The sequence below is a fragment of the Chiroxiphia lanceolata genome, chromosome 8 (assembly GCF_009829145.1).
Source record: "Chiroxiphia lanceolata isolate bChiLan1 chromosome 8, bChiLan1.pri, whole genome shotgun sequence".
In the NCBI taxonomy this organism is placed as follows: Eukaryota; Metazoa; Chordata; class Aves; order Passeriformes; family Pipridae; genus Chiroxiphia; species Chiroxiphia lanceolata.
Window position 1 is genome coordinate 10,597,194 of NC_045644.1, and position 288,358 is coordinate 10,885,551.

Consider the following 288,358-nt stretch of genomic DNA (forward strand, 5'->3'; position numbering starts at 1 on the left):
TGTCCCAAATCTTGTGTCATCCAGAGATTATATGAACCCCAAACATAAATCCAAGCAGCATTTCTTCTTTGAAAGCCCTCGGGATCCATTTGTTAACCCAGAGCTCAATTCTCTCTGTGGCAGACTCCTGCTCCTGACAGATAATCTCCCAGAAGAACAACATATGGACCGAGCCACTGGATTACCTACACACAAGTGAAAACACATTTAACAACTGCAACCTGACACAGACTTGGTAAGCAAATTAATTCAAAAAACCCCAAACAGAACAGAAATCATTCACTACATTCATGGAAAGGTTATTTCTCTACTCAAGCACGTGTGTTGTACCTCTTATGGGGGATGACAAATTTTGGAGGAGAGTGGGGGAAACATCAGAATATTTAAACACAGGCAACTTATCACAGTGCAAAAGTCTACAGCAGACTCACTCAGGATCTTCTCACTGCAGGATCGAAGGGCACAAGAAGAACAAACACTCGGCTAAAGGGATACGAATGACCAAGATGGAAGAACACAACTCATTTCAGATACAGAAATGTTTAATGGCGTTAAAGTGCTACTTTAATGGGGACCATATGCTAACATTTAAACACAATTCCACTGCACTGCTAAATATGGTTGTCTTTATTTTTTATTTTATTTTACTTCTTTTTGCCCAACCCTACCTAAAACAATAAAATAAAATCTAAAGGACTGAAATTAACAACCCATTCAAATCAGCAATAAGTTATGAATTTTATAAAGCATTTTTTCCTCTTTTTTTTTTCTTAGTAATGAGGGGTAGTTAAATTACTTAAGGATATACAAAGTTTCAAACAATGCCATAGGTGAAGACTCTATTAAGGTTTTTAAAACTTGGAAAACAAAATAATCCTGGCCATTAAAAAGACAAAAAATAAAAAAGCAAAGCCCTCAAAGTGCAGGTTAGAATGCTTGTCTCGGAGAAAATTAGAAAACATTCGCTATAACAGCTCTTAACAGCACCTGCACAGATAGGATGGCAAGGCCCTTGGGAACAGGACGTGCAGTCAAAACGTTACATTAACATGAGAGACGTGCTGAGCTTAACTAGGTTAACTACTGGACTGGAACTTCAAAAGTCAGCAAAGGGAATGATTCTAAAAAGAAAACTGAAGAAACCCCCATCAAACCTGGCCTCTTCCAGCTAGCACAGCCTTCATCCATTGTGTGCATGGCAAAAAAAGCATCTTTGCATTTCATTGGGTCAAGTGCTTCATCAAAACAGAGATCTTTTCATGGCATAAATTCATATAAAAGACATCTAAGGTTTCATATGGACAAGCTCTAAAAAGACGCATCAGACTTGGGGTGTTTTCCCTCCCAACACATTTACAAATGTTTATCAAAAAATCGCTTCAAATAAAAAGGTCATAGTGGCTCAGTATCTGGGCATGACTTTCTGGTGTGTCACCTCTCGTGTGTGCTGGTTTCGCTCTGCCCTCAGCTGGCTGTGTATGAACACACATCTACCGGGAGACCTGCTGTCGGTGCCACAGCCCGAGGCACCACAGCCCACCATGTGCTGGTAGATTACAAGTGTGCACCTCCTGCTTTAGCCACGCATCAGAGGTACTCACTTTTTAAATGATGTCCAACAGAAAGCTGAGTTGAATGGTGTTCTCCCCTGAACATCTCTCTTTGCTGCCCCTCTCCCCCTGGGCACAGAATGAGACCTTAATCATCATCTTCACTGTTATTCCTAGGCTAAGCCTTCTTAGATTTCCTAGTACATTATGACAGCATTAGATTGTGATAAACTGTAGGATACAGTCCTTTTAGGACCACAAAAGCTCCTCAGAAGGGCCTAAATTAGGTTGTTCAACCTGAATGCAATGTAAGAAATTTTGACATTTCTCAGATCTCATGACGGAAAGAGAGGGATGAGTCTCTAGTATCCTCTTTCAAACAAATAAATTCAAAGCAAAGTGTTTCATCACTAAGGTCTAGATCCAGGTCCCAGAGAAACAAATGGATTTCATTGGCTTCAAAGGGACTAGTGTTTGGTCTAACTTTTTGCCAGCACAAATTGGGATTGGTAACATGACCAAATGAACAAATATGGGTTTCTGGGGAGGCTTCCTTTACCAAAAAAGCTTTATATACAGGTCTCTCCAGGACTAGCTGTCAATATGTCATTTCTGAAAGAGGATACTGGCATCTCGGACCCAGTCAGATCACCCCAGTGAAATCATTTGCCCTGCACTGTTGTCTCACTTGGTTCTAGGAAGCAAACGAGAGCTTGACACTGGCGCTGGAGTAACCCTCGTCACTCCCAATACTCTGCAAGCTGCTGTGATCATCAATGTCACTGATGCTGGTTGTGCTGATATTGTCCACTTCTCCATGGGAGAACTCTGTGCTTTCAACGTCCACTTCAATCTCTTCTGGAAAGGAAAATGAGAGAAATACACACAGGTGAGCACCACACACCCCACTGCTCCCTTCCAGCCAGAGAGCTGCTGGGACTCCCCCAGCACACGGAATGAAGCAGCCATCTGGCAAAAAGACTTTCAGTGTTCTCCCTGGAATGAAATGGGCTGTGGACGTGATTTATAAAAAGGTTTGATACCAGACTGGAGCTTTCACAGGGATTTGGCAAAGGGGTTTGACTCCTCCACATGCAGGCCACACTATGAGCGTATGTGAGCCACTCCCCACACTGAACTTGTTCCACTACCTCTTTCTTTGTACCTCTACGACCCCAGTGTTGGAAACAAGAAGAAATAGATAAAATCTAAGACAACAGAGAAAATGAAGCATGAAGTTACCCCCAAACATGTTACTTGCTTGACATTATATTGCCAAAGACAGGACCACTCCTATAGGGTACTGCAATGCATTACCACGGGATTCTGGGTTACTCTCATAAATGCTGAGTGGACTTTGGACCAGACACCTTGTTTCTAAGAAAGACTTGAAAAACAAGTCTTGAAAAAGATCTAGTTAACCAGGTATCTTGGTTCCCATATTGTTTTGGAATTTTCCAAAGCATTTTTTTTAAACTACAGACTCACACCCAAACTATACAGCATCTTTGGGTCTGTCAGTAAATATCAAACCATCTACTGTCCCTAATGTTCTCTCCACAGAAGAGATATTTTAAAAAAGACAGTTATCTCAATTCATTTAGCCATTCAGATCATCTCTAGCCAGTTTTATCTGAGGAGATGAACTCTATGAGAAGCTTGGGGGAAAAAAGGTAAGCGGGAAGGTGTGTAAAGCATCCATTCCAGTGCCATTAATATCTTCTTACATTTTCTTTTTTGTGTTGCCAAGAGATTCAGTAGACCAAAAAGCACAATGAGTGTTTCAACTTAACCATCATTTTTGATGCCACAGAAATCAGCTCAAGTTGACAGCAACAGTTCCTCCAGACTTAGAACTCATGCAAAAATACTAAACTCTCCACATACATGTGTGTGTGTATGTGTGCATGTGTGTGAGCAACCTAAATATCAAATGCCATAAGAAGGGGGTAGCTGAGAGACCAGAAATGGATGAATCTCATGCTCTCACTCCATAGAGTCCTGAGGATTTCCATGCCAGTTCAGCCAACACCCACCTCGCTCCGAGTCCGAGTGATCCGAGGAAATGGTAGATCCAATGCTGTCCATTCGTATTCGCTCTATCTCCTGAGGACCCTGTAGTTGTTCCAGTCTTCTCTTTAGGAATCTTTGTTCTCGTTCCAGGTTCTCAAGCTGGTGTTGGCTTCTCCTCTCAGCCTCTTCAAGTTTCTGACATGATCAAATACGACCGAATAATTAGTTTCATCCTCTTCCCCCTCCCTCCCACCATCACTGCCCTCCCACCTGCCTTGCTTAGACCTTCCCAGGTCCCAGAAGGATTTAAGCTGCAAGACCCCTGAACTAAACTGCCTCGCAGTCTCCAAGCACAATGCCATCTCCCCACATCTTCCCACCTCTCAAGTCCTGATAAATCATAGCCATTAGTACAAAGAGGCTCTGAGGACTAGACTCTCCAGGGGAAACGATGTGAATTGCAGCAGTTTGTGGGTCATTCCACAGGGGATCAGACACCTGCATTACCGCATCTGCCCACGAAGGGGCCTCAACTCCCTGAACCAAACGACTCCAGGGTTTGTTATGATCTGCTCCAACATAAAAACGTGCCCTGGGAGCTCTGTGTTCCTTACTGCATGGTTTAGTAGGATTTCTCAGAGACAGTTTTCTATTCAGTAAGTGATTTACATAACCTACTATAGATTTCTTTGATCACAGCTGGGAAATCTACCAGGGCACTGTTCTTTGTTTCCTACGACAAGCACATTGCATAAGGAGTCATTTCAGGCTAACTGTCCCTTTGGCAGCGCTTTTTCTCCTTCATCACCCATCTTCCCTCCCAATATCCTGACCTGCAACCAAGTATTTCAGCCTCTCCCAGATACTGACAATGCTGCATTTTCTTTTCACATTTCACTTTGCCAGAAGTGAAGGCAGAAGAGCACTGGGCTGGCTGTCAGGTTCACACAAGAAGCTCCAGCAAGCCAACCCTGTCTCACACTCTTGTGGTTTGTGCTAATGCTTCGGCAGTGGAAACTCAGTAGCACACCAGGAAAAAAGCTCCATTTTCCATTAAAAATGCAGTCATTTAATAGTAGGTATGTTTTTCTTTAAAGAGATGAAGCTGTCAACAAATGATTACAATACAGAACGACACTCCTGCTCTTCAAATCTATCATTTCCGTAGTTAACGGAGTTCATTATGGACTCTTCCAACAATGTGGAATTGTAGCTATGATAAGCAATGAACTAAGAGGGCAAGGCTTGCTTGCTCTTTTTTTTTTTTAATTTATTTTTAAAAGGTGTTAGTCTCCTTCAACAGAGGCAGCAAGGGTGAGCGATTGAATTGCACTTCCCAAGAGCCCATGCTGAAAGCAGCCGGGAAAAGCAGCTCTTACCTTGATATGTGCTTTGGCTTTGTTGAGCAGCCCAAGCGTGGTGTGCCTGGTGCAGTCTGGTCCGAGCGGTATCAGAACTTTCAAGCGTTCTAGACACAGGCGGAGGTGAGCTCGGCTGCAAGGGGACAAGAGCAGGGTCAGAGCCATGCTTCCAGCAAGGGAATGCCATCTCCTTCTCTACTGCCCCACTGCAAGGCAGTTTTCACGTTTTCCTCTTTCCACACATCACAAGATTCCCCACCCCACAGCCACCAGGACAGACTGCCACTAAACTATTTACACTTCAAACACCAGCTGCTCATCATTACTTGCATTATTGCTCACCTCTGACAGACACTGTTTATTTTCTTGCTGTCTGGACTGATAATCTGACTCATCTGGATGAACTTTGTGCAGGGCAAAGGCACACAGGCAACCAGTGCAAGTACCTCATGGGTTTCCTCTCTCTGAACAATCTGCTGTCAGTTTTGCTGAGGACTTTTGCGAAAGTGGTTTTGAATGACTGCTACCCCCTGCACACTTGTTCATTGCTGGCTTGGGGACATATGCTAATCTCAACACTGATCCAAACTCATCTGAAAAACTGGTTTTTTGCATAAAATTAAGATCATCAGTGAGAAAAATGGCCAGCTCAAAATACTGAAACAATCCCTGCTGGCATTTAAAGGAGCTAGAAAGACGGTACTTCCCAAAAACTGCACTCTTACTCCTTCCTGGGCCCAGAACTGAAATGCTGATAGGGGTGCAATGTTGGTGGGAATGAGAGAACCCAAGACCTTGCCCTGGGCAGTCTTCTGACCTTGACTCACATCTACAAAGACAGGTTCCAGCATGACAGTGTCACTGGTGATATGAGCCATTTCCTGAAGAATACGGCAACACGTTCTAGGGAAAACAGTGCAGGAAGCAGTGGCAAAGCACATCATCCACGGGCTGCACAGGAAAACTGTTCCTGCTGTCTCCTCTTCTGTATAACGTATGCAGGAATGAACAGCAGATTTATGGAAAACTATCGAGTGTGTGTTGCCTTTTTCCCCTCTCTCTCTCTTTCCCAGACATTAATGATTTATGTCCAAAGTTGTCATCCCAATCAATAACACAATGACATCAGCTTTACCATTCACATGCAAGAAACACCAGTGCAAAAGAGTCCTGAAAGCCTATCCCAGCGCCTGCTCATGCACAAAGAAACCGAATCTTAGCCTGATCCATCTCAATGCAGGGGAAGGGAAAAAAAAAAGAAAGAAGAAAAAGAGCATGGACAGTTCATTTCCATTTGTTTTTCAAATGCGCTATTGCGCCCAGTTTGAAAGGGGTGGGGGAGAGGAGTCCGTAATCAGGCAATTATGTCAGTGACAAGCAAGGATGATTAAGGGTGGAAGGGTCAGGGGTTTTACTGATGAACTGTCAGTGCAGGGGAGTGTTCACTGGCCGTGCTGTAGATGTGAGCTCCTCATGGTTTCTACTATAAATCTCTTTAGGAAGGGTCCATCATTCTGTCTCAATAACAGTCACAGGACTGCATAGACCAGCAAGGGCCTTGAAGAACACGTGTTTTCCATTAAACATTAACAAATGGAGGGGTGGGGAAAGGGAAATCATAATCCAAAAAATCAAACTGAAAAACCAGTAATCACATCAATCTCATCTTTTACTTCTCAGCTTGCTCTAGGGCAAACCCCACTGTCATGAAACCCATATGACTGACACGGGGGGGATTTTTTCTACCTGGAAGCTGATTTCAAGGTAGAGCTTGGTAAGGAGTTGTGTGCACCCACTATAGGTGTTTGCTCTGTGTCCCATGATGACCATAGGGCAAGCAATGAAAAAGCATTGCTGGTTCACACTGGCACTATAGTTCATGTCATCCCTGGACACTGACTTCTTGCAACTAGAGAAAGGAAGGGGAGCAGGATCTTGTGGTCAAAGACATTCTGGGTTTTGAACCCATTTTTGGATATGACACAGACTTCCTGAACGTCCACAGAGGCCAGTCACAGAGTCAGAGCTGCCAGAGCACAGCCACCAAGCTGCAGCACAGAGCAGCACGTGTCTCTTCACTGCACAAGTATGAGCTCCAGCCACGCAATCCACCACTGGATCGGCCCAAGTCAAAAACACAGCTCAAATAGAACTCAAAATGTGTGCACAGACCTGGGGCTCTACCTAAGAAGGGACTGCTACACAGCACTTGCTACAGGTAGGGACCACAGACACCTCCTGCCCTACTGGGCAAGGGCAGCTCCATGGTGAAAAGCGAATTATTTGTGTAACAGAAAACTAACAGCTTGGGGAATCAAAATCTAACCAGTGGCAAAGGTACCACAGTCCACTCCTGAATTCAGAGAGAAATGGACAACACATCTATAGCATGAGCTTTGGGCAGAGTCTCAGCATTGGAGGTTTTACCAGGAATGAGGAAGGTGCTGCACCAGGAACTGCAATTCCTGGAACCCGTGATCAGCTTTGGGCAGGAGCAAGCACTGGCTGGATTGCTGAGAGAGCGATTAAAAGTACGGCACTGATCTGCCATGTCAAAGCTGGGTTAAGTGCAGACTCAACAAGATCAACCATGTTAAGCGCATGAAAGTTATATGCAAAGGTCCAGCCATGTAATAAAACCCTGGACACTTGAAACATTTCCCATTGTGCCCCAGGACCATGGTGGATTGAAGACAGTTACTGCTCTCTGACAAGGCCCTGACAAGGGCAGAGAGAGGACAAAGCAGTAAGAGGGTCTTTCTCATGAGGACACTAGAAAAGCTGGCAGGGTTACTTCCCCAGCACTTGTGGCCCAAAAAGGGACATTCCTCCAGTCCTGGACCCTTCTGCAGCACCCAGAAGATTGGCCCAGGCTCACACAGATGGTTTTCAGAGAAGCCACTCCTGACAGTGGCTCTGCTGGCCAGTTGTCAAAGGCTGTGTGGCCTGCAGCAGTGGTGATGGCCTCTGCTGGCACACCAGGCATCGGGAGGGGACACCTGCCTGCGACACTGGGAGTGGTGTGAGCTGATAAGCTCACGATGGCACACAGCACGGCTTGGGCTGCAAGCACACTGCAGGGGCAGGAGGTGGTGGCCGAGTCGAGGAAGTTTTGTAAGAGGTTTGACCAAAGCAATTACTTCTGTGCTGGATTTTCCCTGTTGTGCACTCAAGAGTTGAGCCACACTGAGTTGTGACACCACTGCAAATGTGAGTGCATTCATGTCTCTAACCCCAGCCTAACAGAGGGCAATGTGCAGGCCTTTCTACTGCCATAGAGCAGCAGGCCAGGCAGGGACTGCCAGGCCCTGCAGCCCCAGCAGCCACCTCTCACTGCTGGGAATGACACTGGCAGAGCTACCCAGGAGCTGCCTGACCTGGTGTAGCTGGGATAGGGAAGAGCAACCAAGCCTGCAAACTGTCCTGGCACACGAGTGTGTTGCTTTCCTTTAGAGACCAAACTGAACAGCTTCCCCAGCTCTCTCCCCTCCCAAACTGTTCAATACCTTCCTTACCCTTTTATTTTTAAAATATAACCTCATCACACTCCCTGGTCTCTCTCAACTTCCAACAGCCCCAGTGGACCAGGATGGGTTCTTAAACCACAGAGCACACACTGGCAGGCCTGATGCACTGATGGGTGCATCAGAAATAAAACTCCAGAGCCCAGGGAGGTGAGGGAGCCACTGTCCCTGTAGGTATTCAAGAAACAACTGGACATGGCACTGAGGGATATGGTCTGGTTGACAAGGTGCTGATTGGTCAAAGGCTGAACTCAATGATCTTGAAGGTCTTTTCCAACCTAAATGATTTTGTGATTCTGTGAAAACCATCACAGAAGACTTAGCTAAAAGACCATTTCAGAGAGAAAGCAACTGCAAATCCATCAGCTTTCTTATCAAGTCCTGGAGTTGTACCTGGGCAGCTACAATTCTACTGGTCAGGCCACGATATGAGGGTCTTTTCCCCTTGTTTACCTGGACTCTGTTGCAACATTGCTTTGACAAAGCTGCAGACTCTTGTGTTCAAAGAAAATACCAGCATTGTGCAGGCTCCAGACAGAGCCAGACGGCCTTCCATGTAAACCACTGGATTATGCCAATATTTGACGCATCTGCCAATATCTGGAAAAACAAGTCTAAATGCCCATATTGTTATATAACAGAGAAACAACGTGGGTTTGGTGCAAAGGGCTGCTGCCTCTCACTGCCTTGATCCTGAGGAAGACAGAGGATGACAGAAGGAGAATTCCAGTTTTAGTGGAGGCTGAAGCCCTTGCATGGTAGCTGCAGGGAGATGGGAGAAGCTGGAGCCCTTTCTGCTCTCAGAAATAGGCTCTCAGAGCAGCATCCTAAGCACATTGCAGGTGCTGGATGTGCTTAAGAAGAAATCCATGAAGGATTTGAAAGGAAGGGGCCCTCCATTTTCCCAAGGGATCAGCCTAGTGCCCCCTTTCTGCTCATCTTGATGAGGGGGAAGATTCCCATTATAGATTCCCATGTGGGGAATCAGGATGGCCAGAAAAGGAGCAAAGCACCTGAGAGGCTTGAGAAAAACCAGAGCCTAACACAAGCCCGGTCCCAAAGAACTGAGGATCAACTTTTATCCTATTCCACCTGGCCACTCTGGCTGGGACAGAGTCCCATCTGCTGCTTCTGCTTCCTCCCCTGTGCAGGGCCAGGAGGAGCCTAAAAGCAAGTTCCTCTGGGATATGGAGGGCAAACAGAGTGACGATGCCTTCTCTTCTCTGCCAGGAGCTGCAAGGGGCCAGGAGACTGAAGTAGAAGAGGGATGAGCAAGCTCAGCAGCCCCACAACCCTGTCAGTGGATCCACAAGCTATAGATGACTGCATGTCGAGGAAGGGGGTTCTGGACCCTGAAACAGCAGCCCCACTGCTGCCCACTGGGCACCTGCTGTTCTCCCCAATTTCCCTTTGTGCCTGTTCAACAGTTTTTGACTGTATTTGGATTAGCTACTTCTACCCCGCAGATCCCCTCCAAGCCTGAGCACCCAGACCCTCCATCCTGAGCCTCCATCAGAGAGGAGCCTGGCTCCTGCTCTGTGCAGCCCTCCCTTGCACTTGGCTCTGCCTGGCTGCAGAGGGCTGTAATTTCACAGCCTGCTCTCCTCTCCAGCTCCCAATGACATCACCCACTCTGATTATATAAAGCACAGGGAGGAAGCCTTTATTTATGCGTGCTTTTTGCTCATAGCTTCAGCTGTCTCACTGTACAACACACACGCAAATCCCACTACAGGAACTGGGCTCTCTCTTGCCTGAATCAAAACTGCAGTGCAGAAAAAGATGTGGGTGCAAAAAAAATTTCCCAATTTCCTTCCCCCACACCTCTGAGTACATTTTTGAGGAGTTTGGGCAGGAATCAACCTATCCCGGCACTCTGCACCACAGCAAGCTGGGCACAAAACCACCACCTTCTTCCCTGTTGGGAAGTCCCCAGACTGCTGAGGAGCCTGTGGTGGCAGCTACAAGCCTTGTGTCTGCTGGTCACAGAGTGGCTACACAGGGGCTAGAAACCTACCCACTTTCAGTGCCCAAGGGGCTCCCTGCAAGGGCTAGCCCAGGGCTGTAAGGTCACTGGCAGTTTCCCTCCCTGGGCCCTGGTGGGCTCAGCCAAACCTCTGTGCACCCCCTGACAAGTAGGTGACCTCTCACCACCCTGTCTATCCTCCTCTGGGGAATGTTGCAGAAATGGCTGCAGGCATGGCCATCAGAGAATCATTCCTGAATGCTGACATCCCTGGAAGAACAGCAGCTTCTTTGCGAGAACAGGTTTGGGATTTGTGCAGGTTTTTTTTCCAGGTTCCACCACGGGCAGAAGAAATGGAAACTGAGAAAAGAAACTTTCTGTGCTGAGGAGTCAGTGAAACACACGTACGCACTCAGCTCTGAAGCAGCAGGTTTACCAGACTCAGCACTATCCCCCAGTCAGACACTGCTGAGAGACTTTGCTGAATCAAGGCCTGAACATCTGCAAAACACACACACACACAGACACACACCACACTCTCTTCCCATCTTTAAAAGATCAAGCCTCCCTCCCAGCAGGAAATGACCAACTCGCCTCCAGCGGCCGTTCAAAATCCTGAATTCCTAATTTTGTATGTTGAAAGAAGGGAGCATTTGAGGGAAAAGAAAAACATTTCCCAGATATTTTTGTACTATGCCTGCAGGTCTATAGGGCTTGAATTCAACAGTGGATTTAAGCATGTGCTCAACATTAGGAATATGCTCTAGTTCCACTGAGGCTAAATCAGACACTTGATCTCTGAGAGATGTTAAAAAACCAGAACCAAACCAAAAAGAAGCATCAAAAGAACCAGTAGAAGGAAGATCCTAACATGGAAAAGGACACTATCATCCTTTTCTTCTTCCCTCTATGCCTTTTAAAAGTCGAATCTAATTTAACCTTGAAATCAGAAACCACCAACTTTATTTGGATTTCAGAGCTAACAGATTGCCTAGAAAATTCAGGAGGGATCACTGGTTAAAGAAAGCAATTCCTGGAGAAACACATGTGACCCCACATCAATAATTCACTAGACGAGAATGATTTTGAGATAAAAGTAATGAGAAACACATGCAAAAACCACAGGGCAGGGAAAACGGGGAAAATATGGTTTCCTTCTAAAAGCAATTCACAGGTCAGAGGCTGCTTATCTCCAACAGCCTTGATGCTTTTTCCTTACTCTTTTCTGACCCCCAGCCCTCTCTTCGAGGTATGTGATCCCTGCTTTACTGAATGCTTGTCTTCAGCGAAGGAAGAGGTTTTGCCAAGCACCTGGATGAGGACTGGAGGCAGCCGGGCACAGGGGCAGAGCCCACGCAGCCTCTGCTGCAGCTCCTTACGCAACTGCTGAGCCCTCGAGCCCCGAGCAGCCAGGCTGCAATAAACACACTCACACCCGCTCACCCCAGTTCCACAGCACACCAGAGACCAGACACATGCCAGAAGGAAATCTGGCTCAGAAATGCACAGGTAAAAGTTAATATTCTCCACCTGAGCTGTGAAATCATTCAGAACAAGCCCTGCTTTCTGATTTTAAATCAGGTCTCCTCTCACGATTGTTTTCCTGCGTTTGCTCCCAGGTGAAGAAGGTACTTGTTCATCTGACTCTTTGTTTCCAGTCAATTTCTACCAGTGTGTCCCTGGCATATAGGAGTATTTGTATTCCAAATGCTAATAAAATCTACCATGAAAAAGTACGTGAAAAAAACCCTTTAGATGTTTTACATTTTTAAATGTAAAGATCTAGCATTTAAAATAAACAAAAAAATGAAAATTTAGGACCAAAAATAAAAAGACTTGACAATGTTTTATGGAATTTAAAGGAACAAAAAAGTTCTGTAGGCAACATTTTCAGCCTGATCTTAACCATACCAGATCTGTTTGCTAAAGTTAGAGATGGACAGGCATTCAACTGTATTCTCAAATCAAGGGCAAGTGAAAACTAAACCACAAATGAAGAGATCTATGATTAAACAACTGTAAGAACAATAAGAGTAATAAAATACCCCTAACCCCAAGGCAATGCAGTTTTTCAGTCACACCAATCAACACACCCTTGTCTGGTGACAAGCTATGTACTAAGATAAGGGGTGGCACAGTGCATAAGAAATCAGCATCATGATTCAAGCCCATAAGTGGAAACAAAATACAAACAGCAATGTACTGATGCACTCCTCAACAGCTGCCTTTTGTCAAAAGGCCACCTCAGTCACAGAACCCAAACAAAGTACAACGGGAAAGGGACTGTCTTAACAAACAACTCAGAAAAAAATGGCCGGTTTTGCAGTACACAAACACTTCTCCACATCTGCAAGAGATGCTGCAAAACCTTGAGGTGAGCATAAAGCAAGGGTTTTACCTTACAATACACTGCCCACACTCTCCATTGTACACTGTGAAAGAGGCCATCCTACAAACCCTGCCCTGACTGTCCCCGAGCCCTGCATGGCCTTGCACTGCAGCGTAAGCACACGGCCAAGTGCACCCCACGGACACGCAGAAATTACTTCTACCCCCAACTCCTCTAGATGGGAACACGCATCACTAATGTCAACTTTGGAAGAGCTTCAGGCACTTGGCAAAGGGAAGCTGCAAGACCAACAAAGCTTGTGCCAAGTGGTGTGTTGCCACCACTGATTTGTTCCAGTGTGGGTCTTTCTAGCCCACTGCTGCAGTCCGGAGGGAGATGTGCTCTCTCCTTCTCTCCTGTATCACACAACTATCAAAATCTCTCCCTTTCCTGAGATACTTCTAGGTATAAAGCTGAGTATTATTGAGAGGGCTCTCCTAATTCTGTTACAATTCTGAAGGCAAATGAATTACTTCAAGGTTTTCCAAAATCAAAGAAGCAAAAGAGAGGGACAGAGGGAGGGGAAATCAGACAGGTCCCAATCCTTTGGTGAAATGTGGGGGATCTGTCTGCAAGATTTGGATTTCCTGCAGGACAGGTGTCTCCTGAAATACAGAGGGGCAACAGACAATTTTAATTATATCTCCCAGTGGCTGATAAGTCTGTCCATATTGTGCAGACATTAAGTGTAAATCATGTTGTTTAATGAGTGCAGGGGTTGGCCTATAAACACCTTGAGTTATATGGACAGATGAGAGAGCTTCCACTTCCAGGATTCAAGGCCACAGCACTGTAGACATGGCTGTGAACAGAACACTTCTGAAAACTCAGGAATCCCCCTCTCACCTCAGAGTCCACTTCAGAGAGTAGGATTGCTCTCATCTCACACTGAGTTTCTATTACCTTTCCTTTCACTCTCTTCTCTGACCAGCACTGTTTGCTCTGCTAACACCAGCTGTCATCCTTCAGCCTGTCCACATTTTTGTTTCTGTCCTCTTCTCTGACAGTCTCCTGGATTGGAAACTCATTGGAACAAGAATACAGTTGCCAATGCACAGAAATTGAAACAGGATCTCATAACTGCACTAAATCAAGCAGATCCCAAACAATTATACTAAAGCAACACTGTGATTCTGAAGTTGAAGTGATATATCTAGGGCTAATTTTATTTACATAATAAGTTCTGGGCCTTTGGGTCCTATCTGTTGCCCATCTTGATGTTTTCCCCTTTGAACTAGAGAGCTAGAAGATGGAAGCTTCATTTAAATGAACAATAAAAAAAAAAAAAAGAAAAGGAAGAGACAACTGTAATCCCATGACTTCCAAAACTAGGATGCTTAAAGGAATGGCAAATCATTTTGAATACTGATGCTCACAGTAATAAAAATTATACCATTTTGGAAGGTGCCTCCTGCAGAATGAACTCACAGCTGTTCAGTAATATGACTGCTCATCCTTTTGTAACCCCTTTGATCTTCAGAGGCACCAATGAGACAGACTGCTTCTACTCGGCAGAAAAAGATCAAAACCAGCCTGGGCTTCACAATGAAAAGGTGATGAGAGCACCATAGGTGGCCATCTGCCCAGCAGAGGAATGGAGTCAATCAGTGCCTGGCATTTTCTCTCACCCCTTCATTTTCATACAGATCTAGCACCGACCTCTGGGCCCGTTCATCAGTTTCTCCTCTCTCCTCCCAGCTCCTCTATGCTGTTCTTTGAAAGCAATCTGGGCATTTCTTAAGAGATGTCAAATAACAACAGATGCTCTGGAGCAGATTCCCCCCTAAATTTATATATTGAGGATCTACTATTATTGATCTTGGCCATTAGTAACAAAGTATTTCAATCCCTGGTGAATATAATGAACTGTACTTTACTGTAGCACGAAACACGATGTTACCAGCTAAACCCCTTTTAGGCTGAGCTGGGCTTACAACAACACACTAAAACTTACAGCCATCACAGGCCACAAATGCTCTACATCACATTCTCCTTCTGAGTTAAAAACACAGCCCGGCTGCTGCCGGTCTGGTTACATCCAGGCAACTCTTGCACAGGATCATTTGCCACCAACTTTTCAATTGCAGTCACTGCTGACCACAGAGGTATTGCAGTTTCCTGCCCTGGTAGTAAGATACGGTTACAATCCTGCATTTGACTATCAGGGAGCATGCAAAGTAAGCTGTAAACATCAACATGCAACCCAGGCTGGTTAATTATAAAGCCCTGTCTAATAAAAACTCCATCTTTGTTAAAAGGTGGTTAAAAATAGACCTGCTCTTTAAATAGCTAACAGTGTCCTGTGCCCTTGTTCTCACTAATACCATCGTAATTATCCTTCTAGGGATACACAGTGTGCTCACAGCCTCCAAGTCAGTGCAGTGTTCTCCTCCATGCTGCCAACATGCCTGCAAAGCAGCTGTGCCATTCATCAGAAACCTGCCTCGTTGCAGTGGAGGCAGTAACCTGTTTTGCTGCGACCTATGGATTTTCAGCTTTACTGCTAGAATTAGGTCACCGGCAAAGATAGCCAAGATTTTCCAAACTCGCCAGCTACTCTTGATTATTCTGTTCAGAGGTTTCCTGGCTAAGCACCATGCCTTTGAAATGAGGAGGCATTTCGGGCTCCTGCAAGGCTTCTGCAGTCAGACACTGAGAAGCAGGGATGCTCTCACTCGACAATCCATAATGGCCTCCAAAACTGTCAGGCAATGGGAAGAGTTCTCCAGTTCAGATCTACTACCATCAAGTCTTTCTAGCCTCTCCAGAAGAAATCAAAGATGGTGCACACCATGAAACAGAAATTAGCATGGATCTGCAGAGACCCTTGAAGGCCACAGGCCTGCACTGAGACTGGCAGAACCTAAGGTAGCACATAGCTTCCCAACAGGCAGCTGGAGAGTACTCATGGACTGCCTACAGCAGAAAAGCTGGCCCACAGGGTGTCACAGTGACAAAAGCATTGACAGTACCTCAAAGCCTCTTCATAATACTGCTGAAGGAGACCTTGGACTTTGGTGACTGCTGAATATAGTCAGGTTTTTAACTGGTTCCTCCATTAACCAGCTGAAAGAAGCAAGCATTTACTTTATATGGTAGACATTTGTACATCAGTGAAAGACTAAAGGATGCTACTAACTTGTTGTTATTTGGGAAAACATATTTCCTGTTTTCAAAATAATGAGTGGGAAATTTGCCAATATTAAGAACAGATTCTGATCTGGTACTAAAAGTTATTTTTGTCATTAATTAATTAATGAGTAATTAATAACATTAATTTTGTCATTAATTAATTTTTAAAATGACACATATAAGCTACTACTACTAAAAGGTATTTTTACTATTCATTAAGATAGACAGAATTTTTCCATCCCATACATCTATTTTTTGAAGCTATATTCCAGTTGCCTCACCTCAAGGAAGAAAATTCCTAATGAAAATATATTCTAAGAATGTGACCATTTGGCATACTTGTTTACACAAAATCTTTTATGCCAGAAGGAAAGCATGTGCTCTTCATCTAATATCTCTTCACACTGTCAGAAATATTTAAGGAGTCATCAAATACCTACTGTACCTTTCAGGTATAGAGGGCATGCATCTGGAACAGAGGAAGCAGTGCATGTAATTTCACCTTGTAAAATTATTTCAAATTTAACCTCAAACTTTCCAGGGAAAATGAATTACCAGCCAAGGTCACTATCAGATGTATGATCAGAAAAAAAGCACTAGGAAGGGGAACTTAAAGAGAAACTAGCACTATTTTTCCTACTGGATATTGATTTTTGCATACAAATACTGTATTTCAAAAGTCTAGAAGTTAGCTAGCATTAAATGACAAATGGTTTTAACTCAAATGTTAAAACTCGATGTTACTCAGCAGGGGAACCTGAACAGAGAAGCACAGCTCCCAGCACACTGACAGCAGGTGAGTCATGTCCTGATCTCAGTCATACAGAGGTACCAGGAAAGAAGACTTTTGGAAAGGAGGCACCAGAGAGTGTGAAAACACACCTTGCCTCTGCTTAGCTGCTGTGATGTGCTAATAACGAACTCATTCTCAATACAGTTCTTCCAAAGAGGAGTAGAGTTTATCACCCAGAAAATTAAAACAATGTCAAAATCAGGGGAAGAAAACAACACGAACCCCCTGCCTTGAACAACCCCCTGCCCTTTCCCTTGAACAACCCTTGACACCTTCCTCACATTTTCTTTCTCTCCTCTGGGCATGTGTGAAGGCCAAGAAATGCAAGACTGGTCAAACCTCACACAAGGAAAAAGCATGAAGCTGGCCACTTGGAAACAATTTCCTTCTGCAGCAAGCAAGACAAAATGTATCTGTAACACACGAAAACTGCTCAGTTTTTTTCAGCTCCACTACAAGACTCCGGTGCTTCCAGTAGGGCTCAAAAAGTCATTATATATTAGCACAGGACATTCTACCTAGTGAACTCTTGATCAACTGGGGAAGACCATTATGACCCCTATCTGGGTCTTCAATGCCACAAATGGATACAAATTTAATTCTCCCAAACCAAGAACAGCTGTAGTTGAGTAAACTAACAATTGTGAGAGGATTAACTGCCTTACCCTGCTGACCCTGATGTATTCGCTCAGCAGAAAACGGGCTGGGATCCCACCTGGGAACAAACCAGACACTGACAGGTTCATGGCTTTCTTTGGAAAGAAAAATAATTTAAAAAGACAAAGAAAATGAAAAAGAGAGAGAAACTGGAACACCTAGGCCTCTGGTTTGGTAGAAACTTGCTTCCATTTGCTCAGCTATCAGAACAGTATTAAGAAAATAACCACACGTACTTACAGAAGTACCTGCAGAGGCACTGCTTTATAATCACAATCACATTCTCCTTCCTTGCTTTTTTGTAGTGCTTATGTCATTCTCAGGGCCTCATGAATGTAGGCAAGATTAACTACTGCTTCACGGTCAGGTACTTCCTGTGTTGTATCTCATCCTGGAAGCACTCCTTGCTGGTTTCAAAAATCACTGATGTTAGGAATAATAATAAATAAATAAAAAAAAAAAAACCAAGAAAAAACAACAAAAAAGGTAATTTTCTCCAGAAATTATCCACCTAGGGAGAAGCCGTGGTGGGTTTCCTCATCAGGAGAGCCAAACAGCAAACCAGAGCACAGGCTTCCTGACTTTCCTAGTGCTGAGCTAGGAGGTTTGCATGCACTTTCAGGAAGGGTGAAGCAGCAACTAACTGGAGATGACATTTCGACTCCCTTCACCAGCAGGAAAGGGTTATGCAGCAGGCAAGACCTTTAAGTGAGAGTCAGGAGACTTGTCCGCAGACAGCTTGCACAACCCCAGGTAAATCCCTCGAGGAACTGAAGCACACACTGCTCATCCACAAAATGGAGCTAATCCTAATTCCTTCATGGAGTACAGCACAGCTAAACCTACTCTTTGTTTTCAGGTGCTCATGGAGCTCAGCAGTGACACTGGTATGTGAAGTGCCGAGAGCGGAGGACTCCTTGGGAAGCCAATTCATTCAGCTTTCTCTGGTAGTTAATAAGGTCCAGAGTACGAGATGGCCACATTACTCAAAAGGGATCAATAACTCCTCACTGAACCCCCCTCACCATATATGCTGCAAAAGCTATCTGAGGTCTTCTCTGATCTCTGTCCCAAGAAATTCTCAAGATGGAATTTCAAAGGAGTTTAGTCAGAATCAGGAAGACAAGATGAAGGCTGTTTTTTGACTCTGCAAAAAAGCCTTTAAGAAACTCAAGCAATTTGCTTTCCCTGGAGGCAGCACGGTCTGCACAGACCTGAGAGCCAACCTGGATGGCTTATGGAAGTCCCCTACATACCATAGTTTTCCATTCTGACTACTGCTAACCACTGTCTACTAAAGTGCCCAACCCACAGTACAACCCCCTTCCCACTCTGCTCTTTCCCACCTTATGCATTTTTCTCAGCCATCACTAAGAAGAAAAACACAACCCAAAGAAACTCCAAGAGACACTTATGACTCCAGAGGGCCTTCACACATTTTCCTGAAGTATTTGACACTAGATATAAGATTCCTCTTCTTCTCTCCGTTTGCAATCCCTTCTCTGAAATGCATCTCCATATGTGCTTTTTCCAGTGAACACCAAGCCTGTAAGCTGCTTTTCCAAGCCAAGAAAAGTTTAAAAGAGGTCACACCACAGAGAACAGACTGCGCATTTCCTAAGAGGGTCATATTACGTAGAATATCCACCGGAGACAAAGTGTTCCCATCCGGTTTCCCACTTCTTTTGGCATCAACGTTGCTCTTCGGGTTAGGTGAAGTGGCAAACACATGCATTGGGAAAAGGAAAGATGAATGTTTTCTGTTCCCCCCATTTTGCCTGTCTCAGCCAGAATTCCTCAAAGTACTTCTAGGGTTTAACAGAGTGATTCTTGCTATGAAAGTTAACTACTATATGCAGCATTTGGGACTCCTCCCTATACACTCATAGAGGTACTCAACTTTGGACAGCTTTTGTTGTTCCCTAAAACAATGCTGAAATAATTTTCTTCCTAGGCAGACATTAGAAAAAAGTTTTTAGCTTTAAATACAGTTAATTAGAGCAACAGGTTGCACTGCTTCCCTGGGCAATCCTGCTGTCAAATGCTTTTAAGGCCATGCGAGATCGGCATCTGCCAGGAAAGCTTTAGAGCTTATCCTGCCTTGGGGTGAGGGGACAGACCAAATGAGTGCTGCCGTCCCCTCCCAGCCCCATTTCTGACAGCTTCAGAAAACTTCAGAGACCATAGAAGTCTGAAGAACAGAGTTTCTTGCCCTCCTTTAGGCACAGGGCCCAAGCCAGCTGCAGGGGCTGTGGGCCGAGTCTCTGGAAAATGAAGGGGAATTTTGCCTCTCTGAGCTTCAACCTGGGTGACAGAGCAGATCTGCTCCAGAGTGGCAGTTGCAGCTGGCAAAGGACAGTAATGCCACGTGTGTGAGAGCAGGTGGGCAAAGGGAAAGGGAGGATCTTGAGGCATCTGCAAGGCACTGTTTCCATTAGCAGAGTGAGGCAGTTCCCTGCTGTGCCTGTTGGCAAGGAAAAGACAGGAGCAAAGCAAACAACAGGAGGAGCTGCAGGGAAGAGGAACCCCCGCCCCAAACTGCTGAAACCAGTTACAACCCAGCAAGCCTCTCTGTGTGCAGTTATGCAGCTGCAAACTTGGAAAAAAAGAGCAGGCAGCTCCGAGGAGCGCCAGGATCCACTCTTATGAGAAACACTGGAAACGGAGACCAAAGGGAAACACCAAGCTGTATACACAGCTGGGGCTGTCTTCCCCTGTTAAAAAGAGACGGGTACGTAGATTTCAACTGCAAGCTCTTTGTGTGTGCTTGCATGTAACTGTGCATCTGTGCAAATGCATGTATTCACCCCACATTTGGCCTCTTGACGTTACCAGAGTGTAGCTGATGGATGGTATTTTCCAAACTGTATGGAAGATTCCCATACAGCTGGGCAAAATCTGACTGGGCAACCCACAACTTAACCCACCCTGGGGAACAAGGCCAAACAGGTGGAAATAAAAGACATGGGAGATACAAATCATCGCCTTTTTTAGCCTCAGATTTCTACCATAAACCTGCTACACTGCTCCTTCTTTTAGAATAACTCATTTTAACAATTTCACTGAGTTTCCAGAAAGAGGAGAACAATTCTCATCTAAGGGCTGGGCTTTGGTCATGTAGAATTACAATAAATTACCCCAAATGTTCAACAGGTTGTGTCTTTAAGTAGCACTGTGAAGTCCCTCCTGAGAGAAAAAATGTAAAGGACACATCCTCCAGAACTTCCAGGAAGAGGTGGAGCAATCTATCCCGCACAGTCCAGTTCTGAGAGCAAAGAGCAGAGGAACACGCTGTGGTCATACACAGAAATGCTAGCAGCTGCCTGTTCTCAGGTCCTGGAACACTCTTGGCTGACCAGGCTCTTCTTCAAGACTAGGGACAGCCACGGTGAGCTCGTCAGGGCTGATCTCACCTCTGAACCTTGCTGTTCTATTCCTTTTCTCTCCTGGACTGCTCACAGGGAGGTCTAACCGTACACAAATAAGCAGCAAAATCAGGTCTGGATTAGCTTCCTTTTCCTTTCCACATATCTCCTCTGATGGTCGTGTGGCTTTGCCAGCCTTCGCCTTCAAGGGTCCTTGCCCTTTTTCTACAAATACACTCACTTACTCACAAGAAGAGCAGTGTCTATCAAATGCCCTCCTTTTGTTGTTGTATTATTTGCTGTCCTGGCCAGTAAGGAACCCTTGGCACTGCTCCCCAGATGACTAGGCATAACTACAGAGCTGTAGCGACAGCTAGAGAGGAGCAACAATTGCCCAAGTGAAGGAGCAAGTATTTGAGAGTCCTTAAGAGCTGTGCTTCTAAATGATTCAGATGCTTTTAGATATTCCACACTGGCTCAGCAACCAGACAACTCAGAGACAGCAGCCTGCACTTGACTTTGCAAGCATGACTAAATTTTGTGCAGCTGTTTACAACTTACCATGATAAAAACCACACCCTTACCATAGGAACTGTTATCAGCCTGGACCATGCATGAACCCACTGATACCATTCAGAGTCTATTTCTGTGAAAGTAACACTGCATTTCAAACTCATGTCCTGTTTCCACTGGAGGATTACAGAGCATAAACCTTTTTGCAGCAATTTCTGTTATGCGTCCTTTCCCTCAGCCCCTCCTCCTGCGCAGAAACCCTTGAACAGGCAGTTACAAGATCACTCTGTAACTGCTACATCCCCTTTCCTGACTCACCTTTTGTGAGCTGAACATGCTCATTTACAAAATCTCCCATTCGTGCCAATCCCTTCTTCATCCTGAGTCTTATAACTTCAACTCTCAGGCAAAAAAATAAGAGCAAAAAGCATCCATCCTTTGCAAAAGCTTTTCATTTTTCCCTAAATAAGTCATGTTGCTTTATGAATGCACTCTCAAAGGTAAATAATTAACAGGCAAGAGGGACAGAAAATCTTATTACACGGCTAATAGGAAGTGATGCTCAGGCAGCAGTGTACCCATAAAGTATACCTTCAAAAGACAGCCCTAAGGTTTTCTTAATGGAGCATCAGGCAGAAAACCTGACTCATTCCATTGCTCTGGAATCCAGGGATTCCTCTGTGTTTCTCCAGACTCAGACAAATCCAAAACCTCTTTATGAGATTCTGCCTGCATCGGACAGACTCAAGTGCCACCTCCGAAAAAGGGGATACTCCAATTTTGCACAGGCATCATAAGAAGCAACCAGAAAGAGAACTATACAGAGAAGATCTGTATTTCTACACAAATTCGAACTCCCAAGGCACACAGAAGGGTGGTGGGTAGATGACACCAACTACTGCTATATTCTGCCATGGCCCTGAGTTAGCCCATTCCACGTTATCGGATGGTTTCATGGGAGAATTCCTGACTCTTGGTTGCACATTGCCTATTTAACTGTTATATGGTTTTTCTCATGCACTGTCTGGGAGGAAAGCTGCCTGGTCTGTTTGCCCACAGCTATGCAAACTGCTCGGGGTGACCAAGTACCACTTGCAGCCAGGCAACAACCACAGCAACTGTGAGATGATCCTCACTCTCCTTTCCCAGACAAGGGTATGAACAGCTGATAAGACACTTGCATTTACCACCACAGCACCCAAAGCAAGGAGTTAGACCATAATGGTGCCACCCGTAGCAGCAAAGGTGCATTCACTTTGTGTCCTTCTTCTCCTTCCTCATGGAAGAAGGTGTTATGCAGCACCTCCTGGCCCTGGGCAACACTGACAGGACAGCAGGACACTGAGGGAGACACAAGGAGTAAGCATGAAGTTTTAAAGGACAGGGAAAACTTGTGTGAAGGAGAGAAAGGCAAGCAACTGGCTGGAGATGTGGATCAATGATGCAAACTTGTTCCTGCTCCTTTGTTTCACTGATCCACATCTCCAGGCACTGGATCCATGTGTGTTTCTGTGCCTCACCTGTTAAATGGTGGTGCCTCAGTCTTCCCATCCTCTTTGGAATATCCAAAGATTGGAGGTTCTCAAAGTTGTGATATTTTGGTAAAAACAGACCACTTACAGAAAGCAGAAAGAGAGTTTCTCACCTACATTTTCTATTCCCCTTCCTTTGATTATCACAAGTCTGCATGGGCTATATTGCTATAGTACCCTCAGTACATGTACCAGGTAAAGATGTACATCAGCACACACAACTCCAACACACAACTCTGTCCCAAGAGTACAAAGTCCTGAAACTTGTGGTTACAGGCAATCTGTCTCAAAATTATATTCCTATGACCTCATCTTCTCTAGGGCAGAGATTTTCCCCAACTGGCTTTTAGCTAGAAATGCTTTCAGGCCCATGAGCAACATTAGTCACTTGAACAAGAAAAGTTGTTGCATCAAGATTTCTGTCTCTCAGCACTTCAAACAGCACCCCATGAAAAAAATATAAAGACCCAAAAAAAAGCCTGCCAAGTCTCCAGAGATGCATTTGGAGAGAAATGGTAAGTACAGAGCTCTGATATGACTGAAAATGGAGCCAGGAAAACTGAATGCCTCACTTCCCACTGGGGCCAGATTCTTCCTGGGTCCAAGCTCACTGATTACAGAGGGCATTTGCCCAGTCTTTGTAATTTTTTGAGGACAGCCATAAACATACAGAACTGGAGAGGGTTCAGGCTGAAAGAAAACTGTGGCAATGCAACCAAGTAGAAATTTGAGGATGCAAGTTTGGGTAGAGATTCAGGAAGCAAGGTTGGCAATGATGCACTCCAAACGAGAGCGGTAACCTCTGATTTGGTGCAGAGACCTGACTGCAGAGTACGTTTCTTTCTAATATGGGGGCTTCCTCTCAAGTGTCCCTTCAGGAAGGCAAGATGAGGAAAGGATTCTCAGCATCAGACCACTATGGCAAGGCCAAGTAGATTGCACTGGCAGTTCTTTCCACATCACGGGAGAAAAATACATCAGAAAGTGTCCCTAAAACACATCTTAGTTGAGAAGGGCTTTGTGATAAATATCTGTTTCTGAAAACTGGCTTATAACAGTGATTTTATTGTGCAACGTTGTTGAAACAAAAACATTTTTCTTTGTGACAGTTTATCCAAAATAGTAGTATTGTTCTTTTTCCTCTTCTTTCTTCAACAGCTATTGCATTTCCAAGGGAGGTATAGAGATCTGGGAGTAGAAAGGAAGGCAGGCATGCATACACTCTTCACTGCATCACTTTGAATAAAAATCTAAAAATTCCTATATGAGCAGTACTACAGGACTTCCAACAAAATGTGGATCATTTTGTTTCCTTCAAATCTCAGCATGGAGACTAACTGTCCCTTTTCAGCAGCTTAACTCAGAGTTCAAAATGTTCAGCAGTCCAGCCAATGTGAAACAAAGCTTTTGCAGGCTTTCAATTGTAAAGTGAAATCAAAACACTGCTTCTGCCCAAGGAGGCACTTCACATGAGCAAGTGTGGTGGTCAGCCAGAGATTGATCCCAGTGTTACAGCACGTGACAGAGCAAAGCAAAAGAAACAGCAGCAAAAGGCAGACTGACACTAAACGACAGCAGCTGAGCCTGAACGTATCCAGAAAGAGCAGCTCCCTGGCAGCCTTACTCCAAAAACCACTGGCTTCCCCCTCTCCAGGTTAAGCAAAAACAGGCACAGCAGTATAATAAGTTATCCAGATCTCCCAAACTAGAGGAACATGCTGCAGGTCTGCTGAAAACTGTTAGTCCCAGCTGAAAACAGAGGCATCTGTCATCCAAACAACAGAGCTGAAGACAGCCAACTACCTCCAGCTCTTGTTCCACACTGGCCATGGAGACAGGAGGCTTTAGCTACAGTTCCCACAAGGAGCAAGTAGGATCAGTGCATGCTGTGACCTTTGGATGTGTCAAAGATAGATACATGCTCAGCTGTGTTGGACACGGCTTGACTGCTGCAGGGAACATCACAGGTTCCAAGTGTTATTAATGAGGGAAACAATATGTACTGTCAAGGTTTGCTACATGAAGTTAGCGTGAAAACAAAGCCCACTCCAGAGAACAAATGAAATTTACTGGATTAGTCTCTTGTTCCAGTTTTCCTGATAAATAGCACTGAACTCAACACCACATTGATTAGTTGGTTCAAGACAAACACTGATCAGATTGCCTTGGCAAGTATATATAGCAGTACACAAGCACAATCACCCTTGTCTATTCAGAGTAGCAAGGATTCCCTATACTTTCATCTCCCTTCCCTCTATCTTTCCCAGCCTAGACAGCATGTCTGCACTATTTAAAAGCCCTATGTTAAAATGCTTTTCCCTCCTCCTCTTGCATTTTGCTACTAGACACAGTCAAAGCCCCTGTTCTGAAGAAACAGAACCAAACTGTGCAAATGCTGCAGAGTCCCAGAAGGCCCCACACTTCAGTGCAAGCTGACCCACGTCATGGTTTTCTCCTCTACATCAGTAGGGTTTTTCCTTTATCTTATCTAGTACCTCAAATACGCATCCCCAGCATAACAGTCAGCTCTGAGTGAGAAACCGCTCTGGAGAACCACTGTGCCCTAAACAGTCTCTCACGTTACAGAAAGAATGGGTGGGAACCACTGAAGATGGGGGATTCCAGTAAGAGTCAGAAAGGCTAAAAATACAGTACACACAATCATTGCTGCGTTTGTGTTCTTCACTTTGTTTCTGATCATCTCGAAAGATATTAGAGAGAAAGGATCTTACACCATTTCACTCTGCTTTTATGCTACAACTTGAAGTTTGTCTCCTTTAGACCTTGTCCTTTTTCTTTTTAAATGCACTTTTGCAGAGCCACGAATTCTGCAAGATCTTCAGAAAATTCTAATTTCAGTGATCCTCCCAAGGTCTCTTTCCCTCCTTGGATCTATCTTTCATCTGAATTGAATTGTTTTTACCATAAGAAAAATACGCCCCCATAACTCATCCTTTACCCAATTAACTCAGCTTTGTTTTCCTTCCTTCTGGTGTATTACAATGAAATCATCAGCAAAACCAAATAGAGCAATGTAGGATATACAGAAAAACTTATATTTTTTTTGTTTGTTTATTTTTTAAATCTGATCAATAGCTTTTCAAACATCTTTCTTGTTCTATCAGATGTAACTTTTCTAACAGACACCACCACCATGTTGGTTTACCAGAACTGCCACTTCACAGAGCAGCAGGAAGTCACCTCAGTGCTGTGTGCCTTCCCTTACTACCACACTGACCACATCCTCCCAACACTGGCATGTGTAAAATGTTCACAGACAAGAGCTAATACTGTTATCTGTATAACATGCAACATTGAGCTTTAGCCTGAATTTTATTTGTCATCCTTTTTGAGAAAATATTACACCAGCAAAGTGCATCTTTCAGTCACATGCTTGACCATGTTTTCTTTTAGAAAATGATGGGGTGTTGCTTACGCATCAGTTTTTTGGTAGGTGTGTTAAAGGGCTAAAAAGTATCATTTTAGTTACGTCTTGCAGCAGATGAGAAGCAGAATACTGGTTTCTTGTTTAAATGCAAGCTATGACTCATCCTGGGCACAGATAAACTGAAACACATACCCATTAAATAAAAAGCACAAACAATTTTCCAATGTGAGGATTAATGACAGATAATAACTATAAATTAACTTTAATCTCTTATAACAAACAAAGCCCCTTATATAAATGTCACTGCAATCTTTTCAGATAAAAACAACGAATGAAAGCAAGAAGAAAAGTCATTTAAATATTATCAGCTAATATTTGGTACCAAATCAAACAGCTCCTTAGCAGAACCACTGGAGTGTTCATGAAATATTTCAAGACTAAGAAAAGGAGTGGTACTTAAAACACTGCTTTAATTTTTAAAAACACAATTCTAGTTATTTTTTGACATTAAAGGAGTTCAAGATTCTTAATCCTGACACATTAAAACATCATCAGATCCGCAATACTGAGTCCAAGGTAAATCACATATTCAAAAGGAAGGAGGAGAGCATTTTGTTTTTCTACTATTCTCTTGCTCAAAAGAAACTCTGTGTAATCGTTGAATGGGTTAAACGAAAATTTAACTGAACATAAGAAGGCTGCTGTTCACAGACAAGAAGCAAAAAACCAGAGTCAGAGACCTAATAGTGGACAATTTTGAAAATTATAGTGTGTGTCAATAATGGAGATAACAGTGAGATTCAAAAGGAATAATCTCAAATAATAGGGAAAATGAGCACCTGTCAGCCACAAAGCCATTAGTATCAGGGCTTTTATATTTGCAACAGTTAATTCTGGAGACACTGACAAACTTAACAACACAGCAAATCAAACATGATGAAAATCTAACCAGGAAGTAATCCCCCTCACTCAGAAAACACTGCTGTGGAGTTTGAAAATAAATGCTTCCAGTATGAAACTTGCAGTCCAAATCATTGGTAATGAACACTGCAAACACAGCAAAGGCACTGCAGAGTCTAGCTGGGTTTGCAGATGTGAGTAGCTGATGAAGCCATAGCATCTGCATTAAGGGACAGATAATCCCAAACCAGGAACAATGGACTCCTGAACAAAGTTCCCAGATACAGGAGTCTGGCTGTACAGACCACCCAACATGATCAAATGTGTGCCCTTCCCAGAAGGATGAAAACCAAAGGCTTGTAAAACCACGTCTGAGACACAGACCTGGAATACAGTGCCTCAGAATGGGAGGGCCTGGAAGAAAAGACCTTGCTAAGAAGGCTGATGGTTAGAAATCTTCAGCCGGGAGCAGGTGGGGACTAGGGAGCATAAATCAGACAAAAAGAGAGGAAGAAAGAGCTATTACACCAACCAAGAATGGGAGAACAAATTCTGCAGCAAGCATCTTGTCAGCATTCAGAAAAAGGTGGCATAAGGGGAAGCACAGGTAATAACACTCCTCTCACTAGTAACACTTGTAATGATGTGCTGGTCAACAGTAAATCCTCATGATATCTCCACCTCAGGTAGCATTACTGTCCTCAGTTAAAGACAGGGAAACAAGGTAGAAACTTCCTCAACTCACATGGATAGCTGGTATCAGCCATATCCCAACCCCATCAATACATGCCAGTCCTTAGCTGGACAGTAAGTATGGTTGCTAAGATCTCACCCACAGAGAGTCTGAAGCTTCGCTGGCTGCTCCACAGGCCTGAGGCTAGAAATGGATGATCACATATCCATGCAAACTTGGCCAATGTAAAAGGACCAGGCTGGCACAGGGAAAGATGGAGACAGTTCTGCTCTAAAGCTGTTCTGAGTGTAAACAGCATTTGCAATAACAATTAGATATGCAAATAAGCACATTGAAGATTAGTGACGGTTTACTGTTGTCATGGAGAAAAAAGCACCTTCAATTCTGGGTCAGACCCAAAGACTGCATTTTCTTTCCCTCAGTGGTAAATATAACCAGATAGTGCACTGGAAAACGCAGGAGCCAACACTCCTCAACACAGCTCAACCTGGGACTGGAGAGGCTGAGACTCGTAGGAGCTACAGGGAGCAACATAACCCAAACAAAAAGCTTCCCTGCATCAACCCAGAAAGACAGGACCATGGCAACTCTGTAGATACTCAAAACTACCAGGAGGTAGAAGCACAGGCTGGAAGAAAACACCCACACCATGCAAAGGCCAAGCTGCTTCTCAGCATTGCTGCTGCCACGGGAGGCAGATGTGGGGGAAACTGAGGGCAACACAATTCATAAGGTATTCAGCTCCAATTCCCTTGAAGCCACATGGGAAGATCTTGACTGAATGAAATTACACACTTGGCTCAAAGCCTCTGTGTGTCTTTGGCCATCCTCATAGTCCTCCCATCCCTTGTTAAATGATGGCTGCTAAGAGAGAAGAGGAGGCAATCAGCCTATTTAGACTCAGCTTTCCTTCCCACCCTGGGGGTTTCTTCATAGGAGCAGCTGGCCAGAGCACTGCCTTTGTTACAGCAGCCACAAAAAACACAGACACCCACCCTCAGCCCCCCTAAAATCCCACAGAAGAGCCAAGATAAGTTTATAATGGAAACCCTGACATAACTTTAACTAGAGCATCCTGAATGGAAGGCGATAATCTGATCTGTGTGTGAACTAGCTCCCCTTGCCTCAATGGTATTTATCTTACTTTAACTCCTGTTACAAAAGGGTTGAGTCATATAGCAGAGCCAGCCAAGTAACAAAACTGCAGGGCTTGCTAAAACGTCAGATTCAAGGATAAACAGGCACAATTCTAAAACAGGTTAGAAGAGTCTCTGCAGGAGCACTGGTAGCCAGACCTCGGAGCCTCTGGACAATGGCATTTTCTTCTGCGTTGCAGAGACTACCACAGCCCAGCGAGGGTGTGGGGGGAGAGGGTGCAGAGCACAGGGCTCTGCCCTTTGGTTCATGGTAACACATATTACCCAGGGCCCAAGAAACCTGATCCCGTAGCAACCTCATGTATGGAAAGTGCCCCAATCAGATTTCACTGTGTCAGGAGAAGAACAGTATTTACTCTGCATACAGATTAGTCACAAAACTGGGTCACTTCTTGCCTTTTCAGAGAGAGGAAAAAAAAAGCAAACCCACAACCAAAAACAAAGCTGCTTTTTCAGATCTTTTTGTGTCTTCCCCCCAACTTTTAAAACTACGTGATGCAGTGTGGTCATTCACAGCTGCCAAAGCTGATCAAATGGCACCTGCATGGATAAGGTTAAAGCACATTACACTCACCAGGCTTGCATTTCTTAGAATTCGGCTCATTAGCTACTTACCGGTTCTTTTCTAGTTCGTTGTGCGTAGACCTGGAAGATAAACAAAAATTTGGATTAGCCACCTTTGACCTCTGAGCACCAAAGTTCAACTGCAGCAAGCTGCACACATCTCCAGTGGCACACTGCAGCAGAAAGTCAGCCAGCTACATACATTAAAACCTACAGCTATAACCTCATCCTCCCTGTTGACAAGAAATTCCCCCCCTCCAGTGCAAAAGCTGGTACTCTTACTGGTGCTACAGAAAATGTTCCCTTGAGACTTCAACACACAAAAAATCTCAAAGAGAGGCAATGATTAGAACAGAAGGCCAGAGTCTGCCACTTCTAGAATCCTTCTGGCTCTTCAACCAACTCACTACAGGACTGCAGTTACATTTCTTTGTGCTTTAGTTTCTCTATTCACCCTGTAAAAATACCGGTATCATCTGCTAACACAGGAGCTCACAGAGCATTAATTTATGCCCATCAAATACATGGGAACCTTCAAGCAGAACTGGCTCTGTAAGGACAGCCCCTGGAACCCTTCAACCATCACATGACAGATTTAGCCAACTTAGCAGACCCAGATATGGCCAGGAATTGGGTACGAAATGGGATGGCCAGCACTGGCCATGTTTGCAAACATCAGCGGCACTGAGTAGCACTTTTAGGATGCCTGGAAACCCCTCAGGGATGGAAACAGCACTGCCACAGCCCTAGTATGTAGTGAAGTGACCCATAAAGTGGCACTGTGACCACTTGACAAAGGAGGGGGCTTTGTCTTTATACCTGCCCACCAAGCCAAGCATGCTGCCAGCGCTCCCTGATTCAGAGCTTGCAGCTTGAAAACAAAACCAACTAGAAACAAAAGGGAAACAGGCAAGTTCATTCTCCTTGCTCTGTGATGACAGCATGAGTGGCAAAAAAAGCTTAAATCCATTCAGGATTTCTAATCTAAGCCAGGTAAGGTTGTTGAGGATTATTTAAAAGGATAGCCATTTATCCAACATTTCTCTTTAACAGAAGGTCACCTTAAAATAAGAGTAAAAAGAGCCCAAGAGCTTAATAAAAAGGATCTATTTTCTCTAATTTGGCATCACATTTCTTCCGGAGCTCTGAGAAGATTATCCTCTATCCCCCATCTGGAGAATCCCACAGAGAATTCTACAATTAGGGAACTGAATGGAGGATGTGCTCCAAGGGAAACCCTGTCATAATTAAATGCTTCTCCAAAAAAAGGAAGGAGGAGTGCCTAACAGGTGTTAGAACCTCATTGAAAATGACGAATAAACTGTAGATGTCTGCAAAAAACAAGGTAAATGAGTTTTAGCTGACCATGGCTGAGAGCTGCGGGTGGCCAGAGGAAAAACAAAACGCTACCGTATGTCTGTGCAAGCTACCCAGAGCAGCAGGATATGGGACACCCCAAAGGCAAGGCACTATAGGCAAACTCTTCATGTTCAGGAAACTCCCCAAAACAGCAGATGCCTTAATTCTGGTTCCCAGGAATCAGAAACATGAACACGGTGTTTAGTCCAGAAAATCTCCCAAATTAAACCCACACCGCCCCCAGAGTCTAAACCAGCAAAATCCATTTATCGAGGCAACTTGGATCCAAATTAACCCACCAGGGCTGAGCTGAGGCCCTTTAAAGCCACTGCCTGTATGTACTTTGGAACATGCGTATTGTTCTTATTTACTGTATGTTCCTGCAGGAGACTTTGCACTCTTCCTAGCTATGACATTAGCAGTTATAAGGCCAGAGATATGCAATGGCTTGAATTCCTATATTATATCGAGCCAATTATCAAGGCCAGCACTGAAAGAACAAAGTTGGCCCACTGCTGTGAACAAAATTAAAACAGCAGGTTCTCCTTACTCCTCTCACACAGAAGAGTCTTTATTACCTATCTGCCTTCTGATGAACAAGACAACTGAGAGAGGTCACAGGCTTTTCACCAAGTCAGGAAATGTATGCTGGGACTTTTAACCATGTCTGTGGCATGGAAAAAAAACAAAACTCAACCCCCCCCCAACACCTTCACACTGAAGCTGAATGCAAACAAAAGAATCTCAGCAATGTTGAATGAATCCTACAGGGAGGCTGCTTCTCTTACCTGCCTATGCTTTGCTTAGTGTAACTGGGGACCATTTGGAAAAGTTGTAATTTTTTGTTTCATCTGGATTTAGGAAAAAAGCCCAGCACCACTTCCCACTACCAACATTCACTAATTTATATTTTTTGTGAGTTTCCCTTTGCTCGGACAACACATAAAGAAAAAAACCCCTCTCTCTTCTGTTCATAATTCATTTCATTTTCTATAGGTCCCGATCTAAAGACTAGTTTTCTCCCCTTGTCTTTCGGCTGCACGTGTTACTAAGATTTATTTGGAATTAAACAAGGACAGTGCTGTCAGTGAAATGGAAAAAAAGCACAGGAACCTCTACTGATACTACATTTAAAAAAAAAAATAAAGTCTTTTAAATAGGTGCAGAAACAAATGTAACTGGACCTCTTTAACTGAGCTGGTCTTATCATCAGCTGAGAACCTGGTGAGTATCACCAGACTGAAATCAAAGCCTCATCCCTGTACGCCATCGCCAGCTTCTTGATGGGTACATGATGAACACCACAGCTGTGAACTGTTGCCAAAGCTCAGGGAACATTTCAGTGCTACTTTTAACGCTCTGGGTTTACAGCAGCAAGAAACCTGTGCAGTTCAGTGAGATGCTGCTGTTGACAGTCAGCCACAGCCTGTGTCACCCAGTGACATGAGGACACCACTGGCGAGCACGGACCACAAACCAGAGGAACTCACATCCCCTCTGTCAGGCAGACACGGCAAACAGGACCTTGCCCCCACCTGCAAAGTTGAAACCAGAGTCATGCAGGCACAGACATGTTCAGAGGGGGAAACAAAAGCCCAAGCACATGTACTGGCACTGCTAAAACGTCAGCTGCAATTTAAAAGTAGCTCAAGCACAAAACGTCTGCGGGGTTCTCATTTAGAACTCAGGTTTCTATAGCAGTCAATAAATTTAAAACAGCCAAACTGATAACTGCCCATAAAAACTGAAGGAATGTTGTATAAGGAGAAGGATCCTGTTCACTGCATTTTGAAAACAGCTTGGGAAAAGATCAAGAAAAAGTTTTAGAAGCTTAAGATAAAGGAGCCAGGCAAACAACAACAAAAACAGCAAATCAGTCCCCCCCTTTTTTTTTTAAACAACAAAAAGTTAAAAGGGGACAAACGCAAGTTTACTCCAATTCACCTCAGATACCTGAAACTGCATACAAAATAGGAAGAAAGCGGGAAGCAGCAATGGTCAGTCGTTCTAATTTAAGGTCAGTTGCAGCAACTTTTCCGCACCAGTTACAGTGATTCTGCCTGCAACCTTGCTATCCAACACAGTAACAAGGTGTTGCTGAAACATGAACCTACAGTGAAGTCCCCCAGCGAATGAGACATTGTAATTTGCCACTTTATCCCATTTTCTTTATTTAAGTAAAATCTCTCCTACCGTGGCAGGGGAGGCCAAACTTTCCCCAAGCACAGGTAAGCCAACAAAACAAAGTGCATCAGGGAGGAACAAGCTCTAAAGAGCACTGAATTAATTTGTCACTGAGGTTTTTACTGTAATTAAAATCACAAAGCTGCCACATGACATTAAACATAGCTGACCTTTCTGGTTTACTTATTTATTATTGATAAATATCCCAATGTATGCATTTGCAGAATACCTGCATTTTGGTTTGTCTTCTCAGTGAGGTAACTACACAGCAATTGAGAGCCTTTGTCCTATGTGGTACACAGACGGCATTTAGACCCAATGATCCTGTCATCCCTCTTGAACCTGGTCACCTTCTGGCCTGGATCTGGCACCAGCTCCTGGCTCCAGAGGAGTCCAGGACTCCAAGACCTACATCTCCATCACAACAGATACACTGGTATCTCATGAAGTGCTGCTGGCCACAAGGGGCCTCTTCCAATACATGTCCTTAATGCCAACACAACGCCAGTGCTTCTCCTCCAAATTCACTCATCCCACTCTGCTTTATCAAGAATTTAATCAGGAAAGCAATATTCCACCAGCTTGTGTAAATTAAGGCACAATTACCCAAATCATGTTTAGAAAAACAACAAGAACATCCATCTGCAGACCTGGCTTTCTGTCTTACTTCACTCAGGTTCAGCTACTTCTCCTGCTTGTGCATCATCACACCACATACAACTTCATTCTTCATTTTACAGACCTTTCCCGCCTCATGGCTTTGCTGACACCCATTCACTGGGCCACTAAATTCCCCTGCAGGAAACGCCTTCTTCCGTTGCCCAAGGCAAGAACAACCAACCCTTCTGGAACCAGTGAACCGTATTACTGCTCTCTTTTATGCAAGTTCTTCCTCAGAAATGGCTCCTTTTGGAAACAGCCAAATGACAAAACAAAACAAATGAAAAAGAAGGGTGATCAACAGTTTTTTTAAATTTTAAATCCACTTGTGTCCACAAAACAGAACTTACTGGCTTGAAGAACCCCAGTGTTTTGCCACGGTTTCAAGTGGACCAACACCATAAAGAGACTATGAAACCAATGCAGAAGTCAGTCTGGGAAGTCCACAAAGAAGCTCCACCAGCATCATGTGAGGCTTCCAGCCTAATGGCAAGACAAACAATGCCTGCACAAGAGTTAAATCCTCCTGCCCAGATAGAGATGCTCAAGGGCTGAGTTTCTAAGGGAACTGTGAACCCACCTCACCTTTGAAAGGCCCAGGAGTCTGGTCCTGGTCCTCAGAGAGCTGCAGGGAAGCCTTGGGAACATAGCAACTTATGGTACTCAATCCTGCCATGAGGAGCAGGATGCAGCTGAACAGAAGATGGCACAGCCGGAGCAGGAGTCCTTCTGCTGCCTTCCTTATGCCCTTTGCGAGTAGCAGCCTCAAGTCTAACAAGAACATCACCTCAGCTTTTCATACCATCAAATCTAACAAAACATTTCCTTCCAAGCAATACCAGAGACAAAAGTTATCTTAAGCCATTACTATCTCATGATCCCCTACAATGTCTGACCTTGAGGTCCAGAATGAATTCCTCTCCATGAGGATCTGAAGTGAGGAGACGGAACAGACTGTTTCCCCTTCTCGCTGACGTCAATGCCATTGCACCAGATTAACCTGGCCCCAAACTCTGGTTAGTTTTTCTGTCGCTCTTGGATGGACGTGGTATCAGATTCCTCCTAAGGATCTGATCAAAGCTGTTTTTCCAGGATCAAGCCAGACCCTTTCCAAAGTTCACATTCTCTGTCTCCAACAGAGAAGGAGACGCAGCCACTGGCATCTGTTCGTGTTTGTTCATCTTTGGAAAAGGAGAAATGGCCCCACAGTCTGTTTTCAGCTCAGAGGGCGGAAGAGCTCTTCCACGTGGTTCACAACTGCAGAAAGTCACCTACCTGTGGATTTCTACAGAGTATTGTGAAAGTTTCCTGCAACACTCAGTCACAACAACTTTAAAAAGTACGCTGCACACTTCCCTTCAAGAAGTAAATGTCTTCAAAGTAATTTCTTTACACAGCCCCTCTCAGTTTAGTACCTGGTCTTCCTAATCACTATTTCTGCTTGCAACATTTCGGATATTAACTTTTCTGTAACAGTTTCTATGCAGGGGGGACAACATCAACACACAAAAATCCTAAACGATTTTCACAAGGTCACACAAGAAGCCTGTGGCAGAGCAGGGTACTTAACTCAGGTTCTCTCAAGCCCAGGATAAGGCTAGCATTGGTGGGTGGTTGTTCTCAGGCAACCCAGAGACAGCTAAAAAGGACACTTGTGCCATCTGATTCTTGGGTCAAAAACCCAAAAAGTAACATAATCATTGTATAGTACAAGTAGGAAAGTGAGAAAAAAGCCTACAACCAACAACAATCCAAACCCAAAACAGCCCTCATGTCTTGCCCACTGTCAGCCAAGTGGGCCAACCCTATTCTCAGACACCACTGTACAAGGTGCCAGAGAAAATCTAAAATGGGAGCCAAAAGCAAAGCAGTATTAGTTTACTGATAAAACTGAACCAAGAGACATATCAGACAAAAATCCTCAGCTGGGGAAGCATGCTGTTCTGCTGGTGCATGTGCTGCTTTTCCAGCACAAGGGAGAAAAGAGCAGGAAGACAGCTCCTCCTTGCTGAGCACCAGAGCCTATCCCAGTTCCAGAGCTGAGCTGCTCCAAACCAGACCAACACCCGATAAAGCAGCATAAGGTGGCACTCTGCAGGAGAAGGGTTTTCCACATAACACATAACAGCAAGAATGTTGTTTGCATCCAGTGCTGCAGTCTGGGGCAAGTAAGTAAGTCCCCAGCTCGCTTCCCTCTCCACTGTGCAGGCTGGGAGCAACTGTTCTGGTGTGGGCCTTCTCCTGTGCCACCTGAGGCCCTACATGCAGAGGCTGGTCCCAGCCCTAAGTGCTAAGGGAAAACTGCCCTCATGCAGGGCCCTGCACGGCCAAGAGGAACTGGGTTTGCTGAACAAGCAGCTATTCAATATTTTGTTTTCTCCTCATTGTTCAACATGTGGCCTCAAGCCAAGCCCTGCTCTGAATACAGAACTGGTGGTTTCCTCACAGGCTTTTCGACAGGCTCACCAAGAGCAGCGGCTGGGCAGTTCACAAGCACGTTTATTGTCAAACATCCTCCCTTTCCAAACTGGAAGCTAAGAAACAGGGAAATCAGAGTTGCAACTTCTTGTCCCTCCAAGTACCTCCATGAAGACCCCCAAGGGCCTGGTTTTCTGGGCCACTTTAGATGTTCTTAGCACAACTCCTGCTGATGCCTCTTGTGGTTATGCATCATCAGCACTTCCACAGCTCACATCCCAGGTTCGTATCTTGGAAAAAAAATCACTGTATGAGGAATAGACTGTCTCCTGTAACAAGCTGGGCTGAAAGGGACTTGCTGAATGTACACTGGGTTGCTGAGAGCAGACAAGAGTGAAGTGAGTTCTCCAGTGTGCTATTCACTGCTCCATTCTGCCTTCTAACTTTGCCACAAGTGAGCAAATGTCCTACAGAAACCACTTCCTTCCCTTCCCAGCCCACACTTAGCCATATCAGAAGGGGCTTGTGCACACAGATCAGACACAAAGCCTGATGTGTGTTCACTTGGGGAGGTACCTTAACCACTTCAGGAGTCCTCCTCCCTTGGACATGCAGCAGACAACATCTTCTACAACAATTTAGAACTTGGACAAATTCAGGTAGATTCTCACAGGTCAGGAGATTAAGGCATATTCTTTGCCTTAATCAAGGCATGTGTCCTGTCTGTAACTCATGATGCAAGGGAGTTTGAGCTTCTTGTAGACAGATTCTTGACCTTTTTTTTTTTTAATACATTGACAAAACCATGTATTTCATGACCTAGTGAGGAGAAATATCAGAAGGCTTCACCATGGCACCTCCAAGCTTCCCCATGAACAAGGAAGAGCATGACACAGAACGAGGGCAGCAAAATACAGACACTTCCTCACACTAATGTCAGGTATGCATTGTCCCCCAGGTCTCTCCCAAGTGGGAAGGACAATCTCCCTACACAATCATCATAAACAGATTATTCAAAGCAAAATGAGTTCCTGACATAGGATGAAGCACTTGCTTCATCCATCCTCTGCCAACACCTTAATATCTCTGCTAACAAAATTTTTGCTGTCCATTATTCAAGTGTATTAAAAAGCAGGGTAAGGTCTAACACTGCAGAAAGCTCCATGTGGTCCCTGTCCCACTGACTTCCAGCAGGCTCTGAGTCTCACTGCATGGTCAGGGACTCGGTCTCTGCCATGGCCACACCAGAACCAGTGTCAAAGCTGCTGGCACCTGCATGGCAGAGATCACAGTGGTTCACAGAAAGAGAATAAAGACACAGGATGCAACTTTCAACTCTACCTGGAAAACTTAGGATCCTAAGCCTCATCTTCTTTCAAACAGTCACAAACTCCAAAATATCTATTCTGCTTCCTGAAAACAGGATTAGAAAAGTGTGCACACTACCCCAATGTACAGATGGTGGGAACCATATAATGTACAGATGGTAGGACCCATGTAGGTCATCTGACATGCCCAGATCTTGCAGCCTTACAGCAGCAGACTCAGGAAACAATCCAAGGACCCAGCATGCCAGCCCTTTGCCCTGTACCACGCTTCTTCCCACACATAACATTACCCTTTTGAGGAAGATGGTCATTTCCAGAAATAGCCTTAGCAATGTCCTCTGCAGTGCAGCAGTCTGTTTGGGGAGCATGTACTTCTCTGCAATACACATCTTCTGCCCTAAAGAAACTGCCTTCAGATGCACTGGGGAAAATGAGGCTTTTTGTGTAAACGCCACCTGACTGAAACACACTTTGTTTGAAAAGAAACTGATGGCATTTGTATGGCTGTGGGCCAGGCCAGACTTTCTTCACTTCTATTTAGACTTATTAGTTATCTCTCATGTTACAGCTACACTGCTGCAACACTGTGTCTGGAGATGAAGGCAGGGGAAACACACTGGAAAACAGAAAAATACATTAACATTACTGTTAGCTACACATTGTACTAGGGAAACTGAGGCACAAAGATTTACACAGACTGTAAGAAAAGCAGGAAGAGAACTCAAATGTCCTGATGTCTGGGGTTATGTTCTGTCAACAGAGATATGCTCATCCAGTACCTGGGAGATCCATGAGAAAGGAAGGCTGAGGAAAATGGAAGAGTTCCAATTTCTCCTGCTCTTACAGTTCTGGCTCACAAGCAGCAGCAACTAATATGAAGGCAGTGAGGTGGCTACTTCCCACAGTTCCCAGATGGCCAAACTACTTGTGAAGCAGTTCATGAACTGCTGCAGTTTGTAGCCTGTTAGAGGCAAACTAGAACTGGTGCCACGTTACCTTACCATGCCAACACATTCCTTACAGCTGCCCAAGCACCTGGACAATGACCACTGGAGTAATAGTCTCAACAGCAATCCTAATGTCATTTGTCCCTTCCCATAACTTCTCCCTTACTGATGGTGTAACAGATGGAAGGAGATAAATGAAAAGCCTTCAGAAAACAATCAACTATTTTATGCAGAGGAACTTTAATCAAAACTGAGGCAAAAGAACTGCTCTCAGTCCACATGCCTGCTCGTCACAGAGCAAGCAGCAAAGCATAAACAAGTAATTAAGACAATGTTGGAAATCATCTAGGCTACTTCAAACTGGATTCATAAAGCAACAGAACTGAAGTGAAATCACTTCTATATCACAGAATGAAAAGAATGAAAGTACAGTAGGGAGCATAGAAAAGAGAGATGGGAATATATCCAGCAGGATGGAAAAAGCAGGCCTGTTCCCTCTGAGCTGATCAACAAGGCAGTGTCTCATAGAGAAGAGATCCAGGCAAAGGCCAGCCAAGTGCACAGCCCCAGAGAACCACAACCTCTGATCAAGAGAGCCCAAAATAAGTCAACAAAAACAAATCCTATCTTTGTTGGTTCAAAGGAGGTAGGGAATAGAAGCCAACACACTTGAGAGGAGAACAAATAGAAGTCAGTCTTTGAATTTGGGCAGAAGTTTGTCAGGGGGGATCAGGAGATGATGAACAGCAGGAACTCCAACAAGCAAGACAATTAACTCAGTAGCAGGACATTGACCGGTCTGTTTGGGTCAGAAAGAGAAACGGATTTGAAAGCTCAATCAGCAGTGAGAAAGGAAAGTCAGTCTTACCTACAAACAGGGGAGCAGATGGAAACAACACTACAGGTGACAACCAATTCACTACCAAGCAAAGGACCAGGTCAGGTTAAACAAAACCATGAAGGATAAACCCCTGCATGTGTTATGGATGAGGCATTACACAGAGAAGATATAAAAAGGGTATAAATGTGGCAAGAGGGGAAAACCCCAAAACATCTGACAGGAATACTACTTAAACCAGAGAATTGCTGGTACACTAAATATAATGAGAAGAGAAAATGAGAGGAACAGATGACGAGGTTTGGCCCAAATATCCTCCCCACCACGCCAGGACACCAAATTTCTCTAGGAGCTGGGGCTAACAACCCTCACATTTCAAAAGACTTTATGAGCTGAAATCTGAAGTTTCTTGTCATCTCAAGAGTGCTGTGATCAGTGATGCAAATCAGCCCACGGCAGCTGCAGCAGAGCTCCACCTGGGCACAGTGCTGCAACACCAACAGCATGAGCCCTGACTAACCCCACTGCTGCAAAACAGCACACTCCTGTAAGGATTCCCCCAAATCTGGGAGGACAAAGGGACCATGACTGTTCAGCCACAGACAGCGGCACTTCACGGCAGACAGCTGCTGTAGCAGTGTATTACAGCTGAGCTGCAGGTAACACCAACAGCTGGGCCTACTTCTAGTTTACACAAAGGCCTCTTTGCACAACTTGAGTAGTCTAAAAAGATCACAAATTACATTCTACACCTACTAAAGGTATCAAAGTATAAATTCAGCTCAGAATCATAGGTTTAGCATAGACTCCCTGCCACACAGATCTCCCAGTGCATGGTTATATTACTAATACACAAAGGAAAACAGGAACTGCAGCTCTGCAGGATCATCTCCCTTGGAGGGCTATAAAATAAACAGTGACAAAGAGGAACACAGTGGGTTCCCTGATGGAAACTGCTACATCAGCTCTAGCACTTTTGGAGGCCTCATTCCTCACCAGGGAGTGGGGTTTATGCTTCTCATGACATTTGCAGGGTTCACCCTCACTTTCTGTGTTTTCCCTGATAACCTGCCAGTTGTACTGCAAAGCCAAGCATCACTGAGAAGACACTGCATACAAAAGCTCACCTTCATGGGGTATTTTTTTTATTTCCCAAATTGCGGCAGGACCTCGGCTTCTGATGTAGAACAGTAGAGACGAGGACAGGCACAATGTAGTGCCAGCAGGTTCAGAAACCCCAGCATCACCAGGACTTGCTTGTCTACACCTGCAGATTGCACTGGGGCAAATTACAACTAATGGGCAGATTGGATGTGCTGAAGCCAAACAGAGTTATCCAAGAACAATCACACCTGCCAGCCTGCTCTGACCACCTGTATGCCAGTACGAACCTGCCAAGATGGTGGGATTTGAACATGGGGTGATCTGCCTCTCGTGCACATACCAGCAATCCAGTTTCCCAGTCTAACACTTAAACTGTCATTATGCTTTCCCAAAAAGAAGTCATGCACACACCTAACTATACTCAATATTGTTGGCCAGTCTCCCTCAACACCTCTAACAGAGAAACAATCCTTAACAGCTCAGCCTTGTTCAGTTTTCTTTTCCTAAAAAATTAACTAGCATGTTCATGTATCCTCTCTACAAGAGAAGAAAGACCCTGGTTCCAAGTATTTCTAGAGAAAATTTCAACGGCAGCATGAAGATTCCAGATAGTGATTACACTGTTTGTACATTATCAAAGTGAGGTCTAACTCAAAACACAGTACAGCAAATCTCATCCATTCTCTGTTTTACACATGTGGATTTGTACTCTATGAAGCAAAGCCGAGTCCTGAGCCATGAATAGAGCTCCCTGGCACTACAAGGCTTGAGGCAGAAAGCAGCCTCTCTCCCCACCATATTACACAAGGGCCAGATTCTAACCCACCTACACACAGCCAGTCAAACTTAGCTCCCACTAGCTGTGGAGTAAGGTGTGATCCAGTGTGAGATGATGAAAAAAAAATCCCCAAAACCAAACAACTCACAAGCAAATAAACAAAGTATTATCCAGAAACAAGTAACAACTGATAGAGCCTAGGAAGCAGGACAGCTGTCAACAAAAAGTCTCAGAGACCAGTTCTCTGGGACGTGAAGAAAGGGGTAGAGGCTTTGTGCAGGAAAGTAGACCAAGACAAGCTGACACTGCATTTTGCTCTTTCTGGAATTTCTTACACAAGACAGGCAAACCACTCAGCCACCTGCACACCCTCTCCCTCAATAAAATCATAATTACAGTACTGTCCTAACTCCAGAGGCTGTAGGAAGGACTGAAAATTGCCAGGTACTCAGTCAGCAGCACAATGAGGGGGGGGGGGAGGAGGGAGGGAACCTCCTTTGACAGAAGAAATATAATATATTAAAACTGTACAGTGTTCACCAACCCCCCTACTCCTCCCCTGCACAGTGAGGTACAGCTGCACAGCACTGCTGTTGTGGTAAATCAGGCTTTCTAGTGCACCAGACAGCCAAGGCTGACTTGCAGCTACACATGCCACATCCTTTCAGCTTCTGTGAACCTGTGCTTCAGTTTGTGAACCTGTGCTGCATGAAGCCACTGCCTAAGGCACACGAGGTACCTAATGCACACCCACCCACCTGCCCCCCACTCCTTGCTCAGGGACACTCCGAGCAAATTAAGGTTAAAGACAAGAATACCTGAGGGTTTCAATGGTGCAGCCCCCATATCTGCCCTCAAAAGACAGTTTCAAAGGATGTGAGAGTGGAGGGCAACACAGAAGGTTCAGCACAAAAGCAAGTGATGAGATTTAGAAGCATACAGAAGTTTCAAAGGGGGCAGAGGAGAGTGCAATGACAGAGAACATGAGGAGCTGCATCAGCAGAATACTCAGAAGAGCAAAGCAACCCAGGCACCCAGATTTTCAAGACACCATGTCCAAAATGCCTCACCATACTCATTACAGCTGCTGACTCCAAGCTCTGCAGGCAACCTGCTACCAGACTGTAGATGTCTGGAAGGCCCTTGGGAAGTGGCCTCAGACACAAGGGAGGATAATGGGAAGAGAGGAAAATGAAAGAAAAAAGAAACTGGACAGAGATCAAACCCTCCTCCATGGAACTGAGCAATAGATTCTTTGAGTGCTCTTAACAACATGGGCCTCCTGGGAGAGCTGAGGACTCCTAGTGCTGCTGGGAGGGTGCTTGGCATTTCCCCAGGATCAGACCAAAAAATAACAGGCTTTTCTACATGCCTGAGAGCCTAAATAAAAACAAAACACAAATGACGACTTAATATTGTAACGTTATTTCAGATTTCATTATAAATCTTAACTTCATTAAACTGATGGTATTTTTGGGGAAAAAAAATCATTTAGCATCCCTGCTGTTTATTTTATATCCTGCTGATACAATGATTTAAACTGATTAAAAAGTCCTTTCAATTATTTTCCAAAATGTATAAATATCAAACCAGGCTAATCCTAACTAACTATAATGACCTTTTCAAATAATTGGGTCTATTAGAGTAGTTTCCAGTGACATTGAATTCAAGTTAATGTACCCACAGAACGGTACTCCCAGCATACTTAACTTCTCTAGCAAGTTTTAAGAATTCAGCTTCAGTCTCAGAAACATCTTCAGAAGAAACTGACATTAAGTAAGTGATACTACATGCTGTAACAAATCTCGGCTTATTTTTCATCCCATTCCAAAAACCAGAAGATACTTTTGTCAAGAGCAAATTAAAATAGAGGCTAAATTAAATTCTAATTTAATACGGGTTGGCTAATTGATTTGTTTGGTTTTTTGCTTTTAGCTATGTGTTAAGCAGGGGTTTTTTTAAAGAAAACTTTCCCTTGTTATTATGAATGCCAAGTCACAATGACTCTGATTCTCCACATATTTTCCAAAGGTGTGTAATTTTCCATACCTAAATTTCCCCGACCAAAGCAAATCTGTATTTTTAAATATATTCAGGGTTTAAGTCACAGTATGCAACACTAGGGCTTTCAAATGCCAATGCAAAACACTGCACATACATGTAGGTAACAAGAATTGCAGAGGGGAACTCCTTTGCAGCAATCTCCATGCAGTTGGTTGTACAACTGAGAAAAGCAAAGGAAAAGAGAACCTGAGCCACAACATCCTTCTTTAAAAATGCAGCATGTGAATTAGAAATCACGAAGCAATGTTTTCCCTCTTATTTGCACACCCTTGTTTGGGGTAGAAAAGAACTATTTTGCTGGGACTGGGAGACCATCATAGTTCTGTAAGAATAAGATTTGCTCCACCACTGCCATCCAGAGCTGGGCTGCCCGTTCCTCAGAACTTTCTGGGTGTTTGTGCCATGACAGCACAGACCCTGTTGGGAGAAAATGGCTGTCATGTCTGGGCTGCAAATGATAAAGGGAAATACTTGGATTTAAACTATGAATCAAAAGAGCATCTAGGCTCTGTAAATACCCTGCACCACAAAATCATGGATTATTTGGTTCAATAAAGACCAGCAACAATGTACACATGTCAATTTGTAAAATGTATAAATAAAGAAAAAAAAAAGATACCAACAGTGCTTTGCCAAGCTTGCTTGAGAAACATTTTTACAGGAGGCTGTTAAATGACAAGATCTGCATGAGATCTAAATGCATAATTTCTCTACACTAATTAAACATTTTGAGACAAAAGCAATCCAAGAAAATCTCTTGTCCATGCATGAAATGTAAGTTTTGTTCCTCATCAAGGACTTGATATTTAATTCAAAGTCCATCTCAACTCAACCAGGCAGAACTTACTGAATTGCTCCTTTGATTTTAACAGGAAGGGATGATACAGAGCCTTCCTTAAACAAGGCTGATGCTATACTCAGTATCATACAAAAGACACTGCAGTGAATTTGGAGGCACCCTAAACTTCACAGTTGTCACTTTCCAGCACTTCAGCCATCTGGAAGGCCTGCCATCTCCTACAGCACATGCAAGCTGCTACGACTTGTGCTATAAGAAACTTCTATTTCCAACTGTGCATGTAAGGTCTGAGCTCCCCAAAAGACCCATTCTGGTCTCTACCTCGAGCAGACTTGATGCTGGTCACTCCCTGAGGCTGAAACCAGCACAGGAGGTGCTGGTTAACGCACTCACTCCAAAGATTCAATTTGGTCTCAGTATTGCTTGTATAAAGAAGGTGTGAAATAAGACTAGAAAGTGTCTTTTCTGCTTCTCTGTTGCCTTTCCCCCCACATCAACACATTCAGCCCGTCAGGCTCGAGGGCCCCATGGGCTGGTGTCAGCATAGAGCTGCCCCGGGAGAGCTGTGCCTGGGGCTCTGTGCTGGCAAGGCCCGCTGAGCACCCCGGCCCCAGGGACAGGGAGTATTCTGCATCCCTCTCCAGCCTACAGGCTGCTGGATTCAGTGCTAAGGAGTTCCTGAGGGGGATGTGCTTCCAGTCCTCCTCTGGAGAAGGGCAGGTTGCCATGACAAAGGCCTCTGAGACAAAGAGGTGTGGGATGGAAAAATAGTATGTGGGAAACCTAGAGGGAAAAATACAGACCTCAATTCAGCATTTGCCATCATTTTCCAACACAAAGTCACAGGATTGGGGACTTTGGTTCATGATAAACAGTAAAGGGCTACAACTACCTTGAAACCAGGAGAGGTTGGATGAAGTAGGGAAGCAAATACAAACATTCAGCATACAAAGAGCTCAAGATATGCTGATCCTGATGAAGAAAACTTCCCCACAGCAAGGTGTCCTAACATCACTTCAAACAACCTTTATTATCAAATGCTGTCGAAGCAGAATCTCTGCAAGCAAAGGCACCTTTCCCTTAGGCCTTTATGGGTCCTTCCCAATGGCCTTAAGAAAGCTTTAATCACCTGAGCCACCTGCCACCATTTTATAGATTGCACGGGCCTTGCTGCAGTAAAAGCAAGCTTGCAAATGCCTTTTCAAAAGCATACTTTATGTTTCTAAAGTTTCTCTATCCCAGACGGTCTCAACAAGGTCTAAACAATTCTAGAGAAGGGAGTAAACAAAAATAAAAAGAACAAGAATGAGAGGGAAGAGGCAGTTCCAACCAAAGCACCAAGTGGTCATCTTAATCCTGTTGTCTCTTCTAGATTTAAAAAACAGAGTTCTACAATTACCAAGCTATCAAAAACTGGGAAATCCCACTGCCCTGTAAGGCAGACTGAAAGACAGCTTCATTTTCCTGAACCGAATTTTTACCATGTTGTACATAGCAGCCAGTCATCTCCCTCTCTCCCATTTGTTGTAGTGGATCCATTTCAAAACATTTCCTAGCTTCGAATCATGCCTGTCATTACAATCCCAAAGCACCCAGGCTGCACACACATCATCCCTTAAAAGCAGTGACTTTGTTGGAAAGATATCAGCTGTATATAATAGGAATAGCTATTGCTTTCCTCCTCCCAAAACCCTATGGACAGATCCCCTTATCCCCCCTTCCCTCTGCAGCACCTGAGCCTTGGCACAGCATCAGCTGGCTGTGTCACTTCAGACACAGTTCCCCTGTGTCCCCTCTGCTCTCAGCACCGTGGATCCAGAATGGATGCTGCACTTGTGTGTCCCAGCTCTGAATTCCCCTGTGTTCAGATTCTTCTCATTTTCCCCAGAGAGTAAGTTTCTCTCCACTGCCTCCAGCTTTCTTCTCCAGCTTCCCCCTCCCCGCCAGCCCTGCCCCCCGTGCTGCCCTGCCCACCTCATACCTGTTGGCAAGACTTGCGATGCCGCCACTGCCGCTGTGCTTCCTTGCCCGGCTCAGCCTCCGCGTGGGCTTTGGGTCTTGCAGTCCAGGGCTTGGAACTGAGGGGAAGGTCGAGGCATAGCCATGTTCGCACTCTGTAAGAGAATCAACAGGCAGGGCATTTAAAAAAAAAAAAAAAAAGAAAGAAAGGAAAAAAAAAAAGAAGTCAGCAGGCAGGACTCAGCACTAACCCCTTGGCCTAGCTGGGGAGGACCTTAACCACAACAGCTCAGAGAAATGACTGAAATCACAGGGAAGTGGACCGGGAGGTGGAGAAAAGGGGGAAGGGGAATATAAAGTCTCTGCCAAACCTGGAGAAAAGACACCACCACTCAAGCACTGAAAACATAAAAAAAAAAACCCATGACAGTCCAGAGAGTGCCTTATCTCCTTCCTCCTGCCCAAGCTATCTGAACCGAGCAAACCAGGTATATTTCACTGTGCCATCGACATCTCTGCTGAGCCAGAGCCACCCACCACCATTCTTCCTGCCCAGTGGAAAACTTTCACACCAATCTCCCCTTTTCTTTCCAGAAATCGCATCCACCTCAATCTCCCCCACTCTGCAAAAACATTCCACCTCATCCACCACCTCCAAGAGGACCCGTCAATCTTATCCCTCATCCAGCCCTTCCCTGCTGGGGATTTAGCACCATTCCGCCAGCAAAACACTCGCTCCGATCCCTATTCCGGGGTCACTCTCCCCCCTCCGTGGGGATCCGACCCCAACCCTATTCCCCTCACGGAGCGCTGTCACCCAGCACCCATTCTCTCCCCATTACCTCTCTCCCTTCGCTCCAGATACTCGGCCGCCTCCAGCAGCCGCTGGATGTTGATCATCTGGACCTGCTCCATGGCCGGGGGGCTCCGCCGCCCCGGGCCGCCCTCCGCCCCCACGCTCCCGGCTCCCCCGATGGAGACGGGGGCGGCTGCGGCGGGGAGGCGCCGGGGATCGCCGTCTCTGCCCAGTGCCCGGGCCTCGTCACACCGTCCCGGGGGGGCGGCTCTCCTGGGAGGGCGAGGGGTGGCAAGGGGAACACGCGAGGAAATGCCGGAGGAAGGACCCGCTCCGGGATGCTCCCGCCGGGGGCGGCAGCGCGGCGAGCGCTATCCCTGCCCCTGCCCCGTGCCCACCGCCCGCCCCGGGCTCTGCCCCCGCCGCCAGCCCGGATTCACCCCCAGCCCGGGCCCCGCCGGGATCCCACCCCCCGGGCCGCTCCAGCCAGGCAGCCCCGCGGCGGGACCGGCCCCTCCGGCCGCCGCCCCGCCCGCCGCCGCGCAGCACTTTGTTTACCTCTGCCCGGCGCTCACGGCGGGCGGGGCGGAGCGGGGCGGGCTGGGAAATGCAGTTCCCGGGAACACCCAGGGACCGGCGGAGCGTGTGGGGGCATCGACTCGCACGTGAACCTCCCGGGGTGATGGCTGTGTGCCCTCACGCCTCAGGTGAGGGCTCCGCGCCCACCCAGACCCCGAGGTGGTGGTGGTGGTGGTCTGAGGTCAGAGAGTCACAGAATGGGTCAGGTTGGAAGAGGCCAACCTGGTGGGGCATCTGGTCCAACCTCCCTGCTCAAGCAGGGTTATCCTACAGCACGTGGCACAGGATTGTGTCCATATGGTTCTGAAATATCTCCAGTGTGGGAGACTCCACCACCTCTCTGGGCAACCTGTTCCGGTGCACAGTCACACGCACAGTAAAGAAGTTCTTCCTCATATTCAGATGGAACTTCCTGTGCGTCAGTTTCTGCCCATTGCCTCTTGTCCTATTGCTCAGCACCACTGAGAAGAGTTCAGCTCCATTCTCTTCACATTCTCCCTTATATACATGGATGAGGTCCCATTTCAATCATCTCTTCTCAAGGCTGAACAGGCCCAGCTCCCTTAGCCTTGCCTCATAAGAGAGATGCTCCAGGCCCTTGATCAACTTCGTAGCCCTTTGCTGAAGCTGCTCCAGGAGCTCCACGTCTCTTGTACTGAAGAGCCCAGAACTGGACACAGCACTCCAGGTGATGTCTCCATGCCCACCCAGGCGCTGAGGAGGTGGTGGTTTGCCCTGTCTTCCCTCCCCTCCTCACAGCCAACTTGCAGTTCCCAGTGTGGCTCTTAGCCTGTATGCTCAGCTGTAAATGGTGGCTTCCTCCTGGGCCACCACCAGCTGCAGAAGCCATCAGTGGGCAGGAGCCGCTGGCAAACCACAGCAGCCTGCAGGCCAGAGTTTCACACTCCACCAACACACTGGGGGCAAGGCAGCAGTTGCCTAGAGTGCACGACTTCGGCAGCCACTTCATCCCTCTCCGTACAAACACCCAGGCTTTCCACACGTGGAACTGCCTATGGCAAGGATGAAGCAGAGAGGCTACAACAGATAAAACTGCATGTTCCACAGGGTGGGAGCTTTCCACATCTTACCTGTGGAGATGTAACTAAAGACAAGGTGCTAGGCTCAGGGAATTCCCACCTAGAGTGGCTGAAACAGTGTTTCTGATGGGAGGCTGAGGAGCAAGACCCATTTTTAAGTGTGAACACAGCCCTTTGAGAGCACAGACAAGCGATACCACAGGCGGCAACTCACTCTACTTGAAGCAGCCCATTAACAACAGTGACCATCTCAACATTGTAATGAATTCTGTCACACTTACACCTGCCAATATGATCACTCTTTTCAGCATTTTAATAATGTATTTACATCCCGATTTTCATACAGGAACAAATCCTCAGATCAATTCTGGGACTGAATTTTACCAACTTCAACATTAGCTGTAATGCAGCTTAAAAAGCTGTTAACATTTAATTGTATGATACCAGTCTCTAAAAGGTATCTCAAAAAGGACATGATCAGAGAACATTCAAAATTAGAATCAGAACATTCATAGTAAAAATCCGAGTCTCAAACTGATCCCGACTTAGAAACCCTCCAAAGACTGTTTTGCAGTTTTAACTGGGATCATTTTCATGGGCCTGAACCTTTAGGCCATGACTGATTACATTTGCAAGTATTCCTCATCAGAATGGGAGATGGAGAAGTACCTTGAAAAAAACCCCAGAAAACCAGAGATTGTCAATTAATGATCTGTGCAAGGGCTTTAGGCAGAGCACAAACTATCAGGAGACTCATGATGAAGTTGCAAAAGTTGGCAGCATTCAACTTGAGAAGGCCTGAAAAAAGTGGATTCAGGGTAGCTAACTTTTCTTTAAACACATTTCGCTGATTCACCATTTCTGAGGTTTCCTTAGAAAACTGCAGGCTTGCAGCTGATGGAGGTAAAAATAATACCACTATTCAGTTCTTACACAGACCTTTTCATCTCTGAATCTCTAGGGGTTGGTTTGTTTTGTTTCTCTTAAGATGGGATAGTTGAGGAATAAAGGAAGCTGGGACACCTCCAGGGACATACCTCTGTCTTCTGCTCTGTGGGAAAGCCAGCCCCAGACCTCATTTGGACTCCCAGCCCCAGCCTCCACTCACGTACCTACACCCAGCCAGACCACAGCACGTGTAAAGACTGGCTTTTGTCTGAGGAAGAACTCGGGGAAGGAAGTACTCTCTCTCCCCATCTCTTGTTTCTACACTGGAAACTGCCCATAGAGCAGACTGTTAAAAGTACATGGAAAATTCCAAATTTAAGCAGTCTTTCGGACTACTTATATGATCTTGGACTAGCGAAAAGGACACAGGTGCACAGACCTCTCTGCAACAGTGAATTTCTGGGCTCTAGCTGTGCTGCCTCTAACCTGCTTTCAAAACCACAGAGTCATTTGCCTCTCAGGATTAGCAATGCTAAACATTAAAAAAAAACCAAACCCCACAACTCAAACCCCCAAACTCACAATGAAGCCCCACAATCACTGCAAAACAGGCTGCTGTCAGCATCTACTGCCACTAGCTTTTCTGATGGCACATTTGGAGATATGTAGTGCCACTCTAGGGATTACGTAGGGAAAGCCACGGGTGGAAAACGTAGGGGTAGGTTAGAAGCATATCCAAGTGTCAGCCTCATGAAGTTCTATAAACAAAATAACAGTGTGAAGGAGGGGGACCCTGATACACACGGCGAATTAAAACAGCTCTGAAATGAAGCAACGGTAGGATCAGTTCTGTGTGAAATGATGTAGGATCAGCTCTTGCATTTACACTTCAGCTCAGCTTCCAAGTCTTTGTTACTGAAGCAAACAATGTCCAATTAGAAAAAAAAAATGTATGAAACGAAGACAAATTTGAGAATAAACTGTGAGACGTCTTCCCAAAGAAAGAGCCCCAAAGAGGAGGCAAGCCAGCCGTGCAGCCACAGCAGATCTGCAACATCTTTCAGTTGCCATCCCAAGTGCTCGTGTGGGCAGGTCAGCCTGCAAAATGCCAGAGCTGTATGTGACAGAAACAAAAGTGGGTGGAAAGTGAATAGCACGAAGAGGCCCAATGCTATTCAACTGCTGACCAAAAAGCCCCCAAAGTCAGATTTTAAATGTGGTGGAGCAATCCACAGGCAACAAGGGGGAGGAGCTAAGGGAAGAGTATTTTAGGGGAGAATGAGATCATTTAATTTAGTGGCTCTGAATGATCTGTAAGTACAGTTTTCTGATTATAAGTGCTTGCTGCTTGGCATCCCTTCTGGCAGCTGTGATTCACTTTCATTGTGTGTTTTGCTGCTTCGCCCTTTAGAAAGGGGCTTTTTACATTTTATTAAATGGCACTTCGGCAACCCTCCATTTCCAGCCTTAATAATGGATTTGTTAATCTCCCTGATAGCCTTTCCCTCCTCCTTAGCAATAATTTAAATATCCAAGAAGAAATCTGCAGTGCAGAAATCAATTAATATTTACATCTGAAATGCTGCTGTACTATTTTCATCAAGTAAAACAGATGTGATCTGTTTTTTACCAACATCATCATCACTTGCATTAAACTAACATCTTCCATCAGGGAAATTTTCTAAGAGCTTTCCAGAAAGTAATGTTTTAGGCTTCTCAAAACTGAAATGATTTTAGCTATTTTCTTTCCACTCTGCAGGAAGGGAAACTGAGGTATAAGCAGCATAATTGCTCATATGAAGACACACCCTAAGCCAGAGGTAGAACAGGAACACGTCTCATGAATCAAGATGCCCAACCCTCTGCTTTGAACACAAAGCTTAGAAATAACACAATGCTTTGCTTTGGAAGTTATTTTCAATAAGGGCAATCCCTTTGGCTGAACTGCCTTGTTTTCCATCCCTCCGTTGGCTTTTCCTAAACCCCTCCTATCCCCATCTCTTTGCACCCTCTGAGAAGAACATAAAGATGGCAACAGTCACAAGAGCTTCCTTTATCCACCTTCACGAAAACCCTGCAAGCCCTTAATATTGTTTTCAAAGCCTTGAAACCTAACAATCTTGCAATCAAGGCATGAACAGAAATCACCAGTAGAATCCATTTTCTGGTGCTCTCAAAGCAGTGCAAAGATTCACTGATTCCTCAAATTTCCGAGGACAGCAGATCCATAAACTCCTGCTTCTCAAGTGAGGGGAACAACATCTGAATATCCCACCTATCAGCACATAGTGTTAACAACCAGGTCTCTATTCTTATGACTATAATGGCTCAGCATCAGAGGACTTGCAGCAGTGGACTGGAGACATCCCAAGTCCCACCTCCTCAACACCCTTCCAAGGCTTGCAATACCTTCACTAATGGCCCCACACTGCCTATAGGATGTGGCCTCATTTCTCATCTTGGAGCTTCCTTCTTTCACAAGGCATCAGATAATCCCTTTCAGCACTCCCACTGGTATCTGGAACCCATCCACCAGTGAGGATAGACATTGCTCAGAACCAAACCACCTGGATATCCAAGAGTTTGGACAGGAATAAAGTGCACACTGTATTTCTCACTCAGATTCAAACATTAAGCTCTGCCAATCAATAAAGTAAAAGCCAGAGGTCTACTGGCTCTTGGGCTACTTGCTCCTTCTCTCCAGGAGACGTGTGGCTGTTTTCGGACCTGTGCTGTGCCCCAATTTATACTGAGTCAGTGACTCACTCTGTGACTTGATTCAGTCATTAACTGATCCAGCTGCAAAATTAAGGGGACCTCCCATAAGGAAAAAAATATATCCTACACAGGATGGGGTCTTTTAGCTAAATAAGAAGGTAGGGTTCTTCAGCCAGTGGCAGAAGGTGCTTCTCTGCTGGCTCTCAGGATGCTCTGCCGACATGGGATATGATCAGCTCTCAGCAGCACTTCTGGCACAGTCCCATGGTTTTACCTCTGCCCTATCATTTCTCCTGCTGTGGCTTCCTTCTGAATTTTAAGCTGAGGTCCAAACAGCCTGAGTCAAAATAACCCAACCTGGAAGTGGCTAAAACATGAATCACCGTGGCCAGGTCATGAACTAGGAGGAATGAAAGGGGTTTATTGTGAGCCGGATGAAAAATATATAAATAAAGGGGCCCTGTACTGCTCCATATATCACATCACTGTGAGATCCAAGACCATCTACACTGACCTTGAGCCACGTGTTCAGCTCTCATTAATTCAATGGGAGCGCTGCACATAGACCAAAGGCAGTCTCAGCTTCTTCTGCCCTCCACTAATTAGAGGTTTCTGATATTTCTTTGGCTTGTCAAAAAATGACCCTAAACAGCACATAAACAATGGAAGAAGCCACATGATGAAGATACCGTTGACTCACCTTCGAGGTTCAGTTTTCCTCTCCTTTAGAGAAAATTATTCAGGAGCAAAAGACAAATCTAAGGTCACCCATTTGTTATTCCTGGTCAGAAGATCAATAAACATAGCCAGCACTTGAAGCAGACCTAGCTGTCTCCTGCAAGGGGCCAAAGTCTATTGTCCCATGCATGCACATCTCTATTAGACTTGTGAACTTGTCACCCCTGTTACAGTGAGTTGATTGCCTTCATGCTTTTGGAAGAGGATATGGCAACACAGGTCTGTATCTGTAGTGAGATCAGTATGTATTACACACCATGTCTATTACAGATAAGTCATCACATCCCAAGGATTCATCACATGTTTACGCAACTCCTATTGACAAAAACGTGAGTCTACACACACAAAGGGCTGGCTTGGCACGTACTAAACTTCAGCTGAGTTTACTCCAGATCCCTCTAAAAACATCTTCCAAACTCCAGCATTTCAGCTGCTACATTTCCAGCCATGCTTATTCATGAAGTAGCATTTGCAGAGGTTACAGATACACCAACAGAGCTGCCCTGAGCACAACTTCCATTTCTGAAAACAGCCACTGGAATTTTTTTCATGTGACGTTTCTATTCCTTAGATACCAAACTTAAATTTCTAGAAACAGGTCATTTGGAAACCCATACATGTCAGCTGGCAAGGTGTGTTGGGATTGGGTTTTGTGGTCTTGCCATGAGAACTGCAGCAAGCAGGCTGGCAGCACTGTTACTTATTTCCAGAGGTTCAAGTGGAAAAATAATTCAGTTATATTTCAGTAGCTAAAATACTCCATTTTTTCCAAGGAGTCTGATACTCTAATCGTCCCTGTCACCATACTGTAATACAAGTAATTTTTATTCCAATTTTTTAAAAAGGTAAGCAAATACCACAAGGGTGGTTTCACTGCTGGTGCTGAAAGGCCACTCCTGAAGCACAGCCTTCCCTGCCATAGCCCTGACAGTACATCCCACCCTGCTCCATGGCTCTCTGCCTGGCGGTTCTGTTTCCACACCATCCAGACAACCCATAGCCCCTCTGCTACTATTCACCACCAGGATGATGGGACGTGGAACCTACAAATGTAAAAAAAAAAACCATAATCATCTCCTTATTTCTCCCTGGGCATCAAGCTGGCAGGAAATTCCTGCCTTATCTGAAAGTCTTGCCCTAGACATGAAAATCTCCGCTGGCCGCCTTGCACTACTGACCTGCAAGCAGGGGTGGGAAACTGGTGTGGCTCTGGGGCCTGAAAAGGGCTGAAAAGCTCCTCTACCACCAGAAGGTGTGACATGCACGCTCTGGGATATACAAGAGTTTGGATCCACAAGAGATGAGGTTGTGTCCTTCTCTCAGGGGACCCCTCTACGAAAGAGTATCCACTCTTGCTGGGGACAGTGTCTTGAAAAGGTGAATAACCTGGCACAGCCAGCAAAGGCCTGGAAGAACAAATGAGGACACGAAGTGTGGTTTATCAGAAACTGTAAAACTACATGGAAAACCACTTGAGCTCAACCAGTCATAACAACCCTTCCTTAAGTTCCTTCCTTTGGCTGCTGAAGCCCTTCAGCTTCCATGCATCTGTGATGCTGATCCCAGCCAGCAGCCTGCTGCTTTACCCAGCTCTGTTCCTGTCACCCATCCTGTCCAGGAGGAGACAAACATCTACCTGTCACCTCTATTTTTTTAAGACTGCATTTCCTTGGGGCAGGGCACTGTCACTCCCCTGTGTGTACAGCACCTGGCACAACAGGGCTGTGACTCAGCCACCTTCCTGATGGGAGTAACACCAAAATAGCTCATTACAGCCCTGCGTAACACCGTGGTCAAATGACCTGGGCATCCCGCAGGAAGCAGGTGAGCACCAAGTCTGACAGCAGCCGAATTTGGCAGTCTCCATCACCAAACTTTTTTGAGCCAGTCTCCCCTGTTATTGCTAATTGCTAGGTCAGAGGCTGTAGTGAGGAGTGACCAGCCATTGCCAAGGTCTCTGCCAGGCTGCCAGAACGGGCTGCACTGAGCAATCACTCCTGCGCTGGCAGATGAAAGGGCACAGCATTCTCTTGGTGCAATAACCTGAGCTCCGCATGCAAATCTCCTCCCAGCAAGGCGATGTATATACGTTAGGATACAACCCTCCCGTTTCTGCAGCTGTTCCTTAGTTTAGACAGGGCCAGTAACGCTCAGAGATTGTTTTCCAATCCCAGCAGCATTTTTCTTTGTTTGGGAGCAACACGTAAAAGCTGCCTGGTTTATGACGATCACGTTCTGAACAGCACGTTCGATAGCTGAACCTTCGGTTAAATGGGACTTTTCAACCTAAAATGTCCTAATTGCAAATTAAAATATTGAAAGGTTTTGCAGAATTGCCTAACAAAAATGATGATTTTCAGTATTATGACCATGATGATTACTAATGAAAGGATGAAAACAAGTGCTCAGGAATGGAGTTGTTTGGATGCAAACACCTCTTTTCAAAATCTGGCAATAAAAAATGCTGTATCCTTCTGTCCTGCTCATTTTCCAGTTCCAAACAAGGAACTGCATAATATGATGCATTTTTAAATGGAACATATAAAAGATCAGATACTACCCATCTCAATAGCAAGAAAAATTCTATCCTCCCCTCCCCTGAAAAAACCCCCATGATTTTGTCACAACACGAGAAAAACAACAAACCCAAACCAGTGGTCTCACACTCGATTTCCAAACCAGGAGTGGAAATCGAGTTTTCACAGGCAAACCCAATTCTGGCTGGTGTCTCCTGTCATTTCCCTGCTCGCAGCCGCTGGCCGCGGTGCAGCTCAGCTCCTCAGACACTTGGCTTTGCAGATTCATTACGAAACAACAATGAGCACACGAGAAAAAAAATCCTACCCTGATAATAATTCAACTTTCAAAAACAGAAAAGCAGCCTGGATTTGTTCCGGGCGAGCAAAGAACAAGGGCTTTCGGCTGCAGTTTTAGCGGCAGAACAGCTTCTCCGCAGTGGAATCCCTTTCCCTGGAAGCCTGCGTGCACGCAGCTGCTCCCGCAGAACAAGGGCACCCTATATCGTCACCTGCACGGGACCTATAGCTGCCATAGGGGATGAGAGGAGGAGGGGAGTGTGATGGAGCGATGGAGACGCGCGGTGAGGGACTCGCTGATCCCTTTGTAAACTTAAACGGAAAAGAAAACGCAGCACACGCTCCACGAAGAGGAGAAAAAACGGGGGGGAAAAAACGCCCAAGAAACCTAAAAACAGAAAACCGGGGAGGAAAGAGGAAAAATCAAAGAGTAAAAAAAACTGAATTAAAAAAAAAACTAGAAAATTAAAAAAATTATCAAGATAAAGCCTAAAACAAAGAATAACAGAGAATCCCGATGAAAACAAGGGCAGGCCGGCAGTGGCGGAGCGGAGCCCAGGGTTCCCGGCAGATTCCGCATGTAGCACCCCCTGGCCCGCAGATCCCCGGAGCCCTCGGGCCGAGCCCCCCCGCACCGGCCCCGCGCCCCCCCCGCACGGCCCCGCTCCGCTCGGCAACGCGTGACGTCACACGGGGGACCCCGGCGCCGCTCATTGGCCGAGCGGGCCGCGCGGCCCCGCCCCCGGGGCGGCGGCGGCCAATGAGCGCGGCGCGCTGGCTCCATGTGCGAGCCATGTGTCCACCCGCGGGGGCGGGGCGGGCGCCGCGGGTGTGCGGGGAGTGCGGACTGAGCGCTCCGCCGGGCTCCGCGCCCGCGCCCCGCTCCGCCACGGGACACGGCCGCCCCTTTGTTCATAATGCCCTTGTTGCCCGCGGTGCCGCCGCTCCCAGCAGCCCGCGGCCCCGCTCGGGGAGCCCGCTCCGCGGGGGAAAAGCCGCAGGCTACGCGCACCCCCACTCCGCGCCCGCGGAGCGGGAGGCTAGCGGCGCCGCTGGCCAGCACCCCGCAGCGGGCGCTCGCCCTGCCCTGCACTGCTGTGCCCTGCCCTCCCCTCCCCGCCGGCTACCTGGCGAGCGCTGCCACTTGCCTACGTGACTCTGCCCATGCCCCGGCGGGGGGAGCGGGGACGTGTCATCGCCTCCTCCCCCGCCGCTCCGGCTCCGCCACCGGCCCCGTGTCCGCGCGGGGGCCGTCGCCCCCCCGGTCCCTCTCGGTGCCCCCGCCGAGCCCGCTCTCCCCGAGAAGCGGCGATGCGCCCCCCCGTCCCCGTGCCGTCCCGCTCCGCTCTCCATCCCAAACTTTCCCCCGGGCCCCGTGTCCCCAGTGACGGGGGGGGGTCGCACGCACGTCTCTGCCGCGGGGGGGTGCAGGCCGGCCCTTTGTCACTGCGCTCCCGGCCCCTGCAGCCAGCCCAAAGTTTGGGTTATTATTTTTCCTCCCCCTTGATTGCCTCCCCCTCTCCCGCGCCGCGGCCACGGCCGCCAGCCCGCACTTACTTTTATTCTCCTTCTCGATCCGCTCCAGGTAGCTGGCGGCCTCCAGCAGCACCTGCACGTTGTAGAGGAAGGTGTCCATGCCCGCCGCGGGGCTCGTGTTGCAGATGTCCCCGAGGGGGCACCGGGCCCCGCCGGCCGCCCCCTCGCCCCGCGGCTCCCTCCGCGGCCGGCCGCGCTTGCCCATCGCCCCGTCGCCTCCCCGTCCGTCTGTCCGTCCGTCTGTCCGCCCGCCCGTGTGCCGGCGAGCCCGGCGGCCGCCGCGGTCCCAGCGCTGCCGCCGCTGTGTCGCCCCACGGGCCGCCGCCGTCCCGCCCCCCCCGCGCCCCGGCGGGGCGGCCCGGCCCGGCCGCGCCTGCGGAGTGCGAGCGCCGCCGGCTGCGCCGCGCCCGGCGCGGGGGGGCGGCCGCGGGGCCGGGCCGGGCTGGGACCGGCGCGGGGGGAGCAGAGGGTCGCCCCGCAGCAGCCCCGGGATGTCCTGCAGCCCCGCAGCCCGGAGCGACCCACTGGAAAGGGGCGCCGGCGGAGGTGGCCCCGCGCCCCCGGGTATCACTGGCGGTGTCGGTGTAGCCGGGGAGGTGGGAGGGTCCGGCTGCGCCCGCACCCGGGACACAGAGGCACAGCCAGGCCTGTTGTCACCCCGTCTCACCTCCCGCCACTGCCTGAGGGTTTGTCCGTGCTGGGGAACCCAGGGTGACAGCCTATGCTGAACCCAGCCCTGGGGGCGATGGGGCCAGCACTGCAGGCACAGCCCCGAACTCCAAAGGGGCTCCTCAGCATGAAGCACAAGCGGTTTAATGTCAAACTACTCCTCCTCTATTGAGCAGTGCCCCCCAGAAAGCCCTGTCTGGGTTCAGTCTCCAAAAGCAACTAATTTTTTTTTTTCCAAAGCAAATCAAAGGCAGAGAGCAGGCAACGAATGCACCAGCCTAGCCCTTACCCTGATGTCCATCCTTGCAGACCTGGAGTCAGGGCCGAGCACACTGTGTTTGGGGCATACCCTTGTTTTCCTCTTGTTTTGCAGTCAGGCAGGTGAGAAAGAGCATGTGCACCCTGGGGAGAGAGCACATGACTTCACACAGGCCAAGGAGGAGGGCAAGGATTTACACTTCCACAAGTCCTTTGCCATCTCAGGTCCATGAATTTTCAGGAGTAGGAGTGGACCACACTGTCACCAGGCCGTCAGCAAGTGACCTCCGCCACCCTCCTGGCTCCCCTTCCATCACCCGAGCCACAGAGCTATGTTGGCAGCAGGAAATCCCGCTCCTGCCTGGCCGGTTGGGTTGGTCTGGATCCATTGAGGAGCCCTGTGGGAGCGGCTGGGGTGAAGCATCGTCCCAGAGATGTGCTGGGGTGTAGGGACGTGCTCGAGCCTGGCTGTTGTGGGGTTCCATGGGCCTCACCGGGCTCACCGGCCTCCCAGAGATCAGCATTGGAGGGAAGGAGAGAAGAGAGGTCGTGGTGGCATCTAAAAATGCCATATTGCTAAGTGTTAATTGGTACCTGGAGCCCGCGGTGTCACGGGGAACTGAATCATCTGAGAGGGAACGATGCCCCAGACTGCACCGTGTGCAATGAAGTCCCTCTGGCTCTCAATTGCTGGGGGCCAGCAGGCTATTTTTGGGAAGCATGGCTGCAGGATTTCATCAGTCACATGTCCTTCCCACAGCACGTGCCGGGGCTGGGCCAACTCTCTGTGTGGCTCAACCCAGCCTCTCTCATGGCCATATGGCACCTCCATGCCGGCAGCACCGCATGGCTACTGCCACATCAACAATGCCAAAGTCCTATCACTGCTTTTGGCAGCCTGAAATGGGCTGATGGGTCTGGGGAAGGGCAGAAAACATCAGCTGGATTTAGTTGTGGCCTGGAGAAGAGTGGAGAGAAGGCAGAGCCTGGTGTACTGGGAGTGGAGCGAGACAGCACTCTGCTGCTGGGCTGGGGTGTGCTCAGCACGGGAGACTGGCCATCCAGAAGAGAGGGATTTAACCTGGAAAAGCAAAGGCTGATCAGAGCAGGGGTGGAGGTGACAGCCAGGCTGAGCCACAAGCTACATCCAGGCAAGTGAAGGATTTAAAAAGTACTTGGTTTTTATTAACTTCACTAACAAGCTAAGACACAATTCCTGCTTTACAAGCATGCACTCCTATTAGAACATCAGTCGGAAAGTCTTTGGCTTTCTGACTGTGCAGGGACCAAGAAAGGGGTGAGATTCTGATCTAACCAGCCCTGGTCGCATCCACTGGAAACCTGGGCACAAGCAGTTGTCCAGCTCAGCATAGCACTGAGGGCACCTCTCTGCCTGCTCCCCATCAGGGAAAAGGCTTTCCATGACCTTCGTTTAGAGTATGAGAGGTCATGACTAAAAGCACACCAAAGGCAGCAGAAGCAAACAGCATCAGATTGCCTAAAAATCAGATTATTTAAAAATCTCAGCCTCTCTCCCAAATGAGGATGTGTATGTCCATCCAGAGTCCATACTGTAGATCCCATGCCTAATGGCAGCATCCTCTGTTACCTACTGCATTTCTTGGTCCTCCTCGTGCACCTGCACAACACTTCTGTAGGGATTTTTTGAATGCTTTGTATGAATTGGTGGTGATTCAGCCATCAGTAGCAGGTACTGCTTTTCCCAGTGTGACATCCCAGGTTTGAAGCCAGAATAATTATAATTTTTATTCCCTTCGCTTCTAGCTTAGTTCCAGGATAATTTCTCTTTAAAGGTACTTCCACAGAGAAGAGCACTCTGAATTATAAGTCTCCCCAAACAGCTTGCCCTGAAAAGGTTTGAGCAGCTCTGCCATGGCTGGCCAGGCTGCAGGATGTCCCAGATGCCCCAAGAACCTTGGTGGGTCTGGTCCACCTCTGAGCCCCAATTACCAGCCCTAGAGCCCCTGTCTGGGGGGAACCTGTGCCCTGGACCCCTTGATGCTCTGTTTCTTTTAACCTTTTTTTTCTCTGGGTGTCCATCCGTGGCCACCACCTCCAGGGCACTGAACTGTCCTGGCTGTCCTTGTGCTTTGCAGCCCCAAATCGTATTTCCCATCTGAATCCTTGGAGTCCATACATAGTTGGGTCCTTGGGGAAGTGTTGGAGGCTGCACCTGGGTACCTCCAGGTATGGTCTTTGTCCAGTGTGGTTTGTACTCAGACACAGGTCGGGGCAAGGCACAGCTCAGCTCTCACCCATTGGTGATGCCAGGAGGTGCAAGAACACTTGCCTGTGCTGTCTGCTCCTGGGATTGCAGAGGGTTATGACATTTGTTAGGGAATGGGGTAGGGAGATACGAGCATTTCCAAGGGAATGGTCCAAGGGCAGAAATTCCAAGGGAACTGGCTCAAGAGAAATGGGGTTTTTTAGGGTATATGGACTGTGGAGTACAAAAAAAAGGGGTGGGCAGGTGAAAGCACACAAATTGGAGAGGCAACACAGAAGAAGTGATAAGGGAGGAGGTTTTGCAGCTCCACACGTTTAGCAGCCATGGTCCAGCACTCTCATTCACCACAGCCTTCTAAATACAAGACAATTAAGGGCATACTCTCTTTATTTGCCTTCTCTTTTACTTTGTTCAACCTTTGAGCTTACCCTGAAGTCTCAATGTCAGTTTTTTCTCTGGAAGGTGATGGTGGTACTGCTTCTTGGACATGAGTGGAGGGACCAAGTGGAATTCCAGGGGTCCATGGAAATGGGGTGGGAGGGGGTGAGCTGCTGGCACAGCCCCACCACTCACACCTTCAGCATGGCCTCTGCTTCCCAGGCACATGGCCAAAGAATCACTCACCATGTGGCAGATCCTTGGAACTTTTATCAGCAGCCTGTGGCCATGTGCTGCCTTTGGTACAGCATGGCACAGTGAGGGTAGCGTGGCCCAGAGGAGCAGAGGTTGGGTGCCCACAGTGCTGTTGACAAATTCACACTCATGGAAGTGGGAAAAATATCCATGCTATCATTTGGGGATTGGGTCAGGTAAAATTGCTGGAGTGCTTTCATTTTGCAGTGCTCCATAACACAGCAAGGTGCAAAGCTGCCCAGTGGTTGCCATGAGAAACCCATGGGTTAGAGAGTGAGCATCCCTTCTCCTCTGTGGTGGAAATCATGTCGTGTGTGTGTGTGTGTGTGTGTGTGTGTGTGTGTGTGTGTGTGTGTGTGTGTGTGTGGTACCCTTGTTGGGAAACAGAACTACTACTCTGAGCACAAATTTTAAGTCCCCTTTGTTGGTTGTATTTTGACCTTGGTCTGGTGGTATCACACACAGCAGCTGTTTCCCCACATTGCAGGTGTTGTCTGTTCAGTTTGTTCCAGTGGCAGCACCAGTGTAAATCACCTCCTGGACAGACCTGGCAGGGTTCACAGAAGTCGAGGCCAGGACAACCCTGGGTTTTGGTCTGCAAAGGCTCCTGGAAGCACCTGCTCTCTGTCTGCTCTCCCTCCCATTTTAATCCTTTTATAAAATTTAATCTGCCTTTAAATGCTACTGCTGCCCTTTTGGAAGGATGAACCCATTTTCCAAGTGATAGTTGCACTGCCTCTCTGCCAAGGGCAGGCATTTCTCACTGCACAAGAGTGACATCGAGATATTAAAAAATTGTTTGGAGGGCTATCATGTTTTTTTTTTTTTTTTTTTAAGGAAACAGTTGTTGTGGTAGTGATGGGCTAGAGCTGGTCTGGAGCAGCTGTACCCTGGAGGAGGAGCAGATCTATGATGGATCCTGAGTGACTCCTAAAGGCTTGATTTTGTTGTTGGACCCAGGAAGTTTATGAGCTCAAGCCCCAGCCAAGAAGCTGCTACTGCAACCAGGGTGGTTCTAGTAGGCACTGTTAGCCCTTGCAGCCCTTTTGGGTGCCCAAGTGGGTTGCCCAGCAGTACCCCAACAACTGCTGTGTGTGGATTTTCCTGTGCCACTGTGTTCAGTAGGACACGCTGTAGGTTGCAGCAGAGAAGCAGAAAGCCTCCAGTCCTGCTAAGAAGCATGGCTACAAGGAAGAGCATTTTCTTCTTCAGTAATTGTTTTCCTGCTCTGATATCAGCCTTTTCACTTCCAAGTATCCAGGTGCTTGTTTTTTCATTGCAACATGGTTTGCAAAAAAAATCAGTCCTTGGACTTGGAACTCCGCGGTGTCTCAGGCCACAGGGGCTTGTTTAGCAGGTGAGCTCCATATCAGGAGATGTGTTACTGGCATCACTCTTTGTGATCAGCCAAGTGGCCCAGCCCACTGGTGAGCACAAGTGTTGTCCTGCTCCTCACCTAGGCACAATTTGATTGGGGTATAGAAATCTGCCCGCGCAGAGAGATGCACAGAGGTCAGTGAAATCTTGCATTTCATCTTTCACTAGTCAATAACTAGTACATGTAGCTCTCCCCAGCACTGGCTACAGCCTCTCCTGCCAGGCCATCAGCTGTCACCTGCTATTACTGCCTCTTGTTCCTGGTCCTGAGGTGGGACATGGAACCATGATTTGCAGCAAAGCCACACATCCTTCTGTAGGGCAGGTAGATGTTTGCAGCCAAGGGTTGTGTCTCCTTAGAAATGCTGTCAGATCCTGACTCTCACTTGGCCAGACCCAGAGTGGGGAGATGCATCCAGCCCTGTTACAAAGCCATCATTAGGAAGATCTTTCACTTCCCCAGTTAGTCCTCAAATTAAACGAGAGATCAGAGTAACTTAGACAACAGCCCTTGTCAGTGTTTTGGGTGCCTGCTCCAGCTCTCAAACACATGGGGTGGATCCTCAGGCTCTTGAGCAGACCTGATGGCTCTTTCCTGGGGCTCAGGGAAGTGCTGTGATTTCACTGGGTGTCTCTGGCTGCCCACGGGTACATCACCTCTGCGATCTGTCATTTGATGCTCTTTTTTGGTGTGTGCTAGAAATAACTAAACCAGAAAGAGTGTTGATGTTCCTCTTGCCTGCTCCTGCCTTGCCCAGCCATACCCGCTTATCTCGGATCCATTTATGCTGCTGTTATTTACTGTTTCATCCTACCTCTAAAGCTTCTACTACATTTCCTTTGAAATCTCTCCTTGCAAGCTCCGTCTGTGGTGCCCCCTGATCTCCTCTGGCATTCATTAGGCAAAGCTGAGCTATGACCTCTGCATATACAATGACCATTTTTTATTTCCCCCTCCAGCCTCCTAACTGCCCTCCCCACTTTCCATCTTCGCAATTGTAGGTTTTCTATGTTGGAGACTGGGAGCTTGCACAAGCTCTTCTCAGCTCCTACTAGTTCTTCACTGTTCATGCTTGGCCTTTTACAGTAGTTGCCATGCAGTACTGATATAAAAATAATAAAGAATTTTTCTTGCCCACTCTTAAGGGAAAGCAGACATATGGTCTGAAATTGCCTTGTGCCAGCACAAAAAAGCACATCTCCGGGTGGGTGGATTCACTGCTGAATATTCCTGGTGGGTCTAGGTGGCTCTGTAAGGGGTGGATGGGACGTGATGAGGTGGGTGGGAAGGTGTAAGTGGTGAAAGGCTCAAGAGCACATCCCTGGTGGAAAGGGCCAAGTGAAGGATCTAGTTCTCCATCTGTTCAGCTGAAAACTTTACACCACTCCTAGGAATACACTGATTGATCCTTGAGTCTGGGCTGGGCTGGCAGATCAAGAGAAGGTCATTTGACATTGCTCCAGGCAGAAGGATCTTGTAATATTCTCAGTGTGCAATTTTGCATGCTCTGGCTTTGGCTTTTTGTGTTAAACTCGGTGTCTGTGACATCCGACACATTGCTGGGATTTGTGCTTTCTGGGCCAGGGCCAAGGGGTCGTTAGGACAAGGCCAGCAGGATGCACTGGGGGAAGAGCAGGGAAAGAGAATTCCACATCTCCCAGTGGATGGTAGTTTGAGCCTCTTCTCACTTTTGAATACCTTGTGTCCCTCCATCCAGCTGGCCTTTTTAACCAATTTCACAGCAAACAACCTCCCGATCCCCCTGTGTTTTGATACATTAGTTCAGGATGGCCTTCCTGAGGTGCTGATGGCTGAAATCAGGCATCTCTGGGGCCATGCACAAATTGGACCTGCTCAGGTGCCTCATTTTTCCCTTTCACCCCCCTGAGCCTGATGTCTTGGCAAGCCAGCTGCAGAAAATAAAGCCTAGAGGAAAAGAAAGGCAGCAGCTTTATGAGGACAAGTGTCCTGGGAGGATTCCAATCACTCTCCTACAAGATGATGGAGCACACAGGAATGATGCCCAGGGGTTTGGAGGGGTGGGGGCTCAGTTTTGGCCTCCCCAGACTGTCCCTTCAGCAACACCTTACTTCTGCTTTGCCGAAGCTTTAGGATCTAGAACTCATCACACAGTCTCTACAGAGGAGATCTGGGTGTTTGCAGAATCAATTTAGTTTCCTTGGATTTCATGGCTAACTTGGGCCATCTGGGGCTGGTGTTAAGGTGGGGAAATCCATCAGGGTACAGCTGATACTTGACTCTAGCATGGCAGCAACAAAATAATAGTGAAGATCTACGTTCTTCCCTTCAAAGGAGCTTGCTGGTTACTCTGAATAAAAGGCTGGATAAAGGTTTAATTGTGAAAATTTGTTAAATTTTGAAAAAAATATCATGTGCTCAAGGGATTATGCCCAGACCTGGAGTTACTGCTCACCTGCAGTCAGTAAAAGGGGTCAGTGCCCAGGGAAAGACTGCAGGAGCCCGATGGGCACAGGCTGCTGGGGTGGATTTGGAGGCCAGTGGGGCACAAGGACTCTGGCCTTGGCCCTAATGCCATGCCACAGTGGGCAGGGGAAAGCAGAAAGTGGCCCCCAGCTGTGGTGCCAGCAGTGATGGACACCAGCTGGCCAAGGCAGTGCATAGCTTGAAGGGGATAGTGCTTCCTGGGAGTAGCTCTGCTTCAGGAGGAACCTTGGGAGCAGCCAGTACCACGAGCCACCAGCTCTGCTGGTTCAGTGTGGTTGCAATGCATTGAGAGGTAACTCACAAGTCTCACAGTGTAATTACAGTTGCCTAATGATTTCCTTCATTTCTCACAAGCATCTCCCTCTAACACCTCTGTGTCCTGCAGCACGGCTTGCATCGCCTCTGTGGGCCACTGGCAGGCAAGTTTCAACTGCAGAAGCTGATGCAGGAGGGTTTCCTAGTACATCCCAAGAACAGAAAAAACACAGCAGTGTTTGGGTGCAGTTTTGCTCATCTTTACTTGCTTGACAGCCTAATATTCAAATATGAAGATCGGTGCCACTGCTACTCCAAGCACGTGGTGTCATAAGGGGAGGGCGAAACCAGAGGGGATCTGCTGGGTCATTTAGTCCAACTATTCTGAGCAGCCACATCATATAATCCCCTCCACAAATTTCCCAGTCTCCCAGCAGCCCCCACCAGTTAATACCCATTTGTTCATGTGCCAACATTATCTGTGGTTTAAAAGCTATTTTCTCTCCCCAGTATTTCCCTACAGTTTCCTCCTCATCTTCCTCTGTCTCCTCTATTCTAACTAAGGAGAAGGGTCATGCCCCCTCTCAGGCTGATCCTGCCCAGCATCCTCTGCCTTCATCCCAGCCATGGATGATTGTTGCACCAGCACCATGGGCAAGTCTCGGCATCCATCCTGCCCCTGGTTTGCTGCCCACAGCCACACCGTGTGGATGGCTTTTCATTCCTTTCCAATTGACTGAGATCCTCATGTCTTATGCCAACTGTAGGCCAATGTATGTCACCGCAAAAACCACTGATGCTTGTCCTGACTCTCCTTTTGTGCAGATCTCAGCTCTGCTGAGTGGGGGTTACACTCCCAAGCCTTTTGCTCCTCTTGGCCAGCACATTACTCAGTTTGCAGCTAATTTATTAATCCTCACCTGCTCTGGTTCCACTGATGATGACTCTCACAGTGCGGTCAGATACCTGTCTGAAAAAGACACTTGATCTGTTGCACTGCCTGGCCTAGAAAAATCTCTGGTTGTAAAGAGAAATTTGCATTTTTAACCCTGTGTCCTTCCTCTCCAGGACTGTGACTGTTGTTTCCTTCAGGACTTCAGATGCTGTAGGATACCCCAAATAACAAACAGCTTCCAGAATAAAGCCAAATAAAATGCCCCCAAACCAATGTGCAGAGCAGGAGAGAGTGACTGTGGGTTCCTGATAGGGCCAACCTGGCAGAACACTCTTGCTTAAATCAGCAGCTGATTGTGGGCAATGGCTTTGGCAGGAACACGTTTGCTCCATGTTACTGATGTGCTGCCCTGCCACAGGTATTCGCCTTCCTGGGAACCCCTCGGGCACTCTTTGTTCAGGGCTCACAAAACCCTCTCTGGTCCTTTGAGTGTTGACTCTCAGAAAGCTGGTGCCAGAGAGGAGCACAAATTATCTGCTCTGCATTTCAGACGGCTGAACTCAGTGGCAGATGACTGTCCACACAGTCAATTTAAATCCTTGGCTGCGATGAGACTCCAATGCTGATTTTTGAATCGCCTGCTCCAGCTGCCTCGCTATGAGATCATCACTTCAATGATGCTTAAAGATATTCTTTGCAAAGGTACCCCTCTAAATCTACCAAGAAATGCTTTCAGCACCCACGGGAAGCTGATCCTAGAGACTCTTGTTCAAACCTACTCCCTTTTTTTTGTATAACAGTGAGAAAACACTCCAGCCTGCAGCGAGATAGCCTCATCCCTTAGAGTGCTAACAGCATCTGGGGGAAAAAGTGATTTATTGGGGTGCCCAGGACTAGCAACAGGATTCATGGTCTTCAAAACACTTGGTATGATTCCGCGTTGGAGGCTGAGGGCTGGAGATGTGAATGTGCTGTGGATCATGGCAGGTGAAGCAGGATGACAGCAAATGTCACCTGGGGACAGTGGAGGAGGCTGCTGGTGGGGTGGCACTGACGAAAGCTCAGTACCAGGAGCTCAGGCACAAAGGCACTGAAGAAGATGACATAGGAAACTGGGGTTGATTTGATGGGCATCTGAGCTGAAGCACTAAGTCCTACAAGGGACGTACAGGATGCGACCACCCAGCTCTGCTGCCAAAGAGAACATCTGGAAAGCAGCCAGAGAAAGGCTGTGCAGGGCAAGAGCAGAGTCCTGTGACTGCTGGTGAGCTGACCTGGCACCATACAGGATGGGCCAGCCACTTGGACTCAAATCAAACCAGTGAAAACTCACTGGATCCAGGCGTCAACCCTCCCTGGTCCCTGCCAAATCCTGCCCTGCACAGGTTTCACCCAGCCGGGCAGCCAGACACGGCAGAGGGTAGAGCAAAGACATAAATAAAAAGGTTAATGTTTTCCACCCGTCACTCCCAGCTGCCATGCAGATTGCAGCTGTTTCTCCCCAGTCACGCTGGCCACAATACTCGTTGGGTTGGTATTTAATTGCCTCTCCCTAACGACGCATTAGGCAGGGTGTAATTTGCCGGCGCTGGTCAAACAATACAGATAAACCCGGTTTGCACACAAAGGCAGCGGAGCAGGGAAACTCCGCTGTCTGATTCTGCTCCCCTTTGGAGCTGGTGGCTCCAGACATGGGCGGGATGTGAAGCAACAGACGTCTTGGCCTTCGAGAGGAGGAAGGAAAATGTCAAATAACAGGAGACACCCTCTTGTGCTGTGGTGAGCTGGGGTGAAGCTCTGAGTGCCCACAACGTCACCAGGGTTGGGCTGTCGTGCGCCAGCGCAGGGGCTGCCAACGTGTCGTTGCAGCTCAGCACATCCCTTTTCCTGGGTTTCTTTTTCTTTTTCCTGAATTTCAGGTGTCAAGGTATTTTAAGACTTCTCTCTGTGCTATTTTTTATCCTTAGTGGTGTGAGCACATATATGGGAGATGACAACTTCACTCCTGTGTGGGAATCACCCAGCTGGATATTAAAAACACAAGAGCTTTTTAACTTAGGAGGGAGAAGAGCTGCCATAACACTTATGGTGGCTCTCAGTGTTTCTCGGGACTTTGTTTTCAGCAGAAGTAGGTAAAAAAGAAACAAAAAAGGGAAAGCTTTGCCCCTCACCAACATCTTACCCTGGCTCTGCAGCACCACGATGCTCAGAGCGTCCTTGCCCTTCCCAGCTCCCCTTGCACCCCAGCAGAGAAAGATTTCACCCAGATGCTATGAATAAATGAGAAGGAGAGAGTTAAAAATTAGCTTGTCCTTGCAATGCAAGTGCTGAAAAAGCAAAACACGCCCTTCCTTGTGCTGGCCCAGGGCACAGACCTGTGTTTATGAGCACATCTAATACAGTCATGTATTAGAAAATAGATAAATGAGTAACCCCCAATATTGATATAGAGAGAAGGGCAGTTATATAGATCATGGGTGGATATTAGTGTTCCTTAAATATTTACCCAAAATACACTGTTAGTCAGAGTTGCTGTCAGAGGACTGCAAATTGCTAGCAAGCAGTGAGCCTTAAAATGCTCGGAAATGAAGTATCCCCATTAAAATTACTTGGGGAATCATTTTTTTTTGGGCACTCCAGTATTTTTAGGACAGTGGGGGTGTGAACCTGCCTGGGCAGCAGGTACTCCTGTGGATCACCCACTTTGTGCTTGGATTAGCAGGAGCCCAACCGCCCTGCCTCACCCTGCAGAGGGTAGTCTTGTTTGGGATGGCACCAGCCTCCCTCATCCCATCCCGGACTGCTCAGCATCCACATGCCACACACGCAATAGAACCAGCTGCTTCATCACCGAGTTGCACATTAACGCCCACACCTACAGTGTGGGATAATTTATGAGGAGCTGTCAGATAACCCTGTCCCAGTGCCCGACGTCCTGGCACCTGGTACCTGACATGTGCCCAGGCACAGGCACCACCACCACCGCCTTCTTGGACACAAGCTGGGAGGAAGCAAACAAACAGCAGAAAAAGGGGCTGTTTGTTTGAAGGTCTCTGGAACAGGAGGAAATCAAGGGCGCGTCAAAATGGAAAAGCACAAAGACAGCAGGGAAATGGGGTTTATTTATAAACTTTGGGAAGACGGCTGTGAACAATGGGGTACCACCCACCCAGAGATGGAAGAGGAGCCTGGGTCTCTCAGCCACCGGCACAGCAGGAGAGACCTGGCTGAGCACTCAGCCTGTGGAATCGGGGGTTCTCCAGAATGTGGCTCTACCACCTGTGCAGAGCCCTGTGCTTTTCAGGCAGGCACAGAATGCTTCCTGGCTTCCTCCAACGGTCCACTGCACCACCTGTGTTGGCAATGGCAAAGGGCTGCACAACACCCATGGTGCATGTTTCCCTGTGGGGTAGCTGGGAGCCCCCATCAGCGGGCAGGTTTAGGGGTAGGTCCTGTTCGTGTGCAGCAGCGGCTCTGAGCATGTTTTGGAACAGGTGATGCAACAGCAAATCTCGCTCCTGTTGTTGGCTGTCCAGTTTGTCCAGGCTGCCCAGGAGCAGTTTGTCACTTACTGCACAGCCTCATTTCTAATGATTTCTAATGATTTTTCTCTTGTCTACAGGGAGGGTCCAGGTGAGCCATGGCCAGTGGCAAGTCATACCTTGTTGTTGTTTTCCAGACACTGGGCTGGAGAGAGGAGTAGGCAGAGGTTTGGCAGGGCCACTGGAGCAGCTCTCATTCACTACACTCCCAGCCAAGAGGCCCTTCACCTCTCTGCACATCCTATGTGATATTTTAAAACAATCCCAGGAGAGGCAGCCAGCCTGGGTTGCGGCATGCTCTCCTGTGCAGAGTTTAAGCTGTGGTGGGTGGTATATTGGAGATCACCCCATCAAGCCCCAGCAAATGAATTTGATGATCATCTCAGACCTGACTTATCCTTTCCTTCCTGGTGAGACAGAGCATCGGTATCTTTTTCAATCAAAATATTTTTGGAGAGGCACTCTCCTGAACTGTTTAAGCTGGGATTGTCCCTCCCTATTCCCCTCACTGCTGCTTAGCCCTTGGCCCAGAGCCAAAGCAGGCACTGAAACTGAGCCCTGTGCCCTGGGCTCCTGGGGATACAGGAGTGTCCCCAGTGCCAGGCCTGGATCTGGTCAAGAGTTCAAGAGCTCCACTGCCTTTGCTTTAGGGGCAGGAAGATCACAGCAGGAACCCAATAAATCCACTACCCAGGTATTTAAGGCCATGTGGGTAGTTGAGTGCATGGATAAGAGCCCTGCAGAATGAGGCCCAAGCTAAGAAATTTGTCACTACAGTTCCTTGTTGTCCAGGGCACTTTCATACACATATAAAGTTAAATCTATGTAACAGAAAAATTATCCTATGGACTCTTCTTGCTTTTCAAATGTTTTTGGTTTTGTTTTTTTTTAAGTGATGATTGCACAAACCTTTTTTCCTCAGCAGAGGTGGCTGAGGAAGGCAGCAGTCCTGGAAAAGATTACATGAACATGGAAACGACAAAGATGTTTTCACTGAGAACTTTAGAAGTTTCAATGCATACACACAGGGATCTGCACATCTGTGTGTATACTCACTTACCCCCATAACCACATGCTCCCATTTTCCCTTGCGATGTTAAATGCTCTCTCTGACAACTGCAGCTGGATGAAGTGGAGTGGTACACAGCACTAATGAGACTGGTAAGGTAACTCACAGAGACAGGAACCAGACACTGCACCAACAGGAGAGTAATAGGATGAAGGGAACCATCAGTAACTTAACATTATCCCTGCTGCCCAGCAAGTGCAGCACTGAGCATCACCGGTTCTCCAACAGCTGCCAGAGGAAGCTGAAGCAGGGGAATGGCCATCCTAGTCTCTAGCCACAGCACTTCAGTTAACACAGGAGCTAAGAGGTGTTGTCATTCCTTTAGGACTGGGGGAATTGTGTTGTATAATCCTAAAATCAATCTATAACTGCATATATCAAGTTAGAGGCAGCTGCCAAAAATGGCACACACACATAGGCACTCATGTTCCTCAAAAAGACTGTCTGGCTTTGTGCAGGAAAAGCTATTTAATCCATATGCTGGGCACAGGCTGACATGCCAGACCTTCTCTTCTTATGGGAATATGCCCCTTTCAATCTGAATTTTCCAGACATTAAGACATTTGTGGGGTACAGAGACATGGGCATTAAGGCAGGCAGGGCTGCATTAGTGGTTCATCTGGCAGGGGAAAATCTCATTGCTGACTCACAGATCTGAAGAATTTGCCCTTTTATAGCCTGGCTAAAACCGGGTTGGTTCTGGCTGCCTCCGCCTGCCTGTGCCCCAAAGCAGCTCAGACAGGAGGGCAGTGTGCCCAGTGCTCCTCCTGCAGCAGCTCAGCTTCAGCTCCAGAGTCCATATCAGCCAAGAGGTGATAGTGATGGGAGCTGGGCCACAGCAGTTGCTGTTCTGATGCTTCTCCAGCCATCCTGCTGCAGCCAGGGGTGTCCAGGGCTGCACCACACATACTGTCAGGCCAGTGGGTTTGGTGCCCAGGGGGGAATTGCGGTTGCCATCCCTGACAGCTCTATTGCAGATCTCAGACTTCTGTTCAAAGTTATTTATTTATGGTAGGAACCACTTCTCCTCTCTCAAAAACTGCCAGAGCTCGGATTATCCTGCCGGGGTAATTTGCAGCCTCTCCTTCAAGCCCCTACACAGGCACAGAGAGGCTCCAGGTGAGGAGCATCAGTTTCCTGCCCAGCCAAGCAGGAGAAGGGCTCAAACTCACCTCTCACAGCATCCCCTCGTGTCATTAGGAACAAGTCAAAGCGCTAAAGATGCTCAAGATCACAAGTTCATGTTAAAACCCCATGGCATTTCATGACCTTGCTGCTGCAAAGAGCCACATAACGCATTGGCCCACGGAGATGAGATTGGTGCCCTTGGCATTGCATACGGATCCTGCACTGCTTTAACACCCTCTGCAGGTGTCCAGGGCTCTGGTGAGGCAGGTGCTGCGCTGTGTGTGGTGCAGATGGCAACTGTACAGATGCCGAGGGAGCGCGGCACCGTGTTCCCGATCACCCAGACACCACTTTGGTTCTTTCTCGTCATATCGATTTCTCAAAGTAAACGTGTTTTTTCCGACTGTCCAGTAATTCAGTGGTATTGACAGCCTTGATTAGATCTAAATGACAGCAGGACTAAATGGGGGGAGCAGCACTCCTCTGCTTTAGGGGCAGCACCTGGGGTGCACCGGGATTAAAGGCCAAATCCTGATCTCGAAGGGGGCAAATGAAAAGTGCGTGGCTTTCACAAAACTCACCCTGAAATGGCACTGGCAGCACATGATGAGCCTTCATGAGCTGTGCCGTGCTGATGTTCAGGGTTCAGGGAGGCTGGAAGTGCTGTCTGGAAGCCCCATCCCTCCAGGAGAACCTTTGACCGGCTCACACAAACCTTCCATGGGTTGAAAATAACCTCTCAGATGAGATTATTTTCACATAGACAGAGGTGCTGGTCCCCTGCGTAAAACATAGTGATCTCTCCGGCCAAACTGCTACCTGTGAAGCACTGTCACTGTGTTCACACCAGCACTCATGTGGGTTACACTGAAGGCAGAGGCCGATAGCAAAAGCAAAGTGTACATTGCTTTCAAACTTAAAATACCCCGTGTAAGAAAATCATCAAGAATGGAAGAATATACTGAGTTGGAAGGGACCCACAAGGATTATTGGGCCCAACTCCCTTGTCACCCCTTGTTTGCACAAAGCTCATTTTCAATGAAGGGATAGGACCCTGTTATTCCTTGAAATATTTGTGAGAGGCTCAGTAGCCCCAGTGAGTGGCTGGTACCACAGGTATCCTGGTGCTGTCAGGATGGAACAGGTAACACTGACAAAGCACCTTCACCCACACCCTGAGAAGGCATTTGGGGCATTTCTAGTACCATAAAGCAACTGGAAAAGCAGAAATCAACCCAAATGGAGTAAGTCATCAGCCCCAAACATCTGGTCATAAGAAAATCACTCCAATATCCAAATATTCTCCTATTAAACAGACAGTGGTAGAGCAAATTCTGCCCAACGTTCCTCTTTCAGGTCACTTGTGAATTTGGCCCCATTAAATAAACCCAGGAAGAACCAGCTACTCCAGCTGAAGGTGAATGATCACATGTAGGTGACATGCCAGCACTTAAATGGATGTGGTTACTTATTAGATGTAAACACTGTTGAATAAATCTAAATAAACTCTAATTATTTATACAGCATATTCCTAATGTTAGTTGAATGTTGCCAACTTTAAAATAAAACTGGGTAAATGTTTTAATGCCTCTGTAGATATAATTAGCATGTGTAATATGTATATACAAATATACATAATATATGTAATTATAGGTATTGGTGTTTGAGAGAGCTGTCTAGCCAGATGGAAAGAGTAAGTACTGAAAACACTGTGCCACTGTCTGCTAGAGAGGGGAGAATGCTTAAACTCACTGGAATATGAAACTGGTCGTTGGTATTTGAGGAAGGGAGTTATTGCCCTATGCTCCCTGTCTACTGAGTGAATTTGACAGCCAACTTCTCCTTCTTGTCCATCTAAAAAAGAATTGGGGTTGGAAGTGTCTGACATCCAAGGGCAAAGCACTGTGTATAAACCACAGCCGCTACACTGTGTTCAGAGTTTTCTGTAGGTCCTTTTTGGCACCCAGCAAAGGTGCAACTCAGGAGATGAGGCAGGTTTGGTCCTCTGGTGCATCTCTGAGGCTCCAGCACAGCACCTGCCTGGGGACATGACTGCAACTCCTGGGTGATAAATAGAGTCCTCCCTGCTCAGCTGGGCTTGTCCCACACATCCTCTACACAGGTCACTGGTACTGCAGACCCCAGAGACACCTTCAGGTAAGCTGTGCTGAGAAACTCCCCTGCTGCTTCTGCCTTCCCTTCTCCACCCCAAACACCTGGCAGGTGGTAGACAAGAAGTAGCAAGGTAGACATCCTCCCCTTCATGACCCATCTGGGCTTCAGACTATAGTGTGGCCATGGCAAGAACTGGTCCTTGTGGCTGGTCTTGCTGACAGAGAGGTACCACACATTTGCTTGTGCAGCACTGGCTGCAATTTCTTTTCACTCAAGTTTGATATTTGGGCTTTGGAGTCCAAGGAGCAGGGTTCCATGCCAAAGGGGCCTTCAGGTAGAGAGAGGGACATGGTGATGGCCTCCAACACACAGGCCATGGTGCAACAAGTCCAACCCACCACCCCAGCTTAGAGCTAGATTTCTTTACAGCAAGTATTTCACAAGCAAGGTACCTTCTCAGGCAGACACAGCTTGGACTGAGTGTACACAAGTTTAATGAAGTTTTGAAAGTTTGCAGACCCTCTGTTATTGCTGTTGGAACAGAGGGAAAAGGAATGAGCCACCAGCTGCTTTACCACACCACGTGGCCATCAGTGCAGGGACTAGAAGTGTCCCCAAGCTTCAGTGCCATTGTGCCAAGTGCCAGCTTGTGAGACATGCTGAGGCAGGTCCCTGCACTGCCATTAACACTCAGAGACCCTTAACATGCCATGTTTATTAAGGGTCAATTAGCTGCTCTCAACACCTCGGATACAGAAAATCAGCCATCTGCAGCAACCTTCCCCTTTTCCCATTTTGGTGAGGGCATGGAAGAGAGGGGAAGAGCTGGGCTGCTGGGATGTTCATTGGGAAACTCAGCCACTGCAAGGTACTCAGGCACAACAGCCACTCAACACGCTGCTGCTGGGGGCTGCTTTTCCCCCCGCAGCTCAGGGGTTATTTGTCTCTCAATGCATCAAGCCAAGGACTGAACAAGCAACTTGCTCTTCTCCAGCTCTCCCTGGCATCGCAAACATGCTCAGCTCCTTGAGAAAAGCCAGGCCATTAAGTCAAGCACCTCATTTTAGGCAATGTTTGAACTTTCTGTACCTTTGGGACGAGAGGGATGAGTGCTGCGTCTGGTAAGGAGGTCAGAGAGCAGCCAGCAGCTGACATGCCAAAGGTCAAATCCAGCACCAACTGGCAATGTCTGCCAGGGCTGGGAGCTCTGAGAGCTGTGCCGGGGACCATGTCATCACCCCAGAGAATTTCAGTCATTCCTTACAGAGTTTAACTACTCACTGTCCTAATAACCCAGGGCACAAATTTTGTTTTTATGACATTTGCAAATTAAAAATTTGCAAAAGCTACAGTAGCGTCCAGAGACAGGTGGCTGTACAGAGGTACCACTGCAAATGCAAAAGGAAACACGCCTGGAACTTTAAGACACTGAAAACAATCTGAATCTGCTGCATGTGAGCTCAAGCCTTTGGTTTTCTCCCTCTGAGTTTGATCCAGTGCAAACACGGATCAGGGTTTGGAAGGAGAAACTAGAAAAGTCAGGCAAGACAGGCCAAAAAGCAAGTTCTGCTAAACACATGCTCTAGGTCCTTCCAGACACCTTTATGGGCTTCATTAACAGGCAGATCCCCAGTAAGAAACACTGACAACACCTTCCACTCATTTGAAAGTAAAACAACTGAAGACAATTCAGAACATCTGTCCCTTTGATAACACATAGGAGAGATGCAATAGCATATAATAATATGCTATATTTATACATATATATTATAAATAATATATACATTATGTAAAATATAACATGCATCTATCTCCATCCTCCCCCTTTCTCTGATTTTCCATGCGCAACAGTTAACAGCACCAACAGCTCAGACTTTCCCTTCTCTTTGACCAATACAGAAAAACAATAGTAACAACTCAGAAGAAGGGTCCAACTTGCCCAGTAGGCTGTTTCCCACAAAGATGAAGGAAAGACAGTCAGAGAAAGGTGTCAAACACAGTGATGCTTTCTGAGACTTCGCCCTCAGCCTCCAGCTACGTGCAGTTCAGGGACTGGGGCTGAGACCAAGATGCCAAGTGCGGTCTGGCAGAATTTATCTGCTGCAGAGCAAGAAGACAGAAGCAGGCCAGCAGTAGCAAAGCACATAATTCCCTTTTAAAGAGACACAAAAATTTACCACAAACTGCCAAAACTGGTGTGATTAAACTTGCGAAGCAGCAGGTTTTTCTAGTACTTCCTTCGCTGCAGATCCTCCTAGAGACACAGCTGCTGTGACTTCTGGTTCTCTGCACACATATCCACACTTCACCCAAGGGAGAAGGTCATCAAGGCTCTGCCTCAGCCCCAAGACACCTGAAGCTCTGCTGCTTCTCAGTCATCCCTGTCCGCCCTGCACACTTCCACTAGGGTCTCCTGTCACTTCTGCCCCCACCATCCAGAAACATTCAGAGCTATCTGGCCTGTGGGTAAGGTTCCTAGAGAGAAAATATTGAACATAAGGATATTCTCCTGCTCAGTGGAGTCAGTTTGTAAGCACAAAAAACTTAACCAACATTCTTAGCTAGTTGCAAAAGTGCAATTAGGATGGAGGGGAGCAGAGGAGTCTTGCTTCCCAGACAAAGCCAGCTCCACTGCTGGATTTTGAAATGAATCAATATAGAAAATGAGTCCGACAGCTTTCATCTCTCTCATGTCTGCTTTCATCTCGCTATGCTGGAATAAAGCCCACAAAATCTCCAAAATACCTTCTTTGAAAGCGCTTTGTTAGTGGCTTTGCAACTGCGGGGAACAAAGGCAGCAAACGTGAAAGTCTGATGCCACCTAAAGGCCGCTTGAATTTTCACCTCTCAGAGGCTGTGTTGGTGACTCAACCACAATTTCGGAGTGCTCAACAACGTACAGTGGCTCAACCGGCAAGGCAGGAAAATATGGCCTGTTACAGCCCCAACCATGACATCATTCTGTCTTGTTGTGAAATCTAAAGCCTGATACCTCATTGTGCAAATTTTGCAAAATCTGGTTTGCTATGTAACACATCTCCAGAACAGGTGAGAGTCTGTAAAAGATGATGGCAGGTGATCACCTGGATCACAACACAGATTTTAGTACGGCTGTACATAGACAAAAGTGGGGTAGAAAGATGCACAGCTTTACAAATCCTTTTTCTTTTTACTGTTCTCAGGTAGTAGCTTGAATGTAATTCTTTATAGCAACCACTGCTTCTCTGTATTGCTCTCTCTTGGGTTAAGTAGCCTGATGACAATAATTATTTCCTATCAGGTCAACGACCCATTTTGAAGCTCATCTTTCTAAGGGCTCCTGCTTCTCAAGATTTAAGCCTTAATCTGTTATGCCTGTTATGAACATCTACTTTATTTCCATGCTTTGGTTTGCAAAATCTCATATCTTTGTGACACCATAAAAGAGTCAGATTTAAGTGAAAATGAAGGGTCCGATGTGGTTTGTAGACCCTTGGGAATAAAGAGAGTTCAAAGAAGAAAACTATAGACACACTTGGCCTTACAGTGTACGCTCCTCTGTGTTGACACAGTGTCTACTTTGACATTAGTGCAGCACTGAGCAGACTGCAGATGCTCCTGGAGACAAACGATAGTCAGAAAATTACTTAAATCTTGGATAAGATTTATTTAAAATGCTAAACCAAAATTATCCTCCCACATGGGGACCAAGTTCATGAAACTGTCACCAGACTCAGAGGGCTGAATTTTGACTTGCTTGTAAACAGAAACAAAAGGCTGATTTGTGGAAGGACAGGGAAAATAAACATTTGTGAAGTCCTTAAAGACATTTCACAGAGTTGATACAGCTACAAAAACATTACACTGCAACCTCTGCAGCCTCAGAGGCTCCGAGAAATACCATATGCTGGCAGGGCATGACAGATATCTACAAATAACTTCATATTAAAAGCCTTCCCTACAGGAAAACTTTGTTTTCATTAATGAAAAAAAAAAAAAAAAGTAATTTCTGTAAGCTATTTCCCTGTTTTGTACTTACACAGCACTTAAACCACCCCTGCCACACGTCCTGGGCCATCACATCTAAGCCCATGATGCTGCAGAGCAGAAGATGCAGCCCAAGTCACCTGGGGCTCAAAACAATTGCCTGCCAGTGCCGTGTTTTTTACCACAGGCCTGTCCTTTTTCACCTTCAGGATCTGTGACAGAGAGAAAAACTGTTTAACATCAAGATCAGGTTATTTGCTTGCATAGCTTTCAGGATAAGCACAAGCAAGCAGCCATCTTCAGAATAAATTCTTGAGAACCAACGTGCATAATCAGAGCATCTTCTCTACAAGGGAGAGATGTAAGAGGACTGTATAAACAAAAGGCTGCCATATGAGATCCATCTATTTAAAATACTGTTTATTTGTGATTTAACATTAATTAGCATTACATCTATGAGCAATTTCAGATAACATTTATATATTTTCCACAGGACACAAGAGTTGGCTGGCTCATTCTTTATGCCAAAGCAAGTAAATAGAGGCATTAGCAAAAGGTGCAAATAGTTCACGGTTGCATTTTAAAAAATATTTATGCACATTGCATTCATTTAGATATATTTTTAAAAAAGTTATGAAAAGCATAGTTCACAGGTTACTGTTTCTACATATGTTGTAATACAACACAAATAATGTAGAACATAAAAAACAAAGTAAGCAACTGAAAGTTTCCACTATGATTAAAAACACTGATTCCAGTATTTAGTGATAGCTAGAAAATTGTTTCCAGGATCCATTCCAACATCGCATTATCACACTTACACGGTCAAAGCTAACCAGCCCCGAACATGCTATAATCAACATTTTTGCATGCCAAACCACTCTCCAGCCATATTTAACAATTATATATGGTATAATATTTCAACCGGCAATTTGGGAATCACATGGATGTTAAAAACGTACTTCCTATTGCGATGACTGATTTACAGACATTTGACACAGCGAAGAAACCCCTATGTTAATTTCTATGTTTAGTTTGTATTTACAATACAGTAAAAGTACTAAAATGACAATACAAGTAAAAATGAGTAAGTGGCAGTACCACCCTTACCCATGGCACTAGGCTCTGATTTGCTCTGGGTTCATCCAAAGGACAACACAGATTCACAAGACCCTTTTACAATTTGAATGAAACTGAATTAAAAACCCACAGTGTTGCACTCTGTATGAATCCATACAAATTATTTAAAACATCTAATATGGAAATGTCACTCTGCTGATTTAATAAAAATATCCCGCAATCCATATCATATATTTAAAAAAAATAATCACCGAACTTTTACTTTCTTTGTCTCCTCCTATTTTCCTACTATTTCACTTTCCCTTTTAACAGTTTTGTTTCCTTCATTTGGTTATGTTAAGAGATTATTTTTCTTCATTCATTAGCAATACCATGAGAGAAAAAAAGAACAACCCATGACTAATTTTTAAACATGAATCCAGTTCAATTTTATATGCTTTTATCCTTTGATTTCTAAGTCCCTGGATTCCTGAATTATATTTAAGTATATTCTAAACCAAGCATTCTTAAATACACTCTAACTATTAAATGCTTGGTTCACATGCTTATCATACCTTTATACTGAATGGTATACAAACATTTGAACATATAAAATCTTCTTTTTGTTTTGCCAGTTAAACTAAATTATCAATGTTAAGTGTATAAAATCCCCCTTCTTGAAAAATAAGGGTTTCCCCCTCCCCAACTGATAGAATAAAAAAGAAGTCTTCAAAAATTATATTTCACTAAAATGAAATATTTGGCAAAAAAGTTATTGAATAATGGAATTCTTTAGACATTTTGTATAATTCCAAATAAACTTTCTCTTACACAGTTTTTCCCCTAATATTATGTGCCAGTGTATAATATTTCTATGTGAGCTAATCTTAAAAAAGATTTAAAGGTGTGCTGTTAATATGTACCCACTCAAACAGGGGTACAGAAACATAAAATATATGGTCAAAAATCACAATACAAAAATGTATGATCTGGTTTCCAAATGAGACAGCAGTTTTAAAAAGTCATATGATCACTCAACAGTAACTTTAATAAAGACTTTAACTGTACTGAAAATTTTAAGGTCTGCAAAATACTCCAAGCAGAACTTGCTGCTGCATACTGTGATGGTATTTGACCTTGCTATGATGGTAATGGAGCACCTGCCAGTGTAGTTCTACATGAAACTAATCAATGTTTCCAGCCCTCATAGCAATTTTGGACACAGTTAAGTGAGAGATGAATTAACTTTCAATTAACATGTAAAGTTTTTTTTGTCTCTTTGTTTGTTTTTTTTTAAAGCAAAACCTCTTCCAGTTTCTTTTTGCTCAGGTTAAAAGTCCAGTTACTGCACACCCCTAACACTACGCTGTTAATGGAAAACTTAAACGTTTAAAATGTGCAATGTCTCCTCACAACAGAACTGCACTTATGCTTCTACTTTCTCCTTCTTTTTACTCTTTTTCAGGAAGGATGGGGTGCGGAATTTCTTCTTCTTCTTTGATGGGGATTTGGAAGGTGACCCTTCAGGAGACAGGGCCTCTTCTATCTTTTCAGAGCTTTTGATGGTAATCTCTACGCTCTCCACAGTACTTGTGGTTAACTGACTGACCCTCTTGGTGAGATCCTCTTCCACGTCATGTGCATCTTCCTTCCCATTCACCACCACAACTGGCATCTCCACAGATATTAGGTTTGCATTCTGGGTGTAGGAATCCTCATGGTTTTCTGAAAGAGCAAATGATTTTGCAATCATTTATGTACACCACTTTGCAAAAAAAACCCCAGTATAGAAGCAAATTCTGTGAGTCTGGACTCTGATCCAAAGAATGAAACTCAGAGTGCTTAGATGTGGTTTTTTTCCCCTTTATCCACACTCTTTGTTGTTGTAAGCAGATAATACTGTGAAAATGTCATCAAAGGAAAATGGGCTGAAAAATCTAACTTTATCTCTACCAGGTGCACATGCAGATCAAACTGTATAGAGCATGTACAAATACAGTCTACACAGCATAGATGTACACAATCTCAAGCACACTCAAAATTACACTTTACCGCAAGAGACTAATTCCATACAGAAGTCTTTGGAGAACTTCCCTTTCAAAATACCTACTTAGACTTTGCTGGGAAAGTCTTAGGCACAAAATTTAATCTTAACATATTCAATAAAATAAAAGTATAATATCTATTTCCTTCATCAGATTAATATCCAAGTTTCAGCATGCCCTGTGTTGTTTTCTGTTTGTGAGAATTATGTATTAGAAAAGACTGGGAAAAATAGTTTTCTGGACAAAGTCCCTCCCAGACTTTGTAGAAGTGGGCTCTTTCTGGCTCAGTTGACTTCATGCAAGTGTAAGAATGCAGCAGAAAAGTGGATGACTTGGGTTATTGGAGCCATTGGCATTGTACAGAAATTACATGGAATACCTTCTAATTTTTCTGGGACATTTTGCGGGGATTGAGTTTGTGACTGAATTTGTGACACAGATGAACCGTCATCTGAGAATAATTCCTGTTCAGCATCTGCAGGACAAGATTGGAGTTAGTAGCCATGCAAAAGTGAAAGTCAAGCAAGAGTGTCAGTGCTAGTGCTACAAGATTTACAGCTCTGCTATAGCATTGCCTTGCTCAGGCTGACAGCTTCACAAATTTACAATACACAGTTGAAACGCTACAGAATTGTGGATTTACATGTTTTATCTGCTAAAAATCATTATATATTAGTTCTTTAACAGAAAGCATTAAAAAGCTGGCAGGGTTGCATTTTAAGTGCCATGCCTCGTGGTCTTCTCTAGCCATAAGTCACAGTCTGCTGTTACAGTAAGCTACTATAGTATGTCCTGAATGTGACATATAACAAAATTGGTTTATTACACAGTATTAGTGAAGAAGAAATCACAGTGTTATTGTTAAAAAAAACATAAAAGATCAACACTGAATTAGTAATTCTCTATGAAACAGTAGTATCGGTAGTATTGGAAAAAGATGTAAAAAGTGAAAGTAGATGAGTTGTGCACACTGAGAGAACAGAAGAAAAATTAAAGGAGCCGAGATCAAACATCCCAGTAAACTTCAGCTCAGTTGGGCACATCTAACTTTAATATCAACTCTGAGGAGGAGGCTGGACTAAGATGACCTTCATGGACTCTCCCACCTGAAGTTATTCTGTGATTCTGACAAGAAAATTCATCATGTTGAAGTGTGTTTCTGTCAATCCCATTTCTGTGCAAACCTTTCATTGCTTCAATTTTACCACTAACTAAAGCAAAAGAGCAAACAACATTTAAAAAAGAATTCTACCACCTCAAAGAATGATGAGTTCTAAAGTAGCTGTATGTGTTAATAATTAACATGTATACAATTTTACAGTAGGTATTTTCCCCACTCATTATTAAAATGTAAACCCCAACAATCTAAACCACGTCACTGACCTTCCAGCCCTTGCTGCTTGCGCTCAATTGTTTTCTTGTACTCTTCCAGTTCCTTTTCAGTGAGATGGCTGAACGGGTTGGGCGGTGCCGGTGGCGCGTGCTCGTCATCAAATTGCATTGGCTGGAAAAGAGAAAACCACAGAATTTAACAGTTAAAAAAAGAAGCAACAAGCAAGACGTACAGAGATAATGTCTCCTTTTTTGCCCAGAGTTTGTGACACCAGATTCACAGGGAATACAGAACTAAAACACGGATGCATCCAGGCAAAAGTTACTCCATCTAAGAGGCATTCTCATAATAATGAATACTGACTGCTGAGCTGTAAAAGAATTACCCTTTTGCAGCAGTTAAGTAATTAGTTGGGGGGTTTTTTTGTTTGGGTGCTTTGGGTTTTTTTAATCAAGGGGGGACAGCTCCAGAGTAGAGACCTGCCTCAAGAGTTTACACTTCAGGGCCTCTTCACAGAAGTGAAAGTCCTGTCACACAGTTGATCCTAACAGGGGATCAAAAATGAGGTTTCCCTGTTTTCTACAGATGCCCAAGTTCTAGGATTTTTTTTGCAGGAAAATAACTATGCTCATGTTCCTGTTTAGGAATCTAAGTGGAAGATGAATCTTACAACGACAGATTTTAAAATTATTCTCATGTTGAAAGAAAACTCATTTGCGAAATATGCTTTTTGTCTGAAATAAATAAGGAAACCCAGTGTTATCTCAAAACAATAGTTGAAACCAAAATGAGAAAATAAGACTTACTAACTCATGGACAGTTGAAAACTCCTAGATTTATAGGTTTCCAATTACAATTCACCACAGTTTGTTGGATAACCTTATTAGGGATATCTGTGTTGTTTGGAAGTAAGTATATTCTATTCAAGAAAAGATTACTGTGGACAGGCAAGAAACTGAAAAACCTCCCTCCTAGTAAGAAGCCTGTTTCTAATGAAAGCTGTGTCTTCTACATGGTCAAATCCCACCTTTTAAACTCAGATATTTCAGGGCCTCAATCACTACTGTGGACATCAGTTCCACAAACTAATGAAGATTATTTTTGGCCCCATGCACTGCAAAGTTCATCCTCTCTCACTTAGACAGGGTCCTACTTCATTAATATTAATAGTGGCAAACTTAACGTGCATATAGCGATTTGAAACTAACGTTTTAAACCTTTAAAATGAAATATGAATAAAATGTATCACACCTCTGAAATCTGGCATGAAAATAATCAGTTCTAACCAATCGCTTAAAAAGACAATGGCCCAAATTGACATTTGAAAGACAGGCAGCCAGACAACCCAAACAGTTGTAAATTAGTGAATTATGTTGTACTCACCGAACTTGGCTTTTTATCCACAACAATCCCTGCGAGCAGCTGAGACTGTGGTCCTGCTGTCTTTAGGTCATATCGGTTTTGCTCCCTTATCTATATAGAGAAAGTAAACCTGGTTAGAAACAGATATTTCTCTTTAACAAATCCTACGCCCGTGAGCTTTCCAAAGCCACTAACACAGTGAATGGCTGGAGGATCAAGCTATATGCTGCTGTGCCTAAAAACTAAGAACTCTTCTTCCACCTCTGAATATACAGCATATATTATTTAGCTCTTCAGTACTCCCAAATATCCACCATAGTCCCAGCTCCTGCACTTCATCATGTAAGCCAATATTTAGAAATAAGCTCCAAGGAATATTCTCTGAACCTGTCCTCCCCACCTCATAAATGACACATGTTCAGCTACTGGAGAGAACTCTGTGGTCATAAAGGTTGGTAAAGGTTTTCCTTCTGTGAATAGCTTATTATTTTCCCTAAACTAACAGCCCTAACTTCAAATTGTCAGTGCTTAAGAGACTGACATATCAGATAGAAATACCAATACAGATCTTATAAAAAAATTCTAAAGCAGAAAATTAGGAATAAACTATCTATGAGACAGTGACATGCATGAATTTAAAAATCAGTTGCCTGGGACACGTATTATTAATCCCTAGATGATTAGAGGGTGCCTTTCCAGTTCTGAGGAAGGGATTTGTTCCTTTTAACTCTAGTCCCCAAGGATACTGATGTAGTGCTTTCCAAAAAAGAAAAAAATATGTAATCAAATTAAAAATGTCCTGAATATCTGTTAATATAGTTATGCTGAGGGTGGAGTCTGATAGTCAGTGTCTTATGTGCTGGAAGGAAAAAATGGTGAGATATTTCTGTTTACAGAGAGGTCCAAAAATAATCTCTCATTTTCTTTTTTTTACTGCCATTAGAAAGAGGACTGGGTCACAAAAACTCCAGCCTAATAAGCACTAGGCAAATTAAAAGAGCAGAGCAAGATTAGAGTCTGAGATTGAATCATGCTGTAGATGATGCACAGCAACTCAGTTCATGTTGACACCTAATTATCCACTAAATATTACACTAAATAGCAGGGACTACCCTTTCCAATCTATAATTTCCAGAGTTAATACTCATCCTTCAGACTACTGCACTCAAAATTTAAATATATACATACTATGTATGTATCTCCAGACTTCATGTATGTCACACATTTAAATACATGCTTTTGAGTGCCAAAAATCACACATAGTGTAAGAAACTTCTTAATAAAATCAAAACATCTGAAAATGTTATTTTACTGCTCTGCTGAATCATTGCTTGAACATATAATTTTACTTGGAAATGTTACAATTTTCAGTTCATCACACTTTGTTTACCTTATTTCTCTTTTCCAACACTTCACTTGGGTTTGTGTTTAGAGGGACAAATTGGTTTGGATCTTCAATTTTGATTGGCGTTCCTCCACTAGTCTTGGAAGAGTCGTCAGCTTTCATCCACTTAAAGGGGAAGAAAATAAAAAGAAAGAAGCTAAAACCTCCAGCATGATGGAGAGGAACAATTCTTAGTGTTGTCTTACTGCTAATGAAGAGATATAAAAGAAAGGACTTTCTGCCTTTATTCTCGATTCCACATGACACTCACAAAATAATTCCATCTCCTTACAGGTTTATGTGTTTGCCCAAGAGGATTTAAGTTGCCTTGAACATGTACAATTAAGATTACTTTTTTGTAAACACTGAAATACACTCCAGAAAAATGCAGTATTACGGTGTACTTATGACTCTGTATTTAGGAAGGATCACCATTCCTAGTAACCGGGACGTAGATCCAGAGCCCTTGTTCATGCAATTGACTTCCACCTCTGCACATTTTGACTGCAGGTTTTTTCTCTTCATAAGCAGGGTTTCCTTCTAAACTTAAATTTAGAAACCTGCCAGCCTGCCAGCAGGAGGAGCTGATGCTTTTGCTGTTGTACTGCACAACTGGGAGTAGTCAATAGCAAATAACACACTTTGTAGTCCCATGAAAGCCACCTCTCTGCAGGCTGGAAACTTAAGTAGAAGCATCTTGGTGAGCTGCAGGAAGGGGGAAAAAATCTTGATCATCATTAAAAGCCGTAGCATGAACAGACTCTTTGAAAGCTGTTTTCGGCAGGCTCACAAACAGGAAAGGGGCAGCTAGAGATGGATTAGAGCTTGTGTCTCCCTTGTATAAAAAAAGAGAACCACCCCTGGGTGATTTAAAACCTTACTATGTTTGTTGGTTAACTAATAGCACAAAAAGATCTGGCAGAAAATCTGTTTTCTACTTCAGGAATCAGAATAGCTAGTAACAACAGGGAAACAGTTGTTAAATTTTATCATAAACTGTTACTCTTACAAACTATTAACCCCCCCTCACCAAACAGAGGGAACCATTAGTACTAATGTCATTAAGTCTCTGAAAAGCCTATTTTAATTTGCTTGATAAACTTACTTGCTAATCCTGTTAAAGATTTTCTCATAAAAACTGTGCATAATTTACTTTCAAATAGGGCAAAAATGAAGTGGTTGCCCAAAATCTCTACCTACCGTGATCTTAGTCCTGGGACTGGTTTCCCCATTCCAGGACTCCTCAGGCACATTAACTTTCAAGTACGTGTTTGGAGAGTTCAGCCATCTTGTCTTTTCTCTCTGTTGCTTCTGTGCAAGGAATTTCAGGGGGGAAAGTGGGACTGTATCATCTTCAAAGGAAAAGGCAGTCACAGTGGCTGGGATCTCAACATCACTCTTATGTCTGGGCTTTTCCCTGACTAATGGTTGCCTATAGGCATAGCCAGTTCTGTATCCCTACGGAGAAGTAAAAAAGAAAAATAATTAAAAACTTAAATAGAAGGAATTATTTATTAAAAATCAGAAAAAGGTATCCAAAGTAGCAATGGATTTTTTGTGCTGCCTATATGCATTAAGCAGGTCCACTGAGTTGTCTTCAGAGACCTGGTTAGTGGTGTTGTCCATCATTAATTCATACTATTTACATTCAAGAGACCCATTTACAACACAGTACAGCAGCAGTTGAACAGGACTCCACTCTCACTTCACCCGTCTCCTGCCTTTGCAAATATATGACCACCAAATGACCCCCTGCTCAGGTTATGGTCTAGGTAGCTTCCATGAGGACATTTATGTCTTCCACAACAGCACATCCCAGCTCATGACACTCCCCCACTCCTCACTCTATTGGTATGGGAGGCTGTTCCAGAATTCATAGAGCAGTGAAATGGACATTTTAAAAATAATAAATTATCATCTGATTTCCTAATCATAGAATGGTTTGGGTTGGAAGGGATGACCTTAAAGATCATCTAGTTCCAAGTCCCCTGCCATAGGCAGGGATGCCATTCACTAGATCAGGTTGCTAAAGTCCCCATCCAGCCTGGCCTTGAACACTTCCAGGGATGAGGCAGCCACAACATCCCTGGGCAACCTGTTCCAGTGCCTCACCACCTTCACAGTAAGGAATTTCTTTCTAAAATCTAATCTAAACCTGGCAGTTTAAAACCATTGCCCCTTGTCCTGTCACTATCTGCACATATTAAAAGTCCCCCTCCCTCCTTTTTATAAGCCCCTCTAAGGTACTGAAAGGCCTCAGTGAGTTTTCCCTGGAGCCTTTTCTTCTCCTAATACTAGAGTTAATAACAAAATATATATAGGGAATCTGCCATGTCTATTTACTAGGTGGTAATTACAATATATTTTTATTATTAAGCTACTATAAGGAGCAAATCATGTTTGTAAGATGGTTGGACAAAATCGAAGTCCAAAGCATTATAAATTCTAATCACAACAAAATACCACTGTCAGAAACAGTGACATATGACAAACTAAACTAAGTAGAATAGATTTTACATATACAAAGTTACTCTGTCTTCGTTTCAAAAAATCACAAAAAAACCAGAAAGAATTGTTTGCTTTCCAGAAGCTAATCCTGCACTCAAAAGCTTACGGGGACTATATGGACAACACCATCCATGTGCTCTCACCAGGTTGTCCAGCATCCGCATGAGCGCTTCAAATTCCTGCTCCCCAACTTTCCATTTATGTTGTGAAGCCATATTAACTCCACCTCCTCCCATTGCTGCCACGGCGTGCGTGGAAGGCTTGAACTTCTGCAGATCCAGTAGTAGGAGATTGTCTATCCCACCTGCTCCAGCTAATGCATGAACCTGGGGACACCAATGATTATTTCATTTGTGAAAAAGCTTTTGCAGCATAAGTGTTTGGAATTAAATACAGATAATTCTCTCTCACCTGCGTTTCACAGGCCAGCTGCACATTGAAAATATAGTGGAATGCTTCTTCCAGTGTCTCTCCTAGTGCTACCACACCATGGTTTCTCAAGACTAATACCTAGTAAATGAAGACACTAATGTTAAATGGTAGAAACTGGCACAGGACATGAAAATCGTTTACGAAGAGCATGAAGGAGGTTGAATACCTTGCAACTGGGTCCAAGAACTTTTTGAAGCTGAATTCTCTCATCCTGTTCATCAAGAGATCCCTGGTAGTTGTAATAAGCAACATCTCCCAGAATCAGAGCCTCTTGTGATATGGGAAGGATGCCGCATTTCATAGAGGAAACCTGTTTCATGAAAATGAAGTGCTGATAATTAGGAAAAAATGAAACTTAAAACTCATATCTCAACCACCCAAGCCTTAGCAGGATGTACTTTTGTATCTTTGCTACAAGAGAGACAAACTCTCCACAGTGAAAGCTTAGAATCAATCCTCCTCCACCAGACTAGTTTCTGATAGACAGAGGTGCTGCTACCCAGCCTAGGAACAGATTCATTACAGGAAAATACAAATTAATCCAACTGAGTTAATTTTTGTGAATTTTTATACATGTTTAATTCTCAGCATAAGCTTAATTTTTTTCCTTCTTTCGCACATTTATAATTTCAAAAAGCTAGTATAAAAGAAATTATTGATCCCTTTTTTTTTTGTCTGTGGTCAAGGAATACATATATATTTATAGATAAATAAATTAATATTATTTTATTTCAAACCAGTTTTTTCAAGCCTCATTACACTTTTATCACTATTATGCAGACCATTTTAAATTTATGTTAACTATGACATTTTAATAGTGACATAAATCCAAACTGAACATAACTACTAATTAAACCACCTAAAAAATGGAACTGCATAATGCAAATGATGATCTATATAGCATTATATATTGTCTAGGAGGCTATAAATGAAACTTGTGTAAACCCTATGCTTTACAACCTCCACAACCTGACCATAATAATATGTAAGCATCACGTTATTTCTATCCCATTTCGCTGTGGTGGCCCAGCCCTCTTTCTCCGGTTATTTGATAACCTCAGACTCTTCTTTGCCAGTGTAGAGCCGGGATTAAAAACAAAAATAAAATCACTGCCATGAGAAGTGATTCAGATTCAGAAATACACTTTTAAGTTCATAAGGTAAAGCTGTTTTCTTTTACTCTTTATCCAGAAGGAAGACTTACAGCCGCCGTTGCAGGGGTGTGTATGTGTATCACACATCTGACGTCGGGGCGGGTGGAGTAGATGGCCACATGTGGACTGAATCCTACACTGTCAATACTGAGAGCTGTACTTCCCTGGTCCACTACATCTCCTAGGATGTTTACCTTAACCTGAAAGAGCCAAACAAACAAATGATATTCAGAAAGTTTGTGACAATTTCAATAGTCTAGAAACTACCCTCCCTTTCTTATTTAGTACCAAATTCCCCCCTATGTATTTAGGGCTCAGAGCACAAAAAAAAAAGTAGGAGAGCAGCCGTGAATCTGTGTGTCAATAAACCATCCTGCTGTACAAGCCCCTGACAGTTGTTGGAAGTCCAGCCATGGAAGAAGTAAGGATAAGACTCTGATACAACATATATTCCACTTCAGTCTAGCGACCTTTCCTGGTTTCTGACTTTCAAAAATTAATTTTGTTAACATTTCCTACATTTTAAATATGAAGAAAATTCAGCCTCTGAGAAATGTCCAGTAAGAACATTAAATGCATAAGGAATTTTCAGTTTTGTGGGAACATTAAAATTGTAATTCCTGTATCAACAAAAAACAACAGCAGGGTCATATCTCAAGGTGTTCTGTTTTGTTATGTAATGCTATCAATCTCTATCTGGTACCCTTTTGACCTGGAGGTAAGTTTCCTTACAGATATCTACTGTCACAAAGAACATATGGCAGGTTCTGCACCAAAAGATGTGATTTAGCAGCTGCCATTGCCTAAATAACAGCCTGTAACTTCACCCAGCTCATTTATTGGGCCTAGAGAAGATATTCAACTTTATTTCCCCACTAAAAACAAGAAGAGCTGATTCTACTAACGCTTCTCCTATGGAGTAATTTCACACATATTATCACACTGTCAGGTTATAAAAGGTTACTGCTACACTGAGGCTATTTGATGAGCTTCATCAGACAGGAAAACAAAACTTTGCTGCTCTACACTGAAGCTGAAGACAAAGCAACAGAAAGTAAAGCTAAACCTAAGGAGAAATGCTGAGAAACAAAGGATTCTAGTATCTAAGCAGTTAATCAGCTTTTCATCTGGTGGGTAAATATTAAAAAAAACCAAATAACAGTGTGATTATAGATTAGAAGTCCATTTTAGCAGCCACAAAAGTATTTTAGAAAACAGGTTGAGCCTCACTGGTTATTACAGCAGGTGAATCACGTACCAAATTAGAAGCTGAAGCTTCAGAAAAGGACAGACCTCTTGGAATGATTAGAATATGGTCATGTTCTTTGCTTACTCTTACCTGCAAAGGAAGAATAAAATAGATTACTGATCTAATTTACTTTATTCAGGGGAAAAATAATTTGAATGAATAAGTAGCATTCTAAATAAAAAATTTTATTCTCTAAAATACTTACTGTGATATAGGTATTTGGCAAATGTGCCCACCCAAACAAGTCAGCCAGTCTATATAAACTGGCTAACTTGCAACGAGTAAGTTTTTCTCCCTTAACAAACGAGGAGGTATCTATCCCAGGTAGGTCATTGATGGGTGTAATCATTCCATGGCCTGAGAAACAGACAAAAAAAGATGATAGCCACTTGGAAAATTAAATGACTTCTAGTATGATCTTCCAGATGCAGCGTATTTAAGTTGTTAGCCTAGCAGTACCAGCAATTACTAGACTGGAACTTCACTACTGGGATTTCTAAGGTTGTTACTGAAACATCTATTACTTTAAGACAGCAGGAACCATACCTGAATTTAAGTGTTCCTCTCTTTTCAAATCTAAGACAGGTGAAATAAAGGTTTTCCTGAGCTCTCTCCTGAATCAATATCCTATACAGGACTGGAAATGTGCTTTAAGACATTCATCACTAATGAAGTATTTTTACATGTTACTTTGTTTTTTACAGGACAACACATTCCTTATGGACTTCTGACACCAATATAACTACTTTGAAGAGCTATCTCAGTACTTTAATTCAGTCCTAATGAGGAAATTAGGATTAGTGCAAGAGTTCTCAAAGGGATTAACAGAGAAATCACAAAGATCAATTCATCTCTTTGACTTGTTACTACACAAACATACCCTTTTCCCCTTTGTGAATGCATGATATCTTTTGGACAGCTTACAACCTTTGTTTACAGGGAGAGTTACAACCAGAAGAAGTAAAAGCCATTTTGGTTTTCAACAAAAAGAGTATGCACTTTGAGATCAGTCACCACCGCCTCTGGGTAAATGCAGCAGAGACAACAGTCAGACAGTCAGACAGTAACGAACCAGAGATGTGAAGATGAGACTGGGCTCTCTGCTCTTCTCTTCCACTCGTTTTGTTAAATGAACCCTGAAGCACCATTTTGGGACCAATTCTCAAAAAATTATGAATGCTGACAGCTGCCACTGCTTCAGGCTTGTAAGCTCCTGTATGATGTCCACCCACAGAACCTAAATTGACTTGGGAGTTTCAATGCTTCATGACTTGGAAAGAAGAACTTGGGTGTTAACTGAAAGATCCCAGTGACATCTCTATAACTGGAGTGCAGACTACAAGCTGCTTTTAACTGTGGGAGCTGTTTGTGTAATGACTCAATTTGCCAGGGTATTCTTCCCCCTTCTTGTTTTTAGGGTTTTTTTTAGTAACAATTTGTATGCAAGAGTAGAAAAATAAACAATCTGAATGGTAACATACTTCACATCTCGGTTTATGCTTATGTTAAAACTGCTAATAATAACAACAGGGTACAACATTTTGTTCCCTAACCCAGTTAAACTTTTATTTGCAAATTATAGAACTAAGTGTGAGGATTCCAACCATTTTGTACATCATTATACAAATCAAGGAATCTGGGAGAAAGAAGCCTAAAAAGGCAAGTTAAGGCCACCATCTGTACTACTTCACAGCTGAGGCAAGCTCTGGCAGAATTTGTATTCAAAGAAAGTGGAGATCCCAACATTGCCAGTGACAATTAAAAAAAAAAAGGAAAAGTGCAATTAATATGTTTCATTCACTTACTGAGTGAAGCTGAAGAAAAACCTGTAAAAGTGCTCGCTGTAATGTATTCAGCAATTTGCTGTAACGCAAGCAGTCCAGTGGGGTTATTGCCCTTCTTCATCTGTTCTTGAATAAGGCATTCCAGATCTTCTCTAAAAGCCTGTAGAAACATTTGAGAATCATCAAGGAAACCTGGCTTTGATAACCATATTTCTATTATAGGTGGGGCTGGTAGTTTTGCCTCTTATTGTTACATGAAACTTCCCCTTAGACCTTGTTTTTAGCTGCTTATAACTTTGCCAGACTTTAACCATCTGACCTGAAGTTTGTATGCTGGGTATTTGCAATTTGGGGGGCAGAAAGGAGGAGTTTGGTCACAGAGGATTAACTATTTCCCAGTACAAGACAAGATAAAATGTATTTTTCTAAATGATCAAAAACATTTTTATGAATAAAGTGTTGTCCATATTTTGGAAGACGTACTTGAAATTTGACCAGGATGCACTGCTTTTAGTACTAGATATTTTTTAATAATGTAATCCCTCTGAAAATCCATCCAAATTTGATAAAGTTATAAACAACTGGAAAACTGGAGCTCATCCATGCTCAAGTAGTATCACAGACATGCAGAAACTAGAAGGAATGCCAGGATGCTATCTCCTCTCTCTTTCCTTCTCCCAAAGGGAAAACTCCTCCCTTCTTTTCCTGAATAAAATGTCTGCAAGCCCAAGAGATATAGTCTTGCAGAATATATCATGAAAAAAGTTTTCATAGTATCAAATTTAATACACTATGCATTGTAGACAAAGCCTGTTCCTTTGAGATGACAGGCAGATTATCCCCTATCCACAGCGAATGCCTGTCCTAGGACTACTGCAATCCTGACATTTCTAGACTAAGTAAATTCTGTTCCTTCAAACTTCCATTATAGGTTACATTTTCTACCCCCTCATTATTTCTTGGCAGCATCTTCCAGCCTTCGTCCAAACTAGCAGTACCCAAAGCTGCACACAACATGAGCTGAGGTGTATTGTGAACACTCCTGCCAGTTCATTCCAAAAAGACATTTGGTGTCTTTACCAGCAGCTGGCTCCCATTATAACTCCAGGCTATTCCCTGTATGTAATTGCTCCTTGCAGTTTGCCTTGCTTAGTGGAGTACTTGCTCTCAATTAAAAAAAAAAAATAGTTCTGTATGACAAATGTGATTTCCTCACTGAATTTTAATTCAGGCCTTCAAAACGCCCACTTTGTTGGGTAAAATCCACCAATCTCATGACAGCCTGTTCATCAACAGGTTCTGACTCTGTAAAAGAGAGCTCTACTGGACTCCTAAAAAACGTCCTCAAGACTCTACTTGATATGGCCTCTTGGTTGGACAGTTGAGCCTCCACAACTGCACTTTAATGACCGAGTTTTCAGACACCCATGCTCTCCTTAGAATAATTTTTGTCAAGATTGTGTGTACCTGAGACTTGACAGATAAATAAAGCCTCTAAAGATTGACTGTGCAGTGACCTGTTCCATGGATCTCTCAACACAGACCAGACCATGCTCGTGGCAGCCCTCAAATGGCTGAACAACCTCTTGGCAGCCTGAAGGTGCACAGGCAAAGTCAGATTTTTCTCTTCAGAGGCTCATGGAGGTAACATCTATGCAGCAGGAGAAAGCAGCAGATGAGAAAAAGGAAAGAAGAAACAGTGAATTACGTGAGGAAAGGAACCTAACTGGGAGAAAAATGGAACAATGGGAGGTGCATCAGCAGTGAGAGCCTGTAAGGACCTGACGGGAGGCAGTTATGGGGAGGCAGCTGCCAGAAAAGCAAAGTACTTGTATAAAACAGCAAGTGGTTGGAGAAAACATCCTGACTTTCATCCTTCATCTATGAGCAGATGATGTGAAACCCACCCCCTTCAATCTGATTCAGCTCTGAGGATGGCCATCATCCTCGTGGTCCAATGGCAATGCAGGGGATGTGTCTTGGTCCCTGTTGCACCTAGGTAATAATCTTTAAGCACAGACACCTTGTCTTCGTGCCTCATTTGGCACACAGTGGCTCGTTCTCACTAGAAAAGCAGGTCAGTATTTTTTTCTCTTCTCGTGGCTCAGCACGCGGCCCTGTGCCTTTTGTGGAGGCTGCACATACTCTGCTGAGGTAACAATTATTATTTATCTGACAAGATTTTCTGTGGGCAGATAATTACTGTAAATCCAAGTGCTTCACAAACATTAACTTACTAATTCCCAAAATGTGCCTTTAAGATGCAGCAAGGCCCTCTTATTTCCACAGAATGCCAGTGAGGAGGTCAAGGTAAGGTGCTTCCACCAATTTGGGATGTTCATTCCAAGAGGCCCAGAGCCCCATTTGCAGAACACTGGGCAGTAAGTAGTTCTCACATACACAAAGCTCAACTCTCACTGAAAATTCAAGTGCAGCACTGAGTGTCTAGTGCAGTGCTGTTCCTCAGGGTATCAAGTGGGATACATGGAAAATCACAGTCTGAAAAATGGGAAACAGATGATTTGGCATCACTCATGCCTGAGATGGGTTAGTACCTGAATCTGAGCATCTCTCACCAAAGTGGTTTTGAATGAAAAACCACCAAAATGGTTTTGAATGAAAATCAGATGTGCATGATTTATACAATCCCCTGTAGAAGACAAGGGTTTTTCAAATAAATAGAAGATGCATTTTGGTGGTCAAACAGCTCAGAGGGCATAGAAAAAGGAGCCAAGGTTCAACATCCATATTTTATCAAAAGCGAAAAAAATGTTAAACAACAGAGGTACTTCCTTGGCTCTTGGCACATCACATCCTCCCTGTTACAAAACACTTAAAACAGACATTCGGGCACCAGCCATCCCACTGCCAGCTCCCTCCCCTACTGATGGCTCACCATGAGATGATTGCTTTATGTGACTTCCTGCTTCTGTTCCCATGATCTATTAAGATTGCAGAGATGACTGGCCAATATATTCCATCAGGAAGCTACACTTATTTTCAAATTCTGTCATTTCAAGATATTTAGTTACTTCTCAATTATTACTGAAAGAGGCCCCCTGCAAGAAACTCTACCATTTCACACTCTGCAAGGCTGAAATGTTCTTTCAGCCTTGTTTACAATATGTATATACAGAAACTGCACATTTGTAGTCTCCTGGGGGCCATGTGGAAGATGGAATTCATGATATTCATGGAAGCACTTGCTTGGGAGGAGATGGAGATAAACAGTTATCTGTATTACATTAAATCATTCCCACTTCAATTCAACGAGGACTATAAAAAAGATCTGCAAAAACATTCACAGTAAATTCTTACCAATTATATTTAGACTTTTTTTTATAAGCTTTACAAGTAATATTACTTCTATAGCAGAAAGAAAGGTAGTATAATTGATAGCATTTTGGGCAATTTTTGACAGAAAGATAGTTTATTTCTTATTGTATTTTTAAGTCTTCTGCTTTTTGATCATGTTGTTTTCAGTCCTCTGAGCTTAGTTCTGCTCTTTTATGTTAACAGTAGAATGTTACACACTTGCCGAGACTACTACAAATGAGGATTTAGTGTTGTATCAACAATTTTGTTAAAGCAAACAAGTAGCATCCCTTAAAGATAATTTTAGAAATAACAGAAGATAGGTAAGAGCCAGGAAAGTAGGAAATATGGAGGTTTGGGACGAGCTGTAAAACAGAGGTGAGAATACGGATGAAGTGCATAGAATCAAGTATGCAATTTATCCACACGCCACCGAGTAGTGATGTTTTCTAGCAGCCTTCAGCATGTCACACACGTGACTCATGTACACTCCTTCATGGACATTTATGAATATTTCTGTACCTTTCATTCAATGCTACAGACCTTTAAAACCTAAAAAGGTCTGTATGTCCTTAAATGACTATCCCATGTGTGCTCACACAACCTTCCTCCATTTCTGATAATGGGTATGGAGCCTGGAGACCAAGTGGTTTGGTTTTGCTTTAATTCATAAGACTGTGATATGTACATATGTGACATTACACTGCAACTGCCCACAAGTGATCAAGTAAAAGTCATACTTGAGAGAGATTTTCAAAAAGATGACAAACACGCTGCTCTGGCACAAAGTAGATATTTTTCAAGCAGAAAGGTCACTGGTAATTTCAGATGTAGTATTTGACAAGAAAATGCTGACAAAGTAAAACTGTACTGTCAGATGAATGAAAAATTGTGTTATTCAGCTGTGAGCTCAGCATTGCTCAATCAAGAGAAAGTTTCAGCTCTGAGATTTAAATAGCTCTTTAGGGTTTTTGTTTGTTTTAAACCACTAAAACCTTAGGTATAAGTTACTACAGTAAGAGCAGTGACTTTTCACAGCAGGGTACCCAAAGTGAGAAGCACAGCACTTCATGGCTGTCCATGATCCCATCATCAACAGAGCTGCACCACTTCTGGACTTGGACAACCTGTGTACCCACAGCGCTGCCACAGCTGGATAACCCACCATGCCATAGCTGAGAATCATTTCCTGTTTGCACAAGCATCCTTCTGCCTTCAGCAAGTTCATCTGCCCAGCCAAACACCTGTGTCCCCCCATTGTTTGTGCTGAAACAGCTCCCCAAGCACCCCACTGAAAGTTTGCATAGGGAGCAGCCTGTGGTATGACAACTGGGCCCAGGACAGCTACTGGGAAAGAGGTAAAGCAACTTTTCAGACAAGATGCACAACTGGGAGGATGCTTTTATTCACCTGGCAGCAGCAGACACCCAAGCGAGCAGCCTGACCTTGGTATGCCGCAGGCTGCTGCTCTGCTCCCATCTCACCTTCTCAATGCCACTCCACCACCTTGATTTAAGACATGAATTTACTCACAACTCACCAGTAAAAATAAACAGGGTAGCTCAACCTGTTCCTAAAACTGTTTCTAGAACTCCACTCTTTCCAAAACTGCAGTCAGCTCTTTTAAACCAGCTTAGACAGCCTTACACAGTACTGCAGCTGGCAGAACAGACACAGCTTTTCTTGATGGAGTCATTAGTAGCATGATTAGGTCAAGGCCTTTCTAATACCATAAAATTACTTCTCCAGAAATATTTCCAATCATTTTCCAAATACACATCGTAAACTCAGGCAGTTTAGATGCAAGAATCTTACAGTTTAGATCTGCAACAGCTCTCTGAAACTTGAGAGTGAAGTTAGAAGCCTTAGTTCTCACTCATTTACTTCCACCTTCTTTCAGAAGAGCAGTCTAAGTGTGAACTGACAGTGTAAATTTGGGCTTTTAAGAATCAAAGCAACATTTGCATGTACCAGTTGACAACTGGTATTTTTCAGTCAATATATGCAGAAAAACTGGAATAACTAACTTGCTAGAATAACCTATTTTACATAGGTACGCACATATACATAGCACAGAATAATGACGCTGTTAAAAAATTTAGTATTAATCTCTTCATTTTGGTAGGCAGATCTTTGAGGATATTAAATACACAAGCTCTTAAGTATTTTGACCATCTATGCTGTTTCTTGTTTGTTGACCACTGATTTCTCCATATATCCACTCAAAAGAAGTAGAAAAAAAATAATAAGAAAAAACCCAATGCTATATAGGTCACCTACAAATACTCCACACCATCGCAAACCTTTAAGGGGAGAAAGCATGTGCTCACATCAGGACTAATTACAGTAATGTCCAAACAGTCTCATGTCATTCCAAAGGAAAGTAGCTAAAAAAGATCCGTGAGGCCCCTACATTTCATAGAAGCTGCAGAACAATATGAGAAACCCCTTCACCCATTTTCACTTTTGCCCATTTTAATCAGAGTTTATATATCCAAAAGCCATTTTCAAAAAGTGTATAACTCCACTTATCTATGTTACATATAAACGTGCCCACACAGAGTCTCTAAGCTAAATCTCAACCACTGAAGAAAAGTTTCAAAACTTAACTGGTATTTTGTTCTTGAGAGTGAAGAGACGTTAATTTTAACTCCTGTGCTGCAAACACAGCTGCCCGTGGAGAGGAAGACCTTCACCCAAACAGCAGATACAGCTCATAACAGGCTGCTTGAAGACTGGAGTTTAGATACAAACAGTCGGTGCCCCAAGTGGAAAAGGGTGGAGTTGGCCACAAAAAAACCGCCACTGAGTTAAGGCTGGCGGGGAGAAGATAAGAGCCACAAAAAAGTGTTTGTTAATGCCAGGGAAAAGAAAAAGGGGGAGGGGGCTTCTGTGTTAAGGCAGAAAGAAATAGCCTCAGTAATAACTAAAGGGAATTAGCTGAAGTTATAATGATCTCTTCACTTGCAGTGAAGCGTGAGGGTACCTGGGCTGGATTTAGTGACTCAACTGACAGCAAGGCTGTCCCCAAACAGAGCCCAGACTGTGCCAGTTTTTCCAGCTCTTCTAACCCAGCACACACTGGCTTTCCTGTGAGCTGAAGCAGCATGTTTACTCCTAAGATAAGCAGCCTAGAGATAGCCTATGATTACAGCAAAACCCGAAGCACCGAACTCCTTTGCAAAGCCCATCTCCAGCACACCCAGCTGCGGACTTCCCAGTGCCAGCCATCCCCATACTCAGAGCTGCTGCTGTGAATGGGGGTCTGGGTCCCTCCCTCGTGTTTTCTCATGGAATAAAGCCACACTATGCGTCTTGCTGGACGGAATATAACCACTGAAATTTAAAATGCTAGAAGACATGAAATTTCAGCTCCTCAGGGGTCTCACATTTCTGAGCATAATTAAGTGGTTTTCAGTAAGTGCGGGAGTAGGGATCACATGTGGTGTCAATGCACCAGGAGGGATGGCAGGCAGAGCTCTTGTAGGGCACTCTGGATGAATGTCCTCCTGCAGCCAGGGAGGAAACTCATCAGTCATAACCTTCCAGGATTTTCCAGGCACTGTTGAGAGCATGTACTAAACCAAAGGATTATTTAACAGCCCAAAATAATAATCAAAAAAAGGATTTAAAAATTAATTGAGCTAAGTAAATACTTTAATTGTTATTCTTTACTTGTACTGCAGTGGAAACCCCTCTTCCTGCCCTCATCAGACCAAGCTGATGCCTTAATTGGACAGAATCTACAAGACCAGCAAATGAAAGAAAAAGAGTGGATTTTGTTACAGTGCATTTTATATCTCCTTATTACTTACCTAGGAAAATAGATCAGAAGTACAACAGAATCTGTAGACATCCCCCAAGACTACAAGAACCGAAACCTAAGCAGTTAACAACCAGCAGGAACATTAGAAACACGGATATGAGGGAAAAAAATATCATTTTGGATACTGTTGGCATTTATATCTAATGGAAACCACAGTTCAAACTAAACGGAAAGAGGCAATATGGAAATAAGAGAGGAGTGAAAGGTACCCCATTTTTAAGGTAAGGAAGCAGGGAAATAAAATAGCACTCATGGTGCAGGACATGAGTGTGATTTGACCATGAACCATCGCAGCTACAGAAATGGAAGTCAGGCAATGGAATTTCTTGGGTCCTCACAGACATCTAGTGGATGGCCTTGGTTTAAGACAACACCGTTAGCACAAATTCCCTCTCACTGAAATTGATGTCACGGCTCAGAGAGGATCTTTAAGGGACATTTTTTGGTATGTCTTAAATGGTGAGTTCAGCTCCTGTCTCCCAGTGAACAAAACACTGCACAGGTTGTACGACAAAAGCATACAATTAAATAAGCTATTGCAACGAGAGGAGAGTCATGACTCCCCAGCAGGAAACTGGGAAAATGTCAGAGAAGACAAAAGACAGAAGAAGGAGCTGCAAGGCAAGAGGGCTGCCCAGTGAGGAGGCCCCCAGGTGATGTACAAGCTTGTGAGCCCTTTGTGGCCAAAGGCTTCTGAGGATCTGAAAGGCTTTTGAACTTGTGAGAAAAGAGCAGTAGAAGCCAAAACATATGAGGAACTGAAAGGACTTTGATATTTTTAAGAAAATAAACTGCCTCAAAAGGGAGTGGTATTACAAAAATACTAGATGTTCACCCGATACAAATAAAGTAAGCTAAACAACTGCAAAAGCTGGGGAAAAAATAAATCAAACCATCCTTCATCTCTGAACTGATAGTTTGAAAATAACATAGCTAGAAAAAAAAAATTCAAGTGTGGGTGGGATTGCTTGTTTTTGAGGAGAAAAATCTGTCTGCATGCTGCATGCTAAGGCAGACCTCTGAAGAGATGAGTTGCTAAGCTGGATAGTTATCTCCCCACTTTCTTGGGCAAGATCGGCTAGTGTGGGAGGTGGGGGGGGTGTGCATGTACAAGGCAGGAAGGAAAAGAGGCACAGGAGAGAAGGACGTTTTTAACCTCAGCATACCCCCCCCCCCTTATTTCGCAATCCCAGTGGATAGACCTGATCCAGGACCTTCATGTAATGGCAGCATCAAGCCAAAATCATCCTGAACACTCTGCAGAGCTGTGGTGGGTTGGTAGACACTCTCTGTAGCCAACACAGAATTAAAGCAGAGCATGATGAGATCCTGCCAACGCAGTGCTCAACTTCAGAAAAAAAAAATAACAAACCCAAGCTCCAAATAGCTGTGCAAAAATAGGAAGTGCACATTCAATGGGTCTCAACAAGCCACTCAACATTTTCATTTTGGAAAATTCAAAACATAAACTGGGCATTTAAATTCCAATCACCAGGCATTTTTATGTTTACATAAAACAGCTGTTCAACTCACAACTTCATACACAAATTTGACTACTCCAACTTCTTATGTCAGTAAAAATAATGAAGTATATCTCATATAACAGCTTATGTACAAGAATGCATCCGTTCTCATTTCCACCCTGACCTGTAGCTTTCCTTGAAATACAGTGATACAAAGGGGATGTATGGTACTCCTCAGTGCAGTTTAAGCCGTGATCCTAATTTCCTGTCAGGTTACACACACTGTCCTGTTAGCTAAAGCCTGTAGTTAGCTTTCCTGCTGGTGAGAGAGCTGTTTCACAGGGTCTCACTACACTGGAAGCAGCGTGGCACTGCCGCCTGCCTGCAGAAACACACACCACCTTCCCTGGCTCTGGGAGGGCTGTGGGGATTTTCTCCCTTCTCTATGTTCATTCAGCTCCTCAACGCTGAACAGATTGTTCAGTCTTCGCACACACCATGACTGCACAACCATTGCATTTCCTTTTTTTTTTTTTTTTTTTGATAGTCTTTGTCTTTTAAGAGTTTCTGGTTGCTATGGTGAGGGCACCAGAGAAATGCTAGAAGGAAATGAAGGCCAGAAGGACTTGCATACCATAACTGAAATAAGGGGTCTGATGGTGCAGCAAATACATGTTTACTCTTTGAAAGACATAGTTAATCTCTATAACAAGCAACATATGACTGCTTAGCAGACAGACAAAACTGTTTTTAACTAAGTTAAGTTGGAAAATATTTTTAAAAAACCCTAAACAACTAACCCATCTTTTCAAATTTTGGATATATTATAGAGCAAGTACCTCAGACCCAAGAAGCAATAAAATCAGTCCACTGAAGAAATGCAGTACCTTTCCTTTAAAAATAACAACACACTACCTGAACCTCCTCAAACTGAAGACATTACTAAAATAAACCTAAATGGCTTTGTCCCAAATATTGGCCAGCAGTATCTCTGGATGCTTTCAGGCTGCTCAGACCCAGCTGATATTAATTTCTTTCCACCTTTTTAACAGACACAGAACAGCAAACACGTGGGTGCTATCAGATTCTCCAGGCTGTCAGATGTTCATGGGCTACATGCAATATTAGGCAAACACGACTGAGAACTCACTGATAATGTCAGGACATTCTCTGTGGGCAACGGTCATAAAACTCCTACGATTTGTTTAAGGCTTATTATGAACAGTCTCTAAGACATTAGCAAACATCAGAGGTAATGGAAATAGCTTTTCAGTAGCTTTTAAATTATTTAATTTAGGAAAGGGAAATTGTACATCAGAGAGGAGTAGTCAGACTGCACACTAGTATGTGACCAAACAGCACATCAGAGAGATGCAGCAGTTTGATGTCTGAAGATGTCTGGTTAGGGCTGTAGCCCTTACAATAACATGCACTGAACAAAATATACTGTGGTTCCTGAAATATATTCTCTAATTTATTTTCTTGCTATAGGATTTAGATTTTCCTACTTGAAAGAAAGAAAAAAGCTTGTTAATAAAACTAGATTAAATCAATACCCAAACTTCCTGCTACATGACAGTGATTAACCCTTTAGAGGTTTGAACCTTTGCTCAGAGAAAGAGCATGTTCAAAGCTCACCTCAAGTCCATACATGCTTGTGTATTTTTAAAACAGTTACTATCTTTGCTGCATACACCTCATATTTACTAATACTTGCCAGAATATGAGTCAATGACTATTTCTCTGATCTGAATCCATATATCAAGACTTGGTGAAGATATGAACACATATATCTAAGACTGGGTGAAGATTTACCATCAAGCAAGCTCTTCTTTAAAATGTTTCTGATAACCTCTCTTCCTCTTCTTCTAAATACCTTCAAATGGTATCCTCCTTGTCAACTGGAATAATCCAGAAAAGCAACAAAGTTCTATGAAAACGTCTAATGCAATGTAATTCTGCAGCTATAGAACAAAAACACTAAGCACAATACTCATCAATCAATCCTGAACCTGTGTTACACGGACTGATACCAGGAAAAACACTTTCTGGACATTTTGTGATGAATTTGAAATTCAGGAGATCAAGGTAATTATTTTCAGTCCTGAGTCTCAAGAACAGTATGGTCCATGGCAGCGGGAACCTGGAAGAAATACTGCCCCTTCCATCCCCAAATCAGAAAATCAGTTGTGCAATTTGCTTGATGGACATTTGGTCACAGATACTGCAGAAAAATGCTTTTATTTCCTCACACAAGAAATCACAGCAGGGTTTGTCTAAATTTTCTATATCAAGGGAGAATAAAAGAAGATACTCGAGGGGAAATTGCAGCTCAGACAACTCCTCTTCATGCTTGATCACACACTCAGCTCCCACGTTCCTGTTTTTCCCCGAGCCAAGCAGGCAGCAGGCCCCTGGCTTATTTGGACAATTGCTCCCTTACACAACAAAAATTTGCAACTTACTGGCAGCTCCAAACAGACACTTTCCAAAAAATGCTGGGCTCAGCTTCTCTTGCAGCAGGACACTAACAGCAGCCCAGCAGCTCTTTGTCCCTCGATCTTCTATTAAAACAGTTACCTAAACTCTGGGGTTGCCCCTCTTCATACCCCTTCCTAAAATCTGCACCCTGACACTGTACCTATTGAAAAAAACACCACAGAGGCTGCAGCAAAGGGACATTAATTACATCTGGCAGACTTGGCAAAAGGTGCCCCCCAAAATGTTAATGAAATAGTTACGCTCATCAGATTCAATACTGCCATCAAAAGGACCAAAAGCAACATACATACAAACGCAAACAAGATCTCTCTAACTTATTTTTAACTCTTAGGCTAAAGATTTAGTCTTTTCTGAGAGTCCTGGCTATTCATTATGTGAATATTTTAATAGGAAGGGGGAGACTCTGATCACATTTTACAACTGAGTGTTTAACATAAAATTATTATGATTTAAGCATTATGCGATACCTCCTTAGAATATTTTCTTTATAAAAGAGCCTGGCTGCAAACCCAAGCTTGCACAAATTGACTTGAAAAATAATAAATTCCTTAGTCAACAGGTTCACATTATACTCAAAGCAACACACAGATCCAAGAGACACTCCAGGACAACACTTTAGCAAACAATTCTGTTATTCATGGATGACTATAATAGAGTGATTACTAACAGCTGTTTGCAATCTTATTACATATGGAAAAGCTTCAAGAAAAGTTACAGAAGCAGCACCCCAACTTACAGAGGAACTGGAGAAGGATCTGTAAAGCTACTTAACCCCTTCTCAGTCCCCATTATTCTCATAACTCAACACCCCCAACAGGCTCACCCTCACATAGGCCTTGCTTGCTCCCTATGGCTTCAAAATACTTAAGGCAACAGTATTATTTTCCAGTGTATTCATCGAGTTAAGCCCAAAGAATACAGGCATTAAAATATAAATTAAAGCTACTATGAGGTGGCTCAATAGATGTAATAGAATTATATGTAGCCTACACAAGTATTGAACTTACACAACCCGTAGATGAGTGCCAATATGGCCAAGTACAGGTATGATTACCCCCAAGGACATAAAAAGAACACACAGTCTACCTTTTAAATAAATTTAACCCAATCATAGATGTTAATTAAAGCATTCTTGATGCAAAGGTTAGGTTAATATTCAAACCCAGAATGCAGAACACCAAGTAATACCCTAATTTATTTCTATTTGACCAATGACTCCTTCACTCTCTTCCCTGTCCCTAAGTTCTAATTAAATACCCTGCAGCCAGCCACATCTTTTTGTAATACTGCAATGGAGCATAAGAATATAAAAGCACCCGGAGAAAAACCAACACAATAAAGGCTGCTTGTTCACAGACAAAACACTATGCAAACAAAATGCTGGATAATCTCTTTCGTGATTCTTCTTAGGAGATGGTCCAGAGATATTCTATCTAGCTGTGACACAGATTTCTTTTCTAAGTCTCCAAAAATAACACCCTTTCCTTTTTATTCCCCCTTAATGGCACTCACAGGGCTCTGCAGTATCTGAGTGACTCTCTTCCTTTGCTCCATCATGTTGAAGTCCTGTCTCAGGTCAGGAGACATGTTTCTCTCCCGGAGATACTCTGGGTCGTTCTCATTGATGCGATCGAAGTACCGCTCTTTGTGAGGCATCGTGGCCGGGGGAGGAGTAGTGACCACCACCTGACTGGCATCAGTACTCATCCTTCAGCAGTGCAGAGGGCAGGCTTCACCTGAAACATGGAAAAGAGGGAAGAATGGTTAACAATTCAAAGCAGGAAATTGCATATAACTTCCAAGTCTGGACACAACTAATGCTCTTTTTCGTGTCCGCATAACACCACCTGAAATGAAAGGAGAACAAGTGAACAACAGTCATAATCAGAAAACCACAGAAAAATCCTAGAAAAGTGTTTAAAACCCATTAATGAGTTTTCTGATAGCGCATAACCATCTCTATTCAAGTTAAAATGAAACCCCAACAGAACACAATTAAGAATGAAATTTGAAATGACCATTTTATGACAAACTTTCCTGCATCATTTTAGACTGCACTTATCACTCCCCAAGGTTTTTATACTCCTTCCTGAGCTGTTCAAGCAAACACATCCAGAAAACAAGGCCTCTGTTTAATATCTGCTAAGAGCTCATCTCCCAACTTGAAGGAAGACATTCCTCAATTACAGCATTTCCAAAGCATCTCATAACTGCAGCTTCAAGACAAGGCATCAGGCCACTCAAAGACCACCAGGAAATTTCTGCAGAGCTCCAGCCGGTGTCTGTACTTTCAGGAGACACTTGGAGACAACTGCAGAGAAGGTTATATCTTGGGTTACACAAGATTGAGGTTACATCCACACCAAATAGCTGAGCTTTAGTTTTTCTCCTTTTATGAGCAATTGTATGCAAAGATTCTCACTGAAGCTCATCACCTTAAGAAAAAAAAAACACCCCAAAAACTTTCATGTCTTGGTAGAAGGCTCAAAATCTCATTAAAAAATCTGATAAGCATTTTTGAACACAAACAGAACTGAATCAAAAGCAAACTGAATCAAAACACACCTGTATTTTCATACAAAGGATAAGGCTCAGAAGCACGTTCAGGAACACCATTCCTCAAAAGGCTACTGAAGAGGGATGCTTTCTCAAGTTTGAGGAATAAAGAGAAGCAAGATTTGAAGGAAGAGATAGTACATTATGAAAATGCACATTTTAACATGCAAATATCTACATTCAATAATGTATGTAATACAAAAATATCTGCATGTAAATATATTTGGTAAGTAGATAATTCATATCTTCAGAGGAAAAAAGCCAAGGTGTTAAGCACCATGGTTTGACATTATAGTATCAGTGGTTTAAAGTGTCCTTGCTCTGTGGCACAGTTCACCCATCCCTCATTCAGGTCACTGCAAACACTGTTTGGGGTATTCTGTGAACAGTGGAGCATCTGAACTGCTTCAACTATAACCTCACATATTTTCCAGATGAAACACTAGGAAGCCCTGTCAAAACCAGCTCCAGCAGCCCAAGCCCTCCTCCTGCCTGCAGCAAGTCCTGTCGGTCCTTGTGCTGCACCCTCTGCTGCACAGCCACACCAGGAACGAGGCTGGCAGGAGGATGCAAATTGGTTTTCAGCCAGTTTCCCACACTGATTCCCAAATGGCTTTGCTGACACAATGCAAGGGAGAGCGCAAGGATGAAATCCTGGGGCACTGCAGCCCTGCAACCAAGCATGAAACTCCAGACACAAGACAGATACCACCTATGGAGCTGGGAAAGCATTAGCAGCTAAGAGCCAAGACAACCACGTCTACAATTTTCTTGTAAATTTGGGATTGAGATGAAATACAACAGTTTCTACAGGCTGTAATTTTGTTCTTTCTGCCCTCTTTTTTTGTTTTGTGTTGTTTTTGAGAGAGACACACACACGTGATCTGGGATGCAATGTTATCCAGCTGCACACACATAACTCCCAAGAGGTACCTGGCATGCTGGATGAACATACCATGTTCTGGGATGTATAATTCACATCCTGGAGACAAGCTCCATGAACTCTGATGGCTTCATTCCAGAGGTTGTGGAAACACATCGGTGAGTTTTTCATTTGCTGCTCGGGTGCAACACGAGTTCACTCAGCATTTGCTGACTGACCACCGGGAAGCCTGGTATGTGTGATCAGTTTGGGAATGCTGGGGAGAAAACAAGGGGCTTGCTTCGAGGAAGTGAGGGTTTGGGAAAAATCTAGCAGAAGTATAAAAGGAGCTTAAGTTTTTCTAAAGAATTAACTATTGTCTTTCCCAAGTGGGAGCAGTGAAGCAGGATAAACCTCCTGGGTTAGTGCCTGGGACTATGATCACTGCTCAGCTTAAGAAAGATACCTTATAAATGTAACCATGTATTAGGTCTCCACTCCTCTAACCTGAGTGTACCTCTCTCTTTCTCCCCCCACTCAAAGTGATGAGGTTTAAGATGAGAAAGAAAAGAAGCATCAGGAGAAAACACAAGACCTTGAGCTCTCTCACCAAATGCCACAAGGTATTTGAGAGAAGAGCTTGAGACCAAACCCATCAGTCTACACTGTTCTCCATTCTCTTTGGGCTATGAACCTCCATCTGAGCCAGAACAGACACTTTCCAGCACCTGCAGGTAACTGAAAGCAGTCTAGAAATGCAGATAGCAAAAATCTTGCTTGAATTGGTGACTAGCTGTGACTCCTGATCTTTTCTTCCTTCCCAGGAGTTGTCTTATCTGATTGGTTTTTTCCCTAAAATGCTCCTGAGTCCCGTTACCCCCAAGTAGCAGACTTGCTCAGCTGCTGATCCACTCAGTTGACTGGATCAACTACACGCATGTCTGAACCTCAAAACAAGTTTATTGTTATTATTATAGGTTTACAGGACATAATTAGTTCAAGTCCGTTACTTTACAATTCACTCTTACAGTGACAGAAAAGCCCATTCATCTGTAAAAATGACACAAATGTGGCTAGCAAAACCTAAAATCCACAAAAGAGATTTTTCTAATCGCTTTGGACTTTATTTTTTCTCTTTCCTTTCAGCCTGGTTTGTTACCTCTAGCCATTAAGATTATAACATTAAAGTCCTTGTACTACAACCCCCCCTCCATTACTGAACATAATATGGGTATTGGGTCCAGTTGTTCTTATTAGGTCTGGTTCAATGCCTGCTCTGTTGGGCCCAGGCTGACTCTCATATAACCCCTACTGTATCCAGGAAATTTTTTAAACAAATCAGCCATTCTTTTATTATTTATTTGCATCATCCTCTGATTTCTTTTTAAGAAAGAAGACATTTGTTAAAAATGCAATTGGCTTTTGGGGATCAAAAAATCAGTACCTCCCCTTCTCAGCACAGAACTGGCAATGACATAAAAGTAAGTATTTGCAGAAAACCCAGATCCCAAAATCTATGAATGGTGATAGAGGATCCTCTCCCCCTCCCCATTTCTTTTTTTTTTTTTTCCCCAAGATATTTTGCCTAGAAATAAAATCAGCTTTGCTGCAAGGCTACTTTTAGCTTTCACCCCTTCCAATGATGTATTTATGAATTGCAGAAAGTGAGGTCCCACCTTCCTAAGCAGTACTAGCTAACGCTTCTTCTGCATGCTCAAGAGTGGTTCCAGAGACTGTGGCACAAATAGAAATGACAGACCCTATAGCAACATGACACTTTATCTAGACAGGTCAGAAAGGACAAACACAGAGAAATCAAACAAACTAGGATCTGATTCTATCCTGGTGAGAGACGCCACTCTCGCTCAGCCGAGACACAATTTAGCCCACATTTTGGCCTAACGTGCACACGCTGACATGCTAAAAAGAGACTGAAAGCATACAGAAGAGCAAGTTCCCCACCCATGGTTCAAGTGTTCCAAAGGGGACAAGAGAAACTAAGAACAGCAAGTCAGCAGGGATAAATTTTTGTTACACAGAATCTTCACGTCTGCTGAAAATACTTTTAGGGACCTGTGAAAGGAAGAGGCTCACAAGCTCTTGCTACAAAGTAACTTGTTAATCTAACTCTGCTTCCCCCTTCTAATTCTGCCCTCCTGGTTCATGCTGAACTCAATTCTGATACAAAAGAAAACAGGTCGTGTCCTCCTGTGCTTTGATGCCTTATATAGCTCATGGGTTTGGCCTCCGTATCCTGCTCTGTATTTTATACTCGTAACTGGGCTAGAGAGAAAGTAGAACATTCCCCCTCCCACCCCATCAGGAAACTGTGTATCTCTCTACTTAGGAGTAAGTTCTATTTAACAAAAGCTTCCAATTTATTCCAGGAACTTGGAACTGTTGATTTTAGGTTGCAACATTACATCCTGAGCATCCCTATCTGACACTTTGTATAGTCTAAGTAACATGCTGTGCTGCTTTTGTTGCAAATAACTATTTTGAATGTCAAATCACAAAACAGAAAAAAAGATAATAATGAGGTCAGAGAAACAAGAAGTACTAAAGAAAAAAAGTGCAAGAGACCAAATGCAAGAAAAATGTATCTTGCCAAAGAACTCCCCGGAAAGAACTGACTTGATATATTTATATCTTTCATAATGTACTGAATGTATATAAAAATAAATACCACCACAAGACAGAGTAACAGAAAAGGGACCAAATCATTACATCACCTAGCAACGGAACATTAACCTACCTTTTACGCTGATTTTTTATGGCTGCTTTCAGCCATCTCCATTTTCTCTATGCAGTACAATCCATCTTATTGAGAGTTTCCAGCCCTGCAAACCTGCAGTGTGTGCGCTGCATCATTAACCGGAGCGACTGATCTCAGGTCTGAGCACTCGAGTGAGACTACACTGCATGTGAGCAGCTCCTTTTTAAGGAGCACGTTGTGCTATTCTGCTCTCGTTATTTCTCGTCTGCTTGTTTTTAAGGAACACTCTGCTCTTTCTTCCCCCCACCCTCCAGTATCTTGTCTGCCAGGAGACTTGTTGGAAGCAAACTGGGTGTCTCTTCATCTCAGTTCCAGCCTCCCTACGAAACAGGCAGGTTCCAGTCTGAATCAAAGACTTGGCTTTAGAGAACACCTCCAGCTGCGTAAGTAAGCTGGCAGAAACACACACACTTAAGGAATATGAGAGAATGCTTAACATGGACAGGGAAATATGCAGAGAATATGGACTGAGAAAAGCACCACCAGTGCTATTTTCTTGCATTAGAAAGTCAACTATTCATCCTTCCTCATGTAAATCTTAGTAATGACATAGAATTGAATCTCTTTCAGGGCAAAAAATGTAATTAATTTTTTTAGTCTCCTGATCAGGACATCAAAAACTATAAATATCTGACAAGGAGCTGACAGATTTTTTTTTTTTTTTAATTCTTTTTCTTTTATTTATGTTACAATGGGTTTGGGTTTCATTTATACATCTTATTTTACACACTGTTCAGACATTAGCATTTTCTAAATGCAATTTGTGGAACTGAAAATAAATAGATAGGTAGCATTTGTTCAAAATTACATTAACTGATCTTACTACTACACGGTGATTCTGTATGCTGGCACTCAAGCCAAACTACACCCTTGAATTGACACAATATAATATTTGCATTAAAAAAATAAAGTAGTCGCACCTTCTCCCAACCTTCCCAGCCATTCCATCTTTTCTCCCTTTATCACATCTTCATATTCATGCCAGCAAAAGCTTCCAAGGTCAGATGGTGGAATGGGTAGGAAAAACTACTCTATGGCTGAGTTGCAGAGGTTTTTTGCTTTTGCTGTTGTTTGTTTTTCTTGTTTGTTTGGTTTGGTCTGTTTTTTTTTTTTAATTTTTTTTAAGTGGCTTTATTTTTCAGCTCTATCAGTTCCCCTGCCAGCTAATTGCATATCTACACAAATGTTTGTTCTGAAACAAAGATAATGATGATACAGAGGTGTCTAATACCACTTCTTCCAGTAGCAATGCAGCCATAAACAATTTGTCATACAACAGCCCAAACTAGTTACTAATCAAATATTCTAATTCAGCGATGCATATTTAAGTCCTTCTGCTTTTGAACAGAGCAAGCTAATAATTTTATTCATCTCTTTTCAGACACCACATTAGAGAGACTATATGGCAGCAAGATATATTTTTCCTAAGAAGTAGGAACTTGTGTGTATTTGAACACAGTTTTTGTGTTGCTGTGTTAAACCTAAAGCATTATTTTTGCCCAATTCTATAGTACCATGTTAAAGTTAACATGAATATTCAAGCTGTGCAACTCATGCTTTACTCAGCGTAAACTGGAACTGAGCCAGATACTCTCTATTGTCAAGAAGTGAGAACTAAGAAATTGCTGAAAACCATCCAGAATATGAGGGCTACACCTCTACCTTTAACTGAAGATGTGACACTTCTTCCCCATTACAGAAGCCTCCTTATAATGCACCCAGACTGTAGCAGGTGCAATCTGCACCTCCACATTTGCAGGCCAGCCTGCCAACATTTTGCAGCACAAGCGGTGGGGGGAAAAAAACCTCCCAAGCCTAGAATGATGGTTTGATGTATTCAATATGCTCTACCACATGGCCTCAAATGCTATTTGCATGCGTTGAGTCTCATAAGTGAACTTGCCCGCTTAACCCTGTAGCCCCAAACTACTTCATTCATTCACATTTTAGTATTCCTTCACCGCTGCGTGAGCTTTTCATGATGGAGAGAACCCTTGATGAGTGAATTACGCAGTTACCCTTTTTCTAAGAGTCTGTGTGATAAAAGACAAAACTGCTCTCAAAAGCACAGCCTCTAGAATCTAGTTCCAGGGTCCATCCTGCCTACTATGGAACCTCTTGTGCCAAGGGAAGGCTGTTTCCATCGCTGTGTGACACTTGAGCAGTCAGCAGCATAAGGGCTTCCTTGCCTCACTCCACAAAATGTTTTCTTCTTGTTAAGGTTGTGCAGACAGTAAGAACATTTTGAGATTATGCTGTTCTGTACAGAGAACATTAAAATCAGAACAAACCCCATCATACAAGCAAACTGGTTACTGAGAAGTAGCAGAGGAGGAATCCAGAGTTAGTTGGTGAAATGATTCACACAGGTGACTCCTGCATCGCAGCAGGAAGGGGTGGCTGAACCATAAGAAAGCACTGAAATGTCAGAGTGGTAAAGGGGGACTGGTGTCACATGCTGATAATTCACTATAAACCCTCTGTACTGCTAGACACAGTTTGCCATACCAGTTCTCTATAATTGTATGATAGAAGCAAGTAAGAACTAATAATCTCTAAGTTTGAAGAGACACAACAGATTGTGTCACTAAAACCTCACTTTAAGAGAAGAATGTTAGTCACCCAGAAAATCACATTGGTTTGTTTTATCCCGTTCCCTAAACTTGTTCCTTGAAATTTTTTCTCTTTGATAGTTATTTCCTCCTTTTGTTCATTTGTTATTTTTAATAACTACCTGGTTCACTGAAATATACCAGAAACAGTTTGGAAGCTGATTTATATTTTGCTCATATGTAAATTTTATTTACTCATGTAAGTGTATGTCTTTATTTTGAAACAACATTAAGCTGCACTTTGGAGTGCTGATATTTATTTGTCACCTCTGCTTGGGTACACAGGGTGACCGGTCCTATGAAACAGTGTGGACAGAGACTATTTCTAAGGCAATTAAAAAAACCCCCACATCTCCTTCAATTGAATAAAACCACCAGAACATCTAATACATTAAATTATTAAACTGTAAAATAGTTTCTGTACTCACTAGACTTGAAAAGCATGTCAGTCCTACCTCACACCTACTTTTCCTCTGTTTTTCTCTCATCTTCGATATTATACTGAAGTTCATGAAAAAGCACAGTAAAAAATTAGTTCCAAGATGAGAATGTAGATTTCTCCCGGCTTAAGCTATTTTCATAGAGGAGCATTAAATTAAAATTTCATGCAGAGGATATGAGATCACTCAAAATATCTGAACATTGAGCTTAAATAATCTACTTCTATCCAAAGGCAAGACTGCTGTTTGGGAAGCGTGTCCTCACCGTAGCAGAAAGCTAAGGACATGTACTGGAGCTGCCAGGGAAAAGAAAACCTCTCCCTATAACATATGCAAAAAGCTGCTCTCACACAAAGCACAGATGCACTGAATGACAACAATGAAAATGAAGTTACTTCCCCTCCTCTAACATTTTTCATCTCACTATGACTTTGCTCCAGGATAATAATTCATCTGCCATTCACAGAAAACCCCCTCCCCCTCCACTGCTCCAGAGGATTTGGTAAGGACCAGAGCAGCATGAACTGCTGCAGATTTTCAAGTTGCAAGTGTTCTGAAGCTGTTCTGAATGCAGAAGACCTGTGGCAGAGGAGCCAGCCAGCACAGCGATGGCAGCAGTGCCATTGCTCTGGTCCTCCCTCAGCCAGTTCACAGGCAGCAGGAATGCTCCACCTGCAAGAACTCTACCAAGTCTCCTCTGAAAGTGGTTTCTTGTGGCGAATCCAACTGAAGATACAAGCAGTGGCCCTCTCCTAATGCCACCTCGAAGCTTAGGCACTACAGGGAATAAACTATGCATCCAAATATAAACACCACGGGACCACAGGAAGGCCCAGGCCCTCCCAAGCTGCTCCCATCAGCACAGCCCATGTCAGAGCTGACCCATGGGGCAGAACTGGTGGGCTCTCCCAAACTGGCAGTGCATTTTGGCTCTTGCTGACCCTGCCTTGTTATCCTTCTTTTACAGAGAACACCATCTACCCACTCACGTCAAACCCATTTGCTAATAACAAATATTATTAGCAAATATTGACATACTTCAAAGAATTCATCCGTCATCTCAGTGCTTATTGGGAATTAATGTCCTGTATTTACCCATTCCTGACACCAACTAGTGCAGAGCTAGTATCAATAAGGGATACAGGCAAATTATACCTACAAAGCAGATTATTTATTTGTGTTTGACCTTTTCTTAAGTCATGGAACCCCTCAAAATAAAGTCAGGGAGCTTTAACTCCTAATGTGTATTTCAATTTTAATAAAAAAACAGAAATGAAGACATGAGACACCTGTATCAGTTTTCATGAGGAATAATTGCTTTTTCCTTTAGGTTTTAAGAATTCTGATGAAATGCAAATGCTTCAGCACCAAAGAAGCTTCAACTTTTGGTTCTCACGACCCTGTGCCTGTTCATGCTCCAAGAGGACCCAGCAAATTACAAATGAGAGGGGAATAAGAAGGTAGGACAGTATTTTTGATTTCATCTAGATTCAGAGATACCTGGAACCTTGATAATGAAAAAGTATGGCAGTATTTTCCAAAATATTGCAACTTTAAGACAATAAAAAGCACTTTTTTATTTTTAAGGACTGATCTCCACTTATCTACATAATCACTTGTGCTTAAGTCACCTAAAAATATTTCACGAGTCAGTAGACAACACAGAGCTAAATTAAAAGATTATGTTCTGGTGGCACTTATCCGTACTAAGCCGTGAAAGTACGCAAACACATAACCCGCACACAGACAACAGCTGAAAAATCCCCCTGAACCTTTGGAAAAGATGAAATCTGGATTCCTCCATAGTATCAACTAAGAACTTCTCAGTGATAAAAACACATAACCGGAAAAGCTGATTGCAGTCAAAACCTTTCGTATTTTGCAACACTTTATTTCTCTTACAAAGCCTCCAGCTTCCTCTGGTGACTCTTTTCTTGGGCTGTCCCTGAACTGCACCGATGCAGGGGAGACAATTACACTCTTTATGCAGATCTACACAGTCGTGGGGTAGAAGAAGCAAGTTTTTACATAAATATTTTTTTTTAAATCCCACTGACTCATACCAACCTGGAAAGCACTACCTGGAGTAACAAGGGTTGCTCTTGGCAATCTTCAAGAGCCCTCCTCGGTCACTGGTACAACGTGTGACCTCAGAGAGCTGGGAAAACTTATCGATGCCAAGGCACATGAAAAGCCTTCGTGATTTATGGCAGTTTGATTATCCTGAGAAATGTCATGGCCAAAGCAGCTGCCTCCTGCATTTTGCTGGAGGGTCAGAGGCTGCGATGGTGGGCAAACCAGATGATCGACACGGGGCAACTGCTGGATTGTACAAATATTTACACGAACAACCGATCTCGTGTATGGCAGCACGCAGCCAAACCTTTTTATAGCCCAAACCCCTGGAGTTCCTCTCTCTTCACATCAAATCCTGACCTTTACCATCAGCAACGGTTCTGTCTTAAACCCCATTTAAGACCACCACCGTGCACTGACCATACAGAATTGCAGCTCAACACCCTCTGTAACTTGTAAGTGAGGAATGGGAAGCCTGGCCAACAGCTAATCTCAGCAGGATATTTGTAACTGGAGGCTTGGGGAAAAGATGAAATTGTGCCAGGTCTTCGATCAAGAAGTCTTCAGGACAAATTGTATCTTTATTTACATTATGCACCACACCCTGCACGATTCCCCCCAGTTCATCTTGGGACCTCTGAATCATGCTGACATAAATTTTAAATAAAGAGCAATAACACAAGTCACATTAATACACCAATATCAGCTTGACCATGTCAAAATAAATTGGCTAGCGTCTCAAAAAGGGAATTTTAACATTTTACTGACTTATATGTCATTCTCACATTAAACAGAAAACAACAGCATTTAAAAAAAGCTGATTTATGATAGTTACAGTCAAAAACTCTGAATATTTTAGATAAAACAACAATCATATATGTTGATTTCAAATATGAACAAGAGGCTTAGTGGAAATGTTATAGCTGTCTTAAGGTTTTTAACTGGAATTTAAAAATAGTAATTTTAGGGATTGATGCCAGCCAAGTCCAGGCCTGACTGTGCAGGAGGCACATTGCCAATGATCTGCCATGATCATTGCCATGATCATCTGCCATGGAAAAAAACCTAGGCAACTCGAGAAAAAATCTACACCTTTACTTTAGTAAATGCTCCAAAAAGCAAGCTCAAATTGAGGTGTAGAGGGAAAGCTCTGCTGATAGGATTTTAACAGCTTCTATCAGCCACGGGATGGCATAAGGGACAAAAACCTGTAAATCACTATACCCAAATTATTCTGAGAAGTGTCTTCTGTCACCCCATTCAAGACTGGCTTTTTTACCGCATTATCAGACTTAATTTTGCCTCAATACATGGAAAAATTTTTCCCCTCCTTGGTCCATTTACAAATATGAATGTTCGTGAATGTTAAAACATAACACGAAAAAAGTTAACAAACACACAGAATTTGATTTAGGTTATGGGGGCATCCCTAATACCTACAAAATTATTATCTTCAGAGGACTTAAGTTAAACACACCTTATGCTACAGTTTTTCATGTTTTCCCGGCTGACTCAAGGCAATCCTGCCCCTAGTGTTTCAGCTCCCCACCTCTCAAAACACTATTCCCCCCCCAGCTGTGCTAGCACACCTCTCCAGGAAGCTTGAGTCTACACTGGTTACACAAAGGGATCAGGGTTAAAAATAATCTGGGCAAGAAGGGCAGGGGAAAGTGTGGAGCAGAGAAGGGCCACAAAGGCCTGGCTGCCCTCACCATAAGTTCAAAAGGCAGCTACTTTATCAGCTGTGTTCAAAGCATGTTGCTTTAATTATCCTTCCCAGGGAAATTCCTAAGATTTACGGTGGTGCAGAAACACTTTTTCTGTGTATAGTCACATGGCTAATATTGTCTTCAGCTTGCTGGAAAATAATTTAAAAAAACCCCCAACCAATTACCTAACTAGTAAATACAAAAAATTTCATTTGCTTTCAGTGTTTAACCCACATAATTATGTACATCAATCTCAACTGACTTGGCCTGAATTTGACCTGCTTCTTGTCTCTGCCACCTTTTGCTCATGGTACTCAAAAAGTAAATTGAATTTAGAGAGCCAAAGGTTTTCTACATCTTCAGGAATGGAAAGTTACTTCACTGAATCTCAAGCAAGCCTGTCTGAAGGCAGAGGGTTATTTTGGACTTAACCACAGAAGGAGACATGCCCAGAGCAGTAGCCAGCACATCCCCGAACGAGAGTGGAAGATTTACTAACAAAAGCTTTGGTAAGACGCACACTGCGGGGGTGAGTCAGTATCAGGCACAGTAGTAAGAGTAGTATTTTAAAAGTCAAAAGCAGAATATAGAAATATTTCATAATTAGGTTATTATTATTTTCCAGTGCAAGCAAGCAATTATCTACTGTTATCCCATAATTCGTCTTCTCCGTCGTTACTCATAAGCACTGGAAACTTGCATAAAATAAAAGACACTCCACAGCAAACAACTCTGGTATCACCAGACCATGGATGAATCCTGGTATGCTATGCAAAATCCTGGGGACTTCCAAACATTGGTTGTTTCTAGAATGCAAAACCAGCTGACATTGAACACTTGTCCTAGAGATTCACCCTCTCTTTTGTCCTAAGCAGTTCATGAGGCATATTTTTGTGTCTAAAAAGGAGAACAGAACTTCCTGGCAGCCAAGGCAGCACAAACACCGTCCACCAGAGACTGCTTCAGAAGACACTTTATACTACTGCATTGGCAAACAAATGAAGAAAAGCTTCTTCATGGTTTCTCCTCAAACCATGGACTTGAATGAGCTGCAGCACCAGTGGCTCAGAATCCCAGCTGCAAAGACCTCAGTTATAATTTTGAAGGCACATAACAGCCTTTGATCAGTCACACATGCAGCAGGAAGGACTCTTCCTCAAGTCCTTTCCCAGCAATTCTTCCAGTTTTGTCTTCTACTGTTTTTTGTTTGTAATTCCAAGAATATTCTGAAGCCAACAGATATATAAGATGGATCCATCTCCTAGATAAAACTAAAAACATAAGAGTTGTTTTATTTGAATTTCCAAAGCTCATTTGTAAACCGGGCCTGAAAATGTTATTTGTTTGTTTGCATTCCAACTTGTTTATATTTATATTGAATGCAAGTATCAGACATGTTACCCATGGGATGGAGTTCAGAGCCTGAGTGCAGAGAGATGCGGGGGCAAATTTTTCTCTCAACTGTAACATTATGATTTAAAAGCAACAAATTTAAAAATCAATTAACAACGGTAAAAATTACATTGTTTTCTGAGCTATAGTGATGTTTATTTTTGAATATTTAAATAACTCAAGGAAACCATCCTGGGTAAGTGGAATTTCAGTTCATATCATAATTACTGATGATACAAAAAATGTTTGAGGCTAGACAGATCATATCTGTTTGAGGAGTGAAGGTAAGTAACATCTCTTCTAGGTCTTTCAGTTATTTTTTTTCACTTACGTATTGGGCATTTTGCGGATTTTTTTCTTAAACATCTGTAAAAACCTAACATTGTTCAAAGCATTAAAGATCTCCACATTAATGCAAAAACATGCCAAAAAATACCACAAAACTTGATTAATAAAGTGCTGAATAATAGGTGATTAGATGCTTGCCAAAGGCTCATTCATGACAGCTCTCACAGACGTGCTGGAATGTTGTGGAGGACGACACCGACCCAGGGCAGCCGGAGCTCTGGATTAACCACAGTGGGGATGCGGAGGAACCACATCTTTTTTTGGAACTCACTTCTTAATCCAAAGAGGAAAAAAGGAATCTGCAGGACTAATCTGGTCTCAGGAGTCTGATCTCAAAGGTTTCTGGAAGTGTTGGAGTGGGTGCTGCTTTTAGAGTTGGGTAGAATTTAGATTTTTTTTTTCCCCTTCAAGATGCATTGATCTAACTTGCTAATTTATTGCATTATTTTGGGCAGGGAGATAGCTGGATTTCAAATTTTTTCAATCTCAGTTATTGAGTGATGCTTCCAGTGTGCATCAAAACAAGCATGTCAGATGCCATTTGTGGGTTGCTAAGGGTTTTTCATTTTGTTCTTTTTAATTGCCTGGCAAATTGCCAAGGAATTTTGACTTCAGCCTGCCTCATCAGTATTGTGTTCTCTCTCTGTGATAAATTTTCAAAACTGATCAGAGTTTGTGCTGCAAAGCAGTCAGGATGAAGCGATGAAAAGCATTTTGTGCTATATGAACAGACTTGAGACTTCTGGCTTCAAATTCAGAAAACTGGAATTCATAATGAAAAACACTCCTACCTGGCACACAACCCCCATCCCTCACAGAGTGCAATTATACAATTATGCTATATGAAACCTGAAGAAAGGTTTTCATTACATCTATCCTGTGCTCATTTTCATGTCATATTCAATGTGTTGTTTGCACTTGTGTGATATTGGGCTAGAAGACTTGTGGTTTCTACAAGACTAACATGGACGGTTTATTTTTTTGAAGTTATTTTTATCTGTCACATTCCTGAGGCACTGGATAGAAGGCTTTTAATAATTACACATCTGATATCTAAATAACAAAACATGAGCTATAAGTAAACAAACAAATCCATCCCTTCCTGGCCCCTCCTGGCACGGTGCAGCAGGTCATGGGCATGCCTAGCTGTCCAAAAGTAAGTCAGCAGTATGCTGAGCTAACAGCACATTCCACCTTTCCATTCTGTTTTAGAAACTATTGCCCACAACAGTAGGTGCTCCAAGTTGGCTGTTTCATCCTTGTGTGGGATATCCACAAAAAGTAATTACTAAGTGCTGCTTTGTATAATTGAGACAGCACTTTCACAAGTTCAGAAACACAATTAATGCCAAGGTTACTTGCCTATATTAGATGGGAATATCTTATGCACCTAAGAGGTTGTTGCACTTTTGTCAGCAAAGCACGTTTTATTCTTTAAAACTGAGAATTTAAATAGTCTCGAATCTGCAGGCTTGATTACAAGTTCAATTGATTATGTACACTGAGCCTGGACTTGTTCTTTAGTCACTGCCCTATGATCAGATAGAATGAGCAACTTGTACCTCTGTTGAACCTCAGCATCGAAATCCTACATCTTTGTCTTCTAACCAGACATCAACTTTTGTAATACACAAATGAATTACATTTTTACCTTTGTACCAAGTTTGGCTCAAAGTAACCAACAGGTTCAAAAGATAAGTGGCAGGAACGAATATATGCATAGTGTGATCAGGTAAGATCTCACGTTCATAGAGCAGCAGGTGAACAACAAACAGGTACCTGGACCTCTCTCTGACCTGCAGCAAAAGCCCAGACATGAGATCAGCCATTTGAAATAACCTCTCATGATAATTAAGCTGAACTTGTGAACAAGCACAATTTTGCAAACATGGGCAGTCAAAAGGAAACTCAGAAAATGATATAGAAGAGTCAATACTTCTCTTTCTTCTTAATAAGTAGCATTTGTGCCCATGGTGGGAGTACTTCCTGAAACATGAACAAAGCAATAGGTATGTCTGGAAATTTAAATTTAAAAACAGCATGAACTCTCAAAGCATACTAAAGGCTAGCCAGTGTTAAAACTAGTGTCTACAAATAGCACAGGTTCATATTTCTAAGACCTGAATTAGTTCTACCTGAGCAATAAAAGCACTCAACAGAATTGAGAATTGTACTAGTAGAGGCAGAATGGGTTGATTTTTTTTTGATGCCCTGTTCTTCCACTGCCAATTGCACCATTATCACTAACAGAAAGATAAATCAATTCAAATAACGATATTCAACTGATCCTATGTAAAAAAAACTAAAATAAAAAACACATTTTCATTGTTATTCTTGCAGCTCATCTGGCCTCCTCAGTACAACCACGACAAAAGCTTAGACAAGGGCGGAGTGGGAGAAAGGAGGGGGAAAAGAAGACTAAACCAAAAATCTGAACAAATTGTTTCATAGGCTCAAAGTATCAGTTAAGAAATATAGCTGCTCTGAAACACTTAAAGAGAACACAAAAGGGCCTCTACAATAGTATAACCTTTGGCTCTGTCTGCTAGCATCACAGTTTACATGGTTTCCATGGAAACCCTCCGCAAACATATGAATGTGCTTGTTGCATTAGATGTCGAACAGAAAATCCTTTGTGGCAACTCTGGAGGGCCATGGCCAGTGCCAACCTCCCAGAGGAATAATGCCCTTCACTATGCCTTGCCCAGCAGGCTCATGACACACTAGCTCACATGGCACAGCTGCTGCCATCGCTTGTTTTCCCTCAACTGACATGAAAAAAAAATTAAAAAAATGGTGCACATCATAACTATTAAATATTTCTTCCCTCATGGATAGCCCATTTTATTTCTTCCCTCATGGATAGTCCATTCTGCCCCCATCAGACTGATGGCAAAGCCTCTGTTTCTGGACTGTCAGATGCAACCCAGGAACTGCACAGTGAGGACTGACTGGGAGGCTTCCAGCAGGCTTCCAGTCAGGACTTTGGGGAATACATTTGCATATTGAGTAGACAACTACCCAGGAAGGGGATGCCACAATTCTTATTACATGTTAGAGAAAAACACATTTAAAAAATGTACATACATTTACATACTCAGCATACGACAGGTACACCAGTCCAGAAGATAAAGTTTCATCACCTTGTTAATTCTCTAAGACCAACTGACTTTCAAATAACTCACTGGATGGGCTCCCCTTCAGCACGGGAGGCAGGAAAATTCTACCCAAGACAGATTGATGAGTCATCAGGAAGGCTGGTTTCTTTATTTGTTGTTAAGGGTATGTGTGCAAGTGAAAGCTGAGGGACTAAGAAACTGGTTTCTGCTTTACAAAACAGGAGCTACTGGCAAACATCTGAATGTTGTGTCCCTTCTGAATTTCCTCAAAATGCATGTCCACTCTGCAGCTCTATATATTTTACCAGCATTGAAATATGAGTGCTTCTAATTAAAATGCACCTTTAAGACTAATGGCCCATAGCTGGAACATACCTTGTTCATAGATTAAAACATTCCCCTACACCCTTATTCCTCTGAAAAAACAAATTCTTAGTACAGTATGTTAGATAGTAGAAAAAGGTTCTTCACTCAGATGGTGGTTGGGCACTGGAACAGCTTCCCCAGGGAAGTGGTCACAGGACCAAACCTGATTGAGTTCAAGAAGTGCTTGGACAACACGACATGGTGAGATTCCTAGGGTGTCCTTCACAGGGCTAAGAGTCGGACTCAGTGATCCTTGTGGGTCGCCTCCAACTCAGAATATTCTGTGACTCTAATTTCTGAGATATCAGTGGCATAATTTATCTAATTACTTACAGATGCACAGGGTGTCAGGAAGGATGACATCTCCAAAGGCTACATTCAAGACTAAATCAGGTCTCTGGACTGTGCATGGATGTGACAGCCTGCTTGTGCCATTCTGTGTAGGACTGGGGAGGCCACCACCTTTCTGCTTGTGACCGGACACTTCACCTGCGATTCAGCCATTTCCAGCCCCTTGGAGTCACAGTGACAAAAATCAGCAGTGTAACAGTATTGTCATAAAAGCTGAAGAATGAAGGAAAACAGATTTCGTACCAGAAAGAAAAATCAAAGGCTTTCAGCTCTGCCAGTTCTCTGTTTCTATGTTTATTGCTCTCCTTTCCCATGGGCAGCCCTGAGGGGAAGCCCTCTGTGCTCTCTCATGGTCACCCTCACCTCACACCCACCACCAGCCCAGGCCTCCACACACTGGCTGCCAAATTAACTCTGAGGGCAGCCAATCTCTCCTCTTTTAGCCTCGCCTGCCCAACACAGTAACACGGGGGTCACTCAAAGCCTGTGTTGTTCCAATGCTCTAATAACCTATTGTTCTGCCCTTGCCTCGGCGAGATAAAACGAGAGGCAGCGTTTTCTGAGGATAAGCGAATTCCCAGTGTCGGCCAAGGGCTCGGCCTCACATCAGGACCAGCCTGTCCTGCGACTTGGTGGGGAGATGGTGGGTTTGTTTTTGTTAGCAGGAGGTGTTTGCAGGAACATCTGCTCAGGGAAGCAGTGGTGTGGCTCTCGCTATCATCGCCTGCAGGCCCTTCCCGTGGATCTGTGCAAACCCACGTTTGCTCCCTCCGCACGTGGCTCTTACTATAGAGGTGCAACACTGACATTCTCATGTCTAAAATCTGGCTCCTACCTGATGGATGTTTATGATCTGCTCCCTGCCTTAAATTGCAGAAGGATTGAAAACCTAATGGTTGCTACTGAGCTGCAGTAAATTTCCAAGGAGAGGGGAACCACAGCACAGGCTCAGGGCAGAGAGACTATGACAGTGGGGCTGAAGCACCTCCAGTATCACATCCACCACATTACAGGTAGCAATGCTTAAGTGCTGGGATGAGAGAAAAGGCACAACAGGCAGAAGTTAATCCAATAACTTAGGAAGTTATAAGATTGAGAAGTCACTTATTTTATATTTTCACCACATCCTCTTGTCCAATAACGAAGTTCACTGAACATCATTAACGTCCCGCTAATGAGACATCCAACTGCCCAGAACACAGCAATAACGAACGTGAGCTCTGTTTCCACCAAATCTACCAGAAAGATTTGTAAGGCTCTGCTTTCCCACTGACATGAACACATGACTCCCATTAGCCTTAATAAAGGAAGAGAGCATTCAGTGGGAGAGATATTTCCCAAGGTTGCATAACTGAACTGTGACATGCTGAAGACAGTATAGACTGCAAAGAGAAGTCAGCAGTCCCAAAACTACACTGACAGGACAAATTCTTTCATTACTTTCCCATTAAGCTGTTCAACTTTTGCCATAGTTAGGAATTCCTTGCTTTATGTCAGTGAAAGTACTCAAAACTTTTTTATGCCAAAAAAATGGAAAACCAAATTTTTTTATGGAACAGCACATCAGGTAGTGGGAAGTTTAGATCCTATTTTTAGGATGAAAAAAACAACTTCAGATATGCACTTTCTTTATCTTAATACATTGTCCCTACATATTATTCTTGACTCCATGGTATATAAATTCTTACTTCTGTAACAATGCAAATTTTTTGACAGGATGACAGGTTAAAGTTTATCTTTCAGGCTGCTTCCCTTGCCCCAGTCACAAAATTCTAGTTATGTCAATTTATGTCCCTTTCAGTGCTCAGTGAGGCGAGGAAATGATGTGGAGTGCCAGAATGTGGAAACAATGCAAAAAGCTAATGCCAGAACCGAGTATCTGCCTCCTAGGCTAAGCTCTGCACACCCTCACAAAGCTTTGGGATTAATACTACATATCTCAAAACTGTGTTTAAGAAAAACCTTAATTCCAGATGTTGAAAGTATGATTAATCTACTGAAAGTCAGAAGCTTTTTCTTCATCTTTTCTCCCCAGTTCAAGTTTATAAGTTTATGTATTTTAAAAGTACTTGAGTGCTTTGTCTTGTTTTGTTGGTTTTTTTGTTTTGGTTTGGTTTTTTTTGTTTTGGTTTTTTGTTTGTTTGGTTGGTTTTGCTTTTTTTTGAGAGGTGGTGGAGGGGAAGGTGGGAGTGAGGTAGTTTTGGACATTAGAAAATCAAATTTTATGGACAATTTAAAAATTGTTGGTCATGTTTATCATAAGAATCTCTCTGACATAATCCAAGACATTCAATGCTATTACAGTATACATTAATGAAGGCTGCCTTATGCACTCTGCTATAGCTTTAAATGAGAACAGACTTCTCCATTATCTATCACACTGCAACGATTTATACAGGAGAATATCTAGTCTGCTGCTAATCACCCATACTCACAGAAGTTGAACTACTTTGACACAATAAGCAGAGGTGGAAAACTACAGTGCAACAACTGGTGTAACTGTGTAACCAGTATGTGCTGTGTCCTAGAACCACGTGTTAAAACGTATCTTACAAACTAAATCAAGATACCTATTTGTACTCAGCTTTAAAAAAAAAAAAACCACCAAAACCAACAACAACAAAAAAAACCCCAAAGCCAAACTCAACCACAAAACAAAACCAAACATATTTGATTTATTTTATTTCACAGACTTAAAATTAAAACCTCAAAGGTCACTACAGCAAACCACGGTACTGCACCACAGCAGAATCAGCCCTGTGCCCCATGTGGTTGTGCACAATTTAGCTGCCAACATATACTCAAAACTCTGAGCCCAGTCCTAGTGAGGCTGGTGTTCTGGATTTCAGAAGAAGCAAAATCTGATAACATTCCCTTAAAAAAAAAACCAACAAAAAAACCCAAACACAACCCAAACCACCCCATAATATGCAGAACAACCGATGTTAAAGGAGTAACTGATTTATGGATATATAGACACTAAGTACAGCGGAAAACTTCATTCAAACACAGAAATTGTAACTCACCAGCCATGTCATGACCCTGAAGACAGAAATCACGCAGGTCTCAAAATACACTCAAAATACAAGACAATTTTCCGCAGCATCCATCCCCAACCCTTCTGTCAAATACACAACTGCAATAGCACAAAGCATCTTTATGACAGGAATAAAAGGCTCTTTAAATGCTCCTTTTATTTTAATTGAATGAACCCACTCTTACACAAAGTTCGCTCAACGATGTCTCGAGCTTTAGTACTGCCAGATCCTGTATTTCATTAGTCAACTACGACTTTTAAGTCACATACAGAACAATCTGAAATATTTATTAATTGCATTCAGTTTCTTCATGTAGCAAGTCAGGCGGTTGATTAGGACACTGAACTTATTACTATATTGCTATATGTAGTTGTCAAGAAGATTAAAATCTTTTTGGTGTTTCACCATAACTGACCAAACACTTCTCTGCTCCAAGTCACTGGCAAAACCCAAAGGGAGTTTAGAACTAAAGCCACAGACTCCTCCCAGCTGCAATGTTAGTTTCAGCATTTTGTGTGGTTGACTCTTCTCACAGAATTAGTAATCTTTACTAACAGATTAGTAATCTTTCCTCCCTCCAAGGAAGCACATTGCACCACACCTCCCAATTGTTTTAGAAGTACACATATACAAAGACCACAGTTGAAAAAGATATCATCAGATGTGGTGAGTCCAGAGAAATCTTGTCCTAAATATTTTTCAAGTTTATTCATGAGAAAAGGGTGGAGGAAGAAACCACAGCTGAAAGATTCACAAACATGAACTCATTTACAGGTTTGCAAAGCAAATCATGCCACCAACCTGTCACGTAACCCAGAAGAAAGCACAGTGCAGACTCTGGATCAAGATATTCACTGCTGGATGAAATTAAATTGCCCTGCTACTATATGAGTTTCTTAAAACTGGTTGGGTTTTTTTGTCTCTCTTAATCTCTCAGTCAGACAGGCACTGGATTAAAGGGAAGGCAGAGCAGAGAACAACCAGTTTCTAAATTTTAACAACTTCTTGCAATGCAGGGCAGCTAAGAGCACTGTTCTCATACGCTGTTTAGTGCTTTGAAATGAACACGGTTACTGGCCATAAAAGCAACTGCAGCTCTATAATTTCTTAAATATTTACTAATAAGATACACCAGAGTACAAACCCCAGAACTGTATTCCTGATACTCAGATCTTTCTGTCAAAACACAAATAGACAAAAAGACCTTCTGGCAAAACCACTCCAGAAGGCTTTTACGTTTTGGTTTTGAAGTACATATCTGCCTTTTTTCCCCTCCCTATAACACCACCCACTCTGCCAAACAAATAAGTATTCCAGCATTGCACAGGAATTTTAATTGTTTCCATAACTTCTGTTTGTTACCTGCCAAAAAGTACTTTATATGACAGATATGAGACAGGGTGCCTGTGATACATGCATATTTATCAATACATAATACATATATGTTTTATCAAAACATATAAACACAGACATATATGCATACATTTAACATACGACTTATGTAACAGTTAACTTTTATATAGCTATAAAAACTAGAAGGCTTTCAAAGGGGAAGTCTTCATTCTTTGAAGTAACAGCCACGATTCAGATATACTGACTCTCTGGCTCAGATTTACAACTGAATTACTACAGCTGAACTTCCTGCATAACACGTGAGCCAGGCTTGGTTTGGTGTCCCCTGGTGTGCTATTAGCTGTGACAGATGCAAGGTCGCAGCGGATATCCCTTGCATGGAAGGCTGAAAAACTAGGATGCACTACTTTGTACTAGCTGCAAGTACAGTCCCACAGATCTCTGCAGCAGTCTCTGCAAGAGTTTGGCTGATGTGGGTGCTGTGACTGAAAGTCTGGCTCCTTTCAAGAGTTGTGTAATTTTTATTTATTTATTAAGATTTTGGTCTGTCAACCCTTCTTCACCCTGCACAGTATTTACCACAAATAATGGTTCTGGTTTCAGTGGGATCTTTGAAATACTCGTCTGGTGGTAACAAGGCACTGCACAACACAAGCTGGTGGGGACATTTTCAGCATATTTGTACAACTTCATTTATTTAGTTATTAGGACCAGGCCTTAAAACAACAAAACCTTTTCCTAGCATTTGTTTAAAGAATCCATTCTGTGTATAAGACTATTTATAAATATACATCGTGCAAATACTGTGTACTAGTGAAATACCTAAGAGAGCTGTAATTATTTTGGCAAAAGAGCTTATAGATCTTCCCCTGAGTAAACTGCATGGCAGCATAAGCCTGCTGGAAGGGGAGGCTTAACAATTCTGTAAAACAAAAGCACATTAAAACAGTTCAATAAACAAGGCAAAAAATATCTGTGGGACTTACAGGGTGGAAGCTCACAAAATATTATCTTCAACAATAGGTACCACACATTTTTCCACTGATTTTACAACTAAATCCAACAAGCTGCAGCTTCTGACAGCATTAGTGCTCAGAACCTACTTTTGACAGCATTTTTTGATTTGTGATGGGTGGTTTGTTTTTGCATTGTTATGGGCTGGGTGAAGCCTCGAGGCAGACAGGCAGCCCTGTTGATAACATATGTATTTTCCAACCCTGTGATAAATTTCCCATAACTGTTGGCCTGGAACATGACTTTCAGCAACTTGACTGTTCCACATTTGGCTAAAGCAGCCTCAGTCCATTTTGTATAATAGCTCCAAGACTGTAGATGGAAGACAACCATTTTCTTAACAGCTTGCTTTCAACACTCAACTTCAGACTCCTATTTTCAGAAAACAATGACTATTGCGTTCAGAAACACAAACCTCCCCAAACAGAATTTTTTTTCAAGTTAGAAATCCAAAGTCAGAAATGGAAGGTGCACTTAGAATTTGAATATAAAGGTCAACACTGCTGGTTGTTACAGTTTAGGAGGGCTTTTATTTTGTATGCAAATCCTAATCTGCATATATATTTCAGTGCTGTTACATCACTACCACTGAGAAGGTCTGTGCTGTTTTCGAAGCCTAAAAAACTTGCCTTTCACAGCTGCAAAGGAAATGACAAGAGAAGAAAAACACAGTCAGTGTATATCAGCAATTAATTCCATCCACAACTGCCCAGCTGTTTGCTCATGGAGGAGCCAGCCTTCTTCCCCTCCGAGCTCTTGCCACTGAAAGCTGATCCGGCACTTTCAGAGCCGTGGGCTGTTGGTAACGCGTCAGGAATGTGCGAGAGATCACACGGAGCTGAGGAAGAAGAAATGAAATCCAGACCGGAGCGCTGAGTATCTGTGATATGAGGATGAAGTTATCTGGGGTAGAGGGCGGCAGAGGGGGAGGATGAGGAGCTACCAGCAAAGCCAGGCTCAGCTTACAGGACGGACACGACTGTCACACTGGCAGAGACAGGGTGGGATGGCCTCAGAAACCCCCATATCTACATCAGCTCTGCCAAACTGGTTTTACATTGGCTGATGTCAGGTAGATTTGGGGGCACTTCACAAAAGCTGTCACTTTTATTTGGGATCGTGCTTTCCCAACAAAGTTGCTATAGAGACATGGCTTCATCTATGCTGGAATAAGACTTTTTGGTAAGTAATTACTACTTATTGGTAATTATTGCACCCCTGAAGCTCCAGAACTTAAGGCAGATTTCAGCCCTTTCTTTCTTATGAATGAAATCACTTCATGCCACCCTTGGGATTTCAGGAAAGGCATAGAGTATATAAAAGGAGGATGCTGTCAGTAACATCAACAAACTCCACTGTGCTGAGCATCTGGAAATTTCATCGCACTTAAATAAACTCACCAGGTTACACAAACAGGTTGAGTTTTCCTATAATATATTTAAAACAACAAAAATAACATGGTTTTTTTTCCTCCCTTTACCCAAGCCAACCCCCATTTAAAAATCCCAAACTATCCATATGGATTCCTTTTTGCTGGGTAAAGCCACACACAGCAAGACTCTTCTAATATATATTACTGGTGCTTTTTTCTTCAGTCCCAACACCACCAGTTAAAAAGAGCTCCTTTGACTTCTTTGATCTTTAGTAGCAGCAGGTCACCTTTTCATTGGCTGGACCACTCAATCATCTCAAACTGCACAGGTATCAGTAAGAATGACACTATTAGAAAACATCTTCACTCGGCCACTTTCAGTTCCAGTCCCTGAGGTAAGAAGTAACTATCAGAGCTAATCCCTTTACAAAGAGGCAGACTGAAGTACCAGCTTGTGTGTTTTGCTGAATAAACTGAGTCTGCTCAAACTACAAGTTTGCATCCCAGTGTGTAGAAAGAAAAATATTCTACAGAACAAGACTATGATATTGTGTCCATACAGTAATGAAAAAAATGTGAGAGTAACATCTTTCTGTCAAACAAGATTGATGAAGTATTTAAACATTACCTTTTTTAAAAACAATCTCTACAGTGTAGAGCTATGCTTCTGGAAGATTGGTATCATCTCCACAATAGCTATACAAGCAGGTAGTGTTATCATTCAGAAAATACAAAAGCAGAGGACTTTCAGTAATTTACAGTTTCCCAAGGAAAGTAAATCCAAATCCTATGGTTGACTGGAAAGTATGAATTTGTACAAATGGCTTAAAATACCATGTCTTTTTTTCTCCCTTGGAACCAGTGACTCAATAACGGGTAAACAGAAGCAGCACAATTTTGTTAAATCAGAAGCATAGCACAATTCTGACTGCAAGCAATCTCACTATATTGCTGCATGAACAGTTCCACTGCTCCTTGAAAGCAAGAACAGCACTCATCATTCTTCCCACAATTTCATTTTTATCTGCTTAATACTGAGCAAATCCACTGGGGGATGATTTCTTATATTGCTTATTGTCTGCCACAGTAAAATCTGACTTTCTCATATACTAGAAACATGCACAGAAAGTTTCTGCAGTTGATCGACCCATCACATCACATCACATCACACTGAGCAACACCAAGACCTTCAAGGAACATAGGTCACTTCTCCAAGACTGTTAATTCTTTTCACATGAAATGCTGCAATACAAAGCATTATATTACTTATCCTAAATACAGGACGACACAAGGCAAAATTATTCTTAAACAGCAGAACATAGAGAGGTTTTTAAACTAAAAGAAGGATTAAAGGTTTTATTAGACCTACTTCAAAATGGAAGATATTTCAGTAAAGTAGGGAATGGTGACAGTGCTGTCTATGCCTTAAAAAAACTACATAGTTCAGAAATTACTCTCACCCCACCCATACTTAGTAGAATGGGTATTAGTTACTAATTTCAAAATTTTTTCTCAAGCTGTTTTCAGCAATATTTTGATAGAAGACTGAAAATATTGATAAATGTTAAAAGCGGTAACAGAGTAAATTTCACTGCATCAGTAAAACTCAGCTGAGCAGTACAAACAGAAATCACACAAGTGTACACATGCCAACTGTTAACTAAACTCAGCTCTTTGCTGATTAGTCTCTTCTCTGTTTGCTATTTCTCCAGAGTAAAACTCTTTCTTGTGCAGCAAATCTATCCAGGATCTATGTATTGCTTAAAAGCATGGAAGATGTGTCCCAGAAATAAATACCATGATTATTCTGTTCTTAAGGATTTACCATTTAAATTTAGGCATGACACTTCAAGCTAAGAGATAAATTTCAGTGACTAAGGCTGAAATTCGGATGCAGAGAGAGCTCCAAGCCTGTATACCACTTATATTCCAAAATAACACCTCACTGCTACTTCCATGTGAGTCCAAGTGGCACACACTTCTCAGATTTGCTACACAGCAAAGAATTTCACACTAAAAGACTGCAAAAGGGGTTTAGAAAGTCCCTAGTTTTCACATCCAGCTGCAACAAAAGGAAGTTGCTTAACTTATGCTGAACATGAACACATATCACATATGTTAGAATAATCCCTGAAATGCCTAGAAATGCTTATATTACATAATGGTTAAGGATAAACAGTGCCATCTGAACTTGCAAGAGGAGTTCATACTTTATGGTTAAATAATTTGTGAGTCACTTGGGATGACTTATGCTTTTCTCTCTCCAAAATCTGAATCAGGAACAAAATTGCTCAACGTCTGAAAGCTCCCAGTCTGCAAGGAAAATTCCTAAGTCCTAAAGTAACAGTTTTCATTTATCATCCATATTATGTATGAACTACTGAAACTTAACACCTTCCTGTTCAACATTTGTATTTGTGAATTCATTAGGTCCTGAAGTGTGTTTTTTTCGCCTAACTTTAGATAATTACATAACATTTGAATTCACTGTCTAATTAAGCTCTCTCTTTAGGATGAGGTGCATAATATTCTAGGCTTCATTGCCTGAACCACAGGCTTACAGTGATTCCAATGGAGGCACATAATCCACAAGTAGACATCCATATTGCAGACACCTCAAGTTATGCAAGACACGTGCTGCTCTAAAACAATAACAGGCTACATGCAAGATGGAGGAAATGTGTTCGAAGAGACCACTTAACTACATTAATAACCAAGGGGAAAAAAATGAAAAATGGCATATTTAAAAACAAGGGCCTACTCTTTAAATTCTTAAAATTCACATGCAGTACACTTTTCTATGCATCCCGCTAATCAGAGGCAAAGGAGTATTTTACATTGCCCAAGTCAGCAACACATATTACAGACTAATTCGTGGCACTGGGATACAAAACAGTATAAAATGAGAACCTCGTGGTGCCAAGTAAATACCAAGATCTGGCAACAGTGTGAGTGTAGACTAAAATATGCTGTGAGAAACTGTCACCAGGTATAAATAAGCTTTTGGTATACCAAGTGCAGGAGCTGCTAACATAACAATCATTAAGCGAAAATATGTGACCAATTCCTTAAAAAAAATAAAGAAATAAAATGTCAACATCTAGGGGATAACAAAGGAGAAAAAGTGAAGGAACGAGGAAGGGGGGAAATGTAGCAGACAAATTTTATTGGGTTTGTGATCAAAATACAAATGTACTTGATTAGGAAAATGTTCATCCATGAGGTTAAGAAAACAAACAAGCTTAACAGAAAATAGTGTTTAACAAGTTCCATAAAAGATTTTTAATTCAATAATAATGCTTTCTCTCCCACTCTCACTAAGTGCTTGAAGCTAATGTACATCTCAAAGTCTGTCTTCTATATTTTATTATTGCTGTCAAGAAAGAAAAATGAGCCAAAAAGTTAGAAAATGCATTACACAACTCACATTTCTGGACATCAACATGGTACTAGAGTCTTTACATTTCATGTTAGCATGACATGTAAATAAAGTATTCCTTTATACTAGAAATCATGGTGAAAGTTGGGTCAAAGCAACAATAAACCCCTTGCATTCACTAGCCCACTCTAAGCACCTTGCTACACTCATGCCAGTAAAAAGTTTATTGCAGTGAAATGTATTGGATGTACTGCACTAAAATGTGTTTGGTAAAAGCTAATTTAAGCTCCCGTCCTTATATGACAGCTAGATGATCTGGGGCTTAATTAGCATGATTCATGACAAACATGCAACACTAAGTTACAGTGATGATGAAAGGATTTTTGAATACTTTTCTAAATCATACAAGCTTATCAGTACCCACCTACAAACATATGCCTTCTTCCATATGACACAACATGTGCAAACTATCAATGGTGCAAACTTGGTGTTTTATGCTTTAAAGAGAATAGCCTAAGTTTATCTGTATATTCCCAAAGCCTGAAGAACAGATTTGGTCAAAGAAAATATTTCCATGGAAATAACCTGACCTTTCTAGTAGTCTCCACTCATTTTGTAATTCTTTGGTACAAAACTGGTACATAGCTGATGTACCAGCCGAGGTACAGTTGCAGGTGAAGGCTTTTTGGCTGGTCTAGTAAATCTGTTTCACTTTAAAGCTATTTCATCATCATAAGGTGTTAAACGTTTCACACAAATCAGTATTAAGGTGAGGTCTTTCCCCCACAGTTACGTAGCTTTTCAAATATCCACAGGTCATCAGCAACTTTCTACACAGCTGGTGAAATGCAAGTTCTTTCTGCTTAGGATGATAAGAAGGAGAAAAAACCCTGTGTTCAGTCTACATGCAAAGTTAGACACCTTGCAGAGGCTGTACCCATAGAACAGCTTGAAACCATTATTAGTCCAAAGAATCTTTTTTTCCTGAAGCCCAGGATCTGATGGCAAGATGACACCTTACCTTATTTATTTTGTATCTTCTTACCAAGAAATGTGTGTTATCAGCAACGTAAAAAAAAAGTCACGCACATCCCGTCTCAGACTAAAATTCAGACTTGGCAGATTTCATAGGAATCTAGTTAACGTCCACGTCCCATTCACCACAAACTAGGTTTCATTTAAATCTTGTGGACAGAACTTGACCAAAACTGAATAAGCATTCACATCTAAACTAACGTATGTCAGCAGTCATAGATTTTGACTACATACAGGTCATTTAGCGTGCTTGATGCCAGACAGTTAATTTCAGTCCATCATTTCCTACTAAATATTTATTATTTGTATTTATTATTATTATTATTAATATTTATTTATTATCCAGTTATTTATTGACATACATCTAATTTAACACAAAGTTACACTGTGGTATAGTATACTGTTTCTGGCTGTTAAGTATCTTTTTCACAAAGTTATATGATTATAGAACAAATTAGTGGGTTTTTTTGCATTTGACACCAACAGCAAGTTCAATTCCACAAGCTGAAGATGAGGAGAAAGAAGAGAGCTAAATAACTGCATGTCCCACCCTAAGGCTAAAGGTCATCTATTTGAAGCGCACAAATATTTTCCTCAAATAATGAGATAAAGTGTATATGCCAACGTGTTTACCAATTCTGTGGTCTTTGTTCCTAATGAAACACCCCAACTTGCCTGTACAGACCTGCTGGTCTGTGGTACCCTGACTATTTCTGGAATGCTTTTAATATATTGAAATTGCATTCACCTATTTTCTTGCCTCTGATCTCGCAGCCGCCTTGAGTAACAGATCACAGTTGCCAGATCAGTGTTGTCACAGGCAGTTACTATAAGATCTCTTGGACAAATGTTATCTACTCCTGGCAATTTGCTACATTTTTTTAATGTTCTAAAAGTCTTTTATACCAACATTTCAATTTGAGACCAATTCTCAAAATATCACCTATGAAGTGAAGTTCCTGCACTAAAATCTCTCAGGAAAGTCAATGTGGGTAAAAAATATTTAGCTTTTTTTCTGTGGCTTATCTTCATCGTGTATTTCTTTTACACTTCAGGCATCTATCAGCTCTCCAGTCTGTCTGGCAGGATGTCCATTTCTGATGTACTTGAAATGATTCAATTTAAATGATTTATTGTAGGCTCTGGTATCTTTAGCAAATTGTTTCTCAGAATATCTTTTGGCCAGACTTATTATACTTTAAAATTTAATCTGTGAGAGGGATTTTTTTCCCCTTTCTATTTTCTTCAGAGGAAACTTCAGCTTTAGAAAGATGGTTCCTTGTTGCTAAGAGATTCCTAAAATCTGCTTTGAAACCCTCCTTACCTCTTAAAAATAAAAAGTAGCAACAACAAAAAGTTTGAAGTCTTTGATAGATGGTATACAACTTATCCGACTTCTAATTCAGTCTTTAAAAAGACACTTTACTACTTCCAATCTTCAACTTCCTTATAACAAGCATTCTCATTTTTATGACTAGCAAAGGCAGGAGGCTGGCAGAATTGCAGGGTTCAGTGCACCAGTTCAGATGTGACCAGTGAACTTTAATCATACAAGTAAGTTATTGGGAGCCAGGTAAGAACAGCTTTGCTCTTCCAGATCCCAGCTGCCAATTTATCTAAAGCAACACTGATGCTTTCTGAAGTCACTGACTTCTACAAGCTTGAGAGTGGTATCAGCAGCCTTTGGAAACACTCACAGAATTCCCTCCTTCCGTGCCTTCATGGGAGCAGGTTGCTGCTCCGAACATCAGGGTGACTTGTTCAATGTGTTACAACCAGGACTGGGATTCTTGTGAGTTACAATGTTTCATAATGCCATGTATTTTGTAACTTTTTTTTTTTTTTTTAAGGTACACACATTCAAAGACTGCAAACAGAATGCAAAGAGGCTTGTTCTGTTGCCACTAAATTGTAACATTTGGGGCCTTGACTGCTTTTAGCTTATCAGAAGAATTAACTCAATCTAAAGTTACAGTCTATGTCCAGTATAAATGGTCTATTGCCATGGAGAATAAACACATCTAATTCAGCAGTTCACTTACTGATTTGTGTAGCTGCACTACTGTTAATCCAAAAAATGTGAATAAATTGAATTTAAAATTAAGAGAATTACAGGTTACTCCGATTACTTGTATAGACAAGCTTCCAACTGAACCACTTGACATGAAACCCTCCATATCTCTACATTAAGGGGTACACATTGGGCAATAACAGCAACTGTTTACCACTGGTAAACAGTTCCTGAATGCAGAGCACAAACAAATCATACTTCCATGCTTTGTTAGTGATTGTTTTACCCCATCCCCCTTCAACCAAGTCTCTCCTCAGCCTAAAGATGACACAACACAAATCACACTTCCTGGCACTCCATGCTGATAGCCAGCAGAGACTGGAGTGTTGGCAAGTCTCAGTTAACAGTATAAGCCCTTCAGAAGAAGCAGAATTAAGAGGAGCATCAGCTGCAAAGAACTCGGCTGACACTGTTTTAACCTGACCCAGCAAGGTACACAACAAAGCTGAATCTTAAAACTAGTTCCACATTTAACAGAGTCTTCTCCATGAAGAGTCACAGGTCATTAGCAGACAGAGAAAATCTTCACTGTACTACAACTGAACTGTTAAGTAAATCCAGCTTCAGCAGAGGAGAAACAAAAAGCTATATGTTTATTAAACTGACTTTCTGAATATCAATATTTGTTAAGGACCTTGTAATTTCTGAATATAGTTCAATGAGTGAAGGGGGGGGAAATCCTAAAAACACAGGCTGTTGTTGCAAGTATTAAATCATTATCGAGTGGGAGAGTTTTAAGTCTTATAACCACTTCAGAAAAAAAATCAATTTTTAAACATATATTCCTCATTCACTCTACTCAGCTTATGAATAAAGTCAAACCAGATGAAATCCAACAATCTCCATGGCAAAGACACAGTGATGAGCTAATACACATCTATCCACATTTTTTTTTTATGCTCACAAAGATTCAACATTTTTAAGCCATCAGGGACAGACTTATTCCTAAGCTAAGGAGCAATTAAAAAAATTAAGTACAATGAGATAGAGATAGGGTGACACATTTAAACCCACTTCATTAATAGTTATAATGTTAGCAAAATAAATGAGTTTACCTTTTGGAAAAAAATATTTAATTTTAAGCTAGATCTGTTCTTTTGTAGTGAGAAGCTGAATCATTTAAAATATGCCAGTCTGCAATTTTGAATATTATTTTCAGCTTGAATTCCAGCATCACATAAGAAGATCTAAAAATCTGATTACCATGTCACAATCAACCGAATAATTACATCAACCCCTCTCTGTAGAGCTGTTCTTCATTAATTCATAATTAACTGGAGTTGGTAATACAATCTGTACTACTAACTTTTAACAATCTGCTTGCATCAATGGAAAAAGGACAATTTTTTGTTTGGTGAACCCCAGAGCTCCAGTGCTTCTCTCCCATGCTCGGCAACACATGCTCCCTTACAATTCCTCCTCCTGGAGGTGCCCACCAAGCTCCTCTGCCCCTGCTGCAATCAGAGACTTTACATGAATGCTGTCCTCCTCCTCTTCCTGCCTCTCATGAAACTCCTTTATCACATGGACTGAGGAATTTGACAGGGAACGAGATATAGAAACTTTGCTGCCAGCAAACTGTCTCCATGAGAGAGGCATTGGAAAGAGAAAATGGCAAAGACCACTCCAACACTCTTCAACCCATTTCAGGCACTCATGGGAAATAAAACAAACAAATAACCCCCAAAAACAGTGGGAAAAGAATAAAAAAAAAAAAAAAAGCAGCACCAACAATTTAGGATTTTAACATTATTAAAATAACACCTTCAAAAGCTATGCTGTCTGGGAAAGCCTGAATGTCTCTTTCCTCAATCCACACCAGAAGTCACAGCTACAGAAATTCTGTACAAACTCAAGGATTAGCAGCATGCCTGAGGAAGCAGGATCTTCGCTTCAAGCACCCTATTCATGTTTTAAAAGGCTGCAGGAATTTGAATAAGCTTTCCTCACTGCTATGGATCATAGCAGGAGCAGTAATTCTGAAAGTATCCTAGGATGATATTTTTCTCTTTTAATTATAAATCTTCCTCACCCTCAACTACTAAGCTACTCCAGCTTTCTATCACAGTGAGACAAGCAATGCAAGTGCTCAAGCTTAGTCTGATTATACCACAGAAACTTTGGGTTTGGCTCTTTTGAGACAAGATAATCATCAGCTTAATGCTGAGGTAACAGAGAACCAGGTTCTATTTTGTAACAGCAATCTATGCTGAAAATTACGGTGTTTTTAAAATAATAATTAAAAACACAATCAACAATCCCCCAGCTCTTTCACACATGTATCAAAGAATAGGAGCTACACACAAAGCAAGTGGTTTTTTTCCAGGAGAAATGTAACAACTGTAGAAATGTTGAATAGGATCTCCTTTTGTCTTTTTTTTTTTATTTCCCTTTGATTACTTTAGATTGCACAATATATATCCCACAATGTATTTCATTTGTTTATGAGTATCTGGGCAGAGCTCCAGTGCTTTGATGCAAGTGGTCACAGTGAACAGCTCAGTTCAGCATGAGCACTACCACCAGCAGGGAAAGCTGGAGAAGTGGGAGAGATACAGCCTCCATTCTGTCAGGAGATACAGCCATTATCCATACTGGACAAGGCTGAGACCAGTCAAGCAAACAGGGACTGGGTTCCAGAAAGTTTCTTCACCTCAACAGGAAAGAAAAAGTCCAACAAATGCAGGACTCCAGAAAAATACAATCATCTTCATGATGAGTATGGTTATCTTTTTCCACTCCGTAGGAGAAAAATGTGGAGTGCAGGTACAGTATGAACCAATATTACTGTTTGCTACTGCAAATATTTAGTGAGAAGATTAAGTCAAAGACTCAGACTTTTATGCACTGAAGCTTCCATGCTAGGAACAAAAAAGCTTCAAACCGATTCACTGTGGGGAATGAGGTATCAGATTACATGATTTCATGAAATGTGTATGAGCCCAACTCTGCATTTAATTTTGGTTTTGTTATCAGACTGCAAAACCAACTTCTTTTTATGAATATTTACTGGAAACAGGCATTTAAAGCATAAATATACTTGTATCATATGTTCTGCTTCATCGTTCATGCAGACAGGATTATCTACACTGACATTTGAAGAGCCTCACCTGGGGGACTTAATCAGCCCCAATTAAAAAATTGACCAAAATAAGAAGCTGACTCTAGCAATGGGGCTCAGAAAGGACAATGAAGCCACATTAAGCCAGAGGATTCCAGGCCTCTAGGATGCTGAAGTATGGTTCCGTAGGGCTAGCAGCTGACAGAAGACAGAGAAGACAATTCCTCTATGTTTGCATGAAACTCCTGTATATCCAGAAGTAAACACTTATTAAACAGTTTCCCTTGCTCAAACCTAGGAAGTAGTGTGCCTAAAGGGATTTTGAGCCAATGTTCATCCCAATTCCTCCTTGCTGGACTGGGAGGGTGAGGATTGGTAGGAACATGGAGATGGACGTGTTGAAAGACGCACTGGGCGGGGGGGGAAAGCACTCAAGGGCTTGCTTGAAACAGTTCCACAAACAACATTTAGCCCCTCTCAAAAGTACAGCAGACTAATTAGGAACAGAGCTGCTACATCCAGTGTGCAAAACAGGTATGCCCTTACATCATGCATGTGTGTGGGGGGGGGGAGGAATGGGACAGTACAGGCTGACACTTTTAGTAGGGCACGGACAAAAGTTTGGGTCAATTCTATATTGGTAACATGCAAAAATACTTTGGTAACTGTCCTGCTCTGCCCTACTTCGATCTCTTCCTCAGTATTATGAGTAAGGGGATTTTAAAAGTCTCAATTTCTAGCAAAATGAGTAATGCTACCTGGGGCTCAGAAATGTGCTTCATATCACAGAGAGGCATTAAAACTGTATTAGAAAAAAAAAAATCAACTTTATAAACTTGCTGAATCTTAAGAGTTTTGCGAGATGGTTTCAGAAAACAGCCCCAACAAGTCCCTTGAATGTTTTCATAGTTCAAGGTCTGAACTTCCTCACATAAACAATGTGGGACAGCAGAAGCTGAAGGAAGCACAGATGCCCAGGAGCCAAGAGAACACTGAATTTTATTTAACCAGGTTAAATGGTATGGGGTAATGCAGCCACACTCTCTGTATTTCAAGGAGGGCTTGAGAGTTTTATTATTATTTTTAAAAGAAAAAAATTAATTCAGGTGATAGATTTAAAAACAGATTTAGATTAATCTTGAATCTTACTGTATTTTTGAACAATTTACTTTAGACTGTTCCTTAGACAAAGTAGGAAAGAAAAAGGCAATTGCTTTACCATATTCTCCCATCATTATAATGGCATGCACCAGATTGCTGTTATTGAATAGATCAATCCCCCAGGTTACACATTCTTCTTCATCTTCAGCCTTGCCTTTCAAGTGAGCTCTATCCTTATTAAAAGGACTAGAAGCTGTCCTCAGGCATACCCTGTCTTTGAAGATGAAGCCCCAACCACATTTTATGGAAAAGACCTCTCGGTTTGTACCTTTGCCAAACCGTGTAGCAGGTTTAAACAATTATGCAAGACAGTAGATTTCAATTCCAGGCTCCTCTTACTCAGTCTCAAGTTTTAAAAATAATATTTTTCTTTCTACTAGGGCACTTCCAAACAATGATGATCCAAGGGCATTAAAGAAAAAAAGTTACAGCTTAAACAGTGTGACACAGATTATGAAAAAAGAAACCCTTCCCATATGGAAAAGCTTTAAAAATTTGACATTTCTTTTCAATATGTGTTAATCAGAAAGACAGTAGTGAATTCTGACTGTTTCAGACAGAAAAGAATCAAAACTCTTGGGATACGTTACAGAAAAGAGCAATTGCAAAGAAGGAAGAACAATCCTATAGTTTCTTTTAAAACCGGACTCCTAACAGTGTTTTCTTAAACGGCTGGGAAAGTCAGCAGTTTGGAGCCAGCCACATGTTACTTATCAATGCTTCAAATGCAGAGTTAGTAAGAAAGGCCATGTCTGGTTCCTTTTGCTATTGGGAAAAATCTCTTTTGAACTCCTTCTGAGGGACTGACGGGGGAGAAAGTGTCAGGAAAAGGATCTGACAGGTTCTGCACAGTGAGGGGCAAGGAACGTCTAGAGTAAAATCTCTTGTCTAAAACGAGCAAAGAGACAGAAACCTCTCAGAAACCTCAGCACTGGAGACGCCAGATAAAATGTCTGACTCCCTTGTATCTTTTTTCCAGCCACACATTAATTCCTTTTTATGCTTTATGCCAGCTTCTCATCTTACCAGGAGCCTACAGGGGAGGCCAGTCCAGCACTGTAGGGAACGCAGCCACATTGGGACTCCATGTATAGCATTCTCCCAAGATCCCAGGAAAACATCTTACATTTTAAATACCCCAAGCATCACAGAAGACCTCAATTTAAAGTTGGAACCAATCATCTGAGTGATCTTAAAGGAAAAGTCAAAGGACCAGGAAATTACTCTGTTTCTTGAAATGAAAGGCATTATTGATGAACACTGCCAATATCGCCGGTTTTGCTCTTGGACAGGATTTCTCTCCTGTATTTTCAATTCTGTCCAAATTACAGACCTGAGTAGTTCCGTGTCGCCTGCAATGTAAGCATAACTACCCACCAACAGGTCAAGAACTGAACACATTTCATATTTACCAGCACTGTAAGTTTCTCTGTCCTTTCTTTTCAGTTCCCACACTCTTCAAGACACCAAACAAAAACACCCGTTACTTTTTCCCTAAATCACAAAGACAAATGTTTGATATAACCAGTCTCTAAATCTGTACTAATAGTAGAAATTTGAGAAATTAATTCCATATAAACTGTACTCTCGTCTGTAGCAAACTGCTCTTGCAGGTGTGGCACATGCAACCTATACAGCTACAAACATGGAAACTTAGCGTTAACAGGACAGAAAGTGCTAGAGTTTACAGTAATAATTCCATGCACTCTTAGTGGAAGAAGGCAGCTCAGCACCTCTCAATTTGTAATGCTCAGAAGGCAGCTCAGCACCTCTCAATTTGTAATGCTCAGAAGTATAAAGTCAGCTTTTATTAATCAAAGCCATTGTCTTCACATTTTAATGAAATGGTAATATTTTCACTCCTTCCTTGCTTCTGCCTCACAGCATTCTATTTGCAAGGTACATGTAGCATTTCACAGGTAATATTTCACAGCAAATAAAGGAAAGAAAGTTTCTCCAACTAAAAAAAAAAAATCCAAGTGCTAGCAACAGGATTATTTTAATATAGTCTTTTTAGTTACATAACAGGCATGAAAATGCAAGTTATAACACTGTCTTATTTTAATCTAGGCCTGAGGAGCTACAGACAAGAGTGGTAGACAAAAAATACTTCAGATAAGAGATTAGGCATCCAAATCCCTAAAAGTCTGCACTGTAAGAATGCTTGCTGCCTATCATTATAAAAATGAAGAACACAACACAATATATGCTATCTATACCACAGGAACACTTATAAGACATAATAGCAGTGTCTGAAAAAGGTATTAAAAAATCCTCAGTTCCTCACTTGTAAAATACAGGCTGTTGCTCAGGTTCTGCCACTTTCACACTCCTCCTTTTGCATCTTTAGGAACTGTACACATAAAAGCTACCTGGTGTACAAAGTCTGCTAACTACTGTGAAGAATGTCAAAGTTGCGAGCTTTGATGATACTTATCAACGGATCCATGCATCCCACTGTACAAATAGGGAATATCCACCTCACTGTAGCTGGAACCAGCAGGACACATCGTTATCCTTATGCATATGCAGTTCCATTACATATTTAGAGCAAATATTATGCAGTACTGTTCAGACTCTTGCACACACCCCAAAGCTGAGGTACACTTTCATCCACAAAAGTATTCTGTGCAACATTAATGAGATTATTGTGAAAGGTTTTTTTGTCTGTACTTTCTAATAAAACCACTTTCAAAGTGCCAATTTCCGATTCAGTTCCCTCTCTCCCCTTAAAATCATTACACTAAATGATCAGCAGGAACACAGTCAAGAATTCAGACAGTAAAATGTTTTAGGTACCTTGATTTTTTTCCACAGCTCTCCTTCTTTCTAGTAATGTAGTTGACCTGTAAAACAGAAGAAAGAGATGACTGACTTCTGGTAGGCTTTTGAATATTACAGGAATATACTGTACACTTAAAGTATTGACACAACATTCCGTTTCTTGAACTCTTTTCAGATTTTTTTCATTGAATTAAATTTTGTTATCGTACAGTGCATTTTTCACATACATAAATCTCATTTAAGAGCACCTCATTGGGAATCTTGCCATTTACCAGGTTTACAAACCAGAAAGTAAAATCCAGACTACCAGCCTCATTTTTAAAATAGAGCGTAACAGCCACAATCCACAATTCCTCTTTAGCCCAGCAGAAGAACTGAACTTCAGAGCAGTCACTATGCTGTGGGGCAGGTGGGGAACCGGGACAGAGACACAACACCCCCCTTTGAGGGCTGGTGTGCAAATTCATATGGAAACAACCGCCTTGCTCCAACCCTTTCCCACCACTGAGCAGCGATGGGTCTTCCTCTTGCCTTTGTCTTCTAACATGAAAGTAAATTAATAAATAAAATAGCAATTGTTTATTTCTTTCATCTTTCGTCCTCTCAGTCTTTGAGTACAAGCTGTCTTCAGTCAAACCTGAGAAATCATTTCCGTCACCTCCCCTTTTCCCTGAACTGCTCCGCCAAGGAAAAACAGTTGAATTTCCTGGGGTACAGGGGCCAGACTCCTTGATTTCATACATATATACAAAACATATGCTACATTTTCTTTTTTAAGATCTATACATGGCAAATTAGACATTTTATGCATTGTGAAAACACTGAGCTCAGCCAACCATCAGGCATGGCTGGTACTTTTCACCAACCTGTTAACCCATTTTTATTCATCAGGCTGTAACAGTCTCTTTCAACTGTCTCCAGCTTTTCCTTTTTACTCTTCCATGACTTCATTGTAGTATCCTCGAACATTACTGCTTAGGTCTTCTACTATCATACTACAAATACTTCACCAGTTTCAACATTCCAGCAGGTTGGTTATCCTGTTCCCCATCATCACTAATAGCTCAATTATTCAACATTCTCTATGAGTTTCAGGAGTAAAGAACTAACTTTTGAAAAAAAAACAGGGTACACAAAAAATAATGCAAGTAGAATTATGCAAAATTACTGTAAGAGATTATTGCCACAAGATTGTCCAAAGTAAAAAACAAGCTTCCAAGAGAAGTTAAAATGTTAGTGCACCTGTGCTCAAATTGTCTATTTTCCCTGAATTACACACTTACAGAAAGTCAATTCCTTGCTCACTTGAAAAATAAATGTTGCCATAGTATGGCATTATTTTCGGCATGTTTCCATTTAGGAATGAACAATGTACTTACACAGAGTATTAATACAGGTAAACAGCCACAAAATAATTTCACCTACTTTTAGACTTGAGAGGAATATAGATTTAGGGGACAAAACTGTCTCTATCCGGGTGCTCTGCATGGGGCTTGGGCATATTTGCTTATTTTGCTGTCCTGCCAATGCTCCCTGGCAGAGCACACAAAGTGATAGCAGTGACTGGAGAAAGAAGAGGAAGTGTGTTGGCATCAAAATGCCACATTAGAGCAGGAGTACTCCACAGCATCAGGAATTTAAACACTTTAACGTGACTGTTTATTCTTGGCATGAGTACAGTTTATTTTTCATCTACTTCACACTGCTAGAGATAAGGGAATGCTATTTTTATGCATGTTCCTGATATGTTATTTTAAGCGTAGCTGTCACCAGCAAGAAGAGACCCCGTCTTGCAGGCTAGCAGCTACTGTTTCCAGAGGGCATCAGTAGACCACTCTCAGACATGAAAATCTGATAGTCTCTCCAATTTTGCCAGCTTCAGGTCTAATAGCACTGGTTGTTAGAGCACGGAGGTGCCCATATCTGATGGTGTTTGACATGCTTTAGCCTCCCTAGAGTTGCAGAGCACTGCTCACACTCCCATGGGGCCAGTGGAGCATGGGCATCTTGCTCAGCTGTGTCCCCACCTCTGGGCACTGGGGGAGTTGGAAATCCTACAGCTCTCAGTAAAAGGAGGCAGTCTGGGAAACTGCTGAATCCAGAAACTGTGACACTCCAAACATACGTGCTTTTGAGTAAATTTTTTTTCTGCCCTTTGTCACAAGCTCTTTGCTACAATCCCTTTCTTCTTCTCTCTCTTTGCGACCCTTCTCCCTATTACCACTCAATGCACTTTCACAAGCTCTTCCTCCCATCCCAATTCAAAATTCTCATTATTAAAACAACAACAGAAACACTTGACAACTGTGAAACTGCTATGCTGTTTGGTGCCATGACCTTATTCACTCTGCTTAATCCACTGGGGTCTTTTCACCCCACTCTACACACCCCTGGAGTATGGGAAAGAAACTCTTTGACATAGGCACTGGCCAGGAGTTGTCTTCACTGTGCTTGTTTAGGCTGTATTCTCATCTTTTTTTCATCAAAATGCCTCTATGGCCAAAATAAAATTATACAATCAGTAACAAGGGATGCAGATCATATCAAGAACTGGAAAAAGAAAATCTGGAAAGGAGTAACAGTCACACACTAAAGAACCAACTCAAAGTCAGCTCTCAGATCAGGGAAAATAATAACTGAAATGCATTCTTGGATGAATAAATTAGGAAGAGGGATGGACATTAACTCAAGATATGACAGCAACAAGACAAATATTGAACATGAGCGGTTTCAAAAAAATTTGCAATACATCTGAGTAACTGTGTATGCCAGAAATCAGACATATTACCCAAATCTTAACAGGATATTGAAAATGCAAGTACAAATTAAATGTTACATGAGGGTTTCAGCCTGTAGGACAAAACGATTTGTGTGTCAGAGATACCATTTATCTTCCTGAGAATTAAAGCGCAAAAGCCACTTGGTTACTTGAGAGCTACCACTCCCTCTGTCAGAGAAGCAACATTTTAGAGCTGCATCCAGAAAGTACGAGTAATCATAATGACAGATAGTTCAGAAATTGATGGGATATCCCAAAGAAACATGTCCTGGAATGAAATTATAATCTTCCTCAGCTACTCACATTATAATGGCTGATCAGTGTGCAATAGGAAAATACGCTTCTGGTTTGAATCCAAACCTTGAGTATAAAAGCAAAGCTCTAGTAAATATTTAAGAGAATTTTGAGTTCCAAACTGAAGGGCTAGCAACTAAGTTCTTTTTAACAAACAAAGCCATCAAAAGATTGTGCAACTCTAAGAGCCCTTAAGGAAACAATTGGGAATTTTTCATAACATGGTATTTCCTTATACCACTGGCCACAGGAATGCAAACAGTTCCACCAAACAGAGATTTGTTCATTGGAAACAACTGACAAGCTAACCATGTTTCCATCTTTTCCACTCTCAGCACTCAGCATACAAAACAGATGATATAATAGAATACAGAACTATCATACCAGGGCCACAAGACATCTTTAACTCAGCACCTGAGACTTAACAAGAATATATTTCTCCTGAGGTTTAGAGAGAGAACTTATGTCTAATTATCTAGCATCTTTATCTAAACAAAATTTATTTTTCTACTGTAATTTCTACTTATTTGTCAGATTTCCCCTAAATAATGCTACATCCCTTTTAACCAGAAACAGATCCCTAGCCCCAACCACAAATCAGCACATCAGTAACAAGACTGACTCCCACAGCATTCCCTGACAGCAAGTAAGGCAGGTGAGGCTAGGGAGAAGCACTGGCACAAAAACGTGGGTTGGTGCTCAACTTGGTTAGTGAAAGCAAAAGCAATGCTACTGGTAGTACACCCTTTGTATCTTATACAGTATCCTCTGTCTAATTCCAACGAATAGATTTCCACGCCACCTTCTCCATTTGGGATTATTATTTGAGCGATTCCAACTGACACTGTGAATCCCTCCAGAGGAAGCTGGAAATGTTTGTGTATATGTACAGGCAATGGTACCCTTAGTGCTCACAATCTACCAGTCTTCAGACCTTACACGAGGAGACAAAGTATCAGAGACACTTCAAGGGAAAGGCAAGACAAGACTGACAAAGGGACTTAATTTTCTTGACAGCTAATTAACAAGTCACTATCGCAGAGAAAGCAATTTACACTCTGTGTTGAGCTTCATGCTGTGAAGAGGGAAAAAGAGAATAAATGAATATAAGCAACTGTAAAAACAGAGAGTGTCAGAATCCAGGAGGGCACCTGGAATGCCAAAAGGTGCTACATCAGCATCCTGACCAATATTTCTCATTGTAAATTTGCAACTCAATTAAGGCAAGATTTTAATCAGAGCTACAACTGGACTTAATTCTCTCCATTCAAGCTGAAGGAAAGCAAGGAGAAGAAGTCATAAAAACAGAACAAAACTGAAATGTACTACAAAAAAGACCAAATTGTTTTCAAAAGAAAAAAACCAAAACAAACAAGCCCATGAAAGACACAGCTTTATGGAATTAGTTTGCCAAACAAGTCAAAAATTTTGGATAGTAGAAAAGACAGACAAATGACTTAACTTGAGACAGAGATGTAAAAAGACTTCACTTGTGTGGAAGTGTTTACAATCCATGGCACAGAGATTATTTCTCTTGTAGTCAAGGAAACCACTCCTCCAATTACAAGATTTCAAATTTTGGATTTCCCCTTTTAGGGGGGAACAGGGGAAAATCCTCCATGCTCTTCAAAAAGGAAAATGAGATATGGCTCTGGTGTCCCATGTGTAGACAAAAAGGGTCAAAAGGATCTGACAACAAACTCGTCCCAATGGCACCACAGAGGAAGAAACATGCCCATACTTCAATCTTCTGAGATAATCAATGATAAAATACTCATTGCAAGTCTCCCATAATATTTTCACATACAAAACCATTTACCAGAAGTTACTAAAAAGGAAGCTAAAAATTTCAAGCCAGGCTTTATTTTAAGTGTTGCATCTCTTAATCTTTTCTTTCTATAGGAGATGCACACTGAACTCTTGAACACTGACCTTTCGTCACAGCACATTCATGATTCCGGAGAATTTGACTTTTTTGAAGTCACAAACACATGAACTCTCCCCTCCTTTTTAGATGATTCTGAAGATCTAAACATAAGTCATGCAAAGAAGCAGCTTGGTTTAATTATAATAGTAGAACAAAAATTATTTTTCCAGTTATCTTGACTAGATAACCAAAGCGTGTTACACAGCCTTGACTAGTGCCAAAGTGTGCTGAGATTTAGAACACTACTCAAAAGCTATCTTTTATTTTTATTACTGTCAGTGTCCTAGAAAAAAAAACATGTACCAAAAGCTTTTCAATTTAATCTCACAGGTGATGATATAGAGAACTACCCAAACTCTGCAGACCGTAAGGTAAAGGCAGCAGAACGCATCATAGATTTATATAATTAGAACACAGTAATACCAAGTTATGCAAGAAATTATTTGCTGTTTTTCATTAAAATGCCCAGTCCACTTTTATTTTTTCCTACAGTCACTGCAGCAAGATGCATGTTCAGAATGACAAGAAACTACTGGGCAAAGTCTATGTAACACTCATACTCAGGCTGAATTAGTACTACCATCAGTGGAAGCTTTGGAGAACTGATTTTAGAAAGGTGATAAAAATCCAAGCTATTGAAGAATATCTGAAAAGCTTTAATTGTGCCTTCTGATTGAAATAAATACATGTGAAAATGAAGGTGCTAATTCACACTCATCTTATGGGTTATAGTTTACGATAACACTTGTTATTTCATTTTACCTCTGTCATCTGATAAATCCCACTAATAAAAGCCCAGTGCTCAACAATTTGGTGTTGTACAGAATAGAGCTGCTGTCTGGTAGCTACCTTAACGATTTTCTCAGGAAGACTGTAAAATTAGTTTCAGGTGAGGTATTTTAAGTACTGCATTATTAAATTTCACATAAATACAGTCCAAGCAATAGGAAATGGCACTGTCAGAAATCATCTGAATGGCCTTAAGATCCGGATGCCGGGTACAGTTCTGCAACAGGCCTCCTAAGTGGCCTCAGAAAAATAATTTCTACATTATATATTTCTACTCCCCTTGGTCCCTTAAAATGAGGTGAAGTGCCTACTGAGAGTGGCATGAGCAAAGGTGTGTGTTAATAAACTGCATCTCTTTCAGTAACAGGTACTTCAAACCAGACAAAACACAAGTGCCAAGTGCAGCTTTGAAAAGGCCTGTCAAGAGGAGGTGGACAGTGCTCCTTCAGCCTTCATTATGAAAAACAAGAAAGCACAGATTAAAGCGACACGAAAGGTACAAGCATCAAAGCTTCAAGAAAGGAATAGGCACTTCAAGGAGCAAGACCCCTGCTTCCTTGGGATCCATCTCTCACAGAAGGAAACAAGACCGACTTCCCAACTCGCTCGGGTATGTGCACTTGAGACACCATTCTCTTAGACTTGCATGTAAAATATATACTTACACACCTGCAGTTACTACTTACTATATACTTACTACCTGCAGTAGTGGTCGGCCCAAGGATACAAAGCAAGGCAAGACTCATAGGGACTCTTTCCAAATCTTCATATTAAATAACAATAAGACCTGGCAGATTCTCATGCTACATTTCATTTCACAGCAATTTTTTCTGCAAACTGCCTTTGCCACTTCAGCTCTAAAAAATGTCTGTTTGGGATGTTTTTACTAGGAAGTGATTTTTGCTAACTTGATGCTTCGACCACCTGAGAAGCCACTGATTCTTTTCTAATCTCACCTTTTCCTTTAATACTATTTTGGTTTTATTACTGAACCACTGAATCCACAGCACCTCTACACCTCCACTCACACACAGTTTTGTCTTTCAGCTCTGAACCTCTGATTCTACTACAGCAATATTACTTCTGAGCATTTCCAGCAGGGTTTACTGGCATTCTGCGGCTCATTCTGAGACTGTTGAAACTTGGCTCATACTGTGCCTGCAAACAAGAAGAGAATAGTGGAAATCAAAGTGAAGGCCTGCAGCTGAAGTTTTAAGGCGCTGGAGAGGATTTTCCCTGCGCTCCCAGTAGTGATTGGGACACTTAGTCCAGTCACATCAAGGCATGACACAACCTCTCAAGAGGAATCTGTCTGACAACAGACAACCAGAAGATCTTTCACAACATAAACTTCAAAAGTATGGAATTATTTTCTTTCAGTATTAACTTACGGATAAAGCCGTAGGTGGATTCATGACACCACCATTGCTGCAAAACTAATAATGTTCAGTGTACATACAGATCTTAAAATATTTTTCTCAGCTACAAAGTACCAAACCCCTTATTTATTGGAACAAGCTGTATTTGGAAGTTAAGATTATGATTTGTTTACAAACGACCAACTTCTGACCAACTGGTAAAACAAAAACACACTTTCATCAGTATTCTTCCTAATTAATTCTGACATTGTGAACAGAAATGTTGCCTCTTTATATTCTTCTATTTAATCATGCTCCTGAAATGGTCAATCCAGGCCCCAAAGCTTAGAAAGGACAGAAACCAACTACACTTTTTTTCCTTTTTTTAAACTCTTTATCTCACTTGTTCACTTTTGACTTCTACACAGCTTAATTCAGCCAACCTCCACCCTAACCCCTGGGAGCATCTTGTACTTTCCAGCCATCTGGACTGTATTTACATTACTAAGAAGTAAGTCAAACTCGTTCATGAACAAAGAAAAACCTCCTTACTATCTTTTTGTCTTGTCTGTGCAGTTATTTTCTAAGTTCTTATTTTCTCAAAAAAAAAAAAATATTGTTCTCTATGAAGAGCTCACACTGTCTTCCTTGTGAGCTCTATTGATGTCATATAACTTCTTTGCTTGCCATTTTCTAGTGCTGCCTTAATAAAAAAAAAATTTAAAAAATAGAAATTACTGGTTTTCCCCTCAGTTTTCACCTTCTCGTCACAAAAGTCCTTACAAACAGCATGAAAGTTCACATATGATCGTTTAGGATAGAAGAAATTGTACAAAACTGTTTATTTAGAGAGTTTTGCAAATAAAGTGAATTATTGCCAAACTAAGATCAGAGGCAAACTTTAAAAGGAACAGACACAAACATTTACTTTTGAACTTGTACCCATTTTGATGGTATCCCTCCCCCTGGCAGCAACTGCTGCATCTCAGCTCCTCCAGAAAAGAGGAACGTGTCATTTTTTTAAATGATATTTTCATCAAAATATCTGTGCTGTGACCCTTCTCCCAGAACAGTGGTTCACATGTGCTGAGGAACACTTGCAGAAAAAGCATAAACTGCAGAAGACAAGCAACTGCCTCAAACTGGTTTTACTTCCAACCACATGTTCTTAAGCCCCACCTACTTTTATCTGTTTTTATCTGAGCTGCCGTATAAGTCTGCCTTTAAGTGCATTTTATAACCCTATTTTTCAAGGCACACTATCTCTTTCGATCAAAGGTAGTCAACTACAGATTATCATTAAAAGCTATTTTGCAGACTACTCTGCTCCACTTGATACGCACCAGAAATCTGCATCAAGTTTAAATGAAAGCCAGATTGGTGCTTTTGTTACAGGGAAAATTAATGAAAGCAATGAGCAATACTTGACATTCAGCTAACTTTTTAACCAGGAATTGAAGGTTCCCAATGCTTTGCAATGCTTGATCGAAACATCTGATTAATTTCAAATATTAATTCAGTCTAATGAGCTAATTTAATACCTGCATAAGGGAAAAATGCCAGTGTAGAACTATAGTGTAACATAAATTAGAAAACACATATTAGGAAGAAAAATATCTCTCGAGAGGGGTGATTGCTTAGCTGCTGTTTATTTTGAAGTTGAACCTCTGAATTTTATTCAACAAAGTGAGCTTTCAGAAGCATAACGACTTGTAATGATCATGTTAAGTATCTTCGAGTCCCTTGAGCAACTCTTCTGGAATACCAAGGAGTACAAGTTCAATTACAGATGTGTAGGAGGCTGCATACCGCCAGCACAGTAAATTCATTAGAGCAGGAAATGCACAGTAGAGAGGTAACAATGAATTAAAAATGTAATGAATAGGTCCATGTGAAAAAATAACTACTGAAATAACTCAGCCAAACACTACCACATATCATGGCTGAGCTTCGCGAACGAAGATTTGGGAAGGCTTTATCCACATTTGTTACAGGCACGTTGGTGACTTATGAGGCCAATACGTGACAGACATATCCGGTTGCAAAAGGCACAACAGAGAGACTCCTTAGATGGTGTATTCCGCAAGACACGGTTCTTCCTGCGTTGCCTTTTCTCCTCGAGAGTGATCCTGCGTGTGTTCTCAAAGGCTTCCGCAGCGTTATGGATGCTGTGTCTCCAGGCCTCCTGATTTGAGGCCAGAGTGGACCAATTATGGTGATCAATAAGGCCAAGGCTGAGATGTTGTTTCAGGGAGTCCTTGAATCTTTTCTTCGGGGCTCCTCTCTTGCGGCAGCCAGTGGCAAGTTCACCATAGAGCAAGATCTTAGGGAGGCGGTGGTCCTTCATCCTGGAGACGTGCCCTGCCCATCGCAGCTGTGTTCTCATCAGCATGGCCTCTACACTTGTGACTGCTGCTTGCTCAAGAACAGATGTATTGGTCACAAAATCTGACCAGTGGATGTTTAAGATTGTACGGAGGCAGCGCTGATGGAAGCGTTCTAGGAGACGCAGGTGGTGGCGGTAGATGACCCATGATTCGGAACCATACAAGAGAGTAGACAACACTATGGCTTTGTAAACACTGATCTTTGTGCTTTTCTTCAAGTGTTTATTACGCCATACTCTTTTGTGGAGTTTTCCGAAAGCACTGTATGCCTTTGCCAACCTGTTGTCTATCTCTCCGTCGATCTTACCATCTGAGGAGATGAGGCTACCTAGGTAATTAAACTGCTGGACTGATTTGAGCTCTGATTTGCCAATGGTGATATGGGGATGATGGAAGACTTCCTGAGGTGCAGGTTGATGGAGAACTTCTGTCTTCTTTAGGCTGACTTCCAGCCCAAAGAGCTCAGCAGCATCTGCAAAGCAGGATGTTAAACGTTGCAGAGCTGCTTCTGTGTGGGCAACAAGGGCGGCGTCATCAGCATAGAGCAGCTCCCGGACAAGATGGTTTAGGGTCTTGGTGTGGGCCTTCAGACGCCTTAGATTGAACAGGCTTCCATCAGTACGGTATCGAATGTAGATACCGTCCTGATCATCGAGGTCTGCTGTGGCCCTTTGGAGCATCATGCTAAAAAAGATTGTGAATAAGGTAGGAGCGAGCACGCAGCCTTGTTTCACACCATTCTTAATTAAAAAGGGCTCAGAAAGTGTGTTGCCATACCTGACTTGGCCGTGCTGATCCTCATGAAGTGAGATGATCATTTTAAGGAACTTGGGGGGACAACCTAAACGTTCCAAAATCTGCCACAGACCTTTTCTGCTCACAGTATCAAAAGCCTTGGTGAGGTCAACAAAGGTTACATAAAGACCTTTGTTCTGTTCCCTACATTTCTCTTGCAGTTGTCTGAGAACAAATACCATGTCTGTGGTGCTTCTGTTGGCTCTGAAACCACACTGACTTTCAGGTAGGATCCCTTCTGCTATAGTGGGTATTAGTCTGTTCAAGAGTATTCTTGCCAGGATTTTGCCAGCAATGGAGAGCAGAGTAATACCACGGTAGTTTGAGCAGTCAGATTTAATACCTTTCTTCTTGTACAAAGTGATGATGACAGCATCACGAAGGTCTGATGGCAGTTCACCAAGCTCCCAGCAGCGCACCACAAACTCGTGAAATTTGGTGTGGAGGGCAAGGCCCCCATGTTTCCAGACTTCAGGTGGAATTCCATCAACCCCAGCTGCCTTGCCGATTTTTACCTGCTGTATGGCCTTGAGGGTTTCTCCTAAAGTGGGGGCTGTATCCAATTCATACTTTACTGGTTGTTGTGTGATGGACTGAATTGCTGAGTCTTGGACCACACGGTTGGTACTGAAAAGAGTTTGAAAGTGTTCAGACCATCGATTCAGAATGGAGGTTTTATCTGTTAGAAGCGTTTGGCCATCAGCACTGAGTAGAGGGCTTTGTACCTGGTATGTGGGCCCGTATGCTGTCTTCAAGGCTTCATAGAAACCTTTGTGATCACCCATATCTGCGCATAATTGAGTTTTTACAGCTAGATCGATCCACCACTTGTTCTGGATGTCACGGAGTTTCTGTTGGAGCCTGCTGCATGCGAGACGAAAGGCTGTTTTTCTTGCGTGACAGGATGGCAGTGCAAGGTGTGCTTGGTGGGCGGTTCTCTTCTTCCTCAACAAGTCCTGGATTTCTTGGTTGTTTTCGTCAAACCAGTCCTTGTTCTTCTTGAGGGAGAACCCTAAGGATTCTTCGGAGGATTGCAGAATGCTGTTTTTAATATGCTGCCAGGTAGTTTCAGGAGAGGAATCTGCAGAAACTGTGGAACAGTTTTCAAGCCTAGTTTGAAGGTTTGCCTGGAATCTCTCTCTTACTGTGGCTGATTGGAGATTGTTAACTTGGAGTTTTCTCCTTGTGATGTTGCCCATTTTGGGTTTGAATTTAAGATTGAAGCTGAGTTTGCATATAAAATAACACAAAAGCTCTGGACACAAATGCTTGAACCAGCATAATTAAGGGTACAAAGCTGGGGCAGAAACACTTCCCCTGCCAACATTTACCTCTTCCACATCTGTGAAAAGAGGACTTAATGCAACATTAACAGAACCAAACATTCTGCTTCCTTGCATTCATAGATGCCAGTTTCTAGACTGATTCAACACTGTACCTTCCCATTTTTTACCTCCTCATCTCCAAAATCTAAAAAAGACCATCAGTATGAATAAACACAGTTTGTCATTAAAAGTAGCTGAAGTGAAGATGCAACATTATTTCTGCTTTAGGGAAGCACTGCCAAATTATTCACCAGAAAAAAACCCAAAACCAGGACATCTGTTATCAGCTGAGCGATACCTCTACTAAAAAGAACTTCCCCCCTCCATGTGATTTAAAACTGTTCAAATTTTGCCCATACTTTGCAATACTTTTTTCTTTTTGGAGTGAAGACATGGACAATAATCACTTAGGCCACTGAACTTCCTCTTCTTGAGACATAAGCTGAATGTTTCATGCAAGCTACTAAAAATAAGTTTTACTTCCAGCAATGACAACTCCTTGCAGCTTAATCAAAGGAATAGCAATCACAGCCTAATGGGCTCTATTCTCTAGAGCAGCCGAGTTGGAAAATGATCAGTAAGAGAAGATTCACTGCAGAGAAGAGAAGAAACTGCAAAGAAGTGAGGACCAATATATTTGCACTTAGTCTGCGTCGATTTGATTTTATATGTTTCTAACATAGAGAATGTGAAGCGACTTGATGCTCAGTCCACAGATAGGTTATGAAATCAGTTTCTAAGGAAACAGAGCAGAATCTGAGGGAACAAAATTTCTGTGTTTGTGCTGCTTCTGTAGCAAACACAGCATCAGCTGCAGAAAGCACAAGAAGCAAAATTCCTCCAAACCGATTGAGGAACCTTGAGCATCCTAAACTAGCAATTTAACTGGCAGCCTCTCTGGTGAGGCACATGCATCTATTTGAGGAGGGAGAGCACAGGGTGTAAGCAGGATGCACACCAGCTCACTGCCAGTACCAGCCTACTCCTCTCAACTGCAGTGCAGGAAGAGACACTAAAAATAATACTGCTGGCACTTAATATAGTCTGCTCGTTCATGCATGCAGAGGCTCCTCTGTGACTTCTAAAAAATCTGACTGCCCACGTCTCATGGTTCCTCTTTCAGAGAAAAAACAAATTTATAACTAGTGAGGCAGCAAACTTTTCTGTACAAGAACTCAAAGGGAGTCAGGTAAAAGGTGGGGATTTTCAAGAGGGGTTTCCACACCATGAATGCCAAGCAGGTTTCCCTGCTGCCATAAGTACTGGACTTCAGAAAGCATCCCTCCAAGCCAGATGGCATGGGGCTGTTTCAGATGCTCTCCCCAGCTGGCAGCGTGCCCCGGCATGCAGGGACTGCACTCAGGATGCAGACAGACCCAAAGGGCAGCTATACCAGGGGACTCCACATGATGAGATCCTCCAGGCCAAAATAATCAGAATTCTTTGGAGAATTTAAAACTTTAGAGGTACGTAGTGCACTTTCTAAACTTTGAAATGAAACATTCCTTCTACCAACCAGCCACATAACCCACTGCTTAGCAACAGAGCTTGCACACGTGTATGTGTCTGCAAGAGGCAAAGCAAGCTTTGTAATCCATCATTCTCACGACATAGCAAGACAGCTTCTCTCTGGGTATACACAGGGTTTTAAAAAATAAATTAAAAAAATCTTAAATTCACATTTAAAAATAAATCCGTGTCCCCTTTATGTTCAATAAAAACTAGACGGTGAATTGAAAATATAATCTTTCTAAAGCAGTTTCAATAAATGTGTTTTAGTGAGGTTAATTTCAACTCCAGACAGAACTCTCCTTGGTTTGCCTACGTGCTCTGTTGTTTTGGACAGTGACAATTCTTTTTGCACAGCTATTTACTTTGCAATAGCAGAGCATTAATGCAACTTGAAATATCAGTGTTAAGAGTCTACTGCTAAAAGTGTCTGCATGAAGGCCAGCAGCCCAGAGATGACAGCCCAGGCCTGAAATCCCAAATACATTACCACAGGCTGGGATATTATTTCCACTGTGCTATCCCACTGCAGAATTGCACATCAATATTCATCTCTACCTATAAATCAATGGAACCTATTTTAGGCACAAAAGCTTCAAAATAAATCCTTCTGACCAACCTCTCAAATTAATTACGCAAATGCTGTATGAAAGTGCACAGATAATTTTTAATTCAAATTTTTAAAACCCTGCACAGACACTCTGAAAGGAAAAGAAAGCAAATGCCTAATTATACATGTTGAATAATCCAGATAATGGTCTGTCACATGCGTTGTTCTGAATGCAAATCAGAACAATGGTTTTAGCTGTAAACACAACGTGGAAATGTCAAATACCTTCGATCTTGTGTCTAGCAAGAACATGCTTCTTTAAGATACCATTCTGTATTCAATGGGATATATGCATATATAGCATTTTTTCCTGTTGAGTCTCAAAGCTTTTCCTTACAAAATGTACCTTATAAGATATTCCAGTAGAGATGAATAATCATATTTCCCCAAGCAGAAGGATGCTGCCGCTCACTGCCCTGCACTAGAAGCAACAACACTTTGTTTACTTCATTACCTCTGTTCAAGCAAAGTGTGATTGTTTCTGTATCCAAAATGCCCATAAAAGAAGGCTGTGCTCAAAAGTTCCTGTGCTGAGGGGCACTTACCACTTCAGAGAGAGGAAGCAAGGCATACCCACAGCAAGCAACTAAATTTCTAACACCTGTTGTGGAAATGAGTCCTAACATGCACTACAGGCACGTTTAGCAGGTAGGATTTTCTTCATTTCAGTGTATATCTTTCTTACTCAGCAAGAAAACCAAGCAGAAGTCAAGAGGCATATGAAAGGAAGGGCTAAAACTGAATAGATGAGAATGCCCAGGTTACACATGCCAAGGAGGCAGCAGGAACCACTGGTGTCCTCTTCATGCCTGGTACTAGGGAAGTTTCTTGTACCACTGCCTGACAAATTCAGCATGTGTTGAAATTCATTTCAAGACAACATTATTAATGGGAGATTGGGTTCTTAACGAGAAGTTCCACAACTCGAGAAATTTAGGCTATCAATTGGAAAAGAACAAGTAAAGAATTTCAGTGATGACATGATGACAGTGGCTATTTCAGGTGTAAGTGCAACAAGAATGTCTATCTGCTGTATGGTGAAGCAGCCTTTGCTTCCCACCAAGGCTTTGCTTCCTAACACCTTTTTCCATTTACAGGTAAAACAAAAGATACTAAATTTCATGTTGAGATTACACTAGTCTTAAGGTATGAAGAAATTCTAAGAAAATAACAATACAGGAAAATAAATGCACAATTTCTTAAGTGACAGATAACTGGAATATATTTAGGGGTCAGCCCAATGAAAACACTGCTGCTGCACAGCTGTACCTGGTTGGACCACTGTGCAGAGACAAAAGACAGATCCTGTCAGACACTGCTGCAATAGATACTATAACGAAGTTTACTGATGCAATCCTTGTTTGTCATTTGCCACATGGATTCCTGTTTTCCAAAGGAGAAAAGAAAAAAAACCAGGGCCATTAAAACTATACACAAGTGTTACAGTTAGTTTACCAAAGATGTAGACAAGAACGATACCCAAATTTACTTAAATTCAGAGAAAAAAAATCTCTCCTTTGATGAATGCCTGGACTGTGCAAAGCTTCAGAATATTGCCCAATTAGTCTAACTTGTTTTGCCACCAGAAGCAAAAGGAAATTCTCATGTCTTTACTTTGAAAGAGACTTCATTCCACAATACACAGCTCAAGCTTTCTCGAAAATAGAAGCTACCAGGATATAAGAACAGGACCAGTTAACCTTTCTTTCCCCTTCAGAAATCAAGAGGACTTTTTTCTTTTTTCCTCAGTTGAGACAAAACATCATTTGCAACTTAGTCAAAGTGACTCACTTCCACATGCTCCTCCAACACACTTCTAGCAAAGCTCTTTTGGGAGGGAATAGATTTTGCTCCTTCAAAACCTTAAGTTGAAATGATACTCAAGTGTACAGTTAGAACAGTACAAATATAAATTACTGCTATGTAAAAAGGATGCTAAGTATTTTTATACGTTCCTCCCTCAAGAATGGAAGGATGAGAACTCATTTGGTTTCAATCAAGCCATGCCATCCCCCTCTTCACCTCTCAGTAGCTGTATTTCTAATAAGATCCTCAGCTTAGGTTAAAGGCATTCATTGTACACACCTTGATCCCTTCAACAAAAATTAGTTAAAAGAAGGTTAAAGAACATGTGCTGATCAAATAGAATGCTACATAAAGACTGCAGGAGATATATGCTGAAAGGCCAGCAGAATTAATCCAAGTCCAGGTCTAAAATAAAACAGGACACTACAAAAGTGTAAGAGTCCCTGAGTATGTGCACCTCACTCAGTTCACAAAAGCCCCTACCCATCTCTGCAACTCACTTGCTTTCACTGCTAAAACTGCTAAACTTGAGAAAAAACCCAGCACTTTCATGTGCTGCTTCTACAACACTGTCACATTGAGAACTTGTACATCAAATTTGGTTAGGAAAGGGAACAAAACTAGGACAGACATCTTCAACTTGAATTTGTGGAATGTTTTAATGATTCAAGTCTAATCTTGAGGTTTTAGCTAAGCTTTTCTTTTTACTCTTTGTTAGTAATATTTGCCCATTCAGATAAAGTTTGGAAATGTAAACAGAGACTTGTTACCTAGTTAAACAGAAATCCTATCCAGTGTAACATTTTATTAAGTCAAGACACTACTTAGACACCATCTGTATTCTCCCCTCACTATCTTCCTGTCCAGCTCACTCCTCATTTGCTGTTCCATTTACCACCTCTCGTTACTTGTTCCATTTCTGTTCAGCAAAATCCATAAGTTTGTATATTTCTATGGAAACAATCATAACTGCTTGACAAACACCATAGGAATTGCAAGTTGCAATATCATAACATCTTATGAGCTTTCTCCTAAGTTTGCATCAGCCTACAGGTTTACTAGCAAAGTGCAGTCATGCAAGTTTCCTGTTTTAATATTCCCCCTCCTCTTCTTTTAAGCAAGTTTATTCTCATCCTTAGAAACAGGAAGTCATTAAGTCAAAAATGTTTATACTAAATGAAAACACACATATTGCCATGACTTCTATTTAGTGACTATTGGGTGGTCTCAATCTGACTCCACTTTCTCACCAGCAAGTGTTTCCCTTGGAGAAATTATCAAAGCATAGTCTCAGACACCAAGGATTGGAAAGGTATAAACAATCAGCTATTATAATTACAGTTCAGGATTTTTTTTTTAGAAGACTTTAATATATCCAAATAGAACTCCCAAACATCTGTTTTCAGTAAGTATTTAAATAATGTTTTCCCCAAACTGTATCAGAAATTGGCTAGTGCTGTGCGTTTCTTGGGATGAGGTCAGCAATGTGCACTAGTGCAGTGCCTTTGTTGCAGAAATTACCATGTTTATTTGTGACAGTGTGTGGTTGAAGGGGGAAATCCACAGCCCACTGGCATGATCCACTGGTAACCTTCAGAACACTGTCTGCAACTGCCTGTGATCAGCGTCTCCAGCATGCCAACCTCTGGTCATACTGTTCTTGTTCATAAACTCCTCATGTTTCCTCTTAAATTTGAAAAACGTTAAAAAAACCTACTTCAGTTTAGTACTTTGATAATAATACATTAATAAGTGGCCCACAAAGACTCTCCATACACAGAATATCTGACTGTAACTCTCTCCACACTAAGAAAAATCTGTCACTTGTGATTTGAGTTTACTGCCAAACTAATCCCAATATACTACGGTTTGCCTTTTGTAGACATAAATTACATCCCGGGAAAAATCAAACTTCAGTCCATCAGCACAATTTTTCACTTGATTTTTCAACACTACTTGTCCTTATTACAGGAAAATGTACTTCCTCCCAACCTCAATATTTTAATTATTAAATAATATTTGGAAGAAATTTAAAACTCTTCTCAGAAGGGAGCTGCAAAGCAGTTCCTCAGTAATCATGAGCACTTTCGGGAAACTCAAATGCTCCTGAAGCACACCCACTTGCTTCCTGTGAACCACTAGTGTTCAGAATTATCTGGAGAGGTCTTCCAAAGTGCTGAGAACATGATTTCTGAGCATTTTGATGCTCTATGAATCACCAAGAACAGAACATGAAGCCAAGAAACAGTAAAACATGCACATGCAGATGTACAAACAACAAATAAGAGCTGCTAAGACTAAAAATACCAAACTATATCCTGAACAGAGCAGGAAAAGACCAACAGGAACTTACACACTACACCACTTCCACCTGAGACTCTTTACTTTTGTTTGGACCCACAGATCAATCTGAATGTCAGGAATTAATAAAGCTAAGCAGTACAGATCAGCTCTCCAGAGACCAGGCACATCTGCTCAGCAATGCCAAGCTGCCAGCTGGATAGAGTCCCAAAAGCCTTTAAAGGGTCATCATGCACAGCAAAAGCTTGTACTTGAGTAAAAACCTTTTAGCCTAGCAACTAAAAAGGTAATAGATATTCTGTTAATTACATTAAGTAATTAAGTCATGTTTAGCTCTGTTAATTAGGATGCCTAATTTTAAAAGGTCTAATAGCCACAATATTTAATTTTCTGGTTTGTTCTGGGAACACAATAAAAGTCTATTCTGAACCCCTGCCATTTTTTTTTTTACTGACTCAAAAAAAGAAGTTTTGCTGTTACCAGATAAGCTAATCAGTTGAAATGGAGTCAAATAAACTATTACTTGTTGAATACTGTATATTCTAAGCAACTTTAAAGTATAAATAATCAATTAAAAAATCCAAAATTAAAGACAACCTGGATCTCACCTGAGATCATCAACCACCCAAGGATACTTCATCTGGGTACAAATTGTCAAAATGTCCTTTCCTCGTTTAGGTTTGATCAGAGCCTGTTCACGGAAGAAATAAACCCTGCAGTAGATGGATGACACTTGCCTCCCTCCCCAGTATGCCCCCCACTGACACACAAGGTCAGAAAAGCTCCCATCAAATTTTTGATACATGAAGCTCTTTCTGAAATAACTGCTGGCCTACGTGGAAACTGCTCCTCCCAAATATCTCAAATTAGGCGTGCAGTACTGTGCAAGCTCGGTTAAACACAGCTTCATCTACAGCTTTTTCCACAGCTCCAAGTGGCTCAACTTTCATGCTGTAAAGACAAGGCTGACACCCTTTAACACCTCGGTGGGCATGTGCTAAAGAGATCCGTTGTTTAGGATCACAATAGCCAGACCCCCACTGCTTAGCTCCCCCTGCTCTGAGGGCATCACAGCTCAATACTCTTTACTACAGGATGTTACATCTCTGCTACTTGCAAGGTATTTCCAATTCTCTTTTGGCTCATTCCCAAGGGGAATCCAAAAGGTGAATCCAGACTGCACTACTTCACAAGACCCACAGACTGCTTGTTTTGTAAGGAAAGGAGCCGCTTTCAAGAGCATAGTTCAGATCAATTATCTGAAATCTGTCTGAACTATTTACATGAGCAACTGCTATACTGTCCACTTTATTAAAAGTAAATCACTGCTCCCAAATTTTACTCGTGGCAGTGAGCACTACCAGGGGGTCATTACCCGTTCTAAAAGGCACTGTGTCTGTGAAGGTTTGTCACTACACAGTATTCCTCTTTCTGACCCCATGCGAAGCTTCAGAAGTGCTACCAGCATCACAGGGCCACTACAGGATGTGGGACACTATCCACGAAGGCACCTAGAATTATTAGCCCCCATTCAATTAGCAAATTCAGCTACTAATTTTATATCCCCTTAAGCAGAGCTTATAAACCACACAACACAGTGCCCCAGAGCAGCCATCTGGAAATGCAGATGTCATCTGCTCACCTTTGTAATCTGCTGTAAGGTCTTTCAGATGACGACGTATTTCACTGTGGTGCTATATAAATAAACAAAGTATTATAAACAATCATTTTATCTGACTGGGGTTATGTCATATGGTTTGCTTTCTCTATGAAAGAAAACACGTACATAAAGTGCAACCAGATGTTGTTGGCAGAGAATCGATTTAATATGGACTCATTTCTAAAAACATGATTACAGATGTGGCCTATATCCTGAACCTAATGTTTAGAGAAAAATTCTCTATATGTATAAGAATTTCACTCATTTTCTACATTTTCTCTAAATCTCTTAATTCACAGAAAAAAAATATGTTTCCAAGAACTAAAAAAGTTACACACCCTCCCCTTTCACACATCCCCCACAAAAAATACTTGAAGCACATTCTTATCAAAGGAAAGCTCAGCATGTTACTGCGGAAACTCTGTTTTGCAGCAGCTTATTGCTATAGTAGCTATGAGAAGGCAATGATGCAGGATAGAACTAAGTCTAGACTGAGCTTCTTTGCAGCAAACAGTACTTAGCTAGATCTGCGCCTGACTTATAATTTGATTTTCAAAGTACAAAAACAGTTACTATAATTCTGCTTGCAGGATTGGGGAAAGTTCAGATACATACCAAAGGTTTTGATCGCTAATATCATCCTTAAAATCTCTGACCAAATTCATAGAGCTCTCAGTAAATAAGTTAAACATATGATCAAGATTTAATTGGTGTGCTCTAGGACTGCTTAGGATAAAAGGTAGTTGAACTTTGATATAATCACGAGCAATCAACAAAACAATGGAAATAACACATAAGTTTCATTGAAAATCAGTAAAGTCTGAACAAGAACTTGGTCCTTTCATGCTGGCTGATTTATAAAATCCTATCAACTTACCTCAAGAAAATTGGAATAAAACTCAAACTCATTTCGAAACAGGATAGAAACAGCACAGAAAGACTGATTGCATCACTCCACATCTAAACCCAAAAGATTTTCACCATATTTGATATCCAGATATTGAAATATTTAAGAAAGTCCTCTTAACAATCACTCTCCCGAACTAGATAAGACAAGTTCATCTTCATATGAATAGAGAATCCAATGGTTAAGAAAAATTCTCTCTATATAGAATCATTACTCTCACTCCACATTCATGCTCACACAGAACTAAACTAGTAGAACCCCAAATATTCAACGGTTACTGAGACCATCGCCTTTATGATGTATTTATTGAAAGAACTAAAGCACTTGAAGCTAGGTTAGTTAACTACCAGGAACATCACTTAAAATCAACAGTTGAAAAGAAAACAACCCTTTTCCTCAAATTATCTTTCGATTGGACCTTTAGAAAACAAAGATAAGTAACTCTTTCAGAGGACACTGCCACTTATGAGCACCTACATTTATTGATAAAGCTCAGATATTTGATTAATCTAGATTACCTTTTCCAAGCAAGGTATTATAAAGGTCATATGAAATGATGAAAAAGTCAGAAAATAAAAATCAAAGTAGAGAAAAGTCCTACTTTAACCTAAGAAATTCCACGTCAGATGATGTGAATGCAGCCGCAATTTTAAAATCCTCTTACAATCAGCCAATTTCTAATCAACAGGTACCTGGCTACTTGCTTCTGGAGGCAGGAAGATGAGAAAACTGGAATGTTACACAACTATTTAAAGTGTCCCAAGCAACCTTTAACAAGAGCTTTAAATATCTGTTTTGAACATCATTTACAACAGGATTAAATATATATATATATATATATATGGTTGTATAAACACAATCTCTAGTGGAGGAATCAGATTGATTTAAAGTGCGGTTAGACCTAACAGCTTGTTCAGAGAGGAAACTTTGGCAAGGATGGATAAACAAGCACTCCGAGCCCAGAGGTGAGCAAAGCACTTGTCTCTGCTCCACGAGGAAAATGTTCTTTCGGTGAGAGAGCCTGCTGAAGTGCCTGAGCTCTGAGGCTCAGCTGTGTTCTCACCCAAGTGTTTCCAGCTACTTTGGTTTGTGGGGGTGATGCGGGTGAGCAGCTCTGCCCACATGCCATCTATCTACGTGGTACCTAAAAATTACTTCCAAACTTCAACCGCTACAGTCTCACTTAAAGAGAAGAGCCCTGCTGTGTAGGTGCACTCACCTACTATTTATAACAGAAGCCTTGCTAGCAAAGCATTTTCCTTAAACATAAAAGAAACCCCAATTTGAGAAGCCTATCTATGGCTGGGAGAAACAAACCAGGATATGTGCATTTGTTTATTTTCTTAAGAAGGAAGACAAATAAACTGAGAAGGCAAAACATAAAGGTGGTTTTGTGGACACATTAATAAATCAATGGCAAAGCTTCCATTCATTTAGTAGTTACCAACTATTTCACACGAAGGGTTTCACTATCCCAAAAAAGGGGTGAACAACAGTAGCTGTAGCATCACTGTGGGATAAAATATCTTAAAAGGAGAAAGATAACATACTGCAGCATTTACACAGTTTATGTTAAAAAGTAAAAAAAAAAAAAAATAAAAAAAAATCTCACAGTCCAAGTCTGTTCAGAAATTAAGCCAATACGCAGACAAAATACTTGAATATATCTGAATAATGAGCTGAGAACTAAGCAGAGAATTGTTATCTGGGTGTTATCTGCACAGAGCTGAGAGGACCCACGGATCCAGGCCTCATCGTACAAAGAATTTGGATGCAGGCATAATAACCTAAGTGTGCTATTCACTACTCTGCTGGGGCACCTTAATTAGCCAGCCAAGCCCGAGTTGCATTTGCCTTGTTTTAAGGCTTCCGGCATCCTTAGAGAGTTCTCCAAAAAGCAATTCAAAGCAGGAATGTGATTAAGGGGAGAGCCTCAGCCGGCTGTGCTGAGTGGTGTGAATACCTCCAGCCTTTCTGCTCCCTCATGGGCAGAGCCAAAGAAAGAGGCTGTGGTTCAAGAGAAAGTCTCAGTAGCTGTGGATCCGAGTCCAGTGCAGACTCCTCCCCATAAGATGCTACAAGGAAATCAATGCATCTCACAACCAAGACTGTTCTATTTGCTGCCTTTATAACCACCACCCCTCAACGCTGATCTATCAAATACACTAAAGAGAGTACGCTAATTAGAAAGCTGCACAATTGCACACTTTTGGTCATTTGTGATAGTTCAAGCTATCACAAAGAACAAATAACTAGAAGATCAGATCCTCTTACACTAAATACTGTCACTCAGATCTCTCAGGAAACTTAATTTCACACAACTGCAAGGTAAATAAATAATCTGAAGATATCAGCTGCAACCTTTTACATTTTTTACACCGAGTTACACAACCTTGTAACCCTCAAAATCCGCAGGCTCCTGTAAATGACTAGGATGTTACAAAGCATCCATACTCATCTCGCCTCTGGTCAGAAGTTGACATTGCAATAAATTTCGGGACAGACAAATCCTGCTTTTACAAATGCTTTAATAACTTAGGCACTTCAGGGCAAACCTTTTTTCTTTCTTATGTAATGCCCATTGCTGTAATTTGCGCAAATATTTCGAAAACTTTATCCTTGGGGCAGTGTGTAGTTTTACCCCTTCAGTCTTCTTTCTTTTTTACATCAAGCAGAATCCTGTTGTATGACAGGATTGTCATACAATATTATGGTATTAAAAGAAAAAAGACTAAAAATTCTGTGTCCATTAAATTTGACCATAATGCGCAGTGCTGATGCACTGCAAGTGTTCATCTCAGATCACATATAGCTTTTTGCTCCATGAGAAAGCCAGTTTTCATCTTCCAAATTGCTACATGATTAGTCACTGTAAGGACTTTCATTTTTACCAGAGAGTGCCTTCTAAGCCACTAAGGGTAGGAAAGATGTAAGAACAGAAGGTAAAGTTATGCCATTGAACCTCCATAAGAGAAAGAGTATTAAGAAAGCTTCTCCTAGATTTCTATGAATAAAGAAATGGATAAGTTATACTGAAGAGCAGGTGCAGAAATAGATGGGGAGAGGAAACAGTTTTGTGTACTGGGTATGATTCAATCATTGCACCTAATTTCACCAACGTGTAAAGACGGAGAAGCTACTGAGAACACGAAGGGAGAGGAATACTCCAAAACATCCTAAAATAGTTAAAAGGGTTTTATATAATATATAAATATGACAGCGCAGAAAGAACCGTGTCTTGCAGAATATGCCACCTAAGGAGTCCTTCTGCTGTGCCTTTTGCAATTGGACATGTCTATCTCGTATTGGCCTTATTAGCCACCAGCGCGCTTGTAACAAATGTGGACAGAGCCCTTCCCAAACCTTCGTTCGTGAAGCCCAGCCATGATGATGATGATGATGATGATGATAATATATAAAGGCTTTTAAATAATTAAAAGCCATTAAAAACAATGTCTTCAGTTTTGACTTCAGGAGCTTTACCATGGTATCTATTAATTTGTAAATGTCAAAACTAATATTATGTTTTTTCCTCCTCTCTCCTTTAGAAGTACCTGCAGAAAACTGCAGTACTGCACACTCTCCACTCTCTACCCTGAAAAACCAATATTCTGGCATGGCAGAGGCAGTGAAAAACAGATTCAGCATCATTCCCCTTCTGGCACTCAACATGAGAGAGAGAAAGCTAGTGGCATACCCTGTGTTCTTGCTTCACACTGTATTTCTGGCTGAGAGGCACAGTCATCTATTTATAGAATCTCTCAAGCAAATTTGCTCGCATGCTGAGGTGCACTTTGATTATTCTATCCCTATTTTAGCATATTACAGTTAATAACATTTTATAACTGTAGTAAAAGGCAAAATATACCATTAACATTAAGAGAGTTGCAGTAAGTCACAGGCAACAGAAACGAAGGTCAGGTACTCACTCTGCCAGAAAACAGTACTGCTTCTCACAAAGCACGAGCTCAGTGCTTGAATCAATGTTTCAGAAACCCCAGGCACAGCCAGGTTTGTTACACTGGCTTTAGTGATAGTCCTTTTGGTGACTCTGGATGTCTCCTGTTGAATTTACTGCTCTAATGGCATTTGAATCAAGGCAACTTCCTGAGTAAGCCAGAATTCAGAATAAATGCATGAGGATAGGATACAGCAATTAAAAGTACTGCCCAAATTGTCTGCTATTGGTCTTTCAGTTCCTTCAGGCACTCAAACTGCCCGAGTTTTAAACTCTGCTTAAAGTAAAATGAATTAATGCCAATAAAAAAGTTTGATGGAAAATCCAACATCAGCCAAGTCTGGCATTGTTTCTTTCAGTTATATAGAATCATTGTGTCCGGTCCTCGGATCTTCTTTATTATACCCTCATTTCCCCTGACTGAAGAAACCTCTGTAAGAGAAAACCCTCAGGAGCCGTAATTTAACAAAGACAGCATCCAAACTTGATACAACTGTATGAATGAAGCCAGTAATCTGTGTATGGTTAGAGTTTAAGAAAAAAATAATTTCCAATGGACAAAATGAAAAACTACACTTGATAATAAATCTTCTTTTTATGAGTAGGCCTAATACCCTTCCTCTTGGTACAAGAACGTAATACTGTCCTCCTTGCCAAGAAACAAAAAAAGCACAGAAAACCTACACAGAACAAGAACTGTAAAAAAACAGAATAAACATCAGATACACAAAGTATTTTCAAAAAACTGTACCTTTCTTTTGCACATGACCTATATTTCATTAACCAGACTTTTTAAGAATGTCAATGCTTTAAATAAGTCTTCAGAAAGGTAAAAGCAGTCAGAGACAAACCAGGGCTGGGACGAGATGAGACAATTACATGGGAATTACTAGCAAGCTCCTCCTCATGCTTTACTGTTACAAGAAAGCAACAGCCTACATGTGTGCAAGCACAGCAGTCACAGACTGACAGACCTTGGGCTGGAACGTACACACACCACCTTTTTCCTACAGGAAAACCACCACAACATCAAACAGCTGAGAACCCAAAACTACTGAGCTTAGGTGAGGGCAATGTTTGCACCCAAACCCAGATACCACTGTTCTGACAATGTGAACAAGACCAAAAATGCTGCTACTCCTGTTTGTGCATTTAAAAGATGCCCACAACAACAAGCTCTCTCTCAAGCCATTTGGCTACTCATATTTACAACTCAGGGGCTCTGTTTCGGTTTATCTTACACTGAAACGCTACTAACAGAAATCAAGTTCACACTGGGGGCAATACGTGCAACAGGCAAAGTGATTTTCAGAAGCTCTTTCTGTTGCAGTCAGTATCAGGTCGTCCAACACGCTGACACAGCCAGAGCTGTTATTTTTAAACACAGCCACAGTCTATTTAACTAAAGCATCTTTACTCTGACTGAGCCAGTATTATTTTGATAAGACTCCTTAAGTATTTACACTGAAGCCTGCATATCATATCACACATACAAAATACAAACTTTTGAAAACGACCCTTCATTGCAGCTAGGAAAAGAGAGAAAAGGAGAAAGAGAGGTCCAGGAAAAACCTAGGAGGACCCAGCACTGAAAACCAAAAAGTGCTATCTGCAGGACAGCTATTCACACTGTGAACTTGTATCACGCACCACCTGCACAGACACTCACTGGAACAATTTCAGTCAACTTAAACAGCAAACAGCTTTTTGCTGTTAGAAACTCAGCATTACACTTCTAAAGCAATTCTTCTGCCAAATTTGTTGCTAGTAACACTAGGTTTTCTTACACATCATTTAACCTATAAAAACCTGGATGAAATGAGAAGAGAGGCAATGCCATCATCAAAAGCACGAAGGAGACTGCAGGTTAGAGTTACACATTTTGGGAGGCAGGTTGAATTACACTAAGTAACTTACTTGTATTCATTTTCCTCAATGTAATTCTTAATCTTTATATATAAAGTTGTCTTGTAAACATACACATAAGTTCACTGCTAGAACCAAGCACAACCCCATCCTCCCCTCTTCTATACACACAGCCACTGTGGTCTACCCAATTAATTAAGTAATTAAGTTCCCCTATGGCAGTATTTAGCCTCCATTTCTGGTACATACCTGTGAAATAGAACCAAAAAGTAAGAGCAGTGATGGTACACACTGCTCAACAGTGATAACCTTGTAATTTTACAACAGAAAATGCAGTTGTGCATCTTGTGCTGGGCGTGTATACTGCAGGCTCTGAAGGCAAGGGAAGGTAGACACAGAAAGCAACCCCAAGCACCCAACACCACCGCACTCCACTGGACTGTCACGCACTGGCAGCCTCACGGACCTGGGATATGGGTGTGTGGCATGGCAGTCAAAGAGCCGCTCAGCCTAGCATGTTGAGATTATTTTCATTAAAATAATTTTGAAGTCTATGTAGTTTTTCCCAAACGTGGCATTTATCCCAGAATTTCCTTTTAAACATAACTGTTCCCTCTCAGATTTTGACAGCTCTGGAAGGGTAAGGGGGAACCTCCTAACCTAGGGGCTGCCACATTGTGTCTCAAAGCCTAGAGAAATGGCTTTTTCATTCTTGCTGTCCTACCAAAGAGTCCCCTTGCAGAAGGCTCAGCTTACCAACACCTTCCACATAAATTTTTGTGTTGCCTCCCAGTACTGCAGGCAGTGCCCAGCCTGCAGAGCTGCAACCACTGAAGGATTAAGGGGCCGGAGTCAACCTGAAGCACGGTGCTGTCAGTGCCCCATCTCCCTGTTCCCCCCTTTCCCCACAGGTTCTCACCACTGCCTTCGACACCTCGTACCCACCCTAGTGTTCACTCAACCCTCTCTTGAGCTAATTCAACTTATTAAAGAGAGTTAATTCAGTCGGGGAGGGGGGGAGAGGAGCTTTCCTGCTGCAATTCAGAGTGAATTGCACAAGTTCAGCAAGTGGCAGGGCTTACACAAGAGAGGATGGGGCAGAACCACATGGCCAGGAGGGAAAAGCAGGATATCCCCTCTAGCTTGATTGTAATGTACAATCGAAGTATTTAAATCAAATGGAAATCAGAGTCCTAGAGAGGAGTGACTGTATTAAAGAGGCGATTATATTTATTGGAACAGTGACATGCAGACTTCTTATTTGACCGGGTTCTTAAATAGGATTACAGGGCTTTAATTTGGTTCTTTAAATTGGTTTTGGAGAGAGAAAGAAAAACACAAAAAGTTTAGAGTGAGGGTGGAATAACCTTGGAAAGAGTACACTACATTACGCCATGTCAACTATAATAGCTTCCCCAGCATAAATATATGCTAGTACACATTCTTCAAGTTAACTAATAAACAGAAGAGCTATAAAAAATAATTACTTACACTATGCATTTGGACACTGCAACCAGTAATTCTGTAGCTTTAGTTTCATCTTCAAACTATCACTTATATTGACAAGTGGCAGCACTGTATAACACAAAAGGGTAAACAAATGACCTTTATCTAACTTTATTAAAGTAATAAAAGACACTTTTTCCTTTCTTTTTTTTTTTACTTACTTCAAAGAGAGTTTTATAGCTAACTACCAGCAGGGTGTGGACTGAAGCTAAAAACTTTGAAATAGGTCCCTGTGAAACCTGAAACCAAAATACAGCAGAGGTCACCTCTCTGTGAAGAACCGCCTTGTCTGTATGTATACTATAAGCAAAGCTCTGTTAGCTCAGCCTCAGCAATAATGTAATTCAACTTAGCCCCTGGGAATAGCAACAACATCAGGTTTCTACTACAAAGATAAATTTACACAATACCTGTTACTATATATTTGCAGCATGTTTGATAGTAGCCAGACACTAGTGTTACATGGTATACCTCAAGCTATTTTTTCCTTGTTAAAGGCTAACCCAGGCTATAAATATGACATTGTTATTCTTACTCCCACCATTAGCCAATTCTTTTCAGTCAACATTGCACATACATTAGTCTTATGCAACATATTAGCCAATAGTAATAGGAAAGGAAGTAATACATAGGGGGGAAGATTTCAACTCTTTTCAACAAAGAAACTGATAATTTTTCCAGTGGAGAGACAGAACCTCCCAACACAAGTATTGGGACAGTAACTTTGTTCTGTCTCATGGGCTCCTGTGAAACAGTTCACAGACCCAAATTTAGAGATAAGTGCCATACAGCGCTCAAGGTTCTTGGAAAGGGTTGCCCGTACACACACCACTCTGCTGATACATATGAGCCAGGCAGTCTATTCTTCCAGCTATAGGAAAAGACCAGGCAGACAAAGCTGCTGGCACTGGAACCGCTGGGTGAACCTGGGCTACTGCTTGCCTTGCCAACTGAGGACAGATATGGGAATCTTCACATCTAAGTAAAGACTCCCCAAAGCACAGGAATGAAATGCTGACCACCCCTGCTGGACTACACTTCTCTAATACAGAAGAAATCCTACCACACTTAACAGTCTCCACTGGCCACTTAGGGTCCATTGTTGGAGAGAGGTGTCTTGATCCAGATAATTGGAGACTTTCATATTTAAGATATTTTGAAGGACACAGGATCTCACCTGGCAATACAGTGTCACTTGATTTGATTAGAAACACTGACACACAATAAAACATTAGGCATGGCAAGAAAACATTTTCTGCTGACCAGAGAGGAAAAATTTCCATTTCAAATGGCATGGTGCTTGAGAAGAACTAAGCAGTCTTTGAAATCTAGCCCTTAACCAGGAGCTGTCTTAGGGCATGTAAAATTAGGGGTACTGCTCTTTAAAAACATCTAAATTTAATCAAACAAACACAAAGAGCATAATGTATACGTAAAAAACATTTAAAGAGGAAGCAGTATTTCAGTTTTTCCCCAAGTGCTTGGCCCACAGGAAAACATCTGATGCAACGAGGGAACGAGCCCACTCTGTCCCTCTGCCACCTAAGGGTAAATTATCCAGGCACCTATAAAAAAAAAAAAAAACACTCCCAATTTTTTTTACAGCTTAAATGTTTTATATAGTTAAACTGAGTTGTCTTGAGCTCACGTGCCTTATGTTATTTGATATGTTTTAACTAGAAAGCTACCTGGATTCATTTCAAGATTTTCTTTTTTTTTTTTTTTGAACTAACCTGCTTTTGAGCACAGACTCACTCATGCTAGCTCTACACAGATGTATTCAATCTCTTTGCATGCTGCAAAAGTATTTAAAATAAGTTTGAAACAGATTAAAAAAAGGAGGGAGGGACACCCTGACTGCCAGATCACTGGGTTTGGTTTCTTCTTTTGGGTTGGGGTTTTTTTACTTATTTCAAAACACTATGCATTTCAAAGGATGTGCAAGTTCTGCTGCACATTTCTTACTTTTTTTCTGCCCGCTGATTTTGATCAGGTTGATAAGGAACCGGACAAACATCTAAAGAGGGCTTTGCTGGTTACAGACATACTTGGCTTTACAAAACATGGTAGAAGCCATTATTAAAGCATGTATCACAAGTCCTTTCTTCTTCTTCAGCTGCTCAGGATTAAATCTCTGCAATAAAAATATTCACGAAAATTTGACTGAGAAATCTACTTTGGACACTTTGTTTTAGAAGATGGAGTTTTTTGTTCCAAATCATGCACACACAGACGTATCTGCCAAGCTCCCCAACTGTGTCACTCCAGTCCTTAAGCCATTTAACACAGAACATGCACGTGTCCTTCGAATGCCAAGTCAGCTACGTGTAAAAGACAAACAGCTCTGCATAGTCAACCCATAACAATCAACACGTCAGTAAGAAATCTAATTTGTATTCAGTATTATATCCATCAATGGGAATGGGGGGGGGGGGGAGAGGAAAAAAGAAAAAAACTGACACATGCCCACAAATTCTTTTACAACCTCAATAACTTTAGGAATAACAAGTTTATACAGCCATTGCCTGAAAATAGTTTGCTCTAAGGGGGAACAGTACATGAGTATAAGTGAATTAAAGACTATGAACATCTTTGCTTTCTGCTCTGACCTCTGGGTCAAAAAAAATTTGAGTACCAGAAGAGCCTTTGCATATATTTTTAGACATATTCAGGCATTTAAAGACAGCTGCAATTGAAAGCCAGAAATTATACAGATTAACTGTGAACTCTATAATTACCCCTTAACTGGGTATTTAATATAATGTTTCATACATTATATATCAACCTGAAACAGGATGATGGGCTTGTTGTGGGCACTATCACACTTTAACCACGATAAGAGAAATATCTATTAAACTAGTTAGTCATTTATTATGGCAGTAATGCTACATCAGAAGAGCTAATGTTGTATTCAGTTAACACAGGAATGCCTCCTGCACCTTAAATCTCAGCACCTCCACAGACATTGCAGATAATACAGCTGAAAATATTCACAATAGAATATTCGATCTGACCCTCCATGGGCTACTTATATCATGCAATCTCCAAATACAGTTTGGAGAAGTTGTTAGGTTTGCTTTTGGTGGTTTAGGGTACAGAGGAAATACGGTACATTGCCTGGTGTATAGCGATAATTGGTATATTAAAAGACAGCTTGCTTAAATTGTGTTTTACTCTTGTTTTAGCACTGACCAGGAGACTGGAGAAATTGTTATACAATTCATGAGCTCTCCTAAAACCAGCAGTGTTTCTGAATCAGGAAAACACAAAGACACTTGTGAGGTCAGTACTTTCGAGTCATTGTATTCAGTTCTAGACAGAGCTGGATGCACTGCCTAACATTGTCTGCTGTTTCCGTCCCAAAATCCTATTTTCAATTTCACCTAATTTTTCATATGGTAGGTTGAAGGTTGCCTCTGCTAAGTGTCTGCTAGATCTGAAGCATCTGAGCCAAAACACTTCTACTCTTCCTGACATCAGGGCTCCTAAGTGTACTTTCCAATGCTATAGTTTAATTTTCATTTTTAAACTAAGGATATTTTCTTTGGAAAGCACTACCCAGCTTTCAAACACTTGACTTTGTGGCCTTACTGATGCTCTTTATAAATACGGAGGTTTTTTGTATATCCCTCCATAAAGGCTAATATGTTGTAGGGGTTGCTAAGGAAGTGCTGGGATACTGGATTTTATGAAATTACTTACATTGATATCAGCAATCTCTCTGAATCCAGCCAACTTATAACTTACACTGCTCTAGAAATTATTTATTTGAATCACACAGACAACTTCAGTACCAAATTGCTCCCACAACATTCTGTGAAGACTTCTAGAGCTGTCAAAAAAAAGCCAGTCTACATTTGGAGGGGGGAATAATACATATTTCAAATTATATTTTTCTTTCCTTGTTTTGAATGTATTGGAACAATTAAGCAAGCTTTATCTATTAAGTAAGCTTTTCTATTTTGCACTCTATTTACCATCAGAAGGACATGCACAGTTTGAGTGGTAAACCACCCTGCTTCCAGGACAGACATTTACTGTACATCTGCAAACACAAGATGAAGATCCGCATGGCCTCCAAACTATGTTGTATTTAGTGTAATAACTATGGATGATATGCAGAGGAATGCTTGTTTTCTACAAGAAAAAAAAAGTATCATATAACACTTAAATATACGTATCAATAAAAAAGCTTGAGACCAGTTATTACAGGTATAGATGAAGAAAACAAGCAGAGATTTTCAAAGCAGTTCCAAGAATCCTCTTAGTTTGGCCAACACAGCGGACAGTTCAGGTCTTGGCTGAAGTGCCAGCTGCCAGTAACTCCAGCACTGTGTGAGGTGCTCGTTCAGGGCAGCACAGCAACAATAGCGACAGCAGCAAACTGCTGTCAACTCTATGGTATTCAGAGCTGCCACGTACTTTAGCTGGAGAAGTAACTTCAGGAGGTTGCTACTGCACAAAGGAAAAGGGATTTACCAGCTGTTAGCTGCTGTAGGTGAAGAAAACACAATGTGAAATGCTACAAAGTAAGCTGGAGCTCTCACACCAGTCTGTGATTTACTGATCTTCACCTCAACCTGCTGACTCACATGAAAACTGCCTCCTGCTTTGATGTAATTTGGATTTTAACACATTAAACAATACAACACAAGCAACGAGTTTATTTCTAGTCAAGACCAGAACACTGTAAGAGACTGGGACAATGAATGAGGCTATTATAATATTTTCCTAATTAGCACTTTAACAGCTGACTGCATCCTTGTCAAGCAGAATTGACATTACTACCATAAGACACAAACTAAATTTAGTATGCTCCCAGAGTCCTAAACGACTACATAGCTACATTACATTCACCAAATTGTAACGATCCAGGGGGGAATAAAACGACCAGGAGCCGTCACCCTCACACTGAGGTCTGAACCTCTCAAGCCTTCTTTCATTATCCAACTGTTCAATGAATCTGCAGAAAATCTCAAACTTTTAGTAATAAACATTTTTTAATTTACTCTACAATTTTGAAGCGAAGCCTTCCCCTTCCCTCAGCCCAGGTTAAGAGCGTGCCATAACTACAGATACTTTCTTACCTAACCAATCAAAATTTGCTTGTCCTAACTAATAGTCTGGACCACAAATTATCCACAAAACAGCCACGTACTTGCTAGGATATCTTTAAAAGAAATCCCTCAAAATCTCATTTGTGATGATGTACAATGACTTGTGTTATCTTGAATAAAGAAAGAAACAACAGTGTTTCCCCATATGCCAAATGACTCAAAGTTAATATGGAAGCCGAGCAGACTCTGAGGGCAAACAGAGCTAATATTAACACACAATGAGTAAGTTACTGCTTGTTCCCTAAGGGTCAAGTAGTTTTATTCGTCCTCATCTCCCAAAAAATGCTACACCAAAGACAACTACCCCCCAAGAACCCTGCCAAAAGCCACACCACCATCTACCACCATCTCTCATACAGCAACAGGCATTTCAAAACACAGCTTGAAGAAAAGCCTGTGATGTAATGGGAAGCAATGCTATTAAAAAATATAGATTGCATTCTTTTAAGTCAATACCAAAACAATGACCAACTCAGTTTCTGAAACAGTAGCACTATGAAAATGCAGAATTGATTTACAAGGGAAATAATAGCCAGAGGTTACTATGACTGCTAAAGTTACAGGACACTTTTTTAAGAAACTAAAATTTGAATTGAGTTTAAAAAAAAGCTAGCAAAGGCAATTTTATGCACCATCTCAAAGTCATAAAAGTTATTCTCCTAAATTAAATTGTTTTTTTTAAAGCATTATCATTCCAACATCATCCACAGTGAGGCAAGGACATTTGCTGCAGTTTTAACCAGCAACAATGATTTTAACAAGGGAAAATCTTGTAGCCTTTTGCCTTCTTTCATTTCAGTTTTAATCTGTAAAACATTCCCCTTACAAATGGAAACAAACTAAGGTTGACCTGTCTTAAAATAGTTTTCATTTTTCATCTCTTACACGTTAATTTCTCACGATTTTCACAGCAAATAGAGTCTTATGCCAGGTCATTTGGCCCATAACAAGTGGAGCTGAACAAAAGCAGGCGGCCCCGCATGCAATGTCACCTCTAAAATCACATGCAACAGGGACCGTTCCAGCACAGTTTCACTGAGTCTGGCTCAGCTCAGCCAGCCCTGTCGAACAGCCCACGCTCATTTCATTGCCAGCAAAGGGTCGCCAGAAGAGCTGCAGTACCTCTAGCTGACCGTCACGGTAAGACAGCCCCATTCACCCACATCCCTCCAGTCCAACCACTCCACAAGCAGTGCAAAGCCTCTGGGGTGAGAGGCACCACCTGGACCTCCTCTTTAGGTTACATGATCATAGTGTCAGACAGCCTGACTGCACCACCCTAAAAATCACCATTTCCTTAAAAAAAAATGTCAGCTGCCTCAATCCTCAGGCAAGAGTCAAGGATAATGACTGATTTAACCAAGAGACCATTAAATCCCCAGATATCCTAAAGCATAGAAGCACTCCATCTATTGGTCAGGAATTAAGGACATGCTTAATCATCATCATCATCGTGCACTAACCTCTGTCATTAAACACTCAACCTCTAAACAGCCCACCCATTCCTGCTTAGGGCTTCAGGTTCTCCCAGAGAAAATTAAGCTCAAGTAATGTCTTCTGAAAAATAATGTATCACTAAAAGTGTTAACGTGACAGCATCTAAAGTTAAAACTGGTACGCTCTATTAATCACACAATTATCATTTTGTTTCACTGAGAAGCACATGCACTCGTTACTCAAAGTAGCATTGAGGAGCTTGTCCGATAATGGCCAAAGAGCTCACGCCGTTCCCAGAGCTGACACTTTCTTTCCCTGTAAGTACAGGATGCCACCAAGAAGGTTTGTACAATTTGTTCATACACAGTTTCCCTCCAGCAAGGCCACTTCAGTGGCTGCATGTGCAGTCCTGAGAACTCCCTGATACAAGGCAAACCCTGGCAGGGAGGCAAAAGGGAGGCTTTCACAGCAGATCTGCTGTCAAAGCAGGTAGGTGGAGAACTGCCCTGTCTTGCACTGCTCCCCCCAAAGCCATTACCATCCCTTCCCAGCAGATCACACACAGACATACATCTGCCACACCTGCAGTTTATTCCAATCACCAGCAACTGGACCAGAAGGCAGGTGAGACAATCTGAATCTGCCCCAGGCACAGCAAAGTGCTCTTTTAAAAGCTGAAGTCACATTTATCAGGCTTCATTCCTCTGGAACCAAAGCTCATTTAAGCAGCAACTTCTCCCACACAACTCAGCAATTCCATACATTCAGGCATTTATAACCCTTGGCCAACTATTTTTTGCCCAGATATTCACTGCCATTGATTTTATCTATTTGTTTTAAAACTTAACTCCTCCACACAGTGGCACCATGCACATGAGGCACGAGCCTACAGATTTTTCCTTTGCTTGGTATCACATCACTACCCTCCAGACATGAGTCCAGGACCTGTGAATGAAAACCAGCAGATTCAGGCTCAACCTGCCTGTAACTTAACCATGCTGAGAAGACAGAAACAGAGGCAACCCAACTCCATAACCAGCTTATTGCTTTTGAGACATGTTCTACCCTCCCTAGAGGGCCAGTCCAAGACTCCCCTGCTAAAACCACATCGTTTGGCCATGCAGACCCTGCCTATCCTGAAGTCTGCGGTGAACACTGACTGATAACTCTGCTCCGAATTCCTAAATAAGCTTTGTAATGAGAGATGAAACTGATCAAAAATCGCGGAAGAAACTCCCAAACAGGCCCATCGCAAATCATCATTTTTGGAGCATAAAGTTCAAGGCAGCAACGTTGAATTTCCTCCTCGCTAATACAAACACAGAGTGGCAATAATTCCAAACTGCGAGCAGAACAGGGGGGCGTGTAGCCAGCAGCGAGCGCCGCGGGGCTGATGCTGCTCACGCCGATGGGTCCGCGCTGCCGTGACCGGAATGCGTGTGCCTGCACCGGGAAAGCGCATTCCCGGGCTCTCCGCACCGCGATCCACAGAAAAGGTGGAGCCGTGCGCGACTAAACGCACAAAAAGCCTAAATAACACGGTTTTTAAGAAGTTTCCTGAGACGCATAGGGGAGTCCGGAGCCTTGCGGCGGAGCAAGGGCAGTGCGTAGTAACAGCAATCACTCGCCAGGTTTTATTTGATTAGCGGAGTTTCGGAGCAGAGGCGCATTATTTAAAGCCCCGTCCTCCTGCTCAGCCCAGCGCCGAGGCAGAGCGGCAGCGCTGCAGCATCTCCCCGGCCCGGAGCGCTGGCGTAGCCCCGCGGGCGAGTCGCCCCCGCGCCCCGCGGCCGCCGCGGTCCCGCCCCGCCGCCCCATCCCGCCGCCCGCCGCGGCCCCGCGCTCCCCCCGCAGCCCCGGGGCGGCCGCGGGACGGCGGGGAACGCTCGGGGCCTCCGGCCGCCGCCGCCGCCCCCCTTTCCCGGCTGCGGGGCGGCCACGGCCCCGCGCTCGGCGGGAAAGGAGATTTCCCCCCGCTCCCCGCTCGCCCTCCCGCCCGCGCCCCGCGGGAGCGATACCTCAGCGGGCCCGCGCCTTTGTGCTGCAGTCCATCCCTGCGCCGGCGGCGGGAGCGCCAGCACCACCGCGGGAGCGGGCGGGGAAAGGGGTGGCGCACTATGTGGCAGGAAGGGACACCTGGGCTCCTCCCCCCGCGCCCGCCCGCCCGCCGTGGATCACTATCTGGCAGCCGGCGGGGACGCGCCCGCCGTCCTTTTTCAGCCGCCCCTCGGCCAAGTTGGAAGAGCTGCCGCCCTTCCCTCGCCCTCCGTCGGCTTCCAACTTGGCCGAGGGACGGCGGCGCCGCCAGTGTCGTCCGCCCCGCCTGCCCTCCATTGTTGTCCCACGCCCCACGCCTCGGCGGTACCTGCAGTGCGGGGCTGGAGCATCGGTCCCCGAGGGGCCGTGACGCGAGGAGATGGGGTCCTCGGTGCTCAGCGCACTGCTGAGGCGGCGGTGGGGGATACAGGGAGGTGTACGGGGGGAAGAATGAATAAAGAAACCTCCCCCAGACAAAAAACAACAACGGAAAACCCCCTTGTTTTGAAGTGAAATTTGGAGAGATTTAAACAGTTGTTGGGGCTGAAAGGCAGCAGAAGGCTCCTCCAGATGGCTCATGCTGCTCAGGAAAAAGCTCTTGTGCTGAGAGCAGCCCTGGCTAAAGAAAGCTGCACAAAATGCTAAAGTCATCTTGGCAAACATTGTTCTTTCCTTCTCTTTCCTTCTCTTTCTCTTTCGTTCTCTTTCTCTTTCCTTCTCTTTCTCTTTCCTTCTCTTTCTCTTTCTTTCTCTGTCTGTCTGTCTCTCTCTGTCTCTCTCTGTCTCTCTCTGTCTCTCTCTCTCTCTGTCTGTCTCTGTCTCTTTCTGTCCCTCTCTGTCCCTTTCTGTAATTGTTCTGCTTTGCAGCTGAAAACACCTCTGTCTTGTTTCCCCACTCAAAGTTACTTGTTTCTCAGTTTCAGGGCTGGTTTGGTTACATCTGAGCAGTTCTGACCAGACGTTTGAAGTCACGGAACCAATGGGTGATTGTTCCCCTTTACATGCAAAAAAAAAAAAAAAAGTCTGTATTTTTAATTACATTTTTAATTATTTCTAAAACTCAGAATTCCTGAAGTCCAAGAAGTCCCCATGATTCAGGCTATGAATGGATTACAAGCAGGATCAAGGAGAAACTTTCTAAAATATGCTTGAAAGGCTTAAAACGTTCCTTTGAAATCAGCAATACTGCTTACAGGTGTAAAATTACACACATTAACCAACTTCATGTATGTTCAGGAACAAAACCTTTTAATTCTGCATCCTGATCACTTTTAAAGAGCCCCTAGAGGACTGTGGTCATGGGGAAATGAGCAGAGCTGGAGTAAGGACACTGCACACCAGGACCCTCTTCTGATGGAGTTACCAAAGAGGCTCCAGCCTGGCTGGCTGCTGCCACCACATCAGGATAGAAGCTACAACAAGTCCACCATAGAAAGGTGAGCAAGGGCCCTTGGGAGCTAGCAAGGTCCTTGGAGAAAAAAGTGCTTGAGGCATCAAACTATCCAGACATGGGTATTTGATTTGAATAGGGAGAGGATGCAGAACATGTTTTAACTTTGCATGTACATGGCACTGAGATGTCTCCACCTGAACGGACCAGCACCACAGGAACCTGTAGGTACCAGCCACTAATAATGGGATGAGGTGGTACAGCATCTGTTATTTAATACAAAACCTCTAACTATCTGGTGGATGTTGTAAATTAAAACTTACCTTAGGCACTGGAAGAATATATAACTACATGTGGATTGTGCTATGAAGGTTGAAGCAATTGGCTGTCTCCATTTTGCATAGTTATTCAATTTAACAGTCATGGAATTAGTGGGGCTGTTCCATCCATGTTCATCCCCTGTTTTTCATTTCCTTTCAGAAAAAATTACAGCTGTATCATGCCTTAATAAACTTTCAACCTTGAAAAGCTGCGAAATTACAAACTTTAGGTGTGGTTTTGAAAGTGAGGATGGAATGGAATTGGTGGATCAGAACTTGCCTCGAACTCTGAGCTCTGGCCCAAACAACTGCTTGGCTAGAGATGATGCTTGGCATAAAAGCAACTGGATATGAACTGGCCACACACAGATTTCATCTGGAAATTAGAAGAGGCTTGCTAACCATTAGAGCAATTAAATTCTGCCTTTTCCAAGGATGGTATTGGAAATGGAAAATCTCACTGCTTTTGAGATGAAGTTTATTAAATTCATTATACAATGCATTGTCTGCAACAGCAGGGGACAGACTTGATGTCTCAGGAGGTTGATTTGGGTTCTAAGGTGCTATGTGACATTGATCACACACCCTGATATTTGAATTTCAGAGGCAGCAGCTGCTTATCCCAGCAGATGCCTTTCCTGTTTATTGTTGGGTGAGTTTTCTTCTCCTGGGCATGTGGATGAGTTTTACTTCAGTCCTGGAAAGATTATGGAGATGACAAGTACTCATCATGATTCGGGCTATAAATGGATTACAAGCAGGATATAGAAGAAACTTTCCTGCATGGAAAAGACTTCTCCCATTAGTTCTGGAGGTTTTGTTCCCTCTTTCAAAACAACTGCCAGGTGCTCCTGGAGAGTCACTGGCCTGGGCCAATTCTAGTTATAGCCAAATCTCTGCACTGCAGCTCCTGCAGATGATGCAGCAAATGGAGGTCTCTGCCCATGCTGCCTGTGGGTTCCTGCAGTGCCTGGGGACTGCTGTGCATCCTTCTGTGGATTAGGACAAGTAACATCTAGAGCAGAGAGAACACAGGAAGTGAAACCAAGCCCCTAGTAAGCTACAACAGCATTGTATTTTTGGAGAGTGCGTCCTCAGACATACATCCGGCTCTGTTACTCTCTCTGGAGCTCAATGTTTCTCCCTGTCTGCCAAGTCAAGGAAACCCTCTCTATGTACATCTCTGGCTAAATATATCACAAAAAAAATTCACAAAAGAGGTAAAGCATTTCCTTTTCAGGGTCCCAATCTGGCAGAAATGCTTTGCCACTTTACATGGTACTGCAGCCTTTACACCCTCTGTAAAGCCATGTGTCTAAATCAGTGAACCTAACTGAGCTACTCATTAGAAACTTGGCCAAACCACAAACATTTGTTTCCTTGCTTTATGCCAAACTGAGAAACGGGGAGGGAGTGGCATGGAGCTCATGTTAATGAGTTCTTCAATCCCCACAGAGAGATAATCGGAGCATTGCTCAGAGATTCATCAACTTTTTTTATTAGCACTTTAATGACCTACATGTTGGGATTTTTTTTTAAGGAGTTACTTCAGCTAAGAGCTAGATAATTCCTCATGCAGCTGTGGTTTAGGAAGCAGCTCAGGGGACACACATGCCAAATTACTTTAGCTCTAGTTAAAAAAAAAAAAACACCAAACAAAAACAAAAACCAAAAAAACCCACATATACTACGAGGTTTCCTGGGTGCCTCCCTTTTCAATCAAAGGCATTATGTCCTCAGTCTGTCTCTTCTGGGTTACATGTGGGGGGGTTGGTTTCTTTTGCAATCTTTGCAGCTTCATGAGCCATGCAGCAAAGTGCCAAACACTGGTGGTACTGCATGTTCCCCACGGACAAAGAACTGTAACAGTTCCCTGACCCTGGTCACTCTGGGAGGCAGGTTCCCTCGGGAGGGATGAAAGGCATTTCCAGGGACCAGCACAGATCTTACAGAGCACTCCTGCTTCTGATGGCTTTATGAGGAACAAAGTTACTAAATGGTGAGGGCTGGAACCTTTTCCAAGTTGCTGCAGGGTGAACCTCTAACAAGGGATTCCCTGGTGTCTGCTGAGGAGTCTGTGGCCCTGCACACTGGTGGGAACTCATTACAACCATCTATACATAACAGCGAGAGCCGATGGGAACAGAGAGCTCTCACAGGCTTGGTGGAGGCTGCTCAGAAATTACTCCAAGTTTGGTATTTGCAGCTTTCCTCCCATAAGGAACTGCTCATGGTGGCAGTCCATAATGGCAGCTGCTCAGGAGTCCGTTTGGTTTAAAAGGGGGAAAGCTGAGATGGCCTTTTGCTGTCACTCAGTAGGGCCATCGGATGGAAAATGCCGTACAGTCTCTTCCCATGCCTCCCCCGCTCCCCAGTGGCCAGATTTCCTTCTGGTGTTCTGGAGAGAGCTGTGAGAATATATACATTAAAGACAGGGATGTAGTCAAATATTGCAGGATAACCGGGGTTATGAAAGTATTATAGAGGAATACTATTTACTTTTTCCTGAATCAAACCCCAAGTGTTTCCTGTCAGACCTCAGTACAATGGGATACAAATGTACAGTCCATTACATTCACATTTCCTCCAAACTGCTGTCTCTTTCCTTCGAACAGAGTACAGGAAAGGATGCTTTCTGCCCCCACTTGCAGCTCTCAACTGACTTTATCTCTTTCGAAAAGGGATTTGAGACATTCAGCATGCACTGTCTTCAGTAGGTTGCCTCCCTTCTAATGCCTATTGCCTTAGGATGGGAGAGGTTGTAAACATGAAGGAATTCCTTTGATATCAAAGAGATCTTCATTGGAGTAACATCAGCATGAATGAATGCAAAACGAGGTCCATGGAGAATAAAATGCTAAGCCTGGAGAAAAAAAAATAAATCAAGATTCAGAGCACTAGTCCCGGAGAATAGTAGCTTATACTATATAAGAACCCCATAGTTCTCATTTCCTCTTTATCCCTTCAGGACAGGAAAGAACATCCTGCTCTTCTAATATGAACAAAATAAAAGTTATTTTTGGAAGCAAAAACTCATGTTCAGAGCGCATTTTTAAAAAGACACCACTAATCTGTGATTCTGATGATGCATTTGGAGCACAGTACATCCTCTTGCATCAAGAAACCCATGTTTGTTGGCTCAGCACTGTCTACACTTGGGCAAAAGGTTTATGTTGGTTGAACAACAAGGTAGGGATTCTCTGTCAGCACATTAACTGTGACTTGAACCTAAATTGCCATCTCTGCCAGGAGTGTGCTGTCAGCAGACCCATACCAGATGGGAAGCCCTGTACAACTGCCTGGGGGAGAGGAGCATGGAAGTACAGGAGTGTAAGGTCATGGGCTGGTAGATGTGAGTGTTGATTCAGTAAGTCTGAAAAAGGCTTTCTGTACCAAACCTGGACTCCAGGGTAAGCTTCCACTTTCTTCTTTGTTACACCAAGACAAATTGGACATAGGACAAAGCTAGAGTTACCCCCCACCTTCAGTGGTGAGGTATCTTTTTATGCTGTGCTTGTTGTTCTCACCCTGGAACCACAGAGGAGCATGTGGCATAATTTGCTGGACAGATGTTTTGAAGTTTAGAGCATCAAATCAAATTCAGGGCCTTCTGGGCAAGCTGCTGCTTTTCATATTTGATGGATTGCTTGAAAAGACAGCACAGAGACAAAATCAATCTCAAACTTTTTAATATGCATAAACAATATTAATTCACGAATAATGTTTTATTTTGGATTGTGCATTGGTAACTGTCACTCCCTAAGCCTCTTAGGAAGCAACTAAGATCAAAGAATATATATGAGCTCAATCTCTAACAATAAGGATAAACAAACTATAGAGGAGTTAGTAATTTACCAATTCAAGATTAGCAAACAGCTAATGTACTATAAAAAGAGTTCCACTTTCCCTTTAAAAGCCATTCATAGAGCATAAGATTTTAACTACTCTCAGTGTCAAGGGCCCCAAATACCTAAGCAGTCTCTTGGGAATGACCTCATCTGTAGTTTCTGAGTATATTCCCAGGGATGTGTAATGGTAGGAAGGGCTGGATGGAAAGCTAGGGGGGCAGAAGCTCACTGTCCCAGCACAGCAGGGCTCCCTACATTGCAGCACGGGCCAGCAGCGCCTGCGGGGAGCTCCTGGCACTCGCCTGCAGCATGCAAGTGTGTGCTCAGAGCAGTGTCCTTCTGTCGCTGCAGCAAACGAGAGCACGCTTAAAAAACCCACCCAGAGATATTCCTATGAAGTCAGTGGATTGCTCACATACTTGAAGCACTCATTTCCCTGGCGGGACAAATTGTGTTCAGTGGTTTTCATATGAAAGGACGTGTGATTGCTGTTGCTGACTGTCTCCATTTGTTCTCAGACAGGAAGCGGAGAAGGGCAGTGGGACCGATGATCAGGTCTGTGCAAACAGACACTGGAAACTCAAAACAAATCAGTCACAGAGGTATGTGGATAGAGAGAAGAGAAAAACCTTTGCTTTTCTTTGCCCAGCAAATCCTGATAATTCATCAGAATGTGTACTAACCAGCTCCAAGTCTGTCTCTCACCCTGCTGATGACTTACCCTAAATTGCAAAGTCTGTGGTTTTAACTGGGATATCTGAACTCTCTGGAACTCTGCAGGGGAAAGATAAATGAATCTACACAGCAGACTTCAATATCTCAGCCATTTTGCTCTGGAAGATAAGGAAATTGTGGAGGAATAAAAGCACAAATTCCCTTTAAGAAGAGAAATGTGTAATTTTACATACCATCACTTATGTACTAGAAAATAATATACAGATCCACTATCTAATTAGAGTTCTGAATGTGTGTGTTATATGGCAGAAGAAGCAGCTCAAACTACTGTGCAGAAAACAGACCTTGGATTGTCTAAAGATAGATAGTGAAAAGCTATCAAACATCCACAGAGATCCGTAGACTTCACCAGAGTGGGAGATACATCAGTACAAATTGAGTCTCTGGCCTCCTGTAGCTCTGCAAACCATCAAAAAGGACATTAATGTCATTAGCAAAACCAACAAACGTGCCTATACTTATTACTTGTTTGTAATAAGATTTGGCTAGTGTATAATTAGCAGGCTGCAGAAGTCTTTTACGACCTTTGAGAACAGTCTCTGCCATGCCGAGGTTCACCAGAAAATTCCTGTTCTTTCCGTGTAGTTACAAATTCCCCATCAGTTTCTACCCCATCAGATGGACTGACATAAGCATATGCAATATCATATAAATCCATGTGAACTATATATGTATATATACACACCTACAAATGCATTAGTTTGGTTTGATTATTTACTCTACAAGGATAATTTTCGATGAGGAGTGCTTGTTCTCCAAGAGCCAATAACACTTCTGCCAAGCAGGACAGTGAGTTATCTTGTTTTTGTGGTACATAGGCACAGGATTACCCATTAGATGGCTTGAACACATCTCATTGTGAGTGGTTGATCAAGCCAATTCTCTGTCCTTCTGCTGGGATACTTTTTTCTCTAGGCTTAAGCATGGCTGTACTGAGTTATTTAAACATGTGTCTAACTAAGCACATGTACAGCCCAAATGAGACTGGAACGGGACAAGTCTCTGAGTAGCTGCTAAACCAAGATCCTGATTTGGATCTCAGTGTCAAAAATATTAACTGGGTGACAGCAAAGGACACTGAACAAGAATGCAATTCATGCCACCACCTGTAGAAAGCTGGGGGAACTTTGGTCTTTGATTTAGGCTCATATGTTGCTGGATGGGAAAATGGCACACAAATGTTCAGCTGACACTAAAGCAGATGAGAACAGCGGTGTTGGAGTTGGCCCTCTGTCAAGCCAAACTGCAGCTACAGATCCGGCATCCTGCCTGGCTTTCAGATAGGAAACCAACTCCAGACCTCTCAGCTCTGCTCCGTTTTTCTACAACTGGGGGGCTTTTCAGAGCTGTTGAACGTATACATGAGAACCGGCTGTTTCGCTTCCTCTTCCAACACCTGAGGTGTAAAGAGGCTGGCACGCAGCCAAGAAATGGGGTTGAGAATCATCTGGGGGTTTCTGAGCATCTGACTGATAGATACCCTTACTTGTATCGAGCGCTCCAGGTGCTGGGGCCAGCTCTCAGGTTCCTTTAGTGTTCTCTGTGCTATGCTCTGAAGCTGAGCTCAGTGATATGAGTGCTTTGGGAAGCTGGCGTGGAGGGACCTGTCCTGTGATACACGCTCTGTCACTTGCACCGGTGCTCTGCCAGCCACGCTTTGGGAAAGCTGCTCCTGGCTTGTAAGATGTGTATGTTTCCTCTCTGCCTTGCAAGTGTGTGCTTGGGACAGCAATGTTCTGGGACTGTGGGAGGGGTTTCTCCCATCTAATGGATGAACAGTACGGTCCCTTCACTTGTGATATTGTTATCAACGATTCAAAATGAGATAGCAAAAATACTTTCCATGCTGTGTAACTAGCTTCCCAGCAGAGATCCAGCTGCAGATATGATAGTCACACTCTTGTGCTTTCAAGGGTTATCAGTGTGATTTTGGACACTAATGGAAAGACAGCACTGAGTGATGAAACCCCTCAAAACAACAGCTATAATAAAATGGGACTGTAGTTCTGTTGCTGCTATGAACTTGGTGTATGAACATGGGCAGGTCTTCAGAGAAAACATCAAATTTCTATCCCCACATATGACAGTCCAGCTTTTCAGATGTCATGACAGATGGTCTTTCAAATCCCCTTGCAGCAGGTGTGGCCATAATTCATAACCTGTCTTCCACCTGGGTGTTCATTTTCCCAACAACCCTTGACTGAAGTGTCCTGAGTCACTGACTCCTCTAATTTGATCCAACACTTTGTGCTTCTGTTCCAAAGCCTGTTAGCAGGCAGGCAACAGCAGCCAGCTTTACTCACGGAGTCCTTCTGGTTTGTGGGGAACTTTCATTTCTCTCAAAGTCAGACTGATGATTCAAGACTAATGAACTGCTGTGAATACTCTGCTTTATCAGAGGAAATAGTTGGAGGCTGAAGTCTCGGTCCCTAACAAGTCTTTGCGAAGATATTAACATGTCTTGCCAAGACATAGTAATTCGCTCGCAGCCAATGTAACATTCCTCAGAGGCCATAAGGCAAGACTCGAAAAAAGGATCATGTGGCCGGGTCCAAGCTGAACTAGCTACTCCAGAGAAACACCCTGAGCATGTGACTTCTTTGCAGACAGATCTCAGGTAACAAATCCCACCAGATTTTAGTGAATCCGTTCATCTATTTTCAAGATGTTTCATGCAAGAAAGAGAAGAATACATTTTCAAAAAAAGAAATGAAAAACTGTCCATACAATGCAGTAGTCACAGGAAAAGAAGTGACCTTAATGACTGGGGTTAAAAAAAAAGGAATTGTGGAAGAGGACATTGCACAGCTATGCTTACATTTTGTTTGCTTGCTCTCCTGTGAGAAAAGTGTCAGGAGAAATAAAACAGAAAAATGCTACACATATTCCCTGTAACTGATTATGCAAAATACTGTCCTTCTGGGAGCTGCCTACAGTAGGTTAAACCTGACTTTCAGAAGACGAACAGCAGGTATTCAATTATGGCATTTGAGATCTGTGGGGTGGGGATTATGAGAAGATAGTGTAAGTCAGATGGCTCTTTGGAGACATGCTTTTTATTCAATGATGGGACAAGCCCTCACACTGGTAGTCTCACAGGCACTCAAGGTATGTACAGCAAAGGGCAACACAAAGATCCCCAAACAAGCTTCAGCAACACTGGAGCATGGTTTGGTCTGGGGGAGGATCAGTGCCTTGGATCCTGGGTGTTACCATCCCTGTGCCTCTGCTCAAATGCCATGCAGCTAATCAGTTGTGGGAATAGCCTTGGTGCCTTATAGTTGGGTTAGCTCTGTGCCACATGCTATTGCTGGGCTATTTCTCCAGCCTGAAGGGCAGTGGCGATTTTATCAGCAGCTTCAGTGAAAACAGGCCAGCAGGCAGTGCTTTGCATCTCCTACGCTAAAAATCGTTACTTGGTTCACCACTCATTGTTCTGACAGTTGTCTCATTTATTCACTTTTTACATCAAAATCCATTCCTCTAAAGCTTATATTCAGCCTTAAGCTTCAGCATGTGTTAATAGTATTAATCATTCTGGAAATAGCTCTGTCTGCTCTGCTATCAGTAGCTATCTTGAAGACACACTGTCCCAGCTCCACATTGCTTCCTGCTCCCTGGGGGTGACTCTCGAGCAAATAAATAGGTGCGCAGAAGGGGAGAGGGGTAGGAGGCAGAAGGAAGCAGAGGGGGATGCCCTTGGGCTGTGCATCCATATTTTAGAGGCTGTGCCAAGGTGCATTTAGCTGCAGTGTGATTCAGCCATGGTTCTTTCGGGGGGGGGTCTGACCTTCCCCTATGCATCCCATCTGTCCTGAAGGAGGCATAACACAACATGTTCGGGGTGGTAAACATCATCTAGGAACCTAGAAGCCTTCCAAGAAGGATCCTACTGTCACAGGCATCAGGGGCAGATGGGACCTGCAGATAGGAGAGCTGGGTCTTGGAAATGCTCTGGGATCCTGCAGTTCAAGTAAGTGTTGATGTTGCTGAGTGACCTGCCCATATGGTTTTGCCTTTTTACTTGCCTGACTTCTATGTATGCATCTCTTCAGAAAAATGAAGGGTATTCTGGAGGGCTTTGAAACCTTCTCCTGGATATATTAAGAAATAACACCATATGTGGAATCACCGGCAGAGAAATTCAACTAAGACTAAAAATAGAGGTTTTTTTTTACTTTCTTATTCAAAAAAAATGCTAATGCCCAGTTCTAGGATCCTCACATTTCTTTATCTAATGGACAGACTACAAATAAAAGCATCCTCTGGGGGAATGTCATGTTCTCTTCACAATTGCCTGAACTCTTTTTTTCCCTTCTTTCTGATTCTATAACATCTCACAGCCGACTATGGCAATTGTGGAAAAATACCAGTAACAGTAGTAGGGGTACAAGTAACACATTGCTACCTTCTTTGAATATAACTTAGCAGCTGAAAAACAAATGATGGTTACAAGCATATGACCAGTCACCTGCCTGCTTCCTGGACCATGGCTTAAGAACTTTAAAATAGTAAAAAAGTATTTCACAGTTAATAAAAAATCTTACATTTATCAAGGTCAATAGAGGTGGCTCTGCCCATGATTGCACACAAAAAACATTCCAGCACAACTGGCAAATCCCTTCCCATGTCTAAGTTTCCCATATTTGAACAGTACAAAGTACTCACAGACCTGATTTTCCATGATCCACAGCAGGTGCCAGAAGAACAAATTTCCGCATAGGACATTTGGTCAGGTATAGTACTGTTGTACTGCAAGTTGCACATGATGAAACAGTTATTGAATAGAAAAACATGAGGTCACCTTTTGCTATTGATAATCCATGAAAATGTAAAATACACGGGACATAAGTAGGAGTGAATCAGAACACTGCCATGATAACTGTTTAAGAAACATTATGCTTTTATTCACAAATCAATAGAGAAGTCAACAAGTTCATCTGAGATCATTGTGTATCTATTTGAGGCACTTCTGTAGTACTTGCATTTTAGAACACTAGTATCCCATAGCACAAGTCAAAATATTGTATTGGTAGTTGAAATTAACTTAATTACCTGACTTCTTTGGCACTGATCATTTATTTTGACTCTGTGGTCCTTGGAGTAATACTCTTCCTTCAATTCAGAGTATAGTGTCAGCATTAACGGTGAATCACAGACAAGAGAGAATAATCAACTTGCAGCCTCATCTCTTTTCTAGCTAACATTTTGCCATGAAGCACATTTGAAAAGGCTGGAAATGAACATAAAACTGAAAGTTAACTTAGCTACTTCATGGTTTTCACTACAGCAGCAACAATATCCGTGCCACTGAACAAATTTACTGAGGAAATGATTTTTGCTGTCAACACCATTGAGAAAAAGCCAAAGTTCCTGTTCAATTGACAGCAGTACTGTCCAAGTTAAACAAATTTTAAAAATGAGGATTTTGTGATTCTTTTTTACTCCCTCCAAAAATGTGGTGCATTTCTTGCATCACCGGCTGACTTCCTGTTCAACTATATGGCTTTTTAACCAAATGCTTTCCTTTACCTGTTACTTGACATTAACCCACCACTCCTCCTCTGGATCCTCTCCTCCCTCTCTGTGCTCCCCTTTCCCTTCTGCTCTTTAAGTTAACATCACTTTCACAAGTTCCCTTTTAATCAGCCCATGCCTGCTGGCACGAGCTGTCAGCAGTATTCATTTCTCTAGGCTCTAGCCTTGTGTTGCATTGCCTTGGCAACAAGATTTAGCAGCAAGGCAACAGCCTTGAACTTGTCAGAGTCTGTTGCAACTGCGCCGAGCATGTATTACTCTCCAGCACCTCAGGTTGCTATAACAACTACTAACAATAAAACTCATCTCCTGGCTTTAAATACAGGAACTTCTACAGTCTGTTTCCTGGCAGGACTGCAGCAATATTATGTGATTCCTGGCTGTGCTTGTTTTGCCGCCTTCTTCCTTTTTGCACATGATAGCAGCCTCCAGGAGCAAGGCGCTGAGGCATGGGAAGGAGCTCGGCAATGGGAAGCACAGCCCCTGACAGTGAGCATGGGCACTGCTGGTGCAGGGCTGGAGGAACAAAAGGCCAAGTGACCTCAGGGACAATGCAAGGCACAGAGCCCCAGCAGCAAACTCCAAATGCTCCAGACCACAGGCTGTACCCAGTGACACTCAGCACCTGGTTGCACCAGGCCTTTGGCTGTAGCATTTTGATTTTTCCCCCATTCCTTCAAAATACATCCTGAGTGGCTGGTAACAGCACCCTGGGGAGGACACTGCAGCCATCAGACAGGCATTTTTGGTATCTATCAGCACAAAGTATTTCCTCCCACCCTTGCAAATATTCAGCTGGCAATACTGATGAGAATAAAGGAGCAGTGCTAGTGTGGAAAGACAGGCAAGGGACCAATGACTGTCGTAGAATTGTGTCTCTCAAGCTGGAAGGGACCCATAAGGATCACTGAGTCTAATTCCCTGCTCCTCACAGAATTACCTACAACTAAACCATATGACTGAGAACATCCTCCAAATGCTCTTTGAACTCTGGCAGGCTTGATGTCATGACCAGTTCCCTGGGAAGCCTGTTCTAGAGATCAACCACCATCTCAATGAAGAACCTTTTCCTAATGTCCAGTCTGAACTTCCCCTGACACAGCTTCATTCCATATTGTGTCCTGTTGCCGGTCACCAGAGAGATCAGGACCTGCCTTTCTCCTGCCTGCTGTGAAGAAGCTGTAGACTGCAGGCTGTCATGACAAAGATGTCACAAATTAGGTCTGAATCACTAGTGTTAAGTATTTAAAAAACATTTTAGCAGAGACAAGACTTTTAGTGCCAGAGGAGCCCTTTATGATCTACGTTTTCAGTTAATGAAAATGCAGAGTGAGGATGCAAACTAAGCCAGCGTAAAATCAGGAACCATGGAAATTTCTCAGCAGCTCACCCAGTGCCCTGTCACACCTCCTTCCTGTGCCTTCATTCATGAGGACAGTGCAAAGCATCCTTTTCCTGTATGTCACATCCATGAGTATCTCGTGCAGACTTAACATCATTCTCACTTTTCCATACCACGTGTCATATTTCTTCAAAGAGACAGAACTCATAACCTGCGACTCAAACAATGGGAAAGCTTGTACAAGAATAGCTCAGGATATAGATCGTGTCAAGTGTGCTGAGGGATGCAAACAGGAACAGAAAAGGAGCAGCAGATCTTTCCTCCTGTATGAGTGAAGCCCAGATTCTGCAGCCAGGAAGTACTGCCTGTGATACAGTGATTGGTGGGATGTGGGAGGAGGCTGAGCTGTGTCTGAGCAAAGGTCTGTTTGTTCAAATAGATTTTACAATGTAGAAATGGTGCTTTTCATTTTCCGCAGTGCTTGCCAGCCAAAGGACAGTGGTTGCATGTAGCAGGAGAGGCTGGAAGTCTGGTCACGCTCTTTTCTACTGACTGCCATCCTGCAGGGCCAGAGGCTGTGATCCCTCAGGGACCCCAAGCACAGGGCACTGCCTGGACCCACAGGGCTTTTAGAAATTACCCCAAACAGGACCCATGTGGGCAGTGCTGCTGACGATAAAAGAATCAGTGCAGGGCAGAAAAGTTGAAGGCAAGGAGCATCCCTGGATATGCACAATCTTTCTACAAGGATCCTTTTCTTTACCTCACTTGTTTTTTTGGGCTTATGCTTTCTCCTGTATAGAGTTTTGAGCAAACATTCCCTGTACTGAGTTGCTAAGAAGTTGCTAAACTTCTCTAGAGCTTCTCATATTTCATGTTTTATTTGAAGGGAGTTTTTCTCATACTTAATCTAGAGTTTTGGCTTAACAGATAAAAACAACTGATCAAACATAATGAGCCTTTGTTTTAAGGAAAACAGCTCATTTGAAAAGACCAGAGTTCAGTTCTGCAGTTAGATCTAAAGACACTAGTGTCCAAAGACCTGAAATATCATAGATGACGTCTCAGATAGTCCCAAACCTCTCTTAGATATGGGCTATGGATCACCATCCCTTGGGCATGGGAGTAAAAAAATGTGGCCAGGCACCAAACTAAAGGACCCAAGTGCTTTACATGTTACACCGAGGTTGGTGTAACGTGCAGGACATGTGCCAGTGCCCAGGTTTGTGCCCAAGTGCTGACTGCAGCCTGGGAATGCAGCACAGCAAATGCAGGTTTGCTCCCATAAGGCCAGTTACAAGGACCTGGGCTACATTTTTAAGGTTTAAAGTTTCTACATTGGGCACACGTAGAATGTTTAATCCCAACTTTTCTGCTTTGTCCTGTTATCTGAGACAGAGAGTAACCCAATACTTTGTGTGTGGACTCCTGCACTCCCTGGAATAAACATCTGTTTCTTGTACTGTGATTCATTTAATATATTACACAGCTTGGGACACGAAATTATTTCAACACGATCCAGCTCAAGGGATTTTTCATCAGGTGAGTGGGCCTCGCTTACAAAGGCAGTGACTTCGGGTGGGAGCTGGGGCTTCTAAAATGTGGCCATATACAAATACACATACAAATAAATGTCCACTACACTGAAAATGTTAATTAGAAACAAAATCCATGTCTGATCCCTCACTGGCAATGCCAGAGACTTGAGTGAGCACTGAGAGAAGTGCCACTAACCCAGGCTCTGGCAGGAACTTGCAGGAGGGCTCCCATTTGCCTCCCAGGCGGACAGCAAGAGGAGTGGGACCTATCAGACACCTGGCTCCATTAGTTTTATTGCTGGAGCAGATAAGGAAACATTGTGTAATAGAAATACTTCCCAGGTGTCAGGCCAAAACACAGACAGGTCATTGCACCTTGTTAATGTTTGTGCTAGTGAAGACTTTGAGGAAGAATGGCATTGTAGGAACTGAATAAAAGTCTCTGTTGTGCAATAAGCGTGATTTTGATATCTAAATATGGACTATACCCATAAATGTACGCAGTTCATCAGCATATACTTCCTTAGCTGCATGGAGTTTTATGCAGGCTGAAGAAATGATCTCCTAAAGCACTTAACACCAGTGCTGCACCAGTGACCACTATGGTTTGTTTTGCATACATTAGATCTAGCTTTTTCCATCTCTTTCTATCTAGAACAGGCAAGGGAAAACTAAAGAGTCCTGAAAATCGCCACAGGGCTCACATTTTACTTGCAAACAGGCAAGTACAGGTGAGTGGGGATCTGTGAGCATTGTTTGGTGTTGAAATGGAGCCAGGCAGAAAACACAGCAAACATTTCATTTTCATCCCCGCTGTTAAAGGTTTACAGGCAAAGTCCAAACATATGGTATTTAACTGAAAAGAGCAGACGTGGAAGTACTCAGATATCTACCTGGCCTGCTGCTGCCTCCCTTTCCTTTCCAAATGCAGCTGCCGGGAACCACCCAACCACGATCAAACTTCCAGTGCTGGCTGCATAAATTGTCCTCCCAAGAAAAATGAAGATAAGATCTCTAGATAGGCTTGTTTCTTCTCTCCCTGCTATCTTTTCCCCCAAACACACCATTTGTTGTTGCAGTTTCCAGTTTCACTGTTTCCAAACACACAAAATTTATTTTAAACGTGATCCAAGAGGACTCGTGCCACATGTTTGAAACTTTCATTTAACTCAGAGCTGAGAGCTGAAAATACAAACAATATTGTGCTGTTCTCAGGCCCTTCCTTGTCTTGGCACATTACAGCACTGATGATATATACCACCAAAACACCGGCATTAATTGTTGTTAGGTAATTTTCTAGGGTGGAATAGGAAGAAAACTGGACTTACAATACTTGCTCTCCCCTGCATGGACACAGGTGTGCCTCTGGACGGGGAGGATGTGACCCTGCCCTGGCAGCACAGAGATATGAATACAGCCAAACTCACTGAGGGTCTTTGTGAGTAAAACAACCTGAATGTGACCGTTTGCAGGACAGCCCCTGCAAACACAAACACAAGTGGGTGGGTTATTGTTCCAGCAATCCCAGTGCTGTTACACGGATGGGAGAGGCTGTTTGGCCATGCGTGCAACCTTGTAAAAGTGTGTTTTGTACCTGTGTTGACAGAGAGGAAGTGATCCCTGGTCTTCACCTCCAACCCCTTATGTATCTCCTAATACATTTCCCAGCTTGGAAGCAATGCTGAGACTGTGGGACTGTGGGACCATGGAAAGGTACGGTCCAGCAGTGCTGGTGGCACTGGTCTCTGTGTCAGGAAAGCAGGGCTGAGAGCATCCTTTCACCTGTCCGGTGACCAGGAGATGTCCCAAGCCACTGGCAGATACCACTGGCACCCCCTGTCCTCATCAACAGCTGTGTAGATGCTCAGCCCCCCGCTACAAATCCCCATTTCCTACTGCTGTCTTCCACATCCTGCATCACTCTGAGGGGAAAAAAAATCCATTCTAGTTGCAGACCAACACCATGATCTCACCAAGGTGCCAAACAGCTTCTGCCATGAAAAGCCTGTGGGCTTGCTTAAGGTGGGCAGGGATCATTTTGGGAGATTACATTGCAAAGCAGGAGTCAAAATTTCACAGGTGTCCAATAGGAGAAGGTAAAGGAAATGAAAGTTACAACTGCAATAAAGGTATCATGGGTACAGGAGGGTTGATAAGATAAGGTGAGCTCTTTCATGGCTTATTTCCTGGCCTTGATCACTTGATACAGATCAAGATTACAACAGAGTAAATGGTTCTGTCATTTGGTGAGGTTGGTGTCAGGGAATTTTGGTTGCTACTCCTCAGGTCTTTCTCCCTCACCCCTTTCTTTTGTAATCTGACGCAAACACAGCATTATAAAAACATAAAAGATAGCCCAATTAGGACAGTTTAATTCAAAGCAAGGTGTATTGAAGTGCTTCCATAAAAGATCTTTGCAGAACTTGCACCATTGTAATTGAGATCAAACAACCACTTAGAAAGGACAGTTCCATCTCTTTAAACATTTCAGAATGTATTTCATAGACAGCATTGCCTGATAAATTAATTATTAAAGACTTTACATTATCTACATCGGCAAGTTCATTAGGACCACTTCAAAGCTTCCCAGAGACCCAAAATGCCCAGGAAACAAGCATCAAACATTTTGGCTTAACCGGAAAGCTCACTTTGCTTTCTCTTATTTAACTTACTAGTCATGTATTATTCAAATGAAATAAATAGTGCTGCCTCCCGTGCTTATCTGGGCAAAGCCTTTAGCAGCAATTCACTGGCTCATTCAGCCTGGGTATCCATCAGCCATGGGCCATATCTCAGCACCAGCCCCCCATGCAATCCAGACTCCCTCAGGGCTCGTCCATGGGCCTAACACTGGTCCTGCTGGCTCAGGCCACCAGTGGTACTGGGATGCTCGCAGTGTTTAGACCCAGGTCTCTGCAGACAGACAGGACAGCAGCCCACATGGCACAGTCACGGTTCCACCTGTAAAATGGCTGTTTACTGCAGAGGACTTGTCACAAGCACAGTCAGAAGGTGTCTGCAAAATGCTTTTTGATCTGACTACATCTTTTCTTACGAGATCATTACTCTCCTGGAATGAGGTTCCTATGCAGAATACCCGTCAGTTTGTCATTATTAATTCTACTAGGAAGGAAAGCAAATTAGTCTAAATTTTAGTGCTCAATGAGTCAGAACCAGTTAGAAGTCACCTCTGGGTACAAAAGCCTTCACAATGTGGCTCTGCAACACCAGGCGCTCAGTAGCAACTAAGAAGCTCTTGCAGACATCAATATTTTCCCTTCTGTTTTCTGCTTCCTTTAGCACATTTTTAGGAGACAGGAATGCAGACTTTTTTTACCTTTATTAAATAAAGATCTTGATCAGGAAGACAGAATGGGGACGCATTTTGGTCACCACACAATGGAGTAAGGTGTTTTTGAGTGGTGGCTTAATTCATTTTAAATTACAAAGAGACATCAATATCACATTGATAGTCTGTCCACAGTGATGCTTGTTATTTCTGCCCTGAGCTGGGTCCAAAGTAGTGAAAGTTAATCAAATTCAATGTCCCTGTTTTGCTCTCCTCTCTTGCTGGGGTTGTAGGGTAACTAAAGGAGGCAGGACAGAGCTACTCTCATGTTGTAGTTCTTGGACTGGCTGCAGACAGGCAGAACGATATCTCCAGACCTGGAGGAACTGAGGCAAGTTCTGAGAAGATGCGGAGCTTTCGCCTGCCCTGTCCTCCCTCTGGTACTCTGGGCTCTGCCAGCAGCTTGATTATTTCATGCTGTGCACACTCCCTAGGTCACACTCCCACATAGGAGAAGTATTTTCTTTCCTCCCTGTGTTTGATTGCCACTGCTCCCACGGTCCGTTAGCTAGCTCAAACTGATATAATAATGATTCACTGGCAAAAAACAATCAAACAATTTCACTGGCACAGGCATTAAGACTACCTTGTGTTTAACTACTGTCCTAAATTCAACCAAACCGAAAGCACTGCAGATCAGGAAGGGAAGAGGCAAGACACCCTTAGCATTGCCCCTGGGAATCAAGCATGGAGTACAACGCCAAGGGGAGACCAGAGGCTTCTGTTCCCTTGGGTACAACATGCACAAACCAAAAAGAACAGGAGAGGAAAAGGAATCCCCACTTGGAGAGCTGGAAAGGCATGTGACAAACATTTGAAGTGTTTTAGACTGATCCTTCCCCCTTCCCTGGGCTGGTTCAGCTCTGGCAGGTGCAAGTCTCCACAACCCTCTATTAAGAGCCACAACCAAATGCAAAATCTAACCCCAGATTATTATTATTATTATTATTGTGAGTCAGAGGAGGCTGAAAGGACCATTTCACAACCCTGATTGGATTCAGCTGCAGAGTTCGCCATTGGCAAATTATCTCTGTGATCATCGTGACAACGTTGCAGGGCTTTTAAAATGTCCTGACACGTGCTTTAGTATAAGCATCGCTGGATTCTGGCTGGTTTCCAAGAAATGAATCTCCTCAGCAAATATTCTGCAGGGTGAGCATAATGTGGTCTGTAACACAAATGAAAAACACGGCTGTAGTTTACCCTGAGGGGGACACTGATGTGATGATCTAAATGGGCCTTTTTGGGCCAGATTGCCAGGATTGCAGGAATCCCTTGTGGGCAAGGCTGGAATATAGGGTGAGAATAATTGGGAAACAGCAATTAGCTTCACCCAAGGAGGTTAACGAGAAAAGAAAATTTCCTGTTATATCAGTTGTGGTCACCAGCCTCTCTCTCCCCTCTCTGCCATCCCTCCTCAGGGACAGTCTGCAACCCCAGCCCAATCCAACGACCCTTCCCAATGCTGGGATGCTGGTTGCAGGACAGACCTTTTATTCTCTTCTGTTGGATTACAAGTTTTGCTGTGCTGTGTTATGCGCTAAATTTTATTGCAGAGATCTATGAGACAGAGATCTGCAAAGTGGAGAGAGCCACAGTTGCTCGCCGGGACTGGCTGCAGGGGAGCTGGAATTGCTGAGCCTGGAGAATGGTCAGAGAGAAAAAGGAGCCAGACCCTTTCCAGATGTGCACAGTAAAAGGTCAAGGGGCAAGATGCAATGAGGAAAATCTGTTTGGATATCAGGAACAAACCTTTTTTGCTCCATGGTGGTCAGTGGTAGCATGAGCTGCCAAGGGAGGCTGTGCTTATCTGTTCTTGGACATACTCAAAACCCAGCAGGACCTGCTCTAGCTTTGAAGATGGCCTTGCTTTTAGGAGGAGGGTTGGACTAGAGACATCCAAAAGCCTCTTTCCCCTGAATTATTCTACATTTATCTCATCCTGGTTTTGCTTTATGCTTCTCCTGGAAATACATGAATAGTTGGGGAGACACAGCCTGGCTCATGTTTGCTCACTAGATGCAACAGCAAATGTTTGGCAGTCTGCGGGTAAAGATCTGCAGGCTACAGCATTGGTGTGGACTGAGGGAGAGGAGGAGGAAGGGCAGAGTAGCTGCTGGCCGCACTTTTTCTCCTAGAAAAATGCAAACAGACTGAGGCCCAGGAACTGTTTTCATGAGCTGGCCATGTACCCATACAGTCTTTCCCTACCAGTGGGATGTTGGGTGTAGCCCCCAGCCTGTGCATCTTCAAGGGCCCAGTACTGGGCCCATGCAGCCAATTGAGCACCTTCTCCTCTACTGAGGCCCCAGGATTTGTCAGAGGCCCTGAACTAAGATGGGTCCCACTGAGCAGATTTTCCTCCTCTATTCACCCTTTGCAGAGCCACAGTTAACAGGTGTGCAGTGCTGAACCCCATGGGAAAGGGGTGGCTGCAGCACTGTCACAATGCTGGGGCCAGAGGGTCCCCAGGGTACACACTGCTGCAAGCAAACCCCTCTTGCCTGGACACAGTTACAAAGTACTTTTTTTATTTTGTTGTAGCCTTTCTTGGTGCTGATCTTCTGGTGTCTCCATTTCTGTAAGAGACTCGTGTTTCTCAGCCCACCTCTAAAAAACTGCCAGAGCAGAGCAGGGTGGTGGAAGGTATTTTCATTAGAGACACACATGGCAAACGGCCAGATTTTCATAGAATCATAGAATGGTTTGGGTTGGAAGGGACCTTAAAGATCATCTAGTCTCAACCATGGGCAGGGACACCTTCCACTAGACCAGGTTGCTCAAAGCCCCATCCAGCCTGGCTTTCAACACTTCCAGGGACGCAGCATCCACAGCTGCTCTGGGCAACTCATTCCAGTGCCTCACCACCCCCACAGCACTGAATTTCTTCCTAATACCTAATCTCAACCTGTCCATCAGTTTGGTGCTGGGGTGGCAAGTTTGTGAGCCCCCAGCCCCTTCTTCTCCACCCGCCTCGGGCAGCTCCCAAAATCCCAGCGGCCCGAGGCCTGCGGGGCGTGGAGGGCGCGGAGCCGGGTGCACTCGCTGAGCGGCCACAGACACTCGCACCCCCCCAAACACGTATTTTTGGAAGTTCAAGAGCGAGGAGGGACGCGGAGGCGAGAGGTGTGGGACAGGGGCTCCGCTCCGGTCCGTCCCCGGGAAGGGGTTCGGCGGGGCTGCAGTGCACTGGGGCTGCCCCGGCCCCCGCGGGCTCAGTCGGGCGGCCACGCCGGGCAGCGCGGCTGCGGCGGCACCGTTGCGCGGTGCCCATCCCGGTCCCGGTCCCAATCCCGATCCCGATCCCGATCCCGATCCCGATCCCGATCCCGATCCCGATCCCGATCCCGATCCCGATCCCAGTCCCAGTCCCAGTCCCAGTCCCGTCCCCGTCCCCGTCCCCGTCCCGCTCCCAGTCCCGCCCCGTGACGCCAGCCGTGATGCCACAGGGGGAGGCCCGGCCGGCCCACGTGGCGCTGACGCGGCGGAGGCGGGCGGGCCGGCGGCAGGTGAGGAGCGGCGGGCGGGGGCGGCCCCGGGCGGGAGCCCCGGGCTGGTGGCACGGAGCGGCTCGTGTGGCCGGGGCCCGGCCGCGGGGGTCAGCACGGCCTGGGCACAGCTTGCCCCTCCGGCCAGTCCCTGGCCGGGTGTCCAGGCCCAGGCCCTGTCAGGGCATCCAGCACTGACAGCCAGGCCCAGGCGGGGTGTCCGGGCCCAGCGGCCCTGTCACTCCTGAGTGGGGCTGGGGGAGGCTTTTGGCTCAGGGGGCAGGAGCATCTCTCCTATGAGCAGAGACTGCAGGAGCTGGGCCTGTTCAGTCTAGAGAAGAATGAGAGGGGATCTCACTAATGCATATAAATATCTCAAAGGTGGGTACCAAGAGGATGATGCCAGACTCTTTTTGGAGGTGCTCAGCGACAAGACAAGAAGTATGGCCATAAACTAAAACACAAGAAGTTCCACCTCAACACAGGGAAGAACTTCTTTATGTTGAGGGTGGCAGAGCACTGGGACAGGCTGCCCAGGGAGGGTGTGGAGTCTTCTTCTTTGGAGTCATTCCTGAACTCTGGACATGTTCCTGTGTCACATGCTCTAGGTGACCCTGCCTTGGCACGGGGGTTGGACTAGATCATCTCTAGAGGTCCCTTCCAACCCTGACAATTCTGTAATTCTGTTTGGTGAGTGAGCAGGCAGATATGAGGGAGGGACAAGCAATGGGGCTTGTGCCTCCATATGTAGCTCTGAGTGCTTGGGCTGCCCTGCGTGCAGCCAGCCCAGGCCAGAGAGGCCTGGCTTTGGGGTGGTGCTGCTGAATCCTCACTATGCAAGCTTACGTGCTTATTTTGAACAAGGCTGTACATAAAAGGAAAAGTGAAGAGGAAATTGTCACAAGGACGAGCATATATGAAGAAAACGGGGCATAAACGCTCAGGGTGATCTAACACGGGCACAAGCAGACCCAGCTGTCGCCAGACCTCCTGGCCTTGCCTCCTGTCCCTGCCATGGCACTGACACACACCTTGACAAATTGGGCCTGGTATCCCCAGCCCTCGCTGGCAGCCCATCGCTGTCCATGCATGTGGGAGGCAGGAGGGGGTGTCTGGTTCCTCTGGCAGCATTTTCACGATTGCTCTTTGTCCTGTGTGTCTGATGGAGTTGCTGCCCAGGCAGGATCTGCTCTGAGCTCTTACAGAACTGCCTCCTGCAGTCTGAGTTGTAGATAATATATATCTAGACAGTGACAGATTTTGGGATCCAGCTCTGACTGTTGTCATGCAGTGGTACTTTGCATGTTACTCCTGCTCTGTCTTGGTTTCCCCATGGGAAATGGGGAACAAATTGGCATAAACCAGCACACACTTGCAAGATCTAATCATAAGTCTTGACAATCAAATGTCTGGCCCTTGACATTCCCTGTTGCCTCATGGTTCACCCTCAGTGCATCTCTAATCATGCCAGTAGAACGTAGTGTTAATGCATTTTCAGCTCATTGCTGGGGGATGAGAATGTTTTATTGGGGGGCAAAGTTTGTTAGCCATTTCAGTTTTGCCCTTTGCTTTCTCAGGTGCAGTGGAGCTTATGAAGGCCAAGCAAAGAGCTGGATGGTATTTTGTGTGAGCAGAGGTGAGTGGCATCCAGACGTGGGGAACTACAGGGACAGGTAACAAGGGAGCCTGATACCTTTGAAAAAGTTAGGACACGGAAGGGGACTGGTCCTTGAACTGTTAAATCCTCTAACTTAGTTCCAGCCATGTTTGATTTTGATCACTGGCATGAGTAAATAATGATTGAGAAGCTGTTTTAACTTTATAGAGGCTTATAATTATGGCCAATGGAGGAAAAGTCACCTGTTAAAAGTTATATGAGGACCAGAATAAAGGGCTACCAAAGATCTGTGAGAAAATAGCTTCTCTTTCTCTGGAAACTGAAGACAATTTTTATTGTAAAGTTTGTGGAGGATTTTTTGAAAGGGATTTCTTATGCTGTGGGGATTATCTAAAATAAATGTCCTTCTCAATATGAGTTTCGTTGCTAATCTAGCTTAGTTTTGTTTTTAATATTGTAAGCAAATCTTTCAACAGGGAGAATACTTTTTAAATTATTTTTTTTGTCCTTGAGAGAATCTCTTGCTTGCTAAGAAAACCATGGCTTGTCAGCAAGGAGCTTTATTAAAAGGCAAAGCCTTGTCATGCCTTGCCTGTTTATATGAGACTTTTAGATTCCTAGAGACAAAGCACAGGCCAAGAATGGAAGCTGTGTCTTTATGAGTTTGTAGAAAGAGATTCTTTTCTGCTGGCTAGTCGCTATGTTGTTGCTCTCTCTCCTTTGTGTTTTACTCTATCAGAACATAAATCAGCAGTAACGTTATAGAATGTTACAGCAGCTCATTGCAGAGGACAGACAGAAACAATCACAGTATTATAAAGTTCAGTGTAGCTTGCGAACACTGTATAAAAATATGAAAATTGTCCTGGAAATAAATCTGAGGTGTAATCTAATCCCAGCAAAGGGACAAGATAATACCAATTTGAGGATTCAGTGCCTTTTGACCTTAATTTGCTTCATGTGGCCTGGGTTTTGAAACACAGTGTACCTGTGTGGGCAAAGTCAGTCACGCACAAGTCTTGTGTGCTCTAAACTTCCTGTGATGAGACGTGTGAACAGTGGGCTTGGATTGAGATTTTTATACCTGAATGCATCAGATCTTGGTTCAGTTCTTGACTTGGTCACAGCTCTGCTGTGTGATCTTGGTCAAATCATGTCTTCTTATGGCTTGTGAAGGGGAGGCAGCTCTTCTACCTTCCCAGTTAGATGGCAAACATCACAGGGCAAGGATGTGCCTTATTGTGTTCTGGCATAAGACCATAATGTCACTTGGGACTCCTGGTAGTTAGGGAGGTGTAAATAGAGTAAGTGCCTGGATAAGCAAAAAATGTTTTAGACTTGCATGCTATTTGCTTCTCCCATCAAGATCTGTTTGTAGACATGGCTGTGAAATGAGCTGTGAAATTAACTGGTCAGAATAAAATACTGCGTAGTGTGGCATTCGAGCAGCATACAGCCTGCCCACCTTGCCCTGGAATGTGACAGTATTAAAGTTTTAAGATCCCAGCACACTCTTAAAAATGTGAAAGAAGTGGATAGAGAACTGGGAAGAGGCTCCCTTTGGGCACCCTTTGGAAATAGGAGTGAAGAAAAGATGGAAAGAATCTCTGAGGAAGTTCAGGTTACTTGATTTTCATAGACTTTCCGTCCAGGCATCCTCCACACCTTGGGCATCCTGCAGTCAGTGAGTGCCTTCCCCTGCAGCTTTCTCTTGTGCCAGCACAGCAGCACGGCCTGGTGCGTCACTGTGCATGGTGCTCACAGCGGGCCTTGGCTGGAGACACTTTTTGGGTAGCAAATTGAGAGGCTGATGTTCACTGCAATGCCAAAGATGCATCCATTGCAAAACCACAGCCAAGGAGTGCGATTGGCCTGTGCCCTTGTTTTCCCCTGTGATCTTCCGTCCAGGCTGTACCCCACCCCTGCCTGACACCAGCTGAGATCTGCAGAGCATTTGCCAAAGGTCTTTAGAGGAGGTTCCCATAAGTTGTCCTCTGGCAGTCCCTTGTGAGAGCTCAGCGGGCTGTTCCTCCTGTTATAGTTGTGTTCTTCTAGATGAACTAGCACACAGCCCAGAGGTGAATGTGGCCAGTGAATGCATCCTTCTGTGTCCTTGGGAGCAGATATCTTTTGTCTGAGTTAATCCACTCGCCAGTCCACTATGAAACTCTGGGCTATAGTGAAACTTCTAAAAATTGCATTTGTAGTTGATCTCTTCCTGAGTTCCTGATGTCATGTCTTGCTCTCCCAGCAGCCTGAGCATATAAGCCACAGCATCTCTGACCCCAGAGTGAAAAGATTGGAAGTTTCTCTCAGTGCATGTCACAGGTGGAGCTACTTCTGATCTGTGGGCACTTGGAACCATCCACATCGCATACCAAGCCCTGTCCTGGCTGTCATAGGGAATGTATGAGGTGCTGTGGTTCCTGGTCCAGTCCACATGCAAGAAGGGTTGGCCAGTGTGTTAAGCTCATGTGTATCACCACAGGGCATGCCATCCCTCACCAGGTGGGAAAGATCCTTTACAGGGCCGACCAGCTGTGATTCTCTGGCCTTAACCTGATCCCTCATTCTTAAGGAAAATGAGTGAAGTGACAAGACGGGCAAAATTCTGATCTGAGAGGGATGATATTGGCACAGTTGTCCTCAAGGGGAGTTTCCAGTGGTGATGGCTCCTTGCCTGTGCATGTGAGTGGCTTGGAATGGTTGGATAAACTGAGGTTTTGTGCTTTGTTTTAGTTGTAGGTAGGAAGATGAGTCCGAAAATTACAACAGAGCTGCTGAAGCAACTGCGGCAGGTGATGAAGAATCCCAAGTATGTCCAGGAGCCTGTCCAAGCCTACATAGTGCCCTCTGGAGATGCCCACCAGGTATGGATGGATGGATTGATTGTGGGAACGATCGTGCTTTCCTTCCCTGCAAAAGGTAAAAGCCAGGGATAACTGAAATCACCCTTCGTTCACTTGCTGTAATGGTTACAGCATAAAAATCTGTGTAACCTCAGAAATATTCTGTTGAAAAATGTTTCTGGGGTCTATTCAGGAGACTGAGGTTTTTATGTTCTTGTAAGAATGGAGTGGACAGTCTACCAACAACTTCTCATCAGATTGTCTCCAGGGAACTCAAACTGCAGAAAAGAGAGCTTGCCAGAGCACTTGCTGTGCCCATCCTGGCTGTTGGGAAGAATGGATTTACTGAGTGAGGAACAGACATTATCTAGGCTTTAGTTTCCCCATTAGCATCTCCTGATCGACATATACTCTTAAGTGAAGTGATGAAGGATTAGTTGCAGAGCTTTCCCTTTACTAGATCAAGTTCTTACTGGAATTTGCTGCCTTATGCTAAAGCCCTTCAGATCCCACATAGAGGAGCCTTTGGAGAGGCAGGGAAGGAACAGGCCACAATGATGCTTCCCTTTCCATGCTTCTCTGCATCATGTTCTATGCTCTTAAGATAGGAGGGAAATCTGGGCCCAGGGTGGTAACCCATGGCAGTAACTGTGATGTGTGCTGCTTCCACTGTTAAGATTTTTGTACTCTCTGACATAAATTTGAAATTGCTGAACTGCCTTTTACCTCCCCTGCTGGCTCATGTGCTAGTTTTACTCTTCTGTTCACTCTGTTAAGAGACCCAAGAACTGCCGAGGGTTTTTCCCACCTCAGCCATTTTCAGGAAACAAAAGACCTGAAGCTTTCCTGGCTCACACCCAAAGCTCCCTTTTTCCCCAGGGTGCACAAGAGCAAAATGCAACTGATTCGGAACCTTTGCCCTTGACTTGGCACTGGGGTGAGCCGGGTCCAGACTTGCCTGTGCCCTGGGACCATATGTGCAGCATCATATTTCCTCTTAGGGAGATCCAAACTTGGGCAGGTAGGGGGAAGGCGTTTTCTGCAGCTGCTATTGTCTGCTGCATTCCTGCCTCAAGCTGCCTCTGTCCATATATAACTCCGGTTTCATTTCACTAGACATTAAATGCTGTCATGTGAGTTGAAGAATGTGACCCTCAGGACTTCTGGGTTTTTCTGTTGCTTTCTTTTCCTTGACAGAGTGCAGTTAAGCAGAGAACCCCATGTTGCTATTTCCTGCCAGGCAAGTTGGTCAGGTTTCTCTGCAGAGCAAATCTATCTGAATGGAAACGATTACTGAACACTGCTGATCCTGGTGCCTCCTGACTAGCTGGTGCAGGATTTTTTTTCTGTGAGGTTTGGGAATTGGTGCAATTTTTACCATTGATGGGAACCTGTTGATCCCAGAACAGCCTTACTGATTCCAGGTACACTGAGATAACCTGAGATTTGTAGCTTCCCCATGTTCCAAGCAAGGGTTTGTTTGCTATGTGCAAACAAGAACTTTACAGCCCCACAGTCAGATTTTGGTCTTGGGCAGCTCCTTCCATGACTCAGAACATTGTTCTTGGGTATTTAATGATACCCAAGTGTTTGGTGGCCTAAACCGTTTCCTCCCCACAGCCTAAGCAAGCTGTGTATTGCCGTCCTTGCCTCAGCTATTCCTGAGGCTGTCCCGGCATCCACATCACAGAACTTGTCAACAAAGAGGGCTTTCCCTCCTGTGGTGTTGCCACAGGGTTAGACTGGGGGAAGCTCTATTCCCTTCTGGGTAGCAAAGGAACCCTGGGATTGGACTGATGCTGATACACCTTGATGCTGCAACTTGCTGACTAATTTCTCTTTGTAACACTGGGATTGTTTGAGCTTTGAGTTCTGTCATGCTTTTAATACTGGTTTTCCTGCAAGGCTAGGAGGTTTAGATTATAATACTGCCAGGAATCCTGCCACCGGTTGTATCCTTTGCTTTCCATGTTTAGTTGTGTAAGGAACTGAAAGACTTGCAGAGCTTCTCAAATGCAGCTGGCTCTGACTCTGGCTTAACCAAAGCCGCTAATACCTTGGATTTGTGGCTCTTGCAGTCAGCCCTCGATGTTGTCTGGCTGCTTTAATTTTTGCAAATTTTGATGCTGGTGATAAGAAGTCTGAAGAAACAGACTGTTTCCTTGGAGACCTGGGTGGTCCAGAGGCCGATGAGAAAGGAGGGCAGTCCCAGTCAAAAGTGGGATGAAGTCCATGCAAAGAGTCCCACTTCCTTTCATGAATGCTACGTGGATCTTGTGGCTGCAGGTGTCCAAAGATGACAAAGGGGTGAAAAGCCATGTTTTTGGGAAAGAGGCATGTAAGTCCTTTGTGGTTTCGTTAAAAATGTCTGTCAGAGCTTTTGGAGTGTTGCAGTGCTAAATGCAGGATCCATTTTTTATGTTGAGTCATGCAGTTTACATTGAATCTGGAGTTTGCCCATATGGAAATATTCAGAGATTGGAGTAGCTTCTTAATGGGAGGGAATGATGTTTGGATTAGAGCTTGGGTTTGGAGCCAGTTACAGCTTAACTGGGGCTGGCTTCTACCTCCAGGCCTTGACTCAAAACAAATTTAGTCATATCTGACTGGTCTTCCACATCAAGGAAGCACCTGCCCAGCTCAGGGCCCTGTGTTTGGGTTGGCAGAGGTGCTGTCTTCTGCTCAGGGCTGGCTTCTCTCACACACACTTGTGCTGAGCTGAGGAATCAGCAGGGCTATAAAGCAAGAGAGAGCTTGTGCACAGGTTGTACTGACCTGTTCCAGTTCTTACCAGTGCAGTTTGGTTTTTGGCAGTGAATACTGACCTCCCTCCAGGTACACGGCAGTGTTTGTTCTTTAATGACACCAGTGTTGTTAAAGCTAAGGGTAGCGAGCTGCACTTTTCATTGCTGATCTTGGTTGACATTCGGCTAGAATAAGCTTTAACATGTTAATGGCTTAACCTTGCAGGCTTTGGGGTTAAGCACCACTGATATTTGGGGTTCTTTCTGGCTTAGATGAGCATTTTTGTGATGTAGCCTCAAGTTTTGTCTGCTGGACTGACAGGTGTGGTGAAAAGCAGACGTAAAAGGCCTGAGGAGGGCCAGGTTGAAGGCCATCAGAGCTGCAAGACAAGCCCCAGGGAAATACCTTGTTCTGACTGTGCTGTGGTCTCTGCTTTGTTTGGTGTACACAGGTGTTCCCCTGGTAATTTTAGCTTGTGCAAAACATGGGTTCATCTTTGCACCGTGGGGTTGCTGCTTGAAACAGAACAGGTGGGTGTGCAAGAATGCAGGCTGACAGATGAATGAACCATCTTTCCCTCCAGATTCCTTATACTCCCTTTTAAAGCCCATTTGCCTCATGCCCTGGATTTGGCTGTGGATGGGACAGCATGAGGTAATTTCAAACAGTCAAGGTCTTTGCTAATTTAGGTCAGCTTTTACCAGATCTAAAACAGATACACTTGTTTTTTTATATTTTTTTGAACTGTTTTCATCCATTTCACAGTTTTGTGTTGCTAACCTATCCTACGAATGTGAGATTCATGTCTGCACAAGCAAACTAGTCTGTGGTCTCTGCTGTGTCGGTCAAGAAAAATGGAAGAGAAATCACTGCTCTGTTTTGGAATGTACTTAGTGATAAGTCAGGCTGAATAGTTGTTAGGGAATATTGAAATGGGGAATCTTCATCGCTCTGCCTTCATGTTCTGTCGTGCTGCTGTGAAATGGGCAGCGGGGAAACAAACACTTGATTCTGTTCCCTGAATGACTTTGTCCTCTCTGTCTGCTGCTGCCTTTGTTATTATTTTAAAGGGGGTTGGTGGTGAGAGCGTGCTGTGTGGGGCTGAGGCAGAGCTGCCCCATCAGCTAGAGTTGTGCCAAGGGCAGTTCTCTCTTCCCAAGGTGGGTATCCTGACCCCTCTCCTCTCCACAGCTGCTGAGCATGTGTCACAGCCCAGTGGGGCTGGACAAGGAAAGGCATGGGAAACTAACTGGTCAGAGATGAGGGCATGCATGGTCTCCATACCCCCCTCCTTTCTGCCAGCTTTCACTAGTGTTTGGATGAAATGGAGGATTTCTTTGGAGCATATCCCAGGAATCATATCTGGCAATTGAGAGCAAAAGCTGCTCAGCCAGATCCTCTTTTGGGCCATGAGATTTGCTGTTGCAAGGCTCCATTTCAAAATGATAGTGGTGAATGGTTGGTAGTTGCTACCTTGGGGCTTCTCCCAGGAGGGGAGAGACATGGCTGTTCTGGAGGGGGTTTGATCATGGCATGGTTTGGAGCAGAAATAAAGAGCTGGTCTCAGGTGCTGTGATTTGTGCTTCCTCACTGCTGTGCTTTGAACCCTCTGCCTTCTTCAGAACAGTGAAGAGTAACAGATTTGAAGGGAGCATTTTCTAACAATCAGGTGATTCTATCACAGTAGGAACTAAAACTGCCTGAGAATTGGGCTGTAATTTCTTATCTTAGTCCGTAAGATGTTTCTTTTGCCCCAGCACAGCTGGGTGCAGAGAAACTTTATGAGCTGAGAAACAGATTTGGGTTTCTAACCATTTGTAAGGTACAAATCCAGGGGTTTTGCAGCTCAAACATTGGTGCTGTCAGCCTGGATTAAGCTAATTTGCTGAGTTGCACTAGTTAATTAACAGGCCTACTCAGCAGTTCTGACCTCCAAACTTGCCAGAATGGGGTCCCATAAAAAAGGCTTGTAGGCCACATAAAGTTACAGTTGTTCTTTTAATTTTGGCAGCTCCTGAGGGTATCAGATGTCTGTGCATTCTCAAGGTCTTCTACAATACTGCCAAGGGATGTGCCCACAATGACAGCTTGTGATAGGTTTGGGATGAGGATGGACTGGTAGCCTTTGATTCCCTCTCATCCATCAAACCATGTGCTGGCGTTTTTTGCTGTAGTCTGATTTTGAGTAGGCAAGGGAGGAGTGAGAGGATCAACATCTATTTATGAAAGATCCTAAGGATTAAATTTTTTACAGTTTCACCACTTTGATTATTTTCTTTCAATGTCATTGTTACGGAAAGGAATTCATGTAAATGCAAGTGAGGGGACTTGGCTGGAGATAGTCAGTTTTACAGATTTTATGCACTGATTAGTCTGGTCTCCAAGATCAAGGAGTGCCTCTGGTTTCTCTTCCTTTTGCATTGCAGCTTCAAAGGCATCATTTGTTTGTTGCCCAAAGGGGAGGCTGAGTGTGAAATAAAGGTCTGCAAACTCTGAAGCACTTCAGTGTTTACAGATGTTTGTGGGAGAAAAGTGCTGCAGCTTAAAAAAACCCACCAGTTGAACATAAATACAGTATAATCACAGATGATTAAATGTTCCAGTGGAGTAGAGCCTAGGATTTTTTAACTCATTTTGTTCTCCCTGCGGTGTCCTTTAGGAGAAAAAGCTTATCAAAGTATTTGTCATCAGCTGATCGGGGTTTTTTTCCCCTGCTGCTATAAATAATTGCTGCCTCTTTTGTTTTCTAGAGCGAGTACATTGCACCCTGTGATTGCAGAAGGGCGTTCATCTCTGGATTTGATGGCTCTGCAGGTACCTTTCCAGAACTTGGGTTCTTGCATAATTCTTCTATAAAGAAATAGTTCCATTCATGGCATAGAGGCAGGATGGAAAAGGAAACCTATCCAGCTTGTTTGGACTGTTTATTCCCATTTCAGCATCTGTAGAATTATGCCTTGGCTACCCTCTGAAATTATGTAATATCAACAGAATAACAAGTTTTCGGAAAATGTTTGACCCCTAAATGAACCTCTCTTAAAGTAAAATCCTGTTAACTCTTTAATGTGGTGCTCATAACCTGCGGTCATTTCTTTTCATGTGCAGCCAGTACGAACAGATTTTTATGTTGCCCGTTTGGGCTGGGTGAATAGTAGATGGACTTTAGTTGGCCTTTCTGTTTAAATAGAGCCAGGGCCAGAAACACTGCATTTGGAAACCGAACACTGTGGAAAAGTTTGCTTATCTTGCCGAGACAGGATGTTTTCTTGGCTGTAGGATAGGTCTGTGTTTCAAGAGACCTAGTTTTTACCCTGGCTGTACCCTAAGCTCTGCAAATTACTCTGCTTTGTGGTTGTTGGAAAGTCACTTTAGTCTACTGAAGTCTTTTTTCTCCTCTAATTGTAAATCAGTTTAATAAATACCAGTACCTATGTGTTTGGAGGGTCTGTTCATCAGTTCCTATGAGCTCTGGGATCTCATGTGGAAGGTGATAAATCCAGGGCTGTGGACTGCTGTTGATGGCTAACATGAATCCTGTATTAATTTCGTGCCTTCTGCATGACCTCTTCATAACCTTCCTCTATAATTTGTGCCCTCGTTATATACTTGGAAGGTCCATTTTCCCAGCCTAATGCTCAGCAAATCAGTGAGATTTCACACAAGGGTCACCTTGTGTTTCTTGCTTCATCTTTTTGGGCTGAAGCAGCTTAAAATGTGGTTTGTGTTGGGGGAGTTTGGTAGAAGACAGTGAATTCATACTTGGAAACTCTGTTCTGGTAATCTGGGCTTCAGTTTCTGGTGACAGAGAGTATGATCAAGATGCAGACTCAAAGGACTTGGATTCAGTTTCTGTTTGTGCCATGGTTTGTTTTTTTAGTATTGCCAAGAGCAAGGCAGCTCGAGTGCCTTGCTGAGTTGTCACTGCCCCTCAGCTGTCTGCTTGCATCCCTCCATCTGGAGTCACTGGAATGGGACAGACTCTGGAACCAACAGAAGTTTATGCTCGTGTTTCCTGTTCGGCCATCTCTGCTAGAGCTGTAACATTTGGGAAAGAGGTGCAGCTGACAGCTGGGAGTGATACTCACGTCTGCAGGCCTAGTATCAGCTGTTTCTTGTGGATGGCCAGAGCCCAGGCTTCCTCCCCAGAAGAAGATGGGATGGAGTTTAGGGATGCACAGTATGTGTTACGGTGACAACAGCCAAGTGGAGACCACAGTCTGTTACAGAAGGTTTGGAAGGCCCTATTTACTCAGTTCCACTGACTGGCTGAGGTTTGCTTAAGTCAAATTCATCTGAGGCAATTCTTTAGGGTGCATCCTTGTACATACTATCTCAGATAGGATTTGGAAAGTCATAGTTCAGAGGAAACAGTGAGTACTGAAATAGGACCACTCACTTTTGAACAGTGAGCAGAGGTGCCTTTTAGGGAATTAGAGTGCATTTCAGACACTGTCCCTGCTGTCTGTATCTCTGCACAGTGTCTGCACACTTCTGAATCACTCCACCTTTCTACCTTCCTGCCTAGGTACTGCCATAGTCACTGAGCAGCACGCGGCCATGTGGACTGACGGACGCTACTTCCTGCAGGCAGCACATCAGATGGATAACAACTGGACACTCATGAAAATGGGTATGCAGGAGGCTGGGATACTGCTCCACTGATAAACAGAGAACAGTCACAGGCTGTTTGGTCACTTCACACATGTACAGTTTGGGCTCTTGGGATATCCCATCGTGCAGGGACTTAGGGACATCTTGGATACACTGCTCCTGCTTTAGTGTCCTGTGACGACTGTTGCCGATGGGTTTAGACTTTTGTTACTAAATACATTAGCTTGGACTTTTTGCACAGTGTGGGAACGTTTCAGTGTGACTGCTTCTTTGAACCTCTTTTTTTTTTTTTTTTAAATCCTCTTAGGTCTGAAAGATACACCAACTCAGGAGGATTGGCTAGTGAGTGTCCTCCCAGAATGTTCCAAGGTGGGAGTGGACCCTTTCATTATTCCAGCTGGTTGGTTTTACTTTATTTTATAATTCTGGGTTGGGCAACTATATTCTGGCTCCTTGCTTCTCTGTCTGGCTGTTGTATGATGGTGTGCAGCTAAACATGTTCCAGCCCAGATGGGATGGTGGGTTAAACTGTTACACAAAACAGGTTGGATTTTGGTATAGGCATGTATCACGAGGGCTCCACAGGAATGGATTGAGTCCAAAACACAAGAGATGAGAACTGCTTTCTAGGCTTGCAGTGACCTTACCTGAAAAGCAGAATCCCGATCTACCTCCTTTTGTCTGTGCTTTGGCTTGTCATAGGCACTTCAGTACAAAGCTGCTGAATGCCTTGGCCAGCATGTGAGCAAGAACACCCTGGCAAAATCCACGCTGCTACTCCTGCTTGGTGGTCTCAGCATCTCTGTAGGAAGCACAGTGAGAGGTACCATTTATATCAGAGTACTTGTGCTTCAACACATGGGGCCCAATGCAAAGGTCACTGGAGGCAAGGGGAGATATTTGCTTGATTCAGGTGGGCTAAGGATCCATCTCCTGGCTCTGTGGAGGCTTAGATCTAGCTTAGATCTAGCATGGTTCTGCACTGGGGTAGAGGAACACCCTTATGGCAGCTTCTGGGCTTCTTCCAGGGACTTTTGTCCAGGACTGTGACTACCTGACAGCACTGGCTGTAGTGATGTGTTTGTATAACTGTAATTGCAATAGATTTTGCCTTTTTATTTATTTTTTTTTTTAAGGGAATGGGAAGAAAAAGAGTCTGGAAAGAAAGGAGGAGACTCAGATTCTTGAGTCTGTCCTCTGTGAACAGGGCTATTGTTGAACCTGTGTGTGTTCTTTAAAGCCATCACTCTTGACTTTTTTCCCTTTGTCAGACCAGTGGAAGAGGATGTCCAAAGTCTTGAGAAGTGCTGGCCATGACCTTGTGCCTGTCAAAGAAAACCTGATCGATACAATCTGGACAGATTGTCCTCAACGCCCCTGCAAGCCTCTCATCATGCTTGACCTGAGTTACACAGGTGAGAAGCTTAACTCCCAACAGACGTGAGTTGTTTCTACTGTCCTATCCCCCTTCTGCTTTTCTCTTATAAAGTAGTGAGAAAAACAGTACTGCAGCACAATGATCCACTATGAATAGGTCAAGATGATTGAACCTCAGCTAACAACCCCTTTGTCCTCAAAACTCCAAATGACCATTTGCTGGAAGTTGGGTGATTTCAAAACAAACCATGGGTGTCTGGAGGGCAGCTTGTTTGAGATTGTTCCTATCACTTATTAGAATGGAGTGAGGAGCGGAAGCACAGTGTGTTTTGGGTCCCTTCACAATCCAGTGTGTTGGTCTGTGTTTAAGTGATCTTCCTCAGTAAAGTTAGTGACTGTAGCTTTTCAAACTGCGTTTTGCAGGGGTCAGCTGGAGAGACAAAATTACAGCCCTCCGTTCAAAAATGGCTGAGAGGAAAGTCATGTGGTTTGTGGTAACGGCCTTGGATGAAGTAGCATGTAAGTCTTTGCATGTCCTTTCTCAGTTCTTCCTACAAAGAAATGTTCTTCCTGCCTTGGAAAGGAAGAACCATGCCAGGGTGAGAGGCACTTCTGACAGACAACTTGTTTGTGAGACATCAATTAACTTGTGTGTCAAGTGCAGTGGTGATAACAGGTCACAAACAGTGTGCCTGTATTTCTGCACAGTGCCTTATTACACCAGTGCAGCTCCTGAGTACCTTTTTAGCCCAATAAATGCAGCAAATCACCTTTGAAAAGCAGCCCAGGCAAAGGGAGAAGAAGGTTATGTATAAAGCCTGAGGCAGTTTGATAGAAAAAAAAGAACTGTGAGGTTTTCTGGCTGTAAAATATCCTGATGCTGCCTCACCCAGTGGGAAGATGGAGACTGTTTTCTGCTGTGAAGTCTGGGCTATAAACAAAGCAGTGCAACATGTGGCTTTGTATACATAAGGCAAGGGTGGGGTACACAGCATTCACAGTCATCTTCCTAATTGTTACAGCTTCTTAAGCCAGTCTTTACCTCTCCTGTGTTCAGCAAACGCTTTGGTTAAAACAAGTAAGTCTGGGCTCAACTTGTGTTTCTTGATCATTTCAGCCTAGGGTCTCACTGGAATCCCCTCTGTGTTTGGGGCCCCAGGATGGCTAGGTCTCCATACCCTGGCTCCCAGCCCAGTGTGTAGGAGGGGAGAATGGCCACAAAACAGAGTGATTTCCCCAGAACTGCTTTTTCTAGTGCTGTGTGTCCTTTGTGCAGAAATCACCAGTGCACAGACTGGTGCAGTAGGAACACAGCACTGGCAGTGTCAGCGCTGCCAATGCCTGTGCCCCATGTCTGATCTGAAGAGTTAGAAATGCAGGTGGTGTGTTCCCAGCTCCAGCACTGCCACTGCCGCATCTCTGGCGCTGGGTGAAGCTCTCCTGGATCTGGGACACCGAGCAAAGAGGTGTTGTGAAAGAAGTACTTTGGAGAGTGGTGAATATGACTCCTCCCTGGGGAGGCCTGCATGAGCAGAGATTGTGTGTCTCACCTTTTCAGGCGCACCTCCAATTAAATTAATGATAAATTGGTGCCCTGAAGTGGTTTCAGATTAAATGTCTCCAGGAAAGCCAAGCTTGATTATGAATCAAGAGTTTTAAGATGGACCAGAGAAGGTCATGAGAGAAGCTCATTGTCAGGTGCCTGATTGATTTCTTATCCTAAAGAGGGAAGGGGAGAAGTTGTCTTTAATTTTATCTAATTCAATTCACTCTAGACAAATTCTGGGGACAGAAAGAGTGCCACAAAGGAGACTGTTGCCTCCTTACTGCATTGGGAGTCGGCAGAGCAAGGAAGTTTGTACCCACGCTGTAAAGAGTTCTTTGTGGCTCTTTCCTGCATTCAAGTGACCTACTCCTTCCCTGGAGAGAATTAAACTCTATTTTTACTTTCATGGCAGAATTTGCACAGTTCAATGAATACAGTGCTGGGTTGTGATTTAGGACATGTTGGTTCTTTTCCCAGCTGTCCTGCTGGCTGGCCTTTTTGGCTTGAGTAACTCATTTCAGCTAATTGGATACCCTGGAGTTTTTATTTGACCCTAAAATCAGGAGTTTGGAGATGCTGAACATCTACTTCCCCTCTTGACTTTGTCTGGAGTTGTGGGGGATAAAATCTTTGTGAAAAACAGCTAAGACTATACAGTCTGAATCTGAGATATTGTAGGCACCCAAATGAGAGGCCTTTTTGGGGGATTTTATTCTTGCCTATTGTGTCTTGCTCTTCCCTCAAGTATCAAAAGGACTGGAATGAAATGATAACTTGTAACTTTGAAGTTTTCTGGCTGTTAAGAAGTGAGCTTTTATTGCATTGCACAGACCAGAAAGGGTCAGACGCTACTTTTTGTACACGTATCCCTGTCTTTTTTTGGCTGTATCTGCTTTCTTCCAAGCCAGCCCTCCTTTAGAAGTTAAACACCAGTTTTCTTTCCCTATGAGTGTTTAAACTGCAGTTCTGGTGCCATCTCCTGGCAAAAATTAGGGTTGCCTGGAAAGCAGCAGGACGTGGGACAACTGGGTGGGAGCTGGACCCACGGCCTGCAGCCGTGACGTCTCACTGCTTGACTGTTTTGCTGAGATTATTTTTGGCTTTCTCTGATGTTGCAAAAGACAAACCAGGACTGTGATTCTTGGCATTCTTATTTTTCAGGGCTTTTCAACCTCCGAGGCTCTGATGTTGAGTACAATCCTGTATTTTTTGCATACGCCGTCATAGGAATGAACACAATCAGGTGCTTGTATTCCCTTCTTCAGTTCCCCAAGATTCATTCTTCTGTGGGAGAGCTGTTCTGGCAAAGCATTTATCTTTTGAAATGCCTGTGCTGGGGTGCCTTGGTGTCCTTTCTGAGCAGTTTTGTCCTCAATGTTAATTACTCTTCTGCCCTGATCAGAGCTAGAGAGGCAGTCAAGAGCTCTGCTGTGCTCCTCAGCACCTTGGCTGACGTGCTGAGTGACTTTGGACATCATGGGTGACCCCTCTGTCTGTCACCCTGAGATAATGTGGAGGGCCCTTGGAGCTCTGGGTGAAATGTGAGTAAGAGCCAATGCTGGCCTTGACACTGGAAAACTTTTCACTACTGTCTAATTGCTGAGTCACTTCAAAACTGCAGGGACTGTGTAGGAAAGTTTCAGGGCTGGCTTATGACAGAGGGCTTCTTTCCTGTGACTGCCCCATATATTGAGCCTTATCAAGCAAAAGTCTTTTAGAGGCATCTACAAGCTGCCACCTAGATCCATCTAAGGTGAAACCTGGCTGGATGAGTACAGGTTGTTGTGTGAAGGTTGAGTTGAACTTTTTAATTCAGTGAAAGTGAGAACAAAGTGATACTTAGAACAACACTAGCTTTTCTATTTCCAGATGTTGCCCTTAAAAATTAGACTGGCTGTTATGTGCCTCTGTTACTCTCCTGTCTCAAGCACAGTGGTAGGATGTAGCCATTTTGAATGTATCATACAAAAAAAAGCTATCAGCTCCTTTCCTCTCAGCAGGGTGGCACATCTTAATTTTGAAGCGGGATTTAAGCTGGGTGAAGGCCAGTGGTTAAAACAATATAGGACACAGTATAGCACATAATTCACGAACTCCTTTCTCCCTGAAATGTTGCCAGAAGGGTTTCTCATTCCTTCCTTAACTCCAGCCACTGTCAGATGTGGTCCCACTTATTTGTTCTATCCGATTTGTTTCTCAGGCTTTTCATTGATGGTGACCGGATGATGGACCCAGCTGTGAGGGAGCACTTACAGCTTGACTCCACCCTGGAGCCTGAGTTTAAAATCCAGGTGATGCCCTATGGATCTATCCTGTCAGAGTTGCAGGCTGTTGGTGCAGGTCTCTCACCCAAGGAGAAAGTGTGGCTCAGCGACAAAGCCAGCTATGCTCTTACTGAGGCCATTCCCAAGGTCAGTGGCTCTTGCAAGGGGAAATACTTTGCTCATCCTGGTTAGGAATGGTGTGAATGAGGGCAACTGACCACAGTTTCCCCTCTGCAAAGCACAATGCAGGCTGGAGCTTGTGCTGAAGGGATCCAGCCCTGCTTAGGTATTGAGGGGTTGTTAATCCTGGGGTTGCTCTCACTGGAGCTGCCCTTCTAACTCGCTAAGCCGATTTAGCCAAAGAATTGTCAGCTTAAGAAAAAACAAGTACAGCGAGAGAGGGGAGGGAGAGAGGGAGCAGGGTGAACTCGGGTCATTCTGACCATGGGTGGAGCATCTGCCTTACATGGACCAGCAGTAAGAACTGGAAACTTGAAGAAATTGAAAGTTGAGCAGGACCTCTGGGAGGGTGTATTTGGCTTGATCTGAGTGTCTGAAGGTGGTTGCCCTTATTTGGTTCAGTAGCTTGAGGATATCAGGCTTGTACCAAAGACAGGAGGGACAAGGTGACAGTCATTGCAGCAGGGAACCTTGTGAGAACACAAATAACCTGCAGGCATTGGTTGTCCACACAGTGAGTGCATCTGCTGAGGGACAGTTGTAGCAGCAGAATAATTTCTGTACAGCCATACATGCTATATCTTGCTACCCTTGTACTTGAATTTGTCTGTCTGGGACTCCCACAGTCCACCTAATATTCCAGTAGCCATGAAAGGAGATACCTGGGTAAGAATACAGCAGCAACTATGGTCAAATAAGCTGGTTTCCATGCATCTTGTGTACATCTCTTGTTTGCTAGAGATCACATTCTCTGCAATGCCATCCAGTTTACAGCGATATCTAGTAACTAACAGATACTGTGAATAAATATTGTTTTTGTGAGTCTATGGAGGATTCACGATAAATTTTTGTTCTTTTAACTTCACCATAGAAAGCCCCTTGCTGTAGGTGTAGTCCATGGTCTATTCCCAGCTTGGGTTAGTTGCTGTAGATGATTTACGTAGACCATCCCATCTGACCTAGATTAAGGAATGTAATGAGTTGGAGTGACATTATTTACCCTGTGAGCTCTGGAAATTTTGGCTGATACTAGTCATTACAGTGCTACATGCCCTCTGTATGCAATGGGGAGAGTCCCTGCCTTAGGGAGCTCTGTGCAATAGAAAGCAGAAGAGGAAGACTGAAATGTCTTGATTAAAAACCACTTAGAGAGTCATTGAAAGAGCCAAAGTTTTCATAGTCCCTTTCTGGCTCTCCACCACTTCACACCAGCTGAGAACTGGCCTGCAGTGCTTTGAAGAACATTAGTGCTGTAAGTCCATCTACTGTCTGTCTCCATCAGAGCCAAATATTGACACTGGCAAAAATCCAGTCCATTATTAAACACAGATCTGCAAACCCTTTATAGATTTGCTTACAGCTGCATGTAAATATGCTTTTCACTGAAGATTAATGGAACTACCAGTATCTGTAAAAGGCAAGCCAATCCAAGAATCTGACCATTTATCCTGTCTTTGATAAAAAGACTTTCCTGACTTTTTTGTCAGGAAAGTGATTTCTTTTTTACTTTGCATTATGACAATTATGTAATTGTCTTGCTGTTTTTAAGACTTTGGAAATTGTGAGCATGTAGGATTTATGTGAAATTGGTCTTTGCTGAGGGTCTACCGGGCCTTCCCATGAATTTGAGTGATATCTATTTGTATGCTGATGCATTGAAAATAGGAAAAAAGCGTGTTGCTTGGGCTGTACATCTGTAGTGCTCATCCCACCTCCTGACATATGATGGGTAGAGCAGAGAACTGTGGGGCAAAAGGCTTGGTTCTTCTTCCTTCTTCTGATGGCAAGTGTGATGAGGCTTGGACAAGTCACCTCAGCTGGTGTATTTCTGAAGACATGCTCAGAACCAGCCAAGCATTCCTGCTAATCTGAGGACAGCTGATGTTTGGGGAAGTGTGCAGTGGTAAGGGATCAGTTACTAGCTCTTAATGCAGGGTCACCCCATCCAGGCACAGGAAAGCTTTGTCTCAAACCACTGATATAAGCTCCTTTCAGAATGGGCAGCATGTAAAGCTCAACTTTGCAAAGACCTTCCATTTTTCTTGAGGCCTTGATATGTTTGTCAGAGCTGCTGATCATTAACAGTGGTGATGCTCAGTGCTGGAGGAGACAGAGCCTTGTGGGGCCAGCCAGATTCAACTCCAGTGCTTGATACCTGGGCTGGGCGCCCTTTGCTCCCTGGCACTTGAGGTTGACAGTCAGGTAAGTCAGGGTGACTTTTAGGTTTGTTTCCACTGCCCAAGTTCTACCGTAGTCTCTGGGATTTCTCATTGGCTGTCTCTGGGCCTTCAGTGTACATCTGATCAACAGGAAACCCATGGCTCAGACATTTATTTATATATATATACGGTATTGAGGATATCCAGATCTTCCCCCTGCTTAATGACTCTTTAGTTCTTTGGATTTCCCTGTGGCTGTTCTTCCTTCAGTCAGGGACCGTTTTCTCCTCTTTACTCCCCAATGCACTTAGCTGAATACTAGCAACCAGTATCTCCCTGCACTGAAGGGTGAGAGAGGCTGCCAAAGTACAAATTGTGGCCAGGCTGCGTTATTAAATCTGTAGGATTATGTAGTTTGACTAATCCACAAGTAATCCCTGTCCTTCTGCTGCAGGCTTACCGATACCTCACCCCATATACCCCCATCTGCATTGCAAAAGCTGTGAAGAACGCGTCGGAAACAGAAGGCATGAGAAGAGCACATGTAAGTGAAGCCTTGAGAGTCTCCTTGCACATGGCGACAGGTTTGCTTTATGTTTAGGGAAAGAAATTACATTTTCCTTTCAGTTTTAATGTTATGGATAAAAAGCAAACAAGAATTTGGATGACAGGATAAAAAAGGCTTTCTGTCAGACATCCACTGCTGTTGAAGCAGGTTTTTTGCTTGTTTTGCATTCCCTTGAAGAACAACATTTGCAATAGTGTGAGGAAACAGCCTTGCTCTGTTGGAAGACCACGCAGACTTGAGAAGTGTTGTTTGGAGTGTGGGCCCTTAAAGGGATGTTCTTTCCCCTTTGCTAGTTCTGTTTTCTTTGTCAGTGGAGTCTTAAAATTGTTATCACTTGAATAAACAGAGCCTAAAGAACACAGAGAGATTCTTCGACACATGGTGCAAAACACAGGCCAAGATGTTGAGAAGCAGCCAGTGTCCTCAAAGCTCTCTGTTTTTGTCTCATCATCATGACATTCTGGAAACAAGGTTGATTTCCCAGGAAGCTTCATATTTTCAAGCAAAGAAGCTGCCTGTGAAATAGGTTCATGGTGGGGCTGAACTTTTCTTTCCTGTTAATTTTTAAGCAGCAGTTTTCACAACAGGAGAAATGTGCCAGTTAACGCAGGGTTGGCAATTTTGGGCTTGTCCCATATTTTCTTTTAGGTTCTTGGGAACTGTTACTTTCTGTTTCAATGCTTTTTTTCTCCCCGTTAGTTAAGAGGAAGTAAAAATAGTTGTACTGAGCAGAGACACTTTGTCACCTGCTACCTGAGGACAAAGTTGTGCCTTGCTCTTGTACACATGCTTCCTACTTCTTGCCCCTGCATGCTGCAAACATGTAGTAAAAAAGGAACAAAAATGGGGGTCATCATGCAAGAGAACCAGAAGCTGTGTGACAGGCTGTGTGGTGCCCATGTGCCCAAAGGACATGTTCCCCTGTCACATCACCAGATGTGTTGTGTGGTTACCTTCTGCTATATGAAATGCCAAATCGTGCGTGTTGAAGCAAAAGAGTCTTGAAAGTCTTGAGTGAGGTAAAGCCAGTATTTGCTGACTACTTGGTAATTCTTCATGGTAAGATATGTCCCAGCAGTAAACCTTTATTAATGTTTATTTAGCTGCCCAGATACATTTCTGGTGCTTATATTAATTACAGGATGCAAAAACCTGAAAATACCTCTTAGATCATCTATTAGTTTGTGTTTTGGAAACTTGCAAGTTTGTTTTGCATCAAAACCTGTTTATACTGAAGCTTGATAAATCTTTTTTTCCCCTCAATTCCCTTTTCTTGTGCTTATTTTAACATAGATTAAAGATGCTGTTGCCCTGTGTGAGCTCTTTAACTGGCTGGAAAAAGAGGTATTGTATTATTTTTTTAACTTGAAGGTTTTATTGGTGTGTAAAATTATTCATTGGCATAAAATTTTTGCTAGTCTTTATAGTGCTTTTGCTAAAAGTGGGGAAACAGCTGGGGGTTCATCTGGTGGAGTTTTTTTGGGGTGATTCTTTTTGGTGTGGATTTAAATCATTCTTTTATCTAAGCCTGAATGAATTTTTTTGAAAACATGCTCCCATTCATTTTACACAGACCAAAGCTAGAATAAGTGAGGAATGACCTAAACAGGCTTAGTGTAGCGTTGATACTGTCTTGTGCTTGTTTGGTGGTGTAAGTAATGAAATAATATTCAGCTTGATAGAATACTTTGGAATAATTGTCATGATAATCAGGGTTGTCTGGCAGTATGAACAGATTTGGCATTTATGAATGGAGAGGTGTAGTGGAAATGGGATAAAAACAAATCACTTGTGTATTCACTGGTTTAGAAGTACACAGTGAAGGTGCAGGGTGCCCAGTGTTACACAGCAGCTTACTAAGCTGCGCTCCTTCTGTGCTACTGCATGTCTGAGTCCATTGACTTTATTTATGGAGATGGCTTGATGACTTCCAGAAGGTGCCTTTTTACATGTCTGAGTACCTCAAGAAGTCTGCCTCAGCTCCTGCCCCCTTTGCCTGTTATCCTGGGGAAGTTGTGTCACAGGTTTTAATTTATCAAATGTCTAAAGTTAAATTTAACATACTTTGTTTTTCCTGCAACTGCTTCCATTTCTGATTTAAAAGCATAAAATTTCTAATACCATGGGCTATTTGGAGAGAACTGTTCAAGCTTAGTGTAACCTGTCTGTGAGGAGATGTTGCCTTGTGAGATGTTAGCTCTCTGCATATCTCAGTGAAGTTAGTACTGCACTAACTGCTCCCTACTCAGGATTCAGCAATCCTGCTGTGACCATCTCTGCTTCCTGCTTTTCACATGCCCTGCACAATATTGCTAGGTTTGTGTTTGTCATTACTGAGGAATGAGGACAGAAAACCTGGAAAGAGGACCCTTCCAGACTGGATTTCATAATCCACAGACAAGGCCCAGTGCTTAAGCATACAGCATTTTCTTTGCTTGTTGGTGTACTAATTCAACCCGTGTCTTTGCCCATTAGGTTCCAAAGGGAACAGTAACAGAAATAATAGCTGCAGACAAAGCAGAGGAATTCCGCAGGTAAAAAGTAAATCCACTCTAAGGAAGTTTTCTGGGTGGTGTTTTTATCCTTTGTTTTTTATTCTTTAGAAATCCATCTCACTTGCAGGTATATTTTACCTGAGGACAAACCATTACTACAGGATTTCTTTGAAAACTTGAAAGAGTTGTGAAGAATTGGGTCTCTTGGGAGATACAAGTCCCAGCCCACTGGATCCTATCTGCTTTTCTTTTGAGATAGCAATGAGGAGTGCTGCAGGTTAGGACACTTAAATACAAGAGAGTTGCTTTCTTACCACAGAGGAATTGATGTAAAAGTTAGATTTTCTCCTCTTCTGGTGGAGAAGGAACACCATCTGTATTGAGAGTTACTCCCGTGTGTAGATCAGCAGGTCCTCTAAAATGCCTTTGAGTAAATAAGTAGCAAAGTAGAATATGTTCAGCACATCTCTTCCCTGGGTAGTTTGGGTGGTGAATTTTCTATTTCTAAGGAAAGAGTAGAGATGGAAAGCAGGTTTCCACATGGTTGGGAGAAGAGGGCTTCAAATTGTACAGTTCTTCTACCTAAATGTGGTGGCCCAGATGGCTTTCATGGCCAAGGGGAAGGCTGAGGTGATGTGAAATTGAGGATGGGGGACTCCAGGTGCCCCAAGTGCCTGGTGTGCTCCTCTCACTTATGCTGTAGTGATCACAGTCTTTTCTTTCAGTCAACAGAAAGACTTTGTTGAATTGAGTTTTGCGACCATATCAAGCACAGGTCCAAATGGAGCCATCATTCACTACAAGTAAGAGAAACAGTCTCCTTTCATCTTTCAGCAAACAGAGCTGGAATGAGCGTCTCGCTTCTTCATGGAGTCACAACAGAGTACTCCAGGGAGATGCTGCTTCCTATCTTTCTTTATTCCAGACTTACTAAATAAGGATCTTTCCCTGCTGGCAACATGCATGTATTGTGATGCTGATCTGCTCAGGGCCATAGAAAAGGGCTATTTTGGAGCTAGAAGTCTGGGAAGGACAAGTATAAAGTGCAGACTGTTCTGAAATACATCCAGGAACAGATGTTGAGGGTTTTACTGGAAGAAACAAAGCTATTCTCTGTACTGTAGTGCTATTTGCAGTATACAAATACTCCCCTCAGTATGATCCCTGGCTCAGCATGTGTGGGATTTCCATCACTGCCACAGAAAATCAGAACCAACACATCCAAGCTTGCACTTAACATAGTTTCTGAACTGCAGATGTGGGCTGGACACCTTAAAACTGTGGAACAAAAAAACTTTGTGTTTAACTGAACAGGCCAGTTCCTGAGACCAACAGAACGCTGTCTGTGAACGAGATCTACCTCCTGGACTCAGGAGCACAATACAAGTAAGTGGGATGAATGGGTTTTCTGCTCCTAGTGACCCCCTGCAGGGTCAGCTCACAGTTGCCTTGGCAAGCAAGGCAATGTATAGTTTTGAGCAAGACAGCAGATGAGGGCTGATAAGCCTTGCTGGGGTAAAGGACAAAATGTCAAGGTGCAGTTCCCGTCTGAGTCCCATTCCCATTGGGATGGGAGCTGTGCTTTAGCTGCTGCTGTGTTTTATTGTGTGTTGCAGCTCTGCACACCTGGCACACTCATGTTAGAATTGCTATAACAGGGAGCAGGCCTGACTGCCCTGGCTTAGCCTTGGACTGCCTACACAGCAGCCTGCACAGCTGGGTGAGGCACCTACCCTGCCAGGATCTGCCCTGGGGGCAGACTTGACTGACGTTAAAGTTAGAACAAGGTGAGGCAAAAGAGCAGGACAGCACTGTCCTTTCCAGAGAGACTTATCCCATCTGAGTTTAAGTTTGGATCTTAAGTTTGCTTGTGGGAAGGCGTCATGGTTGAAGATTCACTCAGTGCTGTTTTGACAGTGCCATTCAGTGGCCTCAGTTCCTTTACTGTGGAACTCCATAGAAAACTGACTCCACAGAAAATGAGAGAAGTGATGTTTTTAGCCAATGTAAATAGATGAGAAGTGGCTTGTTCAGGAAGATACAGGACAAGCCTGGCTTCTCCTTTGAGATGAGCTTTGTCTTTAGAGCTATGCCTTTTTGTTATGTCAGTCAGGAAGAGCTTTGAAAAAGAACCATACAGACATCCTTTGATAAGATTTTTACAAGGAGATCTTTTTTCCTCCCCTCTGATGGCCTAATTAATGATTTCCTTAGTGCCACTATGAAAAGCAGCCCTTTGAATACAATATAATCTGGACATCAATGGCACTTACCACAGCATTGTGACAGGGATGCTTTGCTTGTTCCTGCTGAGAAGTTAAACCGTGAGTTCTTTGTGACCATGGCCTGTGTGTGCTGGGGAAGAGCCTAGGGACAGGAGTGAGCGTCTCAAGTTATTTCAAGAGCCATTGTGTTTTTGACAGCAGGCTCAAAATGCTGCTTGTAGAAGGAACTTTGAGCCAGTTTTTGACATCTGAGACTAGCCCCTATCCAAATGCAGGATAGTTTGTAGAAATCTTAGCACAAGACATCCTAAGGATGAAAGGGATATTATACCCTCTTACACTTCCCTTTCCTGAGAGGGTAACTGTCATTTGTGCGTAAGTATATATTTTTAAGCAGTTGATGAATCATCTTCCATACAAATAGGCTAAATTTGACCTGTTCTCAATGGACAGGTACCAGTTGCTGAACCTCAAATTAGCATCATTTTTATGAGCAGTTTAGATCCTAATTTGCAAGAAGCTTTGGGATGCTTATGGTTGAAAGATAACAGTTTGAACTGTAAATCATTATTGCCGCATCTAGGGCATTGTGTTCAGGAATTTTTGAGATTAAGAACTGTTACATCATCAGGCTTGTGTAGCACAGAGCAGATGACTTTATAAGCTTGGTTGGTTTGCTGCAGTGTGACTGGATTTTCTGTGTATTCTCACTTTGATCTTTCTTTTTCCCACATCCCTTTGCTTTCTGCATCTTTGTTTGCCTCTGAAGAGATGGTACAACAGATGTGACCAGGACAATGCATTTTGGCACACCATCAGCCTACGAAAAGGTAAGGTGGCATCTCAGTGTGCTTTGTGATCTGACCCTCGTTATTAGAGATACTTAAATTAGTAATGTGCCCTCTTGCTATATAGTCGAAGTGCTTTATCAAGTATCATTTATTTACTAGTATGTGACAGCATTTGGATAAAGACTGAAAAGGAAACTGTCAGACTTTGGACTTGCAAAATATAAAAGTGATTTAGAGAATTGATACTTTTCTATCTTAAAATGCACAATTCTCATCTGCAAAATGACATGGCTCCTCTAAGAAATTATAAAATCAGCAGGCTGAGGATGAACATTACTGGCTTGTCCAACATGGGAGTTAGGGGGATGTAATTTAGTGCAAAGCTCAGTATCTTATGCAAAGCTCCAGTTGGTGTGTACCATATAAAAAATCAGTCTCAGACTTCCCCGAGAAGGTCTGTGTTGGAAATTCAGCAATGTAATTTTGTTTATTTTAAATTGCTTCTTTAATTAAAACTAATTTCATCATTATAGTTCACTTAGTGACAAAAATATGCTGTAGGGTATGCTCAGGAAGTAAAAGTACAGTCATAAAGAAAATCAAGCATGTAGGTCAGGTGAATCCTGCTGCTAAACCTGCTGCCTGAGTTTATGACGCACTTCCATAATTACCGGAGAAGAATCTTCAGAGTAATTTAAACTTTCTGCTCGTGGTTTGCTTTGGCATTACCAGCCACAGGAGAGCATGAGCAAGTTTTTCCAGATCCTCCACAATTTGCTACAAGATGCAGTCTTTCTTTCCATTCCTGGGGAATACAAAGTTTTGGCTTTCCCTGTTTACTTATGGCACGCATTTCTTTGACAGGAATGCTTCACCTATGTCCTGAAGGGACATATAGCTGTGAGTGCAGCCATCTTCCCCAATGGAACCAAAGGTGGGTTGGTGAGTTGGAGTGTTTTGACCACAGCAGTGACCTCTGAAGAACCATTAAGTTGTCTGAGAACAACATTATGATTGACAACATTATGTTTTAGGCAAATGTTGATGTAACTCTCTATTTCCATCACAACAGTTTGGATTCTAGATTACCGATGCCTTCTCTCTCATCATCAATCAGTGCTGGAAAGTCTGAGGGGGAAAGTCTGAAGGGTGTTTGAAGTGCTCTGGTTCTAGGGTGATAGTGACTTTGATCAGTCAGTGGCACTCTAGCCCATCTGTGGCCTTTCTGTGCTTGGAGGTTGTCTTTATTCTTTACTAATGGCCCTGTCAAAGCAAAGTCACTTTCCAGCTTCAAAAGGACTGTCTAATTCTCTTCCAGTTACTGTGAAATCTCTTGTATCAGTGGCAAAATGACACACAAAGGAGCTGTTTTGATTTTGTGCAGGAGAAGCTGCGACATACATTCACCTCTGGTGAATTTGTTGCAGAACTATTTTCTGCCTGATCACACCTTGTACAAAACCACTTCATTTTAGAGTTTTCTTCAGTTTGCATTCTTGGGTAGGCAAGTTATAAAAGCAGCTGCATAGGGGTACGAGAAACCCAAACTGAAACTGAAGGGTGGCTGAACTTGGTATATGGGCTTGGTGTTCACATGCAGGTAACATAAATTCTGTCCCCTCTGGCCAAAGCAGTCTGAAATGGTTGGCCATCAGGCAATAAGTTTGGCTGATTAGTTCACCAAATACAATTGGCAGGTCTCCTACTTTGAGTTTAATTAGTGCAGCTCCCTTTAAGAAAGGTACTGAGTTGTCTGTGGGACACTTAACCATTAGATTCTTTCCTGAAAACACCAGTGGAGCAAGCAGCAATGTTTCTGTTACAGACTATCTTCTGGAAACGTCTGTAACAGGAGAGAGCAAGGCTCTTTAGCTGAGAAAGGGCTTGAATGTCAGACTTGCCAAACCCACCATATAACTTCTAACCATTCAATGACTTAAATTTCTTTGGTTGGTTGCGGGGCTCTTTGAGGAGGTGATTATAGGTTTTTTTGCTTGTTTTTTTTTGTTTGGTTGGTTTTTTGCATGTTTTCCAGGTTTGAGCCTTCAGTGTGATTATCAGCTTCTTTGAGGGAGCCTCACTCGATTAAATTCTCTCTCTCTCTGTCTGTCTACAGGTCACCTTCTAGATTCCTTTGCCCGCTCTGCCTTGTGGGATTGTGGTTTGGATTACCTGCATGGGACAGGACATGGAGTTGGCTCTTTCCTAAATGTACATGAGGGTCCTTGTGGTATCAGCTACAAAACCTTTGCAGATGAGCCCTTGGAGGCTGGCATGATCGTGTCTGATGGTATTTAGCACTGGTGACTCTCTGGTTACTTGGGGGGGACACCAACTTTGTTAAGATGCAGAGGGAATAAATTTGATAGTGGTGTAGGGGAAAGGTCAGATCAAAAGTTCTGGTCCTGCCTTCTTGTTATTTTAATTGTCATTTAAGCTCTCTAGGTAAAAAGCTTCCTTTTAGCTCTTTCACCTTTCATGAAGCACCTTTACAGTCAGGTGCTGCAGTTCTCCTTCCTGCTCTGTACAGTGCAAACCTCAGGAGACCTGTGCTCCTGACCAGCCTGGCTCTGGCATGCTGTGGAAGAACTGGCTGTGGTACAAGGTGGACACCAAGCTTTCAGGAGCTAATCCTGTCTTTGCTATGGGCTATTTGAGACAGCTGTTAAATCTTTACATGCCTTATTCTTCCAGTAGTAAATTAACAGCCCGCTCAGAGATCTATCTTCCTTCAGAGGTGCAAAGGCCTCTCAGGGAGTCAGGGGAACACTATCTATAAGAAGTGTTTTGCAGAAGGGGTTGTTTACCCACCTGCCTCTCATAAAGACATCAGCATTTTCAGAGTTTCTGGTATTTGGAACACATGTATTTTGTGCTCTCTTGACTTGCAAGGAGACTCTCTGAAGCTCGAGGGCTGTCTGTCTTGTTTCTTCTCTCTATGAGAACTTCTGCTGTCACCTTGCTCGGGGCTTCCGTGCAGGCAGAGTCAGAAATTTGTTTGCCTCTGTGGTTTCTTGATGTCAAGATTGCTTAGTGACTTCAGTGGACTAAAGCCATAGAGGGGAAGTTTGGCCATAGGGAATAAGTACTTGTACAGTGCAGCCATGTACAGGCTTAGTTAATTACTGTCTGTTTCTGCAGAGCCTGGGTATTATGAAGATGGGTCCTTTGGGATCCGAATAGAAAATGTTGTCCTTGTGATCCCTGCTGAAACCAAGGTGAATGACCTACTCAAGATGCACCTCTCTCCACAACTTGCTGGTTGTAAAACTTAAAGTACTGGAACTTGAAGTGGGACCATGCTGCAGACAGTTGAATCCTACTCAAGATTCCTGGTCTCCAAAACTCCACATTGGTGAACACTGATTTTAAGTCTCCCTTGCTACTGGGGACACAGAAGACAGTTATAATTCTGCAGAGTTTCCATACATTGAACTGTGTGTGTGTGAGTTGTTTTAAAATGTTTTATATCTGGATATGAAAGATCAACCCATTGGAGTCATTGCTGTAGGGTTGGTTGATGTTCTTAAGGTGGGATTTTCCTCTCAGGTAGGGAGTCTTCAGTGGCATTCGAAACAAAAGTACAGACAGATTTTGACACTATAGTTGCCCGCCTTGGCTGGGTTATGCTTTTAGAAGTGCCAAACTGAAAATATAATCATCAAGCTAAAGTCCTGTACAGCTGTGACCTTGCACATGGCCCTTAGAAAGGGACCACTGAAAGAAATAACTAAGGTTTATATCAAGATTCTTTGTTTGAGCTGGAAGAAAAATGCTACTGTAAGTTGCTACTCTCTCATCTGAATGTTTCCTGGGTGGTTCTGTAGTGATGACACAAACCAAGGAGCAAGTGTGATCTGGCTGGAGCTGTTTCTAAAACTGTACAATCCCTTTGTCTTTCTGCTGCAGTACAATTTCAAAAACAGAGGGAGCCTGACTTTTGAACCCTTAACCCTGGTTCCAATACAGACGAAAATGATTGATGTTAATTTGCTGACTCAAAAAGAGGTGAGTAAAACAGGTTTGCATTGCCACCTTTTCACTGGAACCACCTTGTTCTACAAGGGCCACTGCCTTAATTTGCTTCTCTCGGACTATCATACTGTGTCCCCAGGGACTGTGTGATGACTGTCCCATCATGTTGTCTGTATCTGCTTGTGACCAGTCTCATTCAGCCACACCCCAGTTCAGTACCTGTGAACTCTGAGCAAACTTCTGTGATACCTGCTCTGCAGCATTTATTTCCTGAATAGCTTCATACTCTAAACTTTCTGTTTAGGTCTGTCACTACCTTCTTGTTTCATCCTGGTTTTCTACCATACTCTTTATTTTGCCTTGACACATCGTCCTTTTCATAATTATAACCCTGTTTGCATTTCCACTTGCTGAAGGGGGCTGTGAAGGGTACCAAGATCTGCCCTAGGATTACCTGTTCAGATCAATAGGGCAGTTTGTCCCTCAGGAGTGCATTGTCCATTTACAATTTTGCAAAGCTTATTAAACTGTGCCGAGGTAGCTATTTGGACTTGCTGGAGGCAGTGATTTGCAGAGACTTTTACTTGTCAGCTGAACTGAACCTTGGCTCCTCTGAAAACCGAGGACAAATTGCTTCAGTTCCTACCCTCGTCAAATTTGCAAGTCACTTCCATATAATAGACGTCTGTCTCTTTGGGACAGGATTCCATCCCAGCCTAACAGCTCAGGCCCCAATAGCACAGGGGCCTACAAATGTCTTTGGCTGCGCATAACTTGTAAGGACATGAAATCTTCTGTGTTTATGCTGAGTGTTGTACCCCTCCCTTTCTCTAGTGTAACTGGGTGAATGACTACCATCAGAAATGCAGGGAAGTAGTTGGAGCAGAACTGGAGAGGCAAGGCCGGCACGAAGCTCTTCAGTGGCTCATCCGGGAGACGGAGCCTCTTGTCAGAGTCCAGTAGCACCACAGTTGTCTGCGGTGTGCAGAACACCAGGACTGCTCGGTGTCCCAATAATCTACGTCTTCTTGGACCTTGGCACCGCTGGGAGGATGTTCTTCAATTAACCTTTGGAAATTAGGAAGGGATTTCATGTAGTGTTTCTCACCCTGCAACATGTGTGGGTAGTGTGGGGGTAAGGAGGGTTACTGTCTGAAAAATTTTTTTGGCGGGAAGAGTTTGAGCATAGAAAGCAAACAAAATAAATGAGCACATTGCCTTTGAAACAGGGGTCTTATTTCAATAATGGTTCTAAGAGGCAATACTGGAATATTTTATACTGTCTGGTTTTTCACTGTGAAAACTCGGTATTTTTGCATACTTGGGTTCCAGTTGCTAAGATGTTACACACACAGCAGGACTGATTACTGAATAAAAGATTCCAACCCGCTATTTGCTCCATCTGCCTTCTCTTGCAGTCAGTCACGTGTTGGGTTTGACAGCCTGAAGAAGGGCAAGAACCCGATCGTTCCACCCTTACCTGTGCATCCAGCTCAGACAGGGAAGAAATATATATATAGGACTGCTTTGTGCCAGGCTCTGGGCAGGTGTTATGGAGAGGCCTAGCAGGAGCAGTCAGTTCTACTCTGTGACAGGTCCTGGAAGGATGTGGAGACACTGGGCAGAGGTTTGTGTGCACAGAGCACCCGGGCCAGTGCTTCTGTCTATTGTTATGGCTTACTGAGTGCTTGTATAGCCCGTGGCAGGGCAGGATGCATGGGCAGTATCATGGAATTGCAGCTCTTCCTGGACACAAAGAAATTATTAGTTAAAATAAATAAATATGCATACAATGGACAAAGGAAGAACTGCGCCTTGGGTTCAGTCAGCCCGGCCGGTGCCGTGTAGTGCGCAGGGGCACCTGGTGGTTAAGTGAGGTGATGCAAGCTGAACGCTTTCTGAAGTCATTCTTAACATTTACACCTTAAAACTCGAGTTCAATATTAGATGTAAAAAACCCAACTCACGCAGCAACTCAATTCCTGATATTTCAAAGAAATGTTCTGTGCAAATAGAAATGTTTCTGTACATAATTTTCTTCCCCTCTTCCCCCAGGAATTTCTGAGGAAATACTAATCTCTGCTAAATGGCATGAAATTAGTATTTCGCTTGAGTTCTGGAAGCTGAAAGCAGGATCATGTAGCCAAACAGAAAAGTACTGAAAAACAAAACAAAAGTTCCTGGCTTCCTAGCTGTATCATCCAAGGAGGTGATAAAATAAAAGTGCAATAAGTGCTTTAAAAGTTCATTTTCACACCCTAGCCTCTGCAGCTGGGTACAGGTATTTGAATATTCAAGTGGTTTCCCACCAACTGGAAGCATTAGCTTTCAGCTCAGCTGTGCCTATGGAAACCCTGCTCACACATCAACCAGTCCAAAGTGTCTCACGAGTATGTGCTATCAATTAAAACAGACTGGGGAAGATGTTTCTGCAAAAGCTGCCTGTTGCCTCTGTGGGTCCTGGCTGTGCCACAGGATCAAAGGAAAACTGAGGGATCTCTAAACAGGTGACAAAGTGACAAAGTGTGTCTTTCCCAGCCTTGAGGCTGAACGGTCAGAGAGTTGTCAGCCAAACGCCGCAGCCTCTCCTGGCTGCGTGGGAACCCTCGGAGGCTGGAAGGAAGGCAACTGCTCTCCAGGGCGGTGGTGGGAGCTCAAGCAGAAGACTCTGCTGGTCGGTGCAGACCTGTGGGGGGAACTGCACCATATGCTACCCCAGATGGTCCTGAGAATGCCATCCCAGGTGTCCTGGCAAAGAGCCAGCCTGGGTAGGTCTCTCCTCAAACTTAAGGGCAGGTGTTTCCCACAGGAAGGTGGAAGAGGAGGATTTCTACCAAAAGGAGAAACTTTTGTCCTCATGGCCCAAAGCCACCATGGCTGGTTTAGACACTTAAGTGGGAAGGGGGGGCACAACACCAAAAGCAATTTGCTGGGTTTGAATGGCCCTATTAGACCTTTTCCCCACCTCAATTCCCTCTTTACAGTCAGACACCAACCTGGGACCATTCCCTCACACATCCCAGAAATTCATGGCTCATTACCATCCCAAAATTTCCTCCAGTGCACAGGGCCAGAGATGGGGCAATCCAGACTTGTCTTCTCCTCTGGGCACCTGCCCCAAGAGCCTGAGTAGATACCTCCCCCCCATTCAGTCCCCAGCTCATCCCTCTGTGCTGCCTTGACCCTGTGGGTTTCTGGTGCAGGGAATGTGACCCCACTGTTTGGTCACAGATTGGAGATCTTTACCCCTTGCTCAGATTTGGCACCTCAGCAGAGGGAGATATGAGGGTGTTTTGCAGGGCAGGGCTGGCTGACACACATTCCTATCTAAGGTGTTTCTCTCTCCCTATTCACTCCTTGAAAACACAACTGCATTTGATATCCTTTCCTGTCCTGAGTTTCATGTTTCTGGTGGAAACTAAAATCTCTTCTTTTTTCCTTCTTCTAGGTTTTGATTTATTCCATCAGTGCCTGCTTTCCCTGGGTGGTCTCTCCCTTCCCCTCTCCTGGTGGAAGGAAAAAGTTAAGGAAAAGAGGAGCAAGGAAAAGATTGAATGGAAACCAAGTTTGTGCCAAGTTTGAATTTTATTTTTATTTGAACCATTCCCAGAAATAACCACAAAATTATACTGTTGAAGTGAAGATTGTAATTTTATTTGATTAAAAAAAAATCCATAGAGGCTTTTGTTGTTGTGGGAAGGAAGGAGGGAAGGAAGGAAGGAAGGGAGGAAGGAAGGAAGGAAGGAAGGAAAGGAAGGAAGGAAAGAGGGAAGGGCATTTTTAATAACAGCATACTTAATGGTCTATTTTCTAGCCATTCTGTTTTGCAGTACTTTTAATCTAGTGGGCATCTCATAGCTTTAGATCATGCTGCAAAGCACAATTTCTGCTCCTTAGGCAGCCTCCTACAGGGGAGCTTGTGGGGTAAGCCTGTCCACCCCTATCCCTTCACCAACCCAGGAACTTGGTGGGTAATTGTACCTCACCACCACTGCCACCACCATCTGAGTCTGTTTCTACCCATGGGACAGGGCTTCAGCAGATGCAAACCATACTCAAGGTCCATGTGGACACCTTGATTTATGTCACCAGAGCACTTCCCTCTCTGTCACCTTCCCAGCTGTTTATAAATGTTTGTGATAGAAATCTCCAACTACACTGTAACTGTGTTTAGAGGCTCTGGAATTCTCTGTTTCCCTTGGAATAAAAATGTTACAGCAGGAGAGAAACCCTATTTTGCAGTGAAGGAAAAGCCACATCAGCTTTACCATTCCATCACGAATCATGATGCATGCATTGGCAATGTGCCTGTTGGTGTACAAGGCTTTTGAGGCAAATAGATAATTTCTCCTTGAGCAGAAGGATTCATATTCATTTATCACCAGCAACAAGTGCTCCTTCCCTCCATAAGCCAGATGACTGCTAGGCTTCTCCACAGTCACCCCTCCTTCCTCAGTCTGTGGGTATTACCTTAGGTGTGCCTAGTAGCAGTAAAATTCAGTTGTTTTTTAACTTAGATGGCTCATAACTCACCTATAATGAAACCCCCACCATTGTTCCAGTGAAGCTTTCAGAGTAAGTTTTGATTTACCCCAGCCCAGCATTAGAAAGAAAAAGAAAACTTCTGAGAACACCATCACTGAGGGTCTCCTCAGCAAACCCATCAAACCAGCCTAACGTTCGGGCTGCACACAGTGCTTTAGATTCCCAGCAATGACAAAGGGCTGGGGTGTGCCATGGGGCACTGGTGCTTATTCCTGTGTTTCCTTCAGCAGATGATGACAGTGAGAGCCAGATGGTTAGAGCAGTCAAATATTAAAGCTCTCCGGGGGATCGAGAGATACCATCCTTTTTCCTTTGCCACTTCTCTTCCTGAGGGGTCTCCTCTGGGTAGTGTGAGCATTTTGGAAGATGCTCATGGTATGCTGAACGAGGTTCCTTGGTCATTCAGGCAACTGTCAAAAACATCTGCTTGTGGTCTGGATGCCTGGAGAGGACCTGTCTTTTCCCAGTGCCATCTTCTTGCACTCAGTGGGGGTGATTTGGCTGCTGGTGCTAAGGATTATTGACATTTATTTTTGTTGAACTTGTAGCAATTCACACCTTGTTCTTGGAATCCTGTGGCTTCTTTTTGGAGAAGAAACTGCAGGCCTGGACATCTGGCAATAGTATCTGGAGATCGGGAGTTAAATAACTTGCATGGTGTCACTGCCCTTAGCTTGTTTTACATGATTAGGATAAAACTCCCCATGGCTTTGGATGTAATAAGAAAAAAAAATGAAACAAGAGCCTCTGGAGGGTAGAAATATGAACTGTGTTAGTGCTTAATTAAGTTGCCTATTAACAGTTGTGTAGTGGCCTGGAAGAATTTTAATGTACCAATTAAAGCAAGGAACTATCTCCTCAGCTTTCCACCACCTCTGGGGATGCTGTCAAGAATGAGGAGCTTGCAGATCAAGTGTTGTTTATTTTGCTGCTTCCAGCTTTTTAAAAATTGTTCTAAATTTGGGATGTGGCAGATGCCCACAGATGTGTTTGCTTCTGTGAGGCAGTGGAGCGATGTCTGTCTGATGAAGATTAACATGGGAAAGAAACAGGGCTGTAATGCTGTCTGACCCCATAAAACCCCTCCTCTTTCTTACAGTTCCTCTGTGTTGCTGCAGGAGGAGGAGGGGGCTGGAGGCCTCAGGGTAGCTCCACGCTGACAGTAGGGTGCGTTGGTTTGGCACATACAACCTGGACAGGTGGTGTGAGCTCACAGCGGTTTTTTGGAAGGGATGTACCACGGTATCCTGCCTGTTCTCTGGCTGTCCCATCACCATGTCACACCACCTTTCAGCAGTTTCCCCCTGCTCCATCATAAGCTGTAGGGATGGGAGGTTCCCCTCCAAATGGGCCTTGTGCAAGGTGGTCAGAGAACATGGCTGCTCTGATGCCTAAGATCCTTCTGCTTTACAGCCAGAAGGTACTTAAGGCTGTTTTAGTGCCAGCAGACAGCAGCCTAAGACATATCAACAGAGAGAATTCAATTCATTCATTCAATTCAATTATTTCATTTAAATTGCTTATATTTTACTGGCCTGAGGGCTGGTGAAGGTTGCAGGGAAGTTGGTTTGTCGGGGCTGCCCACTGCCATGCTTCTGGAGCACAGTGTTGCCCTGCTCCAAGGATGCACTGTCTGCAAAGCAATCTCCATGCTCATCCATTATTCATGTACCCGCCAATTGCTCTCACTTCTGGTGTTGGGGCATCATTTTTTGGATGACCTCTTGTGCGTGTGCTTGGCTATGAGCCCTTTCTTGCAGCAATCAGAGCCTGTGACTTCCCTGCACAAAGCTGCATAGGACTGGTCCTGCTTAAAAAACAGTCTGGAGCCAGCATATTGGAAACATCTCCCAAAACGGAACGTTAACCAACTGCAGGGGGTTCTGCTGTGTGCCTTTGATATCGCCTCATCACCCCAGAATCATGTCAAGCATCCCTGGCTGGGTATCTCCAGAGCTGGAGCAAATTCCCACCCGCTGCACCCTGTCCCCCTGTGCGTCCTCTCTCCTGCACAAATGCTGCTCTCCCCTCTGCCATGACTGGGGACTCAGAGAGTGACTTTTCCTTCCACTTGCATTTGGAGCACATTTTTCAATAAACACCACCACATTCCTCTTGAGGTTTTAATACAAAATAAGTTGGGGGATTTTAGGCAAAAGTAGCCTTAGTTTGAAGCACCACAGTCTTCTAGGAAGGGATTTAAGGTGCTTGTAGTGGTTGTGAGAATATCTCTGCTTCAAATCCAAGCAGGCAGCTCGGTAAGTGCAAAGTTGAGGAAAATGTCCTCTTCTCCTTGTATTCTATTAATATTTAGGTCTGGGCTTCAATTATTCATTCCTTCAGGGTGTGCTTTTATCATCTCAGTGCTACAGAATTAGCTTGTGCACTGTCTCTGGGCACTCAGAAAAGACCTTTTTGTAATATTTGTGAAATTTCATGTCTAAGAGGCCTTTTGCAAGCAAAATATATGCCATTATTCAGAAAGAGCAAATCTTCCCCATCCCCACCCCGGGCTTCTTTAAGACCACACAGAACTGAGCCTCAGCAGATATACAGGATCTGGCCTTGGCTGGAGATGGGCTAATCCAGCACTGCTTGGTTAGAGATTGGGTCCGTTATTGCTTTTTTTATACAAGAATGAGGAGATATTTGATGATATTGGACAGACCCAGACCAGTTCCATACACGTCCACCACCCTTGGCACAGGCAGCTCGTTCCTCTGAGCTGTGGACAAATCGAAGTACGCTGTGACTAAATGCTCTAAATTGTTGACATCTGCATTGTAAACACCTGACTTGTTAACAACCCATCTTCCTGCTGGGTCACAAAGCCTGACAGTCAGTTTACTCAAATGAACATAACCAGATAATATGTTTTTGAGTGCAGCTTGATCAGGGCAGGGTCTGGGAAGAATTCTGCTTTATTTGTCCAAATGTTCTTTTTATTTAATTAAGTAAAGCCAACCATGAAATTAGCATTCCCTTTCTTCCTTCAGGAACCTGAATGCCACTGGGAACTCAACACCTCAGCAGTCACTGCAATTTCAGAGTTGGTCAAAACAAGGGAAAAACATAAAATTTTCTTTTTTTTCCCTGTCTTTTCAAAATATTTTGTGGGGTTATTCTGTTCTGGGGTGAGATCATAAGACTGAAAAGTTTCACGTACCAAAAACATGGAAAAATTGTTGAGCTAAAAGAGTCACATCCACCGAACATTTTAATTTTTGGTGTTATAGAAGAAGTTTAGTGAATATTGGCTATTCTAATTAAACATAAACGATTGGATTAATTTTTAAAGTAAACAAAAAAAAAAGAGCTAGAAGTTTTCTATTTAGAACTTGTTGGAACCAGGCACTCTGGCAGTTTTTGAAACTTTGAAATATTTTTGACATAAACCTGATGAAACCTGGACTTAATCTCCTGTGCGGGCTGAATTTTGAAGAACTTGAACTTTTCAGATAAGAAACACAAAAGCATAAAATACCCGTTGAAGTCAAACATTTTGCTGAAAAACTGCTGCAGTGATTGTACTATTTCCAAGAAACAGGAGTAGCAGCTGAAATGCATCCAAGTGTGTGTTCATCCTATCAAACAGGGCTAACACCTCGAGTTTGCTTTCTGCAGTCAGTGGAGACATAGGTAACCCCAGAAATGATGTAGCAAACACGTGAGTTGAAGTGTCCTTTTGGGGTTCTGGACTTCTCTGTTGGCTTGACAAGCAGATGAGGCTTCTTTCTCAGCCATCCCAGGCACATGTTTATAGCTAGGTGGAATAAATAAACCTTGTCTTCAAGTGACAAGACTCTGGAGTGAAGCGCAAACCCCTCCTTGGTCTCAGGCAATGCTTCCCACTGTGGACCTTCACTGACCCCCTCTGGGAACAATACTGAGGTACCACTTCTGAAAGGCTCACACCATTTACAAAGTTCTAAATTATTCAGATTTAAAAAGTGTTTCAATTTCAGACCAGTGGCACTGGGCAGCTCTGAACCGATCCGGTTTTGAACAGAGCTGGGTGAGAAATGCTGATCCAGGTGAGCAGCTTGATGGACCGTGCTTGTAGCCAGCAGCTGTTTGGGCATCATTGCTGATGCTCAGACCTGCTATGGCACCTGTGGGCAGAGAGCACCATGTGCCAGCACAGTGAGCAAACTGCATCCTGCCCCAGCTGCCCACAGCTGAGCTATGGCAACAGGTGTTTTGTCTAACCTCTTGTCCAGATTATGGCAAGGCAGTTTAAAAGAGTTCAGCACCCAAGGCAGAGGCATCAGGTGCTGTTACTGTCTTTGGGTTTCCCACAGGGGAATAAAGCTAAATGTTTCCGCTTGGCAAAGCAAATAACCCTGGGCATTGATGGTTCTGCATTTCCTTTGTTGAAGGCCGTGGGTACCGGTACCTGCACACCTCGCAGTGCAGGGGATGGGATGGAGATGTCTCGTGCAGTTTGCCTTGCTTCTGTTCCAGGGTGGAGGTGACAGGAGCCAGGTGTCTGGGCCATGGCTTTAAAAACAGCTCCTCTTTACAAGTGCATTGTTTAAAGATGCTTGTTGTTATTACCACAGGAGCAAAGTTGGGTGTTTCCATAACAACATAAGGTGAACATCATATGTTTGCCCCACAACAGGCACCAACACAAACCTCTTCCTGGGCAAGAGGCAACAGGCAAGACTCTGGCGTTTTGGGGTAATCAGCCCTTATGAATCCAGGCTGCAATGTAACATCTCCTGCGAAAAGCTCCCATGAAAGCTTGTGATAGTGTGAGCAGCCTGATGGAGAGATATCCAGCTGCCCCACCCTTCCTCACAGGGTCTTCCACCAAAAGCTGCAAACCTATTTTATATTAAAGGCTCAGCATGGCTACAAGGAGACGCAGTGGGACTCAATTTTTCATTGTGAAATATCGATAGAGACAGCTTTTTTTGCATGCTGCCTCTTGCTCCTGCAGCACAGGCTATAATTTCTTGTCAGCTCTGGATTCTGCAAGCAACCCCAGCTGAGCACCAGGGAGGTGCAAACATTAAAGAGGGGGCACCGTGGGCCCTGAGACAGGGGTGGAGAGTGGGAATGTTAAGTGGCAGTAAAAGCTTACAACCATAAATTAATGTTTCTTTTTCCTATAAGCTCTTAGTAAAAATAAACCTTGAATCCTAGCAGGCATAGCTGTAAAACTGCACGGATCTTGCTTTAATTATCACCTGAGCACCCTGTGTTCTCTGCTGCAGTCTCAGGGTTGATGGCACAGCGCCCATTCAGCTAATTGAACAAAAGGTGGAGATAATGTGAATCCAACACTCTAGCAAGGGGTGTTGGCTCTGTCAAAATGTGGGTGGTCCCCAGGAAACAGCCTCATCCAGGAGCACCCTCAGTCCTATCAAGGTAACCTGCTATGTCCTGCCACTCCTACTCTGGGATGAAAGATGGGCTCCAGGGCAGGGATCACCCATCATCCTCTGCCTGTATTCTTCCTCCTGAGCCATGCCAGACATCTTAAGAACAGTTGGGACACCCACCTTTTTCTTGAACCTGAAGATATGAAGTTAATCTTACAACATGTGTGAACACAAGCTGTTGTGCAAGACCCGGATAAATGGGAAAGCTCTGGAAGAAGTAGGAGAGTTTTCTGCAAGAGAAGTACTTATAATAGTACAGCCTGTCTAGAAGATGTTCTAGCTCCATTTATCCAGTTTTCTGTGTACAGAGGGATATCACTCAATCACAGCTCAGTCTTTGTAGGCTGAAGTATCAGGGACACAGCAGGAGAAAAGTGTTCCAAATATAGGGTGGAAGAACTGTAAAAATCCAGAAAAGTTCCAGCTGTGAATCAAGGGGAGACATGCAATGGCACCAGATAGGCACCAGATAAGCACCAGAGTCACAACTAACCTGGTAATGACCCTGCAGTAGACCAGCTTCTCATTACCTTTAAAGAACAAAGCAAGTGAGCTTTATGCTGCTACGCCCAAGCATTTGAAAGTCCATTTCATAAACATAGAATTTTTAATACAAGCCATCCCACCATTAATAACAGTCTACCAGCATTACAAATTATGCCGCAGATGCGTGGTTTTGCCAGCTTTGAAACATCAGCAAATTTAGTTTTAATCTGCTGTATAGCTAGAAATAGGATGACACTGTTTTGCATTCAGTACATTTATTGAGATGAGAAAACCAGCAGGCATTAATTTAAAGTGATTAATTCAGGAACATGCAAATGTGAAGGCTGTATGGAAGCAACAGACCATGTGTTGCAGAACCACAGTTCAGTTCCTTGGTTCCCCTGGGTTCACCACCTCAGAGCAAACCCTCTGCACACAGGGAGGGGGAACACAGTCTAAAGCAAAAGTGCTGATTCCAATGGGGAATCCGGAATGAGATTTAGTTTGGCTCTCAGCTACCTGGGTGGCAGAAACAGCAAGGAGGGAGATTTACAGGTGGTGGTGGTCAGTTAGTTGGACATAAGCCTAACCAGGTGGGACACTGTGGTCCAGACTTCTCACACAAGAGGTCTGAAACAAATCCTACCCAAAGGGGAGCTCCTTGTATGAGGCAGGCAGTGTGACCTACCCGTGCTGTGTACATTGCATATTGAAAATGACTCTCAGCTATCTGTGACATTTTCACAGCACTTGACAGTGTGAAAGAGCTTTTAAAAGAGAAGAAACAGCCCAAGGAGAGGAGCCTTTCCACAGCCCTCCTCATTTGCTGGAGAACAGTCAGGGGACCTATGTGAGCTCTGCCCTCACGAATGGGGCAGAAGCAGATTCAAGCCCAGCACAAATTGCTCTCAATTACCATCTGCTCCCCAGGCTCAAGACGACTTTTGGGAAGATGACAACCGTAAGTCTCCTTCATCCCACTGGGTACCCCCCACCAAGCTGCAATAAAGAAGCCACTGTATTGATTTGCCTTCCCCTTCTGAGGACCAAACCTTGGCTTGGTCTGTAACACACACAAACCAGCTGGCAAAGACAAACTGGATCATTAAGACAATAAAAACAGTGAACACATAGAGAAACGTGAAAAAATGACCCTGGGATGTGTTCATATTTTATGCAATTGCTGGGATAAAACCTTGAGTCTATAATATTAAATGAGCACTTCAAAGGGATAGCTTATGCTAATTTAATTAAAGGCAGCATCCTGGCTGAATTAAGGAGCTGAATTAATACTGTGCACCAACCCCTAATTTTACCTGCCATGGGTGTGCTTACTCTGTGTTGTCCTGATGTGCTCACAGTCTGTTTTTTCTGGACAGGATGAGTATAACCTACCCCCTACCTGCCTCCCCCCCTCCAGTTAGGCAGGGTCAAATTTTACACTTCCAAGTTCCAAAACTCACAAGTTGTGTGTAAATACCATCTCTGGGCACCTGGGCACTAATTTATCCACCTGTGCTAGAGAGGTGTGAGTCCTTGCCTTCCTTGGCTTCCCAGGGAGAAAAAAAGAGAGAGGTTCATCAAAGAAGCCTGAAGTTAAGTGCTGTGAACAATTCCTCCCCTACCCTTTCCGTAAGTATGAAACAGGATTGAACTCTTCTGGAAAACAAATCAACTTGTTAATGGAGTTTGAGACATCATAAGCCTTCAGCTTCACACTTCATATGTTTATATCCTAATTTTGCTTTAGGCATATTCTCTTCCTTCATGTGTGTGGGAAAATCATCCTTCAAGAGTCATAGTAGGGTGTCATGTTGGAAAGTTTGACCCTTACCTAGGTGCCAAAATGGAGCTTCACTAGCTGGCTGGCAGGGCCAGGGGATGGGGAAATCCATCTGCCATTTGGGTGGAGAGATGCATCCAGCCACTGCTCTCGTCCCTTCCAACTATGTCTTCCCACTCTCGGCAGTTAGAAATTATAGGGGTGGATGTTCTGGTTATTTATACAACAAGGACATCTTAAGTCCTCAAAGAAGAAACAAACACCTCGTATCCTTATGTGCTGGACCTTGGAAAAAGCTAGATGACTCTTTAGGAAATTGTCTCTGGGCACAACTCAAACCTCAGCCAAGCTAATGGGAGAGTTTTGGTGAATCTCAAGGGGATATGGATCAAATGTTGGATGCAGAAAAGAGCTTATAGCTTCTTTGTGCAATACATTGCAATGTGCTGAACTTCAAGAATGTGTTGAAGTCCCTCAAAGTTTCTTGAGGGACAAACTGCCAGAAACAAAACTGCCAGAAAAACTTCTGAGATGCCATGTCCTCACTGCTTCTACTTTGGCATGGCAGTGTTTGTGAAACAAGCTTGTTTTTCCTACCCAGCCTGCATTATGAAAAGGGCCAACAGGCAATTAAAACATCATTGGGTAAAACGTGGTATTAGTCCGTAATACTGATTTGATGGTTAGATCTTCAAATCTTCTTACAAGGAGCTCTTCAAATGCTTTTGCCCTGTGAAAGTTAGGCATAGAGCTTGAGTCTGTTGAAGATGGAGTTACTTGGGGCTGAACTTGCAGCCTAATTTGAGTCCATCAGAATCAGAAGCAATTTGTTTGTCTGTTTGCTTCAGTGGGGCACTGTCACTCTGCTTCAAAGTGCTTGGGGGTTAAGGGTGCCAAGAAAGTGGAGTTTCATTACTGACTGGGAATCGTGGAGGGAAGTACATCTCTGAGGGCATGAGGATTGCCTTCCTGGGGAATAAGACTGCCATTATAAGCCAGACTGGGTGCAGTTTTGATGAGAAGAAAGTAAAATAGGAAAAAATTGCAGTATAAAGTTTCCTCTTAGTGCTCTTTTTCCAGGTAGAGGAAGCACTAAGCATGAGTGTACTAAATGGGCAACTGAATTCGAAGACTGCAGTAATACCTTCTGCTGATAAGTAAAAAGAAGAGAAAAGCATTTGCTGGATGGCACCTGTTACTCCTCGCTGTTGGGCTAAAAATGGCTTATGGAGCATGTAAGTGCCTTTGCAAAAAAACCTGCCTGGGTGCAGAGATGTCTGTGTTCTGCAGGTGACTGAGATACTTGGTCAGGAGGCCAGATCTGCCCATTAGCTGTGAACATACTGAAAATAGTTACCGTGGAGAAAAGTATCCAGTCCCACATGAGGTGGCAAGACTGAGCTCTCAGAGAATGCAGGTGTCATTGAGAACAGTCAGTGAGAACAAGGGATCGTTGCCACCATCCAGGATATTAAGATGGAACTTTTCTAAAGTGTGTCACTGCTGAAACACCATCCATTTGTATGGTCCATAGAAGAGATGCTTCAGTGTTTTCTGAGCCACCATCCTCAGTGTTTATAGAATACTCTGTGCTGCCTTATAGCACTGTCAGAAAGCTGGCATACTGCCCTTAGAGAAGGTGTATTTACAAACATCTGTATTCTGCAAACATTGGACTAAGAAGCAGACATTTCTTCTTCCATTAAAGCTGAGCTCCTCAGATGATAAACACCTATTTATGAAAGCTGGAAAAAACTAATATGCCAAACTAGGCATGAAATCTGCAATACTTGGGACTTGGATTTACACTTAGTTCTGCTTCCTGCCAAAGGTGTGAATGAAGCAAGTTAATAAGTTAATAACTTACTTGCCTGAGGAGTATGTAATGTCAGACCCCCAGAGGAGTTGGAAGGACTGCTCTCACCTCTCAGAATTTCCTGCTGGCTACCAGTTATTCTTTTATCATCATACTTTAAAGTGAAAACACTCTACATTATTCTCTATGACTGTATTGCAGAACATGACTTGGGAATGACCTGAATAGGAAGGTCTGACAGATTGCTTTTTCTAAAGGCTCTTTAGGGAAAAAAACAGACATGACCCTCTGCTAAATTACACCTGTGTTAAAGTAGTGCACTGCCACTGCTATTGACAGCACTGCATCTGGCTAAATGAGTGTGGAAGAAGGACTGGGACCAGCATCACATTATTTTCCACTTAGTAGAATTGCTACCATCTCCCCTGAGCCCAGGAGGTTCTAGAAAAACTTCTTTGGTTCTGACCTTCTTCCCCCAGGTTTGACAGGTCATTAGAGATAGTGAATTGGCTATATTTTCAATCCAGTGCTTTAGGGCACTTGGAATGTAAATAATATTCTAAAGATGATTTCATTATTTGGGACTACATTGGTGGGAACGTACCATAAATGATTTGTAAGAAAAAATTTGAAGTCAATTTGTTGAGTATGAGCTGATGACCTCATGAAAATGACTTTTCGTCCATCCTCTACCCCCTGCACTAAGTTCATCCATCCTTTCCATGTTTTGCTTTTTTTTCCCAAAATGCTGTCAGCGTGGGAATTTGTAATTTGTGGCTGGGTCCCTGTTGAGGGGAGGTACTACAGATTCATTTCCTTAAGGCTGGGAAGGAATAGTATTTCCTGTTCATGAAAGTTCAGATTATTTGGTAGGCTGAAAACCTGAGTGTAGGCAGTGCCTTGTTTTGTGTTTGGGATGTGAAACCTGCTGATCCCCTCCTTGCTCCAAGGTGGAGGAGAGGGAAGGATGCTATGGGGCCACATTACCACCTGCACTGCTGTAGGGGCAAGTAATCCCATGGCCCTGAAGAGGAGGTTGTCAGCACTGTCGTGGTGCTCTGCTGCCTGACCCAGTGGGCTGTGCACCACCATGGTATCAGATCCCATGTGGCCATCAATGAAAAACCCATCTTAAAACAGAATCATAGAACTGTCTGGGTTGGAGAAGACCTCTAAGGTCTTGAGTCCAACTGTTAACCCATCACTGCCAAGGCAACCACTATTACCCTAATCACCACATCTACACTTTTAAATACCTTCAGGGATGGAGACTCCACCACTTCCCAGCCTATTCCAATGCCTCACCAACCTTTTGGGAGGAAATTTTTCCTAATACCAATCTAACCCACCCCGCTGCAATTTGAATCCTTTTCCTCTCGCCCTATCACTTGTTACCCTACCTGGCTACAGCCTTCTTTCAATTGGACAGGTGTCCCCTGAGCCTCCTTTCCTCCTGGCTAAACGCCCGCAGCTCCCTCAGCCACTCCTCACGACACACGTTTTCTAGACCCTTCATCGCCTGTTTTTGGACACGCTGCAGTACCTCAATGTCCTCCTAGTAGTGAGGGACCCAAAACAGAATCCAATGTTTCTGTGCTGGGCTGGCGGTGTAAGGGCACCCTGGGCAAGGTGGGGGGTACCCCGGGCAGGGTGCAGGGCACCAGGCAGGGCTCTCCGGGAGCCAGACCGGGCAGCTCTCGGTTTGGAGAAAGGAAAGAGCAGGAGCAGTCCCAGCTCTGCTCCAGCCGCCGCCGCCGCTTCCCATCAGCAGAGGGACCCCTCGGAACGGCCATGGTGCTCGCCGGGGTGGCGAGCGGGGAGAGCCCTGCGTGGGCGCGGGGATTGACTGCGCTGCCAGGAACCCCCGCGGCTTCGGCTGACCTGAGAGAATGGCAAACAGCAGGCTCGGCACGGAGATGCCAGACAGGCTGGATTCATCCCCCCTTCCTCCAGCCCCGCGCCCGTGTGTGCCCGTCGGGAATACTTGCGGATGCCAAGTGTCCCAGACTCCGCGTACATCACCCGCTCTCTGCCGGGGTGAGCCAATGTGGGAAAGAGCAGTGGACGAAGGGAAAACAGATGAGGGAGAAAGGAGAAAGCGAATAATCGAAAGTGAATAATCAAGTATTTCCAGTCACTTGCAGTTTGTTTAACACCTTTTGTTGCTGACAAGTGTTTGAAATTATGAAGGTAAAGGAGTCTTGATAAAACTAATGCCTGTTGCTACCAAACTTGTTCTGCAATAGTGTTATTCATGATTTTGTGAGCACCAAGACACAAATACGGACTGATTACATGTGGGTTTAGGTGAATGCAGGAGTCTGGTCTCTTTGCTTGGAGAACATTATATGCCTCTACTATGCTGGTGCCTCAGTGAGTGTCATCCCCATCTCCATTTCCCCCCTCCAAAAAAAGAAAGAAATGTCCCATCAATGTCCTGGAAGTAATAAATAGAATCATAGCATCATTAAGACTGTAAAAGATCTTCAAGATCATTGAGTCCAACCATTATCCTAAATTAGCAATAGGAAAAAAAGCAGAGCAATCAGAGGGCATCTGCTGCATCCTAAAAAACTGCTGGGTATCTCTATGCTAAAAGCTGAAATTATTAATGTGACAGATAATGGGGTTGACTTGAAACCTTTGGTGAAGTCTGTAATATTTTTTTTCACCCCATCAGGTTTAAAATTTGGATTATGGCCTTGCAGAGAGCAGTTTTCCTCAGAGTGAGTGCAGCTCCTGGTTTTGAAGAACAGGAACTCCCCAGCTTCAGCCTGCTCTGAGAATGGCCCTTTGGAGAGGAGTTTGCTGGGCGTCCGCGCTCACAGTGCAGCCTGACGGCTGCGTGCTCCAGCTGTGCCAAGAGCTCCCTGGGCACCCCTATGAATTCTGCAGTTGAAAATGCTTCACAAAGTTCTTGGCTTTCTGCTGTCCTTCAGAAACTGCCAGTTGGAGAAGGAAGAGTTTTTAGTGCATTGAACAAGATCAGTTCAGGAAGTCACTTTTTTCAGTTCGTCACTCCTCTCTCTTTGCAAAGGATTTCTTTTCTTTCCTAATTGCCACATGCAGTGTTGTAGGAGTGTCTAGGAGATGCTGAATACAGGTAAATAGACCGCAAGCCAGAAGCTTTATACCCAGCTGAAGTGGAAGAATGGGTCCCTGCCCCGACTGCTTGAGTCATCTGTATTCATCTGTGCTGCAGTAATCCTTCCTGCAAAGCCCAGCCATATGCCTTTGGTACAGCTGTGTGACTAATCCTTAAGTAATCGTTTATTTGGGGAATGTCACCTCTGGATGTGCAATTTATTGGTCCATAACAGTACATTTTGAAGGGAGCAGGTTGAAATAATCCAATCAGCATTTTGTGAAGGGGGATATGACCCCTTCCCCTTTTCTCCTTGTCCCCAATGGAGTACAAGGAGTACATAGTGTGCATGTGAAGAGATGGGAATCTCAGTTTCAAGGAGACGAGGGGTATCTGAAGGCTGATTGCAGTGTGAAGGGCAGACCTGGGAGGAAACACAGGGAAACACAATATGGGAAAAGCTGCTTTACCTGGCTGTTGGAGCTGCCTGCTGTAGGGTAGTAGAGTCCCAGAGTGCTTTAGGAAGAAATGATGGAAGCCGTATAACTGTGCCTTGAGTGGAATGCTCTGTGGTTTGAGAATATCTGGGCTTCTGTGTCTGAGGCCGTGTCATGGCCACACGGTGCTGTATGAGTTACGTGCAGCATAAGCATTTCTAGTACTCCTGAAATGTCCAGGTCATGATCCTCCGGGTGCAGAATTCTCTAGTGCTGGTTCTTCATGAGCTTTGGTGGCCTGGAGGAGTGTAGTTGGGCTTAGATGTGTCCATCCTGCTACAAGCTGGTATGTTGTGAAGGTCAAAGCACAGCCAGCTAGTCATTAAGGGTGCTCTCAAGACTGACAGCTAGGAAGAATGTTGTATCTGGAACCAAATCCCATCCCAGCAACCCCCATGCAGTGGATAACTTACTTTCTCAATATGTGGCTCCTGAACATAATGCTCCAACCTTCACATAAGGAAATGTGAAGCCTGAATTCCTCCTGTTTTTTCACTTCATGTCTTTTTCCTCCTCTTATAAGATAAGAACTCAGTAGCTTGAAGAGGAGGGTGCTGACAGTCTCTGGGGCTGGTTTCTTGCCCTGGCCTGCATTCCAAAACATGATTTGAGTTGTTGATATAACTCAGGGAAAATTCAGCCCATTGCAGGACTGGTTGCTATGACATTTTGTAGATCACTATATCAGGAACAATTGGTGCTAGAGTAACCTACATTCTGCTTTGTGTCTGATTAAAGCCTTTTTGACAGGAACTCTATATGTTTGACATGAATATGGATGATTTGGGCTTCACAAATCAGAAAAATCTCTGTTTACCCAGTGGTAGTAAAGTATAACTCCTGTGGGACAGCTCTGGGGTTATTATGCCTTTTAAGGAATAAGTTAAAAATAAAGTTATTTTTAATTCATCTGTTGCTTCCTTTGGCAGTAATATTCATTACTTACATTTTGGCACAATGATGAAGAATTTCTAGGTGACAATTTGATTTGAAAAGTCAGAGGAAACATTTCTAAAAAAAACGATTCTCGCAAAATGAAGAGAGGAGTGGGCTAGCTTTTTCCTCTAGTGTGTGACAAAGAGGTCAAAACTGGGCATTTCCAGACAAGGCTGAAGGTATGTTTCTGTCCTGCTCACTAAAAATTGAAGATGGTCAATGGGTCATTGAGCAGTTATCCCAGGGGCATTACATATAAGACAACTTTGCTGACTTTCAGTCAACTTCCTTAACACTGCTGTAGTGAAGGAAAAAATAGCTGGTTCAAATGAGGACCAGAATCTGGATGTCTGGTTCCAGGAGGATTTTTAAGGCAATGCAAATGTTTCTTTAGGCTATTTTTTTGCATTCTAGTTCAAACTGCTGTATAATCCTGTCTAGCATCTGGTGCTTCAGAGAAAGGAAGGGAAGAATGAAATGAAACCTCCCTGTAGACCCAGAGCATTCAAGTAAACTGCAATTTTTTCCTGTCTCAAACAAGACTAGCAATCATTAAAAAGACAACTCACAGAAGAACAGTGCAGGGGTGTGGTCGTTTGCATGAAGTTATCAATATGTCCCTAGGCGTGAAATCTTCATTTGCAACGCCTTCCATCAAAAACCAGCCCAGCGGGGTCATCACGAGGTCACTGACATTGGTTACTTTTCCCAGCTGATGCTACTACCTATTTTGACTTTGCCCTTTGGCTTGCCTTTGGCACTTGGACTGTATTAACCACTAGCAATATGAATCAGTGCACAGCACTGACAGTCTCACGGCCACTCAGGCAAGCTGGAGATGTGCCGAATAAATAATCAAAGCTACTAATGAGGCTGCATAACGCTGGGGGCTTTCAGGGAACTTTCTTGCAATGTGGTTGTGTCACAGTTGTTTGAGAAGCAGAAGAAAAACTTAATGTTTGTTACAGGAGAGAAAAAATCCAACTAGAGTATCTTAAGTCAAGTGAGTAGCAGGTATGGTGTTTAGATTTTCTTACCACACGGTTTATGATGCTAATTATTTATGATATTATTGTTGGAGCTACTGTGGCATAGAGAGAAGGGCAAAATGATTTTTATAAGGAGAAGTAATAGCTTTTAGCTGTAAAAAGAGCTATTAGCACTATCTAAAAAACCTTTCTTTTGTTGTTTTCACATAGGTGTGCACATCTGGGAAGTGATTGTGCAAACTGCAAGCAAACCATCTGCTTTTTTGGCCACAAGAATTCTTCACTATAGATTTTGAAAGCTATAGGCTTATCTCCTCCAGGAATTTGCATGAGTTAAAACATCAATTATCAACTGGGACTTGTGGCAAGGTACACTAAGGAAGACACTACTTCTGTACTTTGAATTTACTAGGAGAGTGGAAAGAAAGAAGGTGCAGAGCTCACATGCAGCACTGGGAACAAATTGTCACAATCCTCAGCAACCTTTGCCACTGGAACCTGCTGTCCATCTTTCCAGATATAACAGCTCACTTAATGTAGAGCAAACATGCTCAGGTCTTGCAATGACAAACTACCCCATAGCACATCTAGCCAAACAGCTAATCCCTACCTGTCCTCAGTTTTTTCTGTAGGTTATTGCCAGAGGAGGAGGAGAGAGGAGGAAGCTTGTCCTTTTCTGGCCTGTTTGGTAGTATATATTTGCAGCCTCTTGGTCTCTCTCCCCACTCAGAACTAAAGGGAAGGTGGAAAATCTGATTTGATAGAGGTAACTAGAACAGTTTGTCAGGTAAAGCCTATGGGTCAGCAGGCACACTTCACCTGTTCTCTGCAGGAATTTCTTATCACATTTTGACTATTTCTGAAAATCCGTTCTCTGTTTCCCATATTTCTAAGTACTGAGTTTGGAATTTTTAGTCCCCTTTAAAAAAATCCAACAAAAAATAAAGAGGTGTGCTGTATTATTTCTTCTCTCAGCCGCTTTCATTTTGCAAAATTTTGCTTCAGTCACAAGGACCACCATTACTCCTCACCCACCCTGCTGGCAGCCTGCTGCAGCTGCAGTGCTGTGACTGCTAAATCCCCCTTGGTGTCTCTATGTATTGGGAGGGATGGAGGACATAGAACATGGGACATCCTTGATTCCTCACAGCCCTGGTCTCAGAGGACCTGGATACCATTTTGCCTGGCAGATCCAGGGCATGTTGCCTTTGGGAACAGCTTGCATAGCCCAGACAAGTGAGACATAGCTACTGATCACTTTAAAATCCTCTGGTACCTTATGCAGAAGTCAATTCATTATACCCCAGCCTCAAAATCATTAGTCAGCAGTGGCCATTTTTTTCAATTATGGGGTTTAAGGGATTATTGTGAGTCATTACCCTGAGGTATTAATAGTTGCATTGCTTCTGAAACAGTTCAGGTAAGGAGGTGGTGCAGCAGCTGCACCCAGGGCATCCAGGAGCTGGGAGCGTGACCCTTTCTTTTAGTCTCTAGAGCAGAACTGAAAGGAAAACATGCCCTTGTGTTAAATATTCAACTCATTTCACAAGCTTTTTACTTTGTCTCTCGAGGGGTCAATTAAAGCTTCACGGTCTTTCCTGCCACACCGGCAAAAAAAGATCTTCATCTGCCCTTCCTTTGATTAACTATGTTGTTATAAACAGACGATGCAGCACAAGCAAGGGAAACTAATATGCCTTCCCCCCAGCTGAGGTCCTTGTAAATGAATCCATTAATTTGAACCAGAGCACCCCTGTGCTTGAAAAGGTGCAAAGCTGGCACATGGCTAAAATCCTGCTGAGGTATGGGTGTTTTGGGGACAAGTAGCCTCAGATACAGGAAGCCACCCCTGCACACAGGGGCTTCACACACGCGCCTGGACATCGGCTTGCTGAGATGTTTTTCTACTGCAGATTCTTCCCCCAGTTTGGCCTCTTAGTTCCACGAAAAAGAGGCTTGTAGCAGACATTTAAATTTTTATGAAGTGCTTGCTTTATTATCTTAATAAATCCTTGTTTGGTTTGCAGAATGCATCCCCATTGAAGTTAAGAGTTTATATGAAAATTAAAACGGCACTATATCTTCTTAATTAGACAAATGTATAGATAAAAAGAAACAAATGTCAGCTGGCAGTGGAATTTAGCTTTGCTGGGAGGGTTCTTTTTTATTTGTCTCCCAAGATGTTTGCAGAGTTTAATGCTGGTGCTGCAGGCATTCAAAGGGACAGCAAAACTGTCCCTTATCAGTAGGCAAAACACGGGCACAGCCCGTTCTTCTGTGTTGTGCATCTCATCTGTGCTGAATTATTTACTTCCAAAAATAAGTTACATAATTGTTATCACATAAAAATTAAGCAGATGTTATTTTTCACAGGTAAACAGCCAAGGCTGAGCCCATGAAGCCTTTGCTCTGGCACATTTTTTAAGGTACACTAACTCACAGGCGTAATTGGCAAAAAATGGTGGGAGAATATTGATCAATGAATTTTTTATTCAGATTGGTTTTGGCTTTCAGAAGCAAGACATTTAAGAAGCAGGTCATTATTATTTCTTACATCTCCTAAAGACTCTAGCTGTAAATCAAGGGGAGTTATCCAATGTTCTCTAAAGGCACTTCTTTTTTTTCTTCTCTGAAAAGATACAGGAAGAAAATTTTAGCTGAATTGTGGGAATAGTTTTCTTCTAGCTCAGAGGTGGTTCCATGGTGAATCTCAGGCTGCATTTGCTCTCTTAGCTACACGTGGCAGAATAGTTTTTGGTTCTCAGAATGAAATACAGTAGGAGAAACTACTGGATTATAAACTCTTGCAGTTACTGGCTCTGATGTCCTGGGCTTTAGTAATGTGTTTTATCCCATGTAGTGGGTGGATAACTGCTACTCTACGGTGGGTCTAGTGCAGCAGAGATGGTCCTGGCTGTAGGGCTCCTCATCTTCCTTCTTGTGATAAAGCAGGAGGCATCAGCCTGGAGATCTCCTACCAAAGTGTTTCAAGACACTTGGCTGTACAAGGACAGTACTGGCTTCATGACCCTGCCCTGAAGTGTGATGAGACCTGGCAAAGCTGTCACTTCAGTGGCTGAAATAGGGGTAGAAAGCAGATAAGCAAAAATGTAATACAGAGATATTTAAAGATATCTTCTTGGAGCAGATCAGATACTTTCTGTTTACTGTACAGCTTAAGACACTATTGCCAATGAACTCCACTTGAAAGATTTCTCATCTTCCCATGCTTCTTTTAAATACTTTCTAAGTTAGAGAATTTGTTCTGCTATTAAAGGGAACATAAGAGACTCGAGGAAACTTTCACACTTATAGAACAAAACCAAGACCATCAAAATAAAATCCTTGGTCAGGGCAGCCTTTTTGTCTGTGGGAAATAGCAGACGGGAAGTTTAAAGCAGTCCTGATACTGGCAGAGGGGAGGAGACTTGCAAACTTCACTGTGCCATGAGGTGCACTGGTAAATTATCAGCGTCTTGGGAACCGGGACCAATTCCACAAGCACCGCGAACCTGAGGGCAGGTCTCGTTAATCTGCCGATGTGTGGGTGCTCCTCCCTTTGCTGATGAGTTCAGCTGCTGCCGAGTGGTGAGCAGGGGCTGATGGCAGCTGTGCCCCGGCACAGCGCTGCTGTTGGGTGTGCTGCTGTACTCGGGGAGATTGTGCTCGAGAAGGATTTTGCAGGGGAACAGTCCAGGTCAATTTTTGAATCATTGAGCTGTGACCACTTGAGCTGGGGCTGGGCAGGAACAGAATGTATTTGCTGTCTGAGTTAGCTGACCTTCATCTCCCCTGGGAAAGGTAGGATGGAACAAGCAGGCTTCCTAGGGAGAACACCCTTTTCCAAGGGGGAGATTTCCTCTCCAAGGCACACAGCAGCAGCCATCATTAATTATGTTGCAAGTGTATCTTGCAAATGCAGAGATCAATTCTGAATATTTTATGGCTTTAATTACACCACCCTGCATGTGATGCAGAGAATAGGTTATTAGGCTGCTGGATGCTAATTTCCTTCTTGAATGAGGGTTTTTTTTTCCTCATGCTTTTCCTGCTTTGGATGGCAAAATGTTCCGTGCAAGAAGGCAAAAGTTCACAGCTGCGTCTAACTAGCAGGTAGGCTCAAAGCAAGATCTAGCAGAGCAAAAGGTCTCCACTCTTTTCCAATATGACTCAATAGCTGAACTATCAGCAGTATATGGCTTTCAAAGAGCAGGGAAGGAGTATTTATCAGAAAGTCATTCATATTTGCTGTCAGAGAGATTCTTCTGCAGTTTGATCAAACAGTTCTTGGAGTCCCTGGATTTTGGTCTAACACCCAGGATACACAGATAGTGTTCAAGAGGGGGTAATTCAGGACACGGGTGTTGCCTGGCCCTTCTATGTCTGCTTCAAAGGCACCAAACTTACTGCTGTGATGTGCTACTAGACTCACTCCTAGCGAGAACACTCAAAGCCTGGGCATTGGAGCTACATGTAGAGCTTGGTTTCTACCTCTGAAACAACAGCAGTGATATTGCAACTCCCACAGACATGGTCTGGACTATCTCTTCATGCTTTCTAAGCTCACCTGCAGGCAGGTCTGTCTGTCTATGCAGGCAGGTCTGCAAATCTTTGATAAGTCAGGTCTAAGGAAACAACCAAGACACTATGATTGCAAATCAGAGGTTTGATGAAGAGTTTGTCTTTTCCCATCTGAAGCATCTGCTTGCCTCTCCCCTGGTATCTTTTACCAGATCTTTCAAAGTCATTTATTTTGACAGTCTGCATGATGATATGATATAGCAGAGGCTGTCTGCTCCAGCAAGTAATGAGTTCAGATATTTTGCTTTGTATATGGGTGTAAAAGGCCATTGCCCTTAGTTGGCCTATCATCACATCAAATCTCATAAATAAAATAGAATTGAATCATAGAATCATAGAACTGTTTAGGCTGGAGAAGACCTTGAAGATCATCATGTCCAACCATTAATCCAGTGCTGCCAAGGCCGCTGCTAAACCATGTCCCTAAGTGATACATCTACACGTCTTTTAAATATCTCCCAGGCATGGTGACACCATCACTTCCATGGGCAGTTTTTCTTATCCCTGACAACACTTCTGGTAAAGAATTTTTTCCTAATATCCAGTCTAAACCTACCGTGGTGCAATTTGAGGCCATTTACTCTTGTCCTATTGCTTGTTACCTGGGAGAAGAGGCTGACCCCCACCTGGGTACAAACTCCTTTCAGGTAGCTATGGAGAGAGATAGTTCCAGGTCCTGGGCCGCCTGAGAGAGGCTACACAAGCACATTTGTTCTGTGACTTCCAGATGTTAAAACATACACATACATCTTTGGGCAATCATGGACTAAATGATCAACCAGCTCCCCTAGAGCATGGTATGTGCTCTTTGCCCATGTGTGAGTGCTTGAGCTGCTTTCTTCTCCAAAGCAGGTTATGCTGCTGTACTGTGCTGTTTGAAAGGTCCATGTGCTGCCCTGGCAGAGGCTGTGATTCAGAGGACATTGCTTTCAGCCATGAGTTGCACTTGTATGAATTCAAAGGAACTGGTTATGGCTGGAAAATAGCTCTCCTCAGTTCTATCATTTATCAATGATGCACATTGCACTTATCTTCTTTGGGACGGGATTTATAGTCTGATAAAGTCAATGGCAGTCTCTTCATTGCCTTAAGAGGATTTTTGGGTTAGTTTCACAATTACCACTTGGTACAGTAAAGGTATACTGCCCTTGAAAGTCAAGGAAAAATAACTCATGTTAAACTAAATTTTACTCTCTTAAATTGTTTGCATTCCTTTTATGACACCATTTCCCATAATTGTGCTGGTTTAGGGAGTCTGTTTTGTAATTGTGCAGAAGACATAGTTCTTTTCTTCTCCAAATAACTTCAAAATACACCTTTTAGCTGTGTTTTTTGCTCTTCATCCAGTGCAGCTGAAGGCTTAATGCATGTCAACCTTTAGCAAACTGCCTTTTTAAGACCTGTCTGGCTTCCTTTGTGAATATTCTTTGTGGGGCAAAGAAATGACACTATTCTTATATCACCTTCCATAGCAGGAATTTCTCTAAATTATGGGTTTCCTTTCCCTTTCCATTAAACCTGTCTGTCCTCATAGACCCCTGTGAACACTGAGAAATTTTGTGTGCAAATCAGGCATTTCTTATTCACCTCTTTGAAATCCTAAGTCTTTTCCCTTTTCCAAATGGTATTTTTTCAGGAGTTCTTTACAATCATGTATGAATTAGCTGTGCATTTGGAAGGTGAGTTGAAAAGCTTTTAGAGCATAAATCTCTAACAATTCTCAGTCTGAGGTTCTAATCATGGTTACAGTGCTGAGGGAGGAGGGATGTCAAGGAGTGTTAGCAGAAACCTGGGAAGTTTTCTGAGTAGGAGCCTGAACCACTCTCTTCCTCCCATCCTTCATCTTACCTCTATAGGGCTTGCTTCTTTGGTGTTCATGGGAAAGCCCTGATTATTATTTCTTACAAACAGGGAATCAAGGTAAGAGCAGCCTTTGTCAGCCTTCCTCATTCCCAGAATCATGTAGTTTCTCTTGTTTTTTTTTTAAAAAAAAAGGACTGTCTCTCCCAATAACTTTTCCTCTCTCTTCATCAGTCTCCTGTTGTGGTACAACCAGGGGAGAGGAACAGCTGCACTTGCATTGCTACAAATCATCTTCTCATATCTTGAAGATTTTCCCTTCCTGGCAGAAGAGATGATCTCCATCTATGCTTATCTTTAATCTCATTCCATTGCCTATGATTCCTTCTGTGATTTCATTAAGTGTCCCTTATGCTTATCTTGGAGAAATTTAGAAAAGCACAGAAAGATCTGTGTGATGAGAAGGTGATGAGAAAGTGTGCTCTCAGAGGTACATATCAGGTAGCGAAGAAATAATGATTGCAAGATATGTGAATACTATTGCTATGGGGGTCAGAGTTAAGGTTAATTAAATGTCTTCATTGTGCATTGTCTTCCCCTTAAGGTGTTTGAGAGCCTTCTAAGAGAACCATTAACTCTGAGCAGCCACGGTTTTTAATGAATATTTTTATTGATTTTGCTTGCACCAGGTTTGCTCTTAACTCCCCTCTATGTATTCTTCATGTATTTTGCCTTGAAACTATATTTAAATTTTCCCAATTCAATATTACTAACTGGTACATTTTAAATCAGATACGGCATGTAAATATGCCTACTTTTTAAAGAGAAAGCCTTCAAAGTGCATATAATCCTTTTTTTTCAGTCTTTCTACAAACATGATATGAATAAAATATTCTGAAAATTACATGCAGCCAACTAATATGGCTCCTACTGAACTAGGCAATTAAACTATCTCCATATGAATTGCTTGGTGATATGCAAAAGTATATGTTTTAGCATTTCCTACATTATACAAGATTTAATATAAAAAAGAACATTTTTGCATCTAGATAAAGATATGAAAATTGTTTGGTCTCTTGTTTATAACCTCCATGTTACTGTGAGATATTTAAGCGGATATTAAGTATGAGCATTTGTGATTCATTCCTTCTATATCTACAGGCATTTCCTTTCAAAATGCTTGCGTCTCAGCTTGCATGAAAACTACTGTGTCGCTGCCATGGAGATGAGAAATTGTGAGAATTAATGGAATGATGAATCTCCATTGCTTGAAGACTTTCAATCAAGGCTGGCTGTCTTGCAAAGTTATTGTTCTTTTCGTGGGAGGAACTAGAGGAGGTAGTGGCCTATGGCTTTCTTTAAGGCCCTTTTCTGGCCTTAATGTGATGACTCTGATGCAAATTTCTTTTTTTATACTCAATCTAGCCAGACCCTCTGGAGGTCTCTGCTCCTGCTGACAGTGCTGTATGCATCTTTCGGAATGCTCTTGACCTGACGCGGATTAGTTTAGAGTTCACTTGGGACAAGGCTGTGGATCTCCATGATATTTTGGTTTATCACTTTATGGAAGTCTTCAAGTAACTGCGTTCTGTGTTTGGACTGTGGGGCAGCTGATCTACACAGACGTCTCCAAAATCCTCAGTACTGATTCTCCAACGCAGAGATCCAGCTGGAGCATCCGTGCTGCTCTGTTCAAAAGACAAGTGAGCTGGGGGGCAGGGAGAGGTAAGTGGTGTGTGCTGACACTGAGTTGGGTCACAGTCTGGGATGGCAGCCTGAGTGCTCCAGGTTAGTCACCATCATGACTTAAACAGACCAGCATCGTCTTCTCCATGCAGTGGGGGCACCTCTTCTCCATGGGAGTCAGGGTAGTGGGGGCGGTTGCATGTGTGTGTGGAGTGGATCCCAGGGTTGAGATGCTGCATGTGCCACATGCTACACAGGTATGTCCCTTCCCCACGTATGGGTGCACGTGAATGGGGAAGCCAGTTAGTCCTTGGGTAAGCTCCTGCCACTCATAGATGGGGAAGCTTACTCAGAGATGTTGGGGACACAAGACCTTCTTCCCACCCCCTTCCACTGGAGCAGGATGCTGGAGGAGCTCTTGTAGGCTGGTGTTTACTGGGCAGTCATCTGCTCACTCCATCACCTGCAAAAGTGTGTGAGCCAGGCTGACACATCTCATGTGCTAGGATGGCCTTAGAGAGACACCCACTTCAACCTTTTTTAAATGAAGCACCTCCCCTTTGAGTAAAGCTAAAGGATGAATTAGTCCCACAAAACCCAAGCAATTATGTGAGAGACCAAACTGTGGTCTGAACTGCAATGGTGTTTCTTATATCCTTATATCCAATGGTGTATCTTATATCTTGTGCTGAGACTTATTTTTGACTGCTCACATTTTACCACTGCTTGTATGGGCAAAGATTTAAAGTTTCTACAGGTCACAACTCATTTCACCTGTGTCAGTGATATCAAAATTCCAGCTCTAATATGTATAGTCCTGATGATGTTTTGCAGCAGCTGGGAACTATCCAGTGGTTTGAATGTATAGCTCAACAGCTTTGTGGGAGTCAGTCCAGGTACTTAGAATAATGACACACCCTTCACATTTAACATACCTGAAGCAGTGGATTGTCCACCTCATATTAATAAACAGCTGGAGATGAAGCAGGCAAACTGGAAGGGTTCAGCAGGCCCCATGATTTAAAAGTTAAGTTGGGTGTCCATGCTATTCTTACATTTTTCCTGCATCCATTCACAGATGCCTAGCTTATAACAGCTTTAAACTCACTAGAGGTCTTATGTGTCTTACCCCTGTTACTCATCCAACAAAACTCTCAGGTCTCTTCTTTTCTTACAAAGGGAAAGGTTCAGTTCTGCTCCTGTTCAAACAATCTGTCAGCTCTGTGTTATAAAATACAACAGTACAGATCTGAGGCCATTAGTTAAAGACATAAAGAATCACACTCAAAGTTGTAAACGTAAATTTTTGTGAATTATTATTTTATTGAAGTATGTTCAAGAAATTTACATATAGATTAAACCCTAAATATACCAAATGTCATTCTGTTTACATCCTGATGCTTTCACATTGCTGCTGTGTATGGATTGAGTTCAGAGCTGGAGCGTTCTCCTCTTTACCTCTAACTAAAATAGTAGAGCAGCAACGGTTAAAAGATCCTTATAGGTCACAGACATGCCTGGGAGATCTTTGGCATGTTTGGACTTTGGTATGAACTTGTCAGAATTTTAATGTATGTTGCCTGAAAAGCTAATGAGGCTCCATCTGGAGACATATAACTGATTACAGGCTCAATTATTTCTCCTACCTGAACAGCTCAGTCCTTTGTTCATACTCACTTTTATAAAAACAACAACAGCAGCAACTTCTCATCAGGAGGTATTCTTTGCTGAAGGCTGTTATTCTGTGGACTTGTACCCTATGCAGGCAAATGTCTCTTCTTTTTTTTTTTGGCTTTGTCTTTTTCCCTTCTAAGTTTTGTTTCTTGGGCATTTGAAATGCCTCCTCCCTCAAGGTGATCTTGCAGTGGTTAGTGGTTCATCAGGATGGATGTACAGATAATATCGATATCCTTGCCTCCACAGATGGGGCGGTATAATCTAATAGCTGAGGCACCTGAGGGGTCAGAGCAGTGGGATAATGTAGAGTGATCACTTCTAACTAAAATGTGATAGCACTGAAGGAGAAAATAAAAGCTTAAGGAGCAAAAGAAGGTAGAAAGGGCATTTGAGTTGTTTGTACAGATATAACAACAGGAATATGTCCACAAACCTTGCTAATCAAGCCTGCTTCTCAAGGCAAAGGATTTGAAATCTGCCCTGTAGAGTCACTATTTCCCGCTGCAATCCTCTTCTTTCATCTTTCTGTCTTCATCTAGAAAAGAAGAAATTGTGTTACAGTCAGTCTAAACAAAGATTGTCCACAGCACCTGATCTGTATGAGTTCAGCCCCATTTGGATCCCAAGGTCACAGGAGCAAAGTGGAGCAGAGGTGATCTGGCTCCCTGACTACCCAGAGCACCTCACTGCAGGATTTGTAAACCAGAGGGAATAGGGGAAGTTCCTAAAAATTTAATAGCTCATTTGAGAATTTCAGTTGATATGCTTAGTCCCCCATCAGTTTGAGGGCTTGGTTTTTACGGGCACTTTTATTATTTATTATTTTACAGAGTACCTACCACAACATTTTTCTTCCTGTCCATGTTGCTTTATTCCCATGAACTGCTGGTGGTGACCAGAGTCATCTCCAGTTCAACGGGGTCAGAATATAATAATTTCTGCAATTAATTGGGCTGAGCTTATGTCAGCCTTTCTGCTGGATGATACCAAGATCACTGAACCATGATAGGCTGATAAGGTGGGATGGTAGGCTGCAGTTAGCATCTTCTTTTAAGTCATGCAGTAAAAATTAGAAGATCTGGGTCAGTCAGGGAGCAGGATCTAAACCCTGATGAGACAACAGGTACAACCAGATGATAATGATGATGATGACGGTATTAAGATCTCTGTCCTGCTTCACAGGAATGTAAAAGTGGTTTTTGGCTTGCTGGGAACCGGAGGAAATTATTCTGCACAAGCAATAACTACTTTGAACGAGATGAAAAAAGTTTTCCTTGTTTGGCTAAAACATCCATCCGAGACAGTAACTACCTATGCCTGGCTCTTACAGACAGCCAGAGAAACGTCCCCAGGTCTTCAAGACAGCTGTGAAATGAAAACTTTCTCCCAACAGATGATACATTCCTCTTATTAGTTACAGCCTGGTAGCCACTGTCAAACACATATTAATTATTTCTCTATTTTTTTTTCCTTTTTAGCACCTGCAAGAAGATTTTCCCTTTCATAAGCAGCTCTTTATTGACCAGCAGTTTGTTATTGATTTCTGTATTCAATAAAAAGTGTGGTAAATGGGGACATTAAATTACTTTAGAGCTCTCACTTTTAAAAATGCAAGAGAAAATAGGACACTATGGTGTGTTATGTTAACACATGCAAGGTAGAGGGATAACCTTTGCTGTGGTGGACTGCCTGAAATTTGTCTGGTTTCATTGCAAATAGACAAAATTTGGTCTGTTGCATGTGCAAGTACATGTGCATACGTGTGCACAGCCACGTATGGGAAGTTTTTCCTGCTGAGAGAGCTGTAAGTTATCTCTCCTTTGAAGCCCGAGTCCAATCATTCTCATTTGGACGAAAAATAATTGCGAAGCCATATTATGACATTCATTAGGCAGAACTTTGAGAAGAGTCCCTCAGGCTGCTGTCAGACCAGTCATGATGTGGGGCAGGACTGGAGAATAAATTTAGTTTAGGTTAATGAAGGTTGGTAGGGCTTGCGCCAATCAATGGGAATGTTGTTCTCTCTGCCAGTGACCCTCTCAAAATGAATGTAAGGGCACCTAGCTGTGAACTGAAGGCCTGCAGACGGGATCTTAAACCATAGGAAAGGTTGTTAAATGTGTGAAGTGGTGGAATATCCAGGTTTCCAATACTGAAGGCAGTGACCTTAACTTTTGAGGAGTTCCTCATTTTGGCAGATGACTTGGGTGCTCTTGCAGATAAACATCTTGAGGTTAAGCATCCATCCCTACTAGGTAAGAGTATAGTCTATATGATAATTTGCTCACACAGAGCTTGCCTTGGCCTACAACAAGCATGATGTTACAGTAGCTTTAGAACAGGCATATATGGTTAATCCAAGTGAGTGAGAGTGAAATTTGATGTGAGGAGCAAGGCAGGGGGGAGGTTAATCACTGTGAAGGTAAATTTGATACTAGTCCCTTTTGCACCCTAGGCAAAATGAGATCTCTCTTTTCCTCAAGTTTCCTTTCAATATGATTCACTGTTCAAAGCCACTCTAAGTGCGTCTGGGCTGTGCTTGATTTTCTATATGATTTTACTGTTTCTTCAAACAGGGAGATGAAAAGTGGGTCAGGTAGGGTAAATGCAACCGAGCAATCTGCTCAGTGGGTGAAGTCAACTGCAGGACTGGGATGTCTCTAGAGGCTTCCTTAATGCACGTCTCAATAAGTTTAAGGCTGGAGAAAGAAACCCCCAAACCTATTGCTTTACCCTCTGCATGATTTCTTCCCTTCTAGTGCTATAACAAATAAATATGCGACTCCTGATTCTCCTTCCATGCTTGTGGCAGTCAGGACAAATCAATTTTGAGCTCTGTGGAATTACATGGGTGTGGAGGGGTGGAAATGAGATGTTTCTTTTTCTCTCTACTGTAGTCTTCTGTAATTCTTCCCAGTTGCTGGATTCTTGGATGTGGGGTAGGGAACCAGCTGTAGTGTCCTGGCTTTGCTGCTACTGCTCTCTTGTCTGCAAAGAGAACTAGCATGGCTGTTCTGTGAGTACAGTATGAGCTTCATATAGCAACTGATTTGTCCTATTATAGATACATGTATTTCTAAACAGAACTAAATGGTGGCCCTAGTCATGAGGCAGTCAGAGGGTCTGAAAAGTGCCAAGCACAGTGACATTGGAGTAATGGCATCAGTAAAAACCTGTCCAGTTCAATGCCTCCGAATGGTGACAGTACTAAGCACTTCTCTCACAGTGCTTATTTAAGTAGGTACCTCCACTCAATGCTTCGTGGTCATCTTTTGTCTCTAGGCAGCTACAGTTCCACAAACCCCAGAGGTTTCTCTGTGAGATGGCTGTGGAGCAGTTCCTGGTGCTGGGTGAGGAGCAGCAGGGACCATGTTTGCAGACATCTGCTCATGCTGCCGGTCTGCAGTGGTGCACACTGCTCTGGTGTGCCTCTGCCCTGTGCTGTTCAAGGAAAGTGTGATGGCATATGAGAATGGCAGAGCAGGGCTGAGCAGGAAGATTTTCTTTCCAGGCAACCTCTCTCTCCCCAGCAACAGTCTGTTTGGTCTCAGGGGTCCTCAGCTCAAGGCTTGTGAATGACACTGTGTCTGCACTGTCACATGAAGTTGGAATTTGAGTACAGTGAGACTCAGACTCCCCTGTTATCCACCCCACTTAGGTGTTGGCTTTGGCTTTGCACTAGTTCCTCAAGGGAGAAGAAGTGGGGAAGGACTGGGTCAGACTGGGCTCCAGCTGAACCCTCTCTCTATAGGCAGTAGGGATTCAGCCTGCTGAATTCCTGCCTTACCCAGGCACAGGCGATGGAGGCAAGCTGTAAAAAATGAAATGGGAATAACTGAAAGGGAATAAAACCAAGACAAAAGCCTGCTACACTATTCCTGATCTACATGGACCTGTATGTTGTTGTGTTCTACTGAGAGACTACTGGGGCTGAACTGTTTTCTCAGCAGGCACTGTGTTTCCAGGGCTTGTCTTTATAGTATCTGGGGCTTGGGAAAGAAATGGGGGCAGAGGACTGCACTCCAGCAACTCCTTCCATCACCAGAAGGGACTCCAAAATGAAGGGAAGGGAAAGGGTTGGGGCTCCCATGGCAGCACCACTGCTGTAGTGTTGGTATTGCTGACCTGAGGGAAATGTCTAGCTCCCGCTAATGCATCTTCTTCTCCTGGAGGCAGATGTGAAGGGAGAGGAACATGGCACAGCATTTTGTTTCAAGAAATGCTTGTGCTTAACCCAACACCTCCACAGAAGTGGGAAGCAGGAGTGGGATTTGTGCCCCAGTAGCTCTGCAAGCTTTGCAGCCCCAACACACAGCCCCCCTCCTGGAGATTGTACTGCTTTGCTGTCTTTCCTGAATGAACAGGAACCTTGAGTCTTTTGGGCCATTTGTAATTTTTTATGAACACACCAATTCACTCGAAATTCTCCCACACTATCTTCCTCCCGGCTCTCACTCGGTCCATTTAGTTGATTGCTGCATACTCCTGTTAGTGCTGTGTTGAGCTGCTGATGTATGTTTAGTAACTCTCCATAGTAGACTAGTTCTAAAAAATACAGTGTTAAGAATTTTTGACACAGTGATCTGAAGAGTCAGGGATATGTATTTCAGAGTGAAGCCCTACTCTTGGCCTCTCACCCTCTCATTGACATTGCACAATGGGATTGGCAATAGAAACTTTTGTTCCGTGTCCCTGCATTAAGGTGACTTAAACAGGGTTGGATGTTTGAGGTTTGGCTTTTTTTGCAGTTAATTATAGTTTGGCAATCGTGCTTTGTGATGATTGGAGCAGCTCTGCATATAATAGATGTACTCGGGTAATTACCTCGTCTGTTTAAAAAGGCCTCACGGACCAATAAATTTCCCTTTCTTGTTTTTTTCCCCCCTTCTGAGAGGAGGGGAGGAGAGGAATGCTGAACAAACAGTGCTTGTATTCTGACAGAGCCCTGACCTATGTCACATGCAGACAGACACACAGGCACACAGAGAAGCAGGTCTGGCTCTCTCCTGTGCTACAGTGCCATGGTCAGACCCAGGATTCCCACCCTGTGGTATCTTCACACTACAACTGCACTCAGCAATAGCAAAATCTTTTAATGGATTACGCTTGGTGCTTTCGTGATATGAACCCGTCAGGCTCCATTTCCTTCCCACACATATCGTGCTGTTTTACAGCTTTCTCATGCCTTGGGTGAGAAAAAGCTTCCCCTTGCTTTCAGCTTGGGCTGGAGAGCTATTTTATCTCTGGCTCCCAGCTCTTGCTGGCAGGGAGGCTTGGCAGGCAGCTCCCTGCTGGCATTAGGGCAGCCTCACAGTGTGGGGGGACGAGAACGGCTGCAGCAAGAAGTGCTCTTGGCTGCTGCTTGCCCCGGCGTCGGCAGGGACACCAGCACACGGGTCTGGGTCTGCAGACACTAAATGGGGTCAAACTGTACACTGCTCCTGCTGAAATGATTGCTCTGCTAGTGGTGCAGGGAAATTGCTCCAGATGGGGTTTAAAAGCGAGTGAGTTCCTTACTGCTGTGGGAAGGAGCGAGTGCCTTGCTGTCCGAGGTTACCTTTGAAAGGACTGACCTCTGCTGGCAGGGGCTCGGATCCAGTCACATTCCCGTCGTGTGGGTAAATGGCACTGCTGAAAGGCAGCAGTAGTTATTCGCAGAGTATGCTTTAATACACACCTCGTGTCTTACACCTGTGGCACCATACATGTGGATTGCCAAGAGAGTAAATCAGCCAAAAAGCTTCCACTAATTAATGTAATATGTCATTTTCTACGTAGAGTGTAACCATACATACAAATTTTACATCTGGGACTAGAAGTAATCATTTGCTGGACTTTCTTTCCTTATGATTGAATCTCTAGTCTTGAAGTTTCCTTAGGAAAAGGAATAATTATAAGAGGTCATTTGTCAAAAAGGGTTCATGCATATGATTAATTTATTGCACTTCAGCAATTTACCATATATCAGCTGGAAGATGGAGACTATTTGTGTGTCCCTTGCCCTAAGCATATATATGCAGCTAGGCTAACAAGAATTTACATAACAATATATTTCTATAGCATGAACTTTCAAAACAGGAGTGAAAAGCCAGAGATTTTCCTGGAATTGCTTGTAATTTTTTGCCAAGCTTGTGCTATACCTGTACTGTAACTCTGTTACAGAGCTCAAACTGTAATCTGGCAATATTTCCTAATGGTGGTAGTGCTGTTGTTTAAGTCAACTTTCCCTGGAAGATGCTTTTCAAGCCATGTCTTATTAGTAGATAAGATTTTGCCCCCAGCTGTCAAATATTTCATCCCTGGTTTCATGAAGTCTATGTCCAGAGAAATTGTCAGTCACCTACAGAGTAAAATCTTTACTCCATTTTGATCCCTGAATTGCTATGAATAATGTTCTTCTCCATGTTTAATACTGAGGAATTATTTCTCATTTCACTAACTTTATTTTGATGATTCTCTTTTCTTATATATTATATGTACTAAAACACCTTGTGTCTTCTTGTGCAGGATCATTCTAGGAAGGCCTTAGGATTTGATCGCAATTGGTGAAATAAACTTTCACAATCTGCAGTGCAAGAATTCATGTGCATAAAGAGTGATGTCTAGGGCTTTCAGCTCCTCCCTTTGAGCTGAAAGGCCAGGAAGAAACAGGCATAGGTGTGCTTGGGAGGCTGAGAGGACTTAGAGAAAAGGCTGAGCTCTCTAAAGATGACTTCCAAGGACTTTCTTGCCAAGGCAGTTATCAGTTCTTGTTCAGTCAAGTCAGAAAGGATTGCTAGACGAGAGTGGCCTTTTCTGCCATAGGAAACTAATGTTTCCCTGTTTATTGCTCTTCTTTTTTTATGAAGCAGAAGCCAGGTCAATTAGTTGGAGGAGGCTGGTAGCCTGCTGGGAAATCTGCAAAGCTAAAACCAGTGTTGAGAGAGTACTTCGATAAAATGCTGAATCTGTGCTCATTAACATGTAACAAAAATGCTTAAGCATGAGTTTAGGCATGATGAGCTTAAGGGACTTGTTAAAATACGTGAATTCTAGGGTTGCACAAGCACTCTCTCTCTCTCTCTCTGGAACAAAGATGACTGTGAAGATACCAAGAAAACAATGTTATTAAAGTTCATTTGTTGCTAAGTCTAGGTTGTATCAATCAGACTACTTCTTGGCGTGAAAAAGAGCTAGAAATGTCACGACCTTTTCGTTTGTATTTCTCACACTTCAGAGGCTCAACATTGAAGTAAAACCTTACCTTTTGAAGCAAAGTATGTGAACAAAAAGAGACAAAAATCCACAGTCAGGATTTTCAAAAAGTCTTTTGAGGACATTGTAGAGCTAATGACAAACTCAGTGGTTTTCAATTTCCAATACAATTTTGCAGATTGAGGAGACTTCAGAGATGACTGAAGTCTCTTCATTATTGCATTATTATTTCACCTAATGCAAATCAAAGATCCCTGTAATCCTCTTCTATCCCTTTCCTCAACAAACAGGAAAAGCAGACAGGGATGGGTGAGATCTGCAGTTATGAGCAGATACAGAGCAGCAGGGCTGGAAATTCAGTGTCTCTGTCAGCTGTTAGCATAAGGGTGTATGCAGTGCAATAAGCCCATTCTTTGTCCCTTTTTCCTGGAAAGGTATATCCTTACCTGACTGTGAGCGAGTGGATCAGTGCATCATAGTCCAGGACACTCCACAGGTGAAATGCTCTGCCTGCTGCTGTTCCTAGCGATGAGTCAAACACCATGGCTTTGCCTGGGTGGACCAGTCCCAGGATGGGGCTGTAAAAGAAGCAACTTGTTTTCAGGCAGCTAATGAGGCATTCACTGGATTAATGATAAAGCTGGAAAAGACCACTACAGATCACTGGGAATGTGTCCAGGTTCAGATGGCCCCTTAACATGAGAATCCTGACAGTGTTATTTGCACCTAGCTTCTGGGACTATCAAACCCAAACCAAACCAAGAAAAGTATGCAAAAGTTCCTAAGGCAAGAAAAGGAGACAAGAGAACTAGTTTCCCAAAACACAGTGAAACAGCTTCAAAACAAAACGAGAGACCAAATACGTGTATGCATGTATTCCAGGATGTTCTCTTGTGTGCTCATTTCTCTCATAGCCTCATCTCTGCTATTTAAATGATGACACATGATTTTATCAGGAGGGAGGGTCACACAGCTGTTGGAAGTCACCATCAGAATCTCCTCAGTGCAATGGATTATGCTTCTGAAGGCAAAGATATACTATAACAGCTGTGTGCCTTCATTTTTATCTTCAAAATAAATAAAACATTTATGGAGTAATATTTATAGTCTTGCAATTTTGTCTTATTTCAGTTACCTGAGGTACAGAAGAAACCCTCTGCCCTCTGTGTTATGCACGAGGAGTGCTCATAATCAGAAGGGATATTTGTCTTTTTTATTTTCCAATGAGCTCATAAAATAGTAAATATTTTCATCTGCCTGCTATGTCTCTATGTAAAGACATGTGTGCATATTTGGTTTTAGAGATGACTGAGTAATTGGAAACAAATCATTTATTTAATGTATTTTCCCTCAGCTGAATCTACAAAGAAATGCAGCATAATTGGGAAAGCAGCTCTGTGCCTCTCAGTGCAGAGAACCTTTGAGTAGGATTGATGGAAAAGTTGTCAGCAAGTCATTTATGAAGAAAATGTCCATATCAAAAATCAGGGAAAAGAAACATGTTTTCTGTTTTTTTTCCTTTCAAGAAAACAGCTTTGAAAATTATTATTTCATTTATTTATTGAAAAAAGCATCCAGGACAGAGGAGCAGGAAGCAAAACCAAACAATTCATTATCATAGGCTGGAGTAAGAAACTCTAGCACCAAGAGGGGACCCAACTCTATAGTAAAACCCCAGACAGCCTGGAATTTCTGGGGTTTCAGGACAGGATTTGGATCTCTGCTGCAGAGTTAACAACCTGCCAGCCACACATCAAAGATCCTCATACATGTATGATGGGGATGTGACATTTGGCTTAGAATACTGCTTCTCTCTGGTAAAACACAACTCAGAGAAACACCTCTCAAAATACTAAGCTTATTATGGAACTGAGGAGGAATATATTTGAGAAGTCACCTTATACCATTGGTGTCTAATGATAATAAAAATCCAGCTATTGGTTTGCAGCACTTCTCAGCTCCAGTGGATCATTTTTTGTTGGAAATTAAAACTCTCCATCTCACACCAACAAATATCTGCTGTTCTTTGATAACGGGGTCACTCTTCTGTTTCACTGCCAAAAACTGCTGCAGCAACCGTGGACTGTGTGGTCTTATCAAGATATTAAATGTGGATCTCCATAGTGAGTGCCCAGGCTAAACTGTGTTAGTGATTGTTAACTCAGTCTCTCTCCTGGTTTTGAGCTTCCTCCATGTTGCCTTTATCTGATCTTGGTCCTTCTCATCTAAACAGTATCAGTTCATTACAACAGGATAAAAATACATATTCATATGTTTAGGAAATAGCTTAGCACTGAGTTTGTTTTCTGCATCTCACTGGAAGTTATTGGCCATGCACTCCATTGTCTGAAAAATTTATTTGGAGTGATGCTTATGATAATGTCTCTTGGGGGTGCATTTATCATTCATGCTTCTGAAGTGAGTCCTGTGGAAAACAAAGGTTGACATATCTCTTTCCCTGTTCAATTAGCAGCATTAGCTGCTCTTAAAATATTAATCTTTCAAGCTAAATTGCAAAAGCATTTGTGGAAAGAAGACAGCCCCGGGTTACAGGGATGGAGGAATGTAAGATCTTTTTGCAATGATGCTATAATTCAGAATAAAAACATTTTTAACAATAATTATGCTGCAGTTATTTCATACCTTTTGTCTTGGGATTACAAAGCATCTCACAAGCCTCAAACCAATGCTCATGTTACAAGGCCACATAAAGACAAATGATCGATTCCAGATTGTTGGAAGGATCAGAGGAGCTAGAGAAAGTAGAGTCTGCTCTCCTTTTTCATCAATCTCACTTTTCTTGCATTCCCTGCTCTATTTATTATTTGAAAATATGCTCCCTCAATTCACCCTAACCTGTTCTTCATCCATTCCACTTGTGGAACTTTCTGGACAGCTATTCCAGTTGACTTCCCAGAGGGTATGCAGGGACATGGCCCCCTGTGTGGCTGCCCACAGCTGGGACATCAAATATAAAGTTTGGTACTCAGGATGTTGGGATTTCAGGATGTGGCACTTTGTAAATCAGATTGCTTATTTATAAGACCAAAAGTAGAAACACGTTGCTTGTATTAACACTGCTGTAAATGAGTTTCATCAGTTTGAATGTATCCTGTGAGCCCCAGACATGCAGAAGCTACAGTTTACTTGGACACACACACTCAACTAGTGGTTGGCAGCAATGTTACATGATCCATGTCTTCTAAATTCCCATGCTTGTGTCTACTATAAAGGAGTCACTGGCAGTGGCACCCTCAGCACTTGAAGACACAGACAGTGTCAAAATCAAGATGCAAGTACTGAATTTTGGGTACCTTTCTCGTCTGCCTTTGGTGGAAGCATGGCAATACTCAGACTCCAGAAAGCAATGTCTCAGTGCCGACCCAGATGGTCACTTTGTTTCTTTATATTCCTTCATCTTTTATTTGTTTTCTTATCAAGGGAAGCACTGAGGGCAAGGAACATATTTGGAATCTGCATTTGTAAATGATCCAATAAGGGCATGGCTTATGAATGAGCCCTCGAGGCACTGCAGCAGTAACATAAGTGGTAAATAACAATAATTATGATAATAATGGAGATGACATCTATTAGCAGAGACACTAATAGAGTTCCAATAAGAATCACAACTGGGTGATGTTTTTTAATCAGAATAAATGACATGTGTTAAAATATGTTGTAGCAGGATGCCATTGATTCAACAACTGGGTATCAAACAGAATCTCAGACCTTTCCCTAAGTATATTTAGGCCAAAGGTAATTACTTGGAATATAGTTAAGGAAATTATTAAAAGCTATACTTTCCTTTGGGAGAAAAAATTATCCATGTATCTCTGTATCTCTGTATCTCTGTATGTATGTATGTATGTATGTATGTATGTATCTATCTATCTATCTATTTATTATTTAGTGTTCGAATGAACACTTGAATGCATGATTTGCCATTGGGACCATCAGAAAATGCTAATATATGTGTTACTTTTCCAGTTACATGCACATATATCAAACACAAAATGTTAGGTATTTTGCCACGGTGTTATCATTCTCTTAAAACAATGAAACACAGGCTGCCTTGAAAGTGTGCTAACAGAAGCCATATATTAAGTAGATAACTGTCAGGATCTTATATGTCAAAGTAGTCAACTCTGATCAGTAAAAAATTGCCATATTAAATACAAAGCCCCGTTTTATGACAAGCTGACCTACAGCTCATCACTTAGTACAAAACTAGGGGGATAAAAGAAGTTTAGTCTTGTTCTGAGATCTCCAGTATTCTATGGAAATGTACGTTCAAGCTCTGTGTAGGAAGAGCGACCTACCAGCTGCTCCCTCTTCATATAAAAGGGAGAGCAGCTCCAGAAACGTTGCTCCTGTGTGGTGCCTCCCAGAGCTGGTGAATGTTGGGTACATTGGTGAAGTCAGAAGGACTCCTGGCTCTCACTCTCTTTGGATATCCAGTTGTACATGGGTGCCCACAGGCTGGTACCTGTGGCTGATCTAAGAATTCTATCGCTAAGGGCATGCGGGGCTCTCTCTAGGAGATGCTCTTCTCTGCTTTCATGGTGCATGTGTCTGGTCCCTGAGCTGGTGGCTGCAGTCACTCCTCTGCTTAGGGGTTTGCTGCCTCCTGCACTGGGAGCTCCTCCCAGTGCCAGAGACTAGGAGCTAGTGCATCTGGGTTGCACAGGGAACAATGCCTGCTGGGATCTGCAGTGTTGGAATGGATGAAGAGAGGTTCGTGATTCAAGAGAAGTCATTGCTAAAATGATTGGCTTCAGCAGTCATCACGAGTGCCCTGGCAGTGGAGGATTTCGGGGGACCAAGGACATCCCCGAAACAATGAAGAGATGTCTTTCCCTCATGGACAGATCTTCACAATTCATCTGGAAAGGTCTAAGAGCAAGGGACATGCATTGGAAAAAGAGAGAATTACCTCCCAGCAGTATGGGAGTCGAGATTTCATGTATTTTCTGCTGAATGTCACTGCTCACTCACTCTGGTAGCCTGTCAGCACCACATGGCACTGTTGTGCAATTAAACAGCGGTGGCAGCACCGGTGGAAGGCGACAGACAAGTAACTGCTCATGACTGATTCACCCTTCCCTCCTCAGAGGTCTGTCCCCTGGTCATGAACGGAGAACACAAGGACAAAGCAACAATTGCCATTCCTCTCCACTGGCACTGGGCTACCCATGTACTGAGAGGACTTCCCTCTCAGTACACACACTGTGCCATCGATGGATCACAATGCCTGTCTGCTGTGTCTCTGCTAATGAGCAATCACGAGTTCCTTGATGTAAATCTCCTCGCATCCCTTCTTAATGGTACTGAGTTTGTTATGATCATTGTTCTTCTGACATCCCATCTATTATGGCACCATTTATTTAGTGAGGGCTTAAAAAAAAAAATAAAAAAAACCACAAGAAGATAATTATTCCATTCTGTTCTTGTTCCAGATGGCTTCTATAATTAGTTTAATACTTTTGCAGATGTTGTATGAAAACTTCAGGATGTGAGCCAACAATGGGGAGATGAAGCTAATGAAAGTGAGTTTTCAGCTGATTATTCACAATGTGGAAATAAATATATTCTGTGTGTCAAATAAGTGCAATGCAGAATGCAAAGCATGTATCTGGAGCATTTGATACCACCAAATGGTATGTGTTATATCACAGCCTCTGGCTTCAGGTCATGTTCTTGTCCCCTGCTTCTATGGGCAGGAGGCAGGGAATGTCATTTCTGCTCAAAATACCAGGGTACTGTGATCAGCAACAAGAGTGCAGAGTCTCATTTCCAATCCCTAGCTGCTAACCATATTTTAGCCTTGCCTGGATCCTTTCTCTCCCTGCTCTAGTCCCAAAAAGGAGAACGTCCCTGTTTGGTTTTCATGTCTGCTTTCTTATACTTCACTGTTTTTTACAGCAGCTGCACCGCAAAAACAAACATCCTGCCCTCAGTTCATATGGTAATGAGGTGATCACATATTTACTAATTTTTTGGGATGGCAGTTATTTCATTAAGGGCAATTATTCATTCCTCTTTTGGATTTAGATTGCAATTAAAATTAAAAAAAAAAAAGAAAAAAAAAGAAAAAAAAAGGAGACTTGAGAAAACCTCTCTTGCATTGGAAAACAGTGTTTCCCTCCAAAGAACTCCAGTATCCATTTATAAGCCCTCCTGGATAGGTTTCAGTGTTAATATCCTTGGCTGAAAATGCTTAGTGATTAATAGCATTGACTGGCTAGTTAAATACACGATCAACCTGGGAGCAGTCATGCTTCTCAAGTAACAACAGTAATTGACAGAATGTTCAGCAAATAAAACTAGTTTAATGCTGTACTAATATATAATTAAAATACCTGTAACTCTTTCCCCCAGTGGGGATACAATGCCACCACAGAAATGCCAAGCGTTCCAGTTTAAAAAAAAGAATCAGGTTTAAAAAGCCTGATTTTTCTTTCTGAAGCCTCCCTCCCCCTCTGCCCCACAAATAGCCAGAGTGGTAATTTTGTATTCAGAGGTGCTAGCAAACACAAGACCATTTCAGTTTACAGTTGCTCCCACACATTGTGCCTGCAAACAGGAGGCGATGTATATTTAAAGAGCTGCTTATTGGCGTCCTCCCTTTCTGCCTGAAACGTATCCCACCTACAGCTCAGGAACATGAATTATTTACTGCCAAACAAAAAGTGAGGGCGTTTAGCCATGGCACTCTGATGGTTTGAGTAAGAAAATTCAGCCTCTCCTGTACATCTTCTCCCCCTCCTGCTGAGCTTGTCTGCACTGGGCTGAGCACTCTGGAGGGTTCTCTGCAGCCTGTCTGTGCCCTGCAGTGCAGGGATCCTCCTGCTTGTGTGTAAGACATCAACTTCATATTCTTCAAACTTATTGTCCTGCCTTTAATCTACCTTCATCCCCTCTTCAGACACATCCTAGAAGGGATTTTCTGGCACTGCACATTCGAATGTAGCGCACGTCTTGAGCTTCAAGAGCTCTGCAGCTTTCTGGTCCAGACCTTTCACCGTCCCTGAAAACAAGAGCAGAGGGGAGACATTAACCTGTATCTGTGCATTACACTGAGCTGCCAGACACAGCAGTGTGATAATCTCCTTTCTCTTTCCATTGGCAACACATCTCCAGTTATAACAGAATTACGATGTGTAGTTCCCCCAGCACTGCTGGCACTGCAGCAGATATTAATCAAGGTGTGCTATCCATCCAACTATTTGTTTTTCTCGGATATGTTATTAACCTTCTTTCCATCAATCCTGCAAGGGCCAGAACTGTTTGGAAGTATGTGTATGTTCACTGCTTTCACAAAGGGTATAGTAAAAAAATTAAAACTCGGTAAAACATCAGGTCAGACTCACACCAGTATAATTCTTCTGCAGCTGGTGAAAAGACCAAAGAAGTGCTGGAATCCAGCCATTCCTATAGAAAAGCACTAAATACAAGCTCAGTTTTGGAGCTCTGTGAGAACAGGGAAAAAAGAAGAAATCAAAGTAATTACCTTTATTAATTAAAGTAGTTTATAGAACAAAACCACAACCAGAAATAAAGCAATGGTAGCACAGGGTTGTTAATAGGAATATTTCATAGTATGGAGGTAGGCAAAAGAATCGGGGGCAAGAAATGGGAGTATATGAATTCTAAATGCTGTGTAAAAATGTAATTAAACATCAATCCTCTCCTAAAGACTTTCTAGTCTTTGGACAAAAAAAGAGACATTTTTCTCATATTTTTTCAAATTAGGAAACATGATTACAATGAAGTGGCTTATTAGAAGTTAGACAGAGAGTCTGTATGATGCCTATGACTTACATCCAAGTGTTGGGAATTGACTGCTTTTTTAGAGGGTTGGCCACCTCTTTCACTGGAGAGAAAACAGGCTCTGACTGAAATAGCTATCAGCTCCTTAACTGGAGAGTACTGAGAGGACATGGAGAGATATAATGAAGATAAATTGCTGCAATAATGGAAATTGAGAAATTTGATTGATTTTATACAGTGGTCAGCTCACTAAGGCTTTGGGTTACTGTTCTTTAGATTGCACAAAAAGAGAAAAAGATTTTTTAATATATATGTTCACAGAAATATTACATTAAATTAAATCAAAATTACAAAATATTCTCCATTTTATAGCAATTTCTATCTCAAAACAACTCCTTTCCTCTCTTTTTATTATCATCATTCTCTGACTGCTGCTTGGATGCTTTGTGCAGCACCATTACAGAGCTGACACCTGTTGTGATGCAACTATTCTTACAAACAGGCCTATCTCTAGTACCAGGCAGTGCCTTTTTTCTCATATGGTTGTTCATGTTGTTGTTTTCCACAGGTTTTACCTTTTAAGTTAGCAAAGGGCAAAACCCAAAAAAGTCATTGAGGAACTTCACAGTCATTTTGCAAAGTTACATGATTATGAGTGTGCTGGTTCTGGTGGGGAAAGGGGCAAAGCATCTGTTGCTACAGACTCAGGTGTGAGGAAGGTATCGAAACACTTTTCTTCTCAGACAATTTTTCTTTATGATCCACGTCAAAATCAGTAGGACAGAAAAGCTTTAGGGGAACAGCATACCCAGACACTGTTGTAGCAATACCTTTCATGAGTTCTGAGTGTGGGTTAGCAAGCTGTTTAGTCTTTTGGCTGTAGATCTAATGCTTCCTAGCTCTTACCCCAGTCCAGATCCTTTGCCTTTAAATTGTCTTCTGGAGTTGTTTTATTGACAGTCTACCTAGGCTGACAGATCACGTGTACTCTTGAACACACTGATCTGTTCATTTGTATCTACCTTCAGAGAACCTTAGAATGGTTTTGGTTGGAAGGGACCTTAGAGATCATCTTGTTCAAACCCCCCTGCCATGGACCAGTACACCTTCCACTAGACCAGGTTGCTCTAGTTAAGATTTCAGTGAAAACTGATTCTTTATCATTTTCATAAGCTGGCAGTGGGAACCCTTAAACTGCCATCATTATCCAGATGAGGAGTCATCCCAGAGTGATTTGCTGCAGGCATCTGTGAAATGGCTGCAAGCTTGAGAACAAAATAAAAACATGATGGCAAGTGAAAATAACAGGGGTTATCACCGTCACTCACGTTCAAGTCTGACTAGCTCTGGAAGTTTTATCTGAAAATCCACTTGTTGGCTTGGTATCATCTCCCTGATAAAATCTGGTATATGATACTGGAGGGTTGGTGCAAAGTGATCCTCTTCAATATCATTTTTGGCTCAGTGTAGAGCCTCACAAAATTTGTGATTTGTCAGCACTGAATGCACAGTGCACTACCTCTTTTAGACAGACATTTTGGGCACTAAAATCCTTAGTGCTCCTTACCTGCATAGAGGGTTCCTCAAACACCAGATAAGAGATGATTATGAGGCAGATCCATGACATGGTATTAGTGATTTCAGTCTTGAATGATATGAGTGGCTGAATCACTTTTAATGGTAGAAAAGGACTTGACTAACAGGTTAAGTCAAGGATGATCCTAAACCTTGAGGAAAGCTGCACTCATGTCTGAATTTCATGGCTTCAATATTGACTTTATGGGCCATATGATGGCTCCTGTGATGCATCATTCTCTCTTTTGCATCAGACTTGTTCTACAGTTAATGGCTTGATGCTTTGGAGTCGGCACTTTTAGTGTAGGGGACTGTATTTCTCTTCACATGGCTCATGAGCAGATAATCAGAGCACTGAATAATATAGCTCATATTCTATAGGCATTATCTCTCTAAGGGAAAAAGGCTGTGGCGCGTTAAACAGCTGTTAGGGATACTATCTTATAATAGGATGCAAAGTCTTTCTAAGAGTGATCTACACCTCCAGAGAATTGGTTTTTTTGGTTGTATAATTAACCTGATTAAAAAGTCTGTGAAAGTGAGGAACAAGTATATATGGATCTATGTTTGACAAATGGCCTCTAGTACCAAACAAAAATCTAAGGTTCAGTACAGTCTGGATAAAAAATGGACATCCTGCTATTGCCTTGGCTCAAACTACATTAATTCCCTGCATCATCTGTGATAAAAATATCAGAATTAGGCCATGATTTGACATCTGTAACTGCTATTAAGGGTTGGTGCATTGTGGTGTTTTTAGTGTCATGAGCATGGAGTCTCCGTAAGATCTGCTGCTCAGATGGCAGACAGTTGAACTCTTCTACCAGGAGAAAATCAGCAAATCAAAATGATACAACCCTGAAGAGAAACTAAGGATGGTAAAACCAACGTGGTTTTCTACTGACCTGAATTCACCATAGATGAATGAGCAAATGGAGGAACCTTAAGAAAAGAAGCAAGGTTCTGGTATTTAGGAGTTTTACATTTTGGGGAAGTTGTTTCAGAGCCTAGGAGAGAGATTTGATCATGGACCAATTAAATGCTGAACCTTGAAAATTGTTTAGTGTTATGTATAATTACTTTTCCAACTATAACAGGAAATTATTTAAATGTAAATTAAACTATGCTGCCAGAAGGTAGATGTATGGTGCTGAATAGAGCTGTTTTAGGAAACAATGTAATTTTAGGAAAATTACCTCCGTTGTCCTGAGGAAAAAAAATAACGGCTGTGGAATTAGCCCTACAAATAATGTTGTATCACTAAGATCAGTTAAATGTTGTTATTCTCCAGGACTTGAGCTGCTATAAAACTCCTAAAATGAGTAACAATTTTTGCCTAAGTCTGTAAGGAGGCTTCAGAAGTGAAACAATGTCCCTGGTTTTCTTGTATAATAAAGCGTATACCACTTAACTCCAGCTGGTTGGGAGGGTGAGTGGAAAGCTGGGAAGGTTTTAAAGCTTAAACCATTGTACTTTTGGTTCCCAAAACTAGAGGCTTTGTATGCACCAGTCTGATTTGTCTGTTACAGTACTGTGGAGCTGCTTGCCATTTTAATTGGGAGGTTCCTAGAAACCATCAAGGTCCCACAGTGTGACTTTCTGATTCACTTGGTGAAAGCCACAGGAGGTCCTTCTAGGACCTTCAAAGGAGCAAAAAAAAACCAAAAAACAACCACAGCTAAAATAAGAAATTAGCTCAGATTAATGTAGAGAGAATACCAAAGCATACTGAAAGTGGGGAAGTGTTTTGTTTGGCTTTCATGAGAGGACTGAACTCTACTGACTCTCACTTTCCATCCATCAGGCTTTACTGCAGGATCATTGCAGGCCATACTACTGGTCTAGCAAGAGCCAGGCTTCTGTGAGGAGTCCAGGAATTTAGCAGTTCTTGTGACACAGTCAGATCTTCCTTTGCTTTCCCCTGGGATGATAAAAACTAAAAAAAAAAAGAGAACGTTTTACTGTACATTGACACATTTAGGGGTTCAAGCATTCAAACAGACTTGTGGAATAAAGAGCCTAAAGATTAGGCATAAGTGGTGAAAGCACATGTGTAGAGGGAATGGTGTTAGCTCTTGTCCTGTTGGTCTTTCTGTCAACCCTGCTGGGACAGGTTTGGTAACAGCTCAGAAGGGGTTTTCATCTATCATCAAGGGCAAAATCTGAAAAAGATTTTAAACCCCTAGTGGACATGGGTCCACCTCAATTAAGAAAAAAACAAAACAAAACCCAAAAAGTCTAATGGGAAAAAAAATTGTTTTTTATCTACAAATATTTTTCTCAGGGAATAGTGAAAGCTTTTCTCCCCACAGCCCTTTTGATGATGGTCCCTGAAAAGGAGGACGCAGTGACAAAAATAAATGAACTCTTCCGTGAAGACTGTCCCCTAGACTCCAGAGCAGAGTGAGTTTCCAGAACAGCAAGTGATTTAACACTGCATCTAACACATTTGTGCTCAGTGTCTGGGAGTCAGTCACAGGTACAGAATGTGGGCAGGAAACCCAGTCCCTGTCCGCTCAGAAATTCAGAGAAGAGCTGAGATACAGCCCCTAGGAAAGGGAGATTCATCTGGCTGTAGGAATAACCCAAGGCAGGAGGCAGCAAGATGCAAATCATGGGAAAATCAGACAAATAAATATCTTGCAGAAGACAGGCATTTCCACCAGTGTAAGAGAGCTGTCAGGTGCATCAGAAACAGGTCAGAGAGGGAGAGCAATTTCGTTATGTTGATAGCACCCAGCATGGACCCTCTTGCACATGGGATGTGTGCCCTTGTGCAAACACATATGGCCAAATATTTCTCTGGGGTGCGTCATAAAGCACATAATTGCAAGGCATTTCCCACACATCCCTAGGAGCCTGCTGTGACAGCTGCTGGAAGACAAATGCCAGTAGCAATCAGCACCTGGCTAGCAATGTTTCAAGCAACTGTGTACCCAAGAAAAAGGTTCCCTTGCTGACTGCAGTGCCACTGGCTTCCAAAAGTGAGTGTCTGAGATCAGATCTGCACCTTGAAACCTGAGGTGTCAATGTGCCTTGCATCGGTGTAGGGGAGTAGGGGACTTATCACCCATCTCTTCCTTTCTTATTTCCCCATTTCCAGCAGCCTACAACTCTGTCTTCCCAGCATGGGAACATCCAGAAGGTGTGGGACAGTGGCTAGCTTTGTATGTGCTTGGAAAACTCCCTGTCCCTTGTTTCCAAGGCACTTGAGAGCCTCTTGCAGGCACACTGCATTAAGAATGTCTTTACTGAGGGGACTAAAACCCATTGTAAAGACACAAAGCATTAAATGTTGATCAGATTAGAGAGGCCAGGTGTGCACCACACGCAATGAGCCTTGCAGGAGACAGCAGTTTAAATTACTGTGTTGCATATACAGCAGCCTTGGGGTGTGCTGAGGCCTCTTTATGTCACCCTGGCAGCAGAAAGAAGTTTTAAACCATTATTTTGCCTAAAGAACCTCCTTGAATAGGCCACAAGTACATGAATGCTTATTCACAGTTGAAATTAAACTGCCTAACAGTAAGGGGTTTGCTTTCCAGAGCCTGTGGGAAGTAGAGGGTGAGACAGTTTCTCCATGGGAATGTGAATGTACTGCAGGGGGGCCGGGGAGGCTCCTGCTGCGCTGTGAGGCAGACTGTGGGGCCATGTTTTCACATAAGAATTGTTCTTCTCTCTTTTTCCCAAAGGACTGTACTAAAAATGGGACCTTCATAACCTCTGAGAAGAGTCATATAGGAAATAAAAGGCTGCAATGTAAAGACATGGAATCATTCTGGGCAAAAATCCATCAGCAATTTGAACAGGGAAGCACTGAGGCAGGAATCAAGCACCCTGTGAAATGAGGACCTCTGTTGACAATTCAGTTCCTTGTTGAAGGTTTTTGACAGCTTGGCCATGGATGTCTGTTCTCACAAGATTTTTCTTGTTTTGGCTTTTGTCTTTGGCCTGAAAGAATTGGCAGAGGAAAGTCATGTTTACCTAGCAATATATAATTTATATAACTTGAATTTGAGGGGGACTCTTGATATGAAATATGGATTGTACTGCAAAGTCTGACAAGCTGTCATACTCGAGGAAGGGACCCTGTCCTTTGTTTAGCTCTGCAAAAAAGTACAACAGGATGGTGATAAACACGAGATGCGTGCTGCCTCGGGCAGAGGCTGGATGGAACATTTCAAAGGTGTGCCCAAGGGTATTACAGCTGAGCTGAAATCGTTCTGCCTACACAACTAGGACATCTTAGTACCTTCAAGGTCCTCTTCAACCCCCATCTGTGAGCTCCTGGTTTTCATTTTACACTGGTCATGTATCTGGTTTTAGGCTGCTTATTTCAGAGAGAGTAGAAAAGCTGCCAAAGCAGCCTAACCATGGAGGAATACATGTCTAGGGAGAAGCTATAATTCAGCTTTCCTGGTATCTTCTTTTTTTACAAGTAACAAGAAATAAAGGACTTGGAAGTTCAGGCAGCCTTTTTCACTGAGCCAGGTACAATAAATGAGTGGTGTTTGTCTGCTGATCACTGATAGTGTGGGAAGTTCAGGTCTGGGGTAGTACCCACACTGTACAAAACATTTGGTGAAATTATTCTTACTGTTGCTTAATCAGTAAAAATATTCTTTAATGACTTTCATATCTGAGAGGAGAAAAAAAATCAGAGCAATGAAATAAGTCCTCTTAAAAGCTTAATTAAAATATGAAACCTTTGATTTCAGGCAATTAAATGAGACATTTTATGCCTTTAAATTAAGTATTCTGATACTCTCTAAATAGAATATGCTTATGGCTGAAACTGTATTCAAGATTATAATGGTCTGGATTAGTAGTGCTTCAGATATGCACCTCAAAGCAAAACTGACCACAGAAATGAAGCAGAGATTGCTTCCCAAAGACTAATGAGAGCTGAAGATGCTCTGCTGGTGGCTGTCAGAATTGGCAGCTGCCTTATGAAGCTGAAGGACATAGATAAAAAACCTATGGAAAATTTGAAGATGGTGCTTCTCTGGAGTCAGATGTCCAAGTATAGGTGCCCATAAACATCCCACTGTATATTGAGGAGCAACCTGAAATGGCCACTGTCTGCCTATCTGGGAGCAATCTGAAAAAGATGCCTTTTTCCAGCTGAGCCATTCGTCTGTTCAGCCTAAGGCATCCCTTAACATTTGGGTGAGGGTAGAGAGAGAAGATGAGCTTGGTTGTCAGCCAAATCTCGGCTTTGGAAAGTAGCTTTTACCTGCCTAAATTTAATCTAATTGCACATAGTTGTAGCTTTTGCTTTTACACCCTACCCTAAAATATTGAACAGCAGCATACTAGGCAATTAAATAGTTGTCATGCCTTCTCCCAGATCTAGCAACACTTTGGGGATATATATGACTCCTGATTTGTACAATCAGTTAGTAAAAACTTTGTAGAGCACTTTTGGATTCATCTGAATGAGAGGTACCACCATAAATGTAAGATCATTCTCATTACCATTAATATTCTTTTATAAGGCACCTTATCAAAAGCATTTTGAAAAGCAAAGTAAATTATATCTACCAAGGCACCTTTATGTACTATTTTATTAACTTTTCAGATGAAGAATTGCTTTGAAGTAACAATATTTCCTTACAGTGACTGAAGTAGGTTTTCTTCCTATCGTCATTCATTTGCCTTCATTATGGTGACATTAGAGGCTACAGCTGAGGTCGAGGGCCTGTTGTGCTTAAGACTGCATAAACATGAAAGAAGAGAATGGTGACATTTTGGGAAACTTTAAAAAAAAAAAAAGGTAAATAAACTTTTTGGTTTTGTCCATGCTGAGATCCTTGTGCTCATGTCCTGTGTGGCACCAGCTGGATGGTGGTTGTTTCAAGGGATGGGGGATCATGGGGGATCCTGTCCCAGCCAGGGTGTCTCTACCACTTTTGGGGTGTGAATCTACCCCAGAGATGCTGTGTCCTTCCCTGCAGTGCTGGTATTGCTGCAATGGGAGCACTGCCTGGATGGGCAGCATTTCCACAAGCGTTGGGGGGTACCACTCCTGCAGTAGCTCCCAGTGAGTTTTCCCTTGCGGTTGTTGCACAATGGGAGTCAGCACTGAAACTTTTCCTTTGTTTTCAGGAGGGAATTTCACCCCATAAGGTGAGTGGGGCACCTTGTTTGACAGGTTCACTATTGTGTGGTTTGTTTTCTCTACAGGCTGGGCTGAGCATTGTCTAGTCCGGGTGATTTACTGCCCTGGTAAACCGGCGGCCGTATAACTCCTTCCTCAGGTCCTGTTCACCTCCCACAGTGTTAAAGTAAGTCATTGCTGAATTCACTCTCTATTTTCCCGGAGAAAGCAGCAGAGACAAGAAATCTCTTTAGTTACATCCATACAAATAACTCATGCCACGGTTTTATTCCTGCTTCAGCATCCTCTGAAATTTCAGTCTCCCCTCTCCCCACAAAGATAGAGGGCTGTGCAGAAGAAATGTGTGCTTTAGTACATCTGACAGCAAGTAACCATGGAGAATGGTGTCTTCCAGCAGATACATATATTTGAGTTAATTAGGTACAATAAAGCTGTCACATAACAACAGTGCTTTCTAAGTTTCACTCATTATATGCCTGGTTGGGGGTTTAATTTTTTCTCTTCTACTGTATCAGAAATACTTTGATTTTTTTTTTAATAGACCTATACTTCTATGTCCCTTTCCCTTCTAGATTGTCTGCATTTACTCTACCCTCTGTTCTGCTCTTTAGTCAGATATCCTTTCTAATTTTTAAAAGAATGTTTATTTTCAGTAAACTCTGCTCAGCTGTGCAAATTTCATTCTTCCTGTTCTTATTTTCAGCTTAAAGGTCCAAGCACCATCTGCCCCTCTAAGAACAGATTCTTAAATAGCCTCCGGATTGATTACATTAGCCAAACTCACCCTTGGTACAACTCCTGAGGCTGCCAGAGCAGTTACTCTAGGAACAAATTTGCTCTAAGTTGTTAAAGAGTTTCACTATGCCCTTGAGCCTTCTGTTAATCATTTTTCTCGTAGTTTTAAAATCTGGCCTTTTAAAGTTCACCCTCACTGCATTACCCCTAGGAGAGTAACCTTCTATTATGATATCAAACCTAATTGCACAGTGATTATGATTACCCAGTGGATTTCTGACTCTCACCTCCCTTAACTCTTGTGCATAATTTAGCACAGAGTTGAGATTCAGTCCCTCCAAAAAAGAACTCCTCTGAAAAGCGGTCTTTAAATAATATCAATTAATTGGCTTTTCATACTATGGGCTTTTCAACTGATAGGCAGCAAAGGCATGGAAGTCATAACCCTTCTGCTACTGACTCAGTACCCTCCAAGAGGTCAACCTGCATTGTTCCAATAGAGTCATAGAATTGTCCTCAGAGTCATAGAATCATAGAACCATAGAATGGCCTGGCCTTTTGTTGCCTCCAGTGGTCCCTGCAGCTTATCCAGGTGGCCTTGGCACTGGCAGAATTGTGATAGGGAAGGAAAGGAGCCCCCTTAAAAGCCAGAAAAGTGAAAGAGCATAAGGTTTGGAAATTAAAAGACTCTCCATGTGATAACAGGCAGAGGATAATAGAAAGGAGGGAGGTGATGGGGTTCAGTACACTTCTGTAATGGCTGTTTGGCGACTGCAGTTCTTACAGCAGGTGGATGATATGTATTAATACGGCTGCACACCCCACCAAAGCCTCTTGGACCCTGTGCTCACTCTCCTGTTCTTCCCATGACCCTTTGTAATGAGCTTGATGGCAGACCAGATCAATTTGTTTGGTGGTTTCCATGAACTGAGAACAAATGGAACAACCTGGAGAAAGCATGTTGCTAATTTCAGAATGTAATAGCTTCTGGTGACGGCACTGGCCATTACAAAAATGTTTCCCCTTCAAGGGCTCCTGAAAATTCTGTGGAAATGTTTAGGGCTGAGTACATGACAGAGGTAAATATTCTGGTCTTTTTAGGTTTCTGAGTGGGAGTACTTCAGCCGAGGACCAGTCACCCCTTTTATAAATAGTGGTTAGCAGAAAATGCTATTCATGTAACAAAACAATAAACACTCATTTTCTTTTTTAAAAAGCCAAGCTGCAAAGAAATGGTGGAAATAAGAACTAGCTCATAAAGATTAATTCATCACAGGAGAAATTTCCTCTCTGAAAGGTAAAGTGTGGTAGGGTTCTAACTGCCTGCAATAAATGCAAATGAATATTTTCTGTTTGCCCTAGTGACTGCTAATATACATATTTATCTTAATGCATTTGGAAAAAAAATTAAGTAAAATAAAAATAAAGCTCAATGGCTTGTTCTAAATGGATTCCCAACACTGGCAGAAAAAGACACATAAGGCACTTTGCTAAACACTGTATGAGTGTGTAGCAGCACTGCTGAAAACAACATAATGGGCTATTGCCTTTCAGCTTTGTGATTGTGGCTACAAGGTGCTGTTGGGCAATCTTCTGCTTTATGTGTGGGATGCACTGAGGAGAGGCTGGTGCTGGTACTGGGCCAAGCAGTAGCTGTGCTTGGACTGATACCAATCCCATCTTTTCCTGCTTTTCACCTGTCCCTGATGTGAAACCCTCCCTGCTGATGGTTCATAATTTCCTTGGAGATGTGAGGTGGCATGACAAGCTAAAGCACTCACAGAAACATTTGGAAGCTACAGGCTTTTATTTTTACATGGATCTGACATGTCACTTGAGTGTCCTCTCTGTTACCCCTGGCTGACAGTTCAATATCATCCTGGTCATTTTCTTTGGCTGTTGTTTGCAGCAGTTTGCTTTTAGGAAGTGGTCATGCAAGCATTCTCAAGCTTTTTCTGTGCTCCTTTTCCTTTTGAATCATTTCTTCACCAAGATGCACCCTGTGCATTTACACTAGAACCTTGGGCACAAATTGGCTGGGATTTCATCTCTGATATATCAAGAAAACATATTCTCGTCTTTAAGGATATGTGTTGTTGAATTTTATGCAATAAACGTAGGAATAAAAATCAGAGAGTCATTTAAGTCTAGAGTAAAAAAAAATTGCACTGATTTACTGCACCTAAAGGTTTCCTCTCCCTCCACTGGATTTTTTTTTTGTCGGTACAAGACGAAAAGAGAAATTGCAAAGACAAATCCAGCCGAGCACCATCAGATTAAGTCTTCATCTCACAATGCTCAAAGTGTCTCTACCACCAGCATCTACAAGTGCAGGACGATATGAAAAAAAATACACAGTAGACAGGTATTCACAATAAGCCACATCCCACCCTGCCCATGCTGCCAGGCTGTTCCAGGCTCTGGGGGAGATGGGTGCCACTGTGGGGTAAGGGGTTACATAGGGCTATGACCAGATGGTAATAAGGGGTGTGCTATGTTCCCATTAGGTAGCTAATGCATTCCTTGCTAATATTCCTCTCCTGAAGTAAGTCTAGCTAAACCAAATCAATTGAAGAGCTTTCAAGGACTTGAAAGTGTACCCAGTCTATGCAGTGGGGGATAATTTGCACAATCAGTGGAACAGAGGGCAGAACTGTGTCTGAACCAGGAAGCCAAAGGCAATAACTAACGTGTATCCATAAAAAATTCATGGGAAATTTCATCTTGGGTAAAAGAGAATGAATAACTATGTTGATTAAGTATTAAAAGTTCATTTTATTTTTAGAAGTACTCAGAAAATTGAAAACATCTGGGAACATTATGCAATTTTTTTATGTAATATCTTCCATTTACATTTCATCAATGCCATCAATTTAACCCTGACCTGTATGGAGGCAACCCACAAGACCCAGTCCTCTTTCTTGCTGGGCTGCAAGAATTGATTGAATTCAGGCACTTTTCTCTGTGGAAAAAGTGTTGTGTGTATAAATGATGGTCTATATCAGAGCATAATGACCAAATCCTTCTACATATTTGAATTTCATCATCCTACTAGCAAAGCGTACCAAGTTTGAGATGTGAGTGGCAGAAAAATGTCTTAGTCTGATATATCTGTTAAAATGTTGAATCCCTGGCAATTTGCCCCGGGAATCTCATAGGACTAGCTGTGGATCCTGTTAAATCACAAACAAGAAGCTTGCAGAGAAAGCTTAGATCTGCAAAGATCTTTTGATAGGTCATGCCAGACGTTAGCATCTAGAGGGTAGAAACAGAAGTGCCTTTATGGGTCTACTATCACTTCTACAGTAACAAGCTCAGGTCTGTTAATACTTAACTGCAAGATATTTTGCTTGGAAAGTGTGGTGATATTATTCTTTTTATTTTTCTTTAAGGAGGTGACATGGAGCCATTAGGAGTATTAACTGGGTCAGATTGGGCATGTTGAGTTGTGTCCCAAATCCCTGGGGGAGTGATTCCTCCACAAATTAGCTGAGAGCAGACAGAGGGTGTAATGTGTAGCTCCAGCCTCTCCAAAGGTCTCTTGCAGAGGGTGGAGCAAAAGGACAGCAAATTTTTTGGATCACCTTCTACCTCCAGCAAGCATTCTTGCTTTGGCCCAGATCTCTGCAATTTCCATCAGGTACCGATACACCAAAGCAAATTTATTTTGTCCATCATTAAAAGGCTCATTGACAGTCATTGTACCACCTCTTAACATGGGGACAAGTCCCTGTCCTACAGGGAGCTCTATTCCATATCCCGTGGAGGAATCACCTTTCAAGGACAAGGCTTGTTATTTCCTCCCATGCAGAGAAGCTGCCAGCAGGAGGGACCTGGTTTCATTTGTGTGTATTTTTGAGACTGTGGCAGGAAATTAACTCATGCAGGATTTACCAGATGTCTCTCTGTGGAGTGGGCTGCTTTGAAGAGCAAAAGAGTTCTTCAGTATATGCCTAACCAAAGGAATGAATCATACACCTGCACACTCTCCTTTCTTTCAAGGACACGGTGCCCTGTGTAGGTGGGGGTGTTCTTTTCTTGCCTGGAGAATCTCACATCATCAGAGGCAGAATATTAGAGGAATGGGGAAGGGACAATGCATCGACTTTGCTTTATAGCCTGCCTCCTTCTTAATCTCTCTGGCAGGTCAGATAAGTCCTGCCTAATCTTGCATTGAGTTTTACAAGTGTCTTTTTTTTTTTTATATTTATTTATTTATTTATTTCTTCCCTGTTTTAGCTTCCATTAACATTTACTCAGTTGACATAAGATCTTGTGCCCTCTAAGTGCTTGCAGAATGTGCTTTCTCTGGCTGATTTCAGTCAAAGGGAAGTAGGGATGCACCAAGAGCTACCTGAATCTGAGCAGAGGCTTCCTAGAAAGTCTAATTGCAGTGGGGACAGTTTAGCTAGTTGCACTCTTAACAAGCACTATCGCTCACCTCTTCATCAGCATTGGTGTGATGACTCTGCAGAGCTGGCTGGGATGTCCCCAGTGAGCTGTGAAGACTATCTGATGCTGAAAATTGTGGAAGGACACTGGCCTTTGCAGGTTATCTTGAGAGCAGAGGGCTGCAGTGAGGTGTGGAGTCCACCCCACCAGCCAGTGCTGAGCAGTGTCTGGAGCTCACGCTGACAGATGGGTTGGATGGGTAATAGGGTCTCTTCTTTCTCACTGCCATCAAGGACTCTGATTGATTTGTCCAGCTTGCCATGATGAAGTCATTAATCTCGATGACGCTGCAGCTCAGCCTCTGGCACGCCAGAGTAATTCTTTTTGCACCTGCCAACATACAGGTCAGGTAGCAGGATATGCACTGTCTGAAAGTTGTAGACCTGATTTCTAAGAAAGGTCTGATAGGTAGCCACTAAAGGGAACAGGTCAGGAGATGACTTGCCTTTGGTGCAGACTGGAGGAAAGAGCCCGTTTCCTGTAGTGAAAGCAAAGTTAAACGTGGACCATGTTTTCAAGAGTTCATATAGCTCCCATGACAAATCTAAGACAAACATCACTATCCCTGCTATCTGCTATGCAGTGGTATAGTGAAACCCACAGGAAGGTACTTGGCAGGACAACGATCTGGCCAACAAAAAACACCGTTGTGTGTCCTGCTATTCAATACAGTCAGTAGTCCTCCTACCAGTATAGAGACTCTGTTCCAGGACAGAGGTACCTTATTGCAATGCAGCTCTTGTCTTGTAATAATAGCTTGATATTAAATTGCAATTGTATAAGACACTTACTGGTGACCTGTCATTGCCCTTCTTGAGTGTGGCATTAGATACTTTGGCTTTCTCAGTGTTCAGACAATGCCTAAGCATGGCAGGAATGGACTTCAAGGGGGAATGACTTTTTCAACAGAAAGTAGGAGTTGCTTCCTAGGAATTGTTTGTACCAATGACTCCTTGTTTCTTTGTCATTTCTTACAACACCTATTGAGTCAACATTAAACAAAATTACATGAGTCAATAATTTTTAAAACTTGAGCAACAAATGCTATCAGGCTGTGACATGGAAGGGAAAGGATAAATGCATTGGATGAGGTTTAATATTAAGCCTCTGTGGAAAGGTTAAATGTTTAATTTCTGTCCACTGAAAATCTACCCATTTTTTTATCATGGCTATAACTCTAGCGAAATGAAAGTTTAAATTATTAACCACGAATCACAGAACAGTCCACTGCTAGCAAGGTTAGCTTTAATAGATTATCAATCAGTGTAATGGTAAGTGGTAAACTAATTTTTCCCCATCAGCTCTGTTACTGGTCAGTTGTTTTTTTGGGGGGGGCAAAGATGTAACAGAGCTCTGCATTGAATTAGCTTAGAGAGTTAAATTGTATGTACAGCTGGTAGGTTCAGCCCAGGATACTACCAGAGCCCTCTGGATGTTCAGACACATTTCAAAGCAATTTTTTTCTTTACTGTTGAGACCGGTAAATCCTTTGTTGAGAGCTGGGAAAGGTTTGCAAACACTGAGATAAGAGGACTGTATCTCCCTGTACCATCACCCACTGACACCTGCTTGCGCTTGAATAATTTTCCAGTTATACAGAATCTTTTCAGTACTGTGACAGGGTGTCCCTGGAAGAGAGGTTGGTAGTAGTCTTGCTGCACCTGAGAAGATATCTGAGTACGTGATGGAAAGCAGTTTTTGAGGCACAAACTTATGGAAATTTTGTGTTTATAAAGAGGATGTTAATAGTGCTGGAAAAATTATTTGTTCTGTGCACTTCTAAGAACTGAGTGACTGAGGAGATCTACATCATTACAAGCACTCCTTGGATATTAAAAATGTCCTTTACTTACTCTTCTCTGCTTGTATGGCACAATATCACGTACAGCTTCCAGCTTTTTGGATGAGAAACCTTAAGCTTTCTAGAGACTCCCTCTAGAAGGTGGAGCTCAGAAGGTGGA

The 288,358-nt window shown here is 43.2% G+C and overlaps 3 protein-coding genes and 2 long non-coding RNA genes across 13 annotated transcripts; 2 read left to right on the forward strand and 3 right to left on the reverse strand.

The window, feature by feature from the left end:
- Positions 1-524: 524 nt before the first annotated feature.
- MXI1 (MAX interactor 1, dimerization protein) lies at positions 525-57,343 on the reverse strand. Of its 2 annotated transcripts, none has more exons than XM_032694410.1 (6): positions 57,069-57,343; positions 45,959-46,091; positions 29,550-29,579; positions 4,943-5,057; positions 3,587-3,758; positions 525-2,408 (listed from the first exon to the last, which is right to left on the reverse strand). In XM_032694410.1, exons 1-6 carry the CDS (start codon positions 57,250-57,252, stop codon positions 2,245-2,247), a joined length of 798 nt encoding a protein of 265 aa, XP_032550301.1. In that variant the 5' UTR covers positions 57,253-57,343; the 3' UTR covers positions 525-2,244. The 2 variants fall into 2 exon arrangements, with proteins under 2 accessions (XP_032550301.1, XP_032550302.1); XM_032694411.1 differs by lacking the exon at positions 57,069-57,343 and adding an exon at positions 46,779-47,144.
- A 20,729-nt stretch (positions 57,344-78,072) lies between these two features.
- ADD3 (adducin 3) lies at positions 78,073-178,416 on the reverse strand. 5 transcript variants are annotated; one of them, XM_032694763.1, is made up of 16 exons: positions 178,310-178,416; positions 141,976-142,022; positions 104,598-104,821; positions 92,001-92,139; positions 90,401-90,552; positions 90,205-90,285; positions 88,997-89,146; positions 87,959-88,102; positions 87,772-87,870; positions 87,504-87,686; positions 86,053-86,310; positions 84,859-84,978; positions 83,490-83,579; positions 82,157-82,277; positions 81,153-81,248; positions 78,073-80,453 (listed from the first exon to the last, which is right to left on the reverse strand). In XM_032694763.1, the coding sequence occupies exons 3-16, from the start codon at positions 104,790-104,792 to the stop codon at positions 80,155-80,157; spliced, it is 2,127 nt and encodes a 708-aa protein (XP_032550654.1). In that variant the 5' UTR covers positions 104,793-104,821; positions 141,976-142,022; positions 178,310-178,416; the 3' UTR covers positions 78,073-80,154. The 5 variants fall into 5 exon arrangements, with proteins under 5 accessions (XP_032550654.1, XP_032550657.1, XP_032550658.1 ...); XM_032694766.1 differs by having other exon boundaries at positions 90,205-90,281; positions 90,397-90,552; XM_032694767.1 differs by lacking the exon at positions 81,153-81,248.
- A 21,414-nt stretch (positions 178,417-199,830) lies between these two features.
- On the forward strand, positions 199,831-230,680 carry XPNPEP1 (X-prolyl aminopeptidase 1). Of its 3 annotated transcripts, none has more exons than XM_032695134.1 (21): positions 199,831-199,897; positions 201,454-201,549; positions 204,234-204,364; positions 209,839-209,902; positions 211,614-211,718; positions 212,007-212,099; positions 212,971-213,114; positions 213,500-213,595; positions 215,784-215,865; positions 216,823-217,033; positions 219,680-219,769; positions 221,087-221,137; positions 222,269-222,327; positions 223,014-223,091; positions 223,603-223,674; positions 225,283-225,343; positions 226,169-226,238; positions 227,421-227,594; positions 228,446-228,522; positions 229,214-229,312; positions 230,114-230,680. In XM_032695134.1, the coding sequence occupies exons 3-21, from the start codon at positions 204,248-204,250 to the stop codon at positions 230,240-230,242; spliced, it is 1,872 nt and encodes a 623-aa protein (XP_032551025.1). In that variant the 5' UTR covers positions 199,831-199,897; positions 201,454-201,549; positions 204,234-204,247; the 3' UTR covers positions 230,243-230,680. The 3 variants fall into 3 exon arrangements, with proteins under 3 accessions (XP_032551025.1, XP_032551027.1, XP_032551026.1); XM_032695135.1 differs by lacking the exon at positions 199,831-199,897 and adding an exon at positions 200,233-200,257; XM_032695136.1 differs by lacking the exon at positions 221,087-221,137.
- A 46,138-nt stretch (positions 230,681-276,818) lies between these two features.
- LOC116790396 lies at positions 276,819-282,399 on the reverse strand. 2 transcript variants are annotated; one of them, XR_004358336.1, is made up of 4 exons: positions 282,233-282,399; positions 280,707-280,805; positions 278,926-279,040; positions 276,819-277,025 (listed from the first exon to the last, which is right to left on the reverse strand). It is a non-coding gene; the product is annotated as an uncharacterized LOC116790396 (long non-coding RNA). The 2 variants fall into 2 exon arrangements; XR_004358337.1 differs by lacking the exon at positions 282,233-282,399 and adding an exon at positions 281,995-282,153.
- A 102-nt stretch (positions 282,400-282,501) lies between these two features.
- On the forward strand, positions 282,502-285,599 carry LOC116790441. The gene is made up of 3 exons (XR_004358357.1): positions 282,502-282,615; positions 283,163-283,242; positions 285,338-285,599. It is a non-coding gene; the product is annotated as an uncharacterized LOC116790441 (long non-coding RNA).
- The last annotated feature ends 2,759 nt before the right edge of the window (positions 285,600-288,358 follow it).

Excerpts from the sequence above, each read along its gene's own strand:
- MXI1 (XM_032694410.1), bottom strand. The coding sequence starts at position 57,252 with ATGGGCAAGCGCGGCCGGCCGCGGAGGGAGCCGCGGGGCGAGGGGGCG. Across the intron at positions 3,759-4,942 it reads AAGCCAAAGCACATATCAAG|AAACTTGAAGAGGCTGAGAG; the intron begins GTAAGAGCTGCT and ends TGATCATGTCAG. Across the intron at positions 2,409-3,586 it reads TCACTCGGACTCGGAGCGAG|AAGAGATTGAAGTGGACGTT; the intron begins GTGGGTGTTGGC and ends TTTCCTTTCCAG.
- ADD3 (XM_032694763.1), bottom strand. The coding sequence starts at position 104,792 with ATGAGTACTGATGCCAGTCAGGTGGTGGTCACTACTCCTCCCCCGGCC. Across the intron at positions 89,147-90,204 it reads AAGCTTCAGCTTCTAATTTG|GTTAAGGTAAACATCCTAGG; the intron begins GTACGTGATTCA and ends TGGCTCTTTCAG. Across the intron at positions 84,979-86,052 it reads GTCCCAGGACTAAGATCACG|TGGATGAAAGCTGACGACTC; the intron begins GTAGGTAGAGAT and ends TTCCCCTTTAAG.
- XPNPEP1 (XM_032695134.1), top strand. The coding sequence starts at position 204,248 with ATGAGTCCGAAAATTACAACAGAGCTGCTGAAGCAACTGCGGCAGGTG. Across the intron at positions 209,903-211,613 it reads TGGATTTGATGGCTCTGCAG|GTACTGCCATAGTCACTGAG; the intron begins GTACCTTTCCAG and ends CTTCCTGCCTAG. Across the intron at positions 227,595-228,445 it reads TGGCATGATCGTGTCTGATG|AGCCTGGGTATTATGAAGAT; the intron begins GTATTTAGCACT and ends CTGTTTCTGCAG.